The sequence below is a fragment of the Saccopteryx bilineata genome, chromosome 3, assembly GCF_036850765.1.
Source record: "Saccopteryx bilineata isolate mSacBil1 chromosome 3, mSacBil1_pri_phased_curated, whole genome shotgun sequence".
NCBI lineage: Eukaryota > Metazoa > Chordata > Mammalia > Chiroptera > Emballonuridae > Saccopteryx > Saccopteryx bilineata.
The window spans coordinates 299,832,612-300,120,969 of record NC_089492.1 but is presented as its reverse complement, the minus strand read 5'-3'; the positions used below and the strand labels follow the sequence as shown (position 1 = coordinate 300,120,969).

The 288,358-nt window shown below is 41.6% G+C and overlaps 4 protein-coding genes and 1 non-coding gene across 11 annotated transcripts; 3 read left to right on the top strand and 2 right to left on the bottom strand.

Annotated features, from left to right (window-relative positions):
* The first annotated feature begins 60,969 nt into the window (after window positions 1-60,969).
* LOC136331937 (zinc finger protein 420-like) lies at window positions 60,970-169,193 on the top strand. Its single transcript, XM_066271106.1, has 3 exons — window positions 60,970-61,052; window positions 69,110-69,236; window positions 165,636-169,193. The coding sequence occupies exons 1-3, from the start codon at window positions 61,038-61,040 to the stop codon at window positions 166,883-166,885; spliced, it is 1,392 nt and encodes a 463-aa protein (XP_066127203.1). The 5' UTR covers window positions 60,970-61,037; the 3' UTR covers window positions 166,886-169,193.
* LOC136331941 (zinc finger protein 724-like) lies at window positions 82,442-85,311 on the top strand. The gene is given in 1 exon segment (XM_066271117.1): window positions 82,442-85,311. A coding segment is annotated over 1 exon segment (1,164 nt). The 5' UTR covers window positions 82,442-82,564; the 3' UTR covers window positions 83,729-85,311.
* Window positions 101,294-101,437, bottom strand: LOC136332604 (U4 spliceosomal RNA). Its single transcript, XR_010730784.1, has one exon. It is a non-coding gene; the product is annotated as a U4 spliceosomal RNA (small nuclear RNA).
* LOC136331928 (zinc finger protein 420-like) lies at window positions 154,586-224,846 on the top strand. 4 transcript variants are annotated; one of them, XR_010730562.1, is made up of 6 exons: window positions 202,100-202,224; window positions 205,106-205,320; window positions 210,855-210,996; window positions 218,971-219,041; window positions 221,604-223,329; window positions 223,570-224,846. XR_010730562.1 is itself a non-coding variant. In XM_066271095.1 (5 exons), the coding sequence occupies exons 2-5, from the start codon at window positions 205,306-205,308 to the stop codon at window positions 223,134-223,136; spliced, it is 1,761 nt and encodes a 586-aa protein (XP_066127192.1). In that variant the 5' UTR covers window positions 202,100-202,224; window positions 205,106-205,305; the 3' UTR covers window positions 223,137-224,846. The 4 variants fall into 4 exon arrangements, 3 of the variants coding, with proteins under 3 accessions (XP_066127193.1, XP_066127192.1, XP_066127194.1); XM_066271095.1 differs by having other exon boundaries at window positions 221,604-224,846; XM_066271096.1 differs by lacking the exons at window positions 202,100-202,224; window positions 205,106-205,320 and adding an exon at window positions 154,586-154,696 and having other exon boundaries at window positions 221,604-224,846.
* LOC136331940 (general transcription factor II-I repeat domain-containing protein 2-like) lies at window positions 176,002-187,719 on the bottom strand. 4 transcript variants are annotated; one of them, XR_010730563.1, is made up of 4 exons: window positions 187,597-187,719; window positions 184,840-185,058; window positions 182,479-184,295; window positions 176,002-178,338 (listed from the first exon to the last, which is right to left on the bottom strand). XR_010730563.1 is itself a non-coding variant. In XM_066271116.1 (3 exons), exon 3 carries the CDS (start codon window positions 183,896-183,898, stop codon window positions 182,597-182,599), a length of 1,302 nt encoding a protein of 433 aa, XP_066127213.1. In that variant the 5' UTR covers window positions 183,899-184,295; window positions 184,840-185,058; window positions 187,597-187,719; the 3' UTR covers window positions 182,237-182,596. The 4 variants fall into 4 exon arrangements, 1 of the variants encoding a protein (XP_066127213.1); XR_010730564.1 differs by having other exon boundaries at window positions 184,840-185,001; window positions 187,597-187,715; XR_010730565.1 differs by having other exon boundaries at window positions 184,840-185,001; window positions 187,580-187,707.
* Window positions 224,847-288,358: the final 63,512 nt, after the last annotated feature.

Genomic DNA, 288,358 nt, shown 5'->3' with positions numbered 1-288,358 from the left:
CACTTTGAAGTCTTTTTTTTCTTTTTATAGAGACAGAGAGAGAGTCAGAGAGAGGGATAGATGGGACAGACAGAAAGGAACAGAGAGAGATGAGAAGCAATCAATCAGTTTTTTGTTGCAACACCTTAGTTGTTCATTGATTGCTTTTTCATATGTGCCTTGACCACAGGCCTTCAGCAGACCAAGCAACCCCTTGCTTGAGCCAGCAACCTTGGGTCCAAGGTTGAGCTTTTTTGCCCAAGCCAGATGAGCCCACACTCAAGCTGATGACCTCATGGTCTCGAACCTGGGTCCTCTGCATCCCAGTCCAATGCTCTATCCACTTTGCCACCACATAGTCAGGTCACTTTGAAGTCTTGATTTGTTTGTTTCCTTCTAGGTTTTCTTAACTCAGTGGTAATCTTGTTTACTGATCTCAGAATGGGGCTTATTTGCAATGGTATCCAGGAATGCGGTGGGTGTAACCTCTGTGAATCTGAAGAGTGTTTTGCCAGCTGCTCTCTGGGGGTGGGGCAATTTCTCAGCTTCAGTAGGGGGAGGTGTACCTCAGATCTTACTGGAGACCTGAGATACTGCCCATCCTCCCCACTTTCTGTTTTCAGCTGTGTCTTTTGCGCTGATTGAAAGTGGAGAGCTTTCTGGAGGTGGGTCACCTGGAACCACTTTAGGCTTCTGCTGTGTGGAGGAATCAACCCCTCCCCCATCTATGGCCACCTCTGCAATGGGTGAGTCAGCTTCTCAAGTCATCCCAGGCATTCCTCTCCTTGTCACCCTCTGTCTTGCTCTCCCCACTTTCCTTTTGGAAGACAAGCCAGTCCTCTTAGCACTCCTCATTCCCAGGGCCCCAGGCAAGTGGCTGTGAGTGATATTTTCTGCTCTGTTACTTTAAGGCACCCCCACCTCTTCCCACTTACAGATCTTTGCTCTTCTCCCCTCTTAATGCTTTCCATCTGTCTCCTCCAGTCTCTGGATTTCTAGGCTGAGGGCCCCCATGTCTCAGGGTCTCTCTCCTTGTAATGAGAGTCCTTTTGGGCTCTCAGCCTCAACCCCCCTTTGCTCCTGGAAGCAGGGGAGTGTCCTCTGTGCCTCTGCACTCCCTACCAGGCTTGGTGTGTCTTCTTCTTTGCTCCTTGGTTTTTAACACCTATTCTTTTAGTCCAAAGTTAGTTTTTCACGCTGATGGTTCCTAAATTAATTTGTAATCCAGTTTGGTGGTGTGAACTGGGGGTATGTGCATCTGACTACTCTGCTGCAATCTTCTCTCCTCAAATAAAAAATCTTCTACACAGCAAAAGAAACTGACAACAAAACAAATAGGCAGCCAACTGACTGGGAGATGATACTTGCAAACAACAGCTCTTATTAAGGGTTAATATCCAAAATAAGTAAAGACCTCACAAAGCTCAGAAGCAAAAAAGCAAACAATCCAATTAAAAAATAGGGAGAGGACCTGAACATACACTTCTAAAAAGACATATAAATGGCCAACAGATATATGAAAAGTAGCTCATCTTCACTAGGTAGTTGAGAAATGCAAATCAAAACTATAATGAGAGCCTGACCTGTGGTGGCACAGTGGGTAAAGTGTCAACCTGAAATGCTGAGGTCGCTGGTTCAAAACCCAAGGCTTGCTTGGTCAAAGAACATATTGGAGTTGATGCTTCCTGCCCATCCCCCTTTTTTCTCTGTCTCTTTTTTCTTCCTAAAATGAATAAATAAAAATCTTAAAAAGGGGGGGAGAATGTTTAAACAAACAATGAAAAACTAAAATGTATTACAACCTCACACCTGTTATATTGGCTACTGTCAACAAGACAAGTAATAACAGGTACTGGAGAGGCTGTGGAGAAAAAGGCACCCTTATTAACTGCTGATAGGAATGGAAACTGTTACAGCCATTGTGGAAGAAGGTATGGAGGGCTTCAAAACATTAAGAATATAACTACCATGACTCAGCAATCCTTCTACTGGGTATCTACCCCCAAATTAAAAAATATTCATACATAAAGACACATGCAGACCCATGTCAATTGCTGTGGAAGTCATAGTGGTTAAGGCATGAAAACAACCAAAATGTCCTTCAATAGAAGATAGGGTCAGATGATGTACAATGGAATATGACTCAGCCACAAGAAATGATAATAATTTGCCTGACCAGGTGGTGGTGCAGTGGATAGAGTGTCAAACTGGAATGTGGAGGACCCAGGTTTGAGACCCTGAGGTCACCAGCTTGAGCACAGGCTGATCTGGTTTGAGCAGAGCTCACCAGCTTGGAGCCAAGGTCATTGGCTTGAGCAAGGGGTTACTCGGTCTGCTGAAGGCCCATGGTCAAGGCACATATGAGAACACAATCAATGAACAAGTAAGGTATTGCAAGGAAAAACTGATGATTGATGCTTTTTATCTGTCTCTGTTCCTGTCTGTCTATCCCTATCTTTCCCTCTTTCTGACTCTCTCTCTGTCTCTGTAAAAAAAAAAAAAAAAAAAAAAAAAGAAATGATAACAGTTTAAAAGAGTGGTGGTGCAGAGGATAGTGTCACAATGGGATGTGGAGGACCCAGGTTCAAAAACCTGAGGTCACCAGCTTAAGCACAGGCTCGTCTGGTTTGAGCAAGACTCACAAGCTTGTTCTCAAGTTCCCTGGCTTGAGCATTGGGTCACTCGTTCTGAGGTAGCACCCTGATCAAGGCACATATGAGGAAGCAGTCTATAAACAACTATGGTGCCACAAGGAAAAACTGATGTTTCTCATCTCTCTCCCAGCCTGTGTGTCTGTTTCTATCTGTCCCTCTCTCTGTATCTGTCACACACAAAAAAAATTAAATAATAAACTGTCATTTTTAACAACATTGATGGACCCTGAGAACATTATGCTGAGTGAAATACGTATATCAGTGAAAGCTAAGAACTGTTTTCACACATAGATGGGATGTAAAACTGAGATCCATGGACACAGATAGATAAATGTGGTTATCTGGAGGAGGGGAAGTGAGGAGAATAATAAGGGGAGGGGTGTGGGAAGGGTATAAAGAGGAAGGACAAATATAAGGTGACAGGAAATAATTTAACCCTGGGTCATGGGAATACAACAAATTAATAGTTCAAATGCTGTGGAGGTGTTTACCTGAATCCTGTTAAATTTTCTAAATAATAAAAAAGTGATTAATTCATGGTGGGAATTGTTCATGCCCTCAGGGAGCCCAGAAGAAGACAAGGAACAGAAGGCTCTGAGAGGAAAAGGGGAAGAATATAAGCCGCTGACCCTGACAATTAAGAAAAAGAGCCTGGGCCCTGGCTGGATAGCTCAGTAGGTTAGAGCATGGTCTTGAAGTGCAGAGGTTGCTAGTTTGATCCCTGCTCAGGGCACATACAGGAAGAAATCAACATTCTCGCCTCTCTCCAGCTCTCACCCTGACTCTCTCTGAAGTCAATAAAATAAACATTAAAAATAAAGGAAGAAAAAAGCATGATTGGTGGCACAGTCAATACATCGTCAACCTGCCATGTTGAGGTTGCTGGTCAGAAACCCAGGGCTTACCCAGACAAGGCACATAAGGAAAGCCACTACTATGAGTTGGTGCTCTCCACTTCTCCCCCTTCTTTCTCTGCCTTCATCTTTCTTTATACTATCTAAAATCAATAAAATAAAATCTGAAATAAAAAAATATGTAAATAAAAACAGCATCACTAGGCAGAAACATCAGAAGTGGATAACTAAAGTTTAAGAGCACTAAATCCAGTGAAGTTAGGAGGAGAAGCAAACACAGCCAGTGCACAGGAAACATCGTTTACCTAAGAAGCAGTCATTCTGTCCTGGTCCAGCTCCTGTTTGTTTTCTTAGGTGACAATATGATGTGGAGTCAAGTCTGCTTTTCAAGAATGTGACACCACAGGTGTCCACACAGCCCCTCTATCCACTTCCACCACACTCACAGACAGAGGAACTGGAAATGCTGAAAAAAAGCCACACTTTCCTGTTCTTCCTCACTGGAGTCACCCAAATTGGTCCTACAGAAAGACCACACTGTATTATTTTCCTGACTTCACCTGTCGTCTGTCTTCCCTCAGATGTCCACACATTCCCACAGCAATGAGAACGGGTGCTACTCTCCTGAATACCCAAACCCAACACAACACCCTGTCACCTCCCCTGACCATCCCTACTCCCCACTCTCACAAATGCATCCTGGGCGCTCTCTCCTCCCTGGGTCATGTCTGTGTCTCCCAACTTACCTTTCCCTGTCTCTCTCCTAAGATTCCAGAGTTCCTCTTTTGCCTCTGAAACCTGTTCCTGAACCAACTTCCACATCTGTGACCTATTTTACTTGATGTGACAGTAAGGGAGACAGATAGGTCCAGACAGACAGAAAGGGAGAGAGATGAGAAGCATCAATTCTTCATTGTGGCTCTTTGGCTGTTAATTGATTGTTTTCTCATACGTGCGTTGATGGTGAAGGGGGGTTACAGCAGAGTAAGTGACCCCTTGCTCAATCCAGTGCCCTTGGGCTTCAAGGCAGTGCACTTCATGGTCAAGCCAGCGACCATGGGGTCAGGTCTATGATCACAAACAAATGCCAGTGACCCAGCACTCAGGCTGGAAACCTCGGAGTTTTAACCTGAGTCCACTGCATTCCAGTCCAACGTTTTATCTACTGCAACACCATCTGGTCAGGATACTTCTGTGACTTCTAAAAATTTATCATATAAAACACTAAAACAGGAAGCAAATGCTTCCAATATCATTCCTGCTAATCCTTGGGCTCACCCTGGAATCACCTGGAGCAGCTAGTGAAAAGAACAATGCTACCTGACCTGTGATGATGCAGTAGATAAAATCTTGACCTCAAACACTGAGGTTGCTGGTTCAAAACCACATATGGTAGTTGATGTTTTCTGTTCCTCTCTCCTTTCGTTTTTCTTTCTCTCTTGCCCTAGGTACTCTCTAAATTGAATAAATAAAGAACTAAACAAAACAACAATGCTGCTCCACTCAGAGCGCTCTCCAAGTTTGAGGGGAATGGTACAGGTGATGTCCTTTCTTAAAAATCAAGCTATCTCATAGGACCCCAGAAGGGAATGGTTTAGCTTCAATAAACATGCAGATCCCTTGGGGATGAAGGCCCCACTCTAAGTTGTGGTTCTTCAGGTCTGCAGTGGGGCCCAGGATATGGCATCTTTATCGAGGTCCCTGTGGTGCCTGTATTGCTCCCCCAGAGCTGTTTTCAGCTACACTGGCTGACAGGTTATCAGACAGCACACCTCTCACTTCTGGATACTGTGAGGGTGGTTTCACCCTTTAAGTCACTAATTCAACAAATCACACGAAAAAAAGAAAAAGCTGCTGAACATTTGATGAACTCAAGACACAAGACTCTGACTGTTAAGATCAGACATCCTTACCAAGTGCACAATGAAATAGCGTAATATACTTTACAAAATACAATAGCTGTTTCAACATGTGATAGACACATGAATTTAAACTTGACACAATATATTGAAAAGGAAAATGATATAACTTTTTTAATGTAACAACTTCTAGGATCACAGATTTTAAAGGTTGAGACTGCGCATATTTGGGAAAGAATTATAAGTTCTGGTTATGGCCTTGGCCATTTGGATCAGCCGTAGAGCGTAGGCTTGGTGTGTAAAAACCTTGGGTACTTTCCTGGTAAGGGCACATAGGCTAAGTGACCATCAGCTTCCCCACCCACCCTTTCCCTCTCCCTTCACTCTATCTTTCTCTTCTCCTCCTGCAGCAGTAGTTTTATTGGATGGAGCAAGGTGGCCCCAGGCACTGAGAATGGCTTCATGGCTTCACCTCAGGCACTAAAATAGCTCAAAGCTAAAATAGCTTGACTAGAGCAACAGCCAGAGATGGGTTAGACAGAGCATCGCCCCAAGTGGGCTTGTAATATGGATCCTGGTGGGGGTGCATAGAGTAGTGTATTTCTGCCTCCCTGCTTCTCACTTAAGGAAGGAAGAAAAAAACAATTTATAAGCTCTGGTTATGAGATATCATCAATGCTTATTTTAAAAGGTAATAACTTGCCGGGGTCCAGCCCCAGGGGGAATCCAGGGGTCCCACAGGAGGAGACGGCGTTGGTGCAAGTCGAGTGAGAGAGCCGAATTCTTTTCTTTCTCTTTATTCTCTGGTTAGTATTTACTGCCAGGCATCTCTGCCAAATGCTAGTATAGCTCCCTTTTTTTACACACACACTGAGTAACAATTACATGGTATTAATCATTGCTTCTGTTTCACTATGTTTACATGTTTCCGGATAACAGTTAATTTATATCTATAAATTACAAACCAGGTAGCAAATCATTCAAAGTATAAAATAACTTGAATAGCGATAACAACATCGGTAAAAGCTTTTAAAGTATTAGTACTAATAGTTAACTCAACTTTACTGCTGTTGTGAGTCAAGGGGCAGAGAGAGATTAGCAGACAAAATCATTAAGGACTAACAATGGACTACCGCTTGCTCAGGTAAATGGCCTTGAGTTTATGCAATGTCCTACTTTTTCTCACAAGATTCTAAAAGGCTTGCCTATAAAGAAATTGACATAACATTAAGAGTAACTTTCACCCAAAGATATACATAGTGCACTTGAAAGATAGCCTAGTAGCAACATATTTTCAGAAGACATTAGCTGTTATTACTTCTATGGATTCCCCTACATTCCTCTCATTATCAAAGAATTTTGGAAAGTATATAAATCTCATGAGAACATCTCATTGAGAAAGCCTAGCAATTGCCTTTAGTCAAAAGACAATTCTCTTAGTAAAACATTCTTTTCTTGCTGACTGCGCTTTCATCCTAGGCCACACAATGGGCCATTCTACTATACCTTAAACACTAGTTAAGTTCTAACTCTATTCTTCTCAGAATGTACTACTATCTGCAGATCAAATAAGCAAGAAGAAAGGAATGTTTCTCTACTCTATCACATGAAAAGGCTAGGGAGGAAAAATGTTTAATTAAGTGAAGGCCGAAAGGCGCTCTGTGCACAGCCACTGCCTCCTACCCATTCACAAGTCACAATCTATTCTTTCTAACATGATTAAAAAGGAATTCTCCTACAGACTTAACCCTTTACGAGGGATATCATAGCCAGCCTCTTATGTCTATGAGCCCAGCTCAAGGGGCCCACAGGCTTTTCTGTGGAACTCACACCCTCTGTCTCATTTCCAAAGAAATTACTACGAATCTACAGGGAAAGCACGGTACTATTATCCCTGTGCCATAAATAATAGCACACACCCAGAACAGGGGGGATATAAGGCCAGATTAATTCAAAAAGTCAAAGGGGGAAGTATCATTGTGTCTCTCCTTTGGGTGACTTTGTCAACCCGCAGCCATTGGTCTTCTCTGCTGTGACTTTGTCAATCAGCAGTTTTTGATCTTCTTCTGCTGTGACCTTGTCAGCCAGCAGTTGTGGGTCTTCTCCTGTTATGACCTTGTCAGCCAGCAGTTGTGGGTCTTCTCCTGTTATGACCTTGTCAGCCAGCAGTTGTGGGTCTTCTCTTGCTGTGACCTTGTCAGCCAGCAGTTGTTGATCAGCACCTGACAATAACTACTGCAAGAAAGCAGATAGTCAACATACTGAGATTTATCTTAATAGGTTATTTTAGAAATGAGTTACATGTGAGATGTGTAATAGGTAAATCCATTGGGTAAATAAAATAATAATTCTTTTTTCTTCATCCGCACTTCTGCTCACCAGACCCCATCCCTGAGTGCCCTCTCTCCAGGTCCCTCCCTCCCCTCGCGGTTTCTCCTCTTTCTTTCCCTCACGCTCCTTTCCCCGGTTATAGTCACTCTCCCTGTCGCTGTCCCATTCCCCGTACACCCACGTGGCCATCTCTTTATGGCCCCTCACTGATCTCTCCTCCCTGTCCCGTTTTCCTCTCCATCCCCTGACTACCTCCCAGCCCTGCTCTGCACGTCCCCGGGGACCCTTTGTTGTCGCTGCTCCCACACAGCCCTCCCCACGTGGGACTGGGGTCTGTTCTGCAGACCCCAGGGTTCTCACACCGAATCCCTGCCCCATGGAGAGCATGCTCTTCCTACACCCGGGCCTTTTATTAAATGTGGTGAGGTCTCAGGAGGGGGTCCGCAGATCCCCAGGTCGGGGTTGGGGTGGCAGTCCGGGCTCTACGGGTCAAGAGAGGCTGGGTGGGGGCAGGGGCACACACTGTCTCCAGCGTGGGCATCCATCTCCCTGGACTTTAAACAGCTCGGAGAGGGGGTGAGCAGCCTTCTCCTGACCCAGGCAGGAAACCAACTGCAGGGGATGTCCCTCTCCCCACAACGGTGTGACAGGGGCAGGCGGCCTCCATTTCCCTGGAAATCAACGCGGAGCCTCTACTCAAAGCAAAGTTTAAACCAGAAAGACCATCTCCAGATCCCACGTGATATTCAAATATCCATTTCCGGATCTGTACACCCTGCGCTTAGGCATTGCCTCATAACCCCCGTGGGACTCTTGCCTGAGGTGGCTTCTGGGGCGGGGCCTGGCTCTATCCACCTACTCTCATTGGTTATAGCCTTTTCTTCTTTGTTGGTTTGAACTTCATCATTATTCCTAAAATTGAGAAATTTTTTTCCAAACTTTATTGTTGGAATCCATGGGAGTCCGAGAAGACCAGATTAATAAGCTTTATTTAAAGGAAGAAAGAAACCCTGCTGGGCACTTCTCTGGGGAAAACAATGCCAGTTACAGACCACGGGCAACTTATATAGTGTTTGGGAGAGCCTGAGGGGATACTGAGTCAAAAGTTCTGGTATGTTCCCTTTTTCGGTTTTAAGATATCAGCTTTCTGGAATGCTCCTTCTTGGGGCAGGTTGACCAGCTTCTTGGAATTCCTCTGCCTCAGGGGCGATAGTCCAGTAAGGGTGAGGTCAGACAGCCAGGTGGAACAACAAAAGGGCAGTTGGAATTTCATATATCTATCATTTCTCAACTCTGGGGTGTGATAAAAAAAAGGAAAAGAGGTGGATGTAGAAGAGCATATTGGGTTCAGGGAGGTTTGTCTCAGACCAGCCATCTTCTGGAGCTACTTTCTGCTGTTATCCCTTTTAGGGGCCTGTTGGTCAAATAAGTTTGTAAATATGATATATATGTTTGCTTGCTTGTGACTTATATTGGGTGTGGGGGACAGGCTATAAGCAGGCCAGGTCGTTGTAGCCTAAGGTTTGGTTTTAGGACTAAGCTTTTCCCCACACCCTTGACTGATTGTATGATCTGGGTGGTGCACTCTCATGAGGAATCCAATTATGCCTTGGATAAGTGACTTTGTATCAGAGACTTCCTTGTTTGTATATTGGATTAAGGGATTTTGGTTTTCTACACTATAAAGTGGGACAGACCAGGAGCTTGCTCACTTAGTTCCTGCTATCACAATTGCAGGGGCTTCCCTGATCCCTTGCCCTTCATGGGAAAAGCTGGTTTTCTGCTTTTCCCTTGTCTTCTTTTGTGGTTTGCCTGTCTTGGTGAGACACCAATAAATAGGATGGCCCACCATCCTCCGACTCTGCTGTTTCTTTACCATCTGCCCGAATCCAATGGGAACCTGCATGGGCCAGGCAGCTGCTTTGATAGTTGACAGCCATGGCTCCTGCCCTTACAACTGGCGTAGTCGGCAGGATTCAGAGATTGGTATGGGGCCGCCACCCTTGATGGGTGGGGTAGAGTACTGGTTGCTGCTCTGGTTCCCCATGGTTGTCCTTTTAGGGGCCATGGGCTACGTGTTTTTTACTCAAGAGGAAACCAGGAGTTCTGTGCAAGAAGCTGCCTGAGGTCAAAAGCTTCAGTGTGAATTGCAAATAGAACAGCAGAAAAGGCTGGAATTGGAGCGAGCACTGGAAAAGGAATTACAGGTTCGTGAGTTGCAGTTTACCCTGGAAGCTGAACGTTTTCACCAGCAGTTGTTGGAGAAACAACTGCAGATTCAAGAGCTCGAGTCTCAGCTTCCAGCCAAAAGCCAGCAGCCACAGGAGCCTAAACGGTCACCAAAGGAGCAGCAGCATCCGTGCCGGTGGATTGGCTTTGAGTCAGCGGGAGCAGGCGCTTGCAACTCCTCTTCTGAGGATGAGAATGCTCAGGCTGAAGCTGCCATACGCACACTGAGAGCCCGACCAGTGGTCGCCAAAAAGGTAAAAACCCAGAAGCAAAGAGTCCCTCAGGGGCAGCCACAGCCTCCTGCCCAGGTAATGGAACACTCTGTGGTCTGGCCCTATACCCAGGCAGAGCTGATGGAGTTGGGGCACAATTTAGACAGAAACCTACTGAATCCCTGGTAGCCTGGTTACTACGATTATGGGAAATAGGGGTGGATGGCATCATGCTCTCTGGAACAGAGATGGAGAAATTGGCCGCCATTACCACACACTCTTCCTTGAGGCAGCATCTTCAGAACTGCCATGGCAACCCAGGAGACCATACCCTATTAGAATGGGTGATGGCTGCCATTCGTATGGTCTGGCAGAATGCTGGAGAATTGCCAGGGGCAATGAGTCGGTGGCAGTGCTACAGTGAGTTAGTAAAGGTCCTTCGGGAACTAGGTATGAAGAATGCTGTTTTCAACCCTGGGTCCCGTGGGCCAGACAAGGAAGTCTCTGATACAAAGTCACTTATCCAAGGCATAATTGGATTCCTCATGAGAGTGCACCACCCAGATCATACAATCAGTCAAGGTGTGGGGAAAAGCTTAGTCCTAAAACCAAACCTTAGGCTACAACGACCTGGCCTGCTTATAGCCTGTCCCCCACACCCAATATAAGTCACAAGCGAGCAAACATATATATCATATTTACAAACTTATTTGACCAACATTCCACCCCTTTTGTTCGCTTTACAATCTAAACCACAGGCATCTTCCATGATGGTCACTGTGCAAGGAGTGGGATACATTGCATAAACAGAGATAGTACAAATACAGCAATAGGATTAACAGATCAAAAACTATGGGCGAAATGAGAGAGCTGTCAGTGGCACCAAGAGAGGCAAATCCTTTCCCTCTGGCAGAATACAGGCCAGAGTTTTGTCTGCAGACAGCACCGTAGCTGGCACCAGAGGCCGCCCTGAGCGGGCATACCAAACTTTATTGGCCAATACACCAGCATCTACTGGTTCTATGTGTAGTAAAATAGGAGAACTCATTATTGGCCATAAAGAAATTACAAAGGTGCCCTTCAAACTGCTGTCCCCTTGAGCACTCAAGGGATAATACACTTCTACCTTAGGTGGCCAGGTGCTGGTTGCCCAAGGAGTTAACTGGAGGTCTACCTCTAGCCCTCCTTAGTAAACCCCCGCCCCTGGGGTAGTTGGAGTAGGGGTTTTAAAAGCATTTGATTGTAGGCAATACTGGAGATTTCTCTCATTTGAGCCTGTAGGAACATTGTTCGGAGTAGGGGTGTATTTATAGGGTTTCAGATTTTTCTGTTTCGCGAGGGCAGGTTTTAGGGTTGGTGTGTAGGGTTAAGTAGATTTTTCCAATTTTCTGATTGGTGAAGGTCTGCAAGCAGTTCTGTAAGAAACTTATTGAATAAATGTAAAAGGCAGGTTTCAAAAGTTAGAAAAATAAATAGGAGAGTGAGTGGACCAATGAAAGACAATAGTCAAGACACTTAGTTTGTGTGAAACCACTGATTCCATGTTTACAAATTCTCTGGGTTTCAGAGAGAGAGATAGAGAGAGTAGGAATAAGGCAGAAAAGTGGTCAGTCCCCCTGTCCTTAGACCCAGTTTTATAGAAATTCTTAAAGCAACAACAAGAGGAATTACCTGTATAACTCATTTTGTCCTTAGATTGACGGGTAGTGTACTAGGAATTGAAAAAGGCTCATAGGGTGGGATTAGGTTGATATTTGGGGTGAGATAGACTAGGGTACCGGTTTTTGTACAATTAGTAGGAAGGCACATATAGGTGTTAGTTTCATACAAGTAGAAAGCCCCTGATTGGTTGAGGCAGGTTGAGAGGTGAATAGAGAATAGAAGGACAAGGGGTCGGTTTTGTTTCTCTGTTTCTGAGCTCCAGATGGCCAGGGTGGAGGAAAGAGTCACGCTTAGCAGCAGTGGGAGTTGTCAGGATCATGGTGTGTGGACCTGTCCACATGAAAGTCAGTCCTTGGATGATGTAATGCTGGAAGCATTGTTGGACAGTCTTTGAACAGTTTGCTGAGTAACCTGTAAACCCTGCAAGTACTTAGAGAAAGAGTGGTTACATTTATACACTTTGCAACTAAAGTTTAAGTCTCAGTGACCACTGCTTCTAGCTGGAAATAGGAGCAGGTCCCAGCCTACAATTGGCATGGGGCATTGATATAAGAGGAATAAAGGAGTAAATAAAGCAACAAAGTCAGACTGTCAATACCCATAGTAGAGATCATCAAGGGATAAATAAAATTCAAATATTCAGGCAAGGCATAGTAGATGGCCCTTGTGTTTACAAGAAATGAGATCAGTTTATCTGCTACTTGGAATAAATACCTTAGGCTCCTGAACAATGTCCTTGAGTCTTCAGTGGCAATTCCCAGCATGCTGGGCAAGGTCAGGTCACAGGTAGCTGGAGCAGGGCTAGAAGAGACTGAAACCTCCCTCCATGGAGCAAGGTGGCAGCTTATGTTCTCGTGTCCCTCTTCCACAGTACAGACGTGTCAACCGGTGGGGCTGAGAAGCCTCACAGGCTTCAGTTCAATGACCTTTCTTTGCACTCTGGAGCAGGGCTGTGATGGAATTCTATGAAGCCCTTTAGGGTGCTGGAGCCTTTAAGAGTGTATGCCAATAGCTAGTATTTCCTGACTTCTTTTGGGCCTTATTTGCCTTTTCTGTTACTTCCTCAGCCATTATAGACCTTAAAAGCCATGCTCAGAAGATCTCACTGAGGGGCTTGACTAAGACAGCAAATTTGGGAATCCAGTGTTTAAAGAAGCCTATTAGACTGAGGAAAGAAAAGATTTGGTTTGCAGTGGTAGGTGATTAGAGACTGCGGAGGGTCTGAGTTAGATCTAGGGTAAGACCTCAGGTGGTGGGGGTTAAGGTGATGCCTAGATAGACTACAGACTGAGAATGAAGTTGAGCCTTAGCAGAGAATACGTGATATCCCTTCATGGTGAGGAAGTTAAGAAGGATAGTGGTGTGTCTCCTTGAGACAGAGCTGCTCATCTGTAAGGAGGGAGGAGGGGTTTAAGAACACTGTGGAGATAGGAGGGGCCCTTGGCCAGCAGGGGAGGAGAAAAATTGGCATTTGCAGGTGAATGAGAAAGAGGTTTCTGTGAAGAGAGGGGGCTCTTGGAGAAAAGAGACTCAAATGAAAGAGATTTGCAGAGGGACCAGAGAGGGGTCTTGAGAGAGGGGTGCCCCGGGGGTCAGGCAGGAGGGAAAGAGTGTTGGGAGTCCGCAGAGAAGGAAAGATTAGGAGTAGAGGTTTTAGGTGAAGTTTTTTTGGCCAAAAAATAGCCTGCATGTAGAACAAGCGGCACAGAAATTAAGAACAGGAGAGAAGGTAGAAGGAAGCCTGCATGTAAAAAATTTCAGAAGCTTTCACAGTCCAGTAGCAAAAGTTGTCAAGGTCTTTCAGAATATTGTAATCAAATGTCCTGTTTTCAGGCCAATGGGAGTCATTGTCTAGTTTATATTGTGGCCAGGCAGTATGGCAAAAGAAAATGAGTAGAAGACAGCCCAACGGGGTTTAGTCAGACGGCTTTGACTCCGAAGAGCCCAATGTGGAGATTAGTGATCTAGAGAGGGCATCCCTGCCTCTAATCACAATCTCAAAGGAGAAAGCTCTCCTGGGAATGTGGAGTCATACTGCTTAGGCATTGTCACCACCTAAGAAGGAGCTCGAAGAGAATGTGGAGGAATTTGGCTAAGGGCTTTGACTTTTGGAATGTGCTGTCTCTGGGACAGAAAAATGGCAAACCCCTCAAAATGTGAGGCTGACCGGAGAAAGCCATCCGATGATGGATTAGGGACTTATGGGTCAAATTAGAGCCAACAGGGAGAGGGAAGGGAGACACTCCTTACCTTTCTGATCTGGCAGGGGTTCAGGACAGGGTTAAACTGCTAGCCAATCAACCTACAATTACACGTTCAAACAAAATCAAGGTGTAAGCCTGGGATGAGCTACCGCTGCCCATAGCTTCCCTGGTTGTAAGTTTGGAGGGCAAAGAGGGATGGATCATCCAGGCAGTTAGTACCCTGTTCTGGGTTTCAGTACCAAATGTTGAAATCCATGGGAATCCGAGAAGATCAGAGTAACAGGCTTTATTAAAAGGAAAAAAGAAACCTGCCGGGCACTTCTCCGGGGAGAAGAGCACCAGTTACAGACCACGGGCAACTTAAGTCTCCCAACTTAGTGTTTGGGAGAGCCTGAGGGGATACTGAGGCAAAAGTTCTGGTATGTTCCCTTTTACAGTTTTAGGATTTCAGCTTTCTGGAATGCTCCTTCTTGGGGCAGGTTGACCAGCTTCTTGGAATTCCTCTGCCTCAGGGGCGATAGTCCAGTAAGGGTGAGCTCAAGCAGCCAGGTGGAACAACAAAAGGGCTATTGGAATTTTATATATCTATCATTTATGTGATAATGACCTTTCGCAGATTGAATTTTTATTATTTTTTTTATCAAGTGAGAGGCAGCAAGGTAGAGAGATAATATCCTCATGCCCCCTCCTAACTAGAATCCACTGGTAATGACACTGTGGCTGATGTACTACACACCTGAGGCTGCTTGTTCAGCAAATGAGTTTGTAAAATTTGTATTTTTTCAGTTAGCTCACTTATATTGTTAAAAAATAATTCTGGACAGCCAACTGTGTTCCTGCCCTCAGAGTAGGGCAGTTGATTGCAAATTATGGTGTTATAAAGTACCATACTCCATATTTTGAAAGGCACCGCACCTCACTCCATCAGATTTATGTAGAAACACCCAGTCCAGATAAATTTTGAAGAGTTTTATTGAAGAAGGAGATTTGTTAAATATACAGGCCACATGTGGCTGTGAAGCCAGTAGCCACCATCGTGGCTGCTCACATGCAGGTTCGCATTGGATTTGGACAGATGGTAATGAAACAACAGAGCCACAAACTGGTGGGCTCTTTAATTCTAGCTTGCACCTGGCGGGCAAGTAAAAGCACACACTTGGCTTCAAAACCCACTCACATTCAGTGCTCACAAAGCTACTGACTTATTTGAGTTTCCTAGAATCAAACAAAGGTTTCTAGCTCACTAGACTTATTCACCTCTGTTCCCTATCTCCTTCCTTCTCCCTGCACAAACTCTGCACAAACTGGCTTCTTCTTCAACACTCCCCCATCTTGACTACTTCTCCTGGCCTCCTCCATTTGGCCTCTCTCTACTCTCCTCTCTGCTCTCTCTTCTAGTGCTAATCTCAGGAACCAAGAGAGCAAGCTCCCATTCTGCCCCCATTTTATAGTGTAGAAATCAAACCCTTTAATCCAATATACAAAAATAGGAAAGTCTCTAATACAAAGTCACTTATCTGGGGCATGATGGGATTGCACCACCCCACATCAAAAAGGGTAGGAAAGCCTTAGTCCTAAAACCAAGCCCCAGGCTACAAGCATCTTGCCTGCCCACAGCCTGCCCCCAACACACATTAATATCACCTGGGCAATGGGTTTCCCTGTGGGCAGCGCCATCTTTTTTTTTTTTGACCAGAGTAAGAGGCTTTATTGAAAGGAAGAAAGGAACACTGCCGGGCACTTATCCAGGAAGAAGGGCACCAACTACAGACTATGAGGTGAATTTTATAGGGTTTGGGAGAACCTGAGGAGGTACTGAATCAGAAGTTCCGATATGTTCCCTTCTGTGGTTTTAGGATTTCAGATTTCTGGAATGCTCCTCCTTGGGCAGTTGATCAGCTTTCTGGAACTTTTCTGCCTCAGGGGCGATTGTCCAGTAAGGGTGAGGTCAGGCAGCCAGGTGGAACAACAAAAGGGCAGTTGGAATTTCATATATCTATCATTTCTCAACTCTGTGGTATGATAAAAAAGGAAAAGAGGTGGGGGAAGGAGAGGGTATGGAGTTCAGGAAGGAGGTTTGTCTTGAACCAGCCATCTTCTGGAGCTACTTCCTGCTGTTATCCCTATTGGGGCCTCCTTTGTGAACCTCTCCCTGGGGCAGTTGGAGTAGGGGTGTAAAAGCATTTGATTGTAGGTGATCCTGGAGATTTCTCTCATTCGGGCCTGCAGGAACTTTCTGGTCTGGCAGGGGTTCAGGACAGGGTTAGACTGCTGGCCAATCAACCTACAATTACATGTCCAAACAGAATCAGGGTGTAAGCCCGGGATGAGCTGCCGCTGCCCATTGCTTCCCTGGTTGTAAGTTTGGACAGCAAAAAGGGATCATCAAGGAAGTTAGTACCCTGTTCCAGGTTTCAGCACCAAATGTTGGAATCCATGGGAGTCCAAAAAGACCAGAGTAACAGGCTTTATTGAGAGGAAGAAAGAAACCCTGCCGGGCACTTCTCTGGGGAGAAGGGCCAGCAGCGCCATCTTTAACAAAGTGAGCATAATATATTTTATCTGCACAACAATGGCTAACATGGGGTATAGCAGGCCCAAATTGTGCATGCCAAGTATATTTCAGAGGCTGGTTACATATATTTTTTGACTACATACAGGTTGGGGGTGCATGACAGCATGACACAATCATTAACAAGATTATAACATTTGTCTAGGGGATTTACAAAAAACATTAAAACATTCAAGGTAATACAATCAAAGACATTCATAAACCTTTTAGTGTCTATCTCTCCTCCTTTGCCTAGAGGTACATGTTAATCTCAAATTTCAGGAAGGAAGGGAGAGCTAAAATCAGTGTAGGGTGGTATGTAAATTTTGCCTCTTATAGACAGTGAAAGAGAGTTCTTCAGATAATCTTAATCTTTTCAGAGAATTTAAAACCAAATGACCCTAGTTGTCCTTGTAAGTCAGGAGACTTCTATATTATTTTTCTTCCATTTCCCAAAAAAAGGACAAGACAGAAAGCCTGACTTTTCCTCTTTAAAATGGCATTGCCAATACTAAGTTTTACAGTTCTCTGGCACCTTACCACAATAAATTGCATTCCTGCCTGGTAGGGGCCATTGTTTTACTCATGTTTGCTATTGTTTTGATTGAGACACAGTGACGTGGAACCTGAAAAACCCACTTATTTTATATGCTTAAACAAAAGTGTATTGTGCTGGGGGGTGGAGGCAATGACCTCAAATCTATTAAAAAAATTGAGAGTAAAAAGAGTATGATTCATTTGTGTCTGCGGGGAACAATAATATCAAGCTCCCTCTTTCTGTTTTTGTCATTGTAACTTTAGGGTTTTGATAGCACGTTTAATAATAGCTTGTTCTTGAAGGTTATAGGGGATTCCCATTTCATGGAGAATTTGAAAATGTTCACAAAAGTCAGTAGAAGCTCAACTAGTATAAGTGGGGGTGTAAGGCCAGTAGCCATGGCCATGATGACAGCAGCCTGGCCTATGCAGGTTTGCATTTGATTCAGACAGACAGTAATGAAACAATTGTTAATCCAAATTCGGAGGGACCCGAAATATGGAAGACAGGAGCAAGGTCCGTCATTTACACATTAAAGCTTTATTGTCTAGCTTGGCCAAGCGGCGGGAACTCCGACAGAAATCTGACGGAGAGCGCACCAGCCCTTTGTTCTACTTAGTTTTTATAGTTTTGTAAGTGGGAAGTACAGAAGCAAAAATTGCAATTAGGAGCCCCTTACCGCTATTGGTTATAGTCATATGTCCTTTAACATGATAGGACCACATTCAATTTGCAAACCATACATTATTTTGGAGAAAACAAAATTTACAAGCCAACACAATGCTAGAAAGATATCTCTTTACATATTAAAGGCATTCCTATATTATCTAGTGTTTATCTGCTATCTCTCTGTCCAGAGTCACACACGCATTTACATAGGAGAGGTAGTTTCGGTGGGGACAAATGCCGGCAAACGGCTCATTGCTATAAGAAAAGGTTTATTTTGGCTTTTCTTTTCCTGCACCTGGCTAGCCATTCACTCCTTTCCCCAGAGGTGTGGTGGAATGTCAGGGAATCTATGCTTTCCTTCCCTTTTCATTTACAATACAATGGCAAGAGCCATCCTGGTTATGCCAATCACACAGTACAGAGACTATTCTCACAATTTCTCTGCACACCTTAACCCAAATTAATAAAATGTTCTCCAAGCCTCCTAAAATATTAATATTAATTCTGTAGCCTTTGGTACTTTACAACACCTGCAGGTGAAATGGCTCAGTGGCTCCTCACAATGAAGCCAAGAACTGTTGGGCTGTTAGCTTTAATCCTAGCTTGCACCCAGTGTGCTAGAAATACATGCAGTGGGAAAAGACTTCCCTTTCCATTCAGGGCTCCCAAAGCCACTGACCCATCTGAGTTTTCTAGAATCAAAGATTCCTACCTCACTAGCCTTATTCACCTCTGTACCCCATCTCCTTCTTTCTGCACAAACTCTGAACAAACTGGCTTCTCCTTCAGCACTTTGCCATCTTGGCTGCTTCTCCTCTCCCCCACATGGCCTTTCTCTGCTCCTCTCCTGCCTGGGCTCTTTTGCCCCATTTTATAGTGTAGAAGTCAAAACCTTTAATTTAATATACAAACAAGGAAGTCTCTGATACAAAGTCACTTATCGGAGGCATAATGGGGTTCCTCATGAGAGTGCACCACTCACATCATGTAACAGTCAAGGGTGTGGGGAAAAACTTAGTCTTAAAACTAAGCCTTAGGCTCTAATGACCCTGCTTGTTTAGAGCCTGTTCCCCACAACCAATGCAAACTATAAGTGAGCAAACATATATATCATATTTGCAAACTTATTTGACTAACAGGGGGCATTGTCAATTTTTTTTTTTGTATTTTTCTGAAGCTGGAAATGGGGAGGCAGTCAGACAGACTCCCGCATGCGTCCAACCGGGATCCACCCAGCACGCCCACCAGGGGGCAATGCTCTGCCCGTCCGGGGTGTTGCTTTGTCACGACCAGAGCCACTCTAGCACCTGGGGCAGAGGCCAAGGAGCCATCCCCAGTGCCCAGGCCATATTTTGCTCCAATAGAGCCTTGGCTGCGGGAGGGGAAGAGAGAGACAGAGAGGAAGGAGAGGGGGAGGGGTAGAGAAGCAGATGGGTGCCTCTCCTGTGTGCCCTGGCCAGGAATCGAACCTGGGACTTCCGCACGCCAGGCCAACGTTCTACCACTGAGCCAACCAGCCAGGGCCGCATTGTCAATTTTTAATTCAACAGGCTTTCTAAGAGTTGAGAAAGCCACTAAGCAAAGAACTATAACATGTTTAACACTTTCCCCTGTTTGTGCTTTGGCAACAAAAATCTAGAAAATGTATCTACACAAACATGTACCCATCTTAGTTTACCGAATGAACGAATATGGGTCACACCCATCTGCCACATGTGATTAGGACAAAGCCCTCGGGGTTAATTCTCATAGAAGAGACTGAGGAGTAGATTTGATTGTAGTAGGGTACCAAAAAGCTGAAAAATTAATATTGATATTCTAGGAGGAAAGGTCAGGCTTTCTTGTCCTGTCCTTTCTTTGGGGAGGGGAGGGAGAAGAATGTATAAGTTTCTGGCTTGCAAGAACAATGGGTCATTTAGTTTTAAATCTAAAATAAAGGTTAACTGAGGAACTTCTTCTCTTTCAATAAGAGACAGAATTTACATACCAACCTACATTGATAGTGGTTCCTTTTCCCTTCCTGAAATCCCGAGAGTAATATAGGCAAAGGAAGAGAGATAAACACTGAAAGATTTGTAAATGTCTTTGATTGTATTACCATGAAAGTTTTAATATCTCTATGGATCCCCTAAACATATGTTGTAAGTTTACTAATAATTCTGTTATGATGTCATGCTCTCCCCCAGCCTGTATGTGATCAAGCATATATAACTAGCCTCTAAGATATATTTGATGCACACAATTTGGGTCTGCAAATGCCCTCGTGTCAGCCATGTGGGGCCGGCATATTTAATAAATCTCCTCCTTTAATAAAACCTTTCAAAATTCATCTGGACTTAGTGTCTCTATATAAACCCGTGGAAGTGAGGTACAGTACTTTACAACTTGACAATTGAGGTGTTTTTTAATAATCAATCAAGCTTGTTCTTGAGTAATACTGAATTCTCTTCAAAGGCTGTCACCCTTCTGATGATGTTCCTGATGGGCTGCCTGAGCCATCACATAAGGGCTTATAGCCTATAGATGGGCTACAACTTGATCAATTTTTGAATTGCCTTTGGATAGAGGTCCTGCAAGACCAGAATGAGACCTTATGTGTTCAATAAAACATGGATATAGGTGGGCTTGTATAACCTTCTAAAGTTTTTAAATAGATGAAAACGTTCCTCTGAATTAGTATGGTCAATGTTTGCAGTTTAAATAACTTGGGCTACTCCTACTATATACGCAGAATGCTGTCAGTCAGCCAAAGTCCCCCAATAGGAGTATGAGTGGTAGGAAATATAAGGACAGTGACAGTTTTGTGGGATAAAGGCAATAAATTGAGCTTGCATGATGGCATTTTCTACTAAAGATAAGGTTTCTTTTGCTGAAAGAGTTAATGTCCTAATAGAAGAAAGATACTGATAGATACATAAATTTACCAGAACTTCAAACTGCCCTTTGGTTGTTCCACCTGATGGCCTGAACTCACTCTTACTTACTGGATAATTGCCCCTGAGGCAGTTGAGTTCCAGAAAGCTGATCAACCACCTCAAGAAAGAGCGTTCCGGGAAGCCGAAACCATAAAACCGTAAAAGGGAACATACCAGAACTTCTGACTCAATACCCCCTCAGGCTCTCCCAAATCCTATAAAATTCTCCTCATAGTATGTACTTCCCTGGAGAAGTGCCCAGCAGAGTTCCTTTCTTCCTTTCAATAAAGCCTGTTACTCTGGTCTTTCCAGACTCCCATGGATTCCAACATTTGGTACTGAAACCTGGGACAGGGTACTGCCTGGACAATCCCTCTTTACCGTCCAAATTTACAACCAAAGATGCAATGGGCAGTGGTAGCTCATCCTGGGCTTAGTCCCTGATTCTGTTTGGACGTGTAATTGTAGGTTGATTGGCCAGCGATCTGTCCCTGTCCTGAACTCCTGCTGAAAAAGAAAGGTAAGGAGTGTCTCCCTCCCCTTCCCTAGTTGACCTTCAAATTTCTCTCTAAAAACACCCCTTCCTGGTGGGAAGGTTTTGACTTCAGACCCCATATCTATGAGTGGTCTGCCTCTACTCCTTTACTGGACTTCTATGAAAATCTAGGCACACCTAGCCAGGCCCCTCTCTTATGTCCCAGGATCTTGGCCTTGGGGTGACAACCTCTTGTCTGAGACTCTCTTTCTATGGAGCTTCTCTCCTCTCAGAACTGTGACTGAAGGCAGGGATACCCCATTCTTTCACCAGTCTCCTCTACTGTGGGCTCCTCTCAGTCCAAACCATCCAGCCAAACTCCCCCTGGCTGTGTACTACTCCTTCAGGACTACTCCTTTGGGATGCCTCTTAAAAAATCTGACCTCAAGACAAAAAAAAAAATAACCAAAAAAAAAAATCCTAATACCTCCTGGCCACAATATAAATTAGACAACGACTTCCATTGGCCAGAGAATGGAACCTTTGACTACAATATCCTAAAAAAATTCTCAATAATTCTGCCACCAGAGAAACCTCACCTAAAACCTCTGCTCCTGGCCCTGGCCAGAGTGCTCAGTGGTAGAGCGTCGGCCTGCTGTGCAGGAGTCCTGGGTTTGATTCCTGGCCAGGGCACACAGGAGAAGCACCCATCTGCTTCTCCACCCCTCCCCCTCTCCTTCCTCTCTGTCTCTCTCTTCTCCTCCCACAGCCAAGGCTCCATTGGAGCAAAGTTGGCCCGGGCACTGAGGATGGCTCCATGGCCTCTCCCTAGGCACTAGAATGGTGCTGGTTGCAACAGAGCAATGCCCCAGATGGGCAGAGCATCGCCTCCTGGTGGGCATTCTGAGTGGATCCTGGTCGGGATCCCCATTTCCAACTTCAGAAAAAATACAAAAAAAACAAAACAAAAACAAAACTAAAAACCTCTGCTCCTAATCTTTTCTTCTCCACAGACTCCAACTCTCCCCTCCTGCCTGACCCCCAGGAGTGCCCCTCTCTCAGGATCCTTCTCTGGTCCCTCTGCAAATTTCTTCAACTTGAGTCTCTTCCCTCCAGAAAGCACCCTCCCTTCTCAGGATTCTGTTTCTCATTCACTTGCAAATACCACTCTCCCTTTCTCCTCCCCTGCTGGCCAGGGGCCCCTCCCTTCTCCACTGTGTTCTTAAATCCCTACTCCCTCCTTACAGAAGGTTGGCTCTGTCTTTTTATCTTCTTTGACCCATTCCCCCATCCCCACTGGCTTCGGCTATAGCTATGCCCTTCTCCCCCTCATCCTCTCCCCTCTCTTCAGAGCTCCAAATCTTTTTTACTCCTCTGAGCACATGGTGCCACCACCAGCACTTTAATCTCCTGCTTCTCCTCCTGCAGATTCTGACCCTCCTTCTTTCCATCCAGCTGTTCACACTGTCCATCCATCTGCTTTCTCTCCCCTCTATGCTGACAGCTCCTTGCCATCTCAAAAAGCTTAAAAAAGCAAAGTTGTCTATTAAGCTGTATGAATAAGTAATCTGTCTTGTCTCTTTTTTTGTCAAAAAATATCTCTAGTATAATTGTAATTGAAACAAGTAAAGCACGCTCATTTAAATTTCTTAATTCATAATTTGTATGTAAAGTCTTTGTTTAATGTGTAACTGTGTCTGTTTCTAAGGCCTTAAACCAATAATTACCCGCCTCTTAAATCAAGGCTTACTCATCCCCATGGACTCTCCCTGCAATACTCCCATTCTTCCTATTCAAAAACCTTCAGGGGCTTATCGTCTTGTATAAGACTTACTCCTAATCAATGAGGTGGAATTTCCCCTCTATCCAGTAATCCCTAATCTCTACAGGTTACTGTCACACATTCCCTCAAACACCATGCACTTCACGGTCCTAGACCCTTTACCATTCCTACACCCTGACTCTTACTTTCTGTTTGCATTCACTTGGACTGACCCGGACACTAAAGCAGCCCAGCAACTTACATGGACTATCTTACTCCAGGAGATCAAAAACAGCCCACACCTGTTTGGGCAGGCACTAGTTTAGGATTTAAAACCATGCAATCTCAAAATTACTACAGCTAGTGCTCGATTTATGACCACAATTGGTTCCAGCAGACCAGTCATAACACAATTTGGTCGTAAGTTAAGTAGGCTATATGTACAGTACTATGAAATGATGTTCTAAAAATTTTTAAGTCATATTTTATCATAATTTGTTTCATTATTGTTATATATCATAATTTTCTTTGTTCATTTTATGCCATTTGTATAATCTCTACACCATTTAGTTTCTTATTTTTACATTCGTCAGATTTAAGTAAAACACTGCATTACCAGTACAACTGGTTTAATATTTGCAAAGACAATTTCCTCTTGGTAGACATCTTAGGAGAGGTTTGATAAAAAATATCCAAGACACAAAACACAAATTGCTGTACTGGGTCTGGGATAACAGTTGAAATGGTGCACGCAAAGATGGTAGTGCTGCCGGAAGCTGGTCCACACTGTCGTACACCCAGCTGGGCAACACTTGTGCTGCCAGACCTGGAGAAGTTGTGGCTAGCAATTGTGGTCATAAAGTCGAATGGTTGTAAGTTGCATAGGTCGTAAGTTGATCAATATTTGTACTCTCTTACAATATGTAAATAACCTACTCCTCTGCAGCCCCTCCCTGCCTGCCTCAAGGAGACACACTGCCACCCTTCTTAACTTCCTCACCATGAAGGGTTATAGTGTCTTCTCTGCTAAGGCTCAACTTCACTCCTAGTTCGTAGTCTATCTGGGCATCACCTTAACCCCCACCACCTGAGGTCTCACCCTCGATTGAACTCTGGCCCTCTGCAGTCTCCAACCACCTACCACCACAGATCAAATCCTTTCTTTTTTTGGTCTAATAGACTTCTTTAAACACTGAATTCCCAAATTTGCTCTCTTAGTCAAGCCCCTCACTTAGATCTTCTGAGCATGGCTTTTAAGGTCTATAATGGCCAAGGAAGTAACAGAAAAGGCAAATAAGGCCCAAAAGAGGTTAGGAAATACCAGCTTTTGGCATACGTTCTTAAAGGCTCCAGCACCCTAAAGGGCTTCATAGAATTCCATCAGGGCCCTGCTTCAGAGTGGAAAGAAAGGTCATTGAATGAAAGCCTGCCAGGTTTCCTGGCCCCATGTCTTTGCTGTGGAAAGAGGGACACGACCTGTGTTCTGACCTTGCCCAGCATACTCGAAATTGCCACTGAAGGCCCAAGGACATTGTTCACGAGCCTAAGGTATTTCTTCCAAGTATCAGATAAGCTTATCTCATTTCTTGGAAACACAAGGACCATATACTATGCCTTGCCTGAATATTTGAGTTTTATTTATCCCTCAAAGATCTCTACTGTGGGTATTGACAGTCTTATTTTGTTGCTTTATTTAATGTATAGTTTCTCCTTTATTCCTCTTGTCTCAATGCCCCACTGTAGGCTGGAAACTGCTGCTAATTCCAGGTAGAAGTAGTAGTCACTAGGACTTAAACTCTAACTACAGAGTATAGAAATGTAACCACCCTTTCCCTAAGTACTTGAAAGATTTACAGGTTACTCAACAAACTGTTCAAAGACTGTTCAAGAGGCACTTCCAGCATTACATCACCCAAGGACTGACTTTCATGTAGACAGGTCCACACACCATGATTCTGCTAAAGTAGAAAAACGGTGTGTCTTACTCCAACCACAAACTGAAAGCTGGTTGGTCTACATATGGCGAATATATGAAAAACTAAAGACTCTTTTAATCAGACTTTGGAAAAAGGAAAACTTGAGCAGCTCTTTCCTCCACTCTGAGCATCTGGAGCTCAGAAACAGAGAAACAAAACCAATCCCTAGTCCTTCTATTCTCTATTCACCTCTCAGTCTGCGTCACCCAATCAGGGGTTTTCTACTCATGTGGGCCCAAGACCTATATGTGTCTCCCTACTAATTGGACAAATACCTGTACCCTAATCTATCATACCCCAAATATCAACCTAATTCTACCTCACGAGCCTCTTCCAGTTTCTAGTACACTACCCATCCAAATAAGGACCAAACGAGCTATACAAGTAATTCCTCTTCTTATTGCTTTAAAAATTTCTATAAAAATAGGTCTAGATGCAGGGGGACTTGCCACTGCCCTATCTTATTCCCACTCTTTCTGTCTCTCTCTCTGAAGCCCAGCAAATTTGTAAACATGGAATCAGTAGTTTCACACAAACTGAGTGTCTTGACTATTGCCTTTCATTGATCCACTCACTCTCCTATTTATTTTTCTAACTTTTGAACTCTGCCTCTTAAGTTTGTTCACTAGTTTCTTACAGAACCACATGCCGACCTTTGCCAATCAGAAAATTGGAAAAACCCCTTGTTCTTGATGCTAACACCAATTATAGAACCAATCCTAATTTTGTGCCTAATTTTAATGCTTGCCTCTTTTTTAAAAAATCAAGTTCCTGCAGGCTCGAATGAGGGAAATCTCCAGGATTACCTACAATCAAATGCTTTTACAACCCCTACTCCAACTACCCCAGGGGTGGGTTCACGAAGGAGGTCTCCAATAAGGATAACAGCAGGAAGGAGCTCCAGAAGATGGCTGGTCTAAGACAAACCTCCTTCCTGAACCCCATACCTTTTCCTTCCCCCCACCTCTTTTCCTTTTTCTTATACAACAGAGTTGAGAAATGATAGATATATGAATTTACCAGAACTTCCAACTGCCCTTTGTTTGTTCCACCTGACTTCACCCTTACTTACTGGATAATCACCCCTGAGGCAAAAGAGTTCCAGAAAGTTGATCAACTGCCCCAAGGAGGAGCATTCCGAGAAGCCAAAACCGTAAAACAGTAAAAGGGAACATACCTAAACTTCCGAATCAGTACCCCCTCAGGCTCTTCCAAACCCTATAAAATTCGCCTCATAGTATGTACTGGTGTTGTTGTCCCCGGAGAAGTGCCAGGCAGGGTCCCTTTTTTCCTTTAATAAAACCTGTTACTCTAGTCTTTTCAAACTCCCATGGATTCCAACGGATACAGTCACCTTTAAGCAACAAAAATCAAGGTTTTAATTGTTCTCTGGTTAATTTTTAAATTAACCAGAAGGATGTATCCAATTAATGTCCCCTAACAATTTTTAAAAATTATTTAAGGTTTTCTTTTTCTTTCTTTTTTTTACAGATACAGAAAGAGATTCAGAGAGAGGGATAGATAGAGACAGACAGGAACGAAGAGAGATGAGAAGCATCAATCATCAATTTTTTTGTTGTGGTGCTTTAGTTGTTCATTGATTGCTTTCTCATATGTGCCTTGACCATAGGGCTACAGCAGACTGAGTAACCCTTTGCTCAAGCCAGCGACTTTGGGTCCAAGCTGGTGAGCTTTGCTCAAACCAGATGAGCCCACGCTCAAGCTGGCGACTTTGGGGTCTCGAACCTGGGTCCTTCGCATCTCAGTCCAATCCTCTATCCACTTACCCCCGCCTGGTCAGGCTAAAATTATCTAAGGTTTTTGATGTTTCTACCCTCAATTGCACCTTTTTTTTTTTAATTTTTTATTTATTTATTTATTTTTACAGAGGCAGAGATAGACAGGGACAGACAGACAGGAACGGAGAGAGATGAGAAGCATCAATCATCAGTTTCTCGTTGCGCGTTGCGACTTCTTAGTTGTTCATTGATTGCTTTCTCACATGTGCCTTGACCGCGGGCCTTCAGCAGACCGAGTAACCCCCTGCTGGAGCCAGCGACCTTGGGTCCAAGCTGGTGAGCTCTTTGCTCAAGCCATATGAGCCCGTGCTCAAGCTGGCCACCTCGGGGTCTCGAACCTGGGTCCTTCCGCATCCCAGTCCGATGCTCTATCCACTGCGCCACCACCTGGTCAGGCTCAATTGCACCTTTTGAGGCCAGATAGTTCTACCTTCTATTATATGCCCTAAATAGAAAAAGGGAGAAGTCTTTTGTATTTTTTAGGTTTGACCTCTTCTCTAGCTTTCATAAGAGTATCTTGTAGGTCTAGAAACAGCTAATGTAAGGTAGACTCCTGGGAATGGCTAATTAAAATATCATCTATAGAATTAATGATGTGAGCCTGAAGGTATGTGATTCTTAGGGGTGGAATAGCTTCTGCCACAAATTGTTGACATAAGGTAGGACTATTTGCCATACTCTGAGGCAAAACCTTCCATTGGAATTTCTACATTGGCTCTGCAAAATTAAAGCTGGGAAGGCAAATGCAAAACGTTTGCAATCCTCTGGGTGTAAGGGTATTTGAGACTGAAAAATAAACAGGGTGTTTTGCAGTTTGGATTCTGGGAGATAAAGGGGCTGGGAGCTGACTGTAAGCTGACAGTCTGCCCAACCCCCCACCTCACCTGCCTGATTAAGTTGCAAAGGGCTGTGCTTCAGTACTTGTCCTGCCTGTCCATATTTTTTGGAAGGACTAGAAGCTAGTTACTTCTTTGTGTATGTTAAGATGGTGGAGTTTTTTCTGCACCTGGTTGTTTTCTTGTGTTGTCTTGTAAATGTGATTAATTTGATAATGGTCCACCTTGTCCAGTAAATAAAGAAGGATGTTTTCTGAGGGTGGCCATATTTTTTGAGGCTCAGCCAGGGTGGTAAGAAGCTGTGGCTTTCTCCTGAAACCCATCCTATAGATGTCTTGAAGTCTCTGTTTATTTCTCATTTAATTTCATACCATTCCCGCTTGAGATCCTGGAATAGACTCCTCGCGCAGGTCACGGTGGTTGGCGCCCAACGTGGGGCTCAAGAAAGTGAAAACAAAAGTAGTGAAGGTAACAAAACTCTCCCCAGAGGTGTGCATGCAACGTAAGAAAAGCTTTTGAGAAGTAAAGCTTGAAAACAGAGTTTAGGAAAAAGTATAATAGTATAATTCGGGAGTAAAAAATTATGGAACAGTTATAGTCAAAAGTGAGAGACCTTTTTCTTTTTGTACAAGTGTTTTTATTTGAGGAGAAGAAGTTGTTTAACCAGAATGAGGTAGAAATAGAGAAATGTAAATATGAGAAGAACTTGGAGTCTGAGAATAACTCGGGGAATGAGAATATCGAGGCTGTGGCCATTTTAAATTTTGCAGCTCTGCAGCCCTCTGATTGGGCTGCTCCCAAACTCTTTGTCTCAAACCCTTAGAGATCCTAGCTCTGGTGGGCTTTGGATCAGGCTCAAGATACAGGGGAATAAACCGTAGAATTCAGCAAAATTAGGCAAGGTGTTGGTAAGCCATTTTAAGGATTTGTTTCACAGCTGATAGTAGTAGACAAAGAAGTAGGAAAGATTTTAGAAAAGCAGTTAGTGCATGAGAATGCTAATTCAGCTTCTCAGGCTGCACTTCGGCCTCACCACAAGAAGGAAGATACAGCGGACTATATAAAAATATGCGCCGATGTTGGGACTTCATATATGCAAAATCTTGCTTTTGACACAGCCCTTAAGGTGAAGATTCCAGGATATTTTGATAATAGGAAGGACAAACAAAAGAAAGAAGGTCAGGAAGATACTTCTGCCTGTGAATCTTGTTTCCAATGTGGTGGCTGGTTTGGGCTTGGATGGGCGGAGGCTGCAGTAGAGGAAAAGGTAAAGCAGGAAGGCAATCAGAAAAGCCTTCCCCACCTGTCTGGGTAAACTAGGCCTGCCATTTAGCTGGGGTTGAGATCGAGGCTTTCAGTGGCCCACAGCTCAGCATGATTAGTCTAGACTGCCGGTTGCAGCAGCTATTAGAATTTGAGAATGATTAGAAAACTCAGCTACTTTTTAAAGTTACAGCTTATTATTGCCTAATTAATGTTTTAGCTACAATCCTCTGAACTACTACTTTGTTTTTTTCCTATTCTTTGCCTGAAAATTGGGTCAGGGAGCACACTTTTGGGTATAGCTAAACAGAATCTCATATGGCTGCCTTGAGATTTTTTGAGAGAGAATTCTGTTTGCTTAACGTTGTCTAAATGTAATTGTTTAAGGCTGAATTAAGTTCTTGCATGCAAAAATTAAAAATGCCGGCTCTAATATTGAAAAAATAAAATGGTTTTATCCCTAAAATTTTTTAAATTTTAATTGAAACTTATAAATAATGCTCATTTAAATTTAAATAGAATGAAATATGGATCCTAAAGACTTGCTAATTTTGACCACACTGCTCCAAGCTAAAGCTGCAAACTGCAGCTGGGAAGCTTGAGGCAGGGTGTATTTGCTTAACAAATGTGTAAATTTTTTTTTACTATAGGAAAATAATGAAAGTCATACTGGGTTTTTCCAGCTTTAATATACTCCTTAAATTACCTGTTAATTAATGGGGTAGAAATGTTTTGATAAGTATGGGAATGTTACTTGAAAAAGTATTTTACTATATTTTGTTAGAATTAACCTGGGAACAGGTATTTTTTACAATCCTTAGGGTCAAGGTATTATAAAGTGTGCCCACCAAATACTTAAAGATCAATTGTAAATAATATAAAAAAGGGGGAAGTCATATCTGGAACTCCTGAAAATCTTCTTTATCATGCTTTTTACTTTAAAAAAATATTTTTGAATGCTGATGTACAGGGTCATTCAGCAGCCCAGAGACTCTGGAATCCTACAAGAGAAGCCAAACCTCTTTCTCCTGCAAACTTCTACCCACTTTTATTTGATTCAGCTAATAACACTGTTCTGTTTTTTTTCCAATCAGTTCCAGATATACAGAAAAAGTTTATATAGGCAGATGAGGGCCCTCAATACCCTCAGCTAGATCATCTGGACATGGCTTTTAAGGTCTACAATGAACAAGACAGGACAGAAAAAGGCAGACAGAGCCCAAAAAGAGATCAGGCGAAATACAAGATCTTGGCATACTCCCTTAAAGGCTCCAATGTCCCTGAGGGGCCTCATAAGCCTCCATCAGGGCCCTGCTTCAAGAGTGAAAAGGAAGGTCATTGGGCTAAAGCCTGCTTGGCTTCTTGGCCCCTGCCAGGGCCATGCTTTTACTGTGGAAAAAAGAAACACTGGAAGATAAGCTGCTTCCTTGCTCCTTCAAGGGTTCAGTCTCTTCCAGCCCTACTCCAGCCACCTGTGACCTAAGCTTGCCCAGCCTTCTGGGACTTGCCACTGAAAGCTAAAGGTGCCCAGGGCCGTCGGTCTCATCTCATGTCACTGTGGACAAGCCTAGGGTATTTCTTCCAAGTAGCAGGTAAACTGATCTCATTTCTTAATATTTGGATTCTGCTCATCCTTCGAAAATCTCTATTATGGTTGTTGATAGTCTTATTTTCTGCTGCTTTGTTTAATATATAGTGTCTCTGCTCCTCCTGCCTCAATGCCCTATGCCTATTTTATGCTGGGACCTCCTCTCTCTCTCTCTCTCTTTTTCTCACTTCTGTTTCAAATTTACCTTTGCCACCCAGCATAGTGTATCACAAAGTTCTTCTCACCACCCTACAGCTGCAAATCCCCAGAGAAAAGCCCCATGGGTTCATCTCTCCAGTTTAAAGAAAACAGAAGCTCCATCTCCATATATGCTGCAGATGGCCCTTCTAGTCTACCTGAATCATTGCCAGCTAGAAGCACTGGTCATTGAGACTTGGACTCTAGCTGCAAAGTGTGGAAATGTGACCACAACTCCAGTGCCTTGAGGACTTTTCCTAAATGTGTGTGACTTCTGCTCCTTGGGACAGTTCTCAGACTGAAGTGGGGTTGGGTTTAAGGACATTCAAAACTGCAAAGATTTTATTTTAGATCCTGCTGTATTAGTTAAGACTTTGCTTGATAATATAATAGGCTTTTTTAAAATTTTATTTATTCATTTTTAGAAAGGAGAGAGAGAGAGAGAGAGGAGAGAGAGAGAGAAGGGGGGAGGAGCAGGAAGCATCAACTCCCATATGTGCCTTGACCAGGCAAGCCCAGGGCTTCGAACCGGGGACCTCAGCATTTCCAGGTCGACGCTCCATCCACTGCGCCACCACAGGTCAGGCGATAATATAATAGGCTTTTATCACTTCATTGTATTAAGACACTTGTTTTGATATCTGTTAGCATTGGCTATTTTAATTTTGTTGTTTATTTTATATTTTTCCAGTCTGCCTCCAAATTGAAATATGGAAAACCAGATGAGTATAAACCACAGCACACGAATTGAAGTTTAAAAAATATAAAAGGGGACCACAATGAGATATCATCTCACACCAGTCAGAATGGAGCTCAATTACAAAACAAAACACGATAGGTGCTGGCAAGGATGTGGAGAAAGGGGAACCCTCCTGCACTGCTGGTGGGAATGCAGACTGGTGCAGCCCTTGTGGAAAGCAGTATGGAGATTTCTCAAAAAACTAAAAATGGACCTGCTTTTGACCCAGCCATCCCACTTTTAGGAATATATCTCAAGAACACCAAATCACCTACTGAAAAAAAGAAATGCACCCCCATGTTTATGGCAGCATTGTCCATCAGTGGACAAGTGGATTAAAAAGCTGTGGTATAGGCCCTGGCCGGTTGGCTCAGTGGTAGAGCATCGGCCTGGCGTGCAGAAGTCCCAGGTTTGATTCCCGGCCAGGGCACACAGGAGAAGCGTCCATCTGCTTCTCCACCCCTTCCCCTCTCCTTCCTCTCTGTCTCTCTCTTCCCCTCCCGCAGCAAGGCTCCATTGGAGCAAAGATGGTCCGGGCGCTGGGGATGGCACCTTGGCCTCTTCCCCAGGTGCTAGAGTGGCTCTGGTCACAACAGAGCGAAGCCCCAGAGGGGCAGAGCATCGCCCCCTGGTGGGCGTGCTGGGTGGATCCTGGTTGGGTATATACGGGAGTCTGTCTGACTGTCTCTCCCCTTTTCCAGCTTCAGAAAAATAAAAACAAAAACAAAAACAAAAAAAACCCCGGTGGTATATATATACAATAGAATACTATGGGGCCATGAAAAAGAAGGAAATATTACCTTTTGCAACAACATGAATAGACCTGGAAACTATTATGTTAAGTGAAATAAGCCAGGCAGAGAAAGAAAAATATCATATGACCTCACTCATTTGAGGAATCCAAGGAACCATGAGAACTGAGGAATGAAATTGAGTCAGAGGAGGAATTGAAGGGACCAGAGGAAAAGAGGACAGAGGGAAAGGGGATGATAAGATGAGATAAACCTGATGGGAAGGGGGAAGGGCACTGTTGGGTGGGGAGCAAGGGAGATGTTGAAGGGAATAAGGGGGAGGGGGATGCATTCGGAGTGACACTAGAATCATGTAAACACAATTAAATAAATATATATATATATATATATAAGGGGGATGTGTTGGGGACTGAAAAATAAACAGAGTATTTTGCAGTTTGGATTCTGGGAGATAAAGGTGCTGGGATCTGACTGTAAGCTGACAGTCTGCCCAAACCCCACCTCACCTGCCTGATTAAGTTTCAAAGGGCTGTGCTTTAATACTCGTCCTGCACGCTCATGTTCCCCAGAAGTACTGGAAGCTAGTTACTTCTTTGTGTATGTTAAGATGGTGGAGGTTTTTCTGCACCTGGTTGTTTTTTTGTGTTGCCTTGGGAATGTGATTAATTGGCTAATGGCCCACCTCATCCAGTAAATAAAAAAAGAATGTTTTCTGAAGGTGGCCATGTTTTTGCAGCTCGGCCAGGGAGGTAAATTTTACTACTGGCAAGAAGCCGAGGCTTTCTCCTGAAACCCATCCTATATATGTCTTTAAGTCTCTGTCTATTTTTCATTCAATTTTGTACCATTTCTGCTCAAGACCCTGGAATAGATGTGTCGCTAGGGTCGTGACATAAGGGAATGGTAAAAAGCAATTCTTCAAGTCCAGCACAATAAGACAGTGAGACCATGGAATTGCCATGGGGAAAGGTAATCCAGCTGGCAATACTTTCATAACTTTCATGGATATAATAATTTCTCTTAGATTTTTGTACTAATTGCCATTTCCCTTACTTCTTAATAACAAAGATAGGAGTATTCCAAGGGCTATTTGTAGATTCAATATGTTCTGCTTGTAACTGAGCCTGTACTAAGACTCTGGCACCTGTTAAGTTTTTCACTACTAGGGCCATTGATCAATCCAGTTAGGAGTCTCGGATAGCCAAGTTATTTTTGCTGCTGTTTACTGGGTTGAGGAAGTGCCCAAGGCACCTACAGAAAAGGCTGGTGTGATATTTGGTGATATTCTACTCCATGACGTGCTTGAGGCTTTTGAGGAACAATGGGCTCAGTACAACCATGCTGATTTTTTTCCTAATCCTTTTGTGGGTATAAACCCTTGATTTAACATTTGAGGTGTAACTATAGAATTATGGCTCATTAATAATAATTTCATTTCAGATTAGATATCTCACCCCCATAGATTAACTTGGGATAGGACAACACATAAAGTTTGAAATGACCCATGTTCCCATCCATATCTTCTCATCTTAACAAAGAGGTGCTCTGTTGAGGGCCCTGAATACTTCTAATTCCTTGCAAATCAGCTGTAGCTACATGAGTGGGCCATGAAGAAGGCCAATGAATGGAAGCAATTACAGATACATCTGCTCTAATGTCAATAATTTTTTTGAATAGCTTACCGTTAACTTTTTAAAATTAATTTTAATTAATTTTGTTAACATGGATTCAAATGTGCCACTGAATATAACACCCTCACCCCCACCGTCATGTCTCTATTTACACTCCTTTCCCCCCCTCCCTCTAACTCCCTCCTCTCTTCCCTCTGGAATTTGCTGTCCTGTTATCTGTATCTTTGTGTTATGTATATATAATTTCACTAATTCCTCCATGTTGTCTGATTACATCCCCTCATCCCCTCCCTCTAACAGCTGTCCCTCTTGTCCCTGTGACCCCACCTCTACCTCTATTCTGTTTCTCAGTTTACTTTGTTCATTAGATTCCACATATAAATAAAATCAAATGATATTTGTCTTTCTCTGCCTGTCTTATTTCACTTAGTGTAATAGTCTCCAGGTCCATCCATACTGTTGCAAGCAGTAAGATTTCCTTTTTCATGGCTGAGTAGTATTCTATTGTGTATATGTACCAAATGTTTTAATCCACTTATCCACTGATGGACACTTGGGCTTTTTCCAGATTTTGGTTTGAATAGGTTACCATTAACTTTTAATTCTAGCTCTGATACATTGTAAAATGACAAACGAGTTCCACAAAACACCAAGTCCAGATGAATTTTTGAGAAGTTTATTGGCCGGCAACTACAGGGGGCTAGAATAAACCCAAACCCTGCAGCCCCTCAAACAGCTCTGAAGCCTCCTTTTAAAGACTAAATTACACACTGGCTGGGCTTGGGAGGAGGGGGAGCATTATACAAAAGTCATACATTTTATTAACTAGCTCATTAAATTTTACTGCCTTGTTACAACGTTTATCTATAGGATCTATCAAAAGGAGAACATTGCTACATGCTAAAGGCTTTTAAGAAAAGAGAAGTGAAGGGATTCTTGGATAAGTTCTATCTTCCTTGCTCTATAGTTAAATTATGACTTAGCTGAACTAGTTGCCCTTGCAAGATCTTCCTGTTGCCATTCTTCTCTTTTCTTTCTTCACAGAAAGGAGGGGTATGAGGCCTGATTTTTCCTCTTTAAAATGGTGTTGCTAATGCTAAGTTTTATACTTTCTTGGCACCTTATCACATTCCCCACTGGTTTATATCATGAGTCAAATCATTGCACCTCATTTTAAGGAGGTGCATGAGGCTGTTAAGTAGACAGGGGCCTAAAGTTAAGGTTAGGATTAGTGATCTGCAGACCTTGTAATTAGGAATATTAAACTATAACATGTAAATGAAAGGTGATGCCTTTTGTACGTATTTAACAGATAGACTTGATTTATTATTAACAGCAATATAATCTATTGAAGAAATTAATGCAACTGATTAACTTCCTATAACCTGTACAAACCTTCTGCAACTTATATAAACCCTTAACTTTAATAAACTTTAAATAACTAGCTTTTATAACAACTTTTTTTATTTTAAAAGAATCTCTATACTTTATACCTTTTATTATTGAAACTATACAATTTCTTTTTAATCAGAACTCTTAATTTTAAAAATCTTAACCTTCAGTGGCAACCAAGCTGGCAATAAGTAATTTTTAAAAAATATACTTCTTTTTGGAGGTGTTCTCCCTCTAAGTAGCTAATATTTATAGGTTACTTTGTAAGGGTAGTTATAAGCACAAATATACTTTTCATTTACCTTATAGCTTTCCATCCTGCAATAAGACTTATATCTTCCTTCTGTATGACCTACAGTAGCACATGCATCAAACCTTAAGATGACTTGCTCTGGCCTTTCCCAGATTATAGTTTTCCTCCCTTCTGAAAATTCAATTATAAGAAGTCCCACGGTGAGGTTCCTCAGCTTCTGTTGTACGTAGACCAGCCAGCTTCTGGTTTGTGGCTGGAGCAGGGCATGTCGTCCTTTTCAGGGTCAACTTACAGGGGTTGGTGGGATCCATTTGTGCCATCTCTGAGGGGTCTCCAAGAAAGCTCAGGGAAAAAGCATGTCACTCTGCCTAATACAATATTTATTTGGGCACAGACTAAACACTCGGACATTATGCCCTCTGAAATAGAGTCTAAGTCAGGCTTTTCTAATTATTTCTTCTTATTTTTAGTCATCCTTTTCCTGTTGGAAAAATCTTTTTCTAATTGGTTGCAAAAAAACCTTTGGCAACAAGCCTTGTAATAAAGTTACTAAGATATCTGAAGGCCCCACTGGTTTTAGGGCTACTTTGGCAGTAGCATTAGCTAAACTTCCTAAAAGCCCTACTGGTTTTAGGGTTATCTTATCGGTAGTATCATCAGCTGCTTGGTTTTTCTTGAGTTTCCAGGGAATTCCCCCTCTTTTGGTGTCCTGGACAGTGGATGAAGGCCACTATTTCAGGGGAGCAGGCTCCTGCATTGTTGGGGTGAGCATTTGAGCCTCATTTTTGTTAATTTTTAAGCTTTATCCTGATGGCCCCTCTTTAACTATACCTGTCTTAGGTTGTTCCCGACTTCAAGAATCTTACCCGTCTTTGACTAACCAGACATCTTAGAGGCCAAACAGAGTTATGTGAGTGAGGAAGGAGTAATGTCCCTTCTGAAATGCTTAGTTTTTTAGTAGCTGATGTTTCTACCTTTTAAAAAACTAATCTCGAGAAAGTTTTCTAATTTTTGTAGTACATTTTTTTTCTAATTTTTGAAGTTCAATGCTATGTAAAGGTTAAGTTGATTGCCTTAGTATTTTCTGGCACCTCTGGCTCTAGAGGTGCATAGACTCTGTAAGCTTTCCATAGTCAAAGAAAGCTGCAGATGTCTTCTGAGGATCCTGAATAACTTCTGACACCTTAGACAAATTTATGGTTCTTCTTAGTATCTTCCCTGATCCTGGCTAATAGAAACTGTTGGAAAGTGTCCAAAATTTTCTCTCTTGCCTGGGTGTTAAGATCCCACTTAGGCCAGGCAACTAGAAACATTTTCTTGAGGTGGTCTTTGTTGTCCTAAGTGGGGTGGCATATGTACACATTCTAACAGTCCTGTTAGGGCTTGAGGTTTCCCTGAGAAATGGGATTCTGAGCTTGCTAATTCTATAGGTCACTTGGAAAAAAAGGGATTTAAACTATGTCCTATTACATCAATGCCTCAAATTCTAAAGATCTAGTTGAAAGCACCAACTGAAATGACCAATACTTCATAAAATAAATCTTATACTCTACTTAATCATAAATCCCTTTTACATTCTAAGAAAACACACCTTATTTATGTTGTAACTTTATGCACCCTGAAAGATAGTGTCTAAAAAGCTCAAGAGAAACAGATTTCTGTTCACATCCTTTAGCCCTTTTATTCTGGGCACAAAACTTAAATGTTTTCTACTACCACAATTAGTCATCTATTTTCTCTTTTCCACCTACTATGTTGAGAATTCTACCACTAAGCTAATCAATAGTATTATTTTTCACTATGGGTTTGCTGACTTAACATTGAACAATACTGCTTCTATGGTCCACATGCTCATGAGCAGACTGGACTTTACTACTTTAACTCCTTCAAAAATGGTAATAAGCTGAACATTTATACACCATATAAAAATATATCACTAATAATTATTACATATCTCCTTAATATTTAAACCAAGATTTCAACATCACAGGGCTTAGAAATTGCAATTAAAAAGGAGAATTAACAAAAGATTCTTGAAACAACATATACATTTCTAACATAGAAAATAGTTTTTCCAGCCTGACCTGTGATGGCACAGTGGATAGAGTGTTGACCTGGAATGCTGAGGTTGCTAGTTCAAAACCCCGGGCTTGCCTGGTCAAGGCACATATGGGAAGCAACTACTGTACTGAGTTGATGCTCTCCCCTATTTCCCCTTCTCCTTCTCTCTCTAAAATTAATTTAAAAATAATAATAAATTTTAAAAAAGAAAATAGTTTTTCCACAACAACGGATCCTTGGTACAAAAGGAAGTCTTCATATTTGGCAGATGATACAATTTTATATGCCTCATCATTAGTACAAATTTAGCACAATTTTAAGGCGACCAACTGTTTTACAATGAAATGGAGGACAAAAGTAAATAGAAAAAAACAATGTCATAAATAAAAGAAATATTTTATTCATTATAACAGTAATACACTATAATATAATAAATGCATAATAAAACATTTGTAATATTTTAAATTGTAATTATGCTTACGTGCCTATTAATTTTTAATAATAATTATATGAAACATAATCATTTAGTTATAAATACATCACATCACACACAATGGATCGACTCTGCATCGATCAAATATAGACATTTATAGATAAGTCTTCCAATATCAAAAAGGAGGACATGTAGGAGGATACTTTTCAAAGGAGGACAGAACTTACAAAAGAAGAACTGTCCTCCCTAAAGGAGGATGATTGGTCACCTTAACAATTTACAATAAGAGGATTGTAAACTACTACCTCCCAATGAACCACTAATTTACTGAGAAAAATAAGGAACGGTCAAAATGCACTTACTATTTCATAGCTATCCAGCTGGCATTAGAGATGCTACTCCTCTTTTTGACCTACAGTGCTTTACACCATCAAGTCAATATAAGGGAATTGGTCAGAATACCTGGGATTCCTGGTGCCTAAGGGGGGAGCATAAGTGCAGCAGGGGCCCCTAAACACTATGGAGGTGGCACTATTCCTGCAGCCACTTTTTCCCTTTTTTTTCTTTCTTCTTGCATACATGGCTTCTTTTTCTGCCTCTTCTCCAGCAAACATTAGCAAAACAATGCTCCCTCCCAAGCAGGAATGCAGTCCAATGTGCCATTTGCAATCAACTGCCCCGCTCTGAGGGCAAGCACACACATGACTGCCCAGCACCATTTTTAACAATAAGAGTAGCAAACTCCAAAAAACACAAATTTTACAAACTCATTTGCCCAACAGTGGGCTATTCTAGTTCTCATAAGGTTCTCAATTTCCCTGGGGACATAGTAACTTTGTAATCCCCTGAGAACCCTTTCTTAAAATTCTTGACCATTATGGTTAAAGCAGTGGGTTTTTCCTGTGAAACTCATGCCTCCCACACCAGACAACAATTACACCACACAAAGAAATTGGGAAGAGTAGGGGAAATTTGGAGGGGATCCAACACTCACTTTGGCTCTGTAGGAGAGAATCAGAACCCTCTTCCAGTGTCAGTCTTGTTAAGTCCACACTCATTCTCTTACATACAACTTCCTACAAACTAGTGGAAGGCAACAAGTCACTACTCCTAACCTATGGAGGGCCTATGTGACTTTCATGTCTTAGGGAGGGGAAGAGGAGAGACAGCGGAGGGTCTGTTCTTGATAATCCCATCGCCCATATCCCATTGATCATAATCCCAATTGCTCATTCTCCTTGCTGGGCTGCAGTTCATTTCAAGCAACTGATAACCAGCAAGGTCCACACCCAAGGTTTGTTATTTTCCAAAGATTTCTGTCTGGCCTTGTTCTCTCAGTCAAGAACACTGATGTCACAGGCTGGAGTGTAAGATCCAAGACATTGCAGGCCTCCCACTCCTCTGCATTTTTCTGGTAGAGCAATTCTTGATTTGGCCAATCTGCTCTAAAAGTTTGCCACTTTCATTCACAGAGAGCTTTCAATGTATGTTTACACAATTTTTACATTATAATTATTGGAAAATCTAAATTTGAAGTTCTTAAGCATACACTTTAATGGGGTTTGGTTCCTACTTTACCTATTTCCTATTGTTAAAAACATTATTAGCACAAATGAGTTTCCTAGGGTAACCAAAGGGACTAAGAACCAAGGTTTGTACCAACTCTTTAAAATGTCCTCCTTTGAGTTGTTGCAGGAAGCTACCCGATGGAGGATAGACACTCAGATAATCAATAAAGAAAGGAGAATTTCTTAAGTCAGCAGAGCACATGGGATTTGTAGCTCCAAAGCATGGGCTCCCTCTGCATCCCAGCTCAACACTCTATCCACTGCGTCACCACCTGGTCAGGCTAGCATGGGCTCCCTAATGTTGATTTTCTTACAGGTCATACACCTTTACAGTATCTAAGCAATGGGCATGTGATTTCTTTTCTTTGTTTTTTTTTTGTTTTTGTTTTTGTTTTGACAAAGACAGAGTCAGAGAGAGGGACAGAAAGGGATAGACAGACAGGAAGAGAGAGAGATGAGAAGCATCAATTTTTTTGTGTGTGTGGCACTTTATTTTATTTATTTATTTATTTATTTATTTATTTATTTATTTTTCAGAGACAGAGAGTCAGAGAGAGGGATAGATAGGACAGACAGACAGGAACGGAGAGAGAAGAGAAGCATCAGTCATTAGTTTTTTGTTGTGACACTTTAGTTGTTCATTGATTGCTTTCTCATATGTGCCTTGATTGTGGGGCTACAGCAGACCAAGTAACCCCTTGCTCAAGCCAGTGACCTGAGTCCAAGCTGGTGAGCTTTTGCTCAAACCAGATGAGCCTGCGCTCAAGCTGGTGACCTTGGGGTCTTGAAACTGGGTCGTCCATATCCCAGTTCGATGCTCTATCCACTGCACCACCATCTGGTCAGGCCTGTTTGTGGCACTTTAGTTGTTCACTGATTGCTTTCTCATATGTGTCTTGACCGTGGGGCTACAGCAGATGGAGTAACCACTTGCTCAAGCCAGCAACCTTGGGCTCAAGCTGGTGATCTTTGCTCAAACCCGATGAACCCGTGCTCAAGCTGGCGACCTTGGGGTCTCGAACCTCGGTCCTCTGCATCCCAGTCCGATGCTCTATCCACTGCACCACTGCCTGGTCAGGCTGATTTCTTTGTTTAAGGTTTCCCAGGACCAAAGGAGAGGGGAGGGAAAGTTTCAGCTTGGTAAACAAGGTGGAAGGGGTTTCCCGATCACTGGCCATAGTTACATAGAGATCTTGCTGTTCTTGTCTTGTATTGTAACTATGGAATATAGATAATTTATCACTGGCTGACTCAGTTATCCCAGCTAGCTCTTTCCCCTTGTATTCTTTTTGTTTCTTTCTTATAAGCCAAGAGGGGGCTTGCCCCTTCTTCTACACTCCCCCTCCCCTTTGAGAGTCCAGAATTTATTTTATACTGAAGTCTCACATTCTTCATCTGATCCCAAGGGGGAGACCTGATAGTGGTGGGTAAATTATACATGGGCTGTGGTTTGTTGCTGTCCTGTGGCCTTTATCATGTTCCTTATGCTGTTCATTAATAATGGCAACAAACATGGGTCTATTAAGCAAACTCTTAGGAGTAGTAAACTGTGCTTATTAGGGTTTTAAATTCACCAAAGGCTGAGAACCATCCCCTAAAAAGGCTATTAGGGTTCCATCTATGCCAAACTTGCATGGGCATGTGTGCCAGTTTTGTCATCTTCTTGACAAGGTCCACAACTGCCTGGCCCTGGTCATCTATTTTCAGGCAGCAATTAGTGAGATCGAATTTCCTACATATTCCTCCTTCTGCTGCTAGCAGGTAATCTAGTGCCAATCTGTTTTGGTAGATGGCATTTCTCATCTGAGTTTCCTGATGTGCAAGAAGGGTTAGGGCTCTCCCAGTCTCATTGGTAATTATATCTAAAACTGCCTGCAATGAGATAATCTGATTTAACATATAAATGAGTGTGCAGTACCCTCAAGATCTGTGGACCTGCCCAGGTGGCAGGTCCATAGTATTGTATTATCTGCTCTGGGGGCCACTCATCATCTTTCCAGTCTTCTATCTGAAGTTCTCTTTTTACCCATTGTGAGGGAAGTGGAGCTGGGTAGCTAACCAGTCCCTCTGTTTGCAGAGGTCAGAAGGAAAAGGAGGGCTTTATTCTACCTTTAACACAGCTTCCTTCCCAATTCTTGGGGAGATGGGTATAAGCCCTCTTCCCACAGATCCAGTAAAGTCCACGTGATGCTATCCAGTCTCTAGCCCTGCCTGGGTCCTGTCAGGCTCTAGTTAGCTCATGGAATCTGGCCAACAGATTTCTCTCCGTCTGGTTTCCCCACCACACACTTTGCTTGGAAGTGGGATTATAATACTGTTGCCCAAGGCAAGTCGATTTCCACACTGATTCAGTCAGATCTCCTCCTCCTCTGGCTAAGCAGTATTGCCCTGTGATACTATGTTTTAAAATCCATTGGCTATCATCAGAGGTACAGGAGGTCATTACATTTGGCCTAACCTATGTGGGAACTAGTTCCTTAGCTGTCCATGACCATCTGTCCCCTGTTAGATTTCCCCTACATACATAGCAAGAGGTGATATTTAGGGAATGGGCTATTCCCTCAGCCATCCTGAGAAACAAGTTCTTAGTTGTTGGCAGGAGTGGCAGTAGGGGTCTAACTGCTTCTTCATAAAAAGATTTATAGACTTGGAAGGCTCGAACCAGGTGGTTCTGTATCTGGCCTCGGATGATGAGTTGAGCATAGGGGTTTAACCAAGCCCCATTAATGCTAAGGTTTAATACCTCATTTTTCCTCTAGCAGAGATCCAGAGGATTGGTTATCTTTATCTTTAAGGGCTTGCACCCATGGCTAGTACAATTTGAGAGGGCTGTTTCTTTTTTCACGTATGCTTCCCTTTTCTCAGAACTATCTTTTTTCTAGGTTGCCCATAAGACAAATGACCATTGTACACAGCTGGTTTCACAGGTGAAACTTAGTATATATACTTTTCTTTTACCCTGTAGCTTCTCTCCCAGCTGAGAGACCCACAGGTCCTTCCCTCTGCCCATGGCACCTGGCTTATGGCTGCACATGCATCAAACCTCAGTGTAACTTGTTTGGGGTTTCCTTTAACTTTGGTCTGGGCTATTGTTGATCCTTCTACCCATTTCTCCCATGCTTCTGCTGCTATTGTTATTTGAAATATTGTTGTAGTAGGAGAATTTGTAGGATTATAACAGAAATAGGGCTGGTTATCCCCTGGGTCACATACTGAATATTGAGTCTGATTATAGGTACAAATCCTTTTTTGAGTTCCCTCACACTCATAGAAGCTATAGAACAGCAAGATGGTGGAGACCTTTTGGCCTTCCTTGGTGACATGGATACACAGTTCACAGTTCTCTGCCCTAGTTTCGCTCCCTCCCCAGAATCCAATTATAAGGAGCCCCATGATGATGGTACTCAGGCTTCAGCTGTGCATAGACCAGCCAGCTCCTGGTTTGAGGCTGAAGCAGGGCATGTTGTCCTTCTCAGGATCAACTTACAGGGGTTGGCAGGGTCAGTCTCTGCTATTTATGAAGGCATCTCCACTGGTGCTACAGACTTCAGCTGGCTGTGGTGAATCCAGAAGGGTTTGCCTTCTATCTTGGCAGCAGTGGGAGTGGTCAGGATTATGATGTAGGGTCCCTTCCACCTGGTTCAGAGGAGAGCTGGATTCAAATCTTTGACTCACACCTGGTTTCCTGAGGAAAAAGAACAGACAGGGGCAAACAATGTGATTGCAGCCCTATCTAGCACCCACTTGAATATGGTACAGGCCACTTTACCTAAAGATTCTAATTGCATATTTAGTTCTGTTTCTCCTAATTCCTGGGTAGTCCCTGGAAAACTACATAATATTGGGGGAGGCCTATTGGTGAGTGTAAGGTATATTTCCCCTCGAGAAGGAAGGAAGGGGCCAGAGCCACAAAGTGTGGAATAACAAAAGGCTTTATTGAGTACAGAGCATGCATCCCACCCGGCAAGGTTCCCTGGCCCCAAGGAAAGATGGAGGCCAAGGAAGTCACCAGGATTAAACTGCGTGAGAGATATTTAAAGGGTCCCTAGGGTGGTCAAACTAATATGATGTGGTGAAATCTTACTGGCTGGCAGACGGTCGCTTTTTTCCAAAGGGCTCCTGGGAAGTTTCTTTTGGTGTACTTGGTTGCGGGCAGTCCTAGCCAAAGTTCCCAGGCTTGACCTTTCTCCATTATCCACCGACCTCACATTCTGACTTTTTTTTTTTATAGACACAGAGAGAGAGTCAGAGAGAGGGACAGATAGGGACAGACAGGAACGGAGAGAGATGAGAAGCATCAATCATCAGTTTTTCGTTGCAGCACCTTAATTGTTCATTGATTGCTTTCACGTATGTGCCCTGACTGTGGGCCTTCAGCAGACCGAGTAACCCCTTGCTCAAGCCAGTGACCTTGGGTCCAAGCTGGTGAGCTTTGCTCTAACCAGATGAGCCCGTGCTCAAGCTGGCAACCTTGGAGTCTCGAACCTGGGTCTTCCGCATCCCAGTCCGATGCTCTAGCCACTGTGCCACCACTTGGTCAGGCCATTCTGACCTTTTGTGTTAAATAGAATAGGGGCACCATTTATTCATCTGGCTACTTCCTGCTGATTAGGGGCATTGTGGGGAGGGAGAGATTGGAAGGTGGTGGCTTTGAGGGGAGTCAGGCAGAACATCTGTGTGGCCTTGAGTTGAGAAACTTTGCAGATGCGGTCCTGTAAGGATTAAAAAAATAAAAAAGAGGAGTAATAGGGGGATTTGCAGGGTCCAGCCTTTTGATGAGCTGGAGATGGATGGAGTCCAGTGGTTCTGACTGCCAGTGGTCCTGTAAGGAGGGAAGCTTGAGGCAAAACTGCATGTCAGGCAAAACTGCGTAAAAAGGGGAAAGGTAGAGTCCCATCCATTCCCATAACCGAGACCTGTGAAGGAACTAGAGGTCCAGAGTGTGATAGCAAAACAGAGAAAGTAGCCCCCGTGTCCACAAGAAATGAGATGGACTTACCCACTAGTTGCAGCATACCCTGGGTTCTCCGAGTACAGGCCATGTCCTAAGAGTTCGAGCAATGCACCCACCTAGCTGGATTGGCCTTCCCATTCGGGTGGCTTGTCCTCCACGTAGAGGTGCTGAGGAAAAACCTGTTGCCCAAAGGGGCAATCACTCTGCCAGTGACTGGGCTGTTTGCAGTCAGGGCAGGGCTCAGTGGTCAGCCACTGGCAGGGACCCTGCCAGGACCAGTGGTCCTGCTTGCTACACTTTTTTTTTTCTTATTTTTTTATTTTTTGTATTTTTCTGAAGCTGGAAACAGGGAGAGACAGTCAGATAGACTCCCGCATGCGCCCGACGGGGATCCACCCGGCATGCCCACCAGGGGCTACACTCTGCCCACCAGGGGGCAATGCTCTGCCCCTCCAGGGCGTCACTCTGCTGCGACCAGAGCCACTCCAGCACCTGGGCAGAGGCCAAGGAGCCATCCCCAGTGCCTGGGCCATCTTTGCTCCAATGGAGCCTTGGCTGCGGGGGGGGGGGGGGGAGAGACAGAGAGGAAGGAGGGGGGGTGGAGAAGCAAATGGGTGCTTCTCCCATGTGCCCTGGCTGGGAATTGAACCTGGGTCCCCCACACGCCAGGCCGGCACTCTACCGCTGAGCCAACCGGCCAGGGCCCTGCTTGCCACACTTAAAGCAAGCTGCTGGTCGGGTTTTTCTTTGTGGCTTGGATTTTGTTCAGGCACTTTCTGTGCCTTGCCTCTGTTGTTCTACTGGCCTCAGCGTTGCCACAAGAGCCGGGGTTTGAAGCGTTACTTTCTACTGCATGCGGGCCTAGCAAACAGCCTTGGCCTGTTTCTACTGGTTGGGACCATTAAAAACTTTAAATGCTGTGTTCACAGGTCCTGGATAGGGGTTTGGGGGGGATTGAGAATAAGAGGAGGAGGGCTTGTGCAGAGCCTGGCACCCAGATCCCACAGGAAATGCTGGATCCAAAGGCAGGACAGGGCCAGAACTTCCTTCAAGAAAATTGGGGTTGGACGTCGAGGTCCTGCAAATCGGTGTTAAGAGCCAATAGTATGTGGAGAATGGCCTGACAGAGAAGGGGTTTAAGAACACAGTGGAGAAGGGAAGGGCCCCTGACCAGCAGGGGAGGAGAAAGAGACATGGTAGTGGTGAATAAGAAACAGGATTTTGCAAAGGGAGGAGAGGGGGCTCTCAGAGGGAAGAGACCTGAGCACAAAAAAGGTCCACAGAGGGACCAGAGAAGTCCCAAGAGAGGGGCTCCCCCAGGGGTCAGACAGGAGGGAGAGAGATTTTGGAGTCTGGGAAGAAGGAAAGATCAGGAGTGGAGGTTTTAGGTGAGGTTTCTCTGGCCAGAAAAAGGCCTGCATGGTGGAACAGGTGTCACAGAGATTAAGGACAGGTGCATGAATAACTAAAAGCCATGTATGTAAGAGATCTCCAATCATTTCCCAGCTTTTTTGGCGATAGCTAAATTGGAGAGGGTGTTAACACTGAAAGTCCCTTCAGGAGGCTAATTCAGTGGGTTCTGTGGCCTGGCCACAGTGGAGAAGAAGAACAGTTTCTTCTTTTTTAGGGAGAAAGACTCCTGTGCCCCCATGGCCACCCTCAGTTCTTGGAGTGGTCAGAGTTGAGTATCAGCGTCCTAAAACTCAAGGTCTGGCCATGGACGGAAAAGGTAAAGTGGATGTGCTCCGGACGTCTCCACAAGCACACACTCACTCGGAATGAAAAGACTTCCCTGACGTAGCTACGGTTTTGGACAGGGAGTCTCAGTGGAAAGAAATGAGGGGAAGGCTGGAGGCAGGGGACTTACTGTACTGTGCGCTGAAGTGGGTGGAAGGTCGGAGGTCCTGGTTCTTTCTCGGAAGGGACGGGAAGAGGAGCGGTCCTTGAGGACTTCAACTCCTCCTGGGTTTTCAGCACCAAAATGTAAGGTATTTTTCCCCGCCGAGGAAGAAGGAAGGGGGCCGGAGCCACAAAGTGTGGAATAACAAAAGGATTTATTGAGTACAGAGCGCGCATCCTGCCCAGTGAGGTTCTCTGGCACCGAGGAAAGATGGAGGCCAGGGAAGTTGCAAGTGGTGACCCGTGTGAGAGATATTTAAAGGTGGACCTGACCTTTCTCCATTATCCACCAACCTTACAGTGAGTACTCAGTGTACTTGAAGGGGTGAACCAAACCTAAACAATATTAGAGGCAAAGCTGGTACCCATTTAAGACCTGTTTCCTGAAATAATTTTCTAAACCCTAACTTCAAAGTCCTATTCACATGTTCAATCTTTCCTGAGGTCTGAGGTCTGTATGCCATGTGAAGCCTCCAGGTGATGTTCAATGCCTGAGCTGTTCCTCGTATTACCTTAGCCACAAAGGCTGGGCTGTTGTCAGAGCCTATCCAAAGTGGCAGTCCAAACCTTGGAATGACTTCTCTGAGCAATGCCCTTGTTACTTCTTAAACCTTTTCAGTCAGGTGGGGTAGCCTTCTACCCATCCTGAGTAGGTGCTTACAACACAAACAGATACTAGTAACCATGACTTTTGGGCATCTCAGTGAAGTCCACCTGCTTATCCTCAAAGGGGGCTGCCCCATAGGACTGAATACTGGGCAGTACTGAAGGTCTTTGTTTGCATTTTTCTGATGGCCGATTGAGCAGCTCAGGTTTACTTTCTTGACTACAGTTTCCAAGAGAGGGATATAAAAATATCATCCTAGCAGGTTTTCTGTCTTTTCTTGTCCCAGATGGGTGGCAGCATAAAAAATCCTGAACTACTGCTGGCCCCAACAGGTGGGGAATGACAGCTCTACCATCTGGCAGTTATATCCAGCCATCCTTTAATTCTTTGGCCCCTTCTTTCTCTGTCCACCTTTTCTCTCTCTCAAAATATCTGGGTGCCCATTCCAGGGCCCATGGGATAAGAGGGGCTATAGTGTGCTTGTGGTAAGGCAGGGTAGAAGCCTTTTTAACCTCTGTATCTGCTCTTGTGTTTCCCTGGGCTTCTACAGTTCCTCTCTTCTGGTATCCTCAGCAGTGGGTCATTGCTACTTGTTTAGACTTCCAGCTTGCTTTCAGCAGCTGAAGAATTTCTCCTGGATATTTAAGATCTTTGTCCCCAGCAGTTATGAGTTCTCTCTCTTTGTAAGTTGACTCATGTGCTTGGAGAGTGAGAAAGGCAAAACCAGAATCTGTAAGGATATTTATTCTTTTACATTCACTGAGCTCTAAGTTTTGAGTCAGGGCAATCAGTTCTGCTTGCTAAGGAGAAGTGCCTTGGGGTAGAGGTCACACCTCTATACTCTCTGTTAGAGTCAGTACTGCATACCTTGCCTACCTTTCTCCCCTTGAGTGACAGAGCTGCTTCCATCCACATACAGGTCCCAGTTGGGCTTCCTTAGGGGTTGATCTAGTAAGCCTGGCCATCTGGAGTCTACTGAACCAAGCACTTCTAAGTTATTGTGCTGCAGCTTTCCCTCCCTCACTGGGAGCAATGTCACTGGATTTAGAATGGCGAACACCTCTATTACTAGTCTTGGGTTTTCACATAATAAACTCTGGTATTTAGTGAGGTGGGCATTTGTGAGCTACTGATGTCCTTTGGAATTCATCAGAATCACTATTGCATGTGGCACCCACACTTTTAGGTCTTGTTCTAAATTTAATTTGTCTGCCTTTTGTACCAGCATAACTGTGGCTTCTAGGACTCTAAGCATGGTGGACAGTCCTTTGCAACCCTGTCTAGTTGCTTGGAGAAGTAGGCTACCAGTCTAAGCCATGACCCCAACTGCTTGGTTAATACAACCACTGCTGCCTTGCTCCTCTCTGAGACATACAGCACAAAAGGTTTTGCTAAGTTAGGAAGACCCAGCACTGGGGCAATTTGTAATTCCTTTTTAAGAGTCTGAAATGTAGAGTCCTGTTCCAGCCCCTAGTCCATGGGTTCTTCCCCCCCCCCCATTTTTTACTTCATAGAGGGGTTTGGCCAGTACTGTAATGTTGTGGGTCTACAAACAGCAGAATCCTACTCCACCCAGGAACTCTCTAAGTTCTCTCCTAATAGTGGAGACTGGGATGTTCTGAATAACCTGTTTCCATTCTACTCCTAGCCTCCTTTCCCTCTGTTGGAGAATGAATCCCAAGTATTTTACTTGCCTTTGGAAAATCTGGGACTTTTTCGAGATCTTGTGTCCATTCTTCTCTAGATTACCTAGAAGCTCATCTGTTCTTCAAGTACATCCTTGGAGAGTCTTGTGACATTAACAGGTCATCCATGTACTGAAGAAGGACGTGTCCTTTGCTGGAAACCTTTTGTGATCCCAAGTGAGCATCTCCCCAAACATGGTAGGGGAGTTCTTGAACCCTTGTGGCAGCCTAGACCAGGTGTACTGCACCTTTGCTCCTGTAGGTGGGTCCTCCCATTGGAAGGTGTTGGGCAAATAAAATGTATTATGCTCACTTTGTTAAAGTGGCGCTGCCCACGTGGAGGCCGTTGCCCAGGTGATATTAATGTGTGTTGGAGGGCAGGCAGGATCGTTGTAGCCTGGGGCTTGGTTTTGGGATTAAGCCTTTCCCACCCTTTTTGATGTGGGGCAGTACAATCCAATCATGCCTCAGAGAAGTGACTTTGTATTAGAGACTTCCCTATTTTGTATATTGGATTAAAGGTTTTGATTTCTACACTATAAAATGGGGACAGAACGGGAGTTTGCTCTCTTGGTTCCTGAGATTAACATTAGAGAAGACAGCAGAGAGCAGAGAGCAGAGAAAGGCCACGTGGAGGAGGCCAGGAGAGGCAGCCAAGATGGCGGAGTGTTGAGTGACAAGCCAGTTAGTGCAGAGTTTGTGCAGGGAGAAGAAAGGAAATGGGGAACAGAGGTGAATAAGTCTGGTGAGCTAGAAACCTTTGATTCTAGAAAACTCGGATAAGTCAGTAGCTTTGTGAGCACTAAATGTGAGTGGGTTTTGGAGCCCAGTGTGTGTTTTTACTTGCCCGCTGGGTGCAAGCTAGAATTAAAGATGACAACCCATCAGTTCTTGGCTCCGTTGTTTCTTTACCGACTGTCCGAATCCAATGCGAACCTGCATGGGCCGGGCTGCTTTGATGGTGGCCTTGGCTGCTGGCTTTACAGAAGGCAAACAGCTTCTGGATTTCAGGAACTAGTCTTATACTAAAGAAGGTATCTTTTTGTTGTAAGGTACCAAAAAGCTGCAAATTAATATTGATATTCTAGGAAGAAAGTCAGGCTTTCCTGTCCTTTCCTTGGAAAATGGAAGAAAAGGAATGTAGAAGTCTCCTGATTTACAAGGATGACTAGAGTCATTTGGTCTTAAATCCTCTGAAAGGATTAAGGTTAACTGAGAAACTTCTTCCATTTCAATAGGAGGCAGAATTTACATACCACCTTGCATTGATTGTAGTTCCTCCCTTTCCTGGAATCTTTTTTTTTTTTTTTTTTTTTTTTTTTCATTTTTCTGAAGCTAGAAACAAGGAGAGCCAGTCAGACAGACTCCCGCATGCACCCGACCGGGATCCACCCGGCACGCCCACCAGGGGGCGACGCTCTGCCCACCAGGGGGCGATGCTCTGCCCATCCTGGGCGTCGCCATGTTGCGACCCTCCTGGGTGTCGCCATGTTGCGACCAGAGCCACTCTAGCGCCTGGGGCAGAGGCCACAGAGCCATCCCCAGCGCCCGGGCCATCTTTGCTCCAATGGAGCCTTGGCTGCGGGAGGGGAAGAGAGAGACAGAGAGGAAGGCACGGCGGAGGGGTGGAGAAGCAAATGGGCGCTTCTCCTATGTGCCCTGGCCGGGAATCGAACCCGGGTCCTCCGCACGCTAGGCCGACGCTCTACCGCTGAGCCAACCGGCCAGGGCCCTTTCCTGGAATCTTGAGAGTAAAATAACTCTAGGCTAGTGAGGGAAGAGGAACCCTGAAAAATTTGTAAATATCTTTGTGTTACCTTGAAAGTCTTAATGTTTCTGTGTATTCCCTAGACAAATGTTATAATCTTGTTAATGATTGTGCCATAATGTCATGCTCTCCCCTGCTCGTGTGTGATCAAGGGTATATAAGCAGCCTCTGAACTATTTTTGGGGCTGCATGATTTGGGCCTGCAGATGCCCTGTGTCAGCCATATGCAGCCAGCATATTAAAATTTCCTCCTTTAATAAAAGTCTTCAAAATTTATCTTGACTGGGTGTCTCTACATGAACTCAATGAGGTGAGGAATAGTGCCTTTCAGATTCTGGGGTGCAGTACTTTATAACATTTTAAGTCCAAGAGCGTGAACCATGAGACTTGAGCAGGAAGGAGGTTTAGGAGTATATAATGATTTGGTACTTCTGCTTTAGGAGTCAGCCTGGCAGATGACCCTCCAGTAGACATTTCTTGCCTGAACTCAGGGGGTCTCCCTTAGCTGACCTTCCTACTCCCTTATATATTGCATTGGCCTGGGCAGTGCCATGTGTGTGCAGTCTGTGGAAAGCTGCGGTGCTTGCCCTCAGGGAAGGTGAATGCAAATGTGGATTGGTTTCCTAGTTGGGAGGGGCAATTTTTTTGTTAATATTTGCTGGAGAAGTAGTGTTTTTTCCCCAGCCTGTTTTTCCGGGAAAGGCAGAGAGAATGCAGAGTGCTGAGGAAGACTCCAAAAAGAGAGAGAGTGCTAGGGACTTTGGAAGCCCTGCTGAGGCTGTGGAGGCCTTTGATAGTATGAGATTTTATTAAACAGAATGAATGGCCAACCATTTTTTGGCTCCACTGTTCCTTTACCATCTGGCTGAATCCAATGAAGACCTTCACAGCCATGACTGTGGCCATCACTGGCCTTTCAGTGTGAAAAGCAAATTTTGCCATGTGATAAGGTGCCAAGGAATCGCAAAAATTGTTAACATTAGTATTTTAAAACAAAAAGTCAGGCCTCCTTACCTCTCCTCTCTGAAAAGAAAAAAAAAAAAAACAGAGAAAGATATTAAAGGATTAAAGGGGCAAAAGTTAGTAACTAATCATAGTTTTCTGGAAGGATTAAAACTTATCTGGAAACTTTCTCTTCCCTTTCCTTAAGATCCTTTATAAGACAATGTATACATATCTTAATTAAAAATTCCTACACTGATTCTAACTCTTCCTCCCCTCCTGGAATCCTGAGAGTGTCCTATATCTCTAAACAAAGGGATCATGAGACAACACCCCTTGCTTGAAAAACCTGCATTCTGTAACATTTTATATGCTTTCTAATAATCATCTGTGAAGCCAGTAGCCACGGCCACCACCATAGAAGCCCAGCCCATGCAGGTTCGCATTGGATTCGGACAGTCGGTAAAGAAACAACGGAGCCAAAAACTGATGGGCTATCATCTTTAATTCTAGCTTGCACTCGGTGGGCAAGTGTTGGGCAGATAAAATGTATTATGCTCACTTTGTTAAAGATGGCGCTGCCCACGTGGAGGCCGTTGCCCAGGTGATATTAATGTGTGTCTCTGTGGGCTGTGGGCAGGCAGGATCATTGTAGCCTGGGATTTGGTTTTAGGACTAAGCCTTTCCCACCCTTTTTGATGTGGGGTGGTACAATCCCATCATGCCTCAGATAAGTGACTTTGTATTAGAGACTTCCCTATTTTGTATATTGGATTAAAGGTTTTGATTTCTACACTATAAAATGGGAACAGAACGGGAGTTTGCTCTCTTGATTCCTGAGATTAACATTAGAGGAGATAGCAGAGAACAGAGAGCAGAGAAAGGCCACGTGGAGGAGGCCAGGAGAGGCAGCCAAGATGGCGGAGTGTTGAGTGACAAGCCAGTTAGTGCAGAGTTTGTGCAGGGAGAAGGAAGGAGATGGGGAACAGAGGTGAATAAGTCTGGTGAGCTAGAAACCTTTGATTCTAGAAAATTCGAATAAGTCAGTAGCTCTGTGAGCACTAAATGTGAGTGGGTTTTGGAGCCCAGTGTGTGTTTTTACTTGCCCACCAGGTGCAAGCTAGAATTAAAGATAATGGCCCATCAGTTCTTGGCTCCATTGTTTCTTTTTTTTTTTTTTTTTTTTTTTTTGCATTTTTCTGAAGCTGGAAACAGGGAGAGACAGTCAGACAGACTCCCGCATGCGCCCCACCGGGATCCACCCGGCACGCCCACCAGGGGGCGACACTCTGCCCATCCTGGGTGTCGCCATGTTGCGACCAGAGCCACTCTAGCGCCTGGGGCAGAGGCCACAGAGCCATCCCCAGCGCCCGAGCCATCTTTGCTCCAATGGAGCCTTGGCTGCGGGAGGGGAAGAGAGAGACAGAGAGGAAGGCGCGGCGGAGGGGTGGAGAAGCAAATGGGTGCTTCTCCTATGTGCCCTGGCCGGGAATCGAACCCGGGTCCTCCGCACGCTAGGCCGACGCTCTACCGCTGAGCCAACCGGCCAGGGCCTTTTTTTTCAACCATTGTTTCTTTACCGACTGTCCGAATCCAGTGCAAACCTGCATGGGCAAGGCTGCTGTGATAGTGGTAGTGGCCTTGGCTACTGGCTTTACAGCAAGTAAAAACACACACTGGGCTCCAAAACCCACTCACATTCAGTGCTCACAAAGCTACTGACTTATCCGTGTTTCCTAGAATCAAAGGTTTCTAGCTCACCAGACTTATTCACTTCTGTTCCCCATTTCCGTCCTTCTCCCTGCACAAACTGGCCTCTCACTCAGCACTCCGCCATCTTGGCTGCTTCTCCTGGCCTCCTCCACATGGCCTTTCTCTGCTCTCCTCTCTGCTCTCTCCTCTCTCTAATGCTAATCTCAGGAACCAAGAACGCAAGCTCCCGTTCTGCCCCCATTTTATAGTGTAGAAATCAAAACCTTTAATCCAATATACAAAATAGGGAAGTGTCCAATACAAAGTCACTTATCTGGGACATGATGGGATTGTACCACCCCACATCAAAAAGGGTGGGAAAGGGTGGGAAACCAAGCTCCAGGCTACAAGGATCCTGCCTGCTGACAGCCCACCCCCAACACACATTAATATCACTGGGGTGACGAGCTTCCATGTAGGCAGCACCATCTTTAACAAAGTGAGCATAATATATTTTATTTGTCCAACATCATCCCTCTTGATATTCTTTATATGTATAAAAACTTGTAAATTAAACAAGTGGGTATGAGGTCAGTAGGCAATGGGGGAAGGTCACATGAGGAACCAGTCTGGGAACTTTGGCTGGAACCACCTACATCCATGCGCACCAAAAGAAAAAGCCCCAGAGCCCTTTGAAAAAGAACAACTGTCATTCAATGAAATTTCTCCACATCATATCAACCCACCACCACCATACCAACGCTATAAATTATCCCCAGATGGGGGAGGCTGTGCGACTTCTCTGGCCCATCTCGCAGATCAGAGAACTTCACCCAGAAAGCACTCTGAATAAAGCTTTTGCTATTACACACTTGGTAAATACACCCTTCTTTCTTCCTCAGTGGGGAAATACCTTACAGTGGTGACTAGCTTATTAGGAAGCCTAATAAGCTAACCTCAACACTTTTAGCAAAGGTATTTTCATTTGGCCTCTCTCCTTATTCTAAGCTAACCATTTTGTTGTGGCAACAAGGATGGGGCATAGACACCAGAAGATTTGGGAATGTCTTTGCCGGGTATGTAAAACAGTTATCACTACTGTGTTATCTTGTGGTGTAAGAATGCTTTTTCCTTTTAATAGATCCTACAGATAGATGTTGTAAGCTTGTTAGTAACTGACTATTGTACCATGCTCCCTTCTTACCCAACCCAACCAGTACTTGATTTTGTATAAAAGGTCTAGAACAGTAAGAGGGCCTACATGATTTGGGATTGTGCCCCATGTAGCTAGCTGACTAATTAATAAACTCAAATTTCTTCTGTAACCTGCCTGGTGTCTCTATGTAACCCGTGGATTGCAGTACTTTACAACAGCCATAAAAAGAGGACAGTTTTAGACTATTGTTTATTAACAAACAAATATCAGTTATATTCATTAGAGATAACTAAAAATATAATGAATTTGGAAGGACTTTAGCTAGGATGAATTTTAACTGAGCATCAGATATTTATTTTTACATAGATGATAAAATATACTGACTTGGGCCCTGGTCAGTTTGCTCAGCGGTAGAGCATTGGCAAGTGTGTGTTTGATTTGGGTTTGATTCCTGGCCAGAGCACACAGGAGAAGTGCCCATCTGCTTCTCCACCCTTCCCCCTTTCCTTTCTCTATGTCTCTCTCTTTCCTTCCCACATTCAAGGCTCCATTAGAGCAAGTGTTGGTCAAATAAGTTTTTAAATATATATATGTTTGCTCGCATATAGTAGTTTGCACTGGGTGTGGGAGACAGGCTGTAAGTCAGCAAAGTCATGATAGCCTAAGGCTTAGTTTTAAGACTAAGCCTTTTCCACCCTTTTAATACTAAGATCTTTTCAAAACTAAGCTTCTCCTTGACTGGTGCATGATGTGTGGTGGGCCACTTTTATGAGGAATCCCATTTATGCCTCAGATAAGTGACTTTGTATCAGAGACTTCCTTATTTGTATATTGGTTCAAAGGTTTTGATTTCTACACTATAAAATGGGGCAGACTGGGGGGCTCGCTCAGTTCCTGAAATTAGCATTGCAAGGAGAAGCAGCCAAGATGGTGGAGTGCTGAAGGAGAAGTCAGTTTGTGCAGAGTTTGTGCAGAGAGAAGGAGATGGGGAACAGAGGTGAATAAGGCTGGTGAAGTTAGAAACCTTTAGAAGTTAGATTCTAGGAAACTCGGATGAGTCAGTGGTTTTGGGAGCCCTGAATGGAAAGGGAAGTGTTTTCCCACTGTGTGTATTTCTTGCCCGCTGGGTGCAAGCTAGGATTAAAGGTAAATAGCCCACCAGTTCTTGGCTCTGTTGTTTCATTACCATCTGTCCAAATCAAATGAAAACTTGCACAGGCCAGACGACTGTGATGGCGGCCGTGGCTACTGGCTTTACAGCAAGGTTGGTTTGGGTGCTGAGGATGCCTCCATGGCCTTCACCTAAGGTGCTAGAATGGCTCCAGTTGCAACAAAGCAATGCCCCAAATGGGCAGAGTATCACCTGGTGCACTTGCAAACTGGACCCTAGTTGGGCGCATGTGGGAGTCTCTCTGCCTCCCCACTTCTCACATCAGAAAAATACAAAAAACAAACAAACCCAGAAAACAAACAAACACAAAAACCTTCTAAAAAAATAAAAGAATGTATATTGACTTGGGCAATAAATTTGAGAGTCAAACACTAATAAACTTCCATCAATATACACATCTCAAAAAAATTAAAAAGTATAACTTATGTAGCATATATCAAAATTTGAATGCAAGGGGCCCTGGCCAGTTGGCTTACTGATAGAGCATCGGCCCTGCATGTGGAAGTCCTATTTAGATTCCCAGTCAGGGCCCACAGGAAAAGCAACCATCCTCTTCTCCACACCTCTTCCTTCTCTTTTCCTCCAGTAGCTGTGGCTGGAATGAGCAAGGTGGCCCCAGGCTTAGGATGGATCCATAGCCTTGCCTCAGGCACTAAAATAGCCAGACTGCTGAGCAAGGGAGGAGGATTGTAAGGTCAGTAGCCTGCACAGTCATGGCCATTAACATGCAGGTTCTCACTGAATTTGGACAGACAGTAAAGAGACAACAGAGCCAAAAAATGGTGGGCCATTTGTTTATTAAAATCTCACACCGTCCGACAAGCAAACAGACAGGGAAAACACTTCTTTTTCATTCAGGGCTCCTAAAGCCTTGATACATTCTCCAGTTCCACAACCAGAAGAATTTTCTCTGGTTCCTCCTAGATTTAAATGCCCAACCAGTCTCAGTGGAGCTTGCAAAGTCCATCCACTCAGGTACCCCAACTTTACACCTTCTCTTTCTGCAAAAACTGGCTTCTTCTTCAGCACTTTGCATTCTCTCTGCTCTCTGTAGAGAGACACTGCATCTGAATGCATCCAGCCTAAGTGCAGCTGAGAGCAGAGGGAGGGCCCTCCTCGACCTTGAGAGACCTGACAAGGCAAGGTCACTGAAATAACTTGAAGGCTGTTCCTGACATTGACCCCAAAAGCAGGGCGGCAAGCACACAGTGCTACCTCAGGCTCAGGATGTCCCGGTATGCTTGTAAGACAGAGTGTCAAGTAGTTTTAGATTTGAAGTCATTTCTTTTGGGCCAATATGTTACCCTTTTGTTTAAGCATATAAAATAAACAGGGTTTCCAGGCTCAGCATCATTGTGTTTCTATCAGAGCACAAGATCCCACCTGGCCCAAATTTGATGTACGTCTCTGTTTTTTCCTTCATCCTCCCTTGTAGGCACTCAAGTCTTCACTTCCCCAGGCTGGTTGAGGCAGCTCTCCTGCAAAAACTTGAGGGCCCACAAAGACCCCTCCTCTGGCAAACATTAGCAAAACAACGGCTCCTCCCAAGTAGGAATACAATCCGCAATTTGCAATCAACCGCCTTGCTTTGAGGGGAGGCACACACATGGGTGCACAGCACAATTTCTTAACAATATAAGTGAGCAAACCCAAAAATACAATGTTTACAAACATATTGGCCCAACCAGCAGCCTCAGTTGGGCAGAACATCAACCCCAGACAGTCGTTGCCAGGGGATCCTGGTTAGGGAGGAGGGTCATGCAGGCACTATCTCTCCCCATCCCTGCCTCTCACTTGATTAAAAAATTTTTTAATCTATGGAATCATGATATGGAGCTCGGAAAAAAATATTTCAATTTAAGGAATAGGCCCTGGCCGGTTGGGAATAATGTGGAAGATCAAACCAACAAATAAGATCAGGCTATAACGAATGAGAGCAGGTGGATGGACCCAGGCCCGCCCCTGCACGCGCCCCTCTACCATTTTTTTTATTTACATGCAGACCCGCCTCGTAACACACTCGGCCAATTGCAGAAGGGTTCATTCGGGCATTGATTCCGCTTAGGTTTTGAGGCAATGCGCACGCGCGGGTTGTCACAGACTCGGAAGCGGCTGTACGAATATCTCGCGAAACCTGGAACCGGTCTCCCTGGTTTAAAGCTGACCCTCACCGTCTCTACTCCTGCACGCGGGGAGCCTGAGGGTCGCTGCGGACGCCAAAAGCCCCGCTCCCGAGCCCCCAGCAGTGAGTGCGGAGTCCCGGTGAGAGGCTCCAAGCCTGCCCGCTTCGCTGCCGGGTGGGGACTCCGCGTCGGTTTCCGGGGAAACTCTAAGGCCGTCCCGCCTTTGTCCCCCCGCCATCGGGCATAGAACCCCCCTGACGCGGGGTTTTCTGCCTTGGCCCCGAGGGGGCAGCACCCCTCCTGAGACCCCACCCCATTTAATAAGAGGCCCAGGTCCAGGAAGAGCACACTCTCCATGGGGCGGGGATTCGGGGCGAGAACGCGGGGTCCCCAGAAGAGCCCCCGGCCCCGTGCGGGGAGGGCTGTGTGGGAGCTGTGACAGCGAAGGGGCCCCGGGGACGCGCAGAGCGGGGCTGGGAGGGGTCAGGGGACGGAGGGCAGGAGAGGTCAGTGAGGGGCCGTAAAGAGACGGCAACGTGGGGGTTGCGGGGGGGGGGGGGGGGACGGGGCCGCGACGGGGAGAGTGACAGTAACCGGGGAAAGGAGCGCGAGGGGCAGGGGAGAAACCGTGAGCAGAAGTGGGGATGAAGAAAAAAAAACAATTTTTCTTCTGGCCCAATGGATTTACGTATTTTATTAGACATCTTACATTTAATTCATTTGAAAAAAACCTATTGAGATAAATCTTTAACTATCTGCTTTCTTGCAGTAGTAATTAACTTAAAATAAGCATTGCTGATATCTCATAACCACAGCTCATAATTGTTTTTTTCCCCCCTATCTTCAGTGACAGGCAGGTAGGCAGAAAGAACTTCTACTTGCACCCCTATTGGGATCCACCTTGAAAGCCCACTAGGGGGCGATGCTCTGTCCATCTGGGGCTGTTGCTTGGCAGTCAAGCTATTTTTGCACCAGTGATGAGGCCATGGACCCCTCCTCAGTGCCAAGGGCCACCTTGCTCCAATAGAGTCATGGCTGCAGGAGGAGAAGAGAAAGATAGAGTGAAGGGAGAGGGGGTGAGGTAGAGAAACAGATGGTCGGTTAGCCAGTGTGCCCTTCCCAGGCATCAAACTCAGGACTTCCACACACCAGGCTGATGCTCTACTGCTTAGTCAACTTGCCGAAACAATAACCAGAGCTTTTAATTCTTTTTAATTTTATTTCATTTTTTAAAATTTAATTGTTTTTTAGTTTATTCATTTTTAGAGAGAGGAGAGAGAGAGACAGGGGGGAGGAGCTGGAAGCATCAACTCCCATATGTGCCTTGACCAGGCAAGCCCAGGGTTTCGAATTGGCGACCTCAGCATTTCCAGGTCGACGCTTTATCCACTGCGCCACCACAGGTCAAAAACTGTTTGGGTTTTTTTTTTTTTTAGATTTATTCATTTTAGAGTGAGGAGACAGAGAGAGGGAAAGAAACAAAGAGAAGGGAGGGAGGAGCAGAAAGCATCAACTCCCATATGTGCCTTGACCAGGCAAGCCCGGGGTTTTGAACTGGCGACAGAGCTTTTAATTCTTTGCAAAATATGAGGCCATCTCAACTTTTAAATCTTTGATTCTAGAAGTCGTTACATTAAAAAAATCCATATTATTTTCCTTTTAAATATATTGTGTCAAGTTTAAATTCTGAGCCCTGCATTCTTTCTAGTGTCTACAATATGTTGAAACAGCCATTGGTATTTAGTAAAGTATATTAGGCTATTTCACTGTGCACTTGGTAAGGATGTCTGATCTTAGCAGTCAGAGCCTTGTGTCTTGAGTTCATCAAATGTTCAGCAGCATTTTCTTTTTTTTTTTTTTTTTAAATTTTATTTATTCATTTTAGAGAGGAGAGATAAAGGGAGAGAGAGAGAGACAGAGAGGGAGAGAGAGAGAAGAGAGAGAGAAGGTGGGGAGGAGCTGGAAGCATCAACTCCCATATGTGCCTTGACCAGGCAAGCCCAGGGTTTCGAACCGGCGACCTCAGCATTTCCAGGTCGATGCTTTATCCACTGCGCCACCACAGGTCAGGCTTCAGCAGCATTTTCATGTGATTTATTGAGCTAGTGACTGAAAGGTTGAAACTGCCCTCAAAGTATCTAGAAGTGTGAGGTGTGCTGGGTCTGATCCCCATCAGCCAGTGCTGCTGAAAACAGCTCTGAGGGATCAATGCAGGCACTGCAGGGACCTAGATAAAGATGCCATATCCTGGGCCCCACTGCAGACCTGCAGAACCACAACTTCCAGTGGAGCCCTCATCCCCAAGGGATCTGCATTCTCGTTAAAGCTAAAGCATTCTTCTCTGAGGTCCTATTGGTGGTTTGATTTTTAAGAAAGGACTTAACCTCCATCATCTCCCTCAAACTTGGAGAGCCGCTCTGAGTGGAGCAACATTTTTGTTTTGTTTAGTTCTTTATTCAATTTAGAGAGTAGCAAAGGGGGGGGGGGGAGGAGAGAAAAGGGAGGGAGGAGCAGGAAGCCTAAACTCCCATATGTACCTTCATCAGGCGAGCCTACTGTTTTGAACCAGCGACCTTAGTGTTCCAGGCCAACGCTTTATCCACTTCACTGCCACAGGTCAGGTAGCATTTTTGTTTTCATGAGCTGTTCCAGGTTATTCCAAGGTGAGCCCAGGGATTAGCAGGAAAAGTCCTGGATGCATTTGCTTTCTGTTTAGTTTTTACGTTTAGTTTTTCTGTTTAGTTTTATATGATAAATTTTATTTAGAAGTCATGGAGTTTGCTTGACCAGGTGGTGTCACACTGGATAAAACCTCAGACTGGGTCACAGAGGACCCAGTTTCAAAACCCTGAGGCCACCGGCTTGAGTGCTGGGTTGCTAGCTTTACTGTGGGATCATAGACATGACACCATGGACGCTGGCTTGAGTCCAAAGTTTGCTGCCTTGAAGCCCAAGGTTGCAGGGTTGAGGCCAAGGTCTCTGGCTTGAGCAAGGGCCCACTCGCACTGCTGTAGTCCCACCCCTCCCATCAAGACACATGAGAAAGCAATCAATGAACAGCCGAAGAGCTGCAACAAAGAATTGATGCTTCTCATCTCTCTCCCTTCCTGTCTGTCTGCACCTATCTGTCCCCCTCTCTGTCACATTGAAAAAAATAAGTCACAGATGTAGAAGTGGGCTCAGGGTACAGGTTTCAGAGGAGAAAGAGGAATCCTGGAATAGAAAGAGATAGGCAAAGGTAAGTTGGGAGGTGCAGACACGCTCTAGAAAGAAGAGTATCCAGGATGCGTTAGTGAGAGTGGGGAGCAGGGATGGTCAGGGGAGGTGACAGGGTGTTGTGTTGGGTTTGGGTGTTCAGGAGAGCAGCACCCGTTCTCATTGCTGTGGGAATGTGTGGATGTCTGAGGGACGACAGACAGGTCAAGACAGTAAAATAATACAGTGTGGTCTCCCTGTAGGAGCACTTTTGGCTGATTCTAATGAATAAGGATAGGAGAGTGTGACCTTTAGCATTTCCAGGTCCTTCTGTTTGTGAGTGTGGTAGAAGTGGATAAAGGGGCTGTGTGGACACCTCTGGTGGCGTATGTTTGAACTGCAGACTTGATTCCTCAACATATTGTTGCCTGAGAAAACGAGCAGGAGCAGGACCAGGACAGAATGACTGCTTCTCAGGTAAGCGATGTGTCCTGTGCAGAGACTGTGTTTTTTTGCTTTTTCTCCTAACTTTAGTGGATTTAGGATCTGCAATGTTTAATTCTCTATTTCTGATGTTCCTGCTTAGTGAAGATGTTTCCATTAACTTATTTTTTTTTAATTTTATGTATTGATTTTAGATAGTAGAGATAAAGATGGAGGCAGAGAAAGACGGTGGAGATGTGGGGAGCTTCAACTTGTAGTAAGGGCTTCCCCTATGTGCCTTGACTAGATAAGCCCTGGGTTTCGAACCAGCAACCTCAGCATTCCAGTTTGATGATTTATTGACTGTGCCACCAGTCAAGTTCTGTCCCTTTTTCTTTTTTTTTTAATTAAAAAATTTTTTTATTTTATTGATTTTAGAGAGAGGTGAGAACGTTAATTTATTTTTGTATGTGCCCTGGGCAGGGATCAAGCTAGCAACCTCTGTACTTCAAGACCATTTTCTAACCTACTGAGCTATCTGGCCAGGCTCAGACTCTTTTAATTGTCAGGGTTAGCGGCTTATATACTTCCCTCCTTTGTCTCAGAGCCTTCTATGCCTTCTCTCCATCCAGGTTCCCAGAGGGCGTGAACAATTCCTACCATGAATTAATCACTTTTTTAATTATTATTTAGAAAAATTTTAATAGGGTGACATTGATCAACAAAAGTACATAGGTTGCCTGACCAGGCAGTGGTGCAGTGGATAGGGTGTTGGACTGGGATGCAGAGGACCTAGGTTCGAGACCCCGAGGTCGCCGGCTTGAGCGTGGGCTCATCTGGTTTGACCCAAGGCCCTTGGCTTGAGCAAGGGGTTACTCGGTCTGCTGAAGGCCCACGTTCAAGGCACATATGAGAAAGCAATCAATGAACAACTAAGGTGTTGCAAGAAAAAACTGATGATTGATGCTTCTCATCTCTCTCCATTCCTGTCTGTCTGTCCCTATCTATCCCTCTCTGTGACCCTCTGTCTCTGGAAAAAAAGTACATAGGTTTTAGGTAAACACCTCGACAGCAATTGAACTGTTAATTATGTTGTATTTCTATCATCTGGAGTCAAATCATTTTCTGTCACCTTATATTTGTCCTTCCTCTTTATACCCTTCCCCACACCCCTCCCTTTATTCTTTCCCCTTCATCCCCCTCCTCCTGGTAACCACTTTTATCTATGTCCATGAGTCTCAGTTTTACATCCCACCTATCTGTGAAAACAGTTCTTATCTTTTGCAGGTATACTTATTTCACTCAGCATCATGTTCTCAGGGTGCATCCATGTTGTCATAAGTGACACTATATAATCATTTCTTATGGCTGAGTAGTATTCCATTGTACATCATCTTTATCCTATTCTCTATTGAAGGACATTTTGGTTGTTTCTATATCTTGGCCACCATGATTTACACAGCGATGGACACAGGGCTGCATGTGTCTTTACGTATGAATATATTTGAGTTTTGGGGTAGATACCCAGTAGAGGGATTGCTGGGTCATGGTAGTTCTATTCTTAATGTTTTGAAGCACCTCCATACTTTCTTCCACAATGGCTGTATGAGTTTCCATTCCTATCAGCAGTGAATGAAGGTTCCTTTTTCTCTACAGCCTCTTCAGTACTTATTACCTGTTTTGTTGACAGTAGGCAATCTAACAGGTGTGAGGTGGTATGTCATTGTAGTTTTTTTTTTTGTTTAAATGTTTTTTTTAGATTTCTATTTATTAATTTAAGAGGGGGGAAAGAGAGTAAGAAGGGTAGAGGAGCAGGAAGTATCAACTCCTATGCATTTCTCAACTAGCTACCAAAGATGAGCATTTTTTCATATATCTGTTGGCTATTTGTATGTCTTTTTAGGAGGAGTGTATGTTCAGGTCTTCTCTCTATTTCTTAATTGGATTGTTTGCTTCTTTGTTTCTGAGCTTTGTGAGGTCTTTATTTTGAATATTAACCCCTAATAGGAGCTGTTGTTTGCAAGTATCATCTCCCATTGAGTTGGCTGCCTTTTTGTTTTGTTGTCAGTTTCTTTTGCTGTGTAGAAGCTTTTCAGTTTGATATAGTCTTACTCATTTATTTTTGCCTTTACTTCCCTTGCCATTGGGGTCAAATTCATAAATTGCTCTGTATGGCCAAGGTCTGTGAGTGTAGTACCTATGTTTTCGTCTATGTAATTTTCTGTTTTAGCTCTCATATTTAGGTCTTTGATCTATTTAGAATTACTTTTTGTTCAGGGGAACAAAAATGTTTCAGTTTTTTTCATGTAGTATTTCAGTTTTCCCAGCATTATTTATTGAAAAGGCTTTCTTTTCTTCATTGTTTGTTTTCGGTTCCTTTGACGAACATAATTTTTCTCTATATATAATATATTTGATTTTATTTCTGGGCTCTTGATTTCTTTCCATTGGTTTGTAGGGTTATTTTTCTACCCATACTATCTGTTTTGATTATCATGCCTCTATAGCTGCCTTAAGGATTCTTTTTTTGTTGTTGAGGTTTTTTTTTATTTTTTTTATTTTTTTTGTATTTTTCTGAAGCTGGAAACGGGGAGAGACAGTCAGACAGACTCCTGCATGCGCCTGACCGGGATCCACCCGGCACGCCCACCAGGGGCGACGCTCTGCCCACCAGGAGGCGATGCTCTGCCCCTCCGGGGCATCGCTCTGCCGCGACCAGAGCCACTCCAGCGCCTGGGGCAGAGGCCAAGGAGCCATCCCCAGCGCCGGGGCCATCTTTGCTCCAATGGAGCCTCCACTGCGGGAGGGGAAGAGAGACAGAGAGGAAGGAGGGGGAGTGGAGAAGCAAATGGGCGCTTCTCCTATGTGCCCTGGCCGGGAATCGAACCCGGGTCCCCTGCATGCCAGGCCGACACTCTACCACTGAGCCAACCGGCCAGGGCTGTTGTTGAGTTTTGATAATATTTTTATGACGACCTTGGAGTAGGTCTGTTTGGGTTGAGGTAACTCAACATTTTGTTTGCTTCTTGGATTCAAAGCACTAACTCTTTTTATAGTTTAGGGAAATTCTCATCCATTATTTGTTTGAATAGGTTCTCCATCCCCTTCTCTCTCTCTCTTCTCCTTATATACCCATTCTTTTTTTTTTTCTTTTCTTTTTTTTTTTTACAGAGACAGAGAATCAGAGAGAGGGATAGACAAGGACGGACAGACAGGAACGGAGAGAGATGAGAAGCATCAATCATTAATTTATTTATTAGTATTTTTTTTTAGTTTAAACAACAGATATTTATTTCTCACAGTTTTAGAGAAAAAAGAAGTCCTAGATCAAAATACCAGAATATTCTGTTTTTGGTTATAATTTTCTTCCTGGTTTGTTTCTTGCTGTATTATTACATAGCAGAGAGAGCACAATCATTAATTTTTCATTGCGACATCTTAGTTGTTCATTGATTGCTTTCTCATATGTGCCTTGACTATGGAGCTACAGCAGACCAAGTAACCCCTTGCTCAAGCCAGCGACCTTGGGTCCAAGCTGGTGAGCTTTGCTCAAACCAGATGAGCCTGTGCTCAAGCTGGCAACCTTGGGGTCTCGATCCTGGGTCCTCCACATCCCAGTGTAATGCTCTATCCACTGTGCCACTGACTGGTCAGGCCCCATTATTTTTATGTTGACTTTTCTTTTTATTTTTTTTTATTTTGTGACAGAGACAGAGAGAGACAGACAGAGAGGGAGACAGATAGGGACAGACAGATAGGAAGGGAGAGAAATGAGAGAAGCATCAATTCTTCATTGCAGCTCCTTAGTTGTTCATTGATTGCTTTCTCATATGTGCCTTGACGAGGAGTGGAAGTTACAGCAGAGCCAGTGACCCCTTGCCCAAGTCAGCAACCTTGGGCTTCAAGCCAGTGACTTTTGGGCTCAAGCCAGCGACTATGTGGTTATATCTATGATCGCACTCTTTTTTTTTTTTTTAATTTTTTTTTTATTCATTTTAGAGAGGAGGGGGGGAAGAGAGAGAGAGAGAGAGAGAGAGAGAGAAGGGGGAGGAGCAGAAAACATCAACTCCCATATGTGCCTTGACCAGGCAAGCCAGGGTTTTGAACCGGCAACCTCAGTGTTTCCAGGTTGACGCTTTATCCACTGTGCCACCACAGGTCAGGCTATGATCGCACTCTTAATCCATCTAACCCATGTTCAAGCTGGTGAGCCCGTGCCCAAGTCGGCTAACTCAGTGTTTCGAGCCTGCATTCTCTGAATTCCAGTCTGACTGTCCGTACACTGGACCATTGCCTGGTCAGGGCTTATTTTGCTCTTTCTGATTGGAGGCAGTTAGTTCTTGTGGTGCTCTCTCATTTTTTTTTATTCTTGGGTCTATCTTCTCTTTTCTCTGTAGCATCTCTTGTTGCCTGTTTTTGATGTTACTGATTCTCTCCTCTGTCTGGCCATTTGTATTAGCTAAACTTACTACCTCTTTTGTTATTTCATCTATTGAGTTCTTAATCTTTCATTGCTTCTTTTTTAAAGTTTAAATCTCTTTGGTGAAGTACTCTTTTTGTTCATTAATTTGTTTTTTTTGAGCTCAATAAATTGCCTATTCGTGTGTTCTTGCAACTCATTAAGTTTTTTAATAACTTAAATTTTGATTTCTCTGTCTTCTAACTCCAAGGTTTCCATGTAGTTGAGATATTTTTTCTGAAGACTTTTTATTATCCATCTGAATGACATCTCTTTTTTGTATATCTATGGTATTTTGTTTTTTCTTCCCTGATGATATTTGATAGTAGTATTGTTAAGAACTCTCACAAGAAACAACCAAAAAATGAAAAATAAATATAAAAAAAAGTGATAAGAAATATAAAAAATTTAAATATAAGTAAAATGAAAAACTACAGAAAAGGAGCAAAAACAAAAAAAGAAAAGAAATCAATAACTGGAAAGAAAATAAGAAAAAATTAAAAAATTAAAGATAATTAAATTCAAATGAAAAATAAAGAAAAAAAGAATTAAATAAAGTGACAAAATAAATAAAAAGTTTGTGCAGTTTTCTGAGGTTACTGTTTTCTTCTAGTAGGTGTCACTGTACTGCAAGTTTTGGCTCCGAAATTCTTGGACAGAACTCCACTGTGACCTTTCTATTAATGATATAGGCAGTGCCACAGTCATTGGTGGGTGTGGCTTGTAGTGAGGCTTTTACATCTTCAGCTCTATGGCTTTATGACTTGGTGGCTTCTAGCATTTGTGATTTCAGGTCTCTGGGCACTCCTTCCCATGTCTCAAGAAACCAGGGGATCCGATGTGGAGTAGCTGTATTTCTCAGGGGAGAGAGTGGCTCTAGAGACTAGCTGTGGGGTTTGCCACTGCTTACTCTTCCTCCCCGCGAGGTATGCGAGTTGGTATCTTGGAGTTTGGGGGTTCACATTTTCTCTGACTCCATGCAGAGAGTTGGCTACAGGCAGAACACAGCAACTGTGGCTGGGACCCTGAACTCAGCCCCACTCCCAGTTCAGCACCTCCTCCTCTGCCCTTCAGCCTTTCCACTTTTCCCATCTGAAGGAGGCTCAGGCACAACGGACACAAAGTTCTCTGGCTTGAAGCCCAAGATCGCTGTCTTGAGCGAGGAGGTCAATCACTCTGCTGTAGCCCCCCTCTGGGTAAAGGCACATATGAGAAAGCAGTCAATGAACAATGAAAGGGCTGTAAGAAAGCATTGACGCTTCTTATCTCTCTCTTTTCCTATTAGTTCCTCTCTCTCTCCCTCTCTCCGTCACAAAAAAGAAACAAGTATTATTCACAACTGATTCATGAAACTACAGAATGACCATGTCTTGCTTTCATTTTATTTTCTATCACTTTTAAATTGTACCTAGTTCCCCTGTGTATGTCAATGTGCGTAACATGTTAATGTTATTTGAGCTATTTTTTCTTCTTGCTTATAATGTTTTCATTATTACCAGTTATAGAAACGTATATAGATGTTTATGAGGTTTCTTATGACTATTGGCTAGGGTTTGCTTGGTTGTTGTTTTTTTTTTTTTGAAAAATTATAGACAGCCTGACCAGGCCGTGGCACAGTGGATAGAGTGTCAGACTGGGATGCAGAGGACCCAGGTTCGAGACCCTGAGGTCGCCAGCTTGAGTGTGGGCTTATCTGGTTTGAGCAAGGGATGGACCCAAGGCTCACCAGCTTGGACCCAAGGTTGCTGGCTCGAGCAAGGGATTACTCGGTCTACTGAAGGCCCGCAGTAAAGGAACATATGAGAAAGCAAGCAATGAACAACTAAGTTGTCGCAATGAAAAACTGATGATTGATGCTTCTCATCTCTCCATTCCTGTTTTTCTGTCCCTGTCTATCCTTTTCTCTGACTGACTCTCTCTCTGTCTCTGTTAAAAAAAGAAAGAGAAAAATTGTAGATTATTTTTGAAGTAAAACTCAAAGTCTCTCTTTCACTGCATGTTTCACAAAGCAGTCTCACAGCAAGGGAAGAAATAGTTTGTTCTAAAGTTACGTATAGTAAATTTGTGGATGCTATGCATCCGATTCCTTGAGAACAAGAATTTCCATTAAAATTTCAGCTCAAAATCATGTATGTAATTTTACCTGTGTTTTCTTACTCTGTGCTATTCAGGAGTATGGCACGTGGACTGGAGACATTGGTGTCACTGGTAAAAATAGAACTTGTTAGATATGTGGAAACACAGGCTCCATCCCAGAACTCCTGAGTGAGAATCAGCATTTTTAGAAAATGCAGTTCACTGTTGTCCACGTCAAAATTGAAGAAGTACTTACAGTTCTAACTCACTGTGACTCTTCCACCTGACCAGTATACATGAGTGATCATGAGCAATACAAATACAGCACTGACAAATTTACACACTTGTGTTGATGCCTTAATTCTATTGATTAATTTGAGAGAGAGAGAGAGAGAGAGGAAAAAGCCATGAACTTGCTGTTTCACATTTATTAATTATTTGCTTAATTTCTTGAATGTGCCTTGACCAGGAATCAAACTGCCACATTGGTATATCAGGAGAATGCTCTATCCAACTGACCTACCAAGTAACAATGATACATTAATTTTAAAATTTATTTTCTTGAAAAGTCAAGTTTGTGTAGTGCATTTATGGACATATGTAATCCTCGTTACTCAGTGTTAGAAAATACATTAGAGAATGTCACTATGTGAAAGATTAAGAAAACAAAAGACAAAATTTTTTTTTTTTTCTTTTTTCTTTTTTCTGAAGCTGGAAACAGGGAGAGACAGTCAGACAGACTCCCGCATGCGCCCGACCGGGATCCACCCGGCACGCCCACCAGGGGCGACGCTCTGCCCACCAGGGGGCGATGCTCTGCCCATCCTGGGCGTCGCCATATTGCGACCAGAGCCACTCTAGCGCCTGAGGCAGAGGCCACAGAGCCATGCCCAGCGCCCGGGCCATCTTTGCTCCAATGGAGCCTTGGCTGCGGGAGGGGAAGAGAGAGACAGAGAGGAAAGCGTGGCGGAGGAGTGGAGAAGCAAATGGGTGCTTCTCCTATGTGCCCTGGCCGGGAATTGAACCCGGGTCCTCCGCACGCTAGGCCGACGCTCTACCGCTGAGCCAACCGGCCAGGGCGACAAAATTTTTTTTGAGAAAGATTATTGTTGCCTACCCAGGTAGTGGCACAGTAGATAAGGCGCTGACCTGGGACACTGGGGACCGAGATTCAAAGCCATGAGGTCACTGACTTCAACCTGGGGTCCCTGGCTTGAGTGTGGGGTTATAGACAGTACCCCATGGTTGCTGTTATGAGTCCAAAGGTTGCTGGCTTGAGCAACAGGTCACTGGCTCAGCTAGGGATATCTGGTCAAGGCATGTATGAGAAAGTAGTTAGGAACAACTAGAAGTGCTACAGCTTGAGTTGTTGCTTCTAATCTCTCTCAAACCAGTTTGTGTGACCCTGTTTTTCTCTCACACGCACACAGAAAATATATATGTATTGCTGGGAAAATATTACTTTACTGGATTATTTTCTCTTAGGACAAAACCACCCACTTCTAACCCTGTTTTCATGATGAAAGAAATTATGAACTCAGATTGCAGACCTCTGTTAATGTGTCTTTTCTTCCAGAAACCATTGACCTTCAGGGATGTGGCTGTATATTTCTCTGGGGAGGAATGGGAATGCCTGGACCCAGCTCAGCGGAAACTGTACGTGGATGTGATGTTGGAGAATTACAGGAACCTGGTCTCCCTGGGTGAGGATGAGGGACAAATATATAAGGTGACAGAGGATGATTTGACTTTGTGTGATGGGTATACAACATAATCAATTGTCCAAATGATGTAGAGATGTTTGCCCAAAATCTCTGTACTCCAGTTGACTAGTGTCACTTTCTTAAATTTAATCAACTAAATTTAAAAAAAAAAAAGGGGAAAGTTATTTTCTAGAACATTGTAATATTGTACCATTTCTTCTCACCTTGACACAAAATGAATTAGGAATTGGAGCTGGGAAGGAAAATGACAGTATCCTTCCACCCAGGTAGGTGGGATGAGGAAGCAGATGAGGCAGGGAAGAGACCTAAAGATCATGGATGAAGCCTGACTTTACAGTGTGGTTGGGAAGCTGCTGCAGTGGAAAGGGCTGTGAGAGGCCCAGGTTTATCCTGGTTGCTGACAGAGAGGGACAGCTCGTCTCCAACACATCCCATATTCCAGCATCCTCTCAGGACTCTGCTTTTGCTCTAGTGACCTCTCTCATCACATTAGCAGTGGGGGGCTAAGTCTTTCCCTTGGACTGAGGGCTGCTATGATCTGGCTCCTCTTCCATAGCTTTGGGGACCTGGAAAAAATATTCATGTACCTGCGGAATTACATGATAAGCCGGTTTTTATAATTTGGAGGTTTTTTTTTTATTACTTTTTAAAAGATTTTCTTTATTCATTGTAGAGAGGGAGAGAGAGAGAGAGAGAGAGAGAGAAGGAAAGGGAGGAGGAGCAGGAACCATCAACTCCCATATGTGCCTTGACCAGACAAGCCCAGGGTTTTGAACTGGTGACCTCAGCATTCCAGGTCAATGTTTTATCCACTGTGCCACCACAGGCCAGGCTAATTTGGAGTTTTTGATAATAGTTGAGATCCTGAAATTAGGGGCAGAAATTTCAGGAATGCTGGGGACAGATGCCATGCTTTCAGATGTATCTTTTTTTTTTTCTTTTTTATTATTGACAGAGACTGATAGGGAAAAATATGGATAGATAGGGAAGGAGATAAGTGTTAGAATCCATCAGAGTCTGAAAAAAACAGTGTAACAGGCTTTATTGAAAGGAAGAAAGGAACCTTGCTGGGCTGACTCATAGGGAGAGTCACGTGCCAGGCACAGCCTAGGACGTGCGTTAAGGGTTTAGGGGAGTGGGAGTGGGAAGGGTCATGTGGCATTTGCCGATTGGCTGCTGGACAAAAAATTGTCTTTTATGGAAGTTTTAGTCTGCGTAACTTCTAGCGGTCTTCAATCATCCAGGACTTCTGGATTGTGACATCAGACATTCCTTCGTGGTTGGTCATTTGCTGCAAACCCTGAAACGGGACTTACTGGCAGGGTTAAAGAAATGAAACCTAACATTCCTGATTATTTGAAATATAAAAAAAAAAGGAAAGAGTGGTTCCTAGGAGGCCTCAAGGGAAAAGGGACGGAGGTCATTATCTTCTGTAACTTCTTCCTGCTGAGTAGGGGTGGTGAGGGGTTATGGCCTCTCTAAGAATTACTCTCAGTGAAGGGTAGAGAGGTGCAGTGATGGCTTCTTGTTGGGTAGGGGAATATTTATAGGGTTCCAGATTTTTCTGTTTTGCGAGGGCAGGTTTTAGGGTTGGTGTGTAGGGTTAGGTAGATTTTTTCCAATGTTCTGATTAGTGAAGGTCTGCATGCAATTCTGTAAGAAACTAGTGAACAAACATAAGAGGTAGGGTCCAAAAGTTAGAAAAATAAATAGGAGAGTGAGTGGACCAATGAAAGGCAATAATCAAGACACCCAGTTTGTGCAAAACCACTGATTCCATGACTCGGTTTGTTTTTTACGAATTTGCTGGGCTTCAGAGAAAGAGAGAGAGAAGGAATAACACAGGGAAGTGGCCAGTCCCCCTGCCCCTAGACTGATTTTTATAGAAATTCTTAAAGCAACAAGAAGAGGAATTACCTGTATAGCTCATTTGGTCCTTAGATTGACAGGTAGTGTACTAGGAATTAAAAGAGGCTCATGGAGTGGGATAAGGTTGATATTTGGGGTGAGATAGATTAGGGTACATGTTTCTGTCCAGTTAGGGAGACACATATAGATGTTGGTCCCACACAAGTAGAAAGCCCCTGATTGGGTGATACAGGATGAGAGGTGGGTAGAGAATTGATGGACAAGGGGTTGGTTTTGTTTCTCTGTTTCTGAGCTCCAGATGGTAAGGGTGGAGGAAAGAGTCACCCCAATAAGTGGGGAGAGTAGAGAATTGTTAGCTAGGGTGACTAATTAAACATTCTTTGAAAACCAGTTTTCTGATTGTTCAAATTCTTCTCTGTACAAATCTCCTACAACCTGCCCAAATCTTCTACAACTTACATAAACCCTCAGCTTTCATGAACTTTCTTATCCAGAAATAACTGGCTTTCATAACAACTTGCTTTTTCCTTTTTCTTTCAAAAGTATTTCCATACCTTATACCTTCTATTATCAAAACCATGCAATTCTTTTCTAGTCAGAACTCTTGACTTAAAAATCTTCAACCTTTAGTGACAATTAAGTTGACTTTCTTTTTACCCTAGTTTCCCTTTTTCCAAAGTCTGATTGAAAGAGTTCTTAGTCTCTTCATATATTCACCATACATAGACCAACTAGCTTCCGGTTTGTGGTTGGAGTAAGGCATGCCATTTTTCTACTTTAGCAGCAGTGGGAGTTGTCAGGATCATGGTGTGTGGACCTATCCATGTGAAAGTCAGTCCTTGGGTGATGTAATGCTGGAAGCGCCTCTTGTACAGTCTTTGAACAGTTTGCCAAGTAACCTGTAAATCCTGCAAGTTTTAGGGAAAGGGTGGTTACATTTCTACATTTTGCAGCTAGAGTTTAAGTCTTAGTGACCACTGCTTCTAGCTGAAATTAGCAGCAGGTCCCAGCCTACAATAGGCATGGGGCATTGAGACAGGAGGAATAAAGGAGATACTGTACATTAAATAAAGCAACAAAATCAGACTGTCAATAACCACAGTAGAGATCTTCGAGGGATAAATACAATTCATATATTCAGGCAAGGCATAGTAGATGCCCCTTGTGTTAACAAGAAATGAGATCATTTTATCTGCTTCTTGGAAGGAATACCTTAGGCTCGTGAACGATGTCCTTGGGCCTTCAGTGGCAATTCCCAGCATGCTGTGCAAGGTCAGGTCACAGGTAGCTGAAGCAGGGCTAGAAGAGACTGAACCCTCCCTCCATGGAGCAAGGGGGCAGCTTACCTTCTCGTGTCCCTCCTTCCACAGCAAAGATGTGTCCTTTGGTGGGGCTAAGAAGCCTCACAGGCTTCAGTTCAATGACCTTCCTTTCCACTCTTGAAGCAGGGCCCTGATGGAATCCTATGAAGCCCTTTAGGGCGCTGGAGCCTTTAAGAGCGTATGCCAAAACCTGGTATTTCCTGACCTCGTTTGGGCCTTATTTGCCTTTTCTGTTACTCCCTTGGCCATTATAGACCTTAAAAGCCATGCTCAGAAGATCTCACTGAGGGGCTTGACTGAGAGAGCAAAATTGGGAATCCAGTGTTTAAAGAAGCCTATTAGACCGAGGAAAGAAAGGATTTGATTTGTGGTGGTAGGTGGTTGGAGACTGTGGAGGGTCTGAGTTCGATCTAGGGTGAGACCCTCAGGTGGTGGGGGTTAAGGCGATGCCCAGATAGACTGCGGACTGAGAGTAAAGTTGAGCCTTAGCAGAGAAGACACGATATCCCTCATGGTGAGGAAGTTAAGAAGGGTGGCGGTGTGTCTCCTTGAGGCAGGCAGGGAGGGGTTGCAGAGGAGTAGGTTATTTACATATTGTAAGAGAGTACTAGTTTCAAGATTGCATGCTGTTAAATCCTAAGCTAGTGCCTGCCCAAACAGGTGTGGGCTGTTTTTGAATCCCTGGGGTAAGACAGTCCACGTAAGTTGCTGGGCTGCATTAGTGTCCGGGTCAGTCGAAGTAAAGACAAACAGAAAGTAAGAGTCAGGGTGTAGAGGAATGGTAAAGGCATTCTTGAGGCCTAGGATCAGGAAGTGAGTGGTGTTTAAGGGAATGTGTGACAGTAACTTGTAGAGATTAGGGACTACTGGATGGAGGAGAATTACCGCCTCATTGATTAGGCGTAAGTCTTGTACGAGGCGATAAACCCCTGAAGGTTTTTGAACAGGAAGGATGGGGGTATTGCAGGGAGAGTTCATGGGAATGAGTAAGCCTTGATTTAAGAGGTGGGTTAATAGACAACTCTGCCTTTTTAAGCTTTTTGAGATGGCAGGGAGTTTTTAGCATAGAGGGGAGGAAGAGAGAAAGCAGACGGTTGGACATCGTGAACAGCTGGATGAAAAGAAGGAGGGTCAGAATCTGCAGGAGGAGGAGGAGGAGGTTGAAGTGCTTGGGTGGTGCCATGTGGTCAGAGGAGTTAAAAAGATTAGTGCCTTTGAGGAGAAGGGAGGGGAAATCGGAGGAGTGAAAGGCACAGTAGCAGTCTCTGAGGAGGGGGAAGGGGTGAGAGGATGGGTTGAAGAAGAGAAATGGCAGCGGAAGCCAGTTAGGAGGGGGATGGATCAAAGAAGAAAAAGGGACAGCTGAAGTCGGTGGGGTGGGAGGATGGGTCGAAGAAGAAAAAGGTAGAGCTGCAGTCTATAAGGAGGGAGGAGGGTTCGGAGAAAAGAGAGGCAGAGCTGCAGTCTGTAAGAAGGGGGGAGGGGACGAAGGAGAGACAGGCATAGCTGTAGCCTGTGAGGAGAGGGGTTGGGATGAGGAGAAGAAAGGCAGAGCCAGAAACACAGCAAAAGGCAAGAGTAAAGGTAGAAGAAAGCCTGCACGTAAGGAATTTCTGAGGCCTTTCCCAGTTTGGTGGCAGAAATTATCTAGGTCCCGGAGGATGTTAATATCAAAAGTTCCATTTTGGGGCAAGTGGGAGCCATTATCTAGTGTGTACTGAGGCCATGCTCTGTTACTAAAGAAGTTACGAGGCATCCGAAAGGAGTAGTCTCTGAGGGTCGGGATTGGGAGGAGCCCACGTGGGGTGAGAATAGAAAAAGAAAAGAGCATCCTCTGACTCTTTCAACTATTCTTTATACTGAACGTAAAAAAATGAGGCCAATTGTCACCGGGAATCTTACTTTCAAAAGAGAGTGGAGCAGCCTGGCTAGGCGCCTAGACTTTTGAGGAAGTCCATGTGAACAGGCTGCTTGCCCAGAGTAGAGACCTCCCAATCAGCGATTCCCGAGAGGAGAGAGAGTGCAGGTGAGGGACGAATAGGGGCCTACTGGAGATGGGAAAGAGCAGAAATTCCTTACCTTCTGGTCCAGCAGGGGTTCGAGACAGGGTCGGGTAGCCGGCCAATTAACCTACGTTCACACAGCCAAACAGAATCAGGGAGTAAGCCTAGGCCGAGCTGCTGTTGCTCACTGCTTCCCTGGTAGTAAGTTTGGCTGGTGAAGGGGATCGTCCAGGTGCCCAGTACCCTGTCCCAGGTTTCAGCACCAAATGTTAGAATCCATTGGAGTCCGAGAAGACCAGTGTAACAGGCTATATTAAAAGGAAGAAAGGAACCCTGCCGGGCTGACTCATAAGGGATAGTTGTGCGCCAGGCACAGCCTAACAGGGGTTCCCAAACTTTTTACACAGGGGGCCAGTTCACTGTCCCTCAGACCGTTGGAGGGCTGCCACATACAGTGTTCCTCTCACCACCAATGAAAGAGGTGCCCCTTCCGGAAGTGTGGCAGGGGGCCAGATAAATGGCCTCAGGGGGCTGCAGTTTGGGGACACCTGGCCTAGGATGTGCTTTAAGGGTTTAGGGGAGGGGGAGTGGGAAGGGTCGTGTGGCATATGCCGATTGGCTGCTGGACAAAGGATTGTCTTCTATGGAAGTTTTAGTCTGCTTAACTTCTAATGGTCTTCAATCATCCAGGACTTCTGGATTGTGACATCAGACATTCCTTCGTGGTTGGTCATCTGCTGCGAGCCCTGAAACAAGACTTACTGGCAGGGTTAAAGAAATGAAACCTAAGAATAAGAGGCATCAATTCTTTGTTGAGGCACCTTACTTGTTCATTGATTGCTTTCTCATTTGTGCCTTGGCCAGGGGGTCCACAGCAGACTAAGTGACTCCTTGCTCAAACCAGTGACTTTGGACTGAAGCTGGTGAGCCTTGCTCAAACCAGATGAGCCTGCATCCCAGTATGATGCTTTAGCCAGTATGCCATTGCCTTGTCAGGCCAGATTTATCATTTCTAATACTATAGAGGTTTCCTACAGGACTCTGCAGAGTGGAGACTCAGTAATTTCCTCACTACACAGAGCATCTTCTGAAAGTATGAAGATCTAATTCTCTGCTTTAATTCAAAATGTTTTATTGCTTAGTAAGAATTATCTTTACAACTTTGAGGTCTAAGCCCTGGCCCTTTAGCTCAGTGGAAGAGGGTCTGCTTGGCATGTGGATGTCCTGGGTTAGAGTCCACTCAGGGCATACAGGGGAAATGGCTATCAGCTTCTCTAGCCTTCCTATTTTCCCTTGTATTTCTTTCTCTCTCTCTCTCCGTCTTTTATGAAATCGTGTCTTGATTGGTTCCACTGTATTATCATCCCCTGGGTGCTGAGGATGACACTGTGTTGTCTCCACCTCAAGCACTAAAAATAGCTTGGTTTTAACCCTGGTCCCAGATGGTTCAACCAGCCCCAGATGGGGTTTTTAGGTGAATCTCATCGGACTGCTTGCATGAATCTGTCTATCTGCCCTCCTTTAACTTGAAAAAGAAGAAAATAATATTTCCAGTCTGTATTTTTAATTGTCCACATTAGAGTAATTTCATGTTTTTATGTATCTCAGAGTCCTTCAATAAATTACTGTCATAGGTGACCTTTGAGTATTGCTTAACTGATAGGAATGTGTCCTCTGTTACCTGCTTTTGTCATCACTGTCATTCTGCAGGACTCTTGTGCTGTTGAGAGCTGTCCAGGACTGTGTCTGTCAGGCAAATAAGTTTAAAATAGGTGTTTATTAGGTTTTCTCACTTATATTTTGCCTTACTGTTGCAATGGTGAAGGGTAACTCTGTGGATTCTTGCCCTCAGGGCAGTAGATTGCACATTGTGGATTACCTTCCTGCTTGGGAGGGGCCGTTGTAAGGCTAATGCTTACTGAAGAAGGGTGTTGTTGCCCCTGTCTGTTTAAGGGAGGGCAGAAAGTATGCAATGGAGTGCAGGCTGCTGAGGAGGAATCCAGAGGGAGAGAGAGAGTGCTGAGGTATGTGGTGGGGGCCTTTGATTTCAGGAGAAACCGGAGAATGTGTCAGGGCTTTGAGAGCCACTGAATAAGAAGGAAGAGAGGGTCCTTGTGTGTTTGCTCGTCTGCCGGAACGAGCCTTTAGTAAACATAATGGCCCACCAACTTTTAGCTCCACTGATGCTTCACCGTCTGTCGAATACAGTGGGAACTTGCATGGCCACCATGGTGGAGGCCAGAGGCCTTACACTGTCCTTTTCTGTTTTCCCTTTTTGATAAGATCTTGGTCATATTTGTGGTTTGGGATTCACAAGTGTTGATGCAACATGCAGGATTTTTCCTTTGTATCAATAGTATAAAGAGGGATACAGCATTATTGGGCACTTCATATTTAGGAAGAGGATTTTTTCCTTAATTTAAGTATACTTCAGGGAAAAGCAATGAGTTTTTTTATTTACTTTCTCAGCATGTTCTTTTTTCATGGTGTGTCCTTAATCTGGGATGTTTAAAGATTATTCTCTCTTTATTTTACAACTTTTGAATGGTTTCTATAAGGTTCTGGTTCAAGCACCTTTGAATCCAGAGCCATCCTTTAAAATTCAAATTCCCTTCACCAAATTTTATTTATACCTGGGCTCAAAATAGAACATTCTCATCCCCCACTGTGAGGTTGTTGTTAATTGTCTTGCTATTCACTCACTTAAAGGCTTTCTGGTCTTCCTTTTGGAAGGTAGCAAGATGTTTATCTTTGCAGAAATGTCAGGGAAGCTTACTTTGAAAAGAGACCTGACAATTAGGGGCATTTAAAACACAATAGTTGTTTGTAAAAGCCTAGCCAGAGGCCCAGAGGCGCTATTTTCTGATAGGTCAGCCAGCCTGCATTCCAGTGTAAATCTGTAGGAGGAGGGCGAATGGCTTGCTTGAAGCCTTAGCCAGCCTCGTCTCCCCGGGACCTTTTGAACTCACCCAGAACTCCTTTAAACAGTTGAGTTTGGAAATAAACAATTTGGAAAAACTTTGGCAGCACTGTAATTCACATATGAAAAAAAATTACCTTGTTTCTATACAGTCAATGATGTCAGTGGCATTTTGCAAGACTACTGACTAATGTATTAAAACATGATTCCGACCCTTTCCGTCACTGACACAGCTTTGGTCTGTCTTGACATGCTCGCACCCAGGCATATTAAATAAATTTTGCTTTTGGAATGTACCAGACTTGAGTGTTAGATTCAGCTCTCCTAGTGCCTACCCACTGACCCAGGCAGGGGTTTAGCCTCTCAGTTATCTCATTTGGGTAAAGGTGGTCCAGCTGGATTTTTCTCCAGGTCTGACCAAGTCAGGGTTTATATCAACCTGCCAGTTGTCAAAGGGACTGACCATAGGGTTTCTTTTTCCCCATTGGACTGAAACCCCAGCTTTAACCTTTCACTTTCTTTTTATAGAAATGAAAGTTTTTTCTGTGTGTTTGTGTGTGTGTGTTTGTGTGTAGTGGATTACAGCCTACATCTTTTAAATGTGCCCTTAATTGCTTTATCTTTTTTTATGTGTTTGTCAGAGAGGGACAGACAGACATGAAGGGAGAGAGACAAAAAGCATCAGTTCTTTCGGAAGCTTCATTGTTCATTGATTGCTTTCTCATATGTGTCTTGACCAGGGGACTACAGCAGAATTAGTGAACCCTTGCTCAAGCCAACGACCCTTGGGTCATGTCTGTGATCCTGCACTTAATCTCAGAACCTCAGGACTTTGAACCTGGTTCCTCTGCATCCCAGTCCTATGCTCTGTCCATTGCATTACTACCTAATTAGGCCATTTCATCTTTATTTTTTATTATTCTTTTTTTATTATTATTCATTTTTTGAGAAGGGGAGGCAGGAGCATTAAGCATCAGCTTCCTATGTACCTTGACCAGGAAAGTCCAGGGTTTCAGTTTGGTGACGTATTTCAGGTCGTTTTATCTATTGTGCTGCTACAGGTCAAGCTGCTTCATTTTTTTGACCCAGACTTTCAACTCCCCTGCCTTCTTACAGTCATCACTTTATTCACTGTACCTGTTGGTCTGTTTCTGGTTGTTTATTCATTTATATTGTTTTTTTAGATTGCACAGATAATTGACATCAAATGGTACATGTGTTTTTCTGCCTGACTTATTTCACTTAGCACAATATTTTCTATGTGTGTCCATACTTCTGCAAAAGCTAATATTTCATTCTTTTTTATCATCCATTTATTTCTTCACATTTATACTCGCATTCTTGATCTTTTTTTTTAGATGATACTCTACCTTGTTTTGTTTTTTTTACTGAGAGTGATAGACAGCAAGGGAGAGAGAGATGACAAGTGTTATCTCCTAGTTTAGTCACTTTAGTTGTTCACTGAATGGTTTTCATATGTGCCTTGACAAGAGGGCTTCTACTGAGCCAGTGTCTTCTTGCTCAAGTCAGCAACCTTGAGGTTTTAGCCAGCAATCCTTGTGCTTAAGTCAGCAACCATGGGGTCATGCCTATAACCCCACTCTTAAGCTTGTGACCTTTATATTTGTCCAACTTGAGTGCCCATGCTCTAGCTAGTGATGTGGATTTTTGTTTTGTTTTGTTTTGTTTTTGTGACAGAGAGAGGGACAGATAGAAACAGACAAACAGGAAGGGAGAGAGATGAGAAGCACCAATTCCTTGTTCTGGCATCTTAGTTGTTCATTGATTGCTTTCTCATATGTTCCTTGAACAGGGGTCTACAGCAGACCCAGTGATCCCTTTCTTGCTCAAGCCAGTGACCTTGGGCTAAAGCTGGTGAACCTTGCTCAAGCCAGATGAGCCTGAGTTCAAGCCATCAACTTCAGGGTTTTTGTTTTTATTTTATTTTATTATTTTTTTAATTTTTTCATTTTAGAAAGGAAAGAGAGAGGAATAGGAGAGAGAGACAGAGAGAGAGAGAAAGGGGGAGGAGCAGGAAGCATCAACTCCCATATGTGCCTTGACCAGGCAAGCCCAGGGTTTCGAACTGGCGACCTCAGCATTTCCAGGTCGACGCTTTATCCACTGTGCCACCACAGGTCAGGCCAACTTCGGGGTTTTTAACGTGGGTCCTCCATGTCCTAGTCCAATGTGCTATCTACTGTATCACCACCTGGTCTGGTCTGATGACCTTGCTGTTCAACTTTAGAGCCTGCACTCCAGTCATATGAGCTCACACTCAGGCCAGAGATCTTGGGGATTCAGACCTGGGACTTCAGCAACCCGGGTTGACAGTCTATCTGTGCACCACTACTGGTCATGCTTTTTTGTTTTTGATATCTGTTTTCAGTACTGCAGTCTCTGTGTGTTTCAACAATTAAAATAGTCTACAGTGCATTCACCCTGTGCTGCTGTTCTCTTGGCGCCCTGTGTCATGCAGAACAGAAACAGTCTTTCAGGAAACTGTGAAGCAGCCAGTTCATATCGCCATTGTGTGCCTGGGTGTTTCAGCAGATAATTGTCAGTAATGGAAGGAAATATTCATTCTTCTCTTATGTGACTTTTTGTCATTGTTACTTTTATTGGTCTTGCTTTGAACTTCCTTTGGAGTTCTCAAAATGTAATTATGTCCATAATTGCTGGTAAGTCTATTTATTTTGTGTCTTTTAGCTGAGTCATCTGAAGACAACAAGGCCTTGTTACAAAAGCCAGGAATAGAAGATTTCTTCTCCAAAACAATACTGGTAAGATATGAAAGGTGTGGTTTTGATAATGCACACTTAATGAAAGCCTTGGGATTTTAGGAAGAGTAGTAAGTAGAAACAATATAAATACAAACAAAGCTAACCTAAGGCAATTATTTTTGTTGTTATTAATTAATTTACAGAAAAAATAATGGGGAGAGCCTGACCCAGGTGGTGGCACAGTGGATAGAGTGTCGGACTGGGATGCAGAGGACCCAGGTTCGAGACCCTGAAGTTGCCAGCTTGAGCACAGGCTCATCTGGTTTGAGCAAAAGCTCACCAGCTTGGACCCAAGGTCGCTGGCTTGAGCAAGGGTTACTCAGTTTGCTGAAGGCCTGCAGTCAAGGCACAGATGAGAAAGCAATCAATGAACAACTAAGGTGTCAAAATGAAAAACTGATTGATGCTTCTCATCTTTCTCCATTCCTGTCTGTCTATCCCTATCTATCCCTCTCTCTGACTCTCTCTCTGTCTCTGAAAAAGAAAATAATAATGGGGAGAGAGTGAGAGAAAAACCATGACAGACCAGGACATTGATCTTTCCTTATATGTGCCTGACCAGGGATTGAGCCTACAACCTCTGCATACTGAGATGATAGAAAAACCAAGGGAGAGTTTTGGCTTCAGTGGGACAATTATTATTATTAATTTTTAAAATAGTTATTGCACTCTAGCCTGTTCACTCAATTAGTTAAAAGCATCATTCTGAAACAAGTTTGTGGATTCCATCACTGGTGAAGGCACCCACGGGAAAGAGCTAGTGAGTGGACGACAGGCTGGAACAACAAATGAATGATCCTTTTCTCCCTCATCTCTCTCTCCCTGTCTCTCTCTATCTCTCTAAAATAAAAAAATAAATTAAGACCTGCCAGGATAGGTTGATTGGTTGGCAAATTGTCCTGGAGCACAGATGTTACTGTTTTGATTTCCTGGTCAAGGCTCATATAGGAGCAGCTCAATATTCTTGTGACTACCTACCTCTCTCAAAAAAGAAAAAAAAAACTCATCACGTTGATTTTAACAAAAGAGATGAAGAGAAAGAGGTGGAGAGAGACAGGAACATCAAGCTGCTCCTGCATGTGCCCTGACTGGGAATGGAACAAGCAACCTCTCTGCTTTGGGATGGTGCTCTACCAACTGAGGTATCTGGTTAGTACAGGACAATTATTTGTGACTCTTTGTTTTCTAAATAGGTAAAAAATATTTCACATTTAGAAAACTTCTATTTAAGTTAGTTATGTTGCATATCAATTAGTTTCTAAACATAAAGCTCAGCCCTGACCAGTTTGCTCAGTGATAGAGCATTGGTCCCTCGTCTGGATGTGCCATGTTCGATTTCTGGTCAGGCCACACAGGAGAGGCAACCATCTGCTTCTCCACCTCTGCTCTTTCTTTACTTTCTTTCTCTCTCTCTTCCCCTCATACAGCCATGTCTAGAATGGTTATGGTTAGAGAGAGTTTGCCTTGGGTGCTGAGGATGTCTCCATGGCCTCTCTCTCAGGTGCTCAAAGAATGGCTGTATTGCAGCCCCGGCCACTTGGCTCAGTGGTAAAGCAATGGCCCAGCGTGTGGATGTACCAGGTTTGATTCCCAGTCAGGGCACACAGGAAAAGCACCCATCTACTTCTCCACCCTTCCCCCTCTTTTCTGTCTCTCTCTTTCCTTCTTGCAGCCAAGGCTCCACTGAAGCAAGTTGGCCCCTGCACTGAGGATGGCACCATGGCCTCATCTCAGATCTAAAAGAGCTTTGGTTGCAATGGAGCAACGGCCCCTGATGGGCAAAGCATTGCCCCCTAGTGGGCTTCCTGTGTGGATCCCAGTTGGGCACATGAGGGACTCTGTTTCTCTGACTCCCATCCTCTCACTAAAATAAATAAATTTAAAAACATCAAAAAAAATTTTTTACTATTGCATGTTCTTGGAAAAGAAATCTGGAAAATCTAAAAACTTTTATAATCTGTGGAATAGATAATCTTTTGATTTGTTTTAAATGTATGATGAGATTAAACTTTCAATCAATGATTTCTAACATTTAGAGATTTATCATGCACATGTAAAATTACTATGTGATCAGTTTATCAATGCCTTTAAAAAGGAATCCTTGTCCTTCCACCAAGAAATTATATTTTTCATTTTAATGTCTATAATTCTCACAAACTTCAAAGCAAATTTTATACAGCCAACATGGTTTAATACTTATCACAGAGTAGTTATTTGGGAATAAGTATACATGTTAAATGAAATTATACCTTTCACTAAAAACATATCTATCTTTGATGATTACCAGAGTACACATAATGGAGACAGAAGATATCAATGCAATGAACATTGGGAAAACTTTAAACAAGAATCAATTCATAATCAAAGTGAGAAGACTCCATTTCCAGAGAACCATTATGAACACAGAAAAATGTTCGACCAAATGTCATATTCTAATAATCATCAGGTTATTCATGTTCTGGAGATAACAAATGAACAAAGTAAATTTATCAAGGCTTTTCAGCAATCTTCAAATCACACTGAAGATAAGAATATTTATAATGAGGAGGAATGTTACACTTATAATTTATGTAAGAGGCCTTTCAGTGAAATATTCTGTGTAAATAGACTTAAGAAAGTATGTAGAGAAGAAAACATTTCTAAATATGAAGAATTTGGTGAAACAGTTAATTGGCATTTATGTCATGCTTTACATGAGACAAATATTCACAATGAATTGAGACCTTATAAATGCAGAGAATGTGCCGAAGCCTTTACCCATTTCTCAACTCTTACTGTACATCAAAGAATTCACACGGGAGAGAAACCATATAAATGTAGAGAATGTGGCAAAGCCTTTAGAAGTTCATCAGCTTTTACTAAACATCAGAGAGCTCATACTGGAGAGAGGACCCATAAATGTTTAGAATGTGGCAAAACCTTTATCCAGAAAGGACACCTTACTGGACATCAAAGAACTCACACAGGAGAGAAACCATACAAATGCAGACAATGTAGCAAAGCCTTTAGCTGTTCCTCAACTCTTAATAGGCATCAAAGAACTCACACAGGAGAGAAACCATACAAATGCAGGCAATGTGACAAAGCCTTTTATGATTCCTCAACTCTTACTGAGCATCAAAGAATTCACACAGGTGAGAAACCATACAAATGTAGAGAATGTGACAAAGCCTTTAGAAGGTCATCAGCTCTTATTGATCATCACAAAATTCATACTGGAGAACGGTCTCATAAATGTTTAGAATGTGGCAAAAACTTTATCCTGAACTCACACCTTACTGTACATCAAAGAATTCACAGTGGAGAGAAACCATACAAATGTCAAGAATGTGGCAAAGCCTTTAATGTTTCCTCAACTCTTAATAAACATCAAAGAATTCACACAGGAGAGAAACCATACAAATGTCGAGAATGTGGCAAAGCCTTTAATGTTTCCTCAACTCTTAATAAACATCAAAGAATTCACACAAGAGAAAAACCATAGAAATGTTGTGAATGTGGCAAAGCCTTTAGAAGTTCATTAGCTCTTACTATTAGAAAATTTACATTGGAGAGTGGTCTTATAAATGTTTAGAATGTGGCAAAGCTTTGATGTGATAGCCACAGCTAACTACATCAGAAAAATCAAAAGAGAGTAATCATACAAATGTAGAAAGTGTGGCAAAGCCGTTGGAATATCATGAAATTGTACTCAGCATTGGGTTCATAATGGTGACAAGCCCTTTAAATGTGAAGAATGTGGCAAAGACTTTAGGTTTTCCTCTAAACTTACTGAACATCAGAGACTTCATACTGATGAGAAGCCCTTTAAATATAGAAGATGTGGCAGAGCCTTTGGCCAATCCTGAAACCTTATTCAAAATAACAGATTTCATATTGGACAGAAATCTTACATTTTTAGAGAGTGTAAGAAGGTTTTTGGTTGGCAGGGGAATATTACCTTCAAAAATTTATTCTCAAGAGAAGCCTTACAAATACGGAGGTTGTGGCAAAACCTGAAATGATTTCTCTCATCTTTCTGAGCAATAGACTACATACCAGAGATACACCTTGTAATTGTAAAGTATGTTGCAAAGCCATTTATTTGTGCTGAAAACTTGGCAAACATTGCAGAATTAAGGATGGACATGTGCAGTAAAAATCAGTAATTTAACAAAAGTTTTAAACTTTGTTTAAGCCACATTGACAATCAGAGAATTAAGCCTTAAAATGCAATTTATGTTAGAAAGTCTTTGTCTTTATACATATCTTACTGAGTATCTGACAATACTGGATAGAAGAGGAACAGACATAAAGAATATGGGAAAGCTTTACACAGTATACAGATTTAGAGAAAATATCTCCCTATCATTTGGTCAGTCGATTATGCTGTATACCCAACACCCAGTCAAATCATCCTCCATCACCCTATATTTGTTTCCTTTTATGCCCCTCCCCCTAGCCCCTTCCTCTCTTCTGTTTCCCTCCCCCTGGTAACCACTACAGTCTTATCTAAGTCCATGAGTCTCAATTTTTTGTCCCACCTATATATGCAACCATACAGTTCTTAGCTTTTTCTGATTTACTTATTTCACTCAGTATAATGTTATCAAGGTGTAAGATAATTTTTCCCACCAAGAAAGAAGGAAGGGCATAGCCACAAAGTGTGGATAAGCAAAAGCTTTATTTAGTACAGCGCATCCCGGATGATGTTCTCTGGTCCAAGGGGACAGGGGCCAGAGAAGTCACATGGGGGAAATTTATAGGGTTGTCTAGGGTGGAGGCGAGTTGATATGACGTGGCAAAGTCTCACTGGCTGGCAGACAGTTGCTCTTTTCTAAAGGACTTTTGGGAAGTTTCTTTTGGCGCACGTGGGTGTGGACAGTTCCAGCCAGAGTTCTTGGGTCTGGTTCCTCACGTGACCTTCCCCCATTGCCCACTGACCTTACACAAGGTCCGTCCATGTTGTAAATGATCCTATGTCAACATTTCTTATGGCTGAGTAGTATGTCATTGTAAATATGTACCACATCTTTACTCAATCCTGGAGTAAAGGCATTTTGGTTGTTTGGCATTTGGTTGGAGGGCATTTTGGTTGTTTCCATGTCTTGGCCACAATGCTGCAATGAGCATGAGGTTGCATGTGTCTACCTACCCTTGTTTTTTGGTTTTGGGGGTATATACCCAATAGAGAGAGGAAAGGGTGGGGGGTGGGGGTGGGAGAAAGAAAATAAAAAGTGTCAGAAATGGAACCATTGCAAAAATAAAAAATATTACTAAGGGTAATGAAGTTCACATGGGAAAAAGAGAAAAGAAAAAGGAAAAAAAGAAAGATAATGCAGAAAAAAATTTTTTCCTTTTTGAGATGTCATTTATTCCCTTTTCCAGTAGGGGTCGCTGTACTTCAAGATTTGCCTCAGTGATATTCTTGAGCAGAATTCTGCTGAGGCATCGCTGTTGTAATGCTGCTGGCAGGGCCACAGTCATGTTGGTCAGAGGCTTGTTATGAATTTTCAATTTTATGGCTCTAGCATTGGCCAACTAGGTGTCCTCTGGTACCCCTCCACCCTTGATCCTATAGAGCAGGGGATCAAGTGCCTGGGCACCCCAACTTCTCACAAGAGTGCAGCCTAGAGGCCCAGCTGACAAAGGCCCACCACCGCCACTGTTCTCACAGCAAAGAGAGCAATGTGGGAGCAGGAGGCTGGGGTAACACAGCCTCGTCCCTCCTGTGATACTCCACAAAGCACAGCTCTGGGCAGGGCAGGAGCTTGCGCACTGCAATCCAGTGTCTGAGCTTCAGGAGCAGGTGGGGCGTGGAATGCAAATCAAGCACCTCTGTGCCACACAAGCTAAACACCGCAGGGTTCCTGGGCCCATCAAGTGTGCTTATTGCCCCATAGGCTAATTCCACCAGCTATTTGCATGCAGTTCTTCAGAGTGCGCCGCAGGTTTTGTGGTCGCCCAGCATCTGCAATAACAAATGGTGCGGCACAGGCCAGAAAACTGCCCTGCTCTTGGTCTTGGTTGGCTCCCTTATTGCAGCTGCTTCCCCTTAGACTCCCCTCTTCTCCCGGCTCCTAGACAAAGCCTGCACTAACAGTGCCTCCCTCCCTCACATCTGTGAGGAAAGAAAATCTCAGTCCTCTGGCTTTTTTCTTCTATGAGCAGATTTTATCTTTGACCCGTGTTCTCGGGCAATCATACTTTTGTCTATCTGGTGTGTGTATATTTTCAGGTTCATCTGTGTATTTTTCTTTGCAGATAGTTGAAAAATGTGTTGAAGATTCAAGGGGAGTATCTCATGCCACCATTTCTCTAGGTGCAGTGTGTATTTCATTTTTCCATTGGAAAATAACAGTATTATATCAACATTTTCAAATTATTCTTGGCTCTGGCCTGTTAGCTCAGAGGTAGAGTGACACTCCGGTGTATGGATGTCTTGGGTTCAATTCCCAGTTACAACACACAGGAGAACCCATTTGCTTCTCCATCCCTGCCCCTCTCACTTCACTCTCCAATCCTCTCCTGCAGCCATGGCTCAATTAAAGTGAGTTGGCCTCAGGTGCTGAGGATGGCTCTATGACCTTTGCCTTAGGCACTAAAAAATACCTTCTGTTGCAAGGGAGCAAGGCCATACATGGCTAGATCATCACCCCCTAGTGGGCTTGCCTGGTAGATCTCAGTCTGGGCGCATGTGGGAGTCTGTCTCCGCCTTTCCTCCTCTCACTACATTAAAAAATTATTTTCACTTTTTGGAAATGATCCAAATCAGTTCCTTATCTCTTCCAATGTGTTCATCTGAATACTAGGTGATGTTCTGTCACTGTGTTCTTCTGACATTGGATAAAGTGAACACACACAGGACAGTACTGTCACTCTAACAGATGCTCTGTAATAAAGAGACTCGAATCCCTGTAGCAGTGATGGTGTACTAGCAGGTGGGAGATGGCTAACACCCAGGATGCCAAGATGAGGTGAACACTTCATGTGGAGCGAGGTTGTGTTCCCATGCTGCACCACTGGCTCAACTCAGGAAAATCAAGTTTGTGTTATCCCTTCCTGGATAGCTCAGTTGGTTAGAGCATTGTCTCAAAGGCCATAGGCTGCAGCTTTGATGCCTGGTCAGGGCACATGAAGTAACAGTTTAATGTTCCAGACTGTCTCCCTCTCTAAAATTAATAAAATATTTTTTTGTTTCTCATTTTCTATTTTTTTCTGATTTTTTATTTTTATTCTCAGCTACAGAAATCTCGGCTATTTCCTTTGAAGTTCTATTGCAATAGCATCTCACTACTTTCCCTCGTCAGCCACCCAAAACCTGCAGTTTTTGATTTATAATTTGAAATCTAATACCATGACACATGTCATAACTACATAATCATTTTGCATTATATATTTCCCAAAGTATGTAGCCCCCAACTCATGTTTTAGTGCTGTCCCCTGTGTTTTAATGTGAATATAGATTTTTGTTAAATAATGGAAGGAATTTGTGTATTTGAAAATTGAAATGGTCTTCCTGGTCTTAATTTGCATTAAAATCCTATATATTTCAGTGTTACGTTACTTCCTTCTGCATCACTTACATGGAACCAGGACAAGTTTAAAAGGTTTCTCAGTTATAAATATAGGCAACTGTTGGTCATTCCTTTTAGTGGAATCTGGAGATCATAATTGCTTTTCTCAGGAAGGGAGATGCAAAGCTTCAACTTCTAGTTGCATTATTTTAGTTGTTTATTGATTTCTTGTCACATGTGTCTTGGCCTGAGGGGCTGAAGCCAATCCAGTGACCCCTGGATTTGAGCCAGTAACCTTGAGATTATGTTTTTGATCCTGCACTTCAGCCAGCAACCATGAGGTTTCAAATTAGGGACCTCAGTGTCCCAGATTCGTGCACTATCCTCTTTGGCAGCACCAGTCTGGTGAAACATTATCCTTAGTGTTTGCGAAGTTTTCTATGTTCACTGCCTGGCCAGAGGTATGTCCATTGGCACCTGTTGTGCCTTGAGTGTATTTCAAGTGACTCATCATCATTAGTCAGAATTTCAGGTGGGAAGAATTAAAAGTGGAAGCATCAAATTTTGTTGGTTCTTCCAGTGTCTTGACCTGCATCTGTATGAGCTGTTTGGTATTAGTTCCTGTGCACACACCTTCCCTGGTAATCACCAGCATCACTGAAACTAGATATTGGATGCTGCTTTTCTGTTCCTGACAGCTATAGTCTCTCTGTATGCAGTGTTCATATTTATATGCATCTACTGATGTTTTGTGTCTTGCACTTATTAACAGCAACAGTGTCTTTAAAGCTTTAGGTTTTTTACAAGAAAAACTACAGGGCCTCAGATTAATAGGAGTTGTTCCATTTCCCAGGAGTCCAATGAGGGATGTTGAGGTGTATTGATACACATTATTCTTATATTGTCTTTTTTGTGTGTGACTATTAGGAAACAGAATCTGACAAACTCTGTGTTTATAGGGCATTCTGTCTTCATAGGTCTAGAATGCATGCAATTTTTTTTTAAGCTGAGGAAGAGATGGGAATAAGTAGGGAAGAGAGATGAGAGGCAGCATCTTGTAATTGCAGCACTTTAGCTGATTGGTTGCTTTCTTATATTTGCCTCTACTGGGATCCTCCAGCTGAACCAGTGATTCCTGTCTCAAGCCAGTGGCCGTTGGGCTTAAGTGAGTGACCAGCGGGTCATGTATATGTTCCCATGCTCAAGCCAGTGACCTTGCACTCAAGCTGGTGAGCCTGTACTCAGGCAGGCGAACTCAGGTTTTCTAATCTAGGTTGTCAGCATCTTGGGTCAAAGCTATATCCACTGTGCCTCCCCTGGTCTGGCTAAAATGTATATACAGTACTACTTTGGGGTGAAATGCTTTGATGAACCTCAAGTTTATCTTTTCCAATGTATCATTTAAGATCACTCTTTCCTTGTTGATTTTCTGCCTAAAAGGTCTCGCTGTTGATGTTAATTGAAGTTAAAAATTTTGTTTTATGAAGGTATAAGTGAATTCTAAAATGATTCCATAGCCAGTTAGCTCAGTGAAGAGCCTCATCCAGATGCAAGGCAGTGTGTTTGACCCCCAACCAGGGAACATATAGCTCAATGGTCCTTTCTCTATTTCTGGCTATCAAATATAAAATAAAGTGGCAAAAATTATATGCTTACCAATTATTACCTAAAATAGAAATAAATGTTTCAATCAAAAGTCACAGGTTGAATGGATATGAGAACAAGGCCCATACATATGTTGTCCACAAGAGACCCTCTTCAGATTAGAGGACAGACTGAAGGGAAAGAGAAAGTCTCACCCTGTCCTGTGGTGGCGCAGTGGATAGAGTATCCACCTGAAAAGCTGAGGTCGCCAGTTAGAAACCCCCAGCTTTCCAAGTCACTGCACGTGTGTGAGTTGATGATTCCTGCTCTTCTCCCTCTTCACTTCTCTCTCTCTCTCTCCCCCCCTCTAAGATAAATTTTTAAAACATTGTTTTAAAAAGAGAAAATGTGCCTGACCTGCGGTGAAAGAGTGGATAAGGTATGAATCTGGGAATGCTCAAGTCACTGATTCAGAACCCTGGGCTTTCCTGGATGAGGCACATGTGAGAGTTGATGCTTCCTGCTCCTCATTTTCTCTTCTGTCTCTAAAAATAAATAAAATCTAAAAATTATAATTAAATTTTTAAAAATGTTATTTTCTATGGAACCTGCTGTGCAGAGAATTGTGCTTTAGTGAGGGATCCAATCATGAACTGTATATACAAAAGTTTTGGGGTAACAGTACTCATACTTAGCTCACCCAAGTGGTTCAGGTGACTATTAGTGGAGTCAACATGGAAAACAGTTTTTAGATACCCGGAAATTCATTGAGTTTGTTGGGCAGGTCAGAGCAGGTTTGATGGGAACTCCACTAAAGATGCTTCTCTATCGGCCCTGGCCAGTTGGCTTAGTAGTAGAGCATTGGCTCAGCGTATGTATGTCCTGGATTTGATTTCTGGTCAGGGCTCACAGGAGAAGTGCCCTTCTGCATCTCCAAACTTCCCCCTCTCCTTTCTCTCTCTCTTCCCCTTCTGCAGCCAAGGCTCCACTGGAGGAAAGTTGGCTCAGGCGCTGATGATGGCTCCATGGCCTTTACCTCAGGCACTAGAATGGCTGAGAAACACCCCAGATGGGCAGAACATTGCCCCGTAGTGGACTTGCTGGGTGGATCCCAGTTGGGCACATATGGGAGTCTGTCTCACTTCTTCGCTTCTCAATACAGAAAAATACAAAAAAAGAAATGTTTCTATATAATGTGTTCCATTTACTGCTTTACTTTGACTTCTGAAAATTTGAAAATCTCATAAAGGTAAGTGAAATACCGAGATCCAACCAACTTTTCTGGCTCAAAGGCTGAGGATAACAGTGTCATTAGTATTATGGCACCAACTGTCCACACCTGTGGTATATGAAACGATAATTCCCTTTAACACAGAGTTCCCTCTCCCTTTGGGGTATGTGCTACATTCTCCCTCTCAGTTCAGCAAAATCTTTTGGTGGCCTCGGGAGAGAACGTATTTCTCCCATGTTGCTCACTGTTCACATCAGGCACTTTCCATCTGTTCAAGAAGGTGGGGCTGAGACCCTCCCTGACACATGGAATCAGTACTTGTGATGGGATGGGGCAGGTCTCTCCTTGACAGGCTCATGGGACATGTGCTTCTCCCACTGGGCCTTACAGATAGTGCTCCCAGTTTCTACTTTTATGGAGACCACACACACCCCTGTGACTTGCTGCACCTAGAAGGCAGAGGTGCAGGTTTCATCCTCAGCTTCAGCTCCTTCCTGGGTCATAAATAATTGACTTCGACTGTCCAGTGCTGTTCTGGGCATCATGGCGCAGATGGGGGTTAAGAGTGACCCTGGTTTCCTGGAATGTGAACCTCAAGCAGATGGCCTAGGAGGGACCAGTGAGAACTCTGCAGTCTGAGAGAGCAGTGTGGGATCCTAACACTGCTGCATATGTAATGTGAAAATACTGGAGTTTAGAGGAACTATATTTGAGCACAATTAATGGGGATAAAACACATAAACAAGCAGGCACAGACCCACATCTTCCTCTGGTTCCAGGATTATGCAGAACTCGTCGCAGACCCTTGGTCACAAAGACAAGCTTTATGACTGGGACCAGAATCCTCTTAGCATAGAGAAGGCACAGACTTCACCAAGACTCTGCTACTTTATGAGTTTATCACATCAACACACCAATTATTTATAGAGAGCTTATTTCTTAAAATTCTGAAGATTGTGGTGGAGATTTCAAGAAGAGCCCTAGTATCTGAAACATTTGTGATAATTGGTGCCTGTTGTTACCATGTGTGAAGATATGGAAAAAGCAGAGGATTTCCAGCTCTGGTGGGAGAAAAGAAGAGTTTCTATTTCTGCACCTTTCCCTGGGTCTGATTCTAGGGCTCCATAGGCATGTGCTGGCACTAATGGAAACAGACCCACATCTGAAGGTAGAGTAAAAAGCATCTTATTTTTGTGTCAGTGTGATAATATCACTGGGGAACAATTTTTTTTCATCTTCTGTTGCATAAGGTTTTAGAACATTTTCTATATCTGCATCGCTGAAACATCTAGTTTTTATGCAATTTTCTTTTTTTAGTTAATGGTATGCATTGGCTTTTAAATTGGAGTTAAAGGGCAACGACTCTTGCATTGAACATAATCACAAGGCAATTTATGTTTTACAAACATCACTTTTACATAATTGTACCTGTTTTTAAATGCAAAAAAGTATTATCTGATAAAAAAAAACAACACCCTCTTATTTTGTTTTAAGATTGAATCATGACTTCTTCGAGTAGGTGTAAATGTAAGAATAGACACCTTCTTTTATATATGTGGCTGTTACACACTTCAACATCAAAGGCGCAATATTCCATCATTTGTGACACGTGCATATATTGCCATTTTCAAGTTGCCCTTGGCGATCAAGACAAGAATTGGGCTCCTCATATTGTATGTCATAATTGTGAGAAAATGCTTCGTGACTGGACAAAAGGTAAACACAAAGGAATGCCTTTTGGTATTCCCATGGTTTAGCATGAACCTAAGGACCATAGCAGTGACTATTATTTCTGTCTCATCCATACAAAGGGCATTGGCAAGAAAAAATGACATATGATCGTATATCCTAATATTCCTTCAGCAATACGACCTATCCCACACTCTGAGACACTCCCTGTTCTAGTTTTCAATGGTTTTATTTCTTCTAAGGTCGAAGAAAGTGAACATGGTGATCAAGTATATTTTGATAAGATGCATAAGGAAATGATTGCAGAATCTGAAGAGTCTTCTTCTGATGCCAAGCAGTCATTAACCCCTCAGCAGTGTAGCCAACCCAAATTGAATGACTTAGGAAGAGATTTGGACCTATCAAAGAAAGCAGCTGAGTTATTAGCCTCCAGGCTTCAAGAAAAGAATGTACTTCACCAGTCAGCTAAAGTATCACATTTCAAAAAGCATGAACAAATTTTTGTAGACTTTATTTCTGAAGACAAACACTTTGTTTACTGTCATGATATCAGTAGTCTTCTCAGCCAGCTAGGTGTTACCACTTATAGTCCAACAGAATGGAGGCTATTTTTTTAAAAAAATTTTATTATAGAGACAGAGAAAGAGTCAGAGAGAGGGATAGATAGGGACAGACAGACAGGAATGGACAGAGATGAGAAGCATCAATCATTAGTTTTTTGTTGCAACACCTTAGTTGTTCATTGATTCTTTTCTCATATGTGTCTTGACTGTGGGGCTACAGCAGACTGAGTAACCCCTTTCTCAAGTTAGCAACCTTGGGTCCAAGCTGGTGAGCTTTGCTCAAACCAGATGAGCTCGTGCTCGAGCTGGTGACCTCAGAGTCTCAAACCTGGGTCCTCTGCATCCCAGTCTGATGCTCTATCCACTGTGTCACCACCTGGTCAGGCTATTTCTTGACAGCTCTAAACAGAATCTGAAATGTGTTCTCCTACACAATGGTAATGTTTATGCAGTGGTTCCAATTGGTTATTCAACTCATCTGCAAGAAGATTATAAAGACATAAAAATTGTCCTCGACTTATTGAAGTATGAGGAGCATAACTGGATCATTTGTGTGGATCTTAAAATGGTAAATTTCCTGCTAGGACAACAGAGAGGTTTCACGAAGTATCTTTGCTTTCTGTGTTTGTGGGACAGCTGAACTTGGAAGAAACACTGGATACAGAAGGAGTGGCCAAAACATGAAGCTCTGGAAGTAGGGATGCAAAATATTGTGACTGAACCTGTACTTAATCGAGACAGAATTATTTTTCCCCCACTTCACATCAAACTTGGCTTAATGAAGCAGTTTGCTCAGGCTTTAAATAGAGAAAGGGAATGATTTAAACATATTATTTCTGCTTTTTCTGCTTTGTCTTTTGAGAAGATAAAAAGCAGGTATATTCAATGGACATCAAATTCGAACAATCATACGTGACAAAAAATTTGCCAGGAAGATGAATAAGGAGGAGAAAGCAGCATGGCAGTCTTTTGTGGCAGTTACAAAGAACTTTCTTGACTATAAAAAAGCAGAAAACTATGAACTTCTGGCTCAAAGGATGCTGTTGGCATTCCATGACATTGGATGTAACATGAGCATTAAGATTCACTTCCTGAACAGTCACCTTGATAAGTTTCCCGAAAATCTTGAAGCTGTTAGCGATGAGCAGACTACTGCTGGAGCATCAAATGAGATTGTCCTCAACAAGTACACAAATGCAAGAGCTACAAATGCAAATTTTTGCCTGAATAGAATTTAAATAAGTTTTGCACAAATTTTATGATTAAAATAAGTATTTTAATATATTCTATTTCAAAATTCTAGACAAATTCTGATGCAATTATATCTTTTATTGTATTAGTGTATTTATTGCATTATATAAATTATTATATTTTCACAAAGATGATGCCCAAGAAGACATTCTACTTCATTATGTTAAACTAAATGTTGAAAATTTTACAATAAGATGAAAACCTAAAATCTTGAATTGCAAAAAACTGTAGCTGACAGAGAAAAACTAATGTCAGATTTGAGATCAGCACACTTGAATTAGGTAAGAACAAGTGTTTTTGTGGATGCAACAAAAATTTTGTTCCCCAGTGTATTCAGTGGAAATTTAACTTAATGTTCAGTGGGACCAACCCTTCTACAGATGGATCTGATTAACAAAATATTTATACTTAGTTATAGCCCGAAAAGGTGAAATACTTCTGTGAGAAGTAATGCCTGTCCTCTTATGAATGTAAAATTCTTTTTCCTAAAATGAAATATTTAGGTGCTTGAGATTTAGAATTTTTTTTTTTACAGAGACAGAGAGAGTCAGAGAGAGGGATAGATAGGGACAGACAGACAGAAATGGAGAGAGATGAGAAGCATCAATCATCAGTTTTTTGTTGTGGCACTTTAGTTGTTCATTGATTGCTTTCTCATATGTGCCTTGACCGCGGGCCTTCAGCAGACTGAGTAACCCCTTGCTTAAGCCAGCGACCTTGGGTCCAAGCTGGTGAGCTTTTTGCTCAAACTAGATGAGCTTTTGCTGAAGCTGGTGACCTCGGGGTCTCGAATCTGGGTCCTCCACATCCCAGTCTGACACTCTATCCACTGTGCCACAGCCTGGTCAGGCTTGAATTTTAGAATTATAATGATATAACAATCCTAATATTTCCAGGGGAGATACAGTCAACCACTAAATCTCCACTTTCCACAGTAAGTTTTTCAGGGACAATTTTAAAGCATCACTAAGTTAAAGAACTTTAAGTTTAAGTTTTGCTTTTGTTTTTAAGTTTTAATTATTGAAAAGCAATTTAAAATTTATATGAAAAAGCCAGAAGAATTTAAAGAACCAATAAATTCTGAAACATAATAGTTAGAATGGAGGACTCTCATGATCACATTTCAAATATTACCATAAGTTTCCTGTAATAAAGGGACTTTGGAATTGCCTAAAAGATAGACACATACCTTAATGTACAATATAGATCTAGAAATAGACCTACAAAAATACAGTTAACTGAGTTTTGACAATAGTGTCCATACAAACTAAGAAATAAAGGATACACTTTCTATCAAATGTTGCTGGAGAATTGGCATGTTTAGGCTGTTTCTGGATTGCTCAGTTTTATAAGATTCCAGTAAGTACTTTCCCTCAATGGCCACACCATTATCATTACCATCGCAAGCATATGAGTGTCACGGGAAGTCTACATCCATGTCAATAGTTGGTGTTTCTCCTTTTATATTTTAGTCATTCTGTGTACGTATTTGTAGCATGCTGTAGGTTAATATCAACTGACTGATGAATTATGGAGCTGAGGAACATTTCAAAGGCAAAGGTACATTGTATATCAATGTGTGTAATTTGCATGTTAGAGTATGCTTTTTTCCATTTTTTCTTCTCTCATTTTACAATTTTTGTACCTATTTTTAAAATATTCTCAGTACTGATCTATTATTTCATTTGGAAATATCTAATATCTTCTCCCTCTGTGTCTCATTGTGTGGTTTTCATGTTGCACACTGTTTGCTTTTATGAAAAATAGTTCTTAATTTCAGTGGACTCCAATTTACCATTTTATTTCACTAAGTTCATGGTTTGATATCCATTTAAAGAAACCCATGATTCCACAGAGCTATCAAAATGTTATTCTACATTTTTGCTATAAAAACATAGTTGTTTTTCTCTTCACATTTTAATCTGTAGTTTATCTGACATCGATTATTGTTAATGGTGTGAAGTAGGCATGAAAGGTCCCCTTGATTTATAGACTCACCCAGTGCAGAGTTACATGATGGGAAGATCATAATTTCCTCACTGCATGGCAAGTGTCTGTCATGATTCAAGTGACTACATGAGTCTGAGTTTGGATTCTTCTTTCTGCTTCATTTCACAAAGTATTTCTGGTTTTTAGTTTCTCAAACATTTCTTGTGCTCTGGGTCCTGATCCTCTCTTCCAGCATCCTGCTGAGGCCTCCACGGGTAGACTCAGGCAGGCTGTGCTGTTCCTCCAGGGCTTGTGAGTCATCCATGTGTCTGTTTTATCTGCCTTGTGGTCTCTTCTGTAACTGCTGCTCACCCTCCAGTATCACAGTGCTCTGCTTCACAAATTGTAGTAATTATAAATAATCCACCCTAGTATAATTAGGATGTTCTTTTATCCTGTTGAGCCTGTGCGTATTATTTCATGTCTTTTTTTATTTAAGTCAATGTAAACAAATTTCCACAATTTGAAACTCAAAAATCAATTGCATATATTCAGTAACCTGAAGATGTAATGTAGGAGTAAGAGGACTGAGAAATAAAGAAATGTGTGCGCATGTCTTTATAAGGATATGTAAATAGTGCATCGACATAGGTAATTCAACAAAGCTAATAAAGTTACTTGCCAAGTAGAAATCCAACAAAATTCTAGTGTATGTTATTTTCTGTACATTGCATTTTTGTACACTTTTTTTTCCAAACTCTTGACTCTTGATTATAGAAACTCACTAGGCAGTTATCTCTTTTACTTTAATAATAAAGCCACTATAGTTATTTCTTTTTTTTATGGTCATGGACTGTTATTTATATAACCTTAGAGATTTTAAGAATGGCTTTTAGGGGATGTAGTGGCATAGAGAAATCAAATGAAAAATGCTGGAAAATTTACAGAAATCTCACAAAGTTTCATCTTCTTTAGTGTATTTCATTTTATTATTGGACAATAACAGCATTATATCAAAGTTTTAAAATTATTCTTGGCCCTGGCTCAGTGGTAGGATTTTGGCCCAGCATGTGGATATCCCAGGTTTGATTATGAGTTGGAACACAAAAGAGAAGCACCCATCTGCTTCTACACCCCTCTGCTTCTTGTTTTTCCTCTTACTCTCTACTTCCCCAACCATGACTCAATTAGAGCGAGTTGGCCCCATGTGCTGAAGCTTACTCCATGTCCTCTGCTTCAGGTGGTAAAAAAGGGCTGTGGTTGCAAGGGAGCAAGGGCCCCCATCAGGCAGAACCTCGCTCCCTAGTGGGCTTGTCAGGTGGATCCCAGTCAGGGCACCTGCTGGAGTCTGTCTCTGCCTCCACTCCTCTCACTAAATTAAAAGTTTCTGACTTTTTATTAGTGATGTCATCTAAGTTTCTTGTCTCTGCCGATGTGTTTATCTGAATAGTAGGTGATGTCCTGTCACTGTGTTCTTCTGACATTGCATGAAGTGAGCACACACAGGACAGTGCTGTCACTCTAATAGATGCTTTGTAATAAAGAAACCTGAATCCCAGTAGCAGTGAGGCTGTAGAACCAGGTGGGAGATGACGAACACCCAAGTTGCCAAGTTGATGTAAATGCTGTGTGTGGAGAGAGGACACCTGTGCCCATGCTACACAACTGGCTCAACTCAGAAAAATGAAGTTTGTTTTATCTCTTCCTGCATAGCTCAATTGATTAGAGTATCATTCCCAAGCACAGAGTGTGCAGGTTCAATGTCTGGTCAGAACACATGCAATAAAAGATTAATATACCAGTCTCCCTCTTTAAAATGAATAAAAAATGTATTTTAAAAAACTTAGGTGTTGTCTACAACAATTAAAGTGCTATCAGAAAACAGTATTACAACATTGTGATATTGTACCATGTCTTTTCACCTGGGTACAAAATGTATTGGAAATTGTAAAATCTATATCAGAATTCATGATCTTTTTAAAAATAAGCATGTCTTGCTTTCTGAAGCAAATGTAGGAGCACTGGAATGTGAAAAAGAAAGACACTATTTTTCCACCCAGGTAGGTGAGATGAGGAGGCAGATGACACAGATGAGAGATCTAAAGGTCATGGAGGAGGACAGAACTTAGAGCAGTGGTTGTCAAACTTTTTGAAGTCAGAGCGCATTTAAAATCCTACAAATAATCATAGGCACAGTATATACAAATTTCTGAGAAATATGTTAATTAAGTCAAATAAAGAAGACAATATAAAGTCCAAGCGTACTTTTATGGTAATTAAAATATGAAAAAATTAAATTCATTCTGACATTAAAAACATGTTTGTTACATTTTTTGAGTTATGCTTTCTACAATTATAAAAAAGGGGTTAAAAATAAAAAATGACAAAACGTTATATTTTTATATATATAAATACATTCTTAGTAATATTTAGTAAATTTGGCAGGTCTCTGCGTGAATGTGTTAAGTTTTTTCATTTTTCTGTTTATGAGACACATGAGCCTGATCTTTCCTAGCAATTTCTTCAATGTTTGGGCATATATTTAAAAGGCAAACTCTCTGTATATTGAAGAATTTCTTTCCTTTTACTCTTAATTGTGTAGAGGGTAGAAAATCCTAATTCACATAAATACGATGTTGAAAATTATAGTAAAATGTTCAAAGGCTTTTTAGATAGTCACATATTTTATAGAAATCCAAAAGGCTTCAAAAGACATGTCATGTCTATAATTTCATTCTCATGTTTAATCATCAGTCCAAAACCCCCACCATACATATCAACTTAACTTTACACCAAACAAAGGCTAGAAGAAACTTGCCTTCAGTCTTTCCCGGGAACATGGTGAGGCGTAGTGTAAACAATCCAGCAGCACAGCTTAACAGCCCTGTGCGACCTAGTCAGACAAGTGAGGTGGGGGGTTGAGCAGACTGTCAGCTTACAGCTAATTCCCTACAGCTCTCTCCTCCAAAAATCTAAACTCCAAAAACTCTGTTGCTTTTCTGGTCCCCAACAGGCACATATTTCTCTGGAATACCATAAGGCGCACCTGGAAATCTAGGGTGCACTAGTGTGCCCTGGCACACTTTGAGAACCACTGCCTTAGAGTGTGGTTTGGGAAGATACTACAGTGGAAACTTTGAGAATCCTGGGTTTATTCCTGTTGTCAGAGGGACAGCTGATCTCCAACACGTCCCATGCTCCTGCATTTTTTCTGTTTCCTGATTTTGCTCCAGTAACGTCCGTCATCACAGCAGTATGTGCCAAAGTCCTCCCCTTGGACTTTGTGGGTCAGCATTATCTGGCTGCCCTTCCATTGCTGTGGGGACTTGGGAAACCTGTGCACGTAGCTGAGGTACGTGTGCTAAGCTAAGCTGTTTCTTTTTCATGTAGGAGTTTAGGAAGGAAGTGGTACAGATCTTGTAATTGGGTGCAGAAATTTTAAAATACATGGTGTTGTTGTGAGTCGGGGATGCACAGAAAGAGATCAGCAGATGAAATCATCATGGACTAGTAAATGACCACCGCTCACTCAGGAAAATGGCCCCAGGTTCAAGCTGTGTCCTATTTTTATTCACAAGACTTCAAAAAACTTGTTTACTGAGAAATTGGCATAACATCAAGCATAACTTTTACTTAAAGATACATGAAGTACACCTGCATGGTAGCTTAATAACAATATAATATCAAAAGGCATCAATTGCTATTGCTTCTATGGTTCCCACAACATTCCTCTCCTTATCTTAAGGGATAACCTTGGAAGGAACAGAAATCTTATGAGAATGTTTTACTGAGAAAAAGCCCAGCAACTGCCTTCAGTCACATAGACCTGTTTCAGTGACCCACCTTCAAGTCACAAAACAATTCTCTTGGCAAAACATTCTTTTCTTGTTGGCTGTGTTCCCATCCAAGGCCATGTAATGGGTTATTCCACTATAACCTGGGAACATATGTCATGTTTACTTTTTGTTTTTTGATGTAAGAGAGACAGGGAGAGAAACAGATAGGGACAGACATACAGGAAGGAGAGAAGCATCAATTCTTTATTGCAGTCCTTAGTTGTGCATTGACTACAGCACTTACAGTATACTGAGTGACTTGATGCTCAAGCCAGCAACCACAATGTCATGTCTATAATTTCATTCTCAAGCCAACTATCTTGTGCTCAAGCTGGTGACACCATATTTAAGCCATGACCCTGGGGTTTTGAACTTGGGTCCTCTGCAATGGAGAGTGATGCTCTCTCCACTGCTCCACCACCTGGTCAGAGAGTTGTCATGTTTAAGGTTTGTCACTTTTAATCCTGTGGAGATTTCCCACAAGACCCTACAGAGTGCAGACTCAGTGACTTCATCTCAGCACAAGGCACCTCCCCAATGTGCAGAAATTGAATTCTCTGTTTCACTTCAAAATGTTTTCTTGCTTAGTATAAACTATGACTAAAAATGTCCAATATGGCCTGACCAGGTGGCGGCGCAGTGGATAAAGCATCAGAGGACCCAGGTTCAAGACCCGGAGGTTGCCAGCTTGAGCATGGGCTCATCTGGTTTGAGCAAAGCTCACCAGCTTGGACCCAAGGTCACTGGCTCGAGCAAGGGGTTACTCGGTCTGCTGAAGGCCTGTGGTTAAGGCACATATGAGAAAGCAACCAATGAACAACTAAGGTGTCGCAACGAAAAACTAATGATTGATGCTTCTGATCTCTCTCCATTCCTGTCTATCTGTCCCTGTCTATTTCTCTCTCTGACTCTATCTCTGTAAAAAAAAAAAAAAAAAATTCCAATATGGCCCCTGGCCATTGGGCTTAGTGGTAGAGCATCAGCATGGTATGTTGATGTGCTGGGTGTAATTTCAGTCTGGGCATACACGGGAAGTGACCATCTGCTTTTCCACCCATCTCCATCTCCCTTCTCTTTCCGTATGTCTGGCAGCCATGGCTCAATTGGCTTGAGTTCACTGGCCCCGGATGTGTGTTGCCAGGTGAATTCCAATTGGGGTGCATGTGGGAAGAATGTCTATCTCCCTCATTTGGAAAAGAAGAAAAATTTTTCAGTTTATTTCCTAATTGACCACATTAATTTCATGACTCTGTATCTCATAGAGTTTTTTACCAAGTCACTGCCCACAGGTAGGAAAGTGTCCACTGTTACCTGCTTTCGTCATCATTGTCATTCTGTCATTCTGCAGTTCTTTTACATATCTGAAAGCTGCCCAGGACTTTGTCTTTTGTGTTTTCACTTTTTGATGAGATCTTTATATATTTGTGTTTTTAGAATCACAAATGATGATAAAACATTCAGGAGTGTTCTCCTTTGGTGAGAATAGAGATACAGCATTATTTAACCATTCATATTTAGAAAACAGCTTTGCTTCAGGGAAAAAAGTTTACTTCAGGGAAAAACAATGATGTTTTTCATTTGTTATCTCAGCATGTTCCTTTACATGGTGTACTTAATCTGAAATGTTTAAGAAAAGGTTTCAATTAGCAATAATTTATCCTCTGATAAACCTCATTGGCTATGATACTGCCACTGCACAAAGCTTAATCTGTAATGTTTAAAGAATAGTTTTCTCTCCATATTTTATAGCTTTCTAAAGGTTTCTTTATTTAGAAATAAAGGGTTTTGCTTTTTTTTTTTTTTAACAGAGACAGAGAGAGAGTCAGAGAGAGGAATAGACAGTGACAGACAGACAGGAACAGAGAGATGAGAAGCATCAACCATTAGTTTTTCATTGCGTATTGTGACACATTAGTTGTTCATTGATTGCTTTTCTCATATGTGCCTTGACCGCGGGCCTTCAGCAGACTGAGTAACCCCTTGTTCCAGCCAGCGACCTTGGGTCCAAGCTGGTGAGCTTTTGTTCAAACCAGATGAACCTGCACTCAAGCTGGCGACCTCAGGGTCTCAAACCTGGTTCCTCGGCATCCCAGTCAGATGCTCTATCCACTGCACCACCACCTGGTCAGGCGGGTTTTGCTTTTTTTTTATTTCTTTAAGCTTTAAGATTTTTTTATTTATTCATTTTTTAGAGAGAGGAAACAGAAAAAGAGAGAGACAGAGAGAGAGAGAAGGGGGAAGGAGCAGAAAGCATTAACTCCCATATGTGCCTTGACCAGGCAAGCCTGGGGTTTTAAACCAGTGACCTCAGTTTCCAGGTCAACGCTTTTACTCACTGCACTACCACAGGTCAGGCAGGTTTTGCTTTTTTAATGAGGTGGATTATAGTCTACACATTTTTGTAGCAAGAGCTTAAATATATTAAACAAGAAAATAATCCTCATGTCATTAAATGTCTTTATTAAAATTGTAGTTTACAGTTATTGTTGAATGATTTTAATGCATTGTCTAAGAAATGTTTCTGCTGTATAATACGTGTCACGATGCAAAATGTTTGCTGTTTCAGGGTCTACCCATTTATAAAGTTTATAAGAAAGGATTTTATTATGTGTTGAGCTTTTATGTAATCAGAATTCTGGGCGTAAATTTTCTATTCTTCATTTATGTTTTCTTTCAATATTTGGAACCAGTTTCAGCTGTACCATATAGTGGTTAGATCTTCATATACTTTAGAAATTCTGAACTATTTCCACGCCATATTTCTAATACCCAGCATAGTTAATACAGTATTATCTACACTATCTCCTGTGCTGAACATTACATCCCATGACTGTTCTGCAACTACCAAAGTGTTCAATTACTTTATCCGTTGGACCCAGTCTCCCCACTCCACTTCCCTCTTGCAACCATCAGTCTGTTCTCTTTTTGAATGTGTTTCTGGTTGCTTATTCAGGTATATTGTTTTTTAGATTACACATATAACTGACGTGAAATGGTACATCTCTCTCTCCCTGATTTATTGCACTTAGCACAACACCTTCTATGTGTGTCCATGCTTCTGAAAATGCTCAGGTTTTCTTTTTTTGTAATCCATATATTTCTTCACATTTCTAATCACATTCATTTTTTTGTGTGTGACAGGAACAGAGAGAACCACTGATATGGACAGACAGGAAGGGAGAAAGATGAGAAGCATCAATTTTTTGTTGTGGCATAATTGTTCATTGATTGCTTTCTCATATGTGCTTTGATTGGGGGGCTACAGCAGACTGAGTGGCACCTTGCTTAAGCCACCGACCTTGGGCTCCAGCTGGTGACCTTTGCTCAAACCAGATGAACCCGAGCTCAAGCTGACAACCTCAGGATTTGGGACCTGAGTCCTCCTTGTCCCAGTCTGATGTTCTATCTAACTTGTCAACACCTGGTCAGGCTATATTCACATTCTAAACATTTTTTAAGGGGACCCTTTAACTTTTATATTTGTATTTATTTGTTTTGAGGTGGAGAGGGGGGCAGAGACAACAGAAGTGAGAGATGAGAAGCATTAACTCATAGTTGCAGAACATTTGTTGTTCACTGATTGCTTTCCCAAATGAGCCTACTTAGGGGGAGGGGCTCTAGCTGAGATAGCAACCATGGGCTTAACTTAGCAACCATGAGGTAATGTTTATGACCCTAGGCTCAAACTGGTGAGCTCACACTCAAACTGGCCACCATAGGGATTTGAACCTGGGTTCTCAGTGTCCCTGGCTGATGCTCTATCCACTGCTCCACTGCCTGGTCAGTCCTGGTGACCTTGCTCTTAAACTTTTGAGCCTGCATTCAAGCCAAATGAGGTCATGCTCAGGCCACAGACCTCAGGGTTTCAGACTTGAAACCTCACCATCCCAGGTTCACACTCCATTGCACCACCACTGGTCAGATTGTTTTTTTGTTGTTATTTTTTAAAATCATTTTAGAGAGAGAGAAAGGGAGGAGCAGAAAGTTTCAAGTCCCATATGTGCCTTGACCAGACAAGTGCAGGATTTCAAACTGGGTATCGCAGCATTCCAGGCCAATGTATTATCTACTGCACCACCACAGGTCAGGCTCTTTCTGATATCTGTCTTTTGTTGTTGTGAGTTGGGTGCACAGAGAGAGAGATCAGCAGACGAAATCATTGTGAACTAGCAAAGGACCACCACTCGCTCAGGCAAAGGTTGCCGAGTTCATGCTGTGTCCTATTTTTATTCACAAGATTTCAAAAAGCTTGTTTACTTAGAAGTTGGCATAGCATCAAGCATAACCTTTACTTAAAGATACATGGAATACATCTGCATGATAGCTTAATAACAATATAATATCAAAAGGCATTAATTACTATTGCTTCTATGGTTCCCACAACATTCCTCTCTTTATCTCAAGAGATAACCTTGAAAGGAACAGAAGTCTTATGAGAATGTTTTATGAGAAGAGTCTAGTAACCGCTTTCGGTCACATACACTTGTTTCAGTAACTCACCTTCAAATCACAAAACAATTCTCTTGGCAAAACATTCTTTTCTTGTTGGCTGTGTTCCCATCCAAGGTCATGCAATGGGTTATTCCACTACATTTTCCCTCTTTTGTTTATGCTGAATGTTATGAATCACCACAGAAAACACAGTCTTCTGTCATTCATCCCTTATTTCTCTTGCTTTGATTTGTGGACAGACTATATAAAAGAAAACATAGAATTAATACTATTATAAAAAGTCCCATGGTGGATCCCAAAAATTCTTTAATATGTTCAATATGATTTGATTGTGATAAATTATCTATTAATCCTTTCAATATAGGTTGATCTGTTAGAATTTCTAATTTTCTTTGAAAAGCTTCATGAATATGTCTTTGTAATTTAATGACTTCTTTAGTTATATTATCATGATTTAAAAAATACTTTTTAACATTTTCCTAAAAGAATTAAGTATGATTTTAAGGAAGAAGGGTAACACAAAAAGTAGTTATATTCTAATCACATCTTAGCTTAATTTGTCTTTGCAGGCTAACAATTTGATCTCTTAACATAATCATAGTCTGTTCTAAATCATTAACTTTAGTATTAATGTTACTCTCTATATGTTATTGAGAAGTCCACAGTTGTTCAGAATCTTCATGCCATTTTTGTACAAAGTCCACAGTCTCTATACTTTGATGTAATGTAACTCCAGATACAGCAGCCACAGTGGTTACAGCTATTAGTCCCATAATAATGGCGACAATCAGTCCAACTAGTCTCTTGGTTTGCTTCAAGGACTTAATAAGGTGTTGTAACAGCATCATGGAAGGGAAACCCTGCCACATCTGATGCATCTCTACTGGAATCCAGACTCCTGTTCGAGTTCTTAAAATGTAAAAACTTTGACTATTTTCATTAAAAAGAATAGAAGAGTTAATACATGTATAAAAAGCACACTTATTTCAAGTTAATGAATAATTTTCAGCTATCCATTTGGTTTCACTTATATTGAATAATAAACATATAAGGCAATCTAACACAGGCAGATATAAAATGTGTTTCATTTTTCTTAGAGATTAACATAATATTAGAAGGATAATTTATCCAGATTTTTCCTTTCTACAGACATGTTTAAGTGCCATAGCTACTTTCCACAGATGATATTGTATAGATGATATTGTATAGAAGCAAATTTTATATGTGAAGAGCTTGAGGTAACATCCCTTCCCTATGCTATATGATAGTATGATTACTTTGACCACCAGCTGTAATTAAACCATTGTTTTTATGCCATCTTAAATCAGCACCCTGCCCTTTAACTCGGGCAGAACCATGAGGGCTTTAATCTATGATGTTTCATGTACAGATGTATTACTTTTAAATTCATATTCTTGTAACAAACATTTTTTTCCTTCTCCTTTACTGTTATCTTTGACAATAGAGAGCCAAGCTTGAGCTTCCATTTTTATTTATTTTTATTTTTTTATTTTATTTTATTATTATTTTTTTCTGTATTTTTCTTGAAGCCGGAAATGGGGAGAGACAGTGGAACAGACACCCGCATGCGTCCAACCGGGATCCACCTGGCACGCCCACCGGGGGGGGGGGGACGCTATGCCCACCAGGGGGTGATGCTCTGCTCCTCCGGGGCATCGCTCCATTGCGACCAGAGCCACTCCAGTGCCTGGGGCAGAGGCCGAGGAGCCATCCCCAGCACCTGGGCCATCTTTGCTCCAGTGGAGCCTCGGCTGCGGGAGGGGAAGAGAGAGACAGAGAGGAAGGAGAGGGGGAGGGGTGGAGAAGCAGATGGGCGCCTCTCCTGTGTGCCCTGGCCAGGAATCGAACCTGGGACCTCTGCACGCCAGGCCGATGCTCTACCACTGAGCCAACCGGCCAGGGCTGAGCTTCCATTTTTAAAGTGTGGCTCATGTTGTATACATATAGGTAATCCCTCAATTCCTGTTGTATAATTTTCTAATTTTATGCCTTCTTCCAAAGGTGCTAAGGGACCTCTATCATTAAAAGGTCCTGGAAGCCAATTAGAGTCATTAACAAAAATAAGAAAGGCACTATTTTCCTAATGAATAGCTCTACTTAATGGAGGGTTCGGGACATATGCCTAATAACTAAAATTTTTAGCTCTACTTACCAGAATTGTTACCAAAGCAAATATTGCTATAAACAGGTTAGTGGCATTATCTTCTTTTCTAGTAGTTTGTAGCATTTTTTTACTACAGTGTGTCCGTAAAGCCATGGTGCACACTTGACTGGTCACAGGAAAGCAACAAGAGATGATATAAATGTGAAATCTGCACCAAATAAAAGAAAAACTCTCAGTTTCATACCTATTCAGTGCAGTTCAATATGGGCTCACACACAGATTTTTTAGGGCTCCTTAAGTAGCTATCCCATATAGCCTCTACAGACTCATCATTGACTGATGGCCTACCAGAACAGAGTTTCTCCACCAAACTGCCGGTTTCATTCAACTGTTTATCCCACCAAGTAATGTTATTCCTATGTGGTGACGCTTTGTTATAAATGCGCTGATATTCACGTTGCATTTTGGTCACAGATTCAAATTTAGCGAGCCTCAGAACACACTGAACTTTTCTCTGTACTGTCCACATCTCGACTGGCATGGCTGTGGGCTGCTCCATTGTATACATGGTGTTAAATCATCATCTGCACATGCGCACATGCTGCCACATCATCCTACAGAAACTGGAAGGGTTTTCCTTTTATTTGGTCATTTCACATTTCTATCATCTTTTGTTGCTTTCCTGTGACTGGTCAAAAGTGCACTGTGACTTTACGGACACACTGTATTTTTAAGTTGACCCCAACTTGGTATTTTAGCCTGTCAATAACAAACAGCAGCACCTTTAAGATTCTTCTTTCAAAATTCATTTCTTCCATCTCAGCAATGGGCAGATATGGAAAGACTCTATTGTTCTTATTTATGTTGTTAGTTTAATTCTGTGAGCAGGAATCCAAAGGACTTCATTGGATTCTGCAATGACACAAACAAACCCTCTTCCCCAATGTTGCACTACACTAGGTACCTATTGATCCAACTCATTTTTATAATGCACAGGTTAATTAATCTTAGATCTGTTATTTTTTGCCCAATTGTCTGTAGCAGTCAAATTATCTTCTCCTGTATTTAAGAAATTTAAAGTAAATAAAGCTTTGTGTAACATAAGTCTAAGGGATAATCTTCCTTCTCTCTCTTTTTGTTTAAGTAATGTATTTTTCAGAGTGCAATTACTGCATTCAATAATCGCTGGTCCTTGTGGATTGTATGAAATTCTAGTAGTATGTTTAATATTCTAAAATGCTAAGAATTGTTGAAATTTAGTAGATGTAAAGGCAGGACTATTGTCAGTTTTAATTGCTGTAGGAATGCTTATAACATTAAAAGCTTCAATAAGATGTTGAATGACACAATCAGCCTTTTCTCTAGGCAAAGGTGTGGCCTATCAAAAGGAAGAAAAAATATCAATAAAACTGTATATAAGATAGTTTTCTAAAAAAAGAAATAATGTGTAATATCTATTTGCTACAGGTTATTACTGTGTTGTCCTCTAAAATTTATTCCTCTTGGTAATGGAGGAGTATTTATAATACTATACTGAGGATAGCTTCTAATAATATTCCAATCTTCTTGCCTGGTCATTTTAAATTTTTGTATTAAACCTTTTCTATTTGTATGAGTCACTGTATGAAATTCAGTAGCTATTCTATTGATCTAATGAGTTATTCATTAACTTTATTATTATAGTAGACACAGGTCTTGGTAAAGCTGTATTAGAACAAATGTGAGTTATACAGACAGACAAATTTCGTTTTTTACAATAAAAGTTCTAACTCTTGAAACAATTTGTGAAATCTAGAACTATAATTTGAAATATGAAGTTTCTATAAGTTTAACTATATGTTCTATATATTGTGAATCAGTAATGATGTTAATAAAACAGGATGTTTGAATTTTGCATTCAGCTATAATTAAACTATACTGATTTAAGGTTTCAGAAGTATCTTTAAGGATGACTGAAAGTTCAGCATTATTTTCACAAGCTATTAATATGTCAGCTATATAATAGATTATTAAAGATTGAGGATATTTCTGACAAATTTTTCTAAAGGTTGATTTACATAATGTTGATACAGTGTCAGGCTATTCAACATTGCTTGTGGAAGTTATACACAGCTAGCATTGTTAGAGAGAGTCAAAGATGTTTTTGAAATTTTAGTCTCAAGACATTTTTTGCCTTCTGGGTAAGTTTATTTAATTGTCAAATCTCCCTTTCTTCTATTTTTGACTCATGCCGAGGCTTCAATCTTCTGGAAGGTATTACTAGTCCTGTATCTGTGGAGATAAGAGCAAATCCTCATCCCTACATTTTGCCTACATTGCTGTTGTAAATTAGCAAACTGTCCATCTAAAAAGTTCATCTTGTGTAATACTAATAAGAGGGTTAGCATTAGCTTTTTGATTAGCTTGAATACAAGCCTAATTCTCCTACTAAGTTATGAATTGTAACTCTTTTGCTTTTGAAAGAACAGTCCAAGCTAACATTTCTAAATTTTTGGAGACAAAACATTCAGAGTCTGTGGAGGAGGATAGCAGTTCCTGTGTATAAAGACAGTTCTATACTGGGAGCAAGTCATTTTAAGAGCTTTGACAGAAATTTGGTTATAGTGAGTATAAAAAAATTCCTTGTCAGAAAGTTTAGACTGTAATTTAAAAAGTTGTTCTTTTAATTATGTATAAGATAAATTTTTTTCTTTATTTGAGGCCAAATGACCCTTGTTATTTTCCTATTGTAAAAAGAAAATCTTAGAGCTTTGTTAAGGACTCTCTCTAAACCTTGCAGCTTAGTGAGTACTGCCTAAGTGACCTAGAAAGAAAACTAATGTTGCTTAGTAATAAGAAATGCATCAGCTTCTATATCTAAAAGTCTTTTGTATTGTTAAGTCTATTATAGGGCATCAGAGAAACTAAATTCCCACTTTCCTCAGTGTCTCCTTTTTCAGAATGTGGCCTTACAAGCAGCCAACTGCCAGAAACAGCTAGAGATAAATTCTTAAAATGACTTAATTTTACTTAATTTCTTCATTTTACAGATTTGAGCATATTTTTACACACAAACAAGACAATTTTCAAAATAGAAACACAAGTCTAACATATAACTTTAATTAATCCTAATACTTGAATTCTTATTTGATTTCAAACTTCAAATACACCTTACAATATATTAACCAAATTGGCAAGTCTTAAGGATCCATATTCTATTTAATTTAAATTTAAATGAGCACTCCTTATAATTTCTAATTTTAAAAGCAAAAAATATATAGATTAAACTATTTTTTCAATATAAAAGCCGGCATTTTTAATTTTTGCATGTAAACACTTAATTCAGGCCTTAAAAATCACATTTTAGACAACATTAAACAAAAACTAAACAAAAATTAGAATCAGACAAATCAGACCAGACAAACCAAAGAGAAACCCGGGATTTCAGAGCACAGCCAGACTAGAAAGATGCCTGATTTTAATCAGGGCATTTTCTGACAGAGGGACTAACAATGGATGGGACTAAACAAAATTTCCCCAAGAAAATTCTCTTGGCAGCTGCTGGATATTTTCTATAGTCAGATCCAACACACGTCCCTTGCCTCAGTTTCCAGGCAAAGAATAAGAGAAAAAATGATAGCTCAGAAGATTGTAGCTAAAACACCAAAGAAAATCGGTATTATTTTTTAATTATTAAAAAGACTAGAAAATTCTAAGGACTTCATGATTCTTTTATATGTCCTAATGCTAATTGAGTTTGTACCAACTGATGTAAAAGCTTCAAGCTTTTCTCCCTTGTCTCCAACTCTAGTGATTTGCATCTAGGCTTTAAGACAAGTAGATTTAATCTGAGCTATAACAGCATCAGTATAACCAGTTTGTTGTCCCACAGGTGCATAAGCGCCAATTCCGATGAGCATTTCAAAAGTAGCTCCCAGAGGATTATTTCTGGCATTTATGTGAGATATCCCACGAGCCTCCTCTCTCCACCAAGATTTGAATTGTAAATATTGTCCCAGTTCCAAAACCATACTAGCAAATAAATGCCAATCCAAAGGAATCATTAAATGATCATTACAATAGGAAGAGATAAGGCCTTGAACATATGGGAACTGAGATCCATATGTAGCAACAGATTGTTTGACTAACTTTAAAAAAGTAAATTCAATTTGGTCTAATTGAACATTATACCCTCCCCCAGGTTGTTGAGCATTAGGAGGAAAAGGCTATCAAATAATTGGAAAAATAGATGCAGAAAAATTACTAGAATTAGATTCTAAATCATCATGACGCATAAATGCCTGTTGCATTTCAGAGATTTCAGGAAATTGAAAAATCCTTCCCCTTCCAGTACCAATTAATTCTTGACCTTGAATTGGTGGAGCCGTAGGCTGACATGTATTTTGCTTTTGAACAGGATAAGCAGTATACTGATTTCCAATCTCCTGTTGTTCTAGTACAAGTTGTAATTTATTTAATAAATGTTTTAGACAGGCAACATCATCCATAGGGGCTCCCTCATTTTTTGGGAAAGAGGGATAAAAGCCTGTGGATGGCTGAATTTCATTAAGATTATCAGTAACCTGCCTGACTCAGCGGTGGCTCAGTGGATAGAGCGTTGGACTGGGATGCGGAATACCCAGGTTTGAGACCCCGAGGTCACCAGCATGAGCTTTGGTTTGAGCAAAAGCACACCAGCTTGAGCCCAAGGTCACTGGCTAAAGCAAGGAGTTACTCGGTCTGCTGAAGGCCCGTGGTCAAGGCATGTATGAGAAGGCAATCAATGAACAATTAAGGTGTTGCAAAGTGCAATGAAAAACTAATGATTGATGCTTCTCTTCTCTCTGTTCCTGTCTGTCCCTGTCTATCCCTCTCTCTGACCCTCTCTCTGTCTCTGAAAAAAAAAAAAAAAAGAAAAGATTATCAGTAAACTCAGAAGCAGAGACAGTATTGTCCACATCATCATTCTGTTCATTCTGTGCTGAATCATGTCCTTCAGGCTCATTATAAATAACCTTACTCAAGTCTTTAACAGAATCTCCATCTGATTGCAAAGGGCCAAGGGCTGTAGCAATAAGATTATAAGCAGCCCACACTTCAGCATCAAGTGGATCTCCGTGCTGATGAGCGCGGCATAAAGATTTTTCTACTTGTTGCCAAACATTCAAATTCAGTTGATTGCAATGTTCAGGAGTATACCAATAACAATGTCTCTGAATAGCATTAAAAAGACGTAACAAAATCTTGTCTTTTATCTGAATCCCAAATTCCTTTAAAAGGGATTTTAAAACTTGTACATAGTCATCTAATAATAAATGGGAATTCCCCATGACTTTGCTAGTTATTCCCGAAAGTTACACGTACACAGCGCATCCAACTTACCCTTTTGGTTTTGCCCATTCCTAATCTCTTCTTAAGGCCCCCATGGTGGGTGACAAATGTTGTGAGTCAGGGGCACAGAGAGAGAAATCAGCAGACAAAATTATTGCGAACTAGCAAAGGGCCACCACTCGCTCAGCAGAGGTCACTGAGTTTGTGCTGTGTCCTATTTTTATTCACAAGATTTCAAAAAGCTTGTGTACTTAGAAATTGGCATAACCTTTATTTAAAGATACATGGAATACATCTGCATGATAGCTTAATAACAATACAATATCAAAAGGCATTAACTGTTATTGCTTCTATGATTCCCACAACATTCCTTTCTTTTTTCTCAATGAATAGCATTGAAGAGAGTGGTAAAATCTTATGAGAATGTTTTACTGAGAAGAGAGTCTAGCAACTGCTTTCGGTCACATAGACCTGTTTCAGTGACTCACCTTTGAATCACAAAAGAATTCTCTTGGCAAAACATTTTCTCTTGTTGACTGTGTTCCCAACCAAGATCATGCAATGAATTATTCCACTAGTCTTTGGTACTGCACTCTCTGTGTTTAAGCAATTCCATGCTTTATTTCAGTAGTCATTACAGTGTATTCACCATGTACTGCCATTGTCTTGGCACTGTGTCATGCAGAACAGAAACAGTTCTCTCAAGAAGCAGCAAAGCAGTCAGTTCATTCATCAAACTGTACTGTCATCTATGTCTCTCTTGAGAAGAACTGAAAATTGGAAGTTTTATTATCATATGGCCATTGTGTGCCAGGGTGTTTCAGTAGATACTGTCAGTAATGGAAGCAAGTTTTCATTCCTCTCTGTTGTGACATTTCCTCATTATGACCTTTCTTGGTCTTGCTTTGAGCTCTCATCCTGCTTATGATGTACTCAAAATGTAACTTTCTCAATAATTGGTGTTACGTCATTCACCTGTGTCATAACTGTGAACATTTGTATATTTCAGCTGTGCCATCTAAACACAACCAGATCTTGTTTCAAAAGCTAGGAATGGAATATTTATTCTCTAAAATAATACTAGCAAGATATGAAAGTTGTCGCTTTAAAAAATGTACACTCAATGAAAACCTTGAAATTTTAGGAAGAGTGATGGGAAGAAAGAATGTTAATACAGACAAAACTAACCTGAGGCTATTATTTTTTGTTGTTGTTATTTATTTACTTAGAGACTAAGGGGAAGAGAAACAGTGACAGACAGAATCATTCATTTTATTTTATATGTGCCCTAACCAGACAATAAGATGGAAACCTTTGGAAGTTCAGCTGGCCCAGCTGCCCTACAGATAGAGCCTATTGACAAAACTATATTCATACCTACTTATAGCCCATAAAGGTGAAATATTTGTTTGAAATATACCTTTCATATTAAGAATGTAAAATTCTCTTGTGTAGGATGGAATATCTGGGTGCATACTCTTGAGAATTTTAATGATGTAATAATCCTGATATTTCCAGGGTATAGAAAGTTTGCCACTCCCACTTTTTAAAGTGATTACTTTTAGAGACAAATTTATTTTTATTTTTTTAGTGAGAGAAACAGAGATAGGGTGAGACAAAGAGAGGAAGAAATAGGGACAGACATAGAAAGAAAGAGAGATGAGAATCATCAATTCTTCGTTGTGGCACTTTAGTTGTTCATTGATTGCTTTCATATACATGTTTTTACTGGGGGCTCTATCTGAGCCAGTGACCTTAGTTTTCAAACTAACGACCTTTAATCTCAATCCAGTGACCATAATGTCATATCTTTAATCTCACACTCAAGCTGGTGACGTCAGGGTCTCGAACCTGGGCCCTCTGTATCCAAGGCCAACACTCTATTTACTGCACCAACGCCTAGTCAGGTAAGGGATATTTAAAAATTTTACTACATTGAAGCATGTCGTTTGTGATTTTTTTTCCTTTTAATGTAGAGGAGGGGCCTGACCTGTAGTGCCAGAGTGGATAAAGTCTAAACCTGAAATGCTGACATCAGGTAAAAACCCTGGGCTTGCCGTGTCAGGGCACATCCCAAAAGCAACTCATATGAGTTGATTCTTTCTGCTCTCTCATTTCTCTCCTTTCTCTAATAAATAAAATCTTTAGAAAATAAATGAGAATCGTGACCTATGGTGGCACAGTGAATATAGCTTTGATCTGGAACACTGAGGTCATCAATAAAACTCCCTGGTCTTGCTTGGTCAAGGTCCATACAAGAAGCAATTATTATAAGTTGCTATTTTCTGCTTCTCTCTGCTCTCTCCTATCTCTAAAAATTAACAAATAAAAAAATTTTCTATCTCTATATATTTAAATTTAGACAATTAAATTTAACAGTGATATTGGTCAACCAGAGTACATAGATTTAGGGGAAACATTTCCACACCATTTGGACAGTCAAATATGCTGTAGACAGGCAAAGTCAAATCATCCTCCATCACCCTATATTTGTTTCTCTTTATGTCCCTCTCCCTTCCCCACTCTCTGCCTTTTCTCTCTCTACCCAATATATACCCCCAAAACTCAAAAACATTGGTACATAAAGATACTGTACCCCCATGTTCATTGAAGCACTGTTCTTGATGGTCAAGACATGGAAACAACCAAAATGCCCTCCAATAGAGGATTGGATAAAGATGTGGTACATATATACAATGGAATACTACTCAGACATAAGAAATGATGATATAGTATAATTTACGATAATATGGATATACCTTGATAACATTATAGTGAAATAACTAAATGAGAAATAGCTAAGAACTGTATGATTCCATATATAGGTGAGACACAAAATGGAAACTCATGGACATAGATAAAAAATTTTATTTTAACTAAAAAAAAAGTGAGAAGAGCAGAGATACAGAGACAGACTAACCCATGAGCTCCAACCATGATCCACCTAGCAACCCCTGTCTGGGTCTGATGCTTTGCCTATCTGTGGCTGCTCACAACCAAGCTATTTCCAGTGACTGAGGCTTGAAGGAGCCCTACTCAGAACCCAAGGCTGATGTGTTTAAATCAGTCAAACCATGGCTGCAGGAAAGGGAGAGTAGAAACAGGAGGGGTAGACAAACAGATGGTCGCTTCTCCTGTGTGCCCTGACTGGGAATCGAACCTGGGACATCCACATGCTGAGTTGATGTTCTACCTCTCAAACAACCATCCTAGGCCTTTAAGTTTATGCTTTAAGTATTGAAAAAAACTGATTCTAAAGTTTATATGAAAAACCAAAAGAATCAAAAGATTAAAAAAATTTTTGAAACTTAACAGTGTGAATGGAGGGCTCACATGTTCACCTTTCAAATCTTACCTTGGTCTACCACACCCTCTTTGCTGACATCATGCTCTAATTCCTGCTTGGATTTACTTTCGGCAACCCAGTTGGAATGTATCTGGCTCAGAATTATGACATACCCAACCTGGCTAAAAAACTTGACGTGGACAACAGTGAACTGCTGTTTTTAAAAAATGCTGATTCTCAGGAGTTTTGGGATGTTCCCACACATCTATCAAGCTGTATTTTGTACTGGTGACACCAATGTCTTCAGTCCACATGCCACACTTCTGAATAGCACAGAGAAAGAAAACAGAGAGGAAAATGCCTACATGAGTTTGAGCTGACATTTTAATGGAATTTCTTGTTCTCAAAGAACAGGATGTATAACAACCACAAATTTACTCTACATAACCTTAGAACAAAATACTTTTTACCTTGCTTTAAGACTACTTTGTGAAACATACAGTGAAGGGTAGACCTTGAGTTTTACTTCAAATGTAATCTACAATTTTTCAAAAAAGTACAAACACTGGCCCATACTCATAAGAAACCTCATAAACATCTATAGAAGTTTCCATAACTGATAATAACAAACTTGTTCAGCAATTAGAAAAGATAGCTCAAATAATGTTAACATGTTATGCACACAGACATAATAGGAGAACTGGGTAAAATTTGAAAGTGATAGAGCCTGACCTTTGGTGATGCAGTGAAAAAAGCATCAACCTGGAACAGTGAAGTCGCAGGTCTAAAACCCTGGGCTTCCCTAATCAAGGCACATATGGGAGCTAATGCTACACTGCCTTCTCTCTCCGTACTCTTTCTGTCTTGCTCTCTCTTTGCCCTTTAAAATGAATAAAAATCTTAAAAATAAAATACAATGATAGAAAATAACATGAAGTAAAGATTTTATGATTCTGTACTTTCATGAATCACTTGTGAATAAAACTCAATTCGTTTTTTTGAAATAGAGAAAGAAAGAGACAGAGAGCCAGAAAAAAAGAGAGATGAGAAACATCAGTTCTTTGTGGCATCTTAGTTGTTCCTTAATTGCTTCCTCATAAGTGCATTGATGAGGGTGGGAGAAAACTACAGCAGAGCGAGGGACCCCCTTGCTTACTCTTTAGAGCAAACCAGCAACCTTGAGATTCAGCCAGAGAACTTTGCATTTAAGCAAGAGACCATGGGTTATGTCTATGATCCCATGCTAAAGACAGTGACTACATGGCTCGAGCTTGTGAGCCTGTGCTGAATTCAGTCACCTCAAGGTTTCAAACCTGGGTCCTCTGAATCTCAGTTTAAAGCTCTATCCACTGCACCACTGCCTGATCAGGCTATATTCATTTTCCATAAATATAGCAGCAAGAAAAACATGTATAATAAAAAAAATTTTAAGTAATTAATTTCTTATACACATTCATGTAGACCTATCTGCTGTGACATCGTAGGCATACAACATAAAAAAATGATCTGGTCTGACCAGGCAGTGGTGTAGTGGATAGAGCATTGGACTGGAATGCGGAGGACCCAGGTTCGAGATCCCAAGGTCCCCAGCTTGAGCATGGGCTTATCTGGTTTGAGCAAAGCTCACCAGCTTAGACCCAAGGTCGCTGGCTTGAGCAAGGGGTTACTTGGTCTGCTGAAGGCCCGCAGTCAAGGCACATATGAGAAAGCAATCAATGAACTAAGGTGTTGCAACAAAAAACTGATGATTGATGCTTCTCAACTCTCTCCATTCCTGTCTGTCTGTCCACGCCTATTGCTCTCTGACTCTCTTTCTGTCTCTGTAAAAAAAAAAATCTGAAAATGATCATAAAAAGAGTAATTTTTCCAAATGTTATTCCACATGTATCCCCCACATTTTAACACTCCCTTAAAATATGAAAACATTCTCAGAAATCTAGTGAGCAAGTCCCTTCTAGTTGCTCTTCTCTGTCAGAACTTCCTCAGTTTTTCTGACCCTTAGAAGGTGCATTTCCCTAATTGTGATCCACAGAGGTGAAGCTGCAGCCACATGAACCTAAACCCTACATTCCCTTCTTCACTGACACCCAAGCCTCTGATCATCCTCATAAGGAGGTTGGACACAGTTACCCTCCCATGTTGCTGTCACAAAGGGGATATTTCTAGTATTTGAAAGTGATTAGAGGATAATGGTGGCATGAGAGATACCCCTAATCTCTTCCTTTGAAATTTCAACAAATTGAACAGTTACAGCACAGTGAAGTAACCCCAGATGGACTCACAGTGCACCTGAACGATCCCCACACTGAATGAACTGAGTGAATGATGCACTGAAAATGGGAGTGGAAGATATAATGCCCTCAAGGTAAGCTCTGAAGAGGAGAAAAACCAGCCTAACCAAGTTTTTCTAATTTTTTTTTTCTTTGCTGCTCTGTGGGAAGAAATAAGGGCCATGCTGCCTGGGTCTTGTTTCCCATGAAATGAAGAATAAAATCCACAGTGCCTCAGCCTTCTTCAGATGGGAGAAGCAGAGAAGCTGAGGGGTGGAGGGTGAGGTGCTGAACTAAGGAGCGGGGACTAAGAGCAGGGTCCAGACCAAGGTTCCCGTGGTCTGCCTGCAGCCCACTCTCTGCATCAAGACAAAGTGCAGGACCCCAGTTTCCCAGATGACAACTTGCTCACCTCACAGGTAGGAATAGTGGCAGTGGCTGACCCCACAGCTAGCTCTCCAGAGCCACCCTCTCCAATGAGAAATAGAGCTATTCCACATTGGGTCCCCTGAATTTTTGCAAAGTTTGGAGGAAAAACAAAAGACCTCAAATCACCATTGCAAGAACCTTAAAGCCACCAAGCCACCAAGCCATAAAGCTGATCCTGTAAACCCTCACTATATGCCACACCCACCACTGACTGCGGCCCTGCCTACATAATTAACAGGAAGGTCACAGGAGTTCTTCCTAAGAATCTCAGAGCCAAAACTTGCAGCACAGAAATGCCTACTGGAAAAAACAGTAACCTCACAAACCTGATAATAAATTTTCCTTTTACTTCTTTTCCTCTTCTGTGCTTTTTCATTTTACTTATCATTATGTATAAAATTTTTACATTTTTTATAACTTCCTTATCAGTTTTTATTTTTCATTTTTTAACTGTTTCTTGTTAAAGTTCTTAAAAATACTGCTCTCAAATGCCATCACAAAAGAAGAAATCAAATACCAAGGATACACAAGAAAGAATGTAATTCATATAGATAATAAACAATCTCCATAAAAACATCTCAACTACAAGTAAAACTTGGATATAAAAAAAAGCAAAGTTAAAACTGAAGTTATTAAAAGAAACAAATGAGTTGCCAAATATACTACTGAGCCATAAGACATGCTATAGTGCCATTCATGACAATATGGGTAGACTCTGAGAACATTATCAGCGAAAGTTAAGAACTGTTTCCACACATAGGTGAGACATAAAACTGAGGCTCATGGACATCGATAAAAGTGGTTACCAGAAGGAGGGCATGATGAGGAGAACAATAAAGGTTGGGATACGGGGAAAAGTATAAGAAGGAAGGACAAATATAAGGTGACAGAAAATGATTTGTCTCTGAGTGATGGGAATACAACATAATAGCATAAATGCTATGAAAGTGTCAACCTAACACCTATATACTCTTGTTAATCAATGTCACCCTATTAAATTTAATTTTCTAAATTAAAAAAAAAGTGATTAATTCATGGTGAGAATTTTTAATGCCCTCAGGGACCCTGTATGGAAAGAAGGCACAGAAGTCTCTGGGACAAAGAAAAAGTGTATAAGCTGCTGACCCTGACAATTAAATGAGCGTGGGCCCCGGCTGGATGGCTCAGTAGGTTACAGCACAGTCTTGAAGTGCAGAGGTTGCTGGTTTGATCTCTGGCCAAGGCACATATAGTAAGAGATCAATGTTCTCGCCTCTCTCACTCTCTCCGTGCCTCTCTCTAAAATCAATAAAATAGGCCCTGGCCAGTTGGCTCAGTGGTAGAGCGTCGGCCTAGCGTGCGGAGGACCCGGGTTCGATTCCCGGCCAGGGCACATAGGAGAAGCGCCCATTTGCTTCTCCACCCCTCCGCCGCGCTTTCCTCTCTGTCTCTCTCTTCCCCTCCCGCAGCCAAGGCTCCATTGGAGCAAAGATGGCCCGGGCGCTGGGCATGGCTCTGTGGCCTCTGCCTCAGGCGCTAGAGTGGCTCTGGTCGCAATATGGCGACGCCCAGGATGGGCAGAGCATCGCCCCCTGGGGGGGCAGAGCACCGCCCCTGGTGGGCGTGCCGGGTGGATCCCGGTTGGGCGCATGCGGGAGTCTGTCTGACTGTCTCTCCCTGTTTCCAGCTTCAGAAAAAAGAAAAATAAAATAAAATAAAATAAAATAAAATCAATAAAATAAACATTAAAGAAAAGAAAGAAAAAGAGAAATAGGCTGACCATGGTGGCACAATCAATAAATCGTCAACCTGGGATGCTGAGGTTGCTGCTTTGAAACCAATGGCTTACCCAGTAAAAGCACATATGGGACATCCCTACTACAAGTTGATGCTCCCTACTTCTTCCCCCTTTCTCTGTCTTCATATTTCTACTATCTAAAATAAATAAATTGGGCCTGACCTGTGGTGGCGCAGTGGATAAAGCGTCGACCTGGAAATGCTGAGGTCACCGGTTCGAAACCCTGGGCTTGCCTGGTCAAGGCACATATGGGAGTTGATGCTTCCAGCTCCTCTCCCTTCTCTCTCTCTCTGTCTCTCTCCTCTCTCATCCTCTCTATCTCTCTCTCTCCCTCTCTCTGTCCTCTCTAAAAATGAATAAAAAAATAAATAAAAAATAAAATAAATAAATCAATAAATAAAATTAACCAAATGGACACATCACTAGGCAGGAACATTAGTAGAGAATTAAAGGTTGTGGGTCCTAAATCCACTAAAATTAGGAGGAAAAGCAAACACAGCTTCGGAGCAGGACACATCGCTTACCTGAGAAGCAGCCATTCTGTCCTGGTCTGGCTTCTGCTTGTTTTCTCAGGGGACAATACATTGAGGAGTCAAGTCTGCATTTTGAGAATGTGCCACCACAGGTGTCCACAGAGCCCCTCTATCCACACTCACAGACACAAGGATCTGCAAATGCTGAAAAGGCCACACTCTCCTGTCCTTCCTCACTGGAGTCAGCCAACAGTGCTCCTACAGGGAGACCACACTGTATTATTTTCCTGTCTTCACCTGTCTGTCCTCCCTCAGACGTCCACACATTCCCACAGCAATGAGAACGGGCGCTGCTCTCCTGAACGCCCAAACCCAACACAACACCCTGTCACCTCTCCTGACCATGCCTGCTCCCCACTCTCACTAATGCATCCCGGGCGCTCTCCTCTCTGGAGCATGTCTGTGTCCCCCTAAGTCACCTTTTCCTGTTTCTCTCCTAAGATTCCAGGGTTCCTCATTTGACCCTGAAACTTGTTCCCTGAGCCCACTTCTACTTCTGTGACTTATTTTTTCTGATGCAACAGTAAGGAGGCCAAATAGGGAAAGACAGACAGTTAGGGAGACACATGTGAAGCATCAATTCTTCATTGTGGCTCTTTAGCTGTTCATTGATGGCTTTCTCATGTCTTTAAATGAGGAATGGGGGGCTACAGCAGAGTGAGTAACCTCTTGCTCAAGACAACAACTCTGGTCTCAACCTAGCAACATTGGGTTTCAAGGCAATGATTTTGTGCTCAAGCCACAAGCCTGGGTTTATTTCTATGATCCCACACTGAAGCCAGCAACCCAGCACTCAAGTGGGTGACCTCAGGATATCAAACATGGGTCCGCTGTGTCCCAGTCTAATGTTTTATACACAGCAACACCACTTGGTCAGGATACTTCTGTGACTTCTAAATAAAATTTATCGTATGAAAAACAAAAACAGAACACAAATGCATCCAGAATTTTTTCTGTTAATCCCTGGGCTCACCCTGGAATCACCTAAAGCAGCTCATGAAAACAACAGTGCTACCTGACATGCAGTGGCGCAGTGGATAAAGTGTAGACCTGAAACACTGAGGTCGCCGGTTCAAAACCCTGGGCTTGCCTGATCAAGGCACATATGGGAGTTGATACTTCCTGCTTCTCTGTCCCTTCTCCCTTTCTCTCTCTCTCTCTCTCTCTCTCTCTCTCTCTCTCTCTCTCACTACTCTCTAAATTAAATAAATAAGGAACAAAACAAAAATGCTGCTCCACCCAGAGGAGCTCTCGAAGTTTCAGGGGGATGGTGGCGGTGGGGCCCCTTCTTAAAAATCAAGTCATCAATAGAACCCTAGAGGGAAATGGCTTAACTTTAATAAGCATGCAGATCCCTTGGTGATGAAGGCTCCACTTGAAGTTGTGGTTCTGCAGGTCTGCAGTGGGGCCCAGGATATGGCATCTTTATCTAGGTCCCTGCGGTGTCTGCATTGCTCCCTCAAAGCTGTTTTCAGCAGCACTGGCTGATGGGGATCAGACACAGCACACCTCACATTTCTGAATACTATGAGGGTGGTTCCAACCTTTCAGTCACTAATTCAACAAATCACATGAAAAAGAGAAAAAGCTGCTGAACATTTGATAAACTCAAGACACAAGGCTCATCCTTACCAAGTGCACAATAAAATAGCCTAACATACTTTGTTAAATGCCAATGGCTGTTTCAACATATGATAGACACTAGAAAGGATGCAGGGCTCAGAATTTAAACTTGACACAATATATTTAAAAGGAAAATTATATGGAATCTTTTTTAATGTAACAACTTCTAGCATCAAAGATTTAAAAAGTTGGTACTGCGTCATATTTGACAAAGAATTATAAGCTCTGGTTATGGCCTTGGCTAGTTGCCTCAGCTGTAGAGTGTCAGCACGGTGTGTGGAAATCCTGGGTTTGAGTCCTGGAAAAGGCACATAAGCTAAGCGACCATCTTCTCCACTCCTACCCCTTTCCCTTCACTCTTCTCTTTCTCTGCCCCTCCTGCAGCCATGGATTTATTGGAGCAAGGTGGCACCCTGGTCACCAAGGATGTCTCTACAGCCTCACCTCAGGCGCTGGTATAGCTCAATGCTAAAATAGCTTAACTGCAGAACAACAGCCCCAGAGGGGCAGAGAATCACTAGTGGGTTTCCAAGGTGGATGCTTCCCAGTGGGGGTGCATGCAATAATGTCTTTCTCCCTCCCTGCTTATCACTTAAGGGAGGAAAAAATACAACAATTATAAGCTGTGGTTTTGAGATATCACCAATGCTTACTTTTAAAGTTAATAACTACTGCAAGAAAGCAGACATTCAACAGATTAAGATTGTTCTCAATAGGTGTTTTTTTTTTAATGAATTAAGTGTAGATGTGTAATAAAAGAGGGAAATTTATTGTTAAAAAATTTTTTTTTCTTCATCCCCACTGTGGGGTGGTCAGCAATGGTGGTCACGTGAGGAACCCAGATCCTGGAAATTAGCTAGAATCGCCCACAGCCAAGCCTGCCAAAAGAAAGTTCCCAGGAGCCCTTTGGAAAAAAAGCGACTGTCGATCAGCCAGTGAGATTTCACTACATCATATTAGCTCAACCACCTTAGAGAATCTTTAAATATCTCCTACGCGGATCACCCCATGCGACTTTTCTAGCCCCTGTCCCTGGGACAAGGGAACCTCTCCACACTTCGTGGCTAAGGCCCCTTCCTTCTTCCTGGGCAGGGAAAAATACCTTACACCCACTTCTGCTCACCAGCTCCCTCCCTGCACCCTTCTCTCCGGGCCCCCTCTCTCTCTGCTCAGGATTTCTCCCCTTTCTTCCTCTCGCGCTTCTTTCTTCCGTTACTGTCACTCTCCCCGTCGCGGTCCCCGCAGCCCCACGTGGCCGTCTCTTCATGGCCCCTCACTGACCTCTCCTCCCCCTCCCGTGTCTCTCCGTCCCCTGACCCCTCCCAGCCCCGCTCTGCGTGTCCCCGGGGCCCCTTCGCTGTCGCCGCTCCCACACAGCCCTCCCCGCCCGGGGCTGGGGGCTCTTCTGGGGACCCTGCGTTCTCGCCCTGAATCCCTGCCCCATGGAGAGTGTGCTTTTCCTGAACCCCGACCTCCTATTAACTGGGAGGGGGTTTCAGGAGGGGGTTCGAAGGTCCCCAGGCCGGGGTGGCAGTTGGGTGGCTGTGGGGGGGGGGGCAGTCTGGGCTCTATGGGTGGAAAGAGGCCGGGCGGGGAAGGGGCGTACACTGTCTTTCTCCAACACCCGCGTCCGTCTCCCGGGACTAAACTCCGTGGCGAGGGGCGGGGCTGCGCTGCCCCCTCGGGACCGAGGCAGGAAACCCCGCGGCAGGGGGGTCCCACGCCCCACGGCGGGAGTACACAGGCGGGCGGCCTCAGAGTTTCCCTGGAAACCGATGCGGAGCCCCCACCCGGCAGCGAAGCGGGCAGGCTCCGGGCCTCTCAACAGAACTCCGCACTCACCGCTGGGGGCACGGGAGCGGGACTCTCGGCGTCCGCAGCGACCCTCAGGTTCCCCACATGCAGGAATGGGGACAGGGGGGGTCGGGTTTAGACCGGTAAAACCTCCTCCAGATCCCACCTGAATTCCCTCTACTGCCACTTTCTTGTCTAACAACCTACGCATGCGCATTGCCTCAAAACCCAGGCGGGATTATTTTCTAAATGAGCGCTTCTGCAATGGTGGGTCGTGATAAGAGGCAGGTCTATATCTAAAGGACAAAATAGAGAGGGGCTATCGGGCCGGACTTTTCTTTGTTGGGAGTTTTTTTATAGCTGTTTCTATCTCATTTGGTGTAATCGGTCTGTTTAGGTTTTCTGATTCTTCCAGATTGATTTTGGAAGATTGTATGTTTCAAGGAATTTGTCCATTTCATCTAGGTTGTCTAGTTTTTTGGCATACAGTTCTTCATAGTATTTTCTTACAATATTTTGTATTTCTGTTGTGTCAGTTATTTCTCCTCTCTCATTTCTAATTTTATTTATTTGAGTCCTCTCTCTCTTTTTCTTGGTGAGTCTAGTTAAAGGTTCATCAATCTTGTTTACCTTTTCAAAAAACCAGCTTCTAGTTTCATTGATCCTCTGTATTGTTTCTTTAGCCTCTATGTCATTTATTTCTGCTCTGACCTTTATTATTTCCTTCCTTCTATTATATTTGGGCTTTACTTGCTGTTCTTTCTCTAGTTCTTTTAGATGCAGGGTTAAGTTGTTTATTTGAGCTTTTTCTAGCTTCTGAAAGTGTGCCTGTAGTGCTATGAACTTCCCTCTCAGTACTGCTTTTGCTGTGTCCCATAAATTTTGAGTTGTTGTATGCTCATTGTCATTCGTTTCTAGGAATTTTTTTATTTTTTCTTTGATCTCATTCTTAATCCATTCATTATTTAACAACCTGCTATTTAGTTTGATAAGAGGTTAATAACCAAAATTTATAAAGAACTTGTAAATCTCAACACCAGGAAGACAAACAATCCAATCCAAAAATGGGCAAAAGAGATGAATAGACAATTCTCCAAAGAGGACATAGAGATGGCCAATAGGCATATGAAAAAATGCTCAACATCACTAATCATTAGAGAAATGCAAATTAAAACCACAATAAGATATCACCTCACACCAGCCAGAATGGTGCTCATCAACAAAACAACACAGAGTAAGTGCTGGCGAGGATGTGGAGAAAAGGGAACCCTCCTGCACTGCTGGTGGGAATGCAGACTGGTGCAGCCACTGTGGAAAACAGTATGGAGATTCCTCAAGAAACTGAAAATCGAACTGCCTTTTGACCCAGCTATCCCACTTTTAGGAACGTACCCCAAGGACACCATAGAATGGCTCCAAAAGGAGAAATGCACCCCCATGTTTGTGGCAGCATTGTTCACAATAGCAAAGATCTGGAAACAGCCCAAGTGTCCATCAGAGGACGAGTGGATTAAAAAGCTTTGGTATATATATACTATGTAATACTACTCAGCCATAAGAAATGATGACATAGGATCATTTACAATAACATGGATGGACCTTGATAACATTATACAGAATGAAATAAGTTAATCAGAAAAAAACTAAAAACTATATAAATCCATACATAGAAGGGACATAAAAATGAGACTCAGAGACATGAACAAGAATGTGATGACAACAGGGGTGGGGGGAGGGGGGATGAGGCAAAGAAGGAGAGAGGGGTTGGAGGAGGGGAGGGGCACAAGAAAACCAGATAGAAGGTGACAGAAGATAATTTAACTTTGGGGGTGGGGTACACAGCACAAACAAATGTCAAAGTAATCTAGAGATGTTTTCTTTCAACATATGTACCCTGATTTATCAATGTCACTGCATTAAATTTAATAAATAAATTTTTAAAAAATAGAGAGGGGCTGGTGGAGGGGCAGGGCTTGGGTCTATCCACCTGCTCTCAATTGGGTATAGGTTTTATTAGAAAATGGACAGAGAGAGAGAAGGGAAGGGGCAGAAAGCATCATCTCCCATATCTGCCTTGACCAGGGAAGCCCAGGGTTTTGAACCGGCAATCTCAGCATTCCAGTTGCTTTACCCACTGTGCCGCAGCAGTTCAGGTGGTTATAGGCTTTTCTTGTGTGTTGGTTTGCACTTCATAATTACTCCAAAAATTGAAAGGTTTTTGTCCAAACTTTATGTGATAATCACCTTTCAGATTCGACCAGCCATATATTTATTTAGTTTAATTGGTGTTGACATTGAAATTGATAGATACATGAATTTACCAAAACTTCCAAACTGCCCTTTTGCTGTTCTGCTTGGCTATCTGACCCCACCATTACTGGACTATCACCCTTGAAACAGAACAGTTCTAGAAAGCTGGTCAACCACCTTGAGGAGAAGCGTTCCAAGAAGCCGATATTATAAAACTACAGAAGGGAGCATACCAGAATTGCTGACGCAACACACACTTGCTCAAAGCTCTCCCTTAACCCTATAAAAATTTTGCCTCAGAATCTGTTTGGGTGCACTTCTCCTGGAGGAGTGCCCCAGCAGGTCTTTCTCCTCTAATAAAGCCTGCATACCTGGTGTTTGAGTGCCGTCTCATTCTTACATCTAGTGCCAAAACCCGGAACAGGGTACTAACTGCCTGGCCAATCCCTCTTTGCCATCCAAACTTACAACCAGGGAAGCAATGGGCAGTGGCAGCTCATCCTGGGCTTACTCCCAGATTCTGTTTGGACGTGTAATTGTAGGTTTATTGGCCGGCAGTCTAACCCTGTCCTGAACCCCTGCTGCACCAGAAAGGTAAGGAGTTTCTCCCTTCCCCTTCCCCGGTTGGCCTCCAAATTTCTCTCTAAAAACACCCCTTCCTGGTCGGGCGGTTTTCTCTGACACGCCTCACGTTTTGAGGGGTTTGACTTTCAGTCTCAGTGAACTGCACGGAAGACTAGGCGCCTAGCCAAACCTCTCTACTTTCTCGGACTTCTCGTCCTCGGAGCTCCCTGACAGATGGTGACGACCTCTATCAGGGATGACTCCCCCACATGGAGATTTTCTCCTCTTGGGACAGTGACAAAAAGCGGAGACACCCCCTCTTGCTCACCTGTCTCCACTATGGGCTCTTCAGAGTCTAAGCCTTCTGACCAGACCCCTCTAAAATGTCTCATAAAAAAGATCATCAAACTCGGTCTCTCAGACCTCAAACCAAAGAAATTAATCTTCTGTAACATGGCATGGCCTTAGTACACACTAGAAAATGACTCCCATTGGCCCGAGAACAAGATATTTGATTACAATATCCTAAGAGATCTTGACAATTTCTGCCACCAGATGGGGAGGGCATCAGAAATTCCTTACGAGCAGGCTTTCTTCTCCCTTTTCTTCTTTTTTTTTAAAATTTATTTTTTTTATTTTCCTGAAGCTGGAAACGGGGAGAGACAGTCAGACAGACTCCTGCATGTGCCTGACCGGGATCCACCCAGCACGCCCACCAGGGGCGACGCTCTGCCCACCAGGGGGCGATGCTCTGCCCCTCCGGTGCGTCGCTCTGCCGCGACCAGAGCCACTCGAGCACCTGGGGCAGAGTCCAAGGAGCCATCCCCAGCGCCCAGGCCATCTTTGCTCCAATGGAGCCTTGGCTGCAGGAGGGGAAGAGAGAGACAGAGAGGAAGGAGGGGGGGTGGAGAAGCAAATGGGCGCTTCTCCTGTGTGCCCTGGCCGGGAATCGAACCGGGTTCCCCCGCATGCCAGGCCGACGCTCTACCACTGAGCCAACTGGCCAGGGCTCTCCCTTCTCTTCTGTCCTTAATTTCTGTGCCTTCTGCTCTACATGCAGGCTGGTTTTGGCCAAAGAAACCTCACCTAAAACCTCTGCTCCTAATCTTTCCTTCTCCGTGGACTCCCAACTCTCTCCCTCCTGCCTGACCATCCAGGGGCACCCCTCTCTCAGGACTCCTCTCTACTCCCTCAGCAAATTTTTTTTGCTGGAGTCTCTTCCCTCCAGAAAGCCCCCTCCTTTCACTAAATCCTGTTTTCTCATTCACCAGTCTCTTTCTCCTCCCCTGCTGGCTGGGGGCCTCTTCCTTCACTGTGTTCTTCATCCCCTCCACCCTCCTTAGAAGCTGTGGCTCTGGCTGTGGTGCCTGTCTCATCTCTGACCTCTCTTCCTTCCTTACAAACTGCAGTTCTGTCTGTCTCCTCTCGGACCCCTCCTCCTTCCTTACAAACTGTGACTGTGCCTCTTTCCTCCTCACCCTCTCCCCTCTCCTCAGAGCTCTAAAACTTTTTTCACTTCTGACCATGTGGTGCCACACCAATACTTTAACCTCCTTCTCCTCCTCCTACAGATTCTAACCCTCCTCCTTTTCCATCCAGCTGCTCACACTGTCCATCCATCTGTTTTCTCTCTTTGCTGGCAACTCCCTGCCATCTCAAAAAACTTTAAAAAACAGAATTGTCTATTAAGTTTCCTAAGTAATCCATCTTGTCTCTGTGTCAGAAAATATCTCTAGTATAATTTGAATTGAAACAAGTAAAGTGCGCTCATTTAAATTCCTTAATTCATAACTTTTATGTAAAGTCTTTGTTTAATGTGTAACTGTGTCTGTTTCTAAGGCCTTAAACCAATAATTGCCCACCTCTTAAACCAGGCTTACTCATCCCTATGAATTCTCCCTGCAATACCCCCACCCTTCCTGTTCGAAAACCTTCAGGGGTTTATCATCTCATACAAGACTTACACCTAATCAATGAGGCAGTAATTCCTCTCCCAGTGGACCCTAATTTCTACAAGTTAGTGTCACACATTTTCTCAAACACCACTCATTCACCATCCTAGACCTCAAGAATGCCTTCTTTACCATTCCTCTACACTCTGACTCCTACTTTCTGTTTGCATTCACCTGGACTGATTTGAACACTAATGCAGCCCAGCAATTTATGTAGACTGTTTTACCCCAGGGGATCAAAAACAGCCCACACCTGTTTGGGCAGGCACTAACTCAGGATTTAACAGCATGCAGTCTTAAAACTAGTGCTCTCTTATAATATATAAATAACCTGCTCTTCTGCAACCCCTCCCTGCCTGCCTCAAGGAGGCACACCTCCAACCTTTCTTACCTTCCTCACCATGAAGGGATATCCTGTCTTCTCTGCTAAGGCTCAACTTCACTCTCAGTATGTACTTTATCTAGGCATCACCTTAATCCCCACCACCTGAAGTCTCACCCTAAATCTAACTCAGACCCTCCGCAGTCTCCAACCACCTACCACTGCAAATCAAATCTTTTCTTTCCTCAGTCTAATAGGCTTCTTTAAACACTGAATTCCCAATTTTGCTCTTAGTCAAGCCCCTCAGTGAGATCTTCTGAGTATGGCTTTTAAGGTCTATAATGACGAAGGAAGTAACAGAAAAGGCAAATAAGGCCCAAAAGAAGTCAGAAAATACCAGCTTTTGGCTCCAGCGCCCTAAAGGGCTTCATAGGATTCCATCAGGGCCCTGCTTCAAGAGTGGAAGAAAGGTCATTGAACTGAAGCCTGCCAGGCTTCCTGGCCCCATCAAGGGACACACCTCTGCTGTGGAAAGAGGGACATGAGAAGGTAAGCTGCCCCCTTGCTCCATGGAGGGAGGGTTCAGTCTCTTCTATCCCTGCTCCAGCTACCTGTGACCTGAACTTGCCCAGCATGCTGGGAATTGCCACTGAAGGCCCAAGGACATCATTCACGAGCCTAAGGTATTTCTTCCAAATAGCAGATAAGCTAATCTCATTTCTTGTAAATACAAGGGCCATCTACTATGCCTTGCTTGAATATTTAAGTTTTATTTATCCTTCAGAAATCTCTACTGTGGGTATTGACAGTCTGATTTTGTTGCTTTATTTAATGTATAGTATCTCCTTTGTTCCTGTTATCTCAATGCCCCATGCCTATTATAGGCTGGGACCAGCTGTTAATTCCAGCTAGAAGCAGTGGTCAGTAGGACTTTAACTGCAAAGTATAGAAATGTAACCACCCCTTCCCTAAGTACTTGCAGAATTTACAGGTTACTCAGCAAACTGTTCAAGGACTATCCAAGAGACGCTTTCAGCATTATATCACCCAAGGACTGACTTTCACATGGACAGGTCCACACACCGTGATCCTGACAACTTCCACTGCTACTAAAATAGAAAAATGGCATGCCTTACTTCAACCACAAACCTGAAGCTGATTGGTCTACGTATAGTGAATATATGATAAAATTTAGTACTCTTTTAATCAGGATTTGGAAAAAGTGAAACTAGAACAAAAAGAAAGTAAACTTAATTGTCGCTAAAGGTTAAAAATTTTAGTTCTGCCTGACCAGGAGGTGGCATAGTGGATGGAGCATCGGACTGGGATGCGGAAGGACCCAGGTTCGAAACCCCGAGGTTGCCAGCTTGAGTGCAGACTCATCTGGTTTGAGCAAAAGCTCACCAGCTTGGACCCAAGGACCCAAGGTCGCTGGCTCAAGCAAGGGGATACTCGGTCTGCTGAAGGCCCGCGGTTAAGGCACATATGAGAAAGCAATCAATGAACAACTAAGGTGTTGCAATGCGCAATGAAAAACTAATGATTGATGCTTCTCATCTCTCTCCATTCCTGTCTGTCCCTGTCTATCCCTCTCTCTGACTCACTCTCTGTCTCTGTAAAAAAAATAAAAATAAAAAATAAAAATAAATATTAAAAAAAAATTTTAGTTCTGACTAGAAAGGAATTGTATGGTTTTAATAATAGAAGGTGTAAGATATAGAAATACTTTTGAAAAAAAAGGAAAAGCAAGCTGTTATGAAGGCCAGTTATTTCTGGATAAGAAAGTGCATGAAACCTGAAGGTTTAAGTAAGTTGTAGAAGGTTTGTGTAGGTTGTAGGAGATTTGTACCAAGATAAAAGAATTAGTACAGTCAGAAAACTGGTTTTCAAAGAATGTTTAATCAGTCACCCTTGCTAATAATCCTCTACTCTCCCCACTTATTGAGATGACTCTTTCCTCTACCCTGACCATCTGGAGCTCAGAAACAGAGAAACAAAACTGACCCCTTGTCCTTCCATTCTCTATTCACCTCTCAACCTGCCTTAACCAATCAGGTGCTTTCTACTCGTGTGGGACCACAAGTATATGTATCTCCCTACTACTTGAACAGAAACCTGTACCATAATCTATTTCACCCCAAATATTAACCTAATCCCACCCCATGAGCCTCTTTCAGTTCCTAGTACACTACTTTTCAATCTAAGGATCAAAGGAGCTATACAGGTAATCTCTCTTCTTGTTGCTTTAGGAATATCTACAAAAGTAGGACTAGGGACAGGGGGACTGGCCACTTCCCTGTCTTATTCCTATTCTCTCTCTCTCTCTCTCTCTCTCGCCCAGCAAATTTGTAAACATAGAAGCAGTGGTTTCACACAAACTGGGTGTCTTCACTATTGCCTTTCATGAGTCCACTCACTCTGCTATTTTTCTAACTTTAAAACCCTGCCTGAGAGACAAGATGGCGCTGGATAGGCAGACATACCAACATCTACCTCCCAGAACCAAAGTGGATTAAAAACTAATTTTAAGAACTATCATCTGGGACCTGGCTGGTTGGCTCAGCAGTAGAGCATCGGCCTAGCATGCGGAGGACCTGGGTTCGATCCCCGCCCATTTGCTTCTCCACCCCCCTCCTTCCTCTCTGTCTCTCTCTTCCCCTCCCACAGCCAAGGCTCCACTGGAGCAAAGATGGCCCGGGCGATGGGGATGGCTCTGTGGCCTCTGACTCAGGCGCTAGAGTGGCCCTGGTCACAACATGGCGATGCCCAGGATGGGCAGAGCATCGCCCCCTGGTGGGCAGAGCGTCACCGCCCCATGGTGGGAGTGCCGGGTGGATCCCAGTCGGGCGCATGCGGGAGTCTGTCTGACTGTCTCTCCCTGTTTCCAGCTTCAGAAAAATGCAAAAAAAAAAAAAAAAAGAACTATCATCTGGAAAAACCAACTTTGAACTAAACTAAGAGGACTCTTCAACCAAGGAACACTGAAGAAGCCACACTGAGACTGGTAGGAAAAGTGGAAACGCAGAGAGGGCTTCCCAGCTTCCTGGAGCAAACGGCAGCAGGGAGAGACTCATGTGGCAGGAAGTGAGTTTAGCAGAGGAGGAAGGGTCCTGAGCCCCAGGAACAAAGCCCCAGCCTGCAGCCCCAGAGCCCAGAAGAGGGGTAAGGACAGTATTTAGCTGGAAACAAGACAGTATACTGTTTGTGAGAAAGAGTCTGATTTCTCAGACCCAGGATCCTTCTTAAAGGGACCGCGCAGAACATCTCTCTCACAACCACTCACCCAGGGCTCCTGGGGATGGGGAGAGAGAAGAGGACCAGAGTAACAGGAAGAGAGTGTAATCTAGGAGGCACAGGAAGAAACAATTTTGGGAGATAGCCACCCTAACCCCTGGGACGAGTCACTCCCCAAAGCAGAAGTGAATATTTCCCCCAGAAACAACAATACCAGCAGAGGGAAGCAGGAGAGCAGCTAAACAAGCTCCCCTGCAGCATTTAGAGCAGAGTCGCATAGAAGGAGGGAGCTTTTGGGTCCACAGTACTGAGTCTTAGGGTCCGAGCTGCAACGCTCCCACCCACGTAGCTGAGGGCTCCCGGAGGGCGGGCAGCAGCGGGAGACAAAAGCGCGGTTCTGCTGGCAGGGGTGGAAGCCAGCTGGCCACCACTGGGCTCAGGTATGAGCTCAATCTTGCCCGGCTGGGGAGAAGGGGGCGAGCAAAAGTGGTCAAGCCCAGCTGCCAGCAGCCTGTAATCCAGCCTGCGGGAGAAGGGTAGGAACCCCGCAAAGGGTGGAGACCAGCCCCTGAGCAAGGGCACAGGAGCACAGCCTTGCCCCGCCCATGGAACCCAGGCTTGCGGTCTGACTTGGTAGCTGGCTCCTCCTGCGGGGGTGGAGCCAAAACCCCAGAAGAGGCGGAGTTCTGCTACTGAACTGAGCTTGGGCACGCAGTCCTGCCCGGCAGTAGAGCCAAGCTAGCAGCCGTTCCTCGAGCGGGCTCCTCCTGCAAGGGCAGAGGGAAAGCCCGGAAACAGGGGGAGACCCACAGCTGAGCAAAGGTGCTCGCCAGTGCCCTCAGGACCAAGCATAACGTCACACATGGGGGCGGGGCAAAGGCCAAGGCCACCAACTCTTGTGCACCCGAGCGCGTGATCACAGCCACTCCCATGAAGAGAAAATGCAGAGGCAGAGAAATACAACACAAAAAAACTAACAGAAATCCCCAGAAAAGGACCTAAGTGAATCAGATATAACCAAATTACCAGATGCAGAGTTTAAAATAACAATTGTTAGGATGCTCAAAGATATTAGAACAACCATAGATGGCCATTACAAAAACCTAAAAGAGATAACAAATATAAAAAAAGACATTGAAATAATAAAAAAGAATCTGTCAGAAATGACAAATACAATATCTGAAATAAAGAATACAATGGAAGGAATTAAAAGCAGGATGGATGAAGCAGAGAATCGAATCAGCAAGTTAGAGAACACGAAAAATAAAGGTACGAAAGCAGAGCAGAAAAAAGAAAAGAGACTCAAAAAGTCTGAGGAAACTCTAAGAGAGCTCTGTGACAACATGAAGAGAAATAACATCCGCATCATAGGAGTTCCTGAAGAAGAAGAGAAAGAAAAAGGTATAGAGACTTTGTTCAAACATATCATAGCTGAAAACTTCCCCCAATTAAGGCAGGAAAACATTTCACATGTTCAGGAAGCACAGAGAACTCCATTAAGGAGAAACCCAAAGAAACCAACACCAAGACACATCATAATTAAAATACCAAAGCTAAATGATAAAGAGAAAATATTAAAAGCTGCTAGAGAAAAAAAGACTATCACCTACAAAGGAGCCCCCATAAGGATGACTTTTGACTTCTCAACAGAAACAATTGAGGCCAGAACGGAATGGCAAGAAATATTCAAAGTAATGCAGAACAAGAACCTACAACCAAGACTACTTTATCCAGCAAGGCTATCATTTAAAATTGAAGGATAAATAAAAAGCTTTACAGACAAAAAAAACCTCAAGGAATTCACTGCAACCAAATCAAGGCTGCAAGAAATGCTAAGGGACCTGTTGTAAACAGATCAAAGGAAAAAAAGAATATAGCAAAAGAGGAATACAGTTTTAAAGAAAAAAATGGCAATAAACAATTACATATCAGTAATAACCTTAAATTTTAATGGATTAAATAATTCGATCAAGAGACATAAGGTAGTTGCATGAATAAGAAAACAGGACTCATACATATGCTGTCTACAAGAGACACACCTTAAATTAAAAGATGCACTCAGACTGAAGATAAAAGGATGGAAAAAAATATTTCACGCAAATGGAAATGAAAAAAAAGCTGGGGTAGCAATACTTATATCAGACAAAATGGACTTTAAAACAAAGACCATAGTTAGAGATAAAGAAGGTCATTACATAATGATAAAGGGAGCAATCCAAAAGGAAGATATAACCATTATAAATATCTATGCACCTAATATAGGAGCACCTAAATATATAAAGCAGATTTTGATGGATTTAAAGGGCGAGATCAACAGCAATACTATAATAGTAGGGGATTTCAATACCCCATTAACATCATTAGATAGATCCTCAAGAAAAAAAATTAACAAAGAAACAGCAGACTTAAAGGACATATTAGAGCAACTCAATTTAATAGATATCTTCAGAACATTTCACCCTAAAACAGCAGAATATACATTCTTTTCAAGTGCTCATGGTACATTCTTTAGAAGAGACCACATGTTAGGGCACAAAAGTTGTCTCAAGAAATTTAAGAAGATTAAAATTATATCAAGCACTTTCTCTGATCACAATGGCATTAAACTAAAAATCAACCACAATAGAAAAATTGAAAAACATTCAAACACTTGGAAACTAAATAGCATGTTATTAAATAACAAATGGGTTAACATTGAGATCAAGGAAGAAATTAAAAAATTTCTAGAAACAAACGATAATGAGCATACATCAACTCAAAATTTATGGGACACAGCAAAAGCAGTCCTGAGAGGGAAGTTAATAGCATTAAAGGCATACCTCAAGAAGCTAGAAAAATCTCAAATAAACAACTTAACTCTGCATCTAAAAGAACTAGAAAAAGAACAGCAAGTAAATCCCAGAGCTAGTAGAAGGAAGGAAATAATAAAGATAAGAGCAGAAATAAATGACATAGAGGCTAAAGAAACAATACAGAGGATCAATGAAACCAGGAGCTGGTTCTTTGTAAAGGTAAACAATATCGATGAACCTTTAATGAGACTCACCAAGAAAAAAAGAGAGAGGACTCAAATAAATAAAATTAGAAATGAGAGTGGAGAAATAACAACTGACATAACAGAAATAAAAAATATTGTAAGAAAATACTATGAAGAAATGTATGCCAAAAAACTAGACAACCTAGATCAAATGGACAAATTCCTTGAATCATATAATCTTCCAAAAATCAATCTGGAAGAATCAGAAAACCTAAACAGACCAATTACAACAAATAAGATTGAAACAGCTATCAAAAAACTCCCAAAAAAGAAAAGTCCTGGGCCTGATGGCTTCACAAGTGAATTCTACCAAATATTCAAAGAAGAACTAACTCCTATCCTTCTCAAGCTATTTCAAAAAATTCAAGAGGAAGGAAGACTTCCAAATTCCTTTGATGAGGTGAGCATAATTCTGATTCCAAAACCAGGCAAAGACAACACACACAAAAAAAATTATAGGCCAATATCCCTGATGAATTTAGATGCAAAAATCCTCAACAAAATATTAGCAAAACGGATCCAGCAATATATGAAAAAAATTATATACCATGATCAAAAGGGATTTATTCTTGGGAGGCAAGGCTGGTACAATATTCGCAAATCAATCAATGTGATTCATCACATAAACAAAAGAAAGGAGAAAAACCACATGATAATTTCAATAGATGCAGAAAAATCATTTGATAAAATCCAGCACCCATTCATGATCAAAACTCTCAGCAAAGTGGGAATACAGGGAACATACCTCAACATGATAAAGGCCATCTATGACAAACCCACAACCAACATCATTCTCAATGGGCAAAAATTAAAAGCAATCCCCTTAAGAGCAGGTACAAGTCAGGGGTGCCCCCATTCACCACTTTTATTCAACATAGTTCTGGAAGTCCTAGCCATAGCAATCAGACAAGAAAAAGAAATAAACGGCATCCGAATTGGAAAAGAAGAAGTAAAACTATCATTATTTGCAGATAATATGATATTGTATATAGAAAACCCTAAAGTCTCCATCAAAAAACTACTAGACCTGATAAATGAATTCAGCAAGGTGGCAGGATATAAAATCAATACTCAGAAATCAGAGGCATTTTTATACACTAATAATGAACTGTCAGAAAGAGAAATCAAGTAATCAATCCCCTTTACCATTGCAACCAAAAAAATAAAGTACCTAGGAATAAATCTAACCAAGGAGATTAAAGACTTGTACTTGGAAAATTATAAAACATTGATAAAAGAAATCAGGGAAGATACGAATAAGTGGAGGCATATACCATGCTCATGGTTAGGAAGAATAAACATCATTAAAATGTCTATATTACCCAAAGCAATTTAAAAATTCAATGCAATACCGATTAAAATACCAATGACTTACTTCAGAGATATAGAACACATATTCCAAAAATTTATATGGAACCAAAAGTGAACACGAATAGCCTCAGCAATCTTAAAAAGAAAGAATAAAGCGGGAGGTATCACACTTCCAGATATCAAGTTATATTATAAGGCCATTGTACTCAAAACAGCATGGTACTGGCACAAGAACAGGCACATAGATCACTGGAACAGAACAGAGAACCCAGAAATAAACCCACAGCTCTATGGACAAGTGATATTTGACAAAGGAGGTAAGGAAATACAATGGATTAAAGACAGCCTGTTCAACAAATGGTATTGGGAAAATTGGACAGTACCTGCAAAAAAATGAAACTAGATCACCAACTTACACCACTCACAAAAATAAACTCAAAATGGATAAAAGACTTAAACGTAAGCCGTGAAACCATAAGCATCTTAGAAGAAAACATAGGCAGTAAGCTCTCTGACATCTCTCGCAGCAATATATTTGCTGATTTGTCTCCAAGTGAAATAAAAGACAGGATAAACAAATGAGACTTTATCAAACTAAAAAACTTCTGCACAGCTAAAGACAATAAGAACAGAATAAAAAGACAAACTACACAATGGGAGAATATATTTGACGTTGCACCTGATAAGGGGTTAATAACCAAAATTTATAAAGAACTTGTAAATCTCAACACCAGGAAGACAAACAATCCGATCCAAAAATGGGCAAAAGAAATGAATAGACACTTCTCCAAAGAGGACAAACAGATGGCCGATAGGCATATGAAAAAATGTTCAACATCATTAATGATTAGAGAAATGCAAATTAAAACCACAATGAGATATCACCTCACACCAGTCAGAATGGCGCTCATCAACAAAACAACACAGAATAAGTGCTGGTGAGGATGTGGAGAAAAGGGAACTCTCCTGCACTGCTGGTGGGAATGCAGACTGGTGCAGCCACTGTGGAAAACAGTATGGAGATTCCTCAAGAAATTATAAATCGAACTGTCTTTTGACCCAGCTATACCACTGTTAGGAATATACCCCAAGAACACCATAGCACTGTTTGAAAAGAAGAAATGCACCCCCATGTTTATGGCAGCATTGTTCACAATAGCAAAGATCTGGAAACAGCCCAAGTGTCCATCAGAGGATGAGTGGATGAAAAAACTTTGGTATATATATACTATGTAATACTACTCAGCCATAAGAAATGATGACATCGGATCTTTTACAACAACATGGATGGGCCTTGATAACATTATACTGAGCGAAAGAAGTAATTCAGAAAAAACTAAGACCTATATGATTCCATACATAGGTGGGACATAAAGATGAGACTCAGAGACATGGACAACAGTGTTGGGGTTACAGAGTGGGGGGAGGAGAGGGAGGGGTTTGAAAGAGGGGAGGAGCACAAAGATCGTGGCTTTTCAGCATTTGCCATATTCCCCCTTTAATCTATAGACAGACAGCAAATATTTACTTATTGTGTTTCCACTGTAAAGACTACTGTCTTAGGGACAAATGCTGATGAACTATTTCAGCAGTTCCTCCTTCTTCAAAGACTTGTATGTCAACACAGAGCTCCATGTTTCATAGGACATACTCAAGCTCACTCCATGCTCCCTGGAGCTTTAGCACAAGGGAATGCCTTTTTTTTTCTTTTCTTTTCTTTTTTTTTCTCTCTTTTCTTTTCTTTTATGTTTGTTTGGGGGTTTTTTTGGTTGTATTTTTTCTTTTATTTACTTATTTTTTGTATTTTTCTGAAGATGGAAATGGGGAGGCAGTCAGACAGACTCCCGCATGCACCTGACTGGGATCCACCCGGCATGCCTACCAGGGGGGAATGTTCTGCCCATCTGGGGTGTTGCTCTGTAGTAACCAGAGCCATTCTAGCACCTGAGGCAGAGGCCATGGGGCCATCCTTAGCGCCTGGGGTGGCTTTGCCCCGGTGGAGCCCTGGCTGCGGGAGGGGAAGAGAGAGACAGAGAGTAAGGAGAGGGGTAGGGGTGGAGAAGTAGATGGGCACTTCTGCTGTGTGCTCTGACTGGGAATCAAAACCAGGAATCCTGTACACCAGGTCAATGCTCTACCACTGAGCCAACCGGCCAGGGCCTAGGAATGCCCTTGTTGATCAAGCTACCCAAAAGAATATTATATGGAGCAACCATGACAGACTGAGCAAGTCAGTCTCATACTATTCATCACCAGAACGCTGCAGCCCTGTGTAAACAGTTTCAACTTTCCCAGGAAGCAGCACGGCAGATTGGAAAATTCTGTCCAAGTGGTCCTATACTGCCCCTTCATTTGGAGTTAACCCTCAAGGACCACTACCAGGACAACTTTGGCAGATGGATGTTACTCATATACCTTCATTTGGCAAACAGTCGTATGTCCACATTACAGTGGATACATATTCCGGATCTATAGTAACCACTGTCAGAACAGGAGAGGCTGCTAAGCATGTTATAACTAATTGTCTGTATGCATTGTTCTATTATTGGATTTCCTAAACTGGCTAAAATGAAAATGCTCCTGCATATGGAGCAAAAGCATTTACTGTATTTTGTCATGCTTACAATCTTTAAAGTTAAGGTATTATTAAAGTGTACTCAGCAAACATTTTAAGATCAATTAAAAAAAATTTAAGAGGGGGTAGTCATATCCTGGAACTCCTACGGGTCTACCATATCATGTGTTTTACTTAAAAAAATTTACATTTCTTTGGAATGCTGATGAACAGGAGACACCAAGTCTTTTTCGCCTGCAAACTACTACCTTCTTTATTAGATACAGCTAATAACACTGTTTTGTCTTTTTCCAAATAACTCCAGGTATATGGAAAAGATTTATATAGGCGGATGGGGAACCTCAAACCCCTCAGTGAGATCTTCTGAGCATGGCTTTTAAGATACCTAGAGGCAGAAAAGCCCAATAGAGATCAGGGGAACTACCAGCTTTTAGGATACACCCTTAAAGGCTCCAACGCCCCAAAGGGGTCTCATAGGGTGCCATCTGGGTCCTGCTTCAATAGTGGAAAGGAAGGTTATTGAGCTAAAGCCTGCCAGACTTACATGCCTCTGCTGTGAGGAAACAGGGACACTGGAAGGTAGGCTTTCCCCTCGCTCCTCTAAGGGAGGGTTCAGTCTCTTCTAGCCCTGCTCCAGCCACCTATGACCTAACCTTGCCTAGAAAGCTGGGGTTTGCCACTGAAGGATGAAGGTGCCCAGGGCCGTCGGCCCCATCTACGACACTGTGGATGAGCCTAGGGTACTTCTTCCAAGAAACAGGTAAACTGATCTCATTTGCACAAGGGCCACTTAACTATGTTTTGCCTGAATAGTCAGGTTTTTTATTCTTCCCTCAAAGATCTCTGTTGTGGATGTTGATAGTCCTATTTTCTGCTGCTTTGCTTAATATATAGTGTTTCTTTTATCCCTCCTACCTCAATGACCCACTCATATTTCAGGCTGGGACCAACTCCTAATTTAGAGCTCTCTTTCCCCTTTTGCCAACTTCTATTATGAATCTACCTTTGCCACCCAGCTTAGGGTATCCCAAGGTTCTCTTTTCCAGGTCACAGTCACAGAGTTCCAGGGAGAAGCAACCTGGTCTCATCTCTCCAGGCAGAGGAGAACAGAAGCTCCATATCCACACATGCTGAAAATGGCTTTTCCAGTCTACCTGAACCATTGCCAGCTAGAAGCAGCAGTCATTGGGACTTGGACATGAGCTGCAAAGTATAGAATGGTGATAACAATTCCAGTGCCATGCGGACTTTTCCTGGATGTGGACTTTTCCTGGACTCCTGCTTCCTGTGACAGCTCCTAACAGACTGAACTGTGGTTGGGTTGCATTTTTCAGGGATTTGACATGGTGTTGGGGCCAACTTGGACTTGGTAAACATGTTAAAGACACTACTCTTTTATGGATTCTTGCTGTATTGGCCAAGAGTTTGATTAAAGGCTTTTAATCACTGTAAAAATAATAGAAGACTGGATAAAGAAGATGGGACACATATACCATGGTATACTATTCAGCTAGAAGAAATGATGACATCGGATCACTTACAGCAGAATGGTGGAATCTTGGTAATATTATGCGGAGTGAAATAAGTGAATCTGAAAAAAACAAGAACTGCAGGATTCCATACATTGGTGGGACATAAAAGCAAGACTCCCTGGCCAGTTTGCTCAGTGGTAGAGCATCGGCATGGCGTGCAGGGGTCCCGGTTTTGATTCCCGGCCAGGGCACACAGGAGAAGCGCCCATCTGTTTCTCTACCCCTCCCCCTCTCCTTCCTCTCTGTCTCTCTCTTCCCCTCCCGCAGCCGAGGCTCCATTGGAGCAAAGATGGCCTGGGCACTGGGGATGGCTCCTTGGCCTCTGCCCCAGGCTCTAGAGTGGCTCTGGTCGTGACAGAGCAATGCCCCGGAGGGCCAGAGCATTGCCCCCTGGTGGGCAGAGCGTTGCCCCCTGGTGGGCGTGCCCCGTGGATCCCGGTCGGGTGCATGTGGGAGTCTGTCTGATTGTCTCTCCCTGTTTCTAGCCTCAGAAAAATACAAAAAAAAAGTGAGACTAAGAGACATGGACAGTAGTGTGGTGGTTATGGGTGGTGGGGGAAAGGAAGGAGGGAGAGGGAGAAGGGGGAGGGGTACAGAGAGAACTGGATAGAGGGTGACAGAGGGCTATCTCTCTTTGGGTGATGGGTATGCAACAGAACTAAATGACAAGATAGCCTGGAAATGTTTTCTTTGAGTATATGTACCCTGATTTATTGATGTCACCCCATTAAAATAAAAATTTATTTATAAAAAAACAAACAAACAAAAAAACACCCTTCCTTTTACACTTGTTCACTAGTTTCTTACAGAACCACATGCAGACCTTTGCCAATCAGAAAATTGGAAAAATCTACCTAACCTATATACCAACCTTGAAACCTGCGAAACAGAAAAATCTGAAACCCTATATCAGCAAACCTCCTAAATCTTATCTTTCAACCCCTACAGGTACCCTAACCCTAAAACTCTCCTATATCTCTGAAGAACTAGGAGAATGAATAGCATTAATATCTTAACACTTCTCAGTCTTTTTACCCTTCACATGGCAAGGGGACAAGATCACTGGGTTATCTTGGCTGAAGAAGAGCCTACAAATGGACATGAAATATTTCTTTTAGCTCAAACTAACTGATCTCTCCAGAGATTCCAGGAAAAATATCTCTACCTTTACCATGAAAGAACTTTCACCCCCTGCTATACAACCCTTCTTATCTCTGCATTCCTGATCTCCAAATACTTGCCCCCTTCTTTATCAAATTCCTACAGGCCCGGATGAGAGTAATCTCCAGGATTGCCTACAATCAGATGCTTTTGCAACCCCTACTCCAACTGCCCCAGGGAGAGGTCCATGAAGGAGGCCCCAATAAGGATGGATATCAGCAGGAAGTAGCTCCAGAAGATAGCCAGACAATGTTGTGGACCATTAATGGCAAAAAGCCATTATAGATTCGAGGCTTAGCAAAAGGCTAAGTTCTACCCCCTCCATCTCCATATTTGGCTTTGATGCTGAGTATTTGCACCCACTCCACTTGCTTCCTTGGGCTGCTGGAAGCAATATACATGCCCTTCCTCTGACTCTTTGTTTGTTTCAGATGTTTGTAGATTTCACTAATGTATCCTGTTTTTGCCTTGGGAGAGCTCCTGTCTTAGCCTTTGACGTGCAACTTTGTATCAGGGTCCTTGATTTGCATATGTCTATATAATAAAGTGAACTGGGGCTATGAGGCACTCAGATACTGCCAGGCAGTTTGAGGAGTCCTCCCGGTCCCATCGTTTTTTGTTTTGATAAGTGTGTTTCCTTAATTTCGCACCGTTATTAGGAGCCACGCTGGTCCGCGGCCGGCCAAGACAAACCTCCTTCCTGGACCTCATACCCCTTTATTTTTCTTTTTTTCTTTTCTTCCCCTCACCTTTTTTTCTTTTATCATACCACAGAGTTGAGAAATGATAGATACATGAATTTACCAAAACTTCCAAACTGCCCTTTTGCTGTTCTGCTTGGCTATCTGACCCCACCATTACTGGACTATCGCCCATGAAACAGAAAAGTTCTAGGAAGCTGGTCAGCCACCGCGAGGAGAAGCATTCCAAGAAGCCGATATCATAAAACTACAGAAGGGAGCATACCAGAATTGCTGACACAACACACACTTGCTCAAAGCTCTCCCTTAACCCTATAAAAATTTGCCTCATAATCTGTTTGGGTGCACTTCTCCCAGAGGAGTGCCCCATCAGGTCTTTCTCCTCTAATAAAGCCTGCACACCTGGTGTTTGAGTGCCATCTCATTCTTACAGAAATCACTTTTATCCCAACATGATTAGTTGCAATATAATCTCTATAATCTACCTTCCAAATATTCCCCAAATATTCTGAACATTGCATTAAACAAAACAAAACAAAACAAAAAACAAAAAAAAATAACAGAAAACAACCTTATGGAATAATTTGATGAAAGTATTGGCTTAAACTTTCAGGTACATAAGAGTCAACTGGAGATTAAAACTGAGGAGGCATAAGTGTATTCAAGTTAAGAAATCAATCAAAATGTGTGTGTGTGTGTTTTTATAACAGTGTGGATAAAAAAAAGAACCTGTTGGGCAGATACATCTGTTAAAAGATTTTTTTTTAGTTTGCTTGCTTATATTTTGCATTGGCTTGGGCAGCGCCATGTGTATATAGTCTGTAAAAGGCTACACTGCTTGCTCTCAGGGCAGTAGATGGCAAATTGCTAATTACCTTCCTGCTGTAGAAGGGCTAATGGGATTTCTTACTCAGACTGGTTTTGCAGAGAGGGTAGAATGAGTGCAGAGGTAGAACCGGAGTAGAGGGGGTTTGGTTGACTCCACTGAGGCTGGTGGGGGCCTTTGATTCCAGGAGGAACCAGAGAAGATGTTCTGGGTTGTGGAACTGGAAAATGCACCATGGCTTTGGGAGCTCTGAATGAGAGGGAAGCAGTATTCCTTGCTTTTTTGCTTGTCTGCCAGTAAGAGATTTTAATAAATGGAACAACCCACCATTTTTTGGCTCCAATGTTTACCATCTGCCCAAATCCTATGAGAATCTGCATGGCTACAATTGCTGTGGCCACTGGCCTTATAGGGCCACCCAGTGAACTTGACAAGCTCAGGGAAGACCTGCATGGTGGTCCTGCAAATTCAGAGACCTAGAGTACCCACACAGGATGATCTGAAAATAAAACTTTCTAACAAAAAGCAGTTCGTGGTGGGCACTCATATTCTAGGGATGTAATTTTCCCTGACACCATCAGTGCTTCCCTTAATCAAGCCTGTCTGTTTTTTGCATCTACAATAATGTACCTGATAATATGCCTTTGAAATGTAAGAGTAATCTACTTTTTTCTGCCCATGCAGGGCAGGAATCCCAGTACACCAGAAATCACCTCTTCTTCCTCGTTATTATCATGTTAATTACCTTAACTACTTTATTCCTGCCTATGTAAAAGAAATTTCAGTATATACATTTTTACCTTTTATCCAATTTCAGGGATTTTTTTGCTTTGCATTCTCCTGGATCGCTAATCTATCATCAATCAACTTTTTTTTCTTTCTTTTTTTTTAACGTGTGTGACAGAGAAAAAGAGGAACAGATAAGAGACAGACAGACTAGAATGTAGAGAGATGAGAAGCATCAGTTTTTCTTTGCTGCACCTTAGGTCCTTATTGATTGCTTTCTCATCATATGTGCCTTCACGGGGGGGGGGGGGGAGTGGGGGAAGTAACAGCAGACTGAGTGACCTCTTGCTCAAGCCAGTGACCTTTGTTGTACAGTACTTAATCCACAATTCTGCGGGTTTTTCATAGAAACACCAAGTCTAAATGAGTTATGAAGAGTTTTATTAATGGAGGAAACTTATTAAATATGCCAGCTACATATAGCTTACATGGGACAGTCCCAAATCATGTGCAAGCCCCAAAATAGTTTAGGGGCTGTTTATATACCCTTAATTATACATAGATGGGAAAAAGTCTGAAATCACAGCATAAGCTTATACCTTTTGTTTTCTCCTATACAAGTTTGGAAAAAGGATGATGGGAGGGGGGGTGGGACACAATTCATTCACAAGTTTATAACATTCATCTATAGGGTTTACAAAAAGACATTTCTACATATTAAAACTTACAAGGCCACACAATGGTAAAAATGTCACTTTACATATTAAAAGACATTTCTATATTTTCTAGTGTTCATTTGCTATTCCTTTGTCCAGAGATCTAAACAGTAACTACATTCTTTCAGGAGGGGAGAGGTAGTTTCCATGGAGACAAATGCCTGTAAATGGCCCATTAGTATAAGAAAAGGTTTATTTTAATTTTCCTGTCCCTATACCAGGCTAGCTATTCACTCGCTTCCTTATATGTGTGGCGAAAGGTCAGAGAATCCAAATCTCCATCCCCTTTGAATTTATAGCACAATGCGATCAGCCATCTTGATTTTATGCTAATCACACAAGTACAAAGATCATTTACAAAATCTCTCTGCATGCCTAGCCCAAATTAATAAAATGTTCTTTAAGCTTCCTAAAATATTAATATTAATTTTGTAGCTTTTAGTACCTTATAACAATACCCACTGGTTCTATTTCCTAAGTCAAATTCTTGACTTAATTTACTGATGAGCATAAGGCTGTTGTCTAGGAATATTAACTTATAACATGTAACAGATATTTAACAAACAGCATTAATAGTTTACTAAAGAAATCACACCGCAAGTGGGCGGGGCTCCTTTCACACCTACTCTGGCGTCTTCCCTTTTCCTTCAGGCTCTAAGCTTCCAGCGCTGTTGTAGCTGGAAACTGTTGCTATAACTTACTGGCTCAGGCCAGACTGTGCGGACCAGAGCCCACACTGACTTTTTGTTCTTACTTCCTAACAGGTCACTGTATATTACCTTTAATGATTTTCAGAGTGTACAGGGACTGCCCGCCTTTTGGTTCAAGGTGCCTGTAGAAATACTAGCCAATACGTCAGACAATGCTATCCCGAGGGGAAACTGCCTGGGCTCAGGCATCCTGAATGTCAGCATCTGCAAGAATGGTGCACCTATCATTTTATCTTTCCCACACTTCTACCAAGCAGATAAGAAGTTTGTTTCTGCCATAGGAGGCATGCACCCAAATCAGGAGTATTATGAGATGTTTGTGGACATTAATCCTTTGACCGGAGTCATCCTAAGAGGAGCCAAGAGGTTCCAAATCAACGTTTATGTTGAAAAAATAGATGGCTTTATTGAAACAGGAAACATTAGAACCATGGTTTTCCCGGTGATGCATGTGAATGAGAGTGTCCTAATTGATAAAGAGACTGCAGGTCGACTAAAGTCTGTGAAGTTCATATAAAAAAATAGATCACTGAAGAAATATAACTGATTGATTTCCTATAAACTGCACAAACATTTTTCAATTTACATAAAACTAACTGGCTTTTATAATAATTTACCTTTATTCAGAACTCTTAATTTTAAAACCTTTAATTTTTAGTGACAAGTTGACTTTCTTTCTACCCTAGTTTCCCTTTTCTCAAAGTCTGATTAAAAAGAGTCCTTAGTTTCTTCATACATTTGCCGTACATAGATCAACCAGCTTCCAGTTTGTGGTTGGAATAAGACATGCCTCCTATTTTGGCAGCAGTTGAGAGTTGTCAGGATCATGGTATGTGGACCCGTCCACGTGAGAATCAGTCCTTGGGTGATTTACTTGATCTCCTAATAACACTGGAAGTGCTTCTTGGACAGTCTTTTGAACAGTTTGCTGAGTAACCTGTAAATCCTGCAATTACTTAGGAAGGGGTGGTTACATTTCTTTTACTATTTGATTCATGTAATTTACTTGCCCTGAACCTTTGGGTACCTGGGATACAATATAACTTAAAATTAGTTTCTAATCAATATTGGGTTCATTTCCTACTAGCTTTTAGACTGTGGACACAAATGCAGGTCCAATAGTAGAATGGGCAAGCTAAACCTGGAAAGAACCATATATAGTAATTTCCTAACAATTGTCAATTATTTCATTAAAGTCTATTTCTAAATATTCCTAAATGTTTATCTAAGAAAATTTCTTTCTTCCCTATTTTTAAGTCTTTTCTAATTGGTTTTGAATAAACCTTTGACAATAAGGGTCCCAAAACCCCACTGGTTCTGGGTGGCATCTATTCAATTGAATTACTATGTTCCAATTTTGAGGCAGACTGGAAGAATATACAATTAACAATAAAATTTAAATAGCTAATGTTAACAAATACTATAACAAGTGTCCTAATACAATAAAATAACTAAAGCCTACTAGATTATTAAACAAAAATAACTAAAGCCTACTAGATTATTAAACAAATAAAATCTTATAGTCACAAATGTTCTTAACATGTTAACGTAATTTCACTAAATCTATGTTGACACCATTGCTGCTTTATATTATTCACAAATGTGAATAAATTAAAAAATGTGAATATTAACAATTTCTATTTCAGTCTGAGAAATGTCCTAAAGAGCATGAGTCATACATATTCAGGAAAAGTCTACAAGGCACTGGAACACATTTCTACACTTTGCAGCTAGAGTTTAAGTCCTAATGATCATTGCTTCTAGTTGGAAATAGGAGCAGGTCCCAGCTTTCAATAGGCATGGGGCATTTAGACAAGAAGAATAAAGGAGACACTATACATTAAATAAAGCAACAGAAAATAAGACTATCAACACCCACAAAAGAAATCTTCGAGGGATAAATAAAACAAATACTAGGCAAGACATAGTGAATGACCCTTGTGTTTACAAGAAATGAGATCAGTTTTACCTGCTACTTGGAAGAAATACCTTAGGCTTGTAAACAGTGTCATGAGATAGGGGCCAACCTTTAGTCCTTCAGTGGTAAGTCCCAACAGGCTGGGCAAGGTCAGGTCACAGGTAGCTGGAAAGGGCTGGAAGAGACTGAACCCTCCCTCCATGGAACAAGGGGGTAGCTTACCTTCTCATGTCCTTTTTTCTTTTCACAGCAAAGGCATGTCCCCTGGTGGGGCCAAGAAGCCTGGCAGGCCTCAGCTCAATGACCTATCTTTCTACTCTTGAAGCAGGGCCCTGATGGCATCCCATGAAGCCCCTTTGGGGTGCTGGAGCCTTTAAGGATATATGCCAAAAGTTGATATTTTCCTGATTTCTTTTGGGCCTTATTTGCCTTTTCTGTTTCTATCTTGGTCATTACAGACCTTAAAAGCCATGCTTAGAAGATCTTGCTGAGGGGCTTGAGAGCCCTTTTCTGTCTATATAAACTCTTGGAAAAAGACAAAAGCTGTGTTATTAGCTGGATTAAATCAAGAAAAACAGGGTTTTTGTGTGTGTGTGTCTGTGCATCTCCTTTAGAATTTCAGAGTCTCTTCACTGCTGAATAACTCAGTACATTAATATTCAAAATAAATTTCAAACAAAGAGCATGATAAAATAGATTTGCAGGAGTTCCAGGATATGACTCCCTTTTTCTTGTATTACCTAGCTTTGAACAATATTGTTGCAAAATGATAATAAACTAAACATTACATAAAAAGACATTATTAATAATTTCTAATGTTTAAAATAAGATTCCAATATCACAATGCTACAAAACAGTCTATAAAAGAATTAACCTACATTAAAATAACACATACATTTTAACATGGAAAATATATACTTTTTTATACAATAATGGGAGGACAATAAGTCACCACTCCTAACCCAGTGGTCGGAAAACTTATTAGTTAATAAAGCCAAATTAACAGCGCAATAACTGAATTTTTTTAAGAGCCCATTTTGAATTTAAACTATATATGTAGGCACCTTCCCTATTGAGGCAGCACCTACACTTGGCACTCCATTGGAGAGCTATACCTAAAAGGGCAAAAAGGCCTTTTGTGGCCCGCGAGCTGTTTGCGAATGGCAGTTTGCTGACCAGAGTTCTTAAGAGAGGGGGAAAAGGAAGAGGCATTTGATGTGTCTGTCCTTCTTTGCATAACTCGAGGGCTAAATAAACCCTAGCCTGGCCAAGTGCAGATGGCAGCAGCAGCAAGGCTCCGGGCTCAATCCCAAAGTGGCACTTTCGCAGGGCTCCCTTATGAACTCCATGCCTTCTACGTAACTGAGAGACTTGGAGAGACTCTAACATCCCCTTGCCCTTTCAGTCCTCAAGATTTAGAACCTTAGAACTTGCTTTAGCTGCTTGTAACCTGGGACAATTCATTTCCAATGTCCTTTTTCACAATAAGCACATTGATTTTCCCCAATAGAGCCCTAGTCCCTTTTGAATTGCTTCTTTCCTCCCTTGAGGGCTCCTTATCCTTAAAAGAGTTCGACTCTTGGAGTGCTGCTACTACTACTTCAGCTATTCTTTTCTCTTGTTTTACCACAATTGTCTCCCTATTATAAAAAACTTTCTGAGCTATTAAAATTAAGTGGGACTTATACCCTCAAACCCTTCTATCTTTTTTTTTAATCAATTTTTAAAATTAATTAATTTATTTATTTATTCATTATTAGAGAGGAGAAACAGAGAGGGAGAGAGAGGAGAGAGAGAGAGAAGGGGGGAGGAGCTGGAAGCATCAACTCCCATATGTGCCTTGACCAGGCAAGCCCAGGGTTTTGAACTGGCGATCTCAGCATTTCCAGGTAGACGCTTTATCCACTGCGTCACCACAGGTCAGGCAAACTCTTCTAGCTTTTGAAGTTTCTTTTTTAATATCTGGGGCTGACTGAGTTATGAAAGCCAAATTAATAGTTATGCTGTTTTTCAGTAGCATCCAGGTCTATGGGGGTATACAACCAGTATGCTTCACAAAGACATTTGAAAAGTGCGGCAGGGGATTCCTGCGGATCCTGGATAATTCCAGCAACCTTTGAGAGGTTGGTGGGTTTTTGGGCTGCAGCCTTTAGTCCCATTAAGAGATACTGGTGAAAAGCTAGCCTCTAATGAGGCTTTTCCCTCCTGGGAGTTGTGACCCCATTTAGGTCTAGTGGAGGGGAAGGCTGCCTCGAAACATTTCCTATTTTCCTCTATTGATCCCCCTCCAGGCCCTAGGACTGCCTTTTCACCTTCCTGTCTAATTCTATTTCTCTCTTCTGAAGTGAAGAGGGTATTTAATATTTAAAAGTTGCTGGCAGTCTTCCCAAGTGGGTCTATAAGTTTGTAGGACAGATTCTATAAGCTTTATCAGAGCTTGAGGCATCTCCAAGAATGGAAGATTTTGGCTTTTCCAATTATATAGATCACTGGTGGAGAATGGGACATACACAAGGAAGGGCCGTTCCTCATCGTTGGAATTATTTCCCAAAGTGGGGGGGGGGGCTTCCCTGAGTGGCAAGATGGGATCCCTTCCCTGCCCATGCTCTGATCCACTTCAAGTGTGGGGAGGGGATGTAGCAGTGGATGTTATAGCCTCCTTCTGTAGCTGCTGTGTAGACTCAGGGGCTCCAGTATTTTGCCTAACTAAGGGTGGCAACTCAGTTTCCTCAGGAGACTCTGTGAGTACAGGAGGTCCTGTGGCACTCCTTATATTCCCTTCTTGCTTTTGACTCAAATCTGGCCTGACTAGGAAGATGTAGTACCCTCTCTGCATTGAGCAAGCTTTTAGACATTGAGGCAGTTTTAATGTTAAATTTAGCCACTGATCAATGTATAAAAACTGATCAGGACAGGCTGGATTCCCAGTTAATATATTCTAGACTAATTTTACTATCTGGGGATTAAAAGTCCCAGCTTTCGGCCATTTAACCCCAAAAGTTGGCCATTCTGATTCACAGAGAGTACAAAGCCTTCTCTTAGACCAGAGGTCGGGAAACTTTTTGGCTGAGAGAGTCATGAATGCCACATATTTTAAAATGTAATTCCATGAAAGCCATACAACAACCCGTGTATGTTAGGTATTATCCAATAAAAATTTGGTGTTGTCCAAGAGGACAGCTGTGATTGGCTCCAGCCACCCGCAACCATAAACATGAGTGATAGGAAATGAATGGATTGTAATACATGAGAATGTTTTATATTTTTAATGTTATTATTATTTTTATTAAAGATTTGTCTGCAAGCCAGATGCAGCCATCAAAAGAGGCACATCTGACTCGTGAGCCATAGGTTCCCGACCCCTGTCTTAGACCATTTAATTCCATGCCCATGTTTGTCTTCATAAGCTTCTTGAAAGTGCTTTAAAAGACAACTTAGGCCTGACCTGTGGTGGTGCAGTGGATAAAGCGTCGACCTGGAAATGCTGAGGTTGCTGGTTCGAAACCCTGGGCTTGCCTGGTCAAGGCACATATGGGAGTTGATGCTTCCAGCCCCTCCCCCCCTTCTCTCTCTGTGTCTCTCCCTCTCCTCTCTGAAATGAATAAATAAAAAAATTTTTTTAAAAAGACAACTTAATGGGGTATTCTGTGAACTGGCCCCTCCTCCCATATTTAATAGTCAAGGTTACTAATTAAAATTTAGAACTACTTTAGAAAAATCCAGAAATTAGTGCACCAATAAAAACAAAAAGATAAGACAGATAATTTACTAGCACCCAGAATAAAAGGTGTTTTATTACAGAGATATTAATTATTACACAAGACAAGGTGAAGAAGCCAATAGAAGAGAATAATTTCCTCCAGAGGAAAAACCTGACAATGCCTGAAGCTAATTTGAGAACAAAGAGAGGACAACGGTTCCACACTTAAGATTGCTTTTTAGCCCTGGCCGGTTGGCTCAGCGGTAGAGCATCCGCCTAGCATGCGGAAGACCCGGGTTCGATTCCCAGCCAGGGCACACAGGAGAAGCGCCCATTTGCTTCTCCACCCCTTCGCTGCACCTTCCTCTCTGTCTCTCTCTCTTCCCCTCCCGCAGCCAAGGCTCTATTGGAACAGAGATGGCCCAGGCGCTGGGGATGGCTCTGTGGCCTCTGCCTCAGGCGCTAGAGTGGCTCTGGTCACAACATGGCGACGCCCAGGATGGGCAGAGCATCGCTCCCTGGTGGGCAGAGTGTCGCCCCATGATGGGCGTGCTGGGTGGATCCCGGTCGGGCGCATGTGGGAGTCTGTCTGACTGTCTCTCCCTGTTTCCAGCTTCAGAAAAATGCAAAAAAAAAAAAGATTGCTTTTTAGTCAGAAGCTTCCAATTTTGATACAAAAGACTCAAAAAGACATATTTAAGTTTAGATCTTTTTTGTTTTTTTGTTTGTTTGTTTGTTTGTTTGTTTTTGTACTTTTCTGAAGCTGGAAACGGGGAGAGACAGTCAGACAGACTCCCGCATGCGCCCGACCGAGATCCACCCGGCACGCCCACCAGGGACGAGGCTCTGCCCACCAGGGAACGATGCTCTGCCTCTCCGGGGCGCCGCTCTGCCGTGACCAGAGCCACTCTAGCACCTGGGGCAGAGGCCAAGGAACCATCCCCAGCGCCCGGGCCATCCCTGCTCCAATGGAGCCCTGGCTGCGAGAGGGGAAGAAAGAGACAGAGAGGAAGGAGAGGGGGAAGGGTGGAGAAGCAGATGGGCGCCTCTCCTGTGTGCCCTGGCCAGGAATCGAACCTGGGTTCCCTGCACGCCCGGCCGACGCTCTATCGCTGAGCCAACCGGCCAGGGCCTCAAAAAGACATATTTAGACATTGAACAAAAACTTATACACAAACACACATGAGCGTGCTTTCATAGACAAGGGAAAGGCTCCCCCTCTTGGCCTCTCAGGTGTAATGCAGGCTGTGTCCCTGCAAGGACTTTAGACTTTAAACTCAGAATTTTTTTTTTTTTTTTTAGACAGAAGTAAGGAGAACAAAGAAGAATGAGATCTCAATAAATACAAAGGTGTCTCAACTCAAGTTTTTCTTTGAGAGCATAATACAACCAGCTGCCCCTGGAAGTTCGTGGTCTCTACTCAGTCCCCTTTAATTATCTTTCCATAGTACAACTAAATGCATCCCAGAGAATCCTAATTAAGAACAATGGATCTCCTACTGATGTCTCGGTCTTTGAAGGTTCCACAACAGAACTAGATTAAACTCAGTAATGCCAGAAAGCTGGCTTTACCTACATACCTCTGAAGTTACAACTCAGCAATGTAGACAATCTTTTTTACCTACACATCTCTGGAGTTACAACTTAGTAAAAGCAATGGCTTTGCTTTGCCTACAAAATTCCAGAGCTACAACTCAGCAAAACAAAAGATCTACCTCATGATAGAATCAATCGGAGTCCAAAAGACCAGTGTAACAGGCTTTAATGAAAGGAAACCTGCCATCCTGTCTTATAAGGGAGAGCAGCCCCCAGTTCTCTAATAGGTAGGGTTAAATAGAAGATTTGAGGGTGGGGGCTGGTGGTCATTAAGAAAAAATGCAGCTTTCAGCGATTTATGTAAGATTAACTGTAAATAAGCTAGGGGACCTTCCACACCTGGTTAGTTACACAGATGCCTGGGGGAAGGTGATCTGGAACATCTAGTTTGTCAATGTCCCTTTGTCCACGATGAGGGGGTCATGGCCCCCACCTGCAACCCTATCATCTCACCTACAATTTTTTGGAGTTTCAGCTCAGCAAAGCTGCTTTGAAGGCCCTACTTACATCACTGGAGTCACAACTCCAGAGTCACAACTCAGTGAAGCCCTGAAATTACCTACATCCTAGTCCCAAACAAATTTGACCAGTACCAGTCTCAGACAGAAAAGCAAAAGCAAGAGTATAGAGGAAAGCCAAAAAATTTAGTAAAGCAAAAAGAGTTGCTTTACCTACCTCCTCGAGTTCTCTGCTGAATTATCCAAATTGTTGAATTTTGGAACCAAGAGGCGTATACCGGAAGACTATCTGGACCCACAGGAAGACTGGGGGCCCTGAAAACATTTCAGGTGGTGTGCCTCTCTTTGGGACTCAAGCGGGACCGGGCAGCCTCCCGGAGAGACCAGCCTATTTGGGGTGCCTCTACCCAGTGTGAAACACTGTAGGCCCCATGTGGGCGCCAAATGTTGTAAAGTACCCAATCCATAATTCCACGGGTTTTTCATAGAGACACCAAGTCCAAATGAGTTTTGAAGAGTTTTATTAAAGGAGAAAATTTATTAAATATGTTGGCCTCATATAGCTTACACAGGGCAGTCTCAAGTCATGTGCGAGCCCCCAAAATAATTCAGGGGCTGTTTATATACCCTTAATTATACATGGGCAGGGAAAAAGCCTGACATCACAACATAAGTTTATACCTTTTGCCTTTTGTTTTCTTCTATACAGGTTTGGGAAAAGAATGAAGGGAGGGGGGATGGGACACAATTCATTTGCAAGTTTATAACATTTGTCTATAGGGTTCACAAAAAAATATTTCTACATATTAAAACTTACAAGGTGACACAATGGTTAAAATGTCACTTTACATATTAAAAGACATTCCTATATTTTCTAGTGTTCATTTGCTATTCCTTTGTCCAGAGATACATACAGTAACTACATGCTTTCAGGAGGGAGAGGTAGTTTCCACGGGGACAAATACCTGTAAATGGCCCATTAGTATAAGAAAAGGTTTATTTTAATTTTTCTCTCCCTACACCTGGCTAGCTATTCACTCGCTTCCTTATATGTGTGGGGAAGGGTCAGAGAATCCAAATCTTCTTCCCCTTTGAATTTACAGCACAATGCCATCGGCCATCTTGGTTTTATGCTAATCACACAAGTACAAAGATCATTTACAAAATCTCTCTGCATGCCTAGCCCAAATTAATAAAATGTTCTTTAAGCTTCCTAAAACATTAATATTAATTTTGTAGCTTTTGGTACTTTACAGCACCTTGGGCTCAAGCTGGTGAGCCTTGCTCAAACCACATGAACCTGCACTCAAGCTGGAGACTTCAGGGATTCGAACCTGGATCCTCCATGTCCTAGTCTGATGCTCTATTCACTGTGCAACCACTTGATCAGGGAAAAATCAATTTAATGTAACCCCCACCCCATATATTCCTCCCTTGATTCTGATGTATATAATAAGTGGTGAAATCGCTATTTTTCTGGAGCATTTTCTCAATTTGTTATTTTCCCAACAAGCACCCTCAGGTGGGTAGAACATCAGCCCCAGAAGGTCCTTGTCAGTGAATCTTGGTTGGGAGGGGACATGTAGGTATTATCTCTAGACCACGATGCCTATAACTTGATAAAATAATAATAATAATAATAATAATAATAATAATAATTGAATCCGTGAAAGGTGATTATACCAAAGTTTGGACAAAAATCTTTCCATTTTAGGAATAATTACGAAGTTCAAACCAACAGACAAGAAATGGCTATAACCAATGACAGCACGTGGATGAACCTAGGCCCCACCCCCGCACCCGGTCCTCTCCTTCTGCTCTTTAGTTATGGACCCGCCTCCTATCACGACCCGCCAATTGCAGCAGCGCTCATTCATTCAATAGTCCCGCTCTGGTTTTGAGGCAATGCGCACGCGCAGGTTGTTACAGATCCGGAAGCAGCTGTAGAGAAGGTATCGCGGGATCTATAGAAGATCTTTTCGGTTTAAACTGGACCCTCCCCGTCCCCATTCCTGCACGCAAGGAGCCTGAGGGTCGCTGGGGACGCGGAGAGCCTCGCTCCCGAGCCCCCAGCGGTGAGTGCAGAATCCTGGTGAGAGGCCCCGAGCTTGCCCGCTTCGCTGCCGGGTGAGGGCTCCGCGTCGGTTTCCGGAAAAACTCTGAGGCTGCCCCTCCCGTGTACCCCGCTGTCGGGTGTGGAACCCCCCCTACCGCGGGGTTTCCTGCCTCGGTCCCGAGACACCCCCCCCCCCGCCGCGCGCTGTTTAACGTCCTGGGTGACAAACGCGGGTGCTGGAGACTGACAGTGTTAGTCCCTCCCCCCGCCCCGCCTCTCTCGCTCCGTAGAATCCGGACTGCCCCCGCCCCCCCCCCCCCCCCCCCCGGGGCTGGGGACCTGCGGACCCCCTCCTGAGACCCCATCCTATTTAATACGGGGCCCGAGTGCTGGAAGAGCACACTCTCCATGGGGCGGGGTTTCGGGGCGAGAACGCGGGGTCCCCAGAAGGGCCTCCGGCCCCGCGCGGGGAGGGCTGTGTGGGTGCGGCGACAGCGAAGGGGCCCCGGGGACGCGCAGAGCGGGGCTGGGAGGGGTCGGGACGGAGAGAGACACGGGAGGGGGAGGAGAGGTCAGTGAGGGGCCGTAAAGAGACGGCCACGTGGGGGTGCGGGGGGGGGGGGGACGGGACCGTGACGGGGAGAGTGACAGTAACCGGGGAAAGGAGCCCGAGGGGAATAAAGGGAGAAACCCCGAGGAGAGAGAGGGGCCCGGAAAGAAGGGCGCTCAGGGAGGGGGACTGGTGAGCAGAAGTGGGGATGAAGAAAAAAAATTTTTTTTTGGCCTAGTGTATTTACCTTTTTTATTACACATCTCACATGTAATTCATTTAAAAAGAAAACTTATTGATATAAACCTTAGTGTGTTGACTATCTGCTTTCTTGCAGTAGTTAACTTTAAAAATAAGCATTGATGATACATCATAACCACAAAAATATAACCACTTAAAAATTTTTTTCCTCTCTTAAGTGAGAAGCATGTAGGCAGTAATAGACTACTGCATGCACCCTTACTGGAATCCACCTTGCAAGCCCAATAGGGGCAATGCTCTGCACATCTTGGGCTGTTTCTCAGCAGTTGAGCTATCATAGTGTCTGAGGAGTGTTCATAGAGACTTCCTCAGTGATTGGGGCCCCCTTGGACAAAAAAGCCATAGCTGCAGGAAGGGAAGAGAATGATAGCGTGAAGGGGGAGGGGTGGAGAAACAGATCTTTGCTTTTCCTGCGTGCCCTAACCAGGCATCAAACTGAGAACTTCCACATAACAACCCGATGCTCTACTGTTGAGTCAACTTGCCAAGTCCATAACCAGAGCTTATAATTTTTTGCCAAATATGAGGCAGTCTCAAATTTTTATTTATTTTATTTATTTATTTATTTTTTTTACAGAGACAGAGTCAGAGAGAGGGATAGACAGGGACAGACAGACAGACAGGAAACGGAGAGATGAGAAGCATCAATCATTAGTTTTTCTTTGCGCGTTGCAACACCTTAATTGTTCATTGATTGCTTTCTCATACGTGCCTTAACCGCGGGCCTTCAGCAGACTGAGTAACCCCTTGCTCAAGCCAGTGACCTTAGGCTCAAGCTGGTGAGCTTTTGCTCAAACCAGTTGAGCCTTTGCTCAAGCTGGCAACCTTGGGGTCTCGAACCTGAGTCTTTCGCATCCCAGTCCGACTCTCTATCCACTGCGCCACCGCCCGGTCAGGCTCAAATTTAAATTTTTTTTTTTTAATTCATTTTAGAGAGGAGAGGGAGAGACAGAGAGGAGAGACAGAGAGAGAGAGAAGTGGGGGAGGGAGCAGGAAGCAACAACTCCCATATGTGCCTTGACCAGGCAAGCCCAGGGTTTCGAACCGGCGACCTCAGCATTTCCAGGTCGACGCTTTATCCACTGCGCCACCACAGGTCAGGCACCAAATTTTAAAATTTTGATCCTAGAAGTTGTTACATTAAAGAAGATTCCATATAGTTTTCCTTTTAAATATATTGTGTCAAGTTTACATTCTGAGCCCTGCATTCTTTCTAGTGTCTATCATATTCGTTGAAACAGCCATTCGTATTTAATAAAGTATATTAGGCTATTTCACTGTGTACTTGGTAAGGATGTCTTTCTTGTCTTAGCAGTCAGAGCTTTGTGTCTTAAGTTCATCAAATGTTCAGCAGCTTTTTTTTCTTGTGATCTGTTGAATTAGTGACAGAAAAGATTAAACCACCCTCACAGTACCCAGAAGTGTGAGGTTTGCTGTGTCTGATCCCCGTCAGCTAGTGTGCTGCTGAAAACAGCTCTGAGGGAGCAATGCAGGCACCACAGGGACCTAGATAAAGATGCCATATCCTGGGCCCCACTGCAGACCTGCAGGACAACTTAGAGTGGAGCCCTCATCCCCAAGGGATCCCCATGCTTATTGAAGCTAAACTATTTCCCACTGGTGTTCTATAAGATGGCTTGATTTTTAAGAAAGGACATCACCTGCACCATCTCCCTGAAACTTGAAGATCTGCTCTGGGTGGAGCAGCATTGTTTTTTTGTTTATTCATTTATTTATTTATTCATTCATTCATTCATTCATTCATTCATTCAGTTTAGAGTGTAGCAAGGCAGAGAGACAGAGAAGAGAGGGAGGAACAGGAAGCATCAACTCCCATACGTGCCTTGATCAGTGAAGCCCAGGATTCTGAACCAGCGACCTCAGTGTTTCAGGTTGACACTTTATCCACTGCGCCATCGCAGGTGAGGTAGCATTGAGGTTTTCATGAGCTGCTCCAGGTGATACAAGGTGAGCCCAGGGATTAGCAGCAAGGACCCTGGAAGCACTTGCTTCCTATTTTTGTTTTTTATACAATAAATTTCATTTAGAATTCATGGAAGTGTCCTGACCAGGTAGTGTCACAGTGGGTAAAACATCGGACTAGGTTGAAGATGACCCATGTTCAAAACTCTAAGGTCACTGGCTTGAGTGCTGAGTCACTTGCTTGAATGTGGGATCATATATATGACCCCATGGTCTCTGCCTTGGGCTCATATTTCACTGTCTTGAAACCCAAGTTGCTGGCTTGAACAAGGAGTCACTCACTCTGCTGTAGTCGCCCCATCCCTCATCAAGGCACATGAGAGAAAGCAACCAAAGAACTAAGGAGCTGCAATGAAGAATTGATGCTTCTCATCCTTTGTTACAGCCTGTCAGTACCTATCAGTTCCCCTCTCTGTCTTAATGATAAAAATAAGTCACAGAAGTAGAAGTGGGCTCAAGGAACAAATTTCAGAGGCAAAAGAATGCCATGGGCCAGCTGTGATGAGTATATTCCAGGGTCTCAAGTGGGAAATGGTACGAAATTGAATTACAGATAGAGACTTAAAGATATATATACAGGATGAGTTCGGGAGGATGCTACAGCATTGCCAACAGTCACTACTGTTTTGAGCTGCAAAACATAGCTGCTCCCAGAAAGACATCCTTCTTTATTCTTGGGTAACGTGGGCCATTAGCAATTAAATTAAGTTTCCAAGGCAACTCAAGAAAACCACCAGGTGCAGAAAAAAACCCCACCATCTTAACTTTAAAACAAAGACGTAACTAGCTTCCAAGCCTTCCTGGAAACAAGGGCTGGCAGAAAAAGCAGAGAAGCACAACCCTTTGTTAACTTAATTAGGCAGGTGAGGTGGGGGATTGGGCACACTGCCAGCCCACAGCACCCCTGTCCCCAAAATCCAGACTGCAAAATACCCTGTTTATTTTTTGTTCCTCGACAAAAGAGGAATTCTCAAATCTTAAGAGAGAGACAGGGAAAGGTGAGTGGAGAGGTATAGACATTCTACAGAGAGGAGAGTGCCCCTGGGATGCATTAGTGAGAGTGGGGAGCAGGGATGGTCAGAGGAGGTGACAGGGTGTTGTGTTGGGTTTGGGCGTTCAGGAGAGCAGCGCCATTCTCATTGCTGTGGGAATGTGTGGATGTCTGAGGGAGGACAGACAGGTGAGGACAGGAAAATAATAGTGTGGTCTCCCTGTAGGAGCACTGTTGTCTGACTCCAGTGAGGAAGGACAGGAGAGTGTGTCCTTTTCAGCGTTTCCAGGTCCTTCTGTCTGTGAGTGTGGTGGAAGTGGATAGAGGGGCTGTGTGGACACCTGTGAGGCACATTCTGGAAATGATGACTTGACTCCTCAACATACTGTCACCTGAGAAAACAAGCAGGAGCCAAACAGGACAGAATGACTGCTTCTCAGGTAAGCGATGTGTCCTGGGCAGAAGCGGTGTTTTCTTTTCCTCCTAACTTCAGTGGATTTAGGACCTGCAGCCTTTGATTCTGTACTTCTGATGTTCCTGCCTATGAGGCATGAACAATTCCCACCATGAATTAATGCCCTTCCACTACTGGAAACATCTCCTTTGTGACAGATCAGCCTGGGAGGGCACCTGTGTCAAACTTCCTTATGGGGACAGGTCAGAGGCTCAGGGTATCAGTGAAGCAGGGAATGTAGTCTATAGGTTCCTGTGACTGCAGGGTCAGGTCCTCAGGTCAGGGGTAAGGAACTGCACCTTCTATGGCTCAACACTTGAGTAAGTTCAACAGAAGAGCAGCTAGAAGAGACATGGTCACGAGATTGCTGCAACAGACTCGCTATTTAAAGGGAGTGTTAAAAACAGAACCGAGAGGGATACACTGGATAGACCATTGCAAAAATTGTAGATTACATTTATAGAGAGTAAATTTTCAGATAAAATTGTGGTTGCTATGCATACTGTTCTGTGAGAACAATACATTGTTTGATTCTTGGATGTGCCCTGACCAGGGGTTGGATCTGCAGCCTGGCATATCAGGATAATGCTCTAACTGACTGAGCTACCCAAACCAGATGATGCCTTAATTTTAAACTTTATATTCCCGGCCAGTGGGCTCCGCCATAGAGCATCTGCCCAGCGTGTGGAAATCCTGGGTTTAATTCTTGGTCAGGGCACACAAGAGAAGCGACCATCTGCTTCTCTACCATTCCCCCCCTTTTTTTCTCTCTCACTATATTTTTCTCTTTCTCTTTCTCTTCCCTTTCTGTCACCGTTGCTCAAATGATTTAAGCAAGTTGACCCTGGGTGCTGAGGATGTCTCCACGGCCTTGCCTCAGCTGTTAAAATGACTTGGTTGCCGAGCAATGAAGCAGTGGCCCCAGATGGGGAAAACATTGCTTGGTAGGGAACTTCCCAGGTGGATCCTGGTTGAGGTGCACATGGGAGTCAGGTTCTCTGCCTCCTTGCCTCTCACTTAATAAAACTAAATAAATAAAATTTATTTTTCTGAAAAGTAAAGTCTGTGTAGTGTATTTGTGAAGGGGTGTTATCCTCTTTATTTACTGTTGGAATGTGTGATAAAGAATATTAATGGGTGTAAAAGAAAAAAAATTTTTTCTTGGTGAGAGACACACAGGTAGATAGAGACGGAGAGATAGGAAGAGAAAGATATGAGAATCATCAATCCCTTCTTAAGGCTCCTTAGTTGTTCATTGATGGCTTTCCAATACATGCCTTGTGGGGGGGGGCTACAGCAGACTGAGGGACCCCTTGCTCAAGCCAACAACCACATCATGTCTATGATCCCACGCTCAAGTAAGTGATGCCACACTCAAGCTGAATGAGCCAGTGCTCAATCCAGCAACCTCAGGATCTTGAACCTAAGTCATCTGCATTCTTGTCTGCTCTATCTACTGCGCCACGACCGGATCAAGCCAGAAAAAACACATTTAAAAAAATAGTACTAGGTGAAAATGATATTACCGGATAATTCAGGATTCTTTTCTAGGTCGAAATTACCTCTCCTGTGTTTTCTATTGGGTGACATTATGAACCCTGTCTATGACCTATGGTAATGTGTCCTTTCTTTCAGGAGACTTGATCTTCAGGGATGTGGCTGTAGATTTCTCTCAGGAGGAGTGGAAATGCCTGGTCCCAGCTCAGCGGAAACTGTACGTGGATGTGATGTTGGAGAATGCAGGAACCTGGTCTCCCTGGGTGAGGATGACTTCCTTCCAGAGCTTATTCTACACCCACAGGGCTTTGTTTCCTTCATTAGAACATCTCTTTTGAGCTTCTGCCTTGCATGGCTGATTTCAGACCTGCCCTCAGGGAACTAATATGGGGGTTTGCTGGTGTAAAAAGGAAGGTTTCATGCTATACCTTAATCAGAAGTCAGTGTCTGCAAACTTTTGTGTTGTCTAGAATAATTAATATGTAACAGAAAACAGTATTTTGGAAATCAATTTCTGTAATATTCTGCCATGTCTTCTCAAATGGGGATAAACTGGACTGGAAATTGAAGATTTTGTCAAAACTTAATGTTTCCTTTTTTAATATGTGTGTTTTGCTGTCTGTCAGTTCTGGTCCTTTTTTTTTCTTTTTCTTTTTCTTTTTTACCCTTGAGACAGGGAGAGACAGAAAGAGAGTATGGGAGAGAAGTGAGAAACATCAACTTGTAGTTCTGTCACTATAGCTTTTCACTGTTTTCTTCTCATATGTGTCCTGACCTCGGGGCTCAAGTCATGCCAGTGAACTTTTAATTTTTTTTATTCATTTTAAAGAGGAGATTGAGAGAGAAAAGGGGGAGGAGGAGGAAGCATCAACTCCCATATGTGCCTTAACCAGACAAGCGCAGGGTTTCTAAGCAGCAACCTCAGTGTTCCAGGTTGACACTTTATCCACAGCACCACCACAGGGCAGGTGCCCGTGACCTTTGCTCAAGCCAGTCACCATGGAATCATGTCATGCTCAAGCTGCTGATCTTGTGCTCTAGCTGGTGAGCCTGCACTCAAGCCAGTTTCAAACTTGGGACCTCAGTGTTCCAGGTCAGCAACCTTTTCAGTGTGTGCCACCATGTGTCAGGCTGTCCTAGTTCTCTTTTTTGAGCAAATATAATAGTAGACTGTGGAGAAAAATGACAGTATCCTTCCACCCAGGTAGGTGAGATGAGGAGGCAGATGACACAAGTGGCAGACCTAAAGGTCATGGAGGAGGCCAGACCTTACAGTGTGGTTGGGAAGCTGCTGCAGTGGGAAGGGCTGTGAGAGGCCCAGGTGTATCCCTGTTGTCATAGAGGGACAGCTCGTCTCCAACATGTCCCATGCTCCTGTGTCCTCTCAGGACTCTGCTTTTGCTCCAGTGACCTCCGTCATCACATTAGCAGTGGGGACTGAAATCCTCCCCTTGGACTGTGAGGGCCACTGTGGTCTGGCTCCTATTCCATTGCTTTGGGGTCCTGGGAAAAACCTGTGCACGTAGCTGAGTAATTGTATGATAAGATGTTTTTTCTCATTTGGAGTTTATGAAGGAAGTGGTTAAGATCCTGAAACTGGGTGCAGAAATTTCAGGAACCCTGGGGACAGATGTCATGTTTTCAGGTTTATCATTTCTAATCCTGTGGAGGTTTCCCTCAAGACCCTACAGAGTGTAGACTCAGTGGTTTCATCACAGCACAGGGCACCTCCACAATGTGCAGAGACCTAATTCTCTGTTTCACTTCCAAAGGTCCTTTTGTTTAGTATGAACTGTCATTAAAAATTTCCAGTCTGTATTTCATAATTCTCCACATTAGAGTGATTTCATGTCTCTATGTACATACTTCATTCAGTTCTTCAATAAGTTACTGCCATAGACAACTTCAGAGTATTGCCCAGCAGGTAGGAAAGTGTCCGTGTTACCTGCTTTCATCATCACTGTCATTCTGTAATTCTCTCCTGTCCAGTCCAGAGCTGCCTGGACTGTGTCCTCTGTGTTTTCACTTTCTGATTAGATTTTTGTCATAGTTGTGCTTTGAGATCCAGAAGAGCTGATACAGTGTGCTAGAATGTGCATTTTTGGTAAGAAATGAGTTACAGACTTATAAGCCTTTTAAATTTAGAAAGAGGTTTGTTCCTTAATTCAGGTTTACTTCAGGCAGAAGCAATGATAAGGTTTTTCATTTGTTTTCTCAGCATTCACCTTTAGCATGGTGTACTTAATCTGGAATGTTTAAAGATTTTTTTAAATATTTTACAAATTTCTAATGATTTCTTTATTTAGAAATGAACATTTACTTATTTCTTTTTTGTTCTGAGGTGCATTATAGCCTATACATTTTGTGTAAGAGTAGTTGAAATACAGTGTGTCCGTAAAGTCATGGTGCACTTTTGACTGCTTACAGGAAAGCAACAAAAGAGAATAGAAATGTGAAATCTGCACCAAATAAAAGGAAAACCCTCCCAGTTTCTGTAGGATGATGTGGCAGCATGTGTACATGCGCAGATCATGACGTAACACCGTGTATTCAGCGGAGCAGCCCACCACCATGCCAGTCGAGATGTGGACGGTACAGAGGAAAGTTCAGTGTGTTCTGTGGCTCGCTAAATTCGAATCCGTGACCAAAGTGTAACGTGAATATCGGCGTGTTTATAATGAAGCACCACCACATAGGAATAACATTACTCGGTGGGATAAGCAGTTGAAGGTAACCGGCAGTTTGGTGGAGAAATCCCGTTCTGGTAGGCCATCAGTCAGTGATGAGTCTGTAGAGGCTATACGGGATAGCTACCTAAGGAGCCCTAAAAAATCTGTGCGTGAGCCCAAATCGAACTGCACTAAATAGGTATGAAACTGGGAGAGTTTTCCTTTTATTTGGTGCAGATTTCACATTTCTATCATCTTTTGTTGCTTTCCTGTGACCGGTCAAAAGTGCACCATGACTTTATGGACACACTGTATATTAAACCTGAAAAATATTTCCATGTCAATAAAATTTTACTGTATTACAATTATGCTTTACAGTTATTTTTTAAATTATTTTTTAATTTTTTTTATTTTTACAAGGACAGAGAGAGTCAGAGAGAGGGATAGACAGGGACAGACAGACAGGAACAGAGAGAGATGACAAGCATCAATTATCAGTTTTTCGTTGCAACACCTTAGTTGTTCATTGATTGCTTTCTCATATGTGCCTTGACCACAGACCTTCAGCAGACCAAGTAACCCCTTGCTCGAGCCAGCGACCTTGGGTCCAAGCTGGTGAGTTTTTTGCTCAAGCCATGTGAGCCCACACTTAAGTTGGTGACCTCTGGGTTTCGAACCTGGGTCTTCTGCATCCCAGTTTGACTCTCTATCCACTGTGCCACTGCCTGATCAGGCTACAGTTATTTTTGAATGATTTGATTGCATTGTTTAAGAAGGTTTTTTTGCTGTATATTATCTCTCCTAATGCAAACTATTTGCTGTTTTAGGGTACACTTATAAATTTAATTATATAGAATGACTTTTTATAAGTGAAACTTTTATATAATATTCAGAATTCTGGGGATAAATTCATTATTTTTCTTTTGCATTTGTTTTAATTCAGTATTATTTTTAATTAGTTTCAGCTTTATTACATAATGGTTAAACCTTCATATACTTTAGAGTCTGAAAATGTCCTCCATAATATTTCTGGGACCCAGCATAGTTAATACAGTATTGTTTACTATAGTCCCCATGCTGCACTTTACATCCCATGACCATTCTGTAACTACCACTGTGTTTTTCTCTATTGCTTCATCTTTTTGACCTAGTCTCTCAATTCCCCTCCCCCCTGGCAGCCATCACTCTATTCTCTGTACCTGTGAGTCTCTTTGTGGTTTCTTTATTCATGTATGTTGTTCTTTATTTCTTTATTTTCATTTTTATAAATAAATTTTTGTGAGAGGAAGGGAGATAGAGTGACAAACTCCTGCATGATACCAAAGGGTATCAACCTAGCAACTGTAATCTGGGCCAGATGCTCAAATCACCGGGCAAACTTCAGTGCCTGAGGGTGACACTTGGACCTACTGAGCCATCATCATCACCCAGTGCCAATAGTCAAACCAGTCTGGCCCCTTGTTGCAGGAGGGGAAGGGAGAGAGAAGGGGAAGACTGAGGGAAGGGAAGCAGATGGTCACTGCTCATGTTTTTCCTGACCGGGATTTGAGCCAAAAGCTTCTGCACACCAGGCCGACTCTATCTACTGAACCTGCTGGCCAGGGTTATATTGTTCTTCATATTCCATATATGTGTCATTTATATATGGAATATAAATGCATACATGTCATGCAGTGCATGTCTGTATTTGCCTGAGTTATTTAACTTAGCATAATTCATCCATATGTGCTTACACTTTTGCAAATGCTATGATTTCATTCTTTATTAATACATTTATTTATTTACATTTATCATTAATTCTTTTTTGCTCCTTTTAACAATTTTTTTGTGTGAGACAGGAAGGGAGAGAGATTAGAAGCATCAACTCCTATTTGAGGCAGTTTTAGTGGTTAATTGATTGCTTTTTCTATGTGCCTTGACCAGAGGGCTCCAGCTGAGCAAATGACCCCTTTCTCAAGCCAGCAACTTTGTGCTCAAGCCAGTGAACTTGGGCTCAAGTTAGCAACTATGGAATCATGTAGATGATTCCATGTTCGAGTTGGCGACCTTGCGCACAAGCTGATGAGCCAGAGTTCAATCCTGGTGAGCTGGCTCTCAGAAAAGAGACCTCAGGGTTTCAGACCTGGGACCTCAGCATCTCAAAGTGACACTGCATTGCACCATCACCAGTCAGTCTCTTTCTGTTTTTGATATGGGTTTTCAGTACTGTAGCCTCTGTGTGTTTGATAAATTACTCACTTTTTTTTAGTAGTCAGTTCAGTGCTTTGCCCATGTACTGCCATTTTCTTAGCACTCTGTGTCATGTAAGAGAAACAGCTCTCCAAAAAAGCAGCAAAGCAGCTGGTTCATTGAACACAGAGTATTGTCATCTCTGTCTCTCCTGAGAAGTGACTGAGAATTGGGAATGTTTCTTATACTCTTGCCATTGTGTACCAGTACGTTTGAGCAGCTATTGTCAGTAATGAAAGCAAATATACAGCCCTCTTTGATGTGACATGGTATGTCCATTCACCTATGTTTCATAACTGCAAACATTTATTTTGTCTCTTTCAGCTATGCCATTAGAAGAGAGTCAGTCCTCAACTCTTACTATACATCAAAGAACTCACTCTGGAGAGACACCATACAAATGTAGAGAATGTGGCAAGGCCTTTATCCACTCTTCGACTCTTACTGACCATCAGAAAGTTTATACTGGAGAGGCATCTCATAAATGTTTAGAATGTGGCAAAACTCTTATCCAAAAATTACAACTTATTCTACATCAAAGAATTCACACAGGAGAGAAACCATACACTTGTGGACAATGTGGCAAAGCCTTTAAGGATTCCTCAGCTCTTACTGTGCATCAAAGAATTCACACAGGAGAGAAACTTTACAAATGTAGAAAATGTGGCAAATCCTTTAGCCGTTCCTCAGTTCTTACTAGACATCAAAGAATTCACACAGGAGAGAAACCATACAAATGTAGAGAATGTAGTAAAGCCTTTAGTTGTTCCTCAACTCTAACTATGCATCAAAGAACTCACACAGGAGAGAAACCATACAAATGTAGAGAATGTGGCAAAGCCTTTATACGATCCTCAACTCTTACTGACCATCAGAAAATTCATACCGGAGAGAGGTCACACAAATGTTTAGAATGTGGCAAGACCTTTATCCGGAAATTACACCTTACTGTACATCAAAGAATTCACACGGGAGAGAAACCATACAATTGCAGACAATGTGGAAAAGCATTTAATGATTCCTCTACTCTTATTATACATCAAAGAACTCACACAGGAGAGAAACCATACAAATGTACACAATGTAGCAAAGCCTTTAGCCAATCCTCATCTCTTTATGTGCATCAAAGAACTCACACAGGAGAGAAACCATACAAATGTACACAATGTAGCAAAGCCTTTAGTAAATCCTCAGGTCTTACTGTGCATCAAAGAACTCACACAGGAGAGAAACCATACAAATGTGGACAGTGTAGCAAAGCATTTAGCCATTCGTCAGCTCTTATTGTGCATCAAAGAATGCACACAGGAGAGAAGCCATACAAATGCAGAGAATGTGGCAAAGCCTTTACGGATTGCTCAGGTCTTAGTATGCATCGAAAAAGTCACACAGGAGAGAAACCATACAAATGTAAGGAATGTGGCAAAGCCTTTAGTTACTCCTCAGTTCTTACTGACCATCAGAAAATTCATACTGGAGAGAGGTCTCATAAATGTTTAGAATGTGGCAAAACCTTTATTCAGAAATCAAACCTTACACAACATCAAAGAATTCACACAGGAGAGAGGCCATAGAATTGCAGGCAATGTGGCAAAGTCTTCAGTGGTTTCTCATCTCTTACTGTACATCAAAGAATTCACACATGAGAGAATCATACAAATGTAAAGAATGTAGCAAAGGCTTCACCATTTTTCACCTCTTACTATGCATCAGAAAATTCATCCTGGAGAGTGGTCTCACAATTGCTTAGATTGTGGCAAAACTTTCTTCTGAACTCACACCTTACTATACATCAAAGATTTCACATGGGTTAGAAACCATAGAATTGCAGGCAATGTCGTTAGGCTTTAATCATACCTCAGCTCTTGCTAAGCATTGAAAAACACACAGGATAGACACGATACAAATGTATAAAATGCGGCAGTGCTTTTGGCCATTTTCAGCTCTTGCTAAATGGCAGAAAATTCATACTTAAGAGAGGTCTCATAAATGTTTAAAATGTGGCAAAACAACCCAGAAATTAGTTTATTGTACATTAAAGAAATCACACTGGAGAGAAACTATACAAATGCAGACAATGTGGCAATGCTTTTTGAAATTCATCAGCTCTTAACCATCAGAAAATTTATACTGGAGAGAGGTCTTGTTGGGCAAATATTGGGTTGGGGAATAAGTTCGTAGCGTTTTTATATTTTCTTTTACAACGATTTGTTTGCTGTTTGGCAAAGGGTAAGTATTCATTCGATAAAACTCTTTCTGCTCTACAAAACTATGTTAATTGTATTTTTGAGTTTAGTTTTTTATTAGTTTTGAGGCTTAGAAATGGAATACCCAGGAGGCAAAAATCAACATTTTCGACACCTGCTCTTTGCTTTTCATCGAGGTCAAAAAGCTGCCGAAGCAGCCCAGGACATTTGCGACGTGTATGTCATAGGCGAGTCTACAGCACGGAAATGGTTTGCAAAGTTAAAAAATGGTGACTTTGACGTCGATGACACGTCCCGCAGTGGAAGGCCTTCTGAATTCGATGAAGAACGTCTCAAATCACTTTTGAAGGAGAACGGTTGCCAAACCAGTCGTGAATTGGCGAAAAAAATGAACTGCGATCATAAAACGATTCTCAATCACCTTCATTCAATGGGATTTACCGAAAAATTGGGAGCCTGGGTGCCTCACGAGCTCAATGAAAAAAAACAAAGAAAGTCGCCTTCAAATTGCTTCTCAGCATCTCGCCCGCCATCAAGCAACACGCGGTCATAAACAGCGCTTTTTGTACCGAATCGTCACGGGAGATGAGAAATGGTGCCTATACATCAATATGAAGCAAAGAAAGGAGTGGGTGGCTCCAGGAGATACGCCAAAGCCGAGAGTCAAGCCGGACCTTCATTCAAAGAAGATCGTGATATGTGTTTGGTGGGACTGGGAGGGCATGGTGCACTGGGAAATGCTCGAAAAGAATGCCACGGTCAACAAGGAGCTCTACATTGCCCAGCTACACCACGTGAATGAGGCTATTCGACTGAAAAGACTTGATCGACATGGTCAAACCATACTCCTTCATGGCAACGCCAGGCCCCATGTTGCACAAATCGTCAAAGCCACACTCCAAGAGCTCGAATGGGAGGTCCTTCAGCATCTGCCATATTCTCCGGACCTTGCACCCACCGATTACCATCTTTTCTGCTCCCTGTCAAACCATATGAAGGGCATTACCTTCGATAACAAAGAGGTCCTTAAAAACTGGCTCAACAACTTCTTTGACACCAGACCAGGCGATTTTTGGTGGAATGGCATCAACAAATTGGTCGAGAGGTGGGAAGAGGTTGTAAACAGCAATGGGGAATATATAATTGATTAACTTATTGATATGATTGTTTTTTGTTTAAATAAAAGTCTTCGGTTAAAACGCTACGAACTTATTCCCCAACCCAATACGTTTGTAAAATCTGTATTTTCTGATTTTGTTCAGTTTTTTTGTTAAAATGGTGCTCATGTGAATGACCGTCACCCAAGTGATACGGCTAATTTTAATACTTTGCTTGGGAATGGGCTTGGTTATGGTAACGTGTGCTGGCACAGGGATTGTTGCACCAAAAAGTTTTAATATGAGGAGCTAGGAGGCCTTTTTAGAGGAGACCACGATATTGCAGGGCTGGAAGGCCACGTGGTGGTTGGACAGAAAGCAGCAAGATGAAGGCTTGCTGACAGCAAACAAATGAGAGGTTTTTTAAGTTCCACTGACCTGGTGATGGCCTTTGATTCTAGGAAAACTATGATGTGTCAGTAGCTTTGTGAGCACTGAATGAGTGGCTTTTGTTTTCCAAATGTGTTTTTACTCATTGGCCAAGTGCGACGCTAGAAATAAAGAAAGTGGCTCACTAATTCTTAGCCCATTGTTTCATTATGATCTATCTGAATGTAATGTGAACCTGCACAGGCATGGTGGTGGCTGTGATACCTACAACTACTGGACTTACAGGTCTCATAAATGTTTAGAAGGTGGCAAAGCCTGTATGTGGAAGTCATAGTTAACTATACATCAGAGGATTAACATGGGAGAGTAATCATACAAATATAGAGAATGGTAAAGCCTTTTGAAGATCATCAAATCTTACTAAGCATCAAAGGTGCATACTGGTGAGAAGACACATAAAGGTGAAGAATGTGGCAAAGCCATTAGGTTTTCCTCCAACCTTACTGAACATTGGAGACTTCATACTGGTGAAAAACCCTTTATTTTTTATTTATCTTTTTGGTATTTTTCTGAAGTGAGAAGCGGGGAGACAGAGATGGACTCCCACATATGCCCACTGGATCCACCCGGCATGCCCACTAGGGTGCAATCCTCTGCTCATCCTTGGTGTTGCCCCATTGCAACTGAAACCATTCTAGCACCTGAGGCTGGGGCCATGGAGTCATCCTCAGAGCCTGGGCCAACTTTGCTCCAGTGGAACCTTGGCTGTGGAAGGGGTAATGCGAGACAGAAAGATCAGAAAGGGTGGAGAAGCAGGTGGGCAGTCCTGTGTTTCCTGTGAATTGAACCTGAGGCTTTCATTCACCAGGCCAATGCTCAAGTGCCCAACCAACCAACAATGCCCGGCAAGCCCTTCAAATGTAGAGAATGTGGCAAAGCGATTGGCCATTAAGTTTTTTTTTTTTTTTATTTTATTTATTCATTTTAGAAAGGAGAGAGAGAAGAGAGAGAGACAGACAGAGAGAGAAGGGGAGGAGCAGGAAGCATCAACTCCCATATGTGCCTTGACCAGGCAAGCCCAGGGTTTCGAACCTGCAACCTCAGCATTTCTAGGTCAACACCCCATCCACTGCACCACCACAGGTCAGGCCCATTAAGTTTTTAATGAACATCAAACACTTCATAGTGTAGAGAAGCTCTATCATTGTCGATGTGGCACAGTCTTTCATTCAGTCATGCATTTCTTTGCTTCCTGTGTGTGACCTGTCTGGGGATCAAAGTTGTCACCTTGTTTCAGAAGGACACTTTTTTTTCAAAGACAGAGAGTCAGAGCGGGATAAGGACAGACCATACAGAAATGGAGAGAGATGAGAAGCATCAATCATCAGGTTTTTGTTGCGACACCTTAGTTCAGGAGTTGGGAATCTTTTTGGCTGAGAGCGCCATGAATGCCACATTTTAAAATGTAGTTCTGTGAGAGCCATACAACAACCTGTGTATGTTACACATTATCCAATAAAAATTTGTTGTCCTGGAGGACAGCTGTGATTGGCTCCAGCTACCCACAACCATGAACATGAGCGGTAGGAAATAAATGGATTGTAATACATGAGAATGTTTTATATTTTTAACATTTTAATTTTTTTTGTTAAAGATTTGTCTGCGAGCCAGATGCAGCCATCAAAAGAGACACATCGCCTGACCTGTGGTGGTGCAGTGGAATAAAGCGTTGGCCTGGTACACTGAGGTTGCCAGTTCAAAACCCTGGGCTTGCCTGGTCAAGGCACATATGGGAGTTGATGCTTCCTGCTCCTCCACCTTCTTTCTCTCTCTCTCTCTCCCTCTTTCCCTTTTTCCCCTCTCTGAAAATTGAATAAAGTCTTTTAAAAAAAAATACCACAGTGTTAAAAAAAAACCACATCTGGCTCGTTAGCAGTAGGTTCCAGACCCCTGCCTTAGGTGCTCATTGATTGCTTTCTCATATGTGCCTTGACCATGGGCCTTCAGCAGACCAAGTAACCCCTTGCTCAAGCCAGCGACCTTGGGTCCAAGCTGGTGCGCTTTGCTCAAACCAGATGAGACTGCGCTCAAGCTGGCGACCTCGGGTCTCGAACCTGGGCCCTCCGCATCCCAGTCCAATGCTCTATCCACTATACTACTGCCTGGTCAGGCCAGGAGGACACTCTTAACAAACTGAGCTAAGTAGCCATAGTCAGTCTTGAAGTCTTTCATAACCTAAATATTTGCATCTGGTTTATAATGAGAAAAGAGAAAGACGTCAAAATTTTGAAACAATTAAATACAGTAATACTTTGGTTTTCTTTGACTTCGGTTATCATTGGTTTAGGTTTCTGTCCGTTTCTTCTGTGAAAAGTTTGTCTCGGTTATTGTTGACATGCCCAAATGATCTCACTGTTAATTTTGTGAAAACAAAGGTCCAGCTAAGCTTTCTCCTGCGCAGTGTGGCATTGTTTCTCATTGTGTGAGCATCATCCTACATGTATAGTCAAGCAGTTCCATTGCTTTCCAGTGTTTTTTGTGCTTTTTTAAAAATCAGTTTTGGGTACTAATTCTACAATTACATATATGTAGTTACTGTGTACAGTAATTGCTTTTACATTGATTTATGTGGAAATAATTGCCTTGGGTTTCATCAGTTTTGGATTTCGTTGTTTTCAGATGAAATATTGACAAAAACTGAGGTATCACTGTAGTCTTTTCTCTCTTGTAAATGTTTCTTTCACTCCCTCATACATTTTACAAACAACAAAACTTCCCAAAAACAAAATGAATTCTTAGCTTTCACTGAAAATTGGCCTTTCCCCAATCGTTTTGAGCTTGATAAAGTGTTCTAGGTGCCCCGTATTTCTTTGCTGTTAACATGAATGTTAGCTTTAAGTTGGCTACTACAGATCCAGAGCTCCTTTAAAGCTCAAATTCCCATCCCCCATCTTCTCACTGGGGCTCAAAACAACATTCTCATCCGTCCTCCACTGGGAGGTTGTAGCTAATTTCCTGCTAGTCTCTTACTGCCTTTCTGGCCTTCACTTTGAAATGATGGAAAATATTTAACTTTGAAGAAATGTCACAGAAAGCTTATATTAGGGACCTGACCATTAAGAAAGTTTAATTCATTATAGTTCTTTTTAAAAGCTTAGCCTCAGACTCCGAATTGCCGAGTCTCAGCTGTTCCTGGGACATTCCTGACCTCTTAGCTTATCTTCAATGTTTTCCCAGGACACTAAAAAGGACCACTCTCGTTTACCTGTAGTACATCACAAAGAAATTGTTTCTGAAACAGAATTTCCCTCCTGCTTTTTGTCAAATCATTTACCGGCCCACAAATCCTGATATGCTAATTTGGGCATGTCCCAGTGCAGGCAACCTCATACCAGCAAATGCCCCCTGCAACTCCTATATCTAATGCTGCCTCCTGCATCTCGGGTCTGACACCCTTTGTTGGTCTCTGTCTGCTTGCATCCAGGCACTTTTAAAGTACACTTTTCTCTTGATACTCTTGTTTCTCTTCGTATCATATAAATCTTTCGCCTTTTTCACTTTTCTCTTGAAACACACTAGCCTCAAGTTTTTGGTTCATCTTGTGGTTTCTGCCTTTTGACTGTACACACTGAAATGTCTTTTATGCCAACATGGCTGATTAAAATACTATAGTCCTGTATGATCTCTATAATCTGCATTACACAGATCCCCAAATCTATAACCAACTGCACATATTTTTAAAAAGATACTTGGGAACCAAAACAAGAAATGATTTGACAAAAGCATTACATTGAACTTTCAGTCCTATCAGAATCAACCATAGAAATTAAAACTATTATGTATAATATAAGTATATAATCATGTTATAAATCTGTAAAAAATGGTTCTGTTTCAACATCTGGAAAGAATCTCTTCAAGTATGAAACCCAACCTTTGCAATGAACATAAAAATATTGATCTATTTTTTCTAGATTTTATTTATTCATTTTAGAAAGAGGACAGTGAGAGAACGAGAGAGAGAGAATGGAATGAGAATTACATAGCATCCACTCCAATACGTGCCTTGACCAGGAAGCTCAGGGTTTCGAACTAGCTATCATAGCGTTACCAGGTTAATGCTTTATCCACTGCGCCACCACAGATGAGTCCAATTCTTTATTAATAACCAAACACCACAGTTATACTAGTTAGAGAAACACTACAAATATAATCAGTGTGGAAGGACTTTCAGCAGAATATATTTTGACACAATATCGGAAACACCCATGGGGGAATATTATTAAATGTAATAAATGAGGTGATGATGTATTTCATCTAGATTTAAATACATTACTAAAAAAAAGTATCTGAAGTATTTTAAATGAGATTTGAATATAATCAAATATTTATTTAGAGACAAAAATCCACTTGATATTCAATTTACTTATACCTTCATTGGTTGATTCTTGTACGATGCCTGATAAGTGTTCATACCCACAACCTTGGCATATTGAGAGGATGCTCTAACCCAGTGGTCTCCAACCTTTTTTGGGCCACGGACCGGTTTAATGTCAGAAAATATTTTCACGGACCGCCCTTTAGGATGGGACAGATAAATGTATCACGTGACTGAGACAAGCATCAAGAGTGAGTTTTAGACGGATGTAACAGAGGGAATCTGGTCATTTTTTAAAAATAAAACATCTTTCAGACTTAAATATAAATAAAACGGAAATAATGTAAGTTATTCTTTCTCTGCAGACCAGTACAAAATGGCCCATGACCGGTACCATTCCGTGGCCTTGGGGGTTGGGGACCACTGCTCTAACCCATTGAGCTACTAGATCAGGGGTGTCTACGAAAAATGTTACAACAAATGTGTCAATGTTGTTATTCAACATTGAATCTTTGGGTCATCAAAATGTTCCTCAGTGTATTTATTGATTAATGTTAAGGCGAGGTGGGGATGGTGAGACACAGAAAAACATGGATTTGTGTTCCCCTCATTTATACATTCATAGCTTGCTTCCTGTATGTGCCCTGTCCAGTTACTGAAACTTTGTTGTATCAGGATGACACCCTAACCAACTGAGCTCTGGGGAAATAAATCTTACAAGTAATCTGAGTAATGATATTTAAGTCTTACTAAAAATTACCTTAGTTAAATTCAATGACCAAGAAAATAACTGCAATCAATGTGGAGCAAGGAAAAAGGATTCCAAGACAACCGTCTTGGCCCCTCCCACTTTCCTGCAATCTCCACTCCTGACTTGTCCTGTATTAAGGCCCCGCCCACTGCTTGAAGAGCTCAGCCAGCTGTTTGACCTGCCCGGATTTAGAGACACTGCGCAAGCACAGCTTCCTATCAACTGGAAGCGTTTCTAGCGAGGTCACACAGGATCTCCTAAGAGTCTTCCCTGTTTAAACCTGACCTTCCCCGTACCCATTCCTCCATGCAGGGAGCTTGAGGGTCACTGTGGACATCGAGAGCCCCGCTCCTGAGCCCCCAGCGGTGAGTACAGAGTCCTGGAGAGAGGCCCCGAGCCTGCCCGCTTCGCTGAAGAGTAGAGGTTCCGCGTCAGTTTCACAGGAAACTCAGAGGCCACCCTGCTGTGTCCCCATGCCATTGGTCGTGGGACGCCCCCTGCCACAGGGTTTTCTTCCTTGGTCCTGAGGGGGCAGCACCCCTCGTGAGACCCCACCCCATTTAATAAGAGGCCCGAGTCCAGGAAAAGCACTGGGGTGGGGATTCGGGGCGAGAATGCGGGGGCCCCCAGAAGAGTCCCCGCCCCGCACGGGAGGGCTGTGTGGGAGCAGCAACAGCGAAGGGGCCCTGGGGATGCGCAAAGTGAGGCTGGGAGGGGTCGGGATGGAGAGGAACACGGGAATGGGGAGAAAATGTCAGTGAGGGGTCATAAAGAGACAGCCATGTGGGGGTGTTGGACAACGGGACAGCGACAGGGAGAGTGACAGTAACTGGGGAAAGGAGCACGAGGGGAAGAAAGGGGAGAAACCCCGAGGAGAGGCACCCGGAGAGAAGGGCGCTCAGGAAGGGGGGGCCCTTCAGAAGGAAGGAGTGGTTCAGAGTCTTGTAGCAAAACCAGCAAGAGTATATAAATGTTCTCCACACCAAAGTACAAATTTGTAGAAATTTTTAGTCAAAACCGGTGACCGCACAGAGATCTATGTCAGTCAGGTCATGCAGCCCTGAATACAGTAAGTTAGCTTTTAAAGACAAAATCACATACTGATTTGGGTATGAGGAGGAAGGAAAACCTAGCAGTAAAACAAAGCACGGAGACAAACTCATTTAGTATTTATCTGTAGGATTAAATTGGGGAGAATCATTCTGGGAACATCTGCAACCTTGCAAAACTAGCCCAAGGCCACAGCGTGTAATACTAGTCTCAGGACCAGGGGTATCTCTACCTTTTAGGAAAAGTAAGTTCTGCTGAAACTCTCTTCGTTTTAGAGAAAGTAAGTTCTGCTGCTTCATTTTAAGAGGAGGATAGTTTGGGGAGAAAGTAAGGACAGAATGAGGGGTTTAGGGATGAGGGAGCTAAGGGGAAACAGCTGTGAGTTAGCCTGTGGTGGGTGTAGGGGTTGGAACTAGAAAGAGTAACAGAGGCAGCAAGTCACAGGTAAGGGGAAAAGAGAAAGACCTGGACAGGTGTGGAGATGGGAATACTCAGATCAAGGAGAAAGCAAGTACCTGTAAAGTGAAATAGGTTTCAAGAGTTTCACAAAGCAGATGTAGGGACAGGAACAGAAAATGGGAGAAAGCAGCAGAAGGTGTGAGGAAAGACAGGAAAGGATGATGATGCATAGAAGCTGGGAAGAGACAAAAACAGTTCTATAGACCAGGGATCCCCAAACTTTTTACATAGGGGGCCAGTTCACTGTCCCTCAGACCATTGGAGGGCCGGACTATAAAAAAAACTATGAACAAATCCCTATGCACACTGCACAATATCTTATTTTAAAGTAAAAAAAATAAAATGACAAACTGGCCAGTATTTCAATGGGAACTATGCTCCTCTCACAGATCACCAATGAAAGAGGTGCCCCTTCCAGGAGTGCGGTGGGGTCCGGATAAATGGCTTCAGGGGGCCGCATGCGGCCCACTGGCCGTAGTTTGGGGACCCCTGCTATAGAAAGAAATACTTAGAAGCAGGAAGAAGGGGAATCAGGACCTGCTGATGGTGAGCCCATGGGGTGTGCACGATTAAGCTATAATACATGAGCTTTTGGCTTTATAATCTATTTAACAGTTGCTGAATTGTTTTAGTTAAAATGATTTGAAAGAGAATTACCCATCTCCAGTATGAAGGTTTGTAAATTTTACAATTATTTGCTTCCAGTTGCAGCCCTTGTTCACTCATAGGAATGAAACTTACAGTCATGGGTCTCTTCATTCTCCTGGGATGGCAAGACATAGGAAAATTGGGACAAGAAATGACTGTAAACATGTGATGCTTTTTCAAAGAATATTAAAAAAAATTTTTTTTGTTTGTTTTGCTTTTTTTTAAATGCCCTGTGGATTTACCTTTTTCAAGTCTACGTTTCACATTTAATTCTGTATTTGAAAAACTTATGAAGATAAATCTTAGTCTGTTGACTATTTGCTTTTCTGTAAATAGTCATTAACTTCTGAAATAAGCATGGGTGATATCTCACAACCAGGGCTTAACATTCTTTGCCAAACATGAATTAGTCTTAACTTTTTAATTTGACTACAGAAGTTATTACATTAAAGGATTTCATTATCATTTTCCTTTACAACATATTGGTTTTAGTTTGTATTTTGAGCCCTACATAATTTATAGTGTCATGTGTTGAAACAGCTATCAGTACTTAGTAAACAATATTGGGCTGTGTCTGTGTACACTTGCTAAAAACATCTATGATCCTAATAGTCATAACCTAGTGTTGTGAGTTAGTCTAATGTTCAGGTTTTTCATCATTTTTGTAGTTTGTTGAATTAGTGTGAGCCACCAAGCAGTTTTTCCCCACAAGTCCTTCTTGTCCGCTCTCTGAATACACTGAAGGATGGCCTGCATTGACCTGAAACTTGATTCTTATACAACCAAAGCTACTGACACATCTGGGTTTTCCTAGAATCAAAGGCCCCCACTAGTCTTATTCACCTCTGATTCCACATCTTCTCTCTGCAGAAACTCTGCAAAAACATGGCTTCTCCTTCAGCACCCTGCCATCTTGGCTTTCTTCTCTGAAAAATGGCCTCCTTCTTCCTCCTCCTCTCAAATCTTTTTGGTGCAAAAACCCCTCCTCCAGCACACATTAGCATAACAAAGGCACCTGCCAACTAGGAAGGTAATTGGCAGTTTCACTTGCCAGTGCAATCCACGTGGCCAGTGGCCATTTTTAACAATAAAAGTAAGCAAACCGCCAAAATACAGGTTTCACAAACTTATTTGCCCAACATTCTACCCATTTTGCTCACTTTGCATTCCACAATCCACACCACAGGCATTTCTATGCACGGAATTAGGCACATCACACAAATTACAGCAACATCACAAGTCATACAATTACAACAATTACAAAGATGCCTTTCACCAGTCCCTCTGAGCATTTAGCCCAAAGTGCAAAATGTCCTTGGAGCTTCTCTCCAACTGAATGAAAAGCTTCCCGGTACAGAGGGCCTCCACCAGACTTGCTCCTCTTTCATCAGGGTTTTTCATGTTGTCCAAAAGCTGTATGTCCATCCAACAAGGGAGCCAGTGCCTCCTCTGGTCACAGTCCAGGAATCAGTCCAGGCACATGGGGCCTCAGGCCTCCCCCCTCATCCCTGTTGTCTTGGCAGCTCTTAATAAGCTGTCCCAAAGAGAAGCATGTGTTAATGGCATCCAGAATTTCCACCTTTACTCCAGACAGCATGCTGCCATCCACCCCTGTCTCAAAACCGCAGCAAACCTACTAGGGGTATAGTAGGAACTCCTTCCTGCTGTGCTATTATAACCTTTTGAAGTCTGCAGATGGCAACTCCAGTCTGATTCTCCTCATCCTCAGAAGAGGAGCTGGAAACGTCTACTCCCGCCGACTCAGATCCACTCTGCCAGCACGTCTCAATCTTAGGCTCCCATGGCTCCTGGCTCTTGGCAACTTTCAGGCCAAACTGCAACTCGGGAATGTGTAATTCCTTCTCAAGAGACTGCTCCATTTCCAGGCACAACTAACAAACCTGGTCAGCCTCTGTCTCCACCTCCAGGATCTGCATCTCTTCCTTCTGTGGCCATTCCAACTCCTTCTGCTGCTCAGTTTGCAGGCCTCCAGCTGCCTCTTCCACACAGCTCTTAGTTTCCTCTTGCAGGGCTGTAGAAATCAGCCAGCCTACAGTCATCATAACAATAGCCATGAGGATCCATAACAACCAGTTCTCTACCCCACCCCTCAAGGGTGATGGCAGCTCCATACCAACCTGATGAGAATCCTGCTGTGAACTATGCAAATGTATGGCCAGTAGTCATGGCCAACATGGCCAGGCACATGCAGGTTCACATTAGATTCTGTCAGATGGTAGAGAAACTGTGGAGCAAAAAACTGGTGTGCCAGACCTTTATTCTAGCCTCGTACCTGGCTGGAGAGTAAACACAAACACACAGGGCTCCAAAACCCATTTATTCAGCACTCACAAAGCTACTGACACATCTGGGTTTTCCTAGATTCAAAGGGCCCCACCAGTCTTATTCACCTCTGATTCCACATCTGCTTCTCTTTGCAGAAACTCTGCAAAAATATGGCTTTTCCTTCAGCACCCTGACATCTTGGCTTTCTTCTCTGAAAATACAGCCTCCTTCTTCCTCTTTCTTTTAAAATGTTTTGGTGTGAAAACCTCTCCTCCAGCGCACATTAGCATAACAAGCACTTTCCAAGCAGGAAGGTAATTGGCAGTTTCACCTGGCAGTGCCATTCACGTGGGCAGCGGCCATTTATAACAATAAATGTGAGCAAACCCCAAAAATACAGATTTCACAAACTTATTTTCCTAATGGGGCCAGCTAATATATCCCACTATAACATGAGAGACTTAGGCCATTGCTCAATTGGAGTAAAATGCCTCTCAGCTACAGTAAGTCCTGAGGAGAAAAATGTTTAAAAACGTTTTTAAAGTAAAATAAGCCTTATATAGTTGCTCTTATCAGTGAGTCTCTCCTACTGACACATGATGTCTTACCAAACTTTCAGAAACCAACCGAGGAGCCTTAGCAGACCTAGGCAAAACACACTTATCCTTCGCCTCACAAAAAAACAGGGTCTGGCCTTTGCCTTATTCCTGTGAGTGGATCCCTCCATTGCACTCAGGGAAGGCTTTCCTTGTTGGATTCTAGAGTCTCTGCGCCGCTGAATGGCCCTGTACACTAGCATTCAAAGAATTTTTTAAAGTAAAAAGCATGATAATAAGATCTGCAGGAGTTCCAGGGCAGGACTCCCACATTTTAATTTTTTTAAATTGAACTTTAAGCATTTGCTGGGCACGCTCTCCAATGTCTTGACCTTGAGGATTGTAAGGAATACCTGTCCTCACGTTAATTCCAAAAGTCTGACAAAATATGTAAATGATTTTACAAGTAATGCTCCCATAGTTTTCAAAACATTTTATCCCACTAATTAACAGGCAATTTACAGAGCACATAAGGCTAAAAACATCCAGTATGACCTTCTTTTTTTTTTTTTTACAGAGGCAGAGATAGACAGGGACAGACAGACAGGAACGGAGAGAGATGAGAAGCATCAATCATCAGTTTCTCGTTGTGCGTTGCGACTTCTTAATTGTTCATTGATTGCTTTCTCACATGTGCCTTGACCGCGGGCCTTCAGCAGACCGCGGAGCCAATGACTTTGGGTCCAAGCTGGTGAGCTCTTTGCTTAAGCCAGATGAGCCCGCGCTCAAGCTGGCGACCTCGGGGTCTCGAACCTGGGTCCTTCCGCATCCCAGTCCAATGCTCTATCCACTGCGCCACCACTTGGTCAGGCCAGTATGGCCTTCTTTATCTTATCATTGTAAAAAACTTAGGGCTTTGTTAGGGAAATTAACTTTGCCCTAAGCTGCGCAGCTCAGTGACCACTGCATAAGTGAGCCAGAAAGAAGGCAAATGTTGCTCAGCAATAACAGATACATCAGCTCCTGTATCTAAAAGTCTTTTGTATTGTTAAGTATTTCAGGGCATCAGAGGAGCCAAATTCCCAATTTAATCAGAGCCTCTTTTGCAGGATGTGGCCTGACAAGCAGCCAACTGCCTGAAGCTGCTTGAGACAAATTCTTGAAATGACTTATCAAGCCCTGCTTAATTTTGCTTAATTTCTTTGTTTCACAGACCTGAGTACAATTTTACACAAACAAGACAATTTACATCACAGAAACACAGGTTTAAATGAATAAATCTGATTAATCTTAATACCTGAGTTACTATTTGGATCTTAATTCTGAAGACAACATAGAACACTCTTTACAATGCACCAACCAAATTAGCAAGTCTTAAGGATCCACATTCCATTCTATTTAAATTTCAATGAGCGCTCCTTACAAGTTCCCATTTTAAAGCAAAAATCTTAGGGATGAAACTTTTATTTTTTAAATATTAGAGCCAGCTTTTCCAAATTTTTTGCATGCAAGAACTTAATTCAGGCCTTAAAAAATCATATTTTCGACAACACCAGGCAAAGACTAAACAGAAACAAAAGTCAGACAAACCAGAGAAAAACCCTGGATTTCAGAGCACAACAGACTAGAAAGATGCCTGCCTGATCTCAGTCAGGGCATTTTCTAACAGAGGGACTGATGATAGATGGGCTAAATAAAATCTCCATGAGAAAAAAAATTGTCAGCTGCTATGAGATTTTGTAGTCAAATACACCATGGGTTCCTTGCCTAAATTTCTGACAACCTTTGTGCTCCAGAACAATGCTGCAATCAACCAAGATATCTATCTGAACAGGGGTCACTGATTGCTTTCTCATATCTGCCTTATCCAGGGGCTCTAAGTGAGGCAGTGACCACTTGCTTATGTCAGGAAACTTCCTCTCAAGCCAGCAACTTTGGATTTTAAGCCAGTGACATTTGGGCTCAAGTCAACAACCATAGGAAAATGTCTATGATCTCATGCTCAAGGTGGTGACCCAGCTTTCAAGGTGGTGAACTCAAGCTCAACCCAACACCCTCAGGATTTTGAAAATGGGACTTCAGTATCCCAGTTAAATGCTCTGTCAACTATGACACCATTTGATAAGGCAATCTTTGTCAAATTTTTAAAATGTGGACATAGAAAGGGACCTTATCCAAAATATTATTGTTGGGTTGCCAAAGAAGGAACACTCAAGGCATGATGAGATTTATAAGGAATTTATGCATCTGTGAAGAAGAGATGGGCAGAGATCCTAGTGGCTTTGGCACCAGTGGAAGAGAAGCCTTAGCCTATACAGGACAGGGTTTGGTAGAGTTAGGTTAGGTAGCTAGTTAGACATGAGCTGGACAGGTAAAGGAGGTGCATTCCTGGTATACAGGATCTAAGAAACTCTTTAAGCTAGAACAGACTTTACTGTATCGAGATTGGTGGTCTTGAATTTCCTGATATGGTATCAGCCACATAGCAATACAATGAAAATAGGTAAATGAGAAGATAAAACACATAAATACCTAAACTCTGTATATAATCAGGTCCCTCATTCTCGCAGGTGAGTTGCCTATTTAGGCCTTCCTGTGTATTGCTGCACAGCCAATAAAGTCTTGTTTTGCATGCTTTATTAGTCTTGTCTTTTTTCTTTTTTTAGTGAGAGAATGACAGAGTGATGGATGAACAGGGACAGACAGACAGGAAGAGAGAGATATAAGAAGCATCAACTCAGTTGTGGCACCTTAGTTTTTCGACTGCTTTCTCATATGGGGGCTATAGCCAAGCCAGTACGCCTTGCTCAAGCCAGTGACCCTGGGCTTAAGACAGTAAACTTGGACTACTGCCAGCAATGTTCAGGCTCAAGCCAGTGATCATGAGATCATGATGATCCCACGCTCAAGCTGGTGAGCCTGCACTCAAGCCAAAAATTTTGGTTTCAAACTTGAGCCCTCTGCATTCCCAGGTTGATGCTCTATCCACTGCAACACCACCCAGTCAGGCTATTTTTGTCCCTTGATTGAGTTATTTTTCTGCAGCAAGGCAATAATCAAGGTTTTGTTGCCTCACCAGCAGTTGTAGTATTTCACACCACAAGGCAAAATGTTCTGTTACCTGAGTCAGTAAAACAATGGGAGGAGGCTGGTGGTGCTAAGAAAATGTTCAGTTAAGTCAGGGGTCCCTAAACTTTTTACACAGGGGGCCAGTTCACTGGCCCTCAGACCGTTGGAGGGCCAGACTAAAAAAACTATGAAAATCTCTATGCATACCGCACACATCTTATTTTAAAGTAAAAAAACAAAACAGGAACAAATACAATATTTAAAATAAAGAACAAGTAAATTTTAATCAACAAACTTACCAACATTTCAATGGGAACTATGGGCTTGCTTTTGGCTAATCAGATAGTCAATGTCCGGTTCCATATTTGTCACTGCTAGCCGCAACAAATGATGCAAGTGTTCATCGGTTAGTCTAGATCAGGTTGGATATTTTAAATTTTTCATCCTAGAAAATGTCTGTTCGCAGACATAAGTGCTGCCAAAAATTGTTGACATTTTAAGAGCATGGTTCCTGATATTAGGATATGTCTCTGATGAGAGAGAGGCATAGAAATTAGGCAAGTTGTTTGACTTGAATGCGTCTTTCAGAGAGTCACAATTCTGCAGTTCAGTCAGTTCCATTTGGTAAATTGAACCCACATTTTCAATGTCAATAGAAAATGGGTTACGGAAAAGCTGAATGTCCTGTTTATAGAGATGAAGCTCTTTAAATCTAAATTGGAACTCCTTTTGCAACTTCTCCAGTGAATCCACACATACTTCTTTTGGGAATGCAATCAAGGGTACTTCCGCTAACAGATTTTGAGTTAAGGGGAGATGGCAGAAATTTTCCTCCTTCACTTGTTTAATAAGGAGGCCTAATTTTACTTCAAATGCTTTTACATGTGATTGCATATCACAGATGAGTTTCCCTTTTCCTTGAAGTTGCACATTGAAACTGTTGAGTAGCTCTGTTACATCTGTCAGAAAGGCGAGGTGCCATTTCCATTCTGCATCATTGAGCTCTGGTACTTCTTTGTTTTTTGAAAGCATAAAAGCTGTAGTCTGTGGAAGTAAGTCATAGAAATGTCTCAAAACTCTCCCTCGACTCAGCCAACGGACTTCGGTGTAGTACAGAACATCTTCATAGGCCACATTTAGCTCAGACAGAAATTCCTGAAATTGCCTGTGGTTTAGTGCATTAGTTCTAATGAAGTTAACACAACGTACCACAATTTTCATAACAGAGTCCCACTTCAGTGATTTACTACATAACGCTTGTTGGTGGATGAGGCAGTATATGGCTATTGGATGAGAATGGTTAAGTTTGTCCATCTCTAGGTTAATGTGAGCAATTACTCCTTTCTTAGGCCCCACCATACTAGGTGCACCATCAGTTGTCACACTGGATAGTTTAGCCCAGTCCAGCTCCAAATCCTTCACAGTTTGGGAAACCTTTTCATAGATATCCTCTCCTGTAGTTGTTCCTTTGATGCTTTGCAGTGCAGCAAGCTCTTCTGTGACTTTGAAATTGTCATTCATCCCACAAATAAAAATTAGAAGTTGTGCAGAATCACGAACATCATTGCTCTCGTCGAGTGCCAAGGAAAAATAAGAAAGTTTTCTCGCAGAGTTTTGCAAATGCTGATGCAAATTGTCCCCCATTTCTTCAATCCTTCGTGTTATTGTAGATCCTGAAAAACTAACTGTACTAAATAAGTCTGCCTTTTCTGGACACATCTCTTTGGCAACAGAAAGAAGGCACTCTTTAACAAATTCTCCCTCCACGAATGGTCTGCCAGCGCACGCTATTAGCTTGGCAACTTGAAAACTTGCTCACAGTGATGAAATATTTAGCTGCTTCTGCTTCACAAAAGTATTTTGCTGAGTTAACAATGAATTTTTCAGTTTTAATATTTTATCTTTTCTCACATCTCCAACCAAACAATCATATTTATCTTTATGTTGAGTTTGATAGTGTTGACACAAATTATACTCTTTGAACACAGACACTATATTCTGACATATCAAACACACAGCTCTTTCCTTGTACTACATGAAAAAGTAATCATAAGTCCACTGTTCTTTGAATATCCTACACTGAGTCAATTTTTCTCTTTCTTGACGTCATTGTTTCCTAGGGATTCCAAATTGATAATAGTTAAATACCAATATATATATGCTCTCTGCCCCTCCATATAGGTCCCATGCTCTCTGCCCTTCATGTAGGTCCTGGTTTCTGCCCACAATGTAGGTCCATGCCCTCTGCCCCCCCCCCCATGTAGGTCCATGCCCTCTGCCCCCCATGTAGATCCAGGTCTCTGCCCTCATGTAGATCCAGGTCTCTGCCTCCCATGTAGGTCCATGCCTTCTGCCCCCTATGTAGGTCCATGCCCTCTGTCCCCATATAGGTCCAGGTCTCTGCCCCCCCATGTAGATTTAGGTCTCTGCCCCTCATGTAGGTCCAGTTCTCTGCCTCCCATGTAGGGAAGCGCCAGAGCGCTTACAATTGAAATGAATCAGGGAACCAGCTGAATCTCCGTAAGTGCGATGGGGGCCGAGTAAAAGGCCGTCACGGGTCGCATACGGCCCGTGGGCCATAGTTTGGGGACCCCTGTCCTAAACCCATTGAAGTTAGGAGGAAAAGCAAGCACAGCCTCTGAGCAGGACATATCGCTTACCCGAGAAGCAGCCATTCTGTCCTGGTCCAGCTCCTGCTTGTTTTCTCAGGTTACAATATGTTGAGGAGTCAAGTCTGCATTTTGAGAATGAGCCACAACAGGTGTCCACACAGCCCTTCTATCCACTTCCACCAAACTCGCAGACAAAAGGATCTGGAAATGCTAAGAAAACCACATTCTCCTGTCCTTCCTCACTGGAGAATCAGAAAAAATGAGCTCCTACAGGGAGACCACACTGTATTATTTTCCTGCCTTCACCTGTCTGTCCTACCTCAGATGTCCACACATTCCCACAGCAATGAGAATGGGCGCTGCTCTCCTGAACGCCCAAACCCAACACAACACCCTGTTATCTCCCCTGACCATCCCTGCTCCCCACTCTCACAAATACATCCTGGGCGATCTCCTCTCTGGAGCATGTCTGTACCTCCCCACTCACCCTTGCCTGTCTCTCCTCTAAGATTCAAGGGTTCCTATTTTGCCTCTGAAACTTGTTGCACGAGCCCATTCTACTTCGGTGACTTATTTTTTTTGATAGGACAGAGAGGGGGACAGATAGGTGCAGACATGCTGTCAGGGAGAGAAATGAGAAGCATCAATTCTTCATTATGGCTCTTTGGCTGTTCATTGATTGCTTTCTCATATGTGCCTTGATGGGAAGGGGGGGATACTACAGCAGAGTGACCCCTTGCTCAAGCCAGCAACCCTGGCCTCAACCCAGTAACCTTGGGCTTCAAGGCAGCAAACTTTTGGCTCAAGCCAGTGACCATAGTGTCATGTCTATGATCCCGCACTGAAGCCAGCAACCCAGTGCTCAAGCCAGTGACCTCAGGATTTCAAGCCTGGGTCCTCTTCACCCCAGTCTGACTTTTATGCACTGCGACACCACCTGCTTAGACTACTTCTGTGACTTCTAAATAAAATTTATTGTATCAAAAACAAAAACAGAAAGCAAATTCTTCCAGGATCCTTCCTGCCAATCCCTGAGCTCACCCTGCAATCACCTGGATCACCTTATGAAAACAACACTGCTAATTGACTCGTGGTGGCGCAGTGGATAAAGTGTCTACCTGGAACACTGAGGTTGCTGGTTCAAAACCTGGGCTTGCCTGATCAAGGCACATATGGGAGTTGATGCTTCCTGCTCCTCCCTCCCTTCTCTCTCTCACCCTAGCTACTCTCTAAATTGAATAAAGAATTAAACAAAACAACAATGCTGCTCCATCCAGAGCAGCTCTCCAAGTTTCAGGGGGATGGTGCAGGTGATGTCCTTTCTTTAAAATCTAGCCATCTAATAAGAAACCAGAGGAAAATGGTTTAGCTTTAATAAGCATGCAGATCCCTTGGGGATGACGGCTCCACTCTAGGTTGTGGTTCTGCAGGTCTGCAGGGTCAGAATTTAAACTTAATACAATATATTAAAAAGGAAAATGATATGAAATCTTTTTTGATGTAAAGACTTCTAGGATCAAAGATTTAAAAAGTTGAGACTGACTTATATTGAGCAAAGAATAATAACCTCTGGTTATGGCCCTGTCCAGTTTGCTCAGCAGTAGAGCGTCAGGTGTATGAAAGTCCTGGGTTCAATTCCTGGTCAGGGCACTCAGGCTAAGCAACCATCTGCTTCCCCACCCCACCTCCTCTTCTTTCATTCTATCTTTTTCTTCCCTTCCTACAGCCATGGCTTTATTGAAGCAAGGTGGCTCAAGGCAATGAGGATGGTTCCATGGCTAAAATAACTGGACTGCTGAGCAACAGCCCCAGATGGCCAGAACACCCCTAGTGGGCTTGCAAGGTGGATCCCGGTGGGGGCGCACGCAGTATTGTCTTTCTGCCTCCTTGCTTCTCATGTAAGGGAGGAATAATAAAACAATTATTGGCTGTGGTTCTGAGATATTTTCAATGGTGCTTTGAAAATTTAGTAGCTCATGCAAGAAAGCAGATAGTCAACAGACTAAGAGTTATCTCAATAGATTTTTTAAAAAATGAATTAAATGTAAGATGTGTAATAAAAAAGGTAAATACACTGGGTAAAAAAAAAATTTTCTCTCCCTTCTGCACTTCTGCTCACCAGCCCCCTCCCTGAGCGCCTTCTCTCCGGGTCCCTCCCTCGGGGCTTCTCCCCTTTATTCCACTCGCGTTCCTTTCCCTGTTACTGTCACTCTCCCCGTCGCGGTCCCATCCTCCCGCCCCCCCCCCCACGTTGCCGTCTCTTCATGGCCCCTCACTGACCTCTCCAACCCCCTCCCGTGTCTCTCTCCGTCCCCGACCCCTCCCCGCCCCGCTCTGCGCGTCCCCGGGGCCCCTTCGCTGTCGCCGTTCCCACACAGCCCTCCCCACGCGGGACCGGGGGCTCTTCTGGGGACTCCACGTTCTCGCCCCAAATCCATGCCCCATGGAGACTATGCTCTTCCTGGACCCGGGCCTCTTATTAAATGGGTGGGGTCTCAGTAGGGGGTCCGCAGGGCCCCAGGCCCCCGAGGGGTGGCAGTCCGGGCTCTACGGGCCGAGAGAGGCCGGGCGGGGAGAGGGGCGCACACTGTCCGTCTCCAGGGACGTTAAACAGCGCGGGAGAGAAGGGAGGGGCTGCCCCCTCGGGACCGAGGCAGGAAACCCCGCTGCAGGGGGGGTCCCACGCCCGACGGCGGGGGGACACGGGCGGGGCGGCCTCAGAGTTTTCCCGGAAACCGACGCGGAGCTCCCACCCGGCAGCGAAGCAGGCAGCCTCCGGGCCTCTCACCGGGATTCCCCACTCACCGCTGGGGGCTCGGGAGCGGGGCTCTCGGTGTCCGCAGCGACCGTCAGGTTCCTCGCGTACAGAAAAGGGGACAGGCAGTTTCAGGTTTGAACCCGGAAGACCTTCACCAGACACCGCGCGACCACGCAATTCCACAACAACTTCCGGTTCTGTAAGAAACTGCGCGTGCGCATCGACTCAAAAACCCCAGCGGGTTACCGCCCAACTGAGCGCTTCCATCCTTCTATCAGTCACTCATTTCCTGCAGCTCTCTGCTGCTACCACCAGGTTCTCAGCCCATCTCTTTTGCAGATGCGTAAATAAACTTAATAACCTCATCAGGCCTGTGTGTCCCTCTTCGATCGAACTAACATTACTTACTGGCGTAGTTCTCACTTAAAGTTAAGGTTTTTGCAAATTGAGAATTGTAATCAATTGGAAAAAAATTGTATAGTTTTAGCAATTAAAGGTATACGGTATAGAAATACTTTTTAAGAAATTCTAAATCAAAAAATTTATGAAAGATGCAGAATGTTCATGCAGGTTGTAGAGGGTTTGTGCAGAGGGGTAAAAAAGAGAAAGGAATGAGAAAGGAAACAAAGGGAAAAACACATGTTACAGAAAAAATAGAGACATTAAAAAATTTTTATACAGGTGGAGGGGGGAAAGGGAGAGGGAAAGGGGGAGGGGTAGGGCACAAAGAAAACTAGATAGAAGGTGACAGAGGACAATCTGACTTTGGGTGATGGGTATGCAACATAATTGAACGACAAGATAACCTGGACTTGTTATCTTTGAATATATGTATCCTGATTTATTGATGTCGCCCCATTAAAAATAGTTGTTAATTAAAAAAAAAAATTTAAACCTAGCTTTTAAGGTCTTCAATAATTGGAGGAGGAACAAAGACTAGCCCTTACCCAGGCTTTAAAGATGTTTGCCCAGGGATCCACCAGGCTGTAAAATAACAAAAAGTCTGGCCTTTCCCAAGGGATCTACTTTAAGGGCAAATGGGAGGTAGACTGGAACTGCTCCTGTCCCAATCCCAGGCCACCAGGCAGACCCTGCCCTCTCTGTAGTTGTGTGGGCCATTGGAGTTCAGACTTCCCAGAGCCCCTCAAGGCATGAGAGACTCCCTTCTTGCCCCAACCTCTCCCTGGCACTGGCCTGGATACCACAGCACTTCTTGACACCCTGGGGGAAAGAAGATTGATGGGACCCGACCTTGCCACAGACCTCCACCAGCCCCATCTGAAAGGCAGAGTCTTGGGTAACTCTACAGGTTTCCAGTAAGGCCATTTCTCCCCTATTAGATATAAGGCCACTTACTTGGCACTCCATGAACATTCAGGACTCCTGTTTTCTTTCTCTATCTCCATCATTGGGGTGCACAGTATTCTCTCCAACTCACTGATCTCCACCACTCCTTTGCTGTCTAGAAAATTACCTCTTTACCCACTCTGTTGGAGACTGCAAGCTGACAGGGTCTTTGAAATTTAGATTTGGGGGGAACAGATAAGCAGGGGTGGGGGGTGTGGGTAACTGGCAGTAAGCTGACAGGGTCCTTGCTGCCTATCTCCCCACCTCACTTGCCTGATTAAGCTGCTAAAGGCTAAGCTCTTCCCCACAACCTCTGACTGATTGTTGATGTTGGTAAAGGCAATTTACACGCCCTTCCCCAAACCTCCATGTTAGCTGTGATGCTGAAGTACTTCTACTCATCCTATCCCCCCTGTCCCTCGGAAAGACTGGAGGCAGTATTCTTCTTACTGAAGTTAAGATGTTATATATGGTACAGGGTTTTTTTGGGCTCTGTGGAGAATTCTTAGTTTGCCTCTAAAATGTGATTTTCCCTCCCTTCCTTCCTTCCTTCCTTCCTTCCTTCCTTCCTTCCCTCCCTCCTTCCTTCCTTCCTTCCTTCCATTCTTTCTTTCTTTCCTTTCAGGTACAGAAAGAGAGTCAGAGAGAGGCATAGATAGGGACAGATAGACAGGAACAGAGAGAGATGAGAAGCATCAATCATCAGTTTTTCGTTGCAACACCTTAGTTGTGCATTGATTGCTTTCTCATATGTGCCTTGACCGTGGGCCTCTAGCAGACTGAGTAACCCCTTGCTCAAGCCAGCAACCTTGGATCCAATCTGGTGAGCTTTTTGCTCAAGCCAGATGAGCCCGTGCTCAAGCTGGCAACTTCAGGGCCTTGAACCTGGGTCCACCGCATCCCAGTCCGATGCTCTATCCACTGCACCATCACCTGGTCAAGCTGAAATGTGACTTTCTTTCTGAGCTCCCATTGATGTGCAAATGACTTTGCTTTACACTATAAAAATAAAGCTTTTGGCAGTGTGGGCACTTTTGGTAGGCCATCAGCCACCATAAGACCTCCCAATCCCATTTTTTTTCTTTCTGTGTTTATTTTCTAATCCTCTACTGTTCCCACCCCAGACCCACAAAATTTTTTGTCACGATGGTTTGCAACAAATGATGGCCAACCTGGGGCCTCAGGAAAGGTGGGAATGAAGCTGAAGAATGCAGATGAAGGGACTCCCTGAGGCGCACATATAAGTAAAAGCGGTTTTCAGGGGGAGTACATTCGGGAGCAATATTTACCCCGGGGAACAAAATTTTTGTTGCATCCACAAAAACACTTGTTCTTACCTAAATTGAGTGTGCTGATTTAAAATCAGACATTAGTTTTTCTCTGTAAGCTACAGATTTTTTGCTATTCAAGATTTTAGGTTTTCATCTTGTAAAATTTTCAACATTTAGTTTAACATAATGAAATAGAATGTCTTCTTGGGCATCATCTTTGTGAAAATATAATAATTTATATAATGCAGTAAACACACTAATACAATAAAAGACATGATTGCATCAGAATTTGTCTACAAGTTTGAAATAGAACATATTAAAACATTTATTTTAATCATAAAATTTGCTCAAAACTTATTTAAATTTGATTCAGGCAAAATTTTGCCTTTGTAGCTCTTGCATTTGTGTACTTGTTGAGGACAATCTCATTTGATGCTCCAGCAGTAGTCTGATTATCACTAACAGCTCCAAGATTTTCGGAAACTTATCAAGATGACTGTTCAGGAAGTGAATCTTAATGCTCATTTTATATCCAAGTTGCAGAAAACCAACAGCATCCTTTGAACCAGAAGTTCATAATTTTCTGTTTTTTTGAAGGAAGTTCTTTCTAACTGCCACAAAAGACTGCCATGCTGCTCTCTCCTCCTTATTCATCTTCCTGGCAAATTCTTTATCATGTATGAGGGTTCGAATTTGAGGTCCATCAAATACACCTGCTTTTATCTTCTTGAAAGACAAGGCAGGAAAACCAGAAATAATATGTTGAAAGCATTCACTTTCTCTATTCAAAGCCTGAACAAACGGCTTCATTAAGCCAAGTTTGATGTGAAATGGGGGGAAAATGATCCTGTCTCAATGAACTACAGGTTCATTCACAATATTTTGCATTCCTACTTCCAGAGCTTCATAGTTTGGCCACTCCTTCAGTGGCCGGTGTTTCTCCCAAGCTCGGCTGTCTCATAAACACAGAAAGCAAGGATACTTCATGAAATCTCTCTCTTGTCCTAGCAGGAAATTTACAATTTTAAGATCCACACAAATGATCCAGTTATGCTCTTCATATGTCAGTAAGTCAAGGACAATTTTTATATCATCATAATCTTCTCGCAGATGAGTTGAATAACCAATTGGAACCACTGCATAAACATTACTGTTGTGTAGGAGAACACATTTCAGACTCCGTTTAGAGCTGTCAAGGAATAGCCACCATTCTGTTGGACTAAGTGGTAATACCTAGCTGGCTGAGAAGACTACTGATATCATGACAGTAAACAAAGTGTTCGTCTTCAGAAAAAAAGTCCACAAAAATTTGTCACGCTTCCTGAAATGGGATACTTTTCAGTGATTTTTTGTTTGTTTGTTTTTGTTTTTGTATTTTTTCTGAAACTGGAAATGGGGAGAGACAGTCAGACAGACTCCTGCATGCGCCCGACCCGGGATCCACCCGGCACGCCCACCAGGGGCGACGCTCTGCCCACCAGGGGGCGATGCTCTGCTCCTCCAGGGTGTCGCTCTGTCGCAACCAGAGCCACTCTAGCACCTGGGGCAGAGGCCAAGGAGCCATCCCCAGCGCCTGGGCCATCCTTGCTCCAATGGAGCCTCGGCTGCGGGAGGGGAAGAGAGAGACAGAGAGGAAGGAGAGGGGGAGGGGTGGAGAAGCAGATGGGCACTTCTCCTGTGTGCCCTGGCCGGGAATCGAACCCGGGACCTCTGCACGCCTGGCCGATGCTCTACCACTGAGCCAACCGGCCAGGGCTTTTCAGTGATTTTCAACCTTTTTTGAGCCGCGGCACATTTTTTACATTTACACAATCCTGGGGCACACCACCTACCAAAATGACACTCTAACACAGTACATATTATACATATAGTTAATAATATAGTTTCTAAATGTATTTATACTCACACCTGACCATGTCTCACGGCACACTAGTGTTTCGTGGCACACTGGTTGAAAAACACTGCTTTAGCTGACAGATGAAGCACATTCTCTTCTTGAAGCCTGGAGGCTAATAACTCAGCTGCTTTCTTTGATAGGCCCAAATCTCTTCCTAAGTCGTTCAATTTGGGTTGGCTAAACTGCTGAGGGGTTAATGACTGCTTGGCATCAGAAGAAGACCCTTCAGATTCTATAACCGTTTCCTCATGCATCTTATCAAAATACACTTGATCACCATGTTCACTTTCTTTGTCCTTAGAAGAAATAAAACCATTGAAAACTGGAACCGGAGTGTCTCAGTGTGGGATAGGTCGTATTGCTGAAAGAATATTAGGATATGCGATCATATGCCGTTTTTTTTGCTGATGCCCTTTGTATGAATCAGACAGAAATAACAGTCACTGGTGTGGTTCTTAGGTTCATGCTAAACCAAGGGAATAACAAAAGGAATTTCTTTGCATTTACCTTTTGTCCAGTCATGAAGCATTTCCTCATAATTATGATACACAATATGAGGAGTCCAATTCTTGTCTTGATCGCCAAGGGGAACCTGAAAATAGGCAATATATGCATGTGTCACAAATGATAAAATATTGCGCCTTTGACGTTGAAGTGTGTACCAGCCACATATATAACAGAAGGTGTCAGGACTCTTCTTCCATTTACGCCTACTCGAAGAAGCCATGATTCAATCTTAAAACAAAATAAGAGGGTGTTTTTTTTTAATTAGATAATAATTTTTTACATTTAAAAATAACTACAATTATGTAAATGTGATGTTTGTAAAACATAAATTGCCTTGTGGTTATGTTCAATTCCAGAGTTGTTGCCCTTTAACTCCAATTTAAAAACCAATGCATGCCATTAAGTGTAACAAAAAAAATTTTAAATTGCATTAAAACTAGAGCATGCACCAAAAATTGGATTTCAGATTTGGAGTCAGCAATGCCGAAATATATAGAAAAAGTTCTAGAACCTCATGCAACAAAAAATGAAAAACAAAATTGTTCCCAACTGTTATTGTTAATAGTATGAAGTAGGCATGAAAAGTCACTTTGATTTATAGACTCTCCCAATGCAGAGCCACGTGATGGGAAGACCATGATTTCCTCACTGCAAAGCAAGTGTCTGTCATGATTCAAGTGACTATGTGAGTGGTCTCAGTTTGGATTCTTCTTTCTACTCTATTGCACAAAGTATCTACTTTTTAGTTTCTCAAACTCTAACATCTCTATCTCCATCAGATTGTCTGGTTTCCTCTTTTTTTTTTTTTGTCTCAGGTAGAGTGAATTATCACCAATTTGTAGAAGTGGAATTGGTATGACTATGCTACAAATGAAGGAAATGTGACCTTGAGAAGAAGTAGGCTTCTCAAGTGTCTTTCCATTATTTGTGATGTGGGGTTGCTACAATAATAGTAAAATGACATGTGTTTTTACTAGCTTCTAACTAAACTCTGATGAATGTTAATTTTACCTGAATCCTGAAAAGTCTTCACTGTTTAAAGTAGAGAGTAATGCGGTGCTCTGAGGATGCAGAAATGACTCAAAGATTTATGCCCGGAGATGAAGAGAGACCCTGCTCCTCACAGAAGCATGAAGTCAGGTGGAAACTGTGTGAAGTAAAAGCTGTCTTTCAGGGCCACGGGGATACCTGAGTTATCCTATGGAAGCAGAGTGTATGGCACAGTCCTGCCAGGCTTGTCTTTTCCTACACCTTCTCTACTCTCTCTTGGAAAACCTTGGAATCCCCAGTCAATAAAAGATGGAAGATGTCTTCACCCTTCACACACATCATGAAAGGTCACATCTATCACCTTCCCTTTTCCAGTTTAACCTTCACATCTTTCCAACTCCCTTTCAGAATCTTTAGGTCCTAACCCATGATGTTTCTTCTTTTATACTTTAGTTGTTCTGTGTATATCTTGGTGCCATACATTGGCTTCAACACAACAACCTTGGCTCATGCCAGTGACCATGAAATTTTTTTCTTTGAGAAAGGCAGGTATAGTGAGAGAGATTAACAATGGGCTGTTCCTGTATGTTCCATGATGGAAATCAAATGAGCAACCTCTAAAATATGGGAAGATGTTCCAGAGCTTTCCCAGCAGTGCTCAACTTTAATTGATTTTTTATAGAGAGAGGAAGGGAGATTAAAGGGAGAAAAGGAAGAAAGCATTCATATGCTCTTTCATTCAGTCATGCATTTTTTTGGTTTGCTTTTCATGTGTGACCTGACTGGGGATTTAACTTGTAACTTTGTTCATTCAGGATGACACTCTTACCCAAATGAGCTAACTAGCCCCAGCCAATTTTGACATCTTTTATAATCTAAATATTTGCATGTGTTTTATAATGAGAAAAGACAAAAACATGTCTAAAATTTGCACCTATTGATTAAATAGTCATTTCTCTCTTGTATATATGTTTGCTTCACTCCCTCATACATTTTTTTTTGTATTTTTTATGAAGCTGGAAACGGGGAGAGACAGTCAGACAGACTCCTGCATGCGCCTGACCAGGATCCACCCGGTATGCCCACCAGGGGCGAAGCTCTGCCCACCAGGGGGCGATGCTCTGCCCCCCTGGGGCGTCACTCTGATGCCACCAGAGCCACTCTAGCGCCTGGGGCAGAGGCCAAGGAGCCATCCCCGGCGCCCAGGCCATCTTTGCTCCAATGGAGCCTTGGCTGCGGGAGGGGAAGAGAGAGACAGAGAGGAAGGAGGGGGGGTGGAGAAGCAAATGGGCGCCTCTCCTATGTGCCCTGGCTGGGAATCACACCCGGGTCCCCTGCACGCCAGGCCGACGCTCTACCGCTGAGCCAACCAGCCAGGGCCCCTCATACATTTGTAAGGAACAAAACTTCCCATAAACAAATTGAATTCTTAGGTTTTGTTGAAAATTGGCTCTTCCCCAAATGTTTTGAGTTTGATAAAGTGTTCTAGCTGCCTCGTATTTCTTTGCTGTGAACACAAATGTTAGCTTTAAGTTGTATATTTTAGATTCAGAGCCCCTTTAAAGCTCAAATTCCCATCACTCAACTTCCCACTTGGGGCTCAAAACATAACACTCTTGGCCTCCACTGTGAGGTTGTCCTAAACTTGCTTGTTATTCCCTTCCTGCTTTTCTAGTACTTTGAAATGTAGCAAAAAGTTTACCTTTGCAGAAACATCAGGAAAAGCTTTCATTGGAGAGGGACCTCATGTTTAGTGGAGTTTCATTCACAATAGTTGTTTGTAAAAGCCTAGCCACAGGTCAGAGATGTAAAGTCCCAGCTGCTCCTGGCATATTCCTGAGCTCTTCGTTATCTTCATAATTTTTCAAGGACACCCAAAAGGACAACTCTCATTAACCTGTACTCCATCAAAAAGAACTTGTGTTTCTGCACCAGAATTTTCCTCCTGCTCATTGTCATGTCTGTAAACAGACCCCAAACCCTGATATGCTAATTTGAGCATGTCTAAGTGCAGGTAACCCCATGCCAGCAAGTGCCTGCTGTAACCCCTATATCTAATGCTGTCAGTTTGGGCTGACACCTTTTTTTGGTCTTTGTCCACTTACAACCAGGTGCTTTTAAAATAATCTTTCCTTTTGAAACTCACTAGCCTGGTGTTTTTGGTTCATATTGTGGTTTTTGCCTTTCATGGAGTGTACACACTGAAATGTCTTTTATGCCAACATGGCTGATGGAAATACTACACAGCTCTGTATGATCTCCATAATCTGCATTTCACAGATTCCCAAATTTATTACCAATACATATATTTTTAAAAAGATTGTTAGGGCCCGAACTGGTGGTGGTGCAGTGGCTATAGAGTTGGACTGGGACTAGCAAGATCCAGGTACAAAATCCCAGGGTCACCAGCTTGAGCACAGGCACATCTGGCTTCAGTGCAGGTTCACCAGATTGAGCGTGAGATCACAGACATGATCCAATGGTCACTGGCTTGATCTGAAAGGGCATTGGCTTGAGTCCAAGGTCACTTGCTTGAGCTACGCTGTGTTCCCCCAGTCAAGGCACATATGTGAAAGAAATCAATGAACAAATAAGGAGCCACATGAAGAACGAATGCTTTTTATCTCTCTCTGTTACTGCTGGTCTGTCTCTATCTGTCCCTCTGTCTGTCTCTCCATCACTGTCACAAAAAAATAAAATAATAAGATATTAGAAATAACCACAAGAAATGATTTGTGAATAGCATTACATTGAACTTTTAGTCCTATAAGTGTCAACCATAGAGATTAAAACTATTATGTATAAGTATAAAATCACTAGAAAGCCCGGCGGTCATACGAAATGACCGCTGTTCTAGATATTATAAATTGTAATTAAAATGATTTGTGCAAAGGTGTCTGCTAATTCAAACTGAATTACCCAGGGCAGGTGGCGAGGATGCCCCTTTGCTTAGTGCGCCATGGGATTTCCCCCTTCTACTTGCTTAATTGCTTAGAGTGCAATGAAGGAAACCACTGGCGGTACATTTCTTAAGAGCCACTGCTAGCTCAATAAATAAAGGTGATTTAAATAATAAAATGTTAATTCACATGTCAAAGATCTCTTTGTACACAACATTTCTTGTGTAGATCTTTCCATCATTTTTAAGCTCACCTTGCAGAGGACCATCAATTATTTTTAATTTTATGTCCGTTCTTTCACAAACTCTTGAACAGGCAACATATAGTTGACCGTGTCCAAATGCAGGCTCAGGTAAAAAAATGCCAACACTCTTAAGCGTTTAGCCCTGAGACTTATTGATGGTCATAGCAAAGGCAAGTTTTACAGGAAATTGTCTATGTCTCAATTGAAACGGAAACCCTGTTTGAGATGGAGCCAAATCAATTCTTGGAATGACATGTATTTCACCTTTAGAGGAGCCAGTCAAAGACTTAGCTATTATGGCATTATTTTTCAATTGGAGAACCTCTAGTCTTGTACCATTGCAAAGACCCCTTCTGGTGTTAAGATTTCTTAATAGCATAATTGCTCCAATCTTTAACCTCAATTTGTGAAGTGGCATGCCAGAAGGCGGGACTATTTGAATGCCGTGGCAACTTCACCCCATTGGCTAGTACAGTTACACAAGCAACCAATAAGCTATCGGTGACAAACAGACGCTTAAGCCGCATATAATAAAGAAGTTACAAATCTGTTAAAATGGTTCTTTATTTTCACAACCAGACAGAATCTCTTCTAGTATCAGACCCAACCTTTGCAATGAAGATAGGAATGTACTGATTCATTGTACTCTAGATTATATTTGTACATTATATTTATTTATTTTTTACAGAGACAGAGAGAGAGTCAGGGAGAGGTATAGATAGGGACAGACAGACAGACAGGAATGGTGAGAGATGAGAAGCATCAATCATTAGTTTTTTGTTGTGACACCTTAGTTGTTCATTGATTGCTTTCTCATATGTGCCTTGACCATGGCTCTACAGTAGACTGAGTAACCCCTTGCTTGAGCCAGCAACCTTGGGTCCAAGCTTTTGAGCTTTGTTCAAACCAAATGAGCCCGTGCTCAAGCTTTTGACCTCGGGGTCTTGAACCTGTGTCCTTCGCATTCCAGTTTGACACTCTATCCACTGCGCTACCGCCTAGTCAGGCTATATTTATACATTTTAGAGAGAGGAGAGAGGCAGAGAAAGAGAGAATGAATGGAGAAGCAGGAAGCACCCACTTTTATGTGTGCCTTCTCCATGCAAGCTCAGCATTTGAAACTGGAGACCGTAGCGTTAGCAGGTCAGTGCTTTATCCATGGCATCACATTGATTGGATCAATTCTTCATTAATAATCAAATATCACAGTTATACTAGGTAGAGAAACACTACAAATATAACCAATTTGGAATGATATTCTGCAGGAAATATTGTCACACACTATCCGAAATACCCACTGGGAAAAATAATAAAGTATAATGAATGAGGTGATGCATTTAATATAGATTCCAAAACATCAGTGGTTCTCAAAGTGTGTGCCAGGGTGCAGTGGTGTGCCCTAGAAAATTTCCAGGTGCGCCCTATGGTATTCCAGAGAAATATGTGCCTGTTGGGGAGCAAAAATCCAACAGGGATTTTGAAGTTTACATTTTTGGGAGACAGAGGTGTGGGAAATTGGCTGTAAGCTGACAGTCTGCCCAACCCCCCACCTCACTTGCCTGATTAGGTTGTAAAAGGCTGTTAAGCTGTGGTGCTGGATTGTTTACACTCATCCTACCCCCCACATTCCCTGGAAAGTCTGGAGGCAAGTTTTTCTATCCTTTGTTTGGTGTAAAGTTAAGATGTTATGTTTGGTGGGGCTTTTCTGCACTTGGTAAAATTCTTGGGTTGCCTTGGAAACGTGATCAGAGAACTTTGATTTGCTAATGGCTTCACTTTGCCCTATAAATAAAGCAAGGTGCGGTTTTTGGGTGTGCTTTGTTCTTCCCAACAGCAATTACAGGGCCCTCCTGACCCCATAATTTATTTAAGTGTATTTTCTTAATTTCATGTATTTTGTTAATTCCGCACCATTCCCACTTGAGACCTGAAATTACTAGCTGTGCTGGTTTGTGGCATGTGCTCAGATATAAAAATAAATATAGTTACTCTATTATACCATTTCATTACAGAAATACCACTCTTTTTGTTAACACATGATTAATTTATTTATTATTAACACATCATTATAATACTTATGTTTACCATAAACACAAGAATGAAAGTACTTAACACATTTGTGCCAGTACTTGCTGAATTTACTAAATCTTACTAAGAATGTATAAATATATATATATAAATATAACTTGTTTGTCTTTTTTTTTTTTTTTTTGTACTTTTCTGAAGCTGGAAACGGGGAGAGACAGACAGACTCCCGCATGCACCCGACCGGGATCCACCTGGCACGCCCACCAGGGGGCGATGCTCTGCCCCTCTGGGGCGTCGCGCTGTTGCGACCAGAGCCACTCCAGCGCCTGGGGTAGAGGCCAAGGAGCCATCCCCAGCGCCCGGGCAATCCTTGCTCCAATGGAGCCTTGGCTGCGGGAGGGGAAGAGAGAGACAGAGAGGAAGGAGAGGGGGAGGGGTGGAGAAGCAGATGGGCGCCTCTCCTGTGTGCCCTGGCTGGGAATCGAACCCGGGACTTCCGCACGCCAGGCCGATGCTCTACCACTGAGCCAACCAGCCAGGGCCTCTTTTTTTATTTTTCAACTCCTTTTTTTTTTATAAATTCTAAAAAGCATAACTCAAAAAATGCAACATAAAAATGTTTTATAGGCCCTGGCCGGTTGGCTCAGTGGTGGAGCGTCGGCCTGGAGTGCAGAAGTCCCGGGTTCGATTCCCAGCCAGCACACACAGGAGAGGCGCCCATCTGCTTCTCCACCCTTCCCCTTCTCCTTCCTCTCTGTCTCTCTCTTCCCCTCCCGCAGCGAGGCTCCATTGGAGCAAAGATGGCCCGGGCGCTGGGGATGGCTCCTTGGCCTCTGCCCCAGGCGCTAGGGTGGCTCTGGTCACAACAGAGCGACGCCCCGGAAAGGCAGAGCATCGCCCCCTGGTGGGTGTGCCGGGTGGATCCCGGTCAGGCGCATGCGGGAGTCTGTCTGACTGTCTCTCTCTGTTTCCAGCTTCGGAGAGATACAAAAAAAAAAAAAAGTTTTATAATGTCAGAATAAATTTAATTTTGTCATATTTATTCTGTTTAATTACCAAAAAAGCATGCTTGGATTTTATATATATAATTTTTAATATTTGACTTAATTATTATAACGTATTTCTCAGAATTTTGAATATAGTGCACCTACAATTATTTGTAGAATTTAAAATGTGCCCCAACTTCAAAAAGTTTGAGAACTACTGCAATACATCACTAAAAAAATTAAGCCTCATTCAAGTAAAGGCTTCATTTAAATGATATTTGAATATAAACAAAATTTTATTTATTATGTTTAGAGAATAGGAAAAAGAGACAAAAATCCATTTGATGTTCCATTTATGTATACATTTGTTGGTTGATTCTTGTAAGAACCCTGACTCAGGTTCAAACCCACAACCTTGGCATATTGGAAGGATGCTTTAACTCACTAAGCAACTTGACCAGGAGTATCTAATAACAATTTTAAAAGAAATGCATATGTTAACGTTATTATCCAACATTCAATCTTTGGGGCATCATCAAAACATTCCTTGCCTGACCAGGCGGTGGTGCAGTGGATAAAGTGTTGGACTGGGATGTGGAGGACGCAGGTTCGAGACCCTGAGGTCATCAGCTTGAGCGCCTGCTCATCTGGCTTGAGCAAAAAGCTCACTAGTTGGACCCAAGGTCGCTGGCTCGAGCAAGGGGGGTTACTCAGTCTGCTGAAGGCCCATGGTCAAGGCACATATGAGAAAGCATCAATGAACAACTAAGGTGTTGCAATGAAAAGCTGATGATTGATGCTTCTCATCTCTCACCATTCCTGAATGTCCCTATCTATCCCTCTCTCTGACTCTCTCTCTGTCCCTGTAAAAAAAAAAAAAAAATCCTCAATGTTTTAAATGATTGATATTAAGGCAAGGTAGGGATGCTGAGAGACATAAAACATGGATTTGTGTTCCCCCTCATTTATAAATTCATAGCTTGCTTCCTATATGTATCCTATCGGGGTTACTGTAACTTTGTCGTATCAGGATGACACTCTAACCCAGGCATGGCCAAATACAGCCCGCAGGCCAAATCCGGCCCACGTAATGAGTTTATGCGGCCCACGATTAAATTTTTAATATTCTTCACTGCTTTAAAATCTCAGCTACTCAGAAGCGAAAGCGTCTTTGATCATTGGAAATCGAGATATTTAATAAGATAGTGATATGCGGAAAAGAATTCCGGGTGTGACTAATCTAGGGTTAACTTCCAATAATTGGTCCAATGGATTCGCGATAATTCTTTATTTAAAAAAAAATTCCATTATAAAGATTTACAACTTTTGTACTCGTCTGTACTTGATATGAACTATTTGACATTAAGCGGTGATGTGAAACCCACATTCTTTTAGGCGAAGTTTGCCAGTGTGCACCCAAGGTAAAAAAATTCGTTATTTTTGTGGTCAAGTGTGCTGAATTAAGTGGCATTGCAGCATAGACAAAGGCTGCAGTTGATAACTGAAAACATGTCCAGGCTGTTTGTAAAATGAAATAATTGTTTTATTTGCGATATAACCCCTTCAAGCTCATTCTATTAATTAAATATTGTTTCAATTGATTATGATACAGTTTGGATATTTATATGGTATGTAATTATATTTTTATTAAAATATATTTTTATTAAAATAATATTGTATATTAAAATTTTTTCACTCACATTACAATTATGTAAACAAATTACATAATAAAATTTTGTTTACTTAAATGAATCATTTTTGTATTTAACATTTTTAAATTTTAATATTTCATCTGTCCCTTAAAAAAGGTTTTCTAACTAATCTGGCCCAGGGGCAAAAACTGTTGGTCACGCCTGCACCAAATAAGAAAAAAAATTTTACAAATTTTATGAGTAATGATATTTAAACCTTAGTAAATATTGCCTTAGTCAAATTCAATAACCAAGAAAATAACTGCAATCACTGCAGAAGAAGGCAGGAGGAAAGCCCAGGACACTACTGTTTTGGTCCCTCCAATTTTCCGTTGTTTCTACTACTGATTTGTCAGTATTAAGGCCCCGCCCACTGCTTGAAGTGCTCAGCCCGCGAATTTAAAATTTTTTCTTTATTTTTTCTTTATTCATTTTAGACAAGAGAGGGAGAGACAGAGAAGGGGGGAGGAGCTGGAAGCATCAACTCCCATATGTGCCTTGACCAGGCAAGCCCAGGGTTTCGAACCGGCAACCTCAACATTTCCAGGTCGACGCTTTATCCACTGCGCCACCACAGGTCAGGCTCAGCCCGCGAATTTAAACGCCCGGAGTTAGAGGCACTGCGCACGCGCGATAAATTAACCTCTTTTCCACGGGAGCGGCTGTAGAGAAGGTATCGCGAGATCTCGTGCTGGTTTTCCGGTTTTAAAGTTGACACTCCTCGTCCCCATACCTGCGTGCAGGTTCCTGAGGTTCGCTGGAGGCGCTGAAGTTTGCTGCAGACGCCGGGAGCGTTGCTCCCAAATACCCAGCGGTGAGTGCGGAGTCCCGGTGAGAGGCCCCGAGCCTGCCCGCTTCGCTGCCGGGTAGGGGCTCCGCGTCGGTATCCGGGAAACTGAGGCCGCTCCGCCCTAGCCCCCCCGCCGTGGGGTGTGGGTCCCCCCCTGCCGCGGGGTTTTCTGCCTCGGTCCCGAGGGGTCAGCCCCCCCCGCCCCAACGCTGTTTAAAGTCCCGGGAGACGGACGCGGCGCTGGAGACGAACAGTGTGCCCCCCTCCGCCCGCCCGGCCTCTCTCGCCCCGTAGAGCCCGGACTGTCCCCACCGGCGGCCTGGGTAGCTGCGGACTCTTTCCTGAGACCCCACCTTCATTTAATAAGAGGCCCGGGCCTAGGAAGAGCACACTCTCCGTGGGGCGGGGATTCGGGGGGAGAACACGGGGTCCCCAGAAGAGTCCCCGACCCCGCGCGGGGAGGCTGTGTGGGAGCGGTGACAACGAAGGGGCCCCGGGGCGCGCAGAGCGGGGCTGGGAGGGGTCAGGGTACGGAGAGAGACACGAGAGGGGGAGGAGAGGTCAGTGAGGGGCCATGAAGAGACGGAAATGTAGGGGGTGCGCGGGGTGGGACTGGACGAGTGACAGTAACAGGGGAATGGAGCGCGAGGGGAGAGGAGGAGAAGGGAAGAAACCCCGAGGAGAGGGAGGGGCCCGGAGAGAAGGGCGCGCAGGGAGGGGGCTGGTGAGCAGAAGTAGGGGAGGAAATAATTTTTTTTGTCTCAATGAATTTACCTCTTTTATTACGCATTTGACATTTAGTTCAATTAAAAAAAAACCTATTGAGATAAATCTTAGCCTGTTGAATGCTTGCTTTCTTGCAGTAGTTATTAACTTTAAAAATAAGCATTGGTGATATCTCAAAACCACAACTTATAATTGTTTTATTTTTCCTCTTGATTGAGAAGCAGGGAAGAAGAAAGACACTACTGCATGCACCCCCACCGGTGTCCACCCACCTTGCAAGCCCACTAGGGGTGCTCTGCCCATCTGAGACTATTGTTCTGCAGGCGCCTGTTTTAGTGTCTAGCTTTTATACCGCCTGAGGTGAGGCCATGGAGCCATCCTCAGTGCCTTGGGCCACCTTGCTCCAGTAAAGAACTGGCTGCAGGAGACAACGAGAAAGATCTAGTGAAGGGAGAGGGGGAGGGGTGGAGAAGGAAATGAACGCTGAGCCTGTGTGCTCTGACAAGGAATCAAACCAAGGATTTTCACACACAGTGCCGACACTCTATCGCTGAGCCTACTGGCCAAGGCCATAACCATAACATATTTTTTTGCCAATTATGAGGCAGTCTCAACTTTTAAAACTTTTGATTCTAGACGTCCTTACATTAAAAAAGATTCCATATCATTTTTCTTTCAAATATATTGTGTCAGGTTTTAATTCTGAGCCCTGCATCCATTCTAGTGTTTATCATATGTTGAAACAGCCATTTCTATTTAGTAAAGTATTTTAGGCTATTTCACTGTGCACTTGGTAAGGATATCTGATCTTAGCCGTCAGAGCCTGTATCTTGAGTTCATCAAATGTTCATCAGCTTTTTCTTTTTTTCATGTGATTTGTTGATTAGTAACTGAAAGGGTGAAATTGCCCTCATAGTATCCAGAAGTGTAAGGTCTGCTGTGTCTGATAGCCGTCAGCCAGTGCTGCTGAAAACAGCTCTGAGGGAGCAGTGCAGGCACCACAGGGACCTAGATAAAGATGCTGTATCATGGGCCAGCAGACCTGCAGAACCATACCTTCAAGTGGAGTGCTCATCCCCAAGGGATCTGCATGCTTGTTGAAGCTAAACCATTCCTTTCTGGGGTCTTATTGATGGCTTGATTTTTAAGAAAGGACATCACCTGCAACATCCCACTCAAACTTGGAGAGGTGCTTTGGGTAGAGCAGAGTTGTGTTTTGTTTAGTTCTTTATTTATTCAATTTAGAACATAGCTAGGGCAAGAGAGAGAGAGAGAAGAAAGGGAGGAGTGGGAAGCATCAACTCCCATATGTGTCTTGATCAGGTAAGCCTGGAGTTTTGAACCAGTGACTTCAGTGTTCCAGGTTGACAGTTTGTCCACTGCGCCACCACAGGTCAGGTAGCACTGTTGTTTTTATCAGCTGCTCTAGGTGATTCCAGGATGAGGCCAGGGATTAGCAGGAAAAATCCTGGAAGCATTTGCTTTCTGTTTTTGTTTTTCATACTATAAATTTTATTTAGAATTCACAGAAGTATCCTGACCAGGTGTTGTCACAGTGGATAAAACGTCGGACTGGGATTCAGAGGACTCATGTTTGAAATCCTGAGGTCACCAGCTTGAGTGTGAGATCATAGAAATGACCCCTTGGTCATGGCTTGAGCACAAAGATCACTGCCTTGAAGGCCAAGGTCGCTGACTTGAGGCCATGGTCTGTGTCTTGAGCAAAGGGTCACTCGCTCTGCTTGTAGCCTCCCCCCTGCCCCATCAAGGCACATATGAGAAAGCAATCAATGAACAGCAAAAGAGCCACAGTGAAGAATTGATGCTCCTCATCTCTCTCTTCCTGTCAGTCCCCCTTACATTCACAAAAAACAAGTCACAGAGCTAGAAGTGGATTCAGAAAATAGGTTTCAGAAGCAAAAGAGGAACCCTTGAATCTTAGAAGAGAGACAGGCAGGGGTGAGTGGGGAGGCACAGACATGCTCCAGAGAGGAGAGCGCCCGGGATGCATTAGTGAGAGTGGGGAGCAGGGATGGTCAGGGGAGGTGACAGGGTGTTGTGTTGGGTTTGGGCGTTCAGGAGAGCAGCGCCCGTTCTCATTGCTGTGAGAATGTGTGGACGTCTGAGGGAGGACAGACAGGTGAAGACAGGAAAATAATACAGTGTGGTCTCCCTGCAGGAGCACTTGTGGCTGACTCCAGTGAGGAAGGACAGAAGGGTGTGCCCTTTTCAGCAGTTCCAGATTCTTGTGTCTGTGAGTGTGGTGGAAGTGGATAGAGGGGCTGTGTGGACACCTGTGGCGCCACATTCTCCAAATGAAGACTTGACTCCTCAACATACTGTCACCTGAGAAACAAGCAGGAGCTGGACGAGGACAGAATGGCTGCTTCTCGGGTAAGCGATGTGTCCTGCTGAGAAGCTGTGTTTGCTTTTCCTCCGAACTTTAGTGGATTTAGGACCCATAACCTTTAATTCTCTACTTCTGATGTTCCTGCCTAGTGAAGTTGTGTCCATTTGGTTATATTTATTTATTTATTTATCTATTTATTTATTTACTTTAGATAGTAGAAAGATGGAGGTAGAGAAATGGGGAAGAAGTGGAGAACATCAGCTTGTAGTAGGGAATATGTGTCTCGACTAGGTAAGCCCTGGTTTTCAAATCAGCAACCTCAGCATCCCAGGTTGACGATTTATTGACTGTGCCACCACGGTCAGTCTATTTCTCTTTTTCTTTCTTTCTTTTTTTTAATGTTTATTTTATTGATTTTAGAGAGAGGCAGGGAGAGAGTGAGAGAGGCGAGAATGTTGATCTCTTACTATATGTGCCTTGGCCAGAGATCAAACCAGCAACCTCTGTACTTCAAGACCATGCTCTAACCTATTGAACCATCCGCCGGGACCCAGGCTCTTTTAATGTCAGGGTCAGCAGCTTATATACTTCTTTTATTTTTCCCAGAGCCTTCTGTGCCTTCTCTCCATCCAGGCTCCCTGAGGGCATGAACAATTCTTACCGTGAATTAACACTTTTTTTTATTACTTAGAAAATTAAATTTAACAGAGTGACATTGATTAACAAGAGTATATAGGTGTTAGGTTGACACTTTCATAGCATTTATGCTATTATGTTGTATTCCCGTCACTTGGAGTCAAAACATTTTCTGTCACCTTGTATTTGTCCTTCCTTTTTATACCTTTCCCTGCACTCCTACATTTATTGTTCTTCCCCTCATTACCTCTTCCTGGTAACCACTTTTTTCGATGTCCCTGAGCCTCCGTTTTATGTCCCACCTATGTGTGGAAACAGTTCTTACCTTTTGCTGATAATGTTCTCAGAGTCCACCCATATTGTCAGGAATGGCACTATATCATGTCTTATGACTCAGTAGTATATTTGGCAACTCATTGATTTTTTTTAATAACTTCAGTTTTAACTTTGCTTTCTTTTATGTCCAAGGTTTACTTGTAGTTGAGATGTTTTTATGAAGATTGTTTGTTATCTATATAAATTACGTCTCTTTCTTGTGTGTCCATGGTATTTGATTTCTTCTTTTGTGATGGCATTTGAGAGTGGTATTTTTAAGAACTCTAACAAGAAACAACTAAAAAATGAAAAATAAAAACTGATAAGAAAGTCATCAAAAATGTAAAAATTTTATATATAATAAGTAAAATGAAAAACCACAGAAGAGGAAAAGAAATAAAAGGAAAATTTATTATCAGGTTTGTGAGGTTACTGTTTTTTCCAGTAGGCATTTCTGTGCTGCAAGTTTTGGCTCTGAGATTCTTGGGAAGAACTCCTGTGACCTTCCTGTTAGTGATGCAGGCAGGGCCGCAGTCAGTGGTGGGTGTGGCGTATAGTGAGGGTTTACAGGTTCAGCTGTATGGCTTGGTGGCTTGGTGGCTTTAAGGTTCTTGCAATGGTGATTTGAGGTCTCTGGGTGCTCCTCCCAACTTCGTGAAAATTCAGGGGACCCAATGTGGAATAGCTCTGTTTCTCAGGGGAGAGAGTGGCTTTGGAGAGCTAGCTGTGGGGTCGGCCACTGCCACTCTTCCTACCTGCAAGGTGAGCAAGTTGGCATCTGGGAGGCTGGGGCGCTGCACTTTGTCTCAGTGCAGAGAGTAGGCTGCAGGCAGACCCCTGGAACCTTGTTCTGGTCCCTGTGCTCAGTCCCCGCTCCTTAGTTCAGCACCTCACCCTCCGCCCCTCAGCCTCTCTGCTTCTCCCATCTGAAGGAGGCTCAGGCACTGTGGACTTGACTCTCTATTTCACAGTAAACAAGACCCAGGCAGCATGGCCCTTTCTCCTTCCTACAGTGCAGCAAAGAAAAAGAAAAGAAAAACTTGGTTAGGCCGGTTTCTCTCCTCTTCAGAGCTGACCTTGAGGGCATTATATCTTCCATTTCCATTTTCAATGTGTCATTCACTCAGTTTATTCGGTGTGGGGATCTTTCAGGTGCACTGTGAGCCCAGCTGGGGTTACTTCACTGTGTTGTAACTGTTCAATTTGTTGAAATTTCAAAGGAAGAGATTAGGGGTATCTCTCGTGCCACCATTATCCTCTAATCACTTTCAAATAATAGAAATATCCCCTTTGTGACAGCAACATGGGAGGGTAACTGTGTCCGACTTCCTTATGAGGATGGGTCAGAGGCTCGGGTGTCAGTGAAGAAGGGAATGTAGAGTTTAGGTTCATGTGGCTGCAGTGTCTCCACTGTGCGTCACAATTCAGAAAATGCACCTTCTAAGGGTCCGAAAAACTGGGGAAGGTCTGACAGAGAAGAGCAGATAGAAGAGAGTTGCTCACTAGATTGCTGAGAATGTCTTCCTATTTTAAGGGATTAAACAAAATGTGGGGGTTATATGTGGATAGACATTTGCAAAAATTCCTCTTTTTTATGATCATTTTCAGATAATTTCTTTATGTTGTATGCCTACAATGTCAGAGCAGATAGCTCTACATGAATGTGTATAAAAATCAATTGCTTAAAATTTTTTTCTAGTATTATGGATTTTCTTCTTGCTGCTATATTTATTAAAAATGAGTATCGCCTGATCAGGCAGTGGTGCAGTGGATAGAGCATTGAACTGAGACTCAGAGGACCAAGGATTGAAACCTTGAGGTCACTGAATTCAGCACAGGCTCACAAGCTCGAGCCATGTAGTCACTGTCTTTTTTTTTTTTTTTTTTTTTTTTTATTAATTATAGAGAGGGGAGAGAGAGAGAGAGAGAGAGAGAGAAGGGGGGAGGAGCAGGAAGCATCAACTCCCATATGTGCCTTGACCAGGCAAGCCCAGGGTTTTGAACCGGCAACCTCAGCGTTTCCAGGTTGACGCTTTATCCACTGCGCCACCACAGGTCAGGCCTGTAGTCACTGTCTTGAGCGTGGGATCATAGACATAACCCATGGTCTCTTGCTTAAATGCAAAATTCTCTGGCTTGAATCCCAAGGTTTGCTCTAAAGGGTAAGCAAAGGGGTCCCTCACTCTGCTGTAGTTTTCTCCCACCCTCGTCAACGCACTTAAGAGGAAGCAATTAAGGAACAACTAAGATGCCACAAAGAACTGATGTTTCTCATCTCTCTTTTTTTCTGGCTCTCTGTCTCTTTCTTTCTCTCTGTTTCCAAAAAACGAATTGAGTTTTATTCACAAGTGATTCATGAAAGTACAGAATCATAAAATCTATATTTCATGTTATTTTCTATCATTGTATTTTATTTTTAAGATTTTTATTCATTTTATTTAAATTTTTTTTAATTTATTCATTTTAGAGAGGAGAGAGAGTGAGAGAGAGAGAGAAAGTGGGGAGGAGCAGGAAGCATCAACTCCCATATGTGCCTTGACCAGGCAAGCCCAGGGTTTAGAACCAGCAACCTCAGCATCCCAGGTCGACGATTTACCCACTGCGCCACCACAGGTCAGGCAGATTTTTATTCATTTTAAAGGGCAAAGAGAGAGCAAGACAGAAAGAGTACGGAGAGAGAAGGCGGTGTAGCATTAGCTCCCGTATGTGCCTTGATTAGGGAAGCCCAGGGTTTTAGACCTGCGACTTCACTGTTCCAGGTTGATGCTTTTTTCACTGCACCACCAAAGGTCAGGCTCTATCACTTTCAAATTGTACCCAGTTCTCCTATTATGTCTGTGTGCATAACATGTTAACATTATTTGAGATGTTTTTTCTAATTGCTTAAGAAGTTTTTATTATCAGTTACAGAAACTTCTATAGATGCTTATGAGGTTTCTTATGAGTATGGGCCAGTGTTTGTACTTTTTTTGAAAAATTGTAGATTATGTTTGAAGTAAAACTCAAGGTCTACCCTTCACTGTATGTTTCACAAAGTAGTCTCACAGCAAAGGAAGAAGTATCTTGTTCTAAGGTTACATATAGTAAATTTGTGGTTGCTATACATGCTGTTCTTTGAGAAGTAGAAATTCCATTAAAATGTCAGCTCAAACTCACGTATGCATTTTTCCCTCTGTTTTCTTTCTCTGTGCTATTCAGGAGTGTGGCACGTGGACTAGAAACATTGGTGTCACTGGTAAAATGAGAGCTTGTTAGAGGTGTGGAAACACAGGCCCCATCCCAGAACTCCTGAGTGAGAATCAGCATTTTTTAAAAACAGCAGTTCACTGTTTTCCATGTCAAAATTGAAGAAGTAGTGATATTTACAACTCGTGACTTTTCCACCTGACAAATACACACAACTGATCATGAGCGATACAAATACAGCACTGACAAATGCACATGCCTGTGTTGATACCTTAATTCTTTTGATAAATTTTACAGAGAGAGAAGGAGAAGCCATGAACTTGCTGATTCGCTTATTTATTAATTAATTGGTTGATATTTTGTATGTGCCTTGACCAGTAATCAAACTTGCCACATTGGTATATCAGGAGGATGTTCTATTCAACTGACGTACCAGGTCACGGTGATGCCTTAGTTTTAAAACTCTCTTCTTTGAAAGTCTAGTGTGTGTAGTGCATTTATGGACATGTGTAATCCTCCTTACTCAGCATTAGAAAATAAGGAGTAATGCTGTATAAAAGATTAAGAAAACAAAAGATGACAAAAAATTTTTTGAAAAAGAGTATTGTTGCCTGCCCAGGTAGTGGCACAGTAGATAAGGCACTGAACCGGGATGTTGAAGACCCACATTCATTCTTTTTTTTTTTTTAATGTTTAATTTAAATTCACACTGAGATGAGTAGCTTTTTTTGTTGTTGTTGTTTGTGATAGAGACAGAGAGAGTCAGAGAGAGAGAGGGACAGACAGACAGGAGGGGAGAGAGATGAGAAGCATCAATTCCTTGTTGCAGCACCTTACTTGTTCATTGATCGCTCACCCATATGTGCCCTGACCAGGGGGGGGGGGCTACAGCAGACTGTGTAGCCCCTTGCTCAAACCATCGACTCTGGGCTCAAGCTGGTGAGCTCTGCTTCAAACCGGATGAGCCCACGCTCAAGCCAGCAACCTTGGGTTCTCGAGCCTGGGTCCTTCGCATTTCAGTCCAACGCTCTATCCACTGTGCCACACTGCCCGGTCAGGCTGACGACCCACATTCAAAGCTCTGAGATCACTGGCTTGAGCGTGGGGTCATAGACATGTTGCTGGCATGAGTCTAAATGTTGCTGGCTTGAGCAACAGGTCACTGACTCAGCTAGAGCCTCCTGGTCAAGACACATATCAGAAAGCACTCAGTGAACAACTTAAAGTCACACAGCTTGAGTTGATGCTCCTCATCTCTCTCAAACCAGTTTTTGTGACCTTTCTCTCTCACACACACTCAGGAAATATATCTATTGCTGGGCGAAAATGATCTTACTGAATCATTTTCTCTCAGGACAAAAACTCTTCTAACCCTGTTTTCATGATAAAAGGAATTATGAACTCAGATTGCGGACTTTCGTTAATGTGTCTTTTCTTCCAGAAACCATTGACCTTCAGGAATGTGACCTTCAGGGATGTGGCTGTAGATTTCTCTCAGGAGGAGTGGGAATGCCTGGACCCAGCTCAGCGGAAACTGTACGTGGATGTGATGTTGGAGAACTACAGGAACCTGGTCTCCCTGGGTGAGGATGACTTCCTTCCTGAGTTTATTCTCTACCTGCAGCGTTTTGTTTCCTTCATTAGGGGGAACATCACGTGGGAGCTTCTGCCTTGCAGGGTAGATTTTAGAGTTCTGCTGTGAGGGAACAAATATGGGTTTTGCTGGTGTAGAAACAAAGTCTTCATGATGTACATTAATTAGAACTCAGTGTATGAAAACTTATATGTTGTCTAGAATGATTAAGGTGCTATCACAAAACAGTATTTTGGAAAGTTATTCTCTAGAACATTGTAATATTGTACCATGTCTTCTCACCTGGGCACAAAATGAATTAGAAATTGGAGCTGGGAAGGAAAATAACACTGTCCTTCCACCCCAGTAGGTGGGATGAGGAAGCAGATGAGGCAGGGAAGAGATCTAAAGGTCACAGAGGAGGCCAGACTTTCAAGTGTGGTTGGGAAGCTGCTGCAGTGGAAAGGGCTGTGAGAGGCCCAGGTGTATCCCTGTTGTCATAGAGGGACAGCTTGTCTCCAACACGTCCTGTGTTCCGACATCCTCTCAGGACTCTGCTTTTGCTCTAGTGACCTCTGTCATCACATTAGCAGGAGGGCCAAGTCTAAACCTTGGACTGAGAGCTGCCATGATGAGTCCTCTTCCAAAGCTTTGGGCACCACGGAAAAAATGTGCACATACCTGAGGAATTACATGATGAGCCATTTTTTCTCTCATTTGGAGTTTTTAATGAAAGTGGTTGAGATCCTCAAATTGGTTGCAGAAGTTTCAGGAATCCTGCGGACTGACGCTATGTTTTCAGATGTTTCCTTCCTTGTTTCCTTCCTTCCTTCCTTCCTTCCTTCCTTCTTTCCTACCTACCTACTTACCTAAAGAAAAAATGATAAGAAGCATTAGTACTTTTCTGCAGCAACATACTTGTTCATTGATTGGTTTTTTAATGTGCCTTGATGTGGGGATACAGCACAGTGAAAGACCCCTTGCTCAGGCCAGCGACCATGGAGTCATGTCTATAATTTCATGCTCAAGCCAGCTTAAGCTGGTGAGCCCACACTCAAGCTGGTGACCTTGGGGGTTCAAACATGGATACTCTGTATCACCGTTCTACATTCTATGCACTGTGCCATTGCCTGGTCAGGCCAGATTTATCATTTCTAATTCTATGGATGAGTCACACAAGACCCTACATAATATACACTCAATGATTTCATTACAACACAAAGCATCTCCCTAAAGCAGGGGTCTCAAACTCGCGGGCCGCATGTGGCCCGCTGAACAATTTTGTGTGGCCCGCAGACTAATCCACGAAGTTCAAAATATTTTGGATAAAATTAAGTAAGCCTGTGGATTAGTTCAAGTGAATTTTGAAGAGTTTTATTAAAGGAGGAGATTTATTAAAAATACCGGTCACATACAGTCGACATGAGCAGTCTGGAAACCCAAATCATGTGCTCCCCAAACATTTCAGGGGCTGTTTATATGCCCTTGATTACACATGGGTGGGGGAGAGCATGACATCATGGCACTAGCTTACAATATTTGTTTAGGGGATACACAGAAACATTAAGACTTTCAAGGTAACGCCTAACCTGGCAGTGGTGCAATGGATAGAGCATCGGACTAGGATGCAGAAGGACCCAGGTTTGAGACCCTGAGGTTGCCAGCTTGAACACAGGCTCATCTGGTTTGAGCAAAGCACACCAGCTTGGACCCAAGGTCGCTGCCTTGAGCAAGGGGTTACTTGGTCTGCTGAAGGCCTGCAGTCAAGGCACATGTGAGAAAGCAATCAACTGATGATTGATGCTTCTCATCTCTCTGTTCCTGTCTGTCCCTCTCTGACTCTCCCTCTGTGTTAAAAAAAAAAAAGAGAGAGAGAGACTTTTAAGGTAACACAATCAAACATGTTTACAAATCTTTTAGGTTTCCTCTTCCCTTTTTTGCCTAGAGGAATGTTACTCTCAGGATTCCAGGAAGGGGGAGGAACAACAATCAATTTAGGGAGATATTTAAATTCTGTTTCCCTTTGACAGGGAAGAAGTTTCTCGGTTAACCTTTATTTTAGATTTAAAACTAAATGACCCATTTTCTTGAAGCCGGAAACTTCTACATTCTTCTCTCTCCCCTCCCTAAGGGAAGGACGGGACAGGAAAGCCTGACCTTTTCTCCTAGAATATTAATATTGCAGCTTTTTGGTACCTTACAACAATAGGTGACCTTGGAGTATTGCCCAGCAGGTAGGAAAGTATCCACTGTTACCTGATTTCATCATCACTGTCATTCTGTAATTCTTTCGTGTGCAGTTGAGAGCTGCTGAGGAGTGTGTCTTTTTTTTTCACTTTTGATGAAATCTTTGTCATATTTGTGCTTTTGTGTTGGGGACTGAAAAAGAAACAGGGTATTTTGCAATTTGGAGACTGGGGGACAGAGGTACTGTGAGCTGATAGTCTGTCCATCCCCCCACCTCACCTAAGTTGCAAAAGGCTGTGTTGCTTGTCCTGCCCCCCATGTTCCCTGGAAGGACTGGAAGGAAGTAACTTCCTTATGTTTGTTAAGTAATGGTGGGGGGTTTCCTACATGTGTGGAGTTCTTGGGTTGCCTTGGAAACATCACTGAATTGCTGATTTCCACCTTGCCCAGGATAATAAAGAAGGATGCGGCTAGGGCAGTGGCCATGTTTTTGCTGCTGGACTAGGGTGGTAATTTTACTGCTGGCAAGAAGCTGTGGCTTCCTACTAAAATGCATCTTATATATATATCTTTAGTTCTTTGTCTGTTTTCATTTAGTTTCCTACCATTCCCGCTCGAAAGCCTGGAATATACTTGTTATGCAATGGCAACATTTTTGGATTCACAAGGGCTGATACAACATGCAGAATTGTTCTCCTTGAGTGGTGGGATAAGGAGTGGGATAAAAGTGTTCTCCTTTAAGAAGTGGGATACTGCATTATGGGGCACTTCCTATTTAGGAAGTGGCTTTGTCCCTTAATTAAAGTTTATTTTAGGCAAAAGCAATGATAAGCATTTTTATTTGCTTTGTCTAAATGTTTTTTTCTTATGGTGTGCTTAATCTTAAATGTTTACACATTAGTCTGTGTATGGCAAATAGCCATGGCCACCATCATAGCTGCCTGGCCAGTGCAGGTTTGCATTTGATTCAGACAGACAGTAATGAAACAATGGAACCACCTGACCTGTGGTGGCTCCGTGGATAAAGTGTCGACCTGGAAATGCTGAGGTCGCCGGTTTGAAACCCTGGGCTTGCCTGGTCAAGGCACATATGGGAGTTGATGCTTCCAGCTCCTCCCCCCTTCTCTCTCTCTCTCTCTCTCTCTCTCTCCCTCCCTCCCTCCCTCCCTCCCTCCCTCCCTCCCTCCCTCTCCTCTCTAAAAAAATGAAACAATGGAGCCAAGAACTGGTTGGCCATTAGTTTTAATCCTAACTTGCACCTGGTGGGCAAGAAATACACACAGTGGAAAAACACTTCCCTTTCCATTCAGGGCTCCCAAAACCACTGACTTATCTGAGTTTCCTAGAGTCAAAGGTTTCTAACCTCACCAGCCTTATTCACTTCTGTTCCCCATCTTCTCTCTGCAAGTACTGCACAACTGGCTTCTCCCTCAGAACTCCACCATCTTGGCTGCTTCTCCTCCTCCATGTGGCCTTTCTCTGCTCTCTCTAGCATGGGCTCCTCTGCCCCATTTTATAGTATAGAAATAAAAAACCTTTAATCCAATATACAAATAAGGAAGTCTCAGCCCTGGCCGGTTGGCTCAGTGGTAGAGCATCGGCCTGGCGTGCGGAAGTCCCGGGTTCGATTCCCGGCCAGGGCACACAGGAGAGGCGCCCATCTGCTTCTCCACGCCTCCCCCTCTCCTTCCTCTCTGTCTCTCTCTTCCCCTCCCACAGCCAAGGCTCCATTGGAGCAAAAGATGGCCCAGGTGCTGGGGATGGCTCCTTGGCCTCTGCTAGAGTGGCTCTGGTTGCGACAGAGCGACGCCCTGGGTGGGCAGAGCATCGCCCCTGGTGGGTGTGCCGGGTGGATCCTGGTCAGGCGCATGCGGGAGTGTGTGACTGCCTCCCCATTTCCAGCTTCAGAAAAATGCAAAAACAAACAAACAAACAAAAACAAATAAGGAAGTCTCTGATACAAAGTCACTTATCTGAGGCATAAATGGGATTCCTCATAAGAGTGAACCACCCCATATCATCCAACAGTCAAGGGTGTGGGGAAAAGCCTAGTCTTAAAACTAAGCCTTAGTTTATAATGTCTTTGCTGGCTTACAGCCTGTCTCCCACACCCAATGCAAACTATAAGTGAGCAAACATATATATCATATTTACAAACTTATTTGACCAACATTCCACCCCTTTTGCTGGCTTCACATCTAAAGCAGGTATTTCTGCACAAGGAAATTAGGCATATTACACAAATTACAAAAACATGACAAATCATACAATTTCAACAAATACAAAGATACACTTCATCAGTCTCTGAGCACTTTGCCAAAAGCACCAAATGTCCTCTGACTTCTTTCTAGCCATGGAGAAAGCTTCCCAGGGCAGGGGAGTGCTTCCAGCAAAGCCACCCCCACCCCCATCAGGGTATTTCACACTGTCCAAAATCCGTAAGTCCATCCAACAAAGGAGCCAGTGCTCAATCTGGTCATAGTCCAGGAAATCAGTCCACGCATATGGGGTCTTAGCCACCCCCCTAATCCCTGCCGTCCTGGCAGGTCTTACATTGTCCAGGGAGGAACACATGGCAATGGCAGTCAGCATTTCCATCTCTGCTCCAGAGACCATAATGGCAGCCACCCCTATGTCCCAAAATCACAGACCTACCAGGGGTGTAGTAGGTACTCCTTGCTGTTGGGCTCTCACCTTCTGGAGACTTTGGATTGCAACTCCAGCCCAATTCTTATCCTCCAAAGAGGAACTGAAAACACCAGCTCACGCAGCCAGGCTTGAGCTCCGGGCCGCTGCTACCTTCTGCGCTGCGGGCCTTGCAGCTCCAGCCCCGGCCTCCTGCCGCTGCTGGCTCTTCACAACATCCAGGGCAACGTCCAAGTGAATCTTGTGAACCAGGTCAGCCTCCTCCTGTGTTTGCTCCAGCTCCTTCTGCTGCTTATGTTTGCAGGTCCCAGTCAGCCTCTTCCACAGAGTTCTTGGTTTCCTCACGCATGGCTGTAAAACTCAGCCAGCTTACGGTCCCCAAAAGGACAGCCATGGGTAACCATAACAGTAGCCAGTCCTCTACTCCACTGCTCAAAGGTGGTGGTGACTCCATACCGAACTGTCACAGACTACACCAAATGTAAAACCAGTACCTGTGGGCACCATCATAGCTGCCTGGCCAGTGCAGGTTCACATTTGATTCGGACAGACAGTAATGAAACAACGGAGCCAAGAACTGGTGGACCATTACCTTTAATCCTAGGTTGCACCCAGCGGGCAAGAAATACACAGTGGGAGTGGGAGAACACTTCCTTTTCCATTCAGGCCTCCCAAAGCCACTGACTTTTCCGAGTTTCCTAGAGTCAAAGGTTTCTAACTTCACCAGCCTTATTCACCTCTGATCCCCATCTCCTTCTCTCTGCACAAACTGGCTTCTCCCTCAGCACTCTACCATCTTGGCTGCTTATCCTCTCCTCCACATGGCCTTTCTCTGCTCTCTTCCTGCATGAGCTCCTCTGCCCCATTTTATAGTGTAGAAATAAAAAACCTTTAATCCAATATACAAATAAGGAAGTCTCTGATACAAAGTCACTTATCTGAGGCATAAATGGGATTCCTCATGAGAGTGCATCACCCCATATCATCCAACAGTTAAGGGTGTGGGGAAAAGCCTAGTCTTAAAACTAAGCCTTAGGTTATAATGTCTTTGCTGGCTTACAGCCTGTCTCCCACACCCAATGCAAACTATAAGCAAGCAAATATATATATATATATAATATTTATAAACTTATTTTGACCAACAGTCTGTTTGAATTTTACAACTTTGTAATGCTTTTTTAATTTTGAAATGTTATTTTTTTTGAGGTGGATTACACCTTATTTTTATAAGATTATGTGAAATACAGTATACCAGAAAAAATTTCTCATGTCATTTGAATATCCTTATTACAATTACACTTGTCAGTTATTTTTGAATGATTGAAATGCATTGTCTAAGGAATTTTCTACTGTATAATGTCATGATGCAAACTTTTTGCTTTTTGAGGGTACACTCAGTTATAATTTATAGTTAATATAGAAGAATTTTTGATCACTGGAATGATTATGTAGTTTTCAAATTCTGCAGATTAATTTCAACTACTTTCAAATGTACAGGATAGGGGCTAGACCTTAATATGCTGTACAAAATTTAAAATTATTCCCCATGATATTTTCAAGACCCAGCATAGTTAATACAGTATTATTTACTCTATACCTCATGCTGCACTTTACATCCCATGACCGTTCTGTAACTACCACTGTGTTCTTTTCAAGTGCTTTAACTTTTTGTCTCAGTCTCCCAACTCCCCTGCCCTCTGGCAGTCATCAGTCTGTTCACTGTACCCGTGAGTCTGTTTCTGGTTGTTTATTTATTTATATTCTGTAGATTCCAAATATTATTGACATATGGTACATGTGTTTCTCTGCCAGACTTATTTCACTTTGCACAATACCTTCTATGTGTGTCCATGCTTCTGCAAATACTATAGTTTCATTTGCTTTTATCATTATTTTATTTCTTAACATTTATATTCACATTGTTGATTTTTTTTGTTTACAATGACCCTGATTCTTTTTTCTTCATTTTAAGATGACTCCCCCTATACATTTCTTTTTAACTGTGAGAGAAAGCAAGGGGATCACAAGCATCAACTCATGATTGAGTCACTTTAGTTTAGTTGTCAGTGACTACTTTTTATATGTGCCTTAACTGCATGTCTTCAGCTGAGGCAGTGATGCCTTGCTCAAGCCAGGACCTTGGGATCAAGTTAGTAACCATGGAATCATGACGATCCCATGCTCAAGCTGGCGAACTTGATATTATTTTTTCCTTTTGTGTTTTTTTAAAAATTTTTTCTTTGTTTTTTTCAGTGAGTGAGAGAGAGATAAAGTCAGAAAGGGGCAGAGATGAAAAGCATCATGTCATATTTGGAGAACCTTAGTTCATTGACTTTTTCTTATATGTGCCTTGATGGGGAGCTTCACCAGAGACAATGACTTCTTGCTCAAGTTAGCAATTTTGGGCATGAAGCCACCAACCCTAGTGCTCCAGCCAGAGACTTCACTGTTAAACTGGTATGCCTGTGCTTTAGCCAGCGACCTTGGGATCTTGGACCTGGATCCTCAACATTTCGGCAGATGCTCTATTATTTGTGCCACCACATGGTCAGACCTGCTATCCGTGCTCTTTAACTTTTGAGCCTACACTCAAAGTACATGAAGTCACATTCAGCACAGAGAGCTCAGGGATTGAGATGGGTACCTCAGTATCCCAGGTTGACACTACCCATTGCATCATCATGGTCATGCTCTTTCTGTTATTAATCTCTCTTCAGTAATGCAGTCTCTGTGTGCTTGACCATTTACTTTTTAAAAATTGGTCTTTACAGTATATTCACCATGTACTGCCATTCTCTTGGCACTCTGTCATGCAAAACAGAAATGGTCTTTCAGGAAGCAGTGAAACATCCAGTTCATTGAGCATACAGCACTGCCATTTCTGTGTTTCTTGAGAAGAAACTTGTAATTGGGAATGTTCTTACCATAATTTGGTGTTTCAGCAGATATTTTTTATAATGGATATAAGTTTTTATTTTTCTCTAATGTGACTTTTTTTTTTCTGATGTGACTTTTTTCATTATTACCTCTCTTGGTCTTGCTTTGAACTCTTAACCTGCCTTTGGCATACTTAAAATGTAATTTTGTCAGTACTTGCTGGTATGACCATTTACCTTGTGTCATAACTGAATATTTATTTTGTATCTTTCAGCTATGCCATCTGGAGACAACCAGAGCTTGTTACAAAATCAAGGCACAGATTTGTTCTCTAAAACACTATTGGTAAGTTATTGAAGGTATGATTTTGGTAATGTAAACTTAATGAAAGCCTTAGAAATTAAGGAAGAGTGCTGACAAGAAAGGATATTAATATGGACAGAACTAACCTGCCTCAATTATTTTTTGTTGTTATATTTATATACAGTGTGTCTGTAAAGTCATGGTGCACTTTTGACCGGGTCAGGAAAGCAACAAAAGATGAAAGAAATGTGAAATCTGCACCAAATAAAAGGAAAACTCTCCCAGTTTCATACCTATTCAGTGCAGTTCGATATGGGCTCATGCACAGATTTTTTAGGGCTCTTTAGGTAGCTATCCCATATATATATATAGTCTCTACAGACTCGTCACTGACTGATGGCTTACCAGAATGGGGTTTCTCCACTAAACTGCCGGTTTCCTTCAACTGCTTATCTCACTGAGTTATGTTATTCCTATGTGGTGACGCTTCATTATAAATGCGCCGATATTCACGTTGCACTTTGGTCACAGATTTGAATTTAGTGAGCCACAGAACACACTGAACTTTCCTCTGTACCGTCCACATCTCGACTGGCATGGCCCTGGGCTGCTCCGCTGTATACATGGTGTTACATCATCATCTGCACATGCGCACATGCTGCCACATCATCCTAAAGAAACTGGGAAAGTTTTCTTTTTATTTGGTGCAGATTTCACATTTCTATCTTTTGTTGCTTTCCTGTGACTGGTCAAAAGTGCACCATGACTTTACAGACACACTGTATAGAGAGGAATGGGATAGAGAGGGAAATTGTGACAGAAACGTTGATCTTTTCCTGTATGTGCCCTGACCAGTCTTTGAACCTGAGACCTTTGTGTACTGGGATGACAGTGAAACCAATGGAAGGTTTTGGCCATGGTGGGACCATTAATATCATCAATTATTTAAGTGTTTATTGCACTCTGACCTGTTAAGCAGTCTGTTGGTTAAAAGCATCATATAGAAACAATGAGGTTGTGGAGGCCCTGGCCGGTTTGCTCAGTGGTAGAGCATCGGCCTGGCATGCAGGAGTCTCGGGTTCGATTCCTGGCTAGGGCACACTGGAGAAGCGCCCATCTGCTTCTCCACCTCTCCCCCTCTCCTTCCTCTCTGTCTCTCTCTTCCCCACCCGCAGCCAAGGCTCCATTGGAGCAAAGTTGGCCTGGGCAATGAGGATGGCTCTGTGCCCTCTGCCACAGGCACTAGAATGGCTCTTGTTGCAACAGAGCGACGCCCCAGATGGGCGGAGCAGCGTCCCCTGGTGGGCGTGCTGGGTGGATCCCGGTCGGGTGCATGCAGGAGTCTGTCTGACTGCCTCCCCATTTCCAACTTCAGAAAAATACAAAAAAGAAAAAAAGAAACAACGAGGTTGTGGATTTAATCGCTGGTAAGGGCACACAGGAGAAGCAGTCAATAAATGGACAACAGGGTGGGGCTACAAATGAATGCTTCCCTTCTTGCCCCCTTCTCTCTCCCTGCCCCTCTCTGTCTCTCTAAAAATAAAAAACTGAGTTCTGCCTGGATAGGTCGGTAAGTTGCAGAGTTGTCCAACAGCATGGACATTGCTGGTCTGATTCCCCAGTCAAGGCTCATACAAGAGCAGCTCAATGTTCCTATCTCTCTTTGCCACTTTAAAAAATTTCATTAAAAAAAAACTTATTGCATTGATTATGTCAAAAGAAAGGAAGGGAAAAGGTTGAAGAGTCAGTAAAATACATCTGTTTCTGTATATGCCCTGGCTGGGAATCAAACCAGCAGTCTCTGTGCTTCGGGATGGTGCTCCAACCAAGTGAGCTATCTGGGCAGATCGGGACTGTTATTTGTGATTAACTGTTTTCTAAGTAGGTCAAAATATTACACATTTGTTAAATTCCCTCTTTAAGTCAGCTACATTGCCTATCAGTAGTTTCTAACAATGCAGATTGGTTCTGGCCGGTTTCCTCAGTGGTAGAGTGACCAAGAGTGTGGATGTCCCAGGTTTGATTCTGGATCAGGAACTACAGGAAAATTAACCATTGGCTTATTTTCCCATCACCCTGTTGCTTCTGCTTTTCTCTCTTCCACTCCCACAGCCATGACTGTATTGCTTAAAGAGTTGGCCTCGGGCACTGCAGATGGCTCTGTGGTCTCTTGTCCAGGAACTAGAAAAGTGGCTCCATTGCTGAAGAATTGAGAAACATCACACATGGGCAGAACATTACCCCTTGGTGGGCTTGCCAGGTCGATTCTAGTCAGGGTGCATGTGAGACTCTCTCTGCCTCCTATTCTTCTACTAAAATAAAAAAAAAAGTGACGATCAAAAACTACTCTTTACTATTACATATTTTTGGAAGGTAATCTGGAAAAGTTAAGAAATTATGTAATCTTTGGAATAAATAATCATTGGATTTGTTTTTCAAATGTTTTTCATTTCAATATTTATAGTATTCATTAACTTTGAAGCAAATTTTGTAGAGCCAACATGGTTTAATAGGTATCACAGAGTAGATATTTGGGAATAAGTGTACATATTAAATGAAATTATAACTTTCACTAAAAGCATATGTATCTTTTATGATTACCAGAGTACACATAATGAAGAGAGATGTTACCAATTCAGTGAACATTGGACAGACTTTAAAGAAGCAACAATCCATAATCAACATGAGAAAACTTTCTTTCCAGAGAACCATTATGAACAAGGAAAAGTGTTTGACCTGGTGTCACATTCTAATATTCATCAGGATATTCATGTGGTGGAGATAACAAAGGAACAAAGTAAAAGGGTCAAATCTTTTAAGCAATCTTCAGATCATACTGAAAATGAGAATATTCATACTGAGGAGGAAGTTTATACGTACAATTTATGTACCAGAACTTCCAATGAAATATTCCATGTAAATATACTTAAGGAAGTCCATAGTGGAGAAAAACTTGATAAATATGAAAAATCTGGAGAGACATTTAATTGGCATTCATATCTTAATTTACATGAGAGAGATATTCACACCAAAGAGCGAACACACAAATGTATACATTGCGGCAAAGCCTTTAGCTTTTCCTCAGCTCTTATTAGACATAAAGTAACTCACACAGGAGAGAAACCATACAAATGCACACAGTGTGGCAAAAGCTTTAGCTATTTCTCAACTCTTAATGTACATCAAAGAATTCACACAGGAGAGAAACCATACAAATGCCGACAATGTGGCAAAGCTTTTACTCAATCCTCCAGTCTTACTGTACATCAAAGAACTCACACTGGAGAGAAACCATACAAATGCAGAAAATATTGCAAAACCTTTAGCTGTTCCTCACCTTGTACTAAACATCAAAGAACTCATGCTGAAGAGATATCCAATAAATATTTAGAATGTGGCAAAACCTTTATATGGAAGTCACAGCTTATTGCTCATCAAAGAATTCACATGGAAGAGAAACCATTTAAATGCAGAGAATGTGGCAAAGCCTTTACCCAACCCTCAACTCTTACTAGACATCAAAGAACTCACACAGGAGAGAAACCGTACAAATGTAAAGAATGTGGCAATGTCTTTAGTGATCTTACAACTCTTACTAACCATCGGAGAATTCACACTGGAGAGAGACCTTATAAATGTTTAGAATGTGGCAAAACCTTTATCCAGAACTCACACCTTACTGCACATCAAAGAATTCACACGGGGGAGAAACCATTCAAATGCAAACAATGTGGCAAAGCCTTTAATAGTTCATCAAATCTTAGAAAACATCAGAAACTTCATACTGGAGAGAGGTCTTATAAATGTTTAGAATGTGGCAAAACCTTTATCCTGAACTCATACCTTACTGTACATCAAAGAATTCACTTGGTAGAGAAACCATACAAATGTACAGAATGTGGCAAAACCTTTAGACAATCTTCAACTCTTGCCGCCCATCAGAGAATTCACACGGGAGAGAAACCATACAAATGCAGACAATGCGGCAAAACCTTTAGAAGTTCATCAAGTCTTATAAACCATCAGAAAATTCATACTGGAGAGAGGCGTCATAAATGTTTAAAATGTGACAAAAACTTTATCCGGAAGTCACACCTTACTATACATCAAAGAATTCACTCAAGAGAGAAATCATAAAAATTTAGAGAATGTGGCAAAACCTTTTGAAGATCATCAAATCTTAATCCACATAGGGTTCATACTGGTCAGAAACTGTTTAAATGTGGAGAAAGTGGTAAAGACTAAAGGTTTTCCTCCAACCTTCCTGAACATCAGAGACTTCATACTGGTGAGAAGCCTTTTAAATGTAGGGGATATGGAAGAGCCTTTGGCCATTTCTCAGTTTGTTTTTTTTTAAATATCAAATCACATTTTATTTATTTTTTAATTTTATTTATTCATTTTTAGAGAGGAGAGAGAGAGGGAGAGAGAGAAACAGAAAGAGAGAAGGGGGGAGGAGCTGGAAGCATCAACTCCCATATGTGCCTTGACCAGGCAAGCCCAGGGTTTCGAACCGGCGACCTCAGCATTTCCAGGTCGATGCTTTATCCACTGCGCCACCACAGGTCAGGCCATTTCTCAGTTTTTAATGAACATCAGAGACTTCATAATGCACAGAAGCGCTATCAATGTAGACAATGTGCCACAGCCTTTCACCAATCCTGAACCCTTACTCAAAAACAGAAATTTCATACTGGACAGAAATATTACATTTCTAGGGAGTGTAATAAGGTTTTTGTTTGGTAGGGGAATTTTTTTGTTTTGTATTTTTCTGAAGCTGGAAACGGAGGCAGTCAGACAGACTCCTGCATGCACCTGACCGGGACCCACCTGGCACGCCCACCAGGGGGCGATGCTCTGCCCATCTGGGGCACTGCTCTGTTGCGACCAGAGCCACTCTAGTGCCTGAGGCAGAGGCCATGGAGCCATCCCCAGTGCCTGGGCCATCTTTGCTCCAATGGAGCCTCAGCTGCGGGAGGGGAAGAGAGGGGATGGAGAAGCAGATGGGTGCTTCTCCTGTGTGCCCTGGCCGGGAATCGAACCCGGGACTTCCGCATGCCAGGCCAACACTCTACCACTGAGCCAACCGGCCAGGGCTGGTAGGGGAATTTTAACATTCAAACATTTATTCTCAAGAGAAGCCTTACAGATATCAAGGTTGTGACAAAACCTGAAATGACTTCTCTTTCTGAGCAATAAGCTACATACCAGAGAGACACCTTGTAATTGTAAAGTATGTCACAAAGCCCTTTATCTGCACTGTAAACTTGATGAACATTGCAGAATTAAGGATGGATATGAACAGTAAAAATGTCAGTAATTTAACAAAACTTTTAAACTTTGTTCAACCTCATTGAAGATCAGAAAATTAAGCCTTAAAATTCAATTTCTGTTAGACAATCTTTGTCCTTTTATATGTCTTATTCAATATCTGACAATACTGGATAGAAAAGAAACAGACATAAAGAATATGGGAAGCTTTACACATTATGCTAACCTTTCTCAACAACACTGTGAGCAACAGAATTTCTCACACTTCGGGGCTTTTACCATGTATCACCTTAGATAAGTTCTCATCCTAACTTACCAAAACCTTGCTGTTGTGATTTATTTTTTACAATCTAAAGTTATTTCTAGAACCCTAAGCATTCTCCAGATGGAATTATATTAAAAGCATATGCTCAGCCTGACCAGGTGGTAGCAGTGTGCAGTGGATAGCACATCAAACTGGCATGTGGAGGACCTGGCTTGAGGCCCTGTGGTCACTGGCTTTAATGCGGGCTCACCAGTTTGAGCACGAAGTTTCTGGCTTGAGTGTGGGATCACAGACATGACACCATGGTTGCTGGCTTGAAACCTAAGATCACTGGCTTGAGCAAGAGGTCAGTCATTATTTTGTAGCCCCCTGGTCAAGGCAGATATGAGCAAGCAATCAAGAAACAACTAAGGTGCTGTAATAAAGAATTGATGATTCTCATCTCTCTTTTTTTGTCTATATCTGTCCCTCTCTCTGTCTCTATCACACAGGCAAAAAAATAATGATAATATGTTTCTCATGAACACCAGGAAGAGTGCAAAAAGAAAATCACACAGTGGGATACATTGGACAAAGATATTTGTTAATCCCAAATGAGACCATAAACCAGTACTGAGAACATTTAAGAAATATGTACAAAACTGTAGAATGACAGAAAACAAAAGAGGAGAAAAAGCAAATACTCTAATTTGCAACTTGCAAACATTGACACATAGTGTATGTTTGTCTTTCAAATGATCTTTAGCTCTATATTTCACCAATGGACATTAACCTACAGTATGGTAGCAATACATACAATGACTAAAATATAAAAGCTGAAATGCCACATGTTGACATAGGTGTTGACTTCTAAAGACCCACAGACACTACTGATGGGAGGGAAACTGATGTAGCCACTCTGGGGAAAAGTATTTACTGGCATCTTATGAAAGTGAGCAATTCTGAAACAGCCTTCATATTTAGTCTTCAACAACATTTTATGAAAAGTATCGTTTCTTTTTTGGTTTTTCTGGACACCATTTTCAACACTCAGTTGAATCTATTTGTGTGTTCTATTTCTAGATCTCTATTTTACTACGTTAATTTACTCTATCCTTCAGCCAATCTCAAAATCCCTTTATTACAGATCACTTAAGGTAAGATTTTTTTTTTAATTCAAACATTTCCGTTTAATTTTTAAAAATGGACTCATTATACATTTGACAACCAGGTTGCCAGAATAAATCTAAGCAGGAATTTGAGCATGATGTCAACAAAGAGGGTGCGGTGGACCAAGGGAAGATTTGAAAGATGAACATGTAAGCCCTCCATTCGCACTAAGTTTCAGAATTTTTTTGTCTTTTGATCCTTTTGCTTTTTCATATGAACTTTAGAATCAGTTTTTTTCAATACTTAAAGCATAAACTTAAAGGCCTAGGATGGTTGTTTGAGAGGTAGAACATCAACTCAGCATGTGGATGTCCCAGGTTCGATTCCCAGTCATGGCACACAGGGGAAGTGACCATCTGTTTGTCTACCCCTTCCACTTTTCTCCCTTTCCTGCAGCCATGGTTTGACTGATTTAAACACATCAGCCTTGGGTTCTGAGTAGGGCTCCTTCAAGCCTCAGTCACTGGAAATAGCTTGGTTGTGAGCAGCCACAGATAGGCAAAGCATCAGACCCAGACAGGGGTTGCTAGGTGGATCACGGTTGGAGCTCATGGGTTAGTCTGTCTCTGTATCTCTGCTCTTCTCACTTTTTTTTTAGTTAAAATAAAATTTTTTATCTATGTCCATGAGTTTCCATTTTGTGTCTCACCTATATATGGAATCATACAGTTCTTAGCTATTTCTCATTTAGTTATTTCACTATAATGTTATCAAGGTATATCCATATTGTCGTAAATTATACTATATCATTACTTATTAGTAGTATTCCATTGTATATTTGTACCACATCTTTATCCAATCCTCTATTGAAGGGCATTTTGGTTGTTTCCATGTCTTGACCACCAAGAACAATGCTACGATGAACTATCTTTATGTACCAATGTTTTTGAGTTTTGGGGGTATATATTGGGTAGAGAGAGAAAAGGCAGAGAGTGGGGAAGGGAGAGGGACATAAAGAGAAACAAATATAGGGTGATGGAGGATGATTTGACTTTGCCTGTCTACAGCATATTTGACTGTCCAAATGGTGTGGAAATGTTTCCCCTAAATCTATGTACTCTGGTTGACCAATATCACTGTTAAATTTAATTGTCTAAATTTAAATATATAGAGATAGAAAAATTATTAATTTTTAGAGATAGAGCAGAGAGAAGCAGAAAATAGCAACTTATAATAATTGCTTCTTGTATGGACCTTGACCAAGCAAGACCAGGGAGTTTTATTGATGACCTCAGTGTTCCAGATCAATGATATAAGCACTGTGCCACCATAGCTTATGTTTCTCACTTTCTAAAGATTTTATTTATTAGAGAAATGAGAGAGCAGAAAGAATCAACTCATATGAGTTGCTTTTGGGATGTGCCCTGACACGGCAAGCCCAGGGTTTTTACCTGATGTCAGCATTTCAGGTTTAGACTTTATCCACTCTGGCACTACAGGTCAGGCCCCTCCTCTGTGTTAAAAGAAAAACAAAATCACAAACGACATGCTTCAATGTAGTAAAATTTTTAAATATCCCTTACCTGACTAGGCGTTGGTGCAGTAAATAGAGTGTTGGCCTTGGATACAGAGGACCCAGGTTTGTCACCCTGAAGTTACCAGCTTGAGTGTGAGATTAAAGATATGACGTTATGGTCACTGGATTGAGATTAATGGTCATTAGTTTGAAAACCAAGGTCGCTGACTCAGATAGAGCCTCCAGGAAAAGCACGTATACGAAAGTAATCAATGAACAACTAAATTGTCACAACGAAGAATTGATGATTCTCATCTCTCTTTCTTTCTATGTCTGTCCCTATTTCTTCCTCTCTTTGTCTCACCCTGTTTCTCTCACTAAAAAAATAAAAATAAATTTGTACCTAAAAGTAATCACTTTAAAAAGTGGGAGTGGCAAACTTTCTATGCCCTGGAAATATCAGGATTATTACATCATTGTAATTCTCAGGTTTATGCACCCAGATATTCCATCCTATGCAAGAGAATTTTACATTCTTAACCTGACAGGCAGATTTCAAACAAATATTTCACCTTTATAGGCTATAAGTACGTATGAATATAGTTTTGTCAATAGGCTCTATCTGTAGGGCGGCTGGGCCAGCTGAACTTCCAAAGGTTTCCATCACATTTTCTGGTTAGGGCACATATAAAATAAAATGAATGATTCTGTCTGTCACTGTCTATCTTCCCTTAGTGTCTAAGTAAATAACAAAAAAAATAGCCTAAGGTTAGTTTTATTTGTATTAACATTCTTTCTTCCTACCACTCTAACTAAAATTCCAAGGTTTTTATTAAGTGTACATTTTTAAAGCGACACCTTCCATACCTTGCCAGTATTATTTTAGAGAATATTCCTTCCATTCCTAGCTTTTGAAACAAGATCTGGTTGTGTTAAGATGGCACAGCTGAATGATACAAAGATAATGTTCACAGTTATGATACAAGGTGAACTACATACACCAATTATTGAGAAAGTTACATTTTGAGTACATCATAGGCAGGATGAGAGCTCAAAGCAAGACCAAGAAAGGTCATAATGAGGAAATGTCACAACAGAGAGGAATCAAAACTTGCTTCCATTACTGACAGTATCTACTGAAACACCTTGGCACACAATGGCCATATGATAATAAAACTTCCAATTTTCAGTACTTAAGAGACATAGATGACAGTACAGTTTGATGAATGAACTTACTGCTTTGCTGCTTCTTGAGAGAACTGTTTCTGTTCTGCATGACACAGTGCCAAGAGAATGGCAGTACATGGTGAATGCACTGTAACGACTACTGAAATAAAGTGAGGAATTGTTCAAACACAGAGAGTGCAGTACTGAAGACAGGTATCAGGTAGTGCCTGACCTGTGGTGGCACAGTCGATAATATGTCAACCTATGGTGGCCAGTTTGAGTGTGAGCTCACCAGTTTGAGCCTAGGGTCATAAACATTACCTCATGGTTGCTATCTCAGCTAGAGCCCCTCAAGAAGGCACATTTGAGAATGCAATTAGTCAACAACAAAGGTTCTGCAACTATGAGTTCCGGCTTCTCATCTCACTTCTGTTGTCTCTGTCCCTCTCTCTGCCTCAAAATAAATAGAGATATAAAAGTTAAAGAGTCCCCTTAAAAAATGTTTAGAATGTGAATATAGCCTGACCAGGTGTTGACAAGTTAGATAGAACATCAGACTGGGACAAGGAGGACTCAGGTCCCAAATCCTAACATTGCCAGCTTGAGCTTGGGCTCATCTGGTTTGAGCAAAGGTCACTGGCTGGAGCCCAAGGTCGGTGGCTTAAGCAAGGTGCCACTCAGTCTGCTGTAGCCCCCAAAGTACATATGAGAAAGCAATCAATGAACAACTAAGATGCCACAACAAAAAATTGATGCTTCTCATCTTTCCTGTCTGTCCATATGAATTGCTCTCTCTGTTCCTGTCACACACACAAAAAATGAATGTGAATAGAAATGTGAAGAAATATATGGATTACAAAAAAAGAATTAAAACCTGAGCATTTTCAGAAGCATGGACACACATAGAAGGTATTGTGCTAAGTGCAATAAATCAGGGAGAGAGAGATGTACCATTTCACGTCAGTTATATGTGTAATCTAAAAAACAATATACCTGAATAAGCAACCAGAAACACATTCAAAGATAGAGAACAGACTGATGGTTGCAAGAGGGAAGTGGAGTGGGGAGACTGGGTCCAACGGATAAAGTAATTGAACACTTTGGTAGTTGCAGAACAGTCATGGGATGTAATGTTCAGCACAGGAGATAGTGTAGATAATACTGTATTAACTATGCTGGGTATTAGAAATATGGCGTGGAAATAGTTCAGAATTTCTAAAGTATATGAAGATCTAACCACTATATGGTACAGCTGAAACTAGTTTGAAATATTGAAAGAAAACACAAATGAAGAATAGAAATTTTATTCCCAGAATTCTGATTACATAAAAGCTCAACACATAACAAAATCCTTCTTTATAACCTTTATAAATGGATAGACCCTGAAACAGCAAATGTTTTGCATCATGACACGTATTATACAGCAGAAACATTCCTTAGACAATGCATTAAAATCATTCAACAATAACTGTAAACTACAACTTTAATAGACATTTAAATGACATGAGGATTATTTTCTTGTTTAATATATTTCAGCTAATGCTACAAAAATGTGTAAACTATAATCCACCTCATTAAAAAAAAGAAAAACCCTTTATTTCTAAATAAAGAAACCATTAGAAAGCTACAAAATATGGAGAGAAAACTATTCTTTAAACATTTCAGATTAAGCTTTGTGCAGTGGCAGTATCATAGCCAATGAGGTTTATCAGACAAATTAAACTGAGGACATCAACATACCATGCTGATGCTCTACCACTCAGCCAAATGGCCAGGGACCATATTGGACATTTTTAGTGATAGTTTATACTAAGCAAGAAAACGTTTTGAAGTAAAACAGAGAATTAGATTTTTGCACATTGGGGAGGTGCCTTGTGTGGAGATGAAATCACTGAGTCTGCACTCTGTAGGGTCTTGTGGGAAATCTCCACAGGATTAAAAATCATAAACCTGAAACATGACATCTCTCTGATCAGGTGGTGGAGCAGCAGAGAGAGCATCACCCTGCATTGCAGAGGACTTAGGTTCAAAACCCCAGTGTCATGGCTTGAATGTGGTGTTACCAGCTTGAGCGCAGGATAGCTGGTTTGAGAATAAAATTATAGACATGACATTGTGGTTGCTGGCTTGAGCATCAAGTCACTCAGTATACTGTAAGTGCTGTAGTCAATGCACAGATGACAAAGCAATCAACGAACAACTAAGGACTGCAATAAAAAATTGATACCTCTCTCCTTCGTGTCTGTCCCTGTTTCTCTCCCTGTCTCTCTTACATCAAAAAACAAAAAATAAACATGACTTATGTTCCCAGGTACATTGAAATTTCTGCACCCTATTACAGGATCTGTACCACTTCCTTCCTAAACTCTTATAAGAAAAAGAAACAGCTTAGCTTAGCACACGTACCTCAGCTATGTGCGCAGGTTTCCAGATCCCCAGAGCAATGGAAGGGCAGCCAGATAATGCTGACCCACAAAGTCCAAGGGGAGGACTTTGGCACATACAGCTGTGATGACGGACGTTACTGGAGCAAAATCAGGGAAGAGAAAAAAATGGAGGATCATGGGACATGTTGGAGATCAGCTGTCCCTCTGACAACAGGAATAAACCCAGGATTCTCACAAAGTTTTTTTCCACTGTAGCAGCTTCCCAAACCACACTCTAAGGCAGTGGTTTTCAAAGTGTGTGCCAAGGCACTCTGGTGCGCCTTAGATTTCCAGGTGCTCCTTATGATATTCCAGAGAAATATATGCCTGTTGGGGACCAAAAAAGCGAGAGTTTTGGAGTTTAGATTTTTTGGAGGACAGAGGTGTGGGGAATTAGCTGTAAGCTGACAGTCTGCCCAAACCCCCACCTAACTTGCCTGAATAGGTTGCAAAGGCTGTTAAGCTGTGCTACTGAACTGTTTACACACACCCCATGTTCCCCGGAAAGAGGCGGCAAGTTTCTTGCAGCCTTTGTTTGGCATAAAGTTAAGATGATATGTATGGTGGGAGTTTTGGACTAATGATTAAACAGAAGGAATTGTCTTTTGAAGCCTTTTGGATTTTTATAAAAGATATGATAATATCTAAAAAAGCTTTGAAAATTTTACAATTTTCAACATCCTTTTTATATGAATTAGAATTTTCTACCTTCAACAAATTAAGAGTAAAAAGAGAGGAATTCCACAATGTATTGGCAAGGAAATGAGAGTTTGCCTTTCACATATATGACCAAAAATTGATGAAATCGCTAGGACACATCAGGCTTATGTTTCTCATAAACACAAGAATGAAAAAAACATTCACGCCGAGACCTGCCGAATTTACTAAATCTTACTAAGAATGTATTTATAGATATAAAAAGATAACTTTTTGTCATTTTTTAATTTTTTAACTCATTCTTTACTTATTCTAAAAAGCATAACTCAAAAATGTAACATAAAAATGTTTTTAATGTCAGAATGAACTTCATTTTGTTGTATTTATTTTTTTTTTTTTATTCTGAAGCTGGAAACGGGGAGAGACAGTCAGACAGACTCCCGCATGAGCCCAACCGGGATCCACCCGGCACGCCCACCAGGGCGAAGCTCTGCCCACCAGGGGGCGATGCTCTGCCCCTCCCGGGCGTCGCTCTGCCACGACCAGAGCCACTCTAGCGCCTGGGGCAGAGGCCAAGGAGCCATCCCCAGCACCCGGGCCATCTTTGCTCCAATGGAGCCTTGGCTGCGGGAGGGGAAGAGAGAGACAGAGAGGAAGGAGGGGGTGGGAGTGGAGAAGCAAATGGGCGCTTCTCCTATGTGCCCTGGCCAGGAATCGAACCCGGGTCCCCCACACACCAGGCCGACGCTCTACTGCTGAGCCAACCGGCCAGGGCCTGTTGTATTTATTTTAATTACCATAGAAGTATGCTTCAACTTTTTTTTCTTTAATGTTTGACTTAATTATTATAACATATTTCTCAGAAATTTGTATATACTGCACCTACAATTATTTGTAGGATTTTAAATGTGCCTGACTTCAAAAACTTTGAAAACCTCTGCTCTTATGTCTGTCCTCCTCTATAACCTTTAGATCTCTCACCGGTGTCATCTGCCTCCTCATCCCACCTACCTGGGGAGGATAGTGTCTATTTTTTTTACATTCCAGTGCTTCTACATTTGCTCCAGAAAGCAAGACATGCTTATTTAAAAAAAGATCATGAGTTCTGATATAGATTTTACAATTTCCAACACATTTTGTGCCCAGGACAAAGGACATGGTACAATATCACAATGTTCTAATAAATACTGTTTTTGGATAGCACTTTAATTGTTATAGACAACACATAAGTTTTTTTTAATATATACATTTTAGAGAGGGAGACAGGTACATTAATCTTTAATTGCATGTGTTCTGACCAGACATTGAACCTGCACACTCTGTGCTTGGGGATGATACTGACCCAATGGTAGTCAACCTGGTCCCTACCGCCCGCTAGTGGGCATTCCAGCTTTCATGATGGGTGATAGCACAGCAACCAAAGTATAAATAAAAAGATAGATTTAATTATATTTAGTTGTTTTATAAAGATTTATTCTGCCAAACATAGCAAAAATCTGACATAAAGTACTTGGTAAGCAATTATTATTATATGCTTTACATGCTGTAACTTTGCTTTATGAATTTTATAAAGTTACTTCTCTACTTTATAAATCACCGTTACTGTTGAACCAGTGGGTGGTTAGAAAATTTTACTACTAACAGATACAAAAGTGAGCGGTAGGTATAAAAAGGTTGACTACCCCTGCTCTAACCAATTGAGCTATGCAGGAAGAGATAAAACAAATTTCATTTTCCCAAGTTAAGCCAGTTGTGCAGCCTGGGCACAGGTGTCCTCTCTCCACACACAGCATTCACATCAACTCGGCCTCTTGGGTGTTTGTCATCTCCCACCTGGTCCAACAGCCTCACTGCTACTGGGATTCAGGTTTCTTTATTATGGAGCATTTGTTAAGAGTGACAGCAATGTCCTGTGTGCTCACTTCATGTAATGTCAGAAGAACACAGTGACAGGACATCACCTAGTATTCAGATAAACACACTGACAGAGACAAGGAACTGACTTAGATGACATCACTAATAAAAAGTCAGAAGCTTTTAATTTAGTGAGAGGAGTGGAGGCAGAGACAGACTCCAGCAGGTGCCCTGACTGGGATCCACCTGACAAGCCCACTAGGGAGCGATGCTCTGCCCGATGGGGGCCCTTGCTCCCTTGCAACCACAGCCATTTTTTACCACTTGAAGCAGACATGGAGTCAGCTCCAGCACATGGGGCCAACTCGCTCTAATTGAGTCATAGTTGTGGAAGGGAGTGAGAAAGAGAAAAACAAGAGGCAGAGGGGTGTAGAAGCAGATGGGCACTTCTCCTTTCTGTTCCAAGTCATAATCAAACCTAGAACACCCACATGCTGAGCCAAAATTCTACCACTGAGGCAACAAGCCAGGGCCAAGAATAATTTTAAAACCTTGATATAACAGTGTTATTCTCCAATAAAAAATGAAATACACTAAACAAGATGAAACTTTGTGTGATTTCTGTAAAATTACCAGCATTTTCCATTTGATTTCTCTATGCCACTACATCCCCTAAAAGCCATTCTTAAAATCTCTAAGAAGGTCATATAAGTAACATTCAGTGACCATAAAAAAAAAGAAATAACTATAGTGGCTTTATTATTAAAGTAAAAGATAACTGCAGTGAGTTCTATAATCAAGAGTCAAGAGTTTGTGGAAAAAGTTAAGTGTACAGAAAATAATATACACTAGAAATTTGTGGGATTTCTACATGGCAAGTAACTTTATCAACTTTGTTGAATTACCTATGTTGATGCACTATTTACATATCCTTATGAGGACATGCACACACATTTCTTTATTTCTCAGTCCTCTTACTCCTAATTAGGTTACTAATATACACAATCCATTTTTAAGTATCAAACCATGAAAATTTGTTTATGTTGTCTCAAATGAAAAAATATATGAAATAACACACATAAGCTCAACAGGATAAAAGAACATCCTAATTATACTAGAGTGGATTATTTATAATTACTACAATTTGTGAAGCAGAGCACTGTGATACTGGAGGGTGAGCAGCAGTTACAGAAGAGACCACAAGGCAGATAAAACAGACACATGGATGACTCACAAGCCCTGGAGGAACAGCACAGCCTGCCTGAGTCTACCTGTGGAGGCCTCGGCAGAATGCCTGAAGAGAGAAGCAGGACCCAGAGCACAAGCCTTTAGTAGGATCCATCTCCAGACTCCTCAGTGTTCTCAAGTTAACTTTAACTTATTAAAAATAAACCAAAATAAAAAGCAAGGATATGGTAAGTTACACAAAGAATATAGCTAAGGGTGAAACACAGTGACAGCTCTGAGGTGGGAGAAATTCTATTGCTCACAGGGGTGCAGTAAGGCTTGCATACCGTGTAAAGCTTTCCCATGTTCTTTATGTCTGTTTCTCTTCGATCCAGTCTTAGCAGATGTTAAGATATAAATCAGAACAAAGACTTTGGGACATAAATTGCAATTTAAGGCTTAATTCTCTGATTCTCAAAGAGGTTTTAACAACGGTTAAATGTTTTGCCAAATTACAGGCATTTTTAGTGTTCCTCTCCATCATGAATTCTGCAATGTTCAGCAGGATTTCAGCGCAGATAAAAGGCTTTGCCACATACTTTACATTTGCAAGGTGCCTCTCTGTTAGTATTCTCTTGTTTAGAAAGGTGAAAGCAGTCATTTCAGTCAATCAATTCATTTGTAAGGCTTCTTTCCAGTATGAATCCTGTTTAGTAGAACTTATTGAACTTAAGGTTTTCCCACATTTTCTACATTTGTATGTTTTCTCTCCTGTGAGTTCTTTCATGTCTAGTAAGTGTTGAGGTGTAAAAGCTTTGCCACATTGTCTGCATTTGTATGGTTTCTTTCCTGTGTGAGTTCTTTGATGCACAGTAAGACCTGCCAATTGAGTAAAAGCTTTGCCACATTGTGTTCATTTGTATGGCTTCTCTCCCGTCTGTGTGTAGTAGAATAATCCATTGCATGACCTTGGATGGGAACACAGCCAACAAGAAAAGAATGTTTTGCCAAGAAAATTGTTTTGTGACTTGAAGGCGGGTCACTGAAACAGGTCTATGTGACGGAGGGCAGTTGCTGGGCCTTTTTCTCAGTAAAACATTCTCATAAGATTTCTGTACCTTCCAAGGTTATTCCTTGAGATAAAGAGAGGAATGTTGTGGAAACCATAGAAGCAATAGCAATTAATGCCTTTTGATATTATATTGTTATTAAGCTATCATGCAGGTGTACTCCATGGATCTTTAAGTAAAAGTTACACTTGATGTTATGCCAATTTCTCAGTAAACAAGTTTTTTGAAGTCTTGTGAATAAAAATAAGACACAGTGCACACTCGGGGCCATTTGCCTGAGTGGGAGGTGGTCCTTTGCTAGTCCTTGATGATTTCATCTGCTGATCTCTCTCTGCGCCCCCAACTCACAACAACATTTGGCACCCAACGTGGGGCCTTAAAAAGAGATTGGGAACAGGCGGAACCCTGAAAGGGTAAGTTGGACAGGCTGTGTACGTGAGAAGTCATGGGAAATTCCCATTCATTATTAGACAATTATGTACAAGTTTTAAAATCCCTCTCAAGAGGATCAGGGATTCAGATAAAAGACAAGGTTTTGTTACATCTTTTAAATGCTATTCAGAAACACTGTTATTGGTATACTCCTGAGCATCATAATCTATTGAATTTGAATATTTGGCAACAAGTAGGAAAATCTTTACACCATGTTCATCAGCACGAAGATCCGCTTGATGCTGAGATGTGGGCTGCTTATAATCTTAATGCTACAGTCCTTAGCCCTTTGCCATCAGATGGAGATTCTGTTAAAGACTTGAGTGAGGTTATTTAGAATAAGCCTGAAAATTTTGACTCAGCACAGAATGAACAGAATGATGATTTGGACAATACTGTCTCTGCTTCTGAAGTTACTGATACTGTTAATGAAATGCAGCTGTCCACAGGCTTTTATCCCTCTTTCTTAAAAAATGAAGGAGCCCCTATGGATGATGTTGCCTGTCTAAAACATTTATTAAATAAATTACAACTTACACTGGAACAACAAGAAATTGGAAATCAGTATACTGCTTATCCTGTTCAAAAGCAAGATATAAGTGAGCGAGCCTATGGCTCCTCCAATTCAAGGTAAAAAATTAATTGGTACTGGCAGGGGACGGATTTTTCAATTCCCTGAAATTTCTGAAATACAATACAACAGGTGCTATGCGTCATGATGATTTAGAATCTAATTCTAGTAATTTTTCTACATCTATTTTTTCAATTATTCAACAGCCTTTTCCTCTTAATGCTCCAGATGCTGGGGGAGGGCATAATATCCAATTTGAATTTACTTTCTTAAAGCTAGTCAAACAATCTGTTGCTATGTATGGACCTCAGTCCTCATATATTCAAGGTCTTATCTCTTCCTGTTATAATAATCATTTAATAATTCCTTTGGATTGGGATTTACATGCTAGTATGGTTTTGGTACCAGGACAATATGTACAATTCAAATCTTGGTGGAGAGAGGAGGAGGCTCTTCGAATATCTCACATGAATGCCAGAAATAATCCCCCAGGAGCTACTTTTGAAATGCTTATCGGCATTGGTGCTTATGCAGCTGTGGGACAACAAACTGGTTATACTGATGCTGTTATAGCTCAGATTAAATCACTTGTCTTAAAGCCTGGATACAAATCACTGGAAATAGAGACAAGGAAAAAAAGCTTGCAGCTTTACATCACTTGATACAAACTCAATTAGAATTAGGACATATAGAAGAATCATGAAGTCTTTAGAATTCTCTAGTCTTTGTAATAATATAAATACTGATTTTCTTTGGTGTTTTAGCTACAGTTCTCTAAACTATCATTTTGTTTCTTTCTTATTCTTTGCCTGGAAACTGAGACGGGGGACATGTGTTGGATATGACTATAGAAAATGTCCCAGCAGCTGCCAGAAGAATTTTCTTGGGGAAATTTTGTTTAGTCTCATCCACCGTCAGTCTCTCTGTCAGAAAATGCGCTGATTAAAATCAGGCAGGCATCTTTCTAGTCTGACTGTGCTCTGAAATCCCGGGTTTCTCTTTGGTTTGTCTGGTCTGGTTTGTCTAATTTTAATTTCTGTTTAGTTTTTGTTTAATCTTGTCTAAAATGTGATTTTTAAGGCCAGAATTGTATTTATATACAAAGATTAAAATTACAGCTTTTATATTGGAAAAAAAAATTTCATCCACATATTTTTTGCTTTAAAATTAGAAATTATAAGAAGCACTCATTTAAATTTAAATTAAATAGAATATGGATCCTTAAGACTTGCTAATTTGTTTAATACATTGTAAGGTATATTCAAAGTTTGAAATCAAATAAGAATTCAAGTATTAGGATTAATTAAAGTTATATGTTATACTTGTGTTTCTGTGTTGAAAATTGTCTTGTTTGTGTGTAAAATATGCTCAAATTTATAAAACTAAGGAATTAAATAAAATTAAGTCATTTTAAGAATTTATCTCAAGCTGCTTCAGACAGTTGACTGCTTGTAAGGCCACATCCTGAAAAAGGAGGCATGAGGAATGTGGGAATTTAGTTCCTCTGATGCCCTATAATAGACTTAACAATACAAAAGACTTTTAGATATAGAAGCTGATGCATCTCTTATTACTAAGCAATGCTAGTTTTCTTTTTAGCCCACTTAGAAAGTAGTCACTAAGCTGCATGGCTTAGGGAAAGTCCCTAACAAAGCTCTAAGATTTTTTTTTTACAATAGAAAAATAACAAGGGTTATTTGGCCTCTGAAAAAGAAAAACATTTATTTTACAAATAATTAAAAGGGCAACTTTTTAAGTTACAGTCTAAACTTTCTGACAAGGAGTTTTTTATACTCACTATGACCAAATTTCTGTCAAAGCTCTTAAAGAGTTAAAAACGGCTTGCTCCCAGTATAAAACTAACTGTCTTTATATGCAGACACTGCTATCCTTCCTTCATGGACTCTGAATGTTTTATTTCAAAAAATTTAAAAATGTTAGCTTGGACTGTTCTTTCAAAAGTGATAGAGTTACAATTTATGACTTAGTAGGAGAATCAAGCTTGTATTCAAGCTAATCAAAATGCTAATGGTAACCTTCTTATTAATATTACACAAGATGAACTTTTTAAGTGGACAGTTTGCTAATTTACAACAGCAATGTAGGCAAAATGTAGGAGTGAGAATTTGCTCTTATCTCCACAAATACAGGACTAGTAATACCTTCCAGAAGATTGAGGCCTCGGCATAATTTGGAAATAAAAAAAAAGGAAATTTGACAATTAAATAAACTTACCCAGAAGGTAAAAAATGTTTTAATTAAGACTAAGACTTCAAAAAACATCATTGTGTTTCTAGCAATGCTAGCTGTTGTGTCTATAACAATAAGCATAACTATTCTTACTAAGTTTATATTACTTAAATAAACAATGTTGAATAGTCAGACACTATATCAACATTATGTAAAGCAACCTTTAGAAAAAATTTGTTAAAAATATCGTCAATCTTTAATAATTCATTATATAAATGACATGTTAATAGCTTATAAAAATAATGCTGAACTTTCAGTCATCCTTAAAAATGCTTCTAAAAACTTAAATCAGTGTAGTTTGATTGTAGTTGAAGACAAAATTCAAACGTCCTGTCCTATTAACATTGTTACTAATTCACAATATGTAGAACATAAAGTTAAACTTATAAAAACTGTTTATATTTCAAATAATAGTTCTAGATTGCACAAATTGTTTCAAGAGTTACAACTTTTATTGTAAGAATAAAATTCGCCTGTCTATATAACTCACATTCATTCTCATACAGCTTTACCAGGACCTATGTCTACTACAAATAATAAAGTTAATCAATTAGATCAATAAAAATAGCTAAGTTTTATACAAAGACTCATACAAATAAAAAATTTTATGCAAAAATTTAAAATAACCTGGCAAAAAGCTTAGAATATTGTTAGAAACTGTCCTCAATATAATATTATAAATACTCCTCTATTACCAAGAAGAATGAATCCTAGAGGCAACACAGTAATAACCTGTAACAAATATTACTCATATATTTTTTTAAAAACTGTCTTATATATGGTTTTATTAATATTTATTCTTCCTTTCAATGGGCCACACCTTTTCCTAAAGAAAAAGCTAATTGTGTCATTCAACATCTTATTGAAGCTTTTAATGTTATAGGCATTCCTAAAGCAATGAAAACTGACAATAGTCCAGCCTAGACATCTACTAAATTTCAACAATTCTTAGCATTTTAAAATATTAAACATACTACTAGAATTCCAGATAATCCACAAGAACAAGCAATTATTGAATGCAGTAATTGCACTCTGAAAAATATGTTACTTAAAAGGGGGGAGAAGAAATGAGATTATTTCCTAGAATTATGTTACACAAAGCTTTATTTACTTTAAATTTCTTAAATACAGGAGAAGATAATTTGACTGCTGCAGACATTAGGTGAAAAGTAACAGTTCTAAAATTAATCAACCCATACATTATAAAAGTGAGTTGGATCAATATGTACCTAGTGTAGTGCAACATTGGGGAAGAGGGTTTGCTTGTGTCATTGCAGAATCCAGTGAAGTCCTTTGGAGTCCTGCTCGCAGAATTAAACTAACAACATGAATAAGAACAATAGGTTCTTTCCATATCTGTCCATTGCTGAGATAGAAGAAATGAATTTCAAAGAAGAATCTTAAAGGTACTAGTGCTTGGTATTAAAAGGGTTAAATACCAAGTTGGGGTCAACTTAAAAAACTGACCTTTAATGGTAAAGTAATGCTACAAACTACTAAAAAAGAAGAAAATGCTACTAACCTGTTTTTAGCAATGATTGCTTTGGTAACAATTCTGGTAAGTAGAGCTGAAAATTTTAGTTATTAGGCATATGTCCCTAGTCCTCCATTAAGTAAAGCTATTCATTAGGAAAATAGTGCCTTTCCTATTTTTGTTAATGACTCTAATTGGCTTCCAGGACCTTTTAATGATAGAGGTCCCTTAGCACCTTCAGAAGAAGGCATGAAATTAGAAAATTATACAACAGGAGTTGAGGGATTACCTATATGTATAGGACCTGAGCCACACTGTTTAAACATAAAAGCTCAAGCTTGGCTCTCTATTGTCAAAGATAACAGTAAAGGAGATGAAAAAAAAAGTTTGTTACAAGGATATAGATTTAAAAGTAATACATCTGTACATAAAACGTCATAGGTTAAAGCCCTCATAGCTTCTCCCGAGTTAAAAGGGCAGGGTGCTGATTTAAGGTGGCATAAGAACAATGGTTTAATTACAGCTGGTGATCGAAGTAATCATACTATCATATAGCATAGAGGAGGGATGTCACCTCAAGCTCCTCATATAAAATTTAGCCCTATACAATATCATTTGTGGAAAGTAGCCATGGCACTTAAACATATGTCAGTGTAGAAAGGAAAAATCTGGAAAAATTATTCTTCTAATCATATTATGTTAATCTTTAAGAAAAATAAAACAGATTTCATATCTACTTGTTAGATTACCTTATATGTTTGTTATAGGTGAAACCAAATAGCTGAAAATTACTTAATAACTTGCAATAAGTGTGCTTTTTATATATTAACTCTTCTATTCTTTTTAATAAAAATAGTCAAAGTCTTTACATTTTAAGAACCTGAACAGGAGTCTAGATTCCAGTACAGATGCATCGAATGTAGCAGGGTTCCCCTTTCATGATGCTGTTACAACATCTTATTAAGTCCTTGAAGCGAACCAAGAGACTAGTTGGACTAATCATCACCCTTATTATGGGACTAATAGCTGTAACCACTGTGGCTGCTGTATCTGGAGTTGCATTACATCAAAATATACAGACTGTAGACTTTGTGCAAAAGTGGCATGAAGACTCTGAACAACTGTGGACTTCTCAATAATGTATAAATAATAACATTAATACTAAAGTTAATGATTTAGAACAGACTATGATTGTGTTGAGATCAAATTGTTAGCCTGCAAAGACAAATTAAGCTAAGATATGATTAGAATATAACTACTTTTTGTGTTACCCCTATTTCTTAAAATCATACTTATTTCCATTAGGAAAATGTTAAAAAGCATTTGTTAAATCATGATAATGTAACTAAAGAAATCATTAAATTACAAAGACATATTCATGAAGCTTTTCAAAGAAAATTAGAAATTCTAACATGTCAACCTATATTGAAGGGATTAATAAATAATTTATCACAATTAAATCCTATTAACTATATTAAAGGATTTGGGGGATCCATTGTAGGCATTTTTTTAATAGTATTAATTCTATGTTTTCTTTTATGTGTAGTCTGTCAACAAATCAAAGCAAGAGAAATAAGGGATGAACAACAGAAGGCTGTTTTCTGTGGTGCTTCATAACATTCAGCATAAACAAAAAGGGGGAAATGTAGTAGAATAATCCATTGCATGACCTTGGATGGGAACACAGCCAACAAGAAAAGAATGTTTTGCCAAGAAAATTGTTTTGTGACTTGAAGGCGGGTCACTGAAACAGGTCTATGTGACTGAAGGCAGTTGTTGGGCTTTTTCTCAGTAAAACATTCTCATAATATTTCTATACCTTCCAAGGTTATTCCTTGAGATAAAGAGAGGAATGTTGTGGAAACCATAGAAGCAATAGCAATTAATGCCTTTTGATATTATATTGTTATTAAGCTATCTGAAGGTGTACTTCATGGATCTTTAAGTAAAAGTTATGCTTGATGTTATGCCAATTTCTCAGTAAAAAAGCTTTTTGAAGTGTTGTGAATAAAAATAAGACACACCAAAAACTTGGGGCCATTTGCCTGAGTGAGCAGTGGTCCTTTGCTAGTCCTTGATGATTTTGTCTGCTGATCTCTCACTGTGCCCCCGACTCACAACAACATCTGTGTAATTTCTTTGATGTTGAGTAAGATTTGAGGAACAGCTAAAGGATTTGCCACATTGTCTGCATTTGTATGGTTTCTCTCCTGTGTGAGTTCTTTCATGTATAGTTAATTCAGAGGAGAAATTAAAGGCTTTGCCACATTGTTTGCATTTGTATGTTTCTCTACATATGTATGATTTCTCTCCTATGTGAGTTCTTTGATGTATAGAAAAATTGGAGGAATTGTTAAAGGTTTCACCAGATTCTCTACATTTATATGGTTTCTATATTGTGTGCATTCTTTGATATCCAGTAAGAAATGAGGAACCAGTAAAGGCTTTGCCACATTCTGTACATTTATATGGTTTCTCTCCTGTGTGACTTCTTTGATGTCTAGTAAGAGTTGAGGGGTGAGTAAGCTTTGCCACACTGTCTGCATTTGTAAGGTCTCTCTTTGTTGTTAATATTTCTCTCATGTAAATTAAGACATGAATACCAATTAAATTTCTTACCAAATTTTTATATTTATACAGTTTTTCTCTGCTATGGACTTTAAGTATATTTACTTTCAATATTTCACTGAAAGCTTTGGTACATAAATTGTTAGTGTAAGGTTCCTCCTTAGTATGAATATTCTCTTCAGTGTATTCAGAAGATTGTTGAAAAGATATCTGTCTCTCTCTACCTTTTACTCCTTTCTTTTGATAAAATCAATGCAAAAAGTTTTTATTTCTTTTATTAGAAAGGCATTGATTTACTCTTTGAGGTACAATAATTTACTCTAATATGAACCTTGACCAGAAAATCAAACCAGCAGTCTGTGCTCCAGGACAATGCTACAACCAATCAACCTACCCAGGCGGGATAAAATTTCTTTATTTTCAGAGAGGCACAGAGAGAGAGAGGAGCAAGAAAGGAAGCATTTATTTGTTGCTCCACCCTGTTGTTCATTCATTTGCTGCTTATCCTGTGTGCCTTTACCAGAAATGAAATCCACAGTGTTGTTTCAGGATGACACTCAAACCAACTGAGTGGTGAACAGGCCAAAGTGGAATGAACACTTAAAAATTAGTAATTATAATGGTCCCACCATGGCTAATACCCTCCATTTGTTTCACTCTCATCCCAGTATGCAAAGGTCACAGGCTCAATCCCTGGTCAGGGCACATACAAAAATATATCAATGTTACTGTTACTGTCTCTCTCTCTCTGAATAAAGTGGTACCTTGACACATGAGCAATTTACATCAGATGCAATTTGAGAGACAAGCAGTCACTCATGGCATTTTGTGCTTTTAGTAATGAGTGGATATTTGAATCATGCACCACTAGATGGCCTCCCAAGTGTTCTGAAAGGGAGCAAGAAACAAATTTCCATGGAAAGGTTTTTGTTAAAATGGTCTCTAAGGGAAAGCAAATTGTGGCAAAAAATCCAAAAGCCAGTGAAGAACATGATGATGATCAAGCAAAGTAAAGAAATGGCAATTAAGTTTATCAATAAAATTACATATCATACACAATGAGTAAGTTAAATTTAGCAACTAAATGTAGTGTTAAGTGTGTAGAGAGTAAGTTATGTTAAGCAATAGTGCACGAAATGAAAACCTCCTCCGCCAGTCTCTTCCCCTCCACAAGCAACGTTGCCTGAACTTGAAGGTAAATACACTTCATAAACCAGTTTACTTCTTTTGATTCTTTCTTTGTTATGTGTGTGTGTGTATACATATATGCATTTGTTATTTATAAAGTACATTTTATTTAACAGCATATATGTAAAACAAAAAACTCATGTTTTTGGCGACCAGAATGAATTAATTGCATTCCCATTCATTTAAATGGGGAAATTCAATTTGACACACAAGGATACTGAGTCACAAGCTCAGTCATAAAACAAATTGAACTCGTGTGTCAAGGTACCACTGTATATAAATAACAACAAAGTCAATTGTGGCAGTTTAGTTCTGTCCATATGAATATCCTTTCTTTTCACCACTCTTCCTAAATTCCTGAGGCTTTAAGTTTACATTATCAAAACCACACCTTCCATATCTTACCAGTATTGGTGTGAGATGATATCTCATTGTGGTTTTAATTTTCATTTATCTAATGATTAGTGATGTTGAGCACTTTTTCATATGCCTATTGGCCATCTGTATGTCCTCTTTGGAGAAGTGTCTTCATTTCTTTCGCCCACTTTTTGATTGGATTGTTTGTCTTCCAGGTGTTGAGTTTTACAAGTTCTCTATAAATTTTGGTTATTAACCCCTTATCAGATGCATTGTCAAATATATTCTCCCATTGTGTAGTTTGTTTTTTTATTCTGTTCTTATTGTCTTTAGCTGTGTAAAAGCTTCTCACTTTGATATAGTCCCATTTGTTTATCCTGTCGTTCATTTCACTTGTCCGTGGAGATAAATCGGCAAATACATTGCTGCAAGAGATGTCAGAGAGCTTACTGCCTATGTTTTCTTCTAAGATACTTGTCGTTTCACAGCTTACATTTAAGTCTTTTATCCATTTTGAGTTGATTTTTGTGAATGGTGTAAGTTAGTGGTCTAGTTTCATTTTTTTGCAGGTAGCTGTCCAAATTTCCCAACACCATTTGTTGAAGAGGCTGTCTTTATTCCAATGTATGCTCTTACCTCCTTTGTCAAATATCAGTTATTTATAAAAGAGTGGGTTTATTTCTGGGTTCTCAGTTCTGTTTCATTGATCTATATACCTGTTCTTATGCCAGTACCAGGCTGTTTTGAGTACAATGGCCTTGTAGTATAACTTGATATCCAGAAGTGTGCTACCTACCACTTTATTCTTCCTTTTCAAGATTGCTGAGGCTATTCATGTTCTCTTATGGTTCCATATAAATTTTTGGAATATGTGTTCTATATCTTTGAAGTAAGTCATTGGTATTTTAATTGGCATTGCATTGAATTTATAAATTGCTTTCAGTAATATAGACATTTTAATGATGTTTATTCTTCCTAACCATGAGCATGGTATATGCTTCCACTTGTTTGTATCTTCCCCGATTCCTTTTATCAATGTTTTATAATTTTCTGAGTACAAGTCTTTAATCTCCCTGGATAAATTTATTCCTAGGTACTTTTATTTTTTGGGTTGCAATGGTGAAGGGGATTGCTTCCTTAATTTCCCTTTCTGACAGTTCATTGTTAGTATAAAAATGCCTCTGATTTCTGATTAATTTTATATTCTGCCACATTGCTGAATTCATTTATCAGGTCCAGTAGTTTTTTGACTGAGACTTTAGGGTTTTCTTTATACAATATTATATCATCTGCAAATAATGATAGTTTTACTTCTTTTCCAATTTGGATGCCTTTTACTTCTTTTTCTTGTCTGAATATTGTGGCTAGGACTTCCAGAACTATGTTGAATAAGAGTGGTAAAAGGGGGCACCCCTACCTTGTTCCTGATCTTAAGGGGATTGCTTTTAATTTTTGCCCATTGAGTATGATGTTGGCTGTGGGTTTGTCATAGATGGCCTTTATCATGTTGAGGTATGTTCTCTGTATTCCCACTTTGCTGAGAGTTTTGATCATGAATGGGTGCTGGATTTTATCAAATGCTTTTTCTGCATCTATTGAAATTATCCTGTGGTTTTTCTGTTCCTTTTGTTTATATGATGAATCAAATTGATTGATTTGTGAATATTGTATCAGCCTTGCCTCCCAAGAATAAATCCCACTTGATCATGGTGTATGATTTTTTTCATATATTGCTGGATCCGGTTTGCTAATATTTTGTTGAGGATTTTAGCATCTAAATTCATCAGGGATATTGGCCTATAATTTTCTTTCTTTGTGTTGTCTTTGCTTGGTTTTGGAATCAGAATTATGTTCACCTCATAAAAGGAGCTTGGAAGTCTTTCTTCCTCTTGAATTTTTTAGAAATAGCTTGAGAAGGATAGGAGTTAGTTCTTCTTCGAATATTTGGTAGAATTCACTTGTGAAGCCATCAGGCCCAGGACTTTTCTTTTCTGGGAGTTTTTTGATAACTGTTTCAATCTCATTTGTTGTAATTGGTTTGTTGAGGTTTTCTGATTCTTCCAGATTAATTTTTGGAAGATTATATGTTTCAAGGAATTTGTCTATTTCATCTAGGTTGTCTAGTTTCTTGGCATACAGTTCTTCATAGTATTTTTTTTTACAATATTTTGTATTTCTGTTGTTTCAGTTGTTATTTCTCCTCTCTCATTTCTAATTTTATTTATTTGAGTCCTCTCTCTTTTTTTCTTGGTGAGTCTGGTTAAAGGTTCATCGATCTTGTTTACCTTTTCAAAGAACCAACTCCTGGTTTCATTGATCCTCTGTATTGTTTCTTTAGCCTCTATGTCATTTATTTCTGCTCTGATCTTTATTATTTCCTTCCTTCTACTACCTCTGGGATTTACTTGCTTTTCTTTTCCTAGTTCTTTTTAGATGCAGGGTCAAGTTGTTTATTTGAGTTTTTTCTAGCTTCTTGAGGTATGCCTGTAATGCTATGAACTTCCCTCCCAGGACTGCTTTTGCTGTTTCCCATGAATTTTGAGTTGATGTATGTTCATTATTGTTTCTAGAAATTTTTTAATTTCTTCTTTGATCTTATTGTGAACCCATTCATTATTTAATAACATGCTATTTAGTTTCCAAGTGTTTGAGTATTTTTTAGTTTTTCTATTGTGGTTGATTTTTAGTTTTATGCCATTGTAATCAGAGAAAGTGCTCAATATGATTTCAATCTTCTTAAATTTCTTGAGACAACTTTTGTGCCCTAACATGTGCTCTATTCTAGAGAATGTACTGTGAGCATTTGAAAAGAATGTATATTCTGCTGCTTTAGGGTGAATGGTTCTGAAGATATCTATTAAATCGAGTTGATCTAGTATGTCCTTTAAGTCTGCTGTATCTTTGTTAATTTTCTTTCTTGAGGATCTATCTAGTGATGTTAGTGGGGTATTGAAATCCCCTAATATTATAGTATTGCCGTTGATCTTGCCCTTTAAATCTATCAAAGTTTGCTTTATATATTTAGGTGCTCCTATATTAGATGTGTAGATATTAATAATGGTTATATATTCCTGTTGAATTGCTCCCTTTAACATTATATAGTGACCTTCTTTATCTCTTACTATAGCCTTTGTTTTAAAGTCCGTTTTGCCTGAATAAGTATTGCTACCCCAGCTTTTTTTCATTTCCATTTGAGTGAAATATTTTTTCTATCCTTTTATCTTCAGTCTATGTGCATTTTTTGTTTTAAGGTGTGTCTCTTGTAGACAGCATATGTATGGGTCCTGTTTTCTTATCCATGCAGCTACCCTATGTCTTTTGATCAGATCATTTAATCCATTTACATTTAAGTTTATTGATATGTAGTTGTTTATTGCTATTTTATTCTTTAAAACTTTATTCCTCTTTTGCTATATTCTTTTTCTCCTTTGATCTGTTTATAACAGGCCCCTTAGCATTTCTTGCAGCCTTGGTTTGGTTGTAGTGAATTCCTTCAGTTTTTGTGTGTTTTTTTTTTTTTCTGGAAAGCTTTTTATTTCTCCTTCAATTTTAAACAATAGCCTTGCTGGATAAAGTAGTCTTGGTTGTAGGCTCTTGTTCTGTATTACTTTGAATCTTTCTTGCCATTCCCTTCTGGCCTCAAGTGTTTCTGTTGAGAAGTCAGAAGTCATCCTTATGGGGGCTCCTTTGTAGGCGATAGTCTTTTTTTCTCTAGCAGCTTTTAATATTTTCTCTTTATTACTTAGCTTTGGTGTTTTAATTATGATGTTTCTTGGTGTAGATTTCTTTGGTTTTCTCTTTAATGGAGTTCTCTGTGCTTCTTGAAATTGTGAGATGTTTTCCTGCCTTAATTGAGGGAAGTTTTCAGCTATGATATGTTTGAACAAAGTCTCTATCCCTTGTACTTTCTCTTCTTCTTCTGGAACCTTTATGATGCAGATGTTATTCCCCTGGATTCTTGAGAAGTGGGGAGTTATGCCCAGAGACCTCAAATCACCATTGCAAGAACCTTAAAGCCACCAAGTCATAAAGCCATAAAGTTGAACCTGTAAACCCTCACTATACACCACACTCACCAATGACTGCGGCCCTGCCTACATAATTAACAGGAAGGTCACAGTAGAGTTCTTCCCAGAAATCTCAGAGCTAAAACTTGCAGTATAATAACATCTACTGAAAAAACAGTAACCTCACAAACTTGTAAAAACATTTTATTTTATTTCTTTTCCTGCTTTTCTGTAGTTTTTCATTTTACTTATGTATAAAGTTTTTACATTTTTCATGACTTTTTAATTAGTTTTTATTTTTCATTTTTTAGTTGTTCCTTGTGAGAGTTCTTAACAACACTATTCTCAAATGCCATCATGGAAGAATAAATCAAATACTATGGATACACAAGAAAAAGACATAATTCAGAGAGATAAAAAACCTCCATAAAGAAATCTCAACTACATGGAAACCTTAGATATTAAAAAGAGTGAATTTAAAACTGAAGTTATAAAAAATTCAATGGGTTGAGAGAAATACTACTCAGTCATAAGAAATGATGATATAATGCCATTCATGACAATATGGATGGACCCTGAGAACATTATGCTGAATGAAATAAGTATATCAGCGAAAGCTAAGAACTGTTTTTATACATGGGGGGATATAAAACTGAGGCTCATAAACATAGATAAATGTGGTTACCATGAGGAGGGTGATGAGGAGGAAAAGAATAAGGGGAGGGGTGCTGGGAAGTATATAAAGTAAAAGGTTAAACAGAAAGTAACAGAAAATAATTTGACTACATGTGATAGGTATGCAACATTATCAATAGTTCAAATGCTGCAGAGGTATTAACCAAAAACATAATATAATCTTTTAATCAATGTCACATGTTAAATTTAAATTTCAAATTAATAATAAAAAAGTGATTAATTCATCATGGGAATTGTTCATGCCCTCAGGAAGACTGAATGGATAGAAGGCACAGAAGGCTCTGGGACAAAAGAGGGAAGTATGAAAGCCACTGACCCTGACAATTAAAGAAGCCTGGCCCCTGGCCAGATAGCTTAGACTAGAGCATGGTCTTGAAGTGCAGAGGTTGCTGGTTTGATACCTTCCCAGGGCACATAGAGAAACAGATCAATGTTCTCACCTCTGTCGCTCTCTTCCTGCCTCTCTAAAAATCAATAAAATAAATATTAAAAAAAATAAAAGAAAAAGAGAAAGAGGCTGACCGTGGTGGCACAGTTGATAAATCGTCATCCTGGCATGCTGAGGTTGCTGATTTGAAACCCAGGGCTGACCCAGTCAAGGCACATAAGGGAACCCCCTATGTATAAGTAAATAAAACATCAAGTGGATTTCTGTCTCTTTCTCTCTCTAAACATAATACATAAAAATTTGTATATATTCAAATCTCATTTAAAATGAATACTTCCTTTGCATGATGCTTAATTTTTTTTTTTGTATTTTTCATGAAGTTGGAAAAGGGAGACAGTCAGACAGACTCCTGCATGTGCCCTACTGGGATCCACCCAGCACGCCCACCAGGGGGCAATGCTCTGCCCATCTGGGACATCGCTGTGTTGCAACCAGAGCCATTCTAACGCCTGAGGCAGAGGCCACAGAGCTATCCTCAGTGCCCGGGCCAACTTTGCTCCAATGAAGCCTTGGCTGCAGGAGGGGAAGAAAGAGACAGAGAGGAAGGAGAGGGGGAAGGGTGGAGAAGCAGATGGGTGGGTCTTCTGTGTGCCCTGACCAAGAATCAAACCCGGGACTCCTGCATGCCAGGCCAACACTCTACCACTGAGCCAACCAGCCAGGGCTTAATTTTTTTTAGTAATATATTTATATCTAAATTAAATACATCACCTCATTCATTATATTTTATTATTTTTCCTCAGTTGATATTTCAGATATTGTGTGCCAATATTATCTGCAGAAAGTTCTTCCGAATTGGTTATACTTGTAGTGTTTCTCTAACTACTATAACTGTGATGTTTGGTTATTAAGGAAGAATTGGACTCATTTGTGGTGGCGCAGTGGGTAAAGCATTAACCTGGTCAAGCTATAGTAGCTAGTTTGAACCCCTGAGCTTGCCTGGACAAGGCACATATCAGAGTGGATGCTTCCTGCATCTTCCATTCTCTCTCTCTCTCTTTCATTGTCTCCCATTATTCACTCTCTAAACTGAATAAATAAAAATAGAGAACAATAGATCAATACTTTCCTATCTTCATTGCAAAGGTCTGTCTGGTTGTGAAAGCAAGGAACAATTTAAACAGATTTTTAACTTGATTTTATACTTATATTATACAGAATAATTTTAATCTCTATGGTTGATACTTATAGGACTGAAAGTTCAATGTAATTCTATTCTCAAATCATTTTTTGTGGTGGTTTATAAATATCTTATTATTTTATTTATTTTTTGTGACAGAGATGGAGAGACAGAGAGAGGGACAGATAAGAGACAAACAGGCAGGAACAGAAAGAGATGAGAAGCATCAGTTCTTTGTTGTGGCTTCTTATTTGTTCACTTGCCGGGGTCCAGCCCTGGGGGAAATCCAGGGGTCCCACAGGAAGAGATGGCGTCGGCACAAATCGAGTGAGAGAGCCGAATTCTTTTCTTTCTCTTTATTCTCTCGTTAGCATTTACTGCCAGGCATCTCCGCCAATGGCTGGTCTAGCTTTACTTTTTATGCACACACACTAAGTTACAATCACATGGTATTTTGAATACATCATTTTTTAAGTTTCACTATGGTTACATATTTCCAGATAACAGTTAATTCATATCTATAAGCTACAAGTCAGGTGGTAAGTTATTCAAAGTACAGTTATACAATAACTTAAATAGTAATAACAATATCGGTACAAACTTCTAAAAGATTAGTACTAATTAATAACTCTATTTTACTGTTGTTGTGAGTCAAGGGTGCAGAAAGAGATAGCAGACAAAATGATCAAGGACTAGCAAAGGACCACCGCTTGCTCAGGCAAATAGCCTTGAGTTCATGTAGTGTCCTAATTCTTTTTTCATAAGACTACAAAAGGCTTGCTATTTAAGAAACTAACATAACATTAAGAGTAACTTTTACTTAAAGATATATAGAGTGCACCTGCAAGATAGTTAGTTGCAACATAATATCAGAAGGCATTAATTGCTATTGCTGCTATAATCCCACCACTTTCCTTTCCTTATTCTTGGAAGATACAAAAATCTCATGAGAATGTTTTACTGAGAAAAGCCTAGCAACTGCCTTCAGTGACAAAACAAGTCTTTTAACAAAACATTCTTTACTAGCCAGCTGCACTCCTATCCAAGGCCATGCAACAGGCCACTCCACTACACCTTACCTAAGATTCTAATGTCTAGTTAAACTTTATACATTTACTATATTCATACACTAGTTAAGTTCTAACTTTATTCTTTCTAACATGATTAATAAGAAGAAATTCTCCTACAAACTTAACCCTTTATGAAGGATATCATGGCCAGCCTCTTATGTTTATGAGCCCAGTTCAAGGGGCTTACAGGCTTTTCTGTGGAACTTACACCTTCTGTCTCATTTCCAAAGAAATTACTACAAATCTACAGGGAAAGCACGGTACTATTATCCCTGTGCCATAAATAATAGCACACATCCAGAAAAGGGGGGAATATAAGGCCAGATTAATTCAAAAGATTAAAGGGGGAAGTATCGTTGTGCCTTTCCTTTGCAGTGACTTTGTCAACCCGAAGCTGTTGGTCTTCACTGTGGTGACTCTATCAACCAGTAGCCATCATCTTCTTTTGCTGTGACTTTGTCAATCAGCAGTTGTGGATCTTCTCCTGCTGTGACCTAGTTAGCTAGCATTAGTGGATCGGCTCCCGACATTCACTGATTTCTTTCACATATGTGCCTTGACCAGGGTTCAACAGTAGTGTGTGACCTGTTGCTCAAGCCAGCGACCTTTGGGCTCAAGCCAGCAATTATTGCATCATGTCTATGAGCTCATGCTCAATCTGGTGAGCCTGCACTGAAGCCAGATGTGCCTGTGTTCAAACTGGTGACCTTGGGATTTTGTACTTGGATCTTCCCAGTCCCAGTCCAATGCTATAGCCACTGTGCAATCGCCTGATCAGGCCTTATCTTTTTTAAACTATATATATTGGTAATAAATTTTGGGTTCTGTGAAATACAGATTATAGAGATCATACAGTGCTGTGTAGTATTTCCATCAGCTATGTTGGCATAAAAGACATTTCAGTATGTACACTCGATGAAAGGCTGAAACCACAAGGTGAACCAAAAACATGAAGCTGGTGTGTTTCAGAAGGAAAGTTTGTTTCAAAAGCACCTGGTTGTAAGTGGGCAGAGATCAGCAAAAGGTGTCAGCCCCAAGCTGTGGGAGGCACCATTAGATATCGGAGTTACAGCAGGCACTTGCTGGCATGGGATTGCCTGTAACTAGTCATGCTCAAATGAGCATATCAGGGTTTGTGGCCTGATTACTGACTTGACAATGAGCAGGATGAAAATTTTGTGGCAGAAACACAATTTTTCTTTGATGTAATACAGGTTAATGAGATTGGTCCTTTTGGAAGAAGACAAATTTTCAGGAATATTCCAGGGGCAGTTGGGACCAGGCAACTCTGAGCTTGTGAATAAGCTTTTACAAACAACTATTGTGAATTAAACTCCCCTAGTGGTCAGGTCTCTTTCCAATGCAAGCTCTCCCTGACATTTCTGCAAAGGTAAACTTTTTGCTACATTTTAAAGTGAAGGCCAGAAAAACAGAAAGAGAATAGCAGGCAAATTAACTACAACCTCACAGTGGAGGATTAGAATGTTCTGTTTTGAGCCCCAGTGGAAAGTTGGGTGATGACAATTTGAGCTTTTAAGGAGCTCTGGATCTATAGGAGCCAACATAAAGCTAACACTCCTGTTCACAGCAAAGAAATACGGGGCAGCTAGAACACTTTATCAAACTCAAAACATTTGGGGAAAGGCCAATTTTCAGCAAAAGCTAAGAATTTATTTTGTTTATGGAAAGTTTTGTTGCCTGTCAAATGTATGAGAGAGTGAAACAAACATATATATACAAGAGAGAAAGTACTATTTAATCAATAGGTGCAAATTTTTGACATGTCTTTGTCTTTTCTCATTATAAAACATATGCAAATATTTAGATTATGAAAAACCCAAAAATTGTCTCAGGCCAATTGGTTAAGAGTGCTGTCCTGAAAGAACAACGTTACAAATTAAGTCCCTGGTCAGGTCACACATGAGAATCAAACAAAGAAATGAACAACTAAATAAAACAAAAAATGAGTGATTCCTTTCTCTTCGCTTTTTCCTCTCCCTTTCTCTCTCTCTCTAGGAAAATCAATAAAAATTAAGCGGTGCTGGGAAAGCTCTGAAATATCTTCCCAGAGTTTGGAGGTTGCTTGTTTGATTTCCATCAGGGAACATACAGGAACAGCCCGATGTTAATCCCTCTCACTGTACCTGCCTCCCTCAAAGAAATAATCTCATGATCACTGGCTTCAGCCAAGGTTAGATATGACTACTTTCATGGTGTGTGTGAAGGGTGAAGGCAACTTCCATCTTTTTTTGAGTGGAGACACCAGGGTGTCCTAAGAGAGAGTAGAGAAGGTGTAGGAAAAAACAAGCTTAGCAGGACTGTGCCATACACTCTGCTTCCATAGAATAACTCAGGTATCCCCGTGGCCCTGAAAGACAGCTTTTACTTCACACAGTTTCCACCTGACTTCATGCTTCTGTGAGGAGCAGAATCTCTCTTCATCTCCTGCCATAAATCTTTGAGTCATTTCTGCATCCTCAGAGCATCGCATTACTGGTTGTGACTCGCCACTTTGAACTGTGAAGAGTCTTCATGACTTAGGTAAAATGAACATTTATCAGAGTCTAGTTAGAAGGCAAGAAAACTCACATAGTTTTACTATCATTGTGGCACCCCACAGCAAAATAATTAAAGGACACTTAAGAAGCCTACTTCTTCTCAAGGTCATATTTTCCTCATTTGTAGCACAATCATACCAATACCACCCCTACAAATTGGTGATAATTCACCCTACCTGAGGGAAAAAGGGAGAGCAGATGTTCTGATGGAGAAGAAAATGTTAGAGTTTGAGAAACTAAAAAGCAGAGAAACATTGTGCAATGGAATAAAAAGAGTCCAAACTCAGAGCACTCATGATTCAGAGTAGTCACTTGAATCATGACAATCACTTCCCATGCAGTGAGGAAATCATGCTCTTTCCATCACATGGCTCTGCATCGAGTGAATCTATAAAACAAGGTGACCTTTCATGCCTACTTTACACCATTAACAATAATCAATGTCAGATAAACTATAGATTAAAACATAAAGAGAAAACAACTATGGTTTTTATATCAAAGATGTAGAATAATACTTTTATACCTCTGTGGAATTATGGGTTTCTTTAAATGGATATCAAACCATGAACTTAGTGAAAAAAAGGTAAATTGGAATCCACCAAAATTAATAACTATTCCTCATAAACACAAGCAGTGTGAAAAAAGAAAACCACACAATGAGACATGGTAGAAGATATTAGATAATTCCAAATGAGACAATGGATTGATATTGAGAACAGTTAAAAATATGTACAAAATTGTAAAATGAGAGAAAAAATGGAAAAAAGCATACTCTAAGATGCAAATTATAAACATTAATATACAATGTATGTTTGCCTTTGAAATGTTCTTCAGCTTCATAATTTATCAGTCAGTGGACATTAACCTACAGCACGGTACCAATACATACAAAGAATAACTAAAATAGAAAAGGAAAAACACTAACTATTAACATGTGTAGACTTCCCGTGTGACTCACATACTTGTGATGGTAATGATAATGATGTGGGCCACTCAGGGAAAATGCTTACTGGAATCTTATAAAACTCAGCAATCCTGAAACAGCCTAAATATACAAATTCTTCAGCAACATTTGATATAAAGTGTATCCTTTCTTTCTTGGTTTGTCTGGGCACTATTTTCAAAACTCAGTTAACTGTATTTTTGTGGTTCTTTTTATTTCTAGATCTCTACTGTACTACATTAATCTAAGTGTCTATCTTTTAGGCAATCCAAAAGTCCCCTTATTACAAAAAACTTATGGTAAGATTTGAAATGCAACCATGAGAGTTATCCATTTCAACGGTTATGTTTCAGAATATTTTGGTTCTTTAAATTCTTTTCCTTTTTCATATAAATTTTGAATTCAGTTTTTCAATAATTGAAACATAAACTTGAAATTCTTTAACTCAGTGAAGCTTTAAAATTGTCCCTGAATAAACTTACTCTGTAAAGTTGAAGTTGAGTAGCTATTACTGCCCTGGATATATTAGGATTGTTATATCATTATAATTTTAAAGTTCAAGAACTTACATATTCTACCCTACAAAAGAGAGTTTTACATTTATAACAACAGACATTATTTTACACAAAAATATATCACCTTTTCAGGCTATAACTACATATGAGTATTTTGTTAATGGGAACCTTCTGTAGGATGGTTTCTCCACCTGAATGTGAACTTAAATTCCCAGTGGATTTGATCACACTGACAGAAAAATGAGGCCTCTTTACTCTACCTCAGATGTGGGTCTGTTTGCATTAGTGCCAGCACATCCCTACGGGGCATAGAATCAGACCCAGGGAAAGGTGCAGGAAGAGAGACTTCTCTGTTCTCCCACCTGAGCTGGGCATCCTCCACCTTTTCCATATATCTCACGTTTCCACAACAGGCACCAATTATCACAAATGTTTGAGATACAAGGACTCTCCTTTAAATCTCCTCCTCTATCTTCAGGATTTTAAGTAACAAGCTCTCTGAAAATAATCGGTGTGTTGATGGATAAAGTCAGAAAGTAGAAAAGTGTTGGCAGAGTGGGTGCGTTCTCTATGCTAAGAGGATTCTGGTCCCAGTCAGTCATGAAACTTTTCTTTGTGACCAAGGGTCTGCGACCACAAATTTTGCATAACCCTGGAACCAGAGGAGAATGTGGGTCTGTGCCTGCTTGTTCATGTGTTTTTTATCCCCATTAATTGTGCTCAAGTATTGTTCCTTTACACTCCAGTATTTTCACATTACACACCCAGCAGTGTCAGGATCCCACACTGCTCTCTCAGACTGCAGAGTTCTCACTGGTCCCTCCTAGGCCATCTGCCTGAGGTTCACATTCCAGGAAACCTGTCCTAGGCAGAGGCTGTGTTTGCTTTTCCCCTTAACTTTAGTGGATTTAGTGCCCTCAACCTTTAGTTCAGTTTTCCACTTCTGATGTTCCTGCCTAGTGATACTGTTTTCATTTACATATTTTCTTTATTTCATTTATTGATTTTAGATGGTATAAAGAAAGATGAAGCCCTGGCCAGTTGGCTCAGCGGTAGAGCGTCGGCCTGGCGTGCAGGGGACCCGGGTTCGGTTCCAGGCCAGGGCACATGAGAGAGGCGCCCATCTGCTTCTCCACCCCTCCCCCTCTCCTTCCTCTCTGTCTCTCTCTTCCCCTCCCGCAGCCAGCCGAGGCTCCATTGGAGCAAAGATGGCCCAGGCGCTGGGGATGGCTCCTTGGCCTCTGCCCCAGGCGCTGGAGTGGCTCTGGTCGCGGCAGAGCAATGCCCCGGAGGGGCAGAGCGTTGCCTCCTGGTGGGCGTGCCGGGTGGATCCCGGTCGGGCACATGCGGGAGTCTGTCTGACTGTCCCTGTTTCCAGCTTCAGAAAAATACAAAAAAGAAAAAAAAAAGAAAAAAAAAAAAAGGAAGACGAAGGCAGAGAAAGAGGGGGGAGAAGTGGGGAGAATCAGCTTGTTAGGGAATACCTTTATATTCCTTAACTGGTTAAGCCATGGGTTTGCAACCAGCAATCTCAACATCCCAGGTTGATGATTTATCGAGTGTTCCACCAGTCATGCTCTTTCTCTTTCTTTTTTTAATGTTTATTTTATTGATTTTAGAGAGAGGTAAGGAGAGAGCTTGAGAGAGGTGAGAGCATTGATCTGTTCCTGTATGTGTCCTGGGCAGGGATCAAAACAGCAACCTCTGTACTTCAAGACCATACTCTAACCTACTGAGTTATCTGGCCAGGGCCCAGGCTTTTTTAATTGTCAGTATCAGAGGCTTATATACTTAGAGTCTTCTGTTCCTTTTCTCCATCTAGGCTTTCTGAGGGCATAAAAAAATTACACCATGAATTAATCACTTTTTAATTATTAGTTAGGCAATTTAATTTAACAGGGTGACATTGATCTCTAAGAGAACATAGGATTCAGGTAAAGACCTCCAAAGCATTTGAACTATTGATTATGTTGTATTCCCATCACCTGGAGTTAAATTACTTTCTGTCACCTTATATTTGTCCTTCCTGTTTATACCCTTTCCATCCCTGCCTCTTATTCTTCTCCCCCTCATCCCCTCCTCCTGGTAACCACTTTTATCTATATGTCCAGGAGTCTCATTTTTCATCCCAACTATGCGTGTAATCAGTTCTTAGATTTGATATACTTATTTTACTTAGCATAATGTTCTCAGGGTCCATCCATGTTGTTATAAATGACACTTTATTATTTAATTCTTTGTGTGTGTGACAGAGACAAAGAGAGGGACAGATAGGGGCAGACACACAGGAAGGGAGAGAGATGAACAGCATCATTTCTTTCTTACAACACCATAGTTGTTTATTGACTGCTTTCTCATATGTTTCTTGATGGGGTGGGGTGGGGGGCTACTGCATAGCAAGTGACCCTTGCTCAAACTTGGAACAAGCTGGTGAGCCTTGCTCAAACCAGATGAGCCTGTGTTCAAACCAGAGTTCTCAGGTTTTTGAACCTGGGTCCTCTGTTTCCTAGTCTGATGCTCTATCCACTGAGCCATGCCTGTTCAAATTATTATCATTTCTTATGGTGGAGTAGTATTCCATTGTACATCATCTTTATTCTATCCTCCATTGAAAGACATTTTGGTTGTGTTCATGCCTTGGCCACTATGACTTACACAGCGATTGACATGGGGCTACATATGACTTTCTGTATCAATATTTTTGAGTTTTGGAGTAGATACCCAGTAGAGGGATTGCTGGATAATGTTAGTTCTATTTTAATGTTTTAAAGCTCTCCATATCTTCTTCCATAATGGCCGTAACAGTTTCCACATTTATCAGCAGTGAATGAGGGTTCCTTTTTCTTCACAGCCTCTCCAGTACTTGTTATTACCTGTCTTGTTGACAGTAGGCAGTCTAACAGGTGTGAGGTTTAATGTCATTGTAGTTTTGATTTGCATTTCTCAACTAGCTAGTAAAGATGAGCATCTTTTCATATATCTGTTGGCCATTTGTATTTCTTTATAAAAGGAGTGTATGTTCAAATCCTCTCCCTATTTTTTAATTGGATTGTTTGCTTTTTTGTTTCTGAGCTTTATGAGATCTTTATTTATTTTGGATATTAACCCCTAATAGAAGCTTTTTGCAAGTATCATCTCCAATTTAGATGGCTGCCTATTTGTTTTGTTGTCAGTTTTTTCTACTGTATAGAAGTTTTTTAGTTTGATATAGTTGTACTCATTTGTTTTTGCCTTTACTTCCCTTGCCATTAAGGTCAAATCCATAAATTGCTGTGTATGGCCAAGGTTTGGGAGTTTAGTACCTAGTTTTCTTCTATGTAATTTACTATTTCAGCTTTTATATTTGGGTCTTTGATCTATTTTGAATTTCTTCATGTGCGGGGGACAACAAAGATTCATTGTATTTCATGTAACTTTTTAGTTTTCCCAGCACCATTAATTGGAAAGGGTTTTTTCTCCATTGTGTGTTTTTGGCTCCTTTGATGAAGATGATTTTTCCATATGTATATTGTGGTTTTATTTCTTGGCTCCTGATTCCTTTGCATTGGTCTGTGCATCTTATTTTTCTACCCATACTTTCTTTTTGATAATCATGACTCGGTAGTATAATTTGAAGTCAAATAATGTAATACCTCTGGCTTGTTCTTTTTTTCCTCAGGATTGCTTTTGTTATTCAGGTTTTTTTAAGGATACATATAATCTTGATGATTTTTTTATTTATTTCTTTATAAAATGACTTGGGGATGTTGATGGGGATTGCATAAAGTTTGTACAGTGGTACCTTGAGATACAAGTTTAATTTGTTCTGTAACAAATATCGTAAGTCAGTCAACTCATATATCAAACAAATTTCTTCCATTTAAAATAGCTGAAATAGATTTAATCTGTTCCAGCCCTGTGAAACATCCCCAAATGATCCTAAATTATGAAAAAAGACATGTTGTTAATTAAGAAACACACATGTATACTTTACCAATGCATAACAAAATATATGAAATAAAAGAAGTATTATTTAGTACTGTATTCTAACCTTGGAGACAGACAAGAGCGGCTAATGGAGATAAATGGCGAAGGAGAAGGGAGGGAAGAAGGGATGCAGGCACTGTAGACACATAAACTAAAACTGCACTTTCTTAATGGTAAATATAAACTAAAACTGCATTTTCTTTACTTTAAACAAAACTAAAATTGCACTTTCTTTACTTAAAATAAACCACAAAAACTTACTTGTAAAAAATGCACTTTCTTAACTTTGAACTTAACCTAAGCTTAACGTTACGTATTTTTTATTTAATCATCACCAGTTTTTGCATTTTGGCTGCACTTTTGGCACTTTCACTTGAAGATCTTTTGAATAAAAATCTATCCAAAGATTTGCTTTTGCCTGCCTTTTAAAATGTTATGGAAATGTGACAAACATGTGTCATTAAAAAGTACTGAAGCACGACAAGTTGAAACTTTTTCTGGCTGTTTCTTTTCAATGAAACTTGAAAGCTTCTCCCACATTGCCAGCATGTCTTTAATTTCTCTTGTAGAAATCATTTCCTCCGACTCTACATCCTCATCACTACTAATCTCTTGCAGAAGCTCTGTATGTTGCATCATCTGTAGCTTCTTCAACTCTTCAGTTGAGAGTTCCTCCTCATGTTCCTCAATGAGCTCATTTACATCTACCTCCAGACCCATTGACTTTTTGAGGGACACAGTCTCCTCCAACACTTCTATCTCGGTCTTGGTCTCTGGTTTGAATCCTTTGAAGTTCCTCTCTGCAACAACATCGGGCCATAACTTTTTCCATGCCGAGTTCAATGTTTTTCTTGTAACCTCTTGCCATGCCAAGTCAATAATGTGCAAACATGTCACACTGTTGTAGTGATCTTTCCAAAACTCTTGAAGAGATACATTTGTATTCTCAATCAACTAAAAGCAGCGGTGGAACAAATGCTTTGTGTAAAGCTTTTTAAAGTTGGAAATGACCTGCTGATCTATAGGTTGCAAGATTGAAGTCGTGTTGGGTGGGAAGTAGAGGACTTATACGAATTTGAACTTGTCAAGAATGTCATCTACAAGACCAGATGGGTGGGGTGGAGCATTATCAAGGATTAGTAATGCTTTCATTGGGAGTTTACTTCCTTGAAGATATTTCTTCACTGCAGGACCAAAGATGAGATTTACTCATTCAATAAAAAACTGCCATATAACCCATGCCCTAGCATTAGCATGCCACATAACCTGCAATTTTTCTTTAAGAATCTTATGAGTCTTAAAGGCTTGAGGATTTTGGGAATGATACACTAGCAGTGGCTTTACTTTACTTTACAGTCACCGCTAGCATTTGCACACACTGCAAGGGTCAGACAGTTTTTCATGGGTTTATGGCCTGGAAGCTTCTTCTTCTCTGTGGTGATAAAAGTCCTTCAGGGCATTTTTTTTCCAAAACAATCCTGTCTCGTCACAGATGAACACTTGTTGGGGGATGTAGCCTTCCTTTGCAATAAGCACAGAAAACGTGCGATGTACTCAGCTGCCTTAACATCAGCACTCGCAGGTTCATCATGCCTCACCACCAAGTGGATGGCATATCTCTTTTTGAAATTTTCAAACCAGCTGTGACTTGCCTTAAATGTATCTTCTGCTGCCTCTTTTGAGGTTGATGGTTCTTTCTTATTCAAGTTCCCATAAATAATATGTGCCTTTTCACATATTACAGTCTCCATCACTGTATCTCCTGCCAGCGCTTTCTCTTTCACCCACACCAGCAGAAGGTTCTTCATTTCTTCATGGATATTTGTACTTAACTGAAACAGAATTGTAGTTCCTTTCACTTGGTTTGTGCTTTTTTTTTTAAAGAATTTTAAAGATTTTAAAAAAAAATTTATTTATTCATTAGAGAGAGAGAGAGAGAAGGGGAGAGGAGCAGGAAGCATCAACTCCCCATATGTGCCTTGACCAGGCAAGCCCAGGGTTTTGAACTGGCAACCTCAGTGTTTCCAGGTTGACGCTTTATCCACTGCACCACCACAGGTCAGGCTTGGTTTGTGCTTTTGATGGCATCCTTTTGTTTAAGGATGGTACAAATTGTAGATGTATTGTGGTCGTACAGCCTTGCCAGTTCAATCACTCATACACCATGCTCAGGTTTTTCTATTATTTCTTGCTTTATTTCTATAGACATCATTCTCTTCTTTTCTCACCACTGTCCTTTACACTCACTTTCTTTGGCCCACAAAAAAAGTTAGTAAAAAATAGCACACAAAAAAAGTTAGTAAAAAATGCAAAAATGATGCAAGAACAGCGCACGAGATTTGACTTGATTCTGTGGGTAACATGTGAGAAAGAACGAGATGCTGGTGTTGTGCTGCCAATACTGGACCCATGCACCAATGCACCAATTAGTGGCGGCTTCCTGAATCATGACTCGTATCTCGGAATTTTGCTTGGATCTCAAACAAAAATACAGACCAAGTCACAGCTCATATCTTAAAATATTTGTATGTTGGTCTGCTCTTATCTCAAGGTACCACTGTATATTGCTTTGGGTGATATGGCCATTTTAACATGTTGACCCTTCCAATCCATGAACATGGAATATTTTTCCATTTCATTGTGTCCCTTTTTATTTCTTTTAATAATAGTTTTCAGTTTTATATATATAGATACTTTATTAAGTTTATTCCAATGTATTTTATTTTATTCTTTCCTGCTATTGTAAAGAAAATTGTTTAGTTCATTTTTTGGAATTTTATTGTTAGCATATATGAAAGGAATACATTTTTAGATGTTGATTTTGTATTCTGTGACTTTACTGCATTGATTTTTAGTTTCTAATTTATTTTGGTGAAGTTTGAGGGGTTTTCCTTCTTTCTTTTTTTCTTCAGTGAGAGGAGGTGAGGGTGACACAGAATCCCACATGCACCCAACAGGGATCCACCCAGCAAGACCAGTAGGGAACGATGCTCTTCCCATCTGGGGTCCTTGCTTCATTGCCCCTGGAGCCATTTTTTAGCACCTGAAGCAGAGACCATGGAGCCATCCTCAGTGTCTAGTGCCAACTCACTCCAAGCCATGGCTGCAGGAGATGAAGAGGGCCAACTGAGAGGGCATAAGGTGGAGAAGCAGATAGGCGCATCTCATGTGTGCCCTGACAGGGAATTGAACCCAGGACTTTTATACACTGGGCAAATGGTCTACCACTGAGCCAGCTGGCCAGGGCTTTGGGTGTCCTGTATACAGAATCATATAATCTTAAAAAAATGATATTATTAATTCTTCTTTTTTGATATGAATGCCTTTTATTTCTTTCTATTGCCTGATGCTCTGACTAAAATTTCCAGCCTATGTTGAAAAAAAGTGAAGAGACTGAAAGCCCTGATTTGTTCCTGATTTTAATGTAAAAGCTTTCAGGTTTTTTTTCATTTAGTATGATATTAACTGATGGTTTGTCATATATGGCCATTATTATGTTGAGGTATTTCTATTCTAATTTTACTGAGTGCTTTAAACATATAAACTGATGCTGTATCTTACTGAATGTCGTTTCTGAATCTATTGGTAGGATCATATGATTTGTCTTTCTTTTTTTTTTGATGTGTGTTATGTTAAATGACTTACATATATTGTTATTTTTGTGCACCTGGAATAAATCAAACTTAATCATGATGTATTATTTTTTAATGTGTTGTTGTATTCTAGTTGCTAATATTTTGTTTAGGGTTTTTGCATCAGTATTAATTCGAGATATTGGTCGAATATTGATACCAAAAACTATATTTGCCAGGTTTTGGTAACATGATGTTGTTAACCACATAAAATGCTGCTTCTTCTCTTCTTTGGATGAGTTTGAGATGCATAGTAACCACATCTTTGAATGTCTGGTAGAATTTGCTAGTTTAGTCATCTAGTCCTGGACTTTTATTTTTAGGGAGGATTTTTTTGGGGGGTAGATGAAGACAAAGAGGGACAAATAGAGACAGACAAGAAAGGAGGGAGATATGAAGCATCAATTTTTGTTGAGGCTATTTAGTTGTTCATTGATTGCCTTCTTCAATGTGCATTGACCAGGGGTTTTACAGCAGAGTGAGTGACCCCTTGTTCAAGCTAGTGACCTTTGAGCTCAAGCCAGCAACCAAGGGATTATGTCTAGCAACCAGCATGAGCCAGTAACCCCACTATCAAGCTAATCAGCTCCTGGTCAAGTCAGATGATCCCACACTCAAGCCAGTGACCTCAGGGATTTAAACTTGGGTCCTCTGCATCTCAGTCCAACTCTTTATCCAGTATGCCACCCTTGACAGGCTTTTGGGAGGTTTTTATTTTTTTAATTTTTTTTGTTTTTTACACAGTCAGAGAGAGGAATAGATAGGGACAGACAGACAGAAATGGAAAGAGATGAGAAGCATCAATCATTAGGGTTTTTTTGTTGCCACACCTTAGTTGTTCATTGATTGCTTTCTCATATGTGCCTTGACCATGGGGCTACAGCAGACCACATAACCCCTTACTCAAGTCAGAGAACTTGAGTCCAAGCTGGTGAGCTTCGCTCAAACCAGATGAGCCTACACTCAAACTGGCAAGCTCGGGGTCTCAAACCTGGGTCCTCTGCATCCCAGTCTGACACTCTATTTACTGTGACACCACCTGGTCAAGCTTTTGGGAGGTTTTTGAGAGTTGTTTATATTTCCTTACTGCTTTCAGGTCTATTTAGGTTTTCCACTTTTTTATGACTTAGTCTAGGAAGATTGTACAGTGTAGAAATTTATCCATTTTATCTAGGTTGTTGAATTTGGTGGCATAAAGTCTTTCATAGCATTGTACTATGATCTTTTGTATATCTATGACTTCTGTGGTAATTTCTCATCTTTCATTTCAGACTTGTTTAATATGAGTTCTTTCTCTTTTTACCTTCGTGAGTCTAGCCAGTGGCTTGTCAGTTTTATTGATCTTTTAAAAACTCAGCTGTTTGTTGTATGTATATTTTCTATACTTTTTTTGTTCTATACTTATTTTAGTTCTGCTTTAAAATATACTATTTTACTTCTGCTGACCTTGGGTTTTTTGTTCTGCTTTTTGTGCTTACTTAAGGTGTGATGTTAGGTTGTCCACTTGGGATCTTTTATGTTTCTTGATAGAAGCCTGTAATGATATGAACCTTTCTGTTACTTATACTTTATTTTTTATTTTTTAGTGACAGAGACAGGGGAGAGAGACAGAGAGAGGGATAGGTTGGGATAGACAGACAGAAAGGGAGAGAGATGAGAAGCATTAATTCTTTGTTGTGACACCTTAGTTATTTATCAATTGCTTTGTCATATGTTCCTTGACCGGGGAGCTACAACAACCCCTTGCTCAAGCCATCCACCTTGGGTTCAAGCTGGTTGCCATCCTGGTAGCCATGCTCACACCAAATGACCCTATGCTCAAGGCAGTGACCTCAGAGTTTTGAACCTGGGTCCTCTGCATTTCAGTCAGATGCTCTATCCTCTGGAACACCACCTGGTCAGGCCTTTTTCTACTACTTTTGCAGCATCTTTTAAATTTTGATATGTCAATTGTCACTTTCTTTTGTCAGAATGTACCATTTTCTTGTGTGTGTGTGTGTGATAGACAGAGAGAGAGACAGAGAGGAAGAAACAGTGAAAGACAGACAGAAAGGGAAAAAGATGAGAAACATCAATTATTCATTGCAGCACCTTAATTGTTCATTAATTGATTTCTCATATATACCTTGACCAGGGGGGCTACAGCAGAGCGAGTAACCCCTTACCGAAGCCGGCAAACTTGAGATTTCAAACCTGGGTCTTTCAGGTCCCAGCCTGACACTCTATCCACTGCACCACCACCTGGTCAGGGTGTATGTACCTTTTGATCTCTGCTTTTATTTTTTCTTTTACCAAGTCATTTTTTAGAAGTATGTTGGTCAATTTCCACATTTTTGTAGGTTACTTTTCTTTCATTTTGCAGATGAGTTCTAATTTTTCTTTTTTTAAAAAAATTATTTTTAGATGAGGGAGAGATAGAGAAGGAAGGTGCAGGAAAAATCAACTGCCTTATATGCCTTGACTAGGCAAGTGTAAGGTTTTGAACTGGCAACATCAACATTCCAGGTTGATGCTTTATCCACTTTATCCACAGGTCAGGCTGAATTCTAATTTTAAAGCCCTATTCTCAGAGTATATGCTTCGTATAATTTCAGTCTCAAATTTTTTATTTTAGTTTGAGGCCCAACATGTGGTTTATTCTTGAGAATGTTACATGCACACTGAAGAAGAACATGTAATCTGATATTTTGAGATAAAATGTCCTGTAAATGTTTATTATCTCCATTTGCTCCAGTGTGTCATTTGAGATCAATATTTCTTTATTGATTTTCTGTTTAAATGATTGATCTAAAGGTGTCAGTGTTGTGTTGAGGTCTCCAAATATGGTTGTGTTTTTGTCTGTTTTTATTTTAGATGAGTTAGTAGATGTCTTATATATTCTAGTTCTTTATGATTTGGTGCATATAAAGAATTGTTATGTCTTCTTGATACAGTGTCCACTCTATCATTATGAAATGTCCATCTGTGTCTATGGTTACCTTTGTTGTCTTAAAGTCGGCATACTTAGATATGCTAAACCTGTTGTTTGTTTGTTTTTATGTATTTTTCTCAGATGATAAGTAAGAAGGTTGAGAGACAGATTTTCGCATGTGCATGACTCAGATTCACCTGGCAAGTCTGCTAAGGGATGATACTTTGCTCATCTGGGGTCATTTTTCCTTTGTAACTGGAGCCATTTTAGCACCTCAGACAGGCCGTGGAGCCATCCTCAGCACCCAAGCCAACTTTATCTAGAGGAGCCTTGGCTGTGGGAGGAGTAGAGAGAGAGAGAGAGAGAGAAAGACAGAGAGAGAGAGAGAAGGGAGGGGGTAAGAAGTGGAGAAGCATATGGTCGCTTTTCCTGGGTTTAGGCCTGTTTACATTGAGGTAACTTGACATTGTGTTTGCTTCTTAGATTCAAGGCTTTAATTCTTTTCATAAGCTTGGGAAGTTCTCATCTATTATTTGTTTGAATAGGCTCTCTATCCCCTTCTCCCTCTCTTTTTCTTTTGATATATCCATTATTTTTATATTGCTCTTTCTTTTCCTTTCTTTTGTTACAGAGACAGAGACTGATAGGGACACACAGACAGGGAGGGAGAGAGATGAGAAGCATCAATTTTTTGTTGCTGCACCTTAGTTGTTTATTTATTGCTTTCTCATATGTGCCTTTATGGGGAGCTACAGCAGCATGAGTGACCCCTTCCTCAAGCCAGTGAGTTTTTGGCTCAAGGCAGTTGGGGTCATGTCTATGATTCCATCAATGCTCTAGCTAGCAACCCCTGTTCATGCCAACTATTTCTCTGCTTCAATCCTCGGTTCTCTGTGTCCCATTCCAACTCTTTTTTTACTGTACCATCACCTGGTCACACTTTATATTGGTCTTTCTGATGGAGGCAGTCAATTCTTGTGGTGCTCTCTCATTTTCTTTTATTTGTGAGTTTGTCTTGTCTCTGTAGCATCTCTAGTGGCCTGTTTTTGATGTTACTGAATCTCTTTTTTGCCTGGTCTGTTTTATTAGCTAAACTTGCTACTTAATTTTTTAGTTCATCTATGTTTGGTTCTCTTTTAAATTTTAATTTCTTTTCCTGAAGTACTCTTTTTGTTCATTAATTTGTTTTTCAGCTCAATAAATAGACTATCAGTGTTTTCTTCTAATTGTTTGGAGTTTTTTTATGATTTCAGTTTTAAATTCTGTCTTTTTCATTCAAGGTTTCCATGTAGTGGAGATTTTTTATTATTTATCCATCTGAATTATGTCTCTTTCTTGTGTATCCAGGGCATTTGATTTTTTCTACCTTGATGGCATTTGAGAGCGCTATCCTTAAGAACTCTAACAGAAGAAAACTAAAAACTAAAAAATAAATACAAAAAAGTCATGAAAAGTATAAAAATTTTATACATAATAATAAGTAAAATGTAAAACTACATGCCTGATCAGGCAGTGCCACAGCGGATAGAGCATCAGAGTGGAATGCAGAGGACCCAGGTTCAAGACCCTGATGTTGCCAGCTTGAGAGCAGGCTCATCTGGTTTGAGCAAAGCTCACCAGCTTGGACCCAAGGTCGCTGGCTCAAGCAAGGGGTTGGTTACACAGTCTGCTGAAGGCCCACGGTCAAGACACATAGGAGAAAGCAATCAATGAACAACTAAGGTGTTGCAACAAAAAACTGATGATTGATGGTTCTCATCTCTCTCTATTTCTGTCTGTCTGTTTCTGTCTATCCCTCTCTTCGACTCTCTCTCCCTGTCAAAAAAAATAAAAAGAAAAAAAAACTACAGAAAATTAGGAAAAACATGAAAAAGAAAAAAAATATTAAAATTAAAGATAAAATTCAAAAAAAGAAGAAAAAATAAAATGAAAGGAAATAAAATAAAAAAAATAAAAGGAAACATTTTTTTCACATTTGTGAGGTTATAATTTTTTTCAGTAAGTGTTGTTGTACTGCAAGTTTTGGCTGTGAAATTTATAGAAAGAACTCCACTGTGGAACTTCTTATTAGTGATGCAGGCAAGGCCACAGTCATTGGTGGGTGTGGCTTGTAGTGAGATTTTTACAGCTTTAGCTTTATAGCTTTACAGCTCTGTTGTTTTAAGGTCCTACCAATAGATATTTAAGGTCTCTGGGTGCTCCTCCCCATGACTCTTAGAACCAGGGGACTTGATGTGGAGTAGCCCTATTTCTCAGGGAAGGGAGTGGCTCTGGAGAGCTAGGTGTGGGTTTGCCACTGCTACTCTTTCTACCCACGAGGTGAGCAAGTTGGCACCTGGGAGGCTGGGGTGCTGCACTTTGTCTCAGTGCAGAGAGTGGGCTGCAGGAAGACCACAGGAAGTGTGGCCAGGACCCTGAGCTCAGTCTGTCCATTCTCCCCACCTTAGTTCAGCACCTCCCCCTCTGCCTCCCAGCCTCTCTGCCTCTCTTATCTGAAAGAGGCTCAGTGAAGGGGGGGACTTCACTCTATATTTCACAGTAAGCAAAACACAGGAAGCATAGCCTTTCCTCCTTCCCACAGAGCAGCAAAGAAAAAGAAAAAAAAAATCTAGTCAAACTGGTTTCTCTCCTCTTCAGAGCTGTCTTTGAGTGCATTTTATTTTCCACTGCTCTTCAACCCACCACATCTTCAGTCCATTCAGTGTGGGGATCTTTCAGATGCACTGTGAGCACAGCTGGGGTTACTTCACTGTGTTGTAATTGTTAAATTTGTTGAAATTTCAAAGGGACAGATCACATGTATCCCTCATGCCACCATTATTCTTTAATTATTTTCAAGTACTAGAAATATCTCTTTTGTGACATCACCTGGGAGGGCAGCTGTGTCCAACATCTTTATAAGGATGAGTCAGGCTCAGGGTATTAGTAAAGAAGGGAATGTAGACTTTAGGTTCATGTGGCTGCAGCATCACCTCTTTGAAAGAGGATTAAGAAAATACACCTTCTACAGGTCAGAATAACTGAGGAAGTTCTGACAGAGAATAGCAGCTAGAAGAGACTTGCTCACTAGATTGCTGAGAACATTTTCCTATTTTAAGAGAGTGTTGCCTGACCTGTGGTGGCACAGTGGATAAAGCGTCGACCTGGAAATGCTGAGGTCTGGGCTTGCCTGGTCAAGGCACATATGGGAGTTGATACTTCCAGCTCCTCCCTCCTTCTTTCTCTTTGTTTCTCTCTCCCTCTTTCTCTCCTCTCTAAAAATGAATAAATAAATAAATTAATTTAAAAAAAGAGAGCATTAAAGAACAGAATGTGGGGGTACATGTTGATGGACATTTGCAAAAATTTCTATTTTTATAGTCATTTTCAGATAATTTTCTTATGTTTTGTGCCTACAATATCACAGCAGATAGCTTTCCAAGAATGAGTATAAAAATTTTCAAAGGAATTAGATCAATTGCTTTAAATTATTTTCTATTATTATGGATGTTCTTCTGGCTGCTATATTTATTAAAAATGAGTATTATCTGACCAGGCGGTCATGGAGTGGATAGAGCATCAAACTGAGATACAGAACCCAGATTCAAAATTTTGAGGTCATTGAATTTAGTGCAGGCTCACCGGCTTGAGCATGTAGTCGCTGGCTTAAGCATGGGATCATAAACATAACCCCATGGTCTCTTGCTTAAATCCAAAGTTCTCTGGCTTAAAGCCCAAGGTTGCTGGCTTGCCTTAAAGGGTAAACAAGGCACTCACTTGCTCTGCTGTAGTTCCCCTCCCATTCTCATCAATGCAAGTATGAGAAAACAATCAAGGAAAACTAAGGCAGGCATGGCCAACATACAACCCGTGGGCCGGACGGACATAAACATAATGAGTTTATGTGGCCTGCGATTAAAATTTTTATGTTCTCTGCTACTTTAAAATCTCAGCTACTTAGAAGCAGAAACATCTTTTATTATTGGAAATTGAGATATTTAAGAAGATAGAAATACATGAAAAAGAATTCCGCATGTGACTAATCTAGGGTTAACTTACAATAATTGGTCAAATAGATTTGCGATACTTCTCTATTTTTTTAAAAAAATATTCCATTATAAAAATTTACAACTTTTGTACTTGTCTGTACTCAATATGAAATGTTTGACGTTCAGTGGGGATGTGAAACCCACATTATTTAAGGCGGAGTTTGCCAGTGTGCACCCAAGGTCAAACAATTTGTTATTTTTGTGGTCAAGTGTGCTGAATCAAGTGGCATTGTAACATAGACAATAGCTGCAGTTGAACTGAAAACATGTCCAGGCTGTTTGTAAAGTGAAATAATTGCTTTATTTGCAATATAACCCCTTCAAGCTTATTCTATTAATTAAATATTGTTTCAATTGATTATAATACAGTTTGGATATTTATACGGTATGTAATTATATTTTTATTAAAATAACATTGTATATTAAATTTTTTACTCACATTTATTCATAAACAAATTACATAATAAAATTTTATTTACTTAAATGAATCATTTTTGTATTTAACATTTTTAAATTTTAATATTTTGTTTGTCCTTTGAAAAAAGTTTTTTTTCTAATCTGGCCTGGGGGCAAAAACTGTTGGCCATGCCTGAACTAAGGAGTCACAAGAAAGAACTGATGTTTCTCATCTCTCTTTTCCTCTCTCTCTCTCTCTGTCACAAAAGAAAAATCCCAAAATGAGTATCATTCACAAGTGATTCATAAAACTACAGAATCACAATATCTTTCTTTCATTTTATTTTCTATCATATTTTATTTTTAAGGTTTTTAATGATTCATTTTAAAGAGGAAAGAGAGAGCAAGAACAGAAAGATTAGAAGCATGAACTCACATATGTGCATTGATTAGGAAGCTTAGGGTTTTGGACCAGCGACCTCAGAGTTCTAGGTTGATGCTTTTTCCTCTGCACCACCATGGGTCAGGCTCTAATCCAGTGGTTCTCAACCTTTCTAATACCGTGACCCCGCAATACAGTTCCTCATGTTGCAGTGACCCCAAACCAAAAAATAATTTTGGTGGCTACTTCATAACTGTAATTTTGCTACAGTTATGATTCGGAATGTAAATACCTGATATGCATTATGTATTTTCCGATGGCTTTAGGCGACCCCACCAGGGTCTCAACCCACAGGTTGAGAACCACTGCTCTAATCACTTTCAAATTGTACCTAGTTTTGGCCTGACCTGTGGTGGTACAGTGGATAAAGCATCGACCTGGAAATGCTGAGGTCGCCAGTTCGAAACCCTGGGCTTGCCTCGTCAAGGCACTTATGGGAGTTGATGCTTCCTGCTCCTCCCCCTTCTCTCTCTTCCCCTCTCTCTCCCCTTTCTAAAATGAATAAATAAATAAAAATTGTACCTAGTTCTCCTATAATATGTGTATGCATAATATGTTATTATTATTTGAGCTGCTTTTCCTACTTGTTGAGCATGTCAAAATTGAAGAAGTACTTACACTTTCAACTCTGTGACTTTTCTACCTGACAATTATACACAACTGATCGTGAATGATACAAATATAGCACTGACAAATCTACATGCCTGTGTTAATGCCTTAATTCTTTTGATAAACTTTAGAGAGAGAGAGGGAGAAGCAATGAACTTACTGTTTCATTTATTTATTAATTGGCTGATTTTTTGTATGTGCCTTCACTAGAAATTGAACCTGCCACATTGGTATATCAGGAGAATGCTCTATCCACCTGACCTACTAGGTCAGTGGTCGGCAAACTGTGGCTAGCGAGTTTGGCCCTTTGAATGCGGCTCTTTGGCCAGCATAGGAGTACCCTAATTAAGTTAATAACAATGTACCTACCTATATAGTTTAAGTTTAAAAATTTTGGCTCTCAGAAGAAATTTCAATCATTGTACTATTGATATATAGCTCTGTTGACTAATGACTTTGCGAACCATGGTACTAGGTCATGGTGATGCCTTAATTTTATTTATTTATTTATTTATTGTATTTTTTTCTGAAGAGAGGAGCAGGGAGGCAGAGAGACAGACTCCCACATGCAGCCAACCGGGATCCACCTGACAAGCCCACTAGGGGGGAAGCTCTGCCCATCTGGGGCATTGCTCATTGCAACCAGAGCCATTCTAGCACCTGAGGCAGAAGCCATGGGGCAATTCTCAGTGCCTGGGCCAACTTTTACTCCAATGAAACATTGGCTGTGGGAAGGGAAGACAGACAGAGAGAAAGAAGAGGAGGAAGGGTATAGAAGCAGATGGGCACTTCTCCTGTGTGTCCTGGCTGGAAATCAAACCCAGGATTTTTACATGCTAGGCCTATGCTCTACTGCTGAGCTAGCTGGCCAGGGCCTTAACTTTAAAATTCATCTTCTTAGAAAGTTAAGTCAGTGTAGTGCATTTATGGACATATGTAATTCTTGTTTCTCAGTGTTAGAAAATAAGTTAGAAAATATTACTTTGTGAAAGATTAAGATAACAGAAGATGACAAAAAGCTTTATGAGAAAGAGTATTGCTTCCTGACCAGGTAGTGGCACAGTAGATAAGGCACTGACCTGAGACACTGAAAACCCAGATTCAAAATGCCAAGGTCACTGACTTCAACCCGAGGTCTCTGGCTTGAGTGTGGGGTTATAGACAGTACCCCATGGTTGCTGGCATGAGCCAAAAGATTGCTGGCTTGACCAATGGGTCACTGGCTCAGATAGAGACATCTGGTCAAGGCATGTATCAGAAAGCAGTGAATGAACAATTAAAAGTCTCAAAGCTTGAGTTGATGCTTCTCATCTCTCTCAAACCAGTTTGTGTGACCCTCTTTCTCTCACACACACTCAGAGAAAATATATATTGCTGGGTGAAAATGATCTTACTGGATCATTTTCTCTTAGGACAAAACCACTTCTAACCCTGTTTTCATGTTGGATGGCATTATGAACTGAGACTGAGAACCTCTGTTCATGTGTCTTTTCTTTCAGAAACCATTGACCTTCAGGGATGTGGCTGTAGATTTCTCTCAGGAGGAGTGGGAATGCCTGGTCCCAGCTCAGTGGAAACTGTACATGGATGTGATGTTGGAGAACTACAGGAACCTGGTCTCCCTGAGTGAGGATGACTTCCTTCCTGAGTTTATTCTCTATATGCAGTTTTTGTTTCCTTCATTAGGGGAAACATCACATGGGAGCTTCTGCTTGCAGGGTAGATTTTAGAGTTCTGCTGTCAAGGATCAAATATGGGGTTTCACTGGAGTAGAAACAAAGGCTTCATGATGCATGTTAATTAGAACTCAGTGTATGAAAACTTACATGTTGTTTAGAATGATTAAGGTGCTATCAGAAAACAGTATTTTGGAAAGTTATTTTCTAGAACATTTTATTATTGTACCATGTCTTCTCACCTTGAGAAAAATGTATTGAAAATTAAAGCTGTGAAAGAAAATGACAGTATTTTTCCACCCAGGTAGGTGGGATGAGGAAGCAGATGAGGCAAGGAAGAAATCTAAAGGTCATGGAGGAAGCCAGAGTTTAAAGCAGGGGTCTTCAAACTACAGCTTGTGGGCCGCATGTGGCCCCCTGAGCCCATTTATCCGGCCCCCACCGCACTTCCAGAAGGGGCACCTCTTTCATTGGTGGTCAGTGAGAGGAGCACAGGATGTGGATGTACAAAGCACGGCCTCATTCACATACATTACTACTTCTGGTGATGCGGGATGCATGTGTCACAGCTCCGGAAGCACATCATATCAATTGTTATGACTAGCAGTGACAAATATGGAAACGGACATTGACCATCTCATTAGCCAAAAGCAGGCCCATAGTTCCCATTGAAATACTGGTCAGTTTGTTCATTTAAATTTACTTGTTCTTTATTTTAAATATTGTATTTGTTCCCATTTTGTTTTTTTTACTTTAAAATAAGATATGTGCAGTGTGCATAGGGATTTGGTAATAGTTTTTTTTGTTTTGTTTTTTGTGGCAGAGACAGAGTCAGAGGAGGCACAGACAGACAGGAAGGGAGAGAGAAAAGAGGCATTTTTGTGTGTGTGTGCAGCACCTACTTTGTTCATGGATTGCTTTCTTTTATGTGCCTACATGAGGGGCTACAGCAGAGTGCATGACCCCTTGCTCAAGCTGGCAACCATGGGGTCATGTCTACAATTTCACAGTCAATCTAGAAATTTCTTGCTCAAGCTGGTGAGCCCACACTCAAGCCGGCAACCTTGGTGTTTTGAACATGGGTCCTCTGTGTCCCCTTTTGATGTTCTATACACAGTGTCACTACCACGTCAGGCCAGATTTATTATTTCTTGTTCTATGGAGGATTCCCACAAGACACTAAAAAGTGTAGACTGAATGATTTCATCACAGTGCAAAGCATTTCCCCAAAGTGTGAAGATCTAATTTTGTTTTAATTAAAAATGTTCTTTTGCTTAGTATGAATTATTGTTACAAATTTCTGGTCTGGGCCCTGGCACTTTGTCTCAGTGGGAGAGTGTCGGCTTGGCATATACATGTCCTGGGATCAATTCTACTCAGGGCATACAGGGGAAGTCACCATCTCCTTCTCCACTCTTTACCCTTCACTCTCTTTTCTTTGTTTTATCTCTCTCTTTTTTCCTCCTTAAATCATGCCTTGTTTGGTTCCAGTGTATTATCCTTGGATGCTGAGAATGTCTCTGTGGTGTCTCCACATCAAGCACTAAAAATAACTCTGTTGTAACCATGACCCAGATGGATAAAACAACAGCCCCAGATGGGTGTTTTCAGTTGGATCACATTGAGGTGCATGCATGAGTCTCTCTACCATCCGTTAACTTGGAAAAGAAGAAAAAAAGTATTTCCAACGTGTAATTTTTAATTGTCCACATTAGAGTAATTTTATATCTCTCCATATCTCATGGAGTCCTTCAATAGTTACTGCTATAGAAGACCTTAGAGTATTGCCCAGCAGGTAGGAAAGTGTCCACTGTTACCTGCTTTTATCGTCACCGTCATTCTGTAAATTTTTTCTTGTGTAGTTCAGAATTGCCCGGGACTGAAACGTTTTCTGCTTTTACTTTCTTATGAGATTTTTGTCATATTTGTGCTTTAGGATTCACAACTGCTTGTATAGCATGCACAATTGTTCTCCTTTGGTAAGAAGTGGGATACAGCATTATTGGGCACTTCATATTTAGGAAGCAGCTTTGTTCCTCAATTCAAGTTTATTTCAGGCAAACGTAATGATAAGGTTTTTCATTTGCTTTGTCAGCATGTTTCTTTCTCATGGTGTGCTTTATCTGAAATGTTTATAGATTAGCCTGACCATATTTTACAACAGTGATTTTCAACCTTTTTTTTTCCATGGCACAAACACACACTAATTACTAAGTCAGTGCCCCTGACTAAATACAACCATTATCATCTCATGGCACAAATAAATTAGTTACTAAGGAAGAAGAGGTCAGGGCCCCTTTTTCTTTAGCAATTAGTTTATGAGTGTGTGAGAAACAAAGGTTGAAAATCACTGTTTTACAACTTTCTAATACTTATTTATTTAGAAATAAAGTTTTTTCAAGTTGATTAAAGCCTACACATTTTTGTAAATTAGGTAAAATACAGTATACCAGTAAAAATTTGTCATGTCATTTAAATATCTTTATTGCAATTATACTTGACAATTTTTTTGAATGATTTGAATGCATTGTCTAAGAAATTGTTTTGCCATATAATGTCATGATGCAAACTTTTTGCTGTTTGAGGGTATACTCAGTTATAAGTTATAGTTGATATAAAAGGATTTTTGATCATTGGAATGTTTATATAATTTTCAAAATTCTGCAGATTAATTTTTTGTCCTTGGTTTGCACTTTTTTATTCTGTATTGTTTTGAACTACTTTCAGATGTCCAGGCTAGTGGTTAGACCTTCATATACTGTACAAAATCTGAAAGTATTTCTTGTGGTATTTGCAAGACCCAGTATAGTTAATACAGCATTATTTACTATAGTCCCCATGCTGCACTTTACCCTATGACCGTTCTGTAACTACCAATGTGTTCTCTATTGCTTCAACTTTTTGTCCCAGTTTCCCAACTCCCCTGCCCTCTGGCAGCCATCACTCTCTTCGCTGTACCTGTGAGTCTCTTTTCTGGTTGTTTATTCATTTATATTCTTCTTTAGATTCCAAATATAATTGACATCATATTGCACATGTGTTTCTGTGCTAGACTTATTTCCCATAGTATAATATCTTCTATGTGTGTCCATGCTTCTGTAAATGCTATCTCAAATAAGATTTCATTATCTCAAAAAAGGTTTCATTCTTTTTTATCATCCATTTATTTCTTAATATTTATATTCACATTGTTGATTTTCTTTTATTTTATAATGACCTCAATTTATTTTCTTCATTTTAATATGATCCTCCTTCCTCATTTTTTTAACTTAAAGTGAGAGAAAGCAAAGAAAATGGCACACATCAACTCATAGTTGAGTCACTTACGTAGTTGTTTAGTGACTACTTCTTATATGTGCCTTGACTGGGGGTCCTCAGCTGAGGCAGTGATGCCATGCTCAAGCCAGCAACCTTGGAATCAAGGTAGTAACCATAGAATCATGATGATCCCATGTTTAAGCTGGCAACCTTGATTTTGTTTTTTTAATTTTTATTTATTTATTTGTTTGTTTTTACTGGGATAAAAAGGACAGTCAGAAAGGGACAGAGTTGAAAACCATCACCTCATAGTTGGGGCACCTTAGTTTTTCATTGGTTGCTTTCTTGTATGAGCCACGAAGTCATCTGAAACACTGATTCCTTGCTCAAGCCAACAACTATGGGTTTCAAGCCACCAACCATTGTGCTTAAGCCAGTGACCCTGATGTTAAACTTGTATGCCTGCACTTTAGACATTGATCTTGGGCTCTTGTATCTGGTTTTTCAACCATTCAGCTGAAACTCTATTAACTGTGCCAATACTTGGTCGGGTCTGCTGTCCTGGCTCTTAAACATTTGAGCTTGCACTCAAGGCAAATGAGGTCATGCTCAGGCCAGAGAGCTCAGGGATTGAGACCTGGTACCTCAGCATTCCACGTTGACACTCCATCCACTGCACCACCACACACATGCTGTTTCTGTTATTGATATCTGTGTTCAGTACTGCAGTCTCTGTGTGTTTGAACAATTACTTTTTAAAAATTGGTCTTTATAGTACATTCACCATGTACTGTTATTCTCTTGGCACTCAATTATGCAAAACAGAAATGATATTTCAGGAAACAGTGAAGCGAACAGTTCATTGAGCATACAGTCTCATTATTTCTGTGTTTCTTGAGAAGAAATTGGTAATTGGGAATGTTTTTATTATATCGTCCTTGTGTGCTTGGGTGTTTCAGCAGATATTGTTAATAATGGAAGTAAGTTTTTATTCCTCTCTGATGTGACTTTTTTTATTGTTACCTGTCTTGGCCTTCTTTGAACTCTTACTTCACCTTTGCAATACTTCAAATGTAATTTTGTCAAAACTTGCTGGTATATTCATTTACCTTCTGTCATAACTGTGAACATTTATTCTGTATCTTTAAGCTACGCCATCTGAGCACAACCAGAGCTTGTTCCAAAGTCCAGGAATAGAAGATTTCTTCTCTAAAACAATACTGGTAAAATGTGAAAGGTGTGGTTTTGATAATGTAAACTTAACAAAAGCCTCAAAAACTATGGAAGAGTGCTGACAAGAAAGAATATTAATATGGACAGAACTAATCTGCTGCAATTGTTTTTGTTGTTATTTATATATTTAGAGAAAGAGAAATGGGGAGAGAGAGGAAAAAAGTGACAGAAACATTGACTATTTTTCTGTATGTGCCCTGACCAGGGAATGAGCCTGAGGCCTTTGCATACTGGAATGACAGTAAAACAAACACAGGGTATCAGTGGTGGGACCATTATTATTAATTAGTTAAGTGTTTATTCCACTTTGGCCTATTAAGCACTCAGTTGGCTAAAAGCATCATAATGAAACAAGGTTGTAGATTTAATCGCTGGTAAGGGCATATGCAATAAGCAGCCAATGAATAGACAACAGGGATGGGCAACAAATGAACGTTTCCCTTCTTGTTCTTCTCTCTCTCCCTGCCAATCTTTGTCTCTAAAAATAAAGAAGCAAAGAAGACAAGATGGCGCTGGAGTAGGCAGACATACCAACATCTATCTCCCAGAACCAAAGTGGATTACAAACTAATTTTAAGAACTATCATCTGGAAAAATCAACTTTGGACTAAACTAAGAGGACTCTTCAACCAAGGAACACTGAAGAAACCACACCAAGACTGGTAGTAAAAGTGGAAATGTGGAGAGGGCTGCCCAGTTCCCCGGAGCGAACGGCAGCCAGGAGAGACTCGCGTGGCAGGAAGTGAGTTTAGCAGAGAGGGGAGGGTCCTGAGCCCCAGGAACAAAGCCCCAGCCTGCAGCCCCAGAGCCCAGAAGAGGTGTAAGGACAGTATTTAGCTGAAAACAAGTCAGGATACTGTTTGTAAGAAAGAGTCTGATTTCTTAGACTTATGATTCTTCTTAAAGGGACCGAGCAGACCACCTCTCTCACAACCACTCACCCGGGGCTCTGGGGGTCAGGGAGAGAGGAGACTACCAGAGTAGCAGGAAGAGAGTGTAATCTAAGAGTCACAGGGAGAAACATTTTGGGAGATAGCCACCCTAACCCCTGGGACAAGTCACTCCCAAAATCTGAAGTGAATATTTTCTCTGGAAACAGCAATACCAGCAAAGGGAAGCAGGACACCAGCCAAACAAGCTCTCCTCGCGGCACTCAGAGCAGAGTTGCTTAGAAGGAGGGAGCTTTCAGGTCTACAGTAGTGAGTGTTAGGGTCTGAGCTGCAGTGCCCGCACCCACATGGCTGAGGGCTCGCCGGAGGGCGGGCGACAGGAGACAGAAGCGTGGTTCTGTTGGCAGGGGTGGAAACTGGCTGGCCACCACTGCGCTCAGACGTGAGCTCAGTCTTGCCCAGCTGGGGAGGAGGGGGCATGCAAAAGTGGTCAAACCCAGCTGCCGGCAGCCTGTAATCCATCCTGTGGGCAAAGGGAGGGAACCCTGGAAAAGGTGGAGTCCAGCCCCTGAGCAAGGGCGCAAGAGCACAGCCTTGCCCTGCCTATGCAACCCAGGATTGTGGTCTGACTTGGGAGCCGGCTCCTCCCGTGGGGGTGGAGCCAAAGGCCCAGAACAAGCAGAGTTCCGCTACTGAGCTGAGCATGGGCACGCAGTCCTGCCTGGCTGGTAGAGCCAAGGCTAGCAGCCATTCCACAAGCAGGCTCCTCCTGCAAGGGTGTGGCAAAAGCCCGGAAACAGGTGGAGACCCGCAGCTGAGCAAAGGTGCTTGCCAGTGCCCTCAGGACCGAGCATAACGTCATCCATGGGGGCAGGGCAAAGGCCAAGGCCACCAAGGCTTGTGCACCCGAGCACATGATCACAACCACTCCCGTGAAGAGAAAATGTGGAGGCAGAGAAATGCAACACAAATGAACCAAGAGAAATCCCCCCAAAAGGACCAAAACGAATCAGATATAACCAAATTACCAGATGCAGATTTTAAAATAATGATTGTTAGGATGCTCAAAGATATTAGAACAACAATAGATGGTCATTACAAAAACCTAAATAAAGAGATAGCAAATATAAAAAAGGACATTGAAATAATAAAAAAGAATCAGTCAGAAATGAAAAATACAATATCTGAAATAAAGAATACAATGGAAGGAATTAAAAGCAGGATGGGTGAAGCAGAGAATTAAAGTTAGAGGACATGATAAATAAAGGCACAGAAGTAGAGCAGAAAAAAAAGACTCAAAAAGTCTGAGGAAACTCTAAGAGAGCTCTGTGACAACATGAAGAGAAATAACATCCGCATCATAGGGGTTTCTGAAGAAGAAGAGAAAGAACAAGGAATAGAGACTTTGTTCAAACATATCATAGCTGAAAACTTCCCTCAATTAAGGCAGGAAAACATCTCACATGTTCAGGAAGCACAGAGAACTCCATTAAAGAGAAACCCAAAGAAATCAACACCAAGACACATCATAATTAAAATACCAAAGCTAAGTGATAAAGAGAAAATATTAAAAGCTGCTAGAGAAAAAAAGACTATCATCTACAAAGGAGCCCCCATAAGGATGACTTCCGACTTCTCAACAGAAACACTTGAGGCCAGAGGGAATGGCAAGAAATATTCAAAGTAGCCCTGGCCGGTTGGCTCAGCGGTAGAGCATCGGACTAGCGTGCGGAGGACCCGGGTTCGATTCCCGGCCAGGGCACACAGGAGAAGTGCCCATTTGCTTCTCCACCCCTCTGCCGCGCTTTCCTCTCTGTCTCTCTCTTCCCCTCCTGCAGCCAAGGCTCCATTGGAGCAAAGATGGCCCGGGCGCTGGGGATGGCTCTGTGGCCTCTGCCCCAGGCGCTAGAGTGGCTCTGGTCGCAACATGGCGACGCCCAGGATGGGCAGATTATCGCCCCCTGGTGGGCAGAGCGTCGCCCCTGGTGGGCGTGCCGGGTGGATCCCGGTCGGGCGCATGCGGGAGTCTGTCTGACTGTCTCTCCCCATTTCCAGCTTCAGAAAAAAAAAAAAAAAAAAAGAAAGAAATATTCAAAGTAATGCAGAACAAGAGCCTACAACCAAGACTACTTTATCCAGCAAGGCTATCATTTAAAATTGAAGGAGAAATAAAAAGCTTTACAGACAAAAAAAAAACTCAAGGAATTCACTGCAACCAAACCAAGGTTGCAAGAAATGCTAAGGGGCCTGTTGTAATCAGATCAAAGGAGAAAAAGAATATAGCAAAAGAGGAATACAGTTTTAAAGAATAAAATAGCAATAAACAATTACATATCAATAATAACCTTAAATGTAAATGGCTTAAATGACCCAATCAAAAGACATAGGGTAGCTACATGGATTAAAAAAACAGGACCCATGCATATGCTGTCTACAAGAGACACACCTTAAATCAAAAGATGCACATAGGCTGAAGATAAAAGGATGGAAAAAAATATTTCACGCAAATGGAAATGAAAAAAAAGCTAGGGTGGCAATACTTATATCAGACAAAATGGACTTTAAAACAAATTCCATAGTTAGAGATAAAGGTCACTACATAATGTTAAAGGGAGCAATCCAAAAGGAAGATATTACCATTATAAATATCTATGCACCTAATATAGGAGCACCTAAATATATAAAGCAGACTTTGATGGACTTAAAGGGCGAGATCAACAACAATACTATAATAGTAGGGGATTTCAATACCCCATTAACATCATTAGATAGATCCTCAAGAAAGAAAATTAACAAAGAAACAGCAGACTTAAAGGACATATTAGATCAACTTGATTTAATAGATATCTTCAGAACCTTTCAGCCTAAAACAGCAGAATATACATTCTTTACAAGCACTCATGGTACATTCTCTAGAATAGACCACATGTTAGGGCACAAAAGTGGTCTCAACAAATTTAAGAAGATTGAAATCATATCAAGCACTTTCTCTGATCACAATGACATTAAACTAGAAATAACCCACAACAGAAAAACTGAAAAACATTCAAACAATTGGAAACTAAATAACATGTTTTTAAATAATGAATCGGTTAACAATGAGATCAAAGAAGAAATTTAAAAATTTTTAGAAACACACGATAATGAGCATACATCAACTCAAAATTTGTACACAGCAAAAGCAGTCCTGAGAGGGAAGTTTCTAGCATTACAGGCATACCTCAAGAAGATAGAAAAAGCTCAAATAAATAATTTGACCCTACATCTAAAGGAACTAGAAAAAGAAGAGCAAATAAAGCCCAGAGGTAGTAGAAGGAAGGAAATAATAAAGATCAGAGCAGAAATAAATGACATAGAGGCTATAGAAACAATACAGAGGATCAATGAAACCAGGAGCTGGTTCTTTGAAAAGGTAAACAAGATTGATGAACCTTTAACCAGACTCACCAAGAAAAAAAGAGAGAGGACTAAAATAAATAAAATTAGAAATGAGAGTGGAGAAATAACTACTGACACAACAGAAATACAAAATATTGTAAGAAAATACTATGAAGAACTGTACGCCAAAAAACTAGACAACCTAGATGAAATGGACAAATTCCTTGAAACATATAATCTTCCAAAAATCAATCTGGAAGAATCAGAAAACCTAAACCGACTAATTACAACAAATGAGATTGAAACAGCTATCAAAAAACTTTCAAAAAAGAAAAGTCCGGGGCCTGATGGCTTCAAAAGTGAATTCTACCAAATATTCAAAGAAGAACTAACTCCTATCCTTCTCAAGCTATTTCTAAAAAATTCAAGAGGAAGGAAGACTTCCAAGCTCCTTTTATGAGGTGAGTATAATTCTGATTCCCAAACCAGGCAAAGACAACACAAAAAAAGAAAATTATAGGCCAATATCCCTGATGAATTTAGATGCAAAAATCCTCAACAAATTATTAGCAAACCGCATCCAGCAATATATGAACAAAATCATACACCATGATCAAATGGTATTTATTCTTAGGAGGCAAGGCTGGTACAATATTCACAAATCAATCAATGTGATTCATCACATAAACAAAAGGAAGGAGAAAAACCACATGACAATTTCAATAGATGCAGAAAAAGCATTTGATAAAATCCAGCACCCATTCATGATCAAAACTCTCAGCAAAGTGGGAATACAGTGAACATACCTCAACATGATAAAGGCCATCTATGACAATCCCACAGCCAATATAATACTCAATGGGCAAAAATTTAAAGCAATCCCCTTAAGATCAGGAACAAGGCAGGGGTGCCTCCTTTCACCACTCTTATTGAACATAGTTCTGAAAGTCTTAGCCACAGTAATCAGATCAAGAAAAAGAAATAAAAGGCATCCAAATTGGAAAAGAAGAAGTAAAACTATCATTATTTTCAGATGATATGATATTGTATATAGAAAACCCTAAAGTCTCAGTCAAAAAACTACTAGACCTGATAAATGAATTCGGCAAGGTGGCAGGATATAAAATCAATACTCAGAAATCAGAGGCATTTTTATACACTAACAATGAACTGTCAGAAAGAGAAATCAAGGAATCAATCAATCCCCTTTACCATTGCAACCAAAAAAATAAAGTACCTAGGAATAAATTTAACTAGGGAGATTAAAGACTTGTACAATACTCTGAATATTATAAAACATTGATAAAAGAAATGAGGGAAGATACGAACAAGTGGAGGCATATACCATGCTCATGGTTAGGAAGAATAAACATCATTAAAATGTCTATATTACTGAAAGCAATTTATATATTCAATGCAATGCCAATTAAAATACCAATGACTTACTTCAAAGATATAGATCACATATTCCAAAAATTTATATGGAACCAAAAGAGAACACAAATAGCCTCAGCAATCTTGAAAAGGAAGAATAAAGTGGGAGGTATTACACTTCCGGATATCAAGTTATATTATAAGGCCATTGTACTCAAAACAGCATGGTACTGGCATAAGAACAGGCGTATAGATCAATGAAACAGAACAGAGAACCCAGAAATAAACCCACACTTTTACCAACAACTGATATTTGACAAAGGAGATAAGAGCATACATTGGAGTAAAGACAGCCTCTTCAATAAATGGTGTTGGGAAAATTGGATAGCTATCTGCAAAAAATGAAACTAGACCACCAACTTACACCACTCACAAGAATAAACTCAAAGTGGATAAAAGACTTAAATGTAAGCCATGAAACCATAAGCATCTTAGAAGAAAACATAGGCAGTAAGCTCTCTGACATCTCTCGCAGTAATATATTTGCTGATTTGTCTCCACAGGCAAGTGAAATAAAAGACAGGATAAACAAATGGGACTTTATCAAACTAAAAAGCTTCTGCACAGCTAAAGACAATAAGAACAGAATAAAAAGACAAACTACACAATGGGAGAATATATTTGACATTGCACCTGATAAGGGGTTAATAAGCAAAATTTATAAAGAACTTGTAAAACTTAATACCAGGAAGACAAACAATCCAATCCAAAAATGGGCAAAAGAAATGAATAGACACTTCTCCAAAGAGGACACACAGATGGCCAATAGACATATGGAAAAATGCTCAACATCGCTAATGATTAGAGAAATGCAAATTAAAACCACAATGAGATATCACCTCACACCAGTCAGAATGGCGTTCATCAATAAAACAACAGAGAATAAGTGCTGGCGAGGATGTGGAGAAAAGGAAACCCTCCTGCACTGCTGGTGGGAATGCAGACTGGTGCAGCCACTGTGAAAAACAGTATGGAGATTCCTCAAGAAATTAAAAATCGAACTGCCTTTTGTCCCAGCTATACCACTGTTAGGAATATACCCCAAGAATGCCATAGCACTGTTTGAAAAGAAGAAATGCATCCCCATGTTTCTGGCAGCATTGTTCACAATAGCAAAGATCTGGAAATAGCCCAAGTGGCCATCAGAGGATGAGTGGATTAAAAAGATTTGAGATACACACACACACACACACACACACACACACACACACTATGGAATACTACTCAGCCATAAGAAATGATGACATCGGATCTTTTACAACAACATGGATGGGCCTTGATAACATTATACTGAGCGAAATAAGTAAATCAGAAAGAACTAAGAACTATATGATTCCATACATAGGTGGGACATAAAAATGAGACTCAGAGAAATGGACAACAATGTTGGGGTTACAGGGTGGGGGGGAGGAGAAGGAGGGGGTTGGGGGAGGGGCACAAAGAAAACCAGTTAGAAGGTGACAGAAGACAATTTTATCAATGTCACCCTATCAAAATTAATCAAAAAAAAAAAAGAATGTGTCTCATGGCTAATTCAGACAGTTAGAAGAATAGTATAAGGATGCTAATTCTGCTTCTCAGGCCACATCCTGCAAAAGTGACCCCAAGAAAATTGGTGATTTGGCTCCTCTGATTTTGCCAATTGGATTTAAAAAAAAAAAAAAAAAGGTCAGGAACACCCTGAAATGGAACTAACGATACATGAGCATAAATTTAAAGGACTTTTATTTTTTTTATTTTTTTTTATTTTTTTGCATTTTTCTGAAGCTGGAAACAGGGAGAGACAGTCAGACAGACTCCCGCATGCGCCCGACCGGGATCCACCCAGCACGCCCACCAGGGGGCGACGCTCTGCCCATCAGGGGGCGATGCTCTGCCCATCCTGGGCCATGTTGCGACCCTCCTGGGTGTCGCCATGTTGTGACCAGAGCCACTCTAGCGCCTGGGGCAGAGGCCACAGAGCCATCCCCAGCGCCCGGGCCATCTTTGCTCCAATGGAGCCTTGGCTGCGGGAGGGGAAGAGAGAGACAGAGAGGAAGGCGTGGCGGAGGGGTGGAGAAGCAAATGGGCGCTTCTCCTATGTGCCCTGGCCAGGAATCGAACCCGGGTCCTCCGCACGCTAGGCCGACGCTCTACCGCTGAGCCAACCGGCCAGGGCTAAAGGACTTTTTGATACTAGAGCTGACGTATCTGTTATTGCTAAGCTACATTGGCCTCCTTCCTGGCCCACTCATGCAGCAGCCACAGAATTACAAGGTATAGGGCAGAGTAAATCCCCTCAACAAAGTTCTAGTTTTCTACATTGGAAAGATTAAGAAGGTCATTCTGGATTTTTTAAGCCTTATGTGCTCCCTGGATGGCCAATTAATTTTTAAGGTAGAGATGTTTTGAAAAATACAGCAGTGTTGCTTGTCAGTCCTAATGGTTTAGTCAGTATTCAGATGCTTGATCGGGGATTTTGCCCACCAAGGGTCTAGGGAAAGAACAGCGAGGAATTCTCGCCCCCATAGAAGTGGTACCCAATACCAGAAGGCATGGATTAGGATATCAAAATTTAGCATAGGTGCCTTGGTAGCTCCTGCTACCTCAATAATGCATTGTGAAGACCCAATTACTTGGAAATCAGATAATCCTGTATGGGTAGACCAATGGCTCCTTTCTCAGGAGAAACTTAGGGCAGCTGCTCAATTGGTACAACAGCAGCTACAGCTTGGGCACATTGAACCATCTAATAGCCCATGGAATACACTTCCATATTTTGATCTTGTTGCCTCCTGGATTATCAAGGGGCATAGGTGACCCTTACAGCTTATAGTTTTTGAGCCTCAAAATTATTGTTGTTCCTTTTTTCAAAAGGATCAACAACAATGGCTCTGGGAAACTTCCACTAAATGGGAAATTGCTCTTTCAAATTAATGGACAACTTTATACTAAAACTGTCAACTTAAAATCAGCTCAAAGTCTAGAATTATATGCCATTATCATGGCTTTTCAGCATTTGCTATATTCCCCCTTTAATCTATATACAGACAGCAAATATTTACTTATGGTGTTTCCACTATAAAGACTGCTGTTTTAGGGACAAATGCTGATGAACTATTTCAGCAGTTCCTCCTTCAAAGACTTGTATGTCAACATAGAGCTACATGTTTCATAGGAGATACTCAAGCTTACTCCATGCTCCCTGGAGCTTTAGCACAAGGGAATGCCCTTTTTTTTCTTTTCTTTTCTTTCTTTTTTTTTTTTTTTTGTTTGTATTTTTCTGAAGTTGGAAATGGGGAGGCAGTCAGATAGACTCCCGCATGCACCCGACCAGGATCCACCTGGCATGCCTACCAGGGGGGAATGCTCTGCCCATCTGGGGTGTTGCTCTGTTGCAACCAGAGCCATTCTAGTGCCTGAGGCAGAGGCCTTGGGGCCATCCTTAGTGCCCGGGGTGGCTTTGCTCTGGTGGAGCCTTGGCTGCGGGAGGGGAAGAGAGAGACAGAGAGGAAGGAGAGGGGGAGGGGTGGAGAGGCAGATGGGCGCTTCTTCTATGTGCTCTGTCCGGGAATCGAACACGGGAATCCTGCACACCAGGCCGATGCTCTACCACTGAGCCAACCGACCGGGGCCTAGGAATGCCCTTGTTGATCAAGCTACCCGAAAGAAAATTATTTGGAGCAACCATGACAGATCGAGCAATTCAGTATCATACTATTCATCACCAGAACGCTGCAGCCCTGTGTAAACAGTTTGAACTTTCTCAGGAAGCAGCATGGCAGATTGGGAAATCCTGTCCAAGGAGTCCTATACTACAATCTGCCCCTTCATTTGGAGTTAACCCTCAAGGACCCCTACCAGGACAACTTTGGCAAATGGATGTTACTCATATACCTTCATTTGGCAAACAGTCCTATGTCCACGTTACAGTGGATACATATTCTGGATTAATATTGATAGTAACCACTGTCAGAACAGGAGAGGCTGCTAAGCATGTTATAACTAATTGTCTGTATGCATTTTTCTATTATTGGATTTCCTAAACTGGTTAAACTGAAAATGCTCCTGTATATGGAGCAAAAGCATTTACTGTATTTTGTCATTCTTATAATCTTTAAAGTTAAGGTATTATTAAAGTGTACCCAGCAAATATTTTAAGGTCAATTTAAAAAAAAAATTAAAAGGGTGTAGTCATATCCTGGAACTCCTATGGGTCTACCATATCATGCTTTTTACTTAAAAAAAAATTTAAGTTTCTTTTGAATGCTGATGAACTGGATATGCCAAATCTTTTTTGCCTGCAAACTACTACCTTCTTTATTTGATCCAGCTAATAACACTGTTTTGTCTTTTTCCAAATAGCTCCAGATATATGGAAAAGATTTATATAGGTGGATGGGGATCCTCAAACCCCTCAGTGAGATCTTCTGAGCATGGCTTTTAAGATACCTAGAGGCAGAAAAGCCCAATAGAGATCAGGGGAACTACCAGCTTTTAGGATACTCCCTTAAAGGCTCCAATGCCCCAAAGGGGTCTCATATGATGCCATCTGGGTCCTGCTTCAATATTGGAAAGGAAGGTCATTGAGCTAAAGCCTGCCAGACTTACATGCCTCTGCTGTGAGGAAAGAGGGACACTGAAAGGTAGGCTTCCCCCTCGCTACTCTAAGGGAGGGTCCAGTCTCTTCCAGCCCTGCTCCAGCCACCTATGACCTAACCTTGCCCAGAATGCTGAGGTTTGCCACTGAAGGCTGAAGGTGCCCAGGGCCGTCAGCCCCATCTATGACACTGTGGACGAGCCTAGGGTATTTCTTCCAAGAAGCAGGTAAACTGATCTCATTTGCAC

What these genes read in the sequence shown, in the direction of transcription:
- LOC136331937 (XM_066271106.1), top strand. An exon ending in CAGGAACCTGGTCTCCCTGG is followed by an intron (nt 69,237 to 165,635) that starts GTGAGGATGAGG and finishes TGTCTCTTTCAG; the next exon opens with CTATGCCATTAGAAGAGAGT.
- LOC136331940 (XM_066271116.1), bottom strand. Translation starts at nt 183,898, where the DNA reads ATGTGTCCAGAAAAGGCAGACTTATTTAGTACAGTTAGTTTTTCAGGA.
- LOC136331928 (XM_066271095.1), top strand. An exon ending in CAGGAACCTGGTCTCCCTGG is followed by an intron (nt 210,997 to 218,970) that starts GTGAGGATGACT and finishes TGTATCTTTCAG; the next exon opens with CTATGCCATCTGGAGACAAC. An exon ending in TGTTCTCTAAAACACTATTG is followed by an intron (nt 219,042 to 221,603) that starts GTAAGTTATTGA and finishes TATGATTACCAG; the next exon opens with AGTACACATAATGAAGAGAG.